This window comes from Opisthocomus hoazin, chromosome 8, assembly GCF_030867145.1.
Source record: "Opisthocomus hoazin isolate bOpiHoa1 chromosome 8, bOpiHoa1.hap1, whole genome shotgun sequence".
Taxonomy (NCBI): Eukaryota; Metazoa; Chordata; class Aves; order Opisthocomiformes; family Opisthocomidae; genus Opisthocomus; species Opisthocomus hoazin.
In genome coordinates this window covers 57,322,961-57,587,939 of record NC_134421.1, presented here as the reverse complement: position 1 = coordinate 57,587,939, position 264,979 = coordinate 57,322,961, and the positions used below count along the sequence as shown (strand labels likewise).

General features: G+C 42.9%; 3 protein-coding genes across 12 annotated transcripts; all 3 read left to right on the top strand.

The window, feature by feature from the left end:
* The first annotated feature begins 1,381 nt into the window (after nt 1-1,381).
* LOC142362327 (sucrase-isomaltase, intestinal-like) lies at nt 1,382-28,085 on the top strand. The gene is made up of 10 exons (XM_075429563.1): nt 1,382-1,427; nt 4,349-4,583; nt 5,020-5,122; nt 5,215-5,360; nt 15,412-15,580; nt 16,247-16,343; nt 17,413-17,525; nt 25,670-25,795; nt 27,246-27,377; nt 28,029-28,085. Exons 1-10 carry the CDS (start codon nt 1,382-1,384, stop codon nt 28,083-28,085), a joined length of 1,224 nt encoding a protein of 407 aa, XP_075285678.1.
* A 3,813-nt stretch (nt 28,086-31,898) lies between these two features.
* LOC104328731 (alpha glucosidase) lies at nt 31,899-61,388 on the top strand. Its single transcript, XM_075429562.1, has 12 exons — nt 31,899-31,931; nt 33,292-33,405; nt 33,504-33,620; nt 33,705-33,789; nt 37,780-37,897; nt 41,139-41,307; nt 41,845-41,961; nt 53,389-53,519; nt 54,345-54,433; nt 54,810-54,859; nt 58,311-58,469; nt 61,329-61,388. The coding sequence occupies exons 1-12, from the start codon at nt 31,899-31,901 to the stop codon at nt 61,386-61,388; spliced, it is 1,242 nt and encodes a 413-aa protein (XP_075285677.1).
* Nucleotides 61,389-91,994: 30,606 nt separating this feature from the next.
* On the top strand, nt 91,995-264,360 carry CPNE8 (copine 8). 10 transcript variants are annotated; one of them, XR_012764737.1, is made up of 22 exons: nt 91,995-92,211; nt 104,171-104,211; nt 112,007-112,053; nt 125,277-125,380; nt 128,873-128,912; nt 131,956-132,032; nt 146,249-146,312; nt 152,975-153,078; nt 154,905-155,009; nt 157,938-157,979; nt 163,825-163,900; nt 169,630-169,683; nt 172,713-172,774; nt 182,614-182,660; nt 183,417-183,598; nt 185,932-186,059; nt 189,566-189,668; nt 193,058-193,115; nt 195,899-195,972; nt 225,065-225,167; nt 225,280-226,077; nt 226,479-226,565. XR_012764737.1 is itself a non-coding variant. In XM_075428245.1 (21 exons), exons 1-21 carry the CDS (start codon nt 92,072-92,074, stop codon nt 225,333-225,335), a joined length of 1,707 nt encoding a protein of 568 aa, XP_075284360.1. In that variant the 5' UTR covers nt 91,995-92,071; the 3' UTR covers nt 225,336-226,569. The 10 variants fall into 10 exon arrangements, 9 of the variants coding, with proteins under 9 accessions (XP_075284360.1, XP_075284361.1, XP_075284362.1 ...); XM_075428245.1 differs by having other exon boundaries at nt 225,280-226,569; XM_075428246.1 differs by lacking the exons at nt 225,065-225,167; nt 225,280-226,077; nt 226,479-226,565 and adding an exon at nt 264,310-264,360 and having other exon boundaries at nt 91,997-92,211.
* The last annotated feature ends 619 nt before the right edge of the window (nt 264,361-264,979 follow it).

Here is a 264,979-nt window from a genome sequence, read left to right as displayed (position 1 = left end):
GCAGATGGCTCCTGTTCCCGAGAGATGACGGTTCTTACCTTATTACATATGGTCTGTCAAACAAAGAGAAGTTCTGATGCCTCTTACTGATACTAGAGGAATTACTTCCTTCTCAGCTTGAAAGGAGATGAAAATGCATCCTGCATGTGATTTGAGGTTACTGATTTATCCCAAGTTTTGGCAGAAATGAGTAATGATACATATTGTTAAGGAACAATGTATAGGTGAGTTAAAATAAACAGCATCAATGCAGATTAGTGTTTATCTGTCATGCTTTTTGACTCCTCAAGGGCTGTACATGCCAAAGATTTGGGATGGTAACACAACTTTGAGCACACCTCCCAGTGGCGGGTGGGTTTCCATGCAAGACTGGTGTGAGAGCGCTGTGTGCCTGGTGGAGGGTCCCCACTCCGCCTGGCCCAGCGGGTCGAGGAACCCACCGTGCCACGCTGCACAAATGATGCCAACAGCTTGGTGACCCCTGGGTTTGGAGCCAAATGCTCATCCGTGGCTGCCATCGGGGAGCCCTGGGTAGCTGTGGGTGTTTTAGTGTAAGATTCATACGAATATTATCGTCTACAGCTGCAGGATGAAAGTCCTTCCAAAGCTGGGAAATGTCTACCTGCCGTCAGGCTGCTCGGCTCTAACGACCGTACGGTGAGGGGCTGTCGCGGCAGCAGCCTGGACTGCAGAAACTTCTCTCTGGTGGTGCTTGACAGCACAGGCGTTTTGTTTTACAGAGTTATCTCCTGACAGGCACCAATGGAACTTAGATAACGTGTGTATAGAAAGGTCTTTTTTTTTTTTTTTTCCTCCTTCAGGAAGACGTTCCACATAAACCAGATCTTGCCACAGAACACAGCTTTACTCTGAAAGTTCTTGCCATCAAGTAATTGGAAGAAAATTGTCATTTTGTAAAGGTCATGGTATCAGTGTCTTGTTTTAATGGAGAATTCTTCAACTGTTTGTTTTTCTCCAAACTTTTCATTTGTGCTATAAGACTACGTATGTGACAAAAGATGATAGGAAATCAGAAAAAGATAAGCACTGGACTCCGATTGTCTGAAGATGTTTGTTTAAAAGAAAACACAGGTGGTCTCTGAAAAATTAATTTTCTAAGAATTCATGGGAAAATCATGTTCTCTCTCAAAGTTTGGAATTCAGAACTTGAGCAAAGCTTGTGGACAAAGTACTGACTACATCCCATCTTATCTACTTGAATTCTTAAATACAGGCGAGGTTATGTGTTCTAATTAATCTCATGTGAGATATGAGTGCTGAGAAAATATTTGCAATGTTTCCTATTACTGGAGCAAGTGCTCATCGTGCTGCTGCCTTGTATAAAAGGCTCCCTGCTGCCTGCGGAAGTTGGCCTTCGACCATGGAGAGGATCGGGATCCTGTGTTTCTTGGCGGTTGTGCTAGCAGGTAAACGCGTGGCGCTTGTATTTTGTCATAGGCTTTGAAAGCAAGATACAAAAGTGATACCAATGGAAGAGCTGTTAGGGGAGGCGATCATTTTCCATGGAAAAGGAGAGAACGGGCATGGCTGTAACTCCGCCTGAGGTGACTGTGGGAAGATGACAGGGCTAGCTTGTTTAGAAATACAGCCCGGTCCAACAGTGTGTTCGGGTCTCAGGCACCAGCACCGACACACTGGAGTCAGTGGGACCATTCAGCTGCTCAGAGTTACCCTGTGCTTTGCTAGTTTGCTGTGACTTTCACCTTCGTATCGCAGAGGCTGATTCGGTCCAGAGCCTAATAAAAGGAGAACATGTCTTAATCTGTTGCTAGATAAAGAGGGAACCTCTGCAGCAAATGCCTTTGAAATGTGTGGATGAACCCAAAATGTAAAGATTAATACTATTAAATTAAAAGTTACGTGGTAACACTTCAATTCCTTATGCCTTATTGCAGCATTTTTTTATCTAATGTCACAAAATTGCCGTCAAGGATTTTAAAAATCAATGGGGATAATTTTTTGTGTATAACTTTCAAACTACCTTGCTTTAGCTTCTACCTTCTGTTCCCATGGAAATTATCATGCAAAAGCAGCAAGTAGCTGTAGCTGTTGCTATATTCAACTGCTTGTTTGCATTTCATCTTGTATATATGTTTGCTGACACAGGCCATAAATGCCATGAAAATAATGCAGAGATTTTAAAATCAAAATGTTTTTTAAAAGTAGGGAAGGAAAATTGCATGTTCCCACTTGCTACTCTCTCTAGTATATAGTCGAAGGGATATACTTCCCTTTGTACTGTAGTTGAAGTTAAGCCCGGAACAAGGGATGAATGGGGTTGCAGACTTGTTCAGGTGCTCATACCTGCAAATGCTGCTTTGCAAAATTTGCTGGAATATTTAAGCTTCGCATTGATGGGGGAAAAAAAAAAAAAAAGAAATTTCTTTGCTCCTGCTGGGGCTGTTTTTTTTCCCCTTGAACTAGCTTTTTCATTCACAATATCCTTCTTTGTGAAGTATTTCAAAAGTGTTTTACTATACGAATGAGCGGACAAGTCTCCTGTGAATCTATGCTATGTAAAATGATGCCAAGTTAATAATCTGCTGTAGTGTGCTCAGTCAGATTCTTTGATTTCAGCAATGAAAACACTGATGCTGCATTTGACTCCCATTAGGGGGGGGATAAAAACCCAACTCAAAACCTAATGAAATGTGATGGATTTACTCTATTTTGTGCTGTGTCTGCCAAGGTGGTAACTGGAACATGCGAGGCAGAGCAGTGCGAAGCTGCTGGACACAGAAGCTGTGCATTGACTGCAGAGGTGGTGCTTGGTACAGCATTTTTTTAGCCTCTGTGGTTGCACAGGTTTAAGGACCTCAGGACCCAGAGGGCTGCAGGATGCCCTTGAAATCCTTCCACCTCCCTCAACACGCAGGGGTATTCAGTGCGCAGCGGTGCAAAGGCAGGGCAGCTCTTTCCGTAGGCTTGCAATCTGTCTGTTGTTCTTAAATCTGCAGCAGGGACCCAGCACAAAATAGCAAGGCTGCACACACCCAGCCCAGTGCCTTCAGTGCTTCATTAGACCAGCGATGAATCCTCCCCGATCTCTGCTCCGAGAAGAAATAATTTAGGGATTGCAGAGGGATGTTCACATTCCTATTACGCTTTGGATGAGAAAGGATATCGGAATTTAGGGCTTTCCTACGTGGCAGGTTACGGGGGGTAAATGCTGGACGGAACGTGGCCAGCCTGTGGCGCACGACTGTCCACCCCATCTAACAAAGGTGGAAGCCAAGCCTGCCTGCCTGGCAGCTGGCGAAAAGCAACAGGGTTTCAGCTGTGAATTCTGGCCTCTTGAAGGCAAGCCGAGGCCTTGGGGCAGCGAGGAACAAGCCTGGCTGCACGTCCCGTCCTGGGAGCATCAGACACTCCTGCATTGAAGGGGGGATGAGAGTCTTCTCAAAAGAGAGGGTAGATGGCACTCAGCTCCTGCTTGTCTGTGTTCCCATCCCCTACCTGGAAATCAGCTCTGGCATTGCAGCATGGTGGCATTTTCTAGTGAATCTACAGTTTTATTCTGTAAATCTTCCCAGTATATAGAATTACTGCTGGTGCACATCTGCTTGTGAAGTTCTTTTTATATGGAAAAGCCCAGACTGCAACAGCAATCACATTTTAAGCTTTCAAGCACACAACAGTCCACATAAAAACAAAAAATTAAAGCAGAGATATTAGTCATTATATAGAAAAGTGCAATTAATGTTCAAGCAGATTTTATCTTTGAATATTGCTGTAATGACTCAAGTGGCATAAGGTAACTTCAAAATAAGTGTGCCGCCTGTGGTACACCTGCTCTCTTTATGGACATTTGATAACAGAGAGTTCTGTCAGTGCAGCAGGGAGCTGGTCTCGCAGTCCCCTCGCTCTCAGGAGGCTCGCTCCACGCAGGGGAGCCACGGGGCTCGACCTGCAGCCGCAAAATGGAAAGGATTTAGCACCTTACTAAGAGGTTTTTGTCAGGATGATTCTGCAAATGACTAACCTGTGCCTTTTCTTTTACCGCTGGCGTCTTCCCTTTACTCGTAACCGTGCCTGTAGGAACACAAACTACAAATACTACGTATATGTAGTAGTCGTATGATGTAAAACTGAAACCCGATAGGAACATATATATTTTTATATTTATGTATATTGTACGGGTGCATGCTGATTTCACATCTTTGCACCTATCTATATATATAGATGACCTCTGTGTGTAACATGAGACAATCAGCGTACAGGAAACGTAGGGGTTTGATACGGGTAACAGTTTCAGCCCTCACAGTGTCGCATTGTGGGTTTTTTAACGTTGTTCTCTGCTGCTCTGCCCGTTTCCCGCCGCGCGCAGGCCTGGGCGGGTGCCTCGGCTCGGCGCGGGACGAGCAGTGTGCCAGCGCCGTGCCGGTGCAGCAGCGCGTCGACTGCCACCCGCAGCCGGACGCGTCCCAGGAGGCCTGCGAGGCGCGGGGCTGCGCCTGGTGCGCCACCGACGTGGCCAATGCTCCCTGGTGCTTCTTCACCCAGGACAGTCCCTACGGCTACTCCCTGGGCGGGAGCACCCAGCAGACGGACAAGGGCTGGAGGTAAGCGTGTGCGTGGTGCCTGCGGGGCGGCGGCCCAGCCCTGCACGGCTGCCGCCGCGGGGCAGCTCGATGGAGACCTTCCCCACGTGCTCAGCTTGCGGCGAGGAGGGTAACGGATGCATTTCCCTCTGTATGACCCCCGCGGGGTTGGGGTCCTGCGCTCACACCGCGCTGTCGGTGAGGAAACCAGGCGAGGTCCCTCCCACCCCGGGAGCTGTGTCCCAGGAGACCGTGAGGTCTCCTCGCTTCTCCAGCACCTATTTTATCCATTAGAAGGAGAGCCTAAGCTACCCCCAGAGATTGTCTCTCCGGAGAAGTCAGTGATCTATTTTCAAAGAGTTGAAGTAGGAGAGCTGAGTTGTTCCCCCCTGCCCGCGCCAGGGCGGTCGCGGGCAGCAGGCGGCTGCGTGGGCACCAGCGCGTGTTTCTGCCTCAGGGTAACGCTGAACAAGCGGCAGGCCTTGTCCCTCTTCGGAAATGACATTTCCCCGCTCATCATGGAAGTGGAGTTCCAGACGAGGGACAGACTCCGGTTCCGGGTGAGTATTTGGGAGAGGGTGGGGGAATCCTTTAGCTAAAGCAACGCACTCTAACGAACGAGGTAATCTGCCTCTTCCTTGCCTTGCTTCAGTTCTACGACCCCAACAGACAGCGCTTTGAAGTCCCACTCAAGATCGACTCCCCCGGGGTTACCACCGATGAGGCCAACTATGACATGGAGTTCACAGATGACTCCTCGCACTTCAGGATCAAGAGGAAGAGCACCGGCACCGTGCTGTGAGTACCAGACGTCATTCAAGCTGCTTTTCGGAGAAATTATACGTGATGGGGTGAGCACTGTCTCCTCACACCCTGTGGCTCGGGTCTGCCTGACACAGGCTCAAGCACAAACTGAATGTGGCATAAACACAGACTTCTGCCTTGTCCCTCAACGCTCATTATTAATAGGAGTATGTGCCTGCATAACAGACAATTATCTACGTGGACATATGAACGATTATTCAGCAAGTCAAATAACTTATGAGGCTACAATTTCACAGCTTGGGACGCTGGTAGGCTCAACTCATGAAAGCATGTAACTAAGATTTCTGAAATTTGGGGTGTTTTGGTGTATCAGAAGTTGAGTACCAGATCTCCTGACACTCTCCAAGAGGTAGGTCTAGGAAACTGAAGCTCCAAGCCACAGAGGCCGTAAGCCTCTAACTCCCACTGGTTTCAGTGAATGGTATTTGTGTGTCTAGTTCACCACTCTGCAAAACACAAGTTGTATTCTCAAGCTGGTACTGTAAGTTTAGCTTCAGCAAAAGCTCCCCTCACTAGCAAATGTTGCCAGGTGCCATACTTTCCCATTTTACAGGCTTCCATCAACACATCCCTAGTGTGTAATGCTACTTAGCAAGAGTGTCCCAGTCAAAGTGTGCTCCTGCCAGTTGTGTTTGGGGATGCTACAGCGTGGCAGTAGCAGCAGTCTTTACTGTCTGCGGTGACAAATGACAGTGCTTCAGGCTGTTCGGGGCTATCTCTGCTTGACACAGGTGGGCAAAGGAGATTCATAAAATGCAGAAATATGGGTACTGTTCATATCAGACTGTGGTTGTGTCTATTTTAGCATTTTAATTCATATCAACAGCACCTTTTGACGTGAATCTCCTGGTTATGCCCACTTCTTGTGCGTTGGCTGACCTTGCAGTGCTCCTGAGGAGCATGGATTCAGTCCCTTCTACCTGACGTTAATGCGAGATGTGCTCTGGGAGCACACACGCAGTGCGATCTGGCTGCTAACAGGCTGCCTCAGAGCAAGCCCCGGGCGTATGTGCAGCCGCTGAGTCCTCAGCACCAGCTCTGCCCATCTTGCACCCCACTACTGGTGCAAGCACATTCCCAGAAGGTCTTTGGGGTCCAAGTCATTCATTTTATGCATTAGAAAATCTAATCCCAAATCCAGAAATTAAAAAAATCAGATCAGAAATCCCCCCTCCCAAGAAACACTTTGTTAAACAGACTCAAAATACAAGCATTATCTTTGTGAGCAATGTAAGGATGGCTTAACACGTGTGAGGCAAGGAAGACAGCACAGCATCTGGAATAGTTTGAGTCTGCAGGTGGAACCACTGCACTGGGTTTTTAGTTAGCTGCCCATCGTTTTAAAGTACAGTCTGGTGGCATCTCTTTTTATACACATCACTGTCAAGCCTGTAAAGTTTTCTTTTTGCAGGTCATTGTAAGTGAATGTATTATGCATTACTCCGACAACAAAAGTAATTTAATTCCTCATTAGACTTAACAGCTTTGTGAAAACAGTGGGCTTGTGTTAAAGGCCCAGTTTTCTTCTCCTTGTAATACGAGATTTTTGTCAAGGTTCACTAATTGGAAAGGTGATGTAAGAAGTGAATGCGTAATGAGACATGATGACGGGCTAGCCCATGGCCCGTTCCCACTCAGCCCTCCTCACCTTCATCCAAACGCCAAGGATTTAGCCTCGGTTAGTCAGGGCATCTTCAAACCTGGGCTGTCCCAGCTGAGGGAAGGGGCCAGCCACGAAGCGGACGCAGGGTTTGGTCTGCTGAGCTGCCAAAGGCACAAGGCCAGCCAGAGGCAGACGAGGACAAGTCGGTCCCCGCTGAGCACGTTTGCGGGAGGGCACATTGGCCGGCCTGCCACGGGCCCGGGGAAGCCTCCTCTGTACCCCTGGCTGTGGGGCACCCTTTGTCCCCCAAAACCTGCCCTCGGCAGCGGCGCAGGCGTGGGGTGCAGCCGCCCTGTCCTGCAGAGCCCGGGGAGGTAGATGGCAGTCTTGGTTAGCATCATCGGCGCAGCACTCGGCAGCGATGCTCTGCTATTGAGCATCGCCGCTGGAAAAGCGAACGCTGCCTCCAGGCAGGTAAAGGAGTTCTCCTGAAACCCAGCTGACCCCAAAAAGAGGAAATTGCAGGTCAGTATATTGAGCAGTTAATGGGCTTTTATCTTGCAAACAATGGCAGGGCTGCTACTGAAAGTTTCTCATCAGCAGAGACACAGGATTTTGCACATAGAAAGGGAAATCAGATGTCCCTGGGAATTTTTGTTTCGTGTGAAATGGCACAGCCGGTACTCATAGACTGGAGGATCACATCCCGGCAGGGAGCCATTCCTCTCACAGCTGAATCAGATTTGAAGTTAAATTCCCTGTATGAGGAGCAAAACTGCTTCCCTTTCATTTGCCCGCCTGTCCGTTCCATCAGAGTGAGTGAATGCAGATGCTCAGGGATACCTCCACAGCCCAGCTTAGAGGGATTTGAAACCTCCTTAGCGCCCAGCAGAGCTGTGCAGATGGAAATCTAAAACAAGATAGCAGGCTATATATCCTGGCCTGAAAGCCATGTTCAGCTGCATTTTTTTGACTGGGGGGGGAGGAACCCTCAGCAAGCAACGTTGCAGGAACATCCTCACCAGTGACTGCACTGGCTGGGTCCAGGGGAGCACCAGTGGCATCTGGCACATTAAGTAGATTTTCATGTTAGTTCAACCTGCCCAAAGACAGGTTTGGATGTGTGGGAGGTGGGTCTGAGAGAGCTCTGCGGCTGCAGCAAGTGCTCAGCAGGAACTGCTGCAGAGCATCTTCATCGTTGCCTTGTCCCCCAGCCCCTGTTCCGGGAACAGTCTTCAGAGAAGGAGCTAAAACTCAAGGCTTTTCCTTTGGACTCCCTGCAGAGGTGGGAGCTGCTGCTCCAGGGCACCAGCACGCCCGGGGCCAGGCGCCGAGCTGCACAGCCGGTGGCCTCCGCGGCTGTGCCAGGTTAGGGCAGGCTGTGTGGGCAAGTGTCCCTGAGAAACAGGCAAGCCTGTAACACCTGGGGACTGAAGTCTCCTATTTTAAGATGTCAATGGCCATGGCCTTGCTGTCTCAACGAACAGCTGAATCAATCATTAATCTTCATATGCACACAAATATTGCTCAGAACAGTGGATGTGGGCGAATAAAGCCTCTTCAACAGGCGCTGCAGTTGCACTTCCCAGGTGTGGGTGGATAACAACTTGTGTCTACACCAAACCAGGTCCGGGTGCTCTGCTGGACCTTTCTAATGTCTCTGAGGAAGGCTTTCCCATTGTAAAGCAATCCCAAATCCCAGCAATCTGTTTTACAGGATGCTCCTTATCCCTCACCAGCAGCTTCGCACTACTGGATGACCCACCCCCGAAAAAAGCCTGAAATCCCTCACCATCCCCAGCGTGCTGTGGCACAGCTGACAGTCCACGTGGGGAGGGAGCAGCCTGTCCCGAGCAGAAACGTGGTGTGCATTTGGGTTGTCTCTCCCCTCCTTCCCATGGTGTAGGCTGTCCTGCCGTCATGCCTCTGTGCTGCAGACTGTGGTGATGGGTGATGGGGCAGCTGACGGCAGGCTCCCCGCCTGTCTGCTTGATGTAAAGCCCCATCTCAGCTCTGCCACTCGTGCACACAAAGCCTCCTCCTCGTGAGCAATAACTTAATACTGCATTGGAAATGTTGCAGGGGAGAGGCAGCGGAGACTTTGAGGTATTCCTGAATCTGCTTTACAGGCGCTTCTCCTGCTTGCTGTGTGCGAGGAGCCTTTGCCGTAGCTGAGCTACCCAAGCACGGGCTCAAGGAGGGCAGGACAAACTCAGGGCTCTGTGTAATCACAGTAATGGGGGAGAGGAATGAATTATGTGAGGGGAGAGATTTTAACAGCTGATTGCAAACCTCATGCAGAGCCAGGAGCAAGAATAAAAGGCCAAGTCCCGCTACATTTTCAGCTTGCTCCAAGGTAATCAGGCAACAGCCGCTGCTTTGCCTGCATGGGGCGAAAATTAGATGGGAGCGTGCAGGGAAATGATCCAGGCGCTGCTGGGGGGCTCCGGGACCCGGAGCTCTTGGGCTGCCTCCCTTTCTCCCCCCAGTAATGCCTCTTGGCTTGCTCCCTCTTACCTTTCTCCTTCTCCTCCACTGCTGTCCTTTTCTCTGTCCCATCCAGTCCTACCTGCTCCTGCTCCTCTCCTTTGCCCTCTCCCATGCTCCAGCCGTTTCACTGGTGGCCGGGGAAGGTCTTTCCCCATTTCAGCAGCTCTCCAAAGCCAAGGGGGTGAAGAGGTGCCTCCTCCACGCGTTGGCTGGTGAGGTGCCAAGGAGACCAGATGAGACCCAGGGGCAGGCAGAGCCCCCGCTCCCGTACAGATGTCAGGTGGTTTCTGTCTTGCTGGGGAAAACCAGAAACCTGCAGCTGATTTAAGGCTGCAAATCTTTGATCTGAACCATGACCCAGGCCCCTGAGGGACAGTGACTGGGGCCTGGGTGTCTCGCCCCGGCGGTGAAGCTCCCAAACTACCGGCCTTGTGGTGCAGTGGAGACTGCAGGGAACCTCTCCCCATGCCCATGATGCTTGGAAAATACCCGATTTGGCAACCCGGCGGCATCAGCAGCAAAACGTTTTGTTTAGAAATTTGTAATTGGCTTCCATTTAACAAATCCTCTCTCACTCTATCCTAGCTGATCTTGTAGCTCTACCAGGAAACTGGCCCATCGCTGGCCAGGGCCCTACCGTAACAAAAACAGGAGAGAAAATATTGTGTTGCGATAAGGCAGGCGAGGGAGCAAAACAGAGCCCCTGCGTTATTCAGCGGCCCGTGCTCTCAGGCTGAGTGCTGTTCTCCTTTCCGCTCCTGCCACCAAGAGCAGCAGCCACTGGAGGAGGCAGCATCAAGTGCGAGCATGAAGGCTTCAGCAAAGCATAGATTTCCTCAAGAACAGAGAGTAAAGGGCCGGGAACAGTTTGCTTGAAGGCAGTGATAAATAACAAAGACATCCTCGTTCTGTTCTGCAGCGTGTGATTACTCTGCGGGACTCGTTGCCCCAGGGCAGTACTGGCACGGGAGGCTTAGCAGGGTACACGTTCACGCATAATACAGAAATCATCTGTAGGCAAAAAAAACCCCAACTATTTCTGTCTTCATGTTCCACAACATAAGCTAATCCTATGAAAACAGCCAGAAACTTCCTCCATAAATAGATTATTGCAAGGCTGGCTCTGAGTGACATCCTATGTCTTTCTCTGCGATATCTGGCCTGGGCCATTGCTGGAGACAGGCTGCAGAGGGATGGGCTATTGATTTGATTCTCCACTTCAATATCCGCTCTCCAGCTGACTTTTCCTTCATGATGTCATACAAATAATGGAAGGCAGAACATTTTTCCCAAGCCAGATAACTGCTCCTTTCTCTCTATTAAGAGTTTGGAATACCTTGTTTGCTATCACGCTTGGGAAGATAGGGCACAAATAACTGAAATGTAATCAAGATTTTCCCTAATTTCCAAAAAGGCTGCTGGAGAGTTCAGATGCCTTTTTTTATTGATGGTGGTAGTAAGAACAGACGCCACTTACCATGAAGACTTTTTACATAGGCAAGGCTATTAGAATGATTTATAATGTTATTGTCTTAAACTGCAATTTGCTAAAAGCAACAGGAGCAAACTGTGTGCACCATGGGTTGCTTGGGTTTGCTCTTGGTTTGTGAGAGCCGTTATTTTAGTCTTCCAATCATTAAGATTTATGTTATGTAGGCAAGAAGTATTGTAGGTCTATCACTTATCCAAGTGTTTTTCAGAACAAAAATGAAGCGTTATATATCCAGCCACTTATAGGAGATACCCTGACACCATGGCGATGAATACAGTAGAAGCAGAGCAGAACTGTGTCAATAACTGTAAATATACCCTGTAATTCTTTCTTTTAAAATGTCACGTTTGTGGAAAATCTGTTAGTTGGTCATGCCGACTTTCTCCGCCTATTTGATAAATCACCTTAGAAGTGAGATAAGCATATAAAAATTCATTTTTAGTGTGCCTTTTGTAGTCCAGTGGTGCCCCAAGACTTACAGCTAGTAAGGAATAGGGCTGTTGTGAGACAGTGGAGGCATTCTTCAGCAATCTGAAAGCAATGGAAAATCACAGAGACCTGGGCTCATGTGATGATGCTCCCCAGCAGCTCAAGTGGGGTGAGTCAGAGGCCAAGTATGTTTGAGGTTCATCTGAAAATGGGGCCTATACTCCTCAGTCCCTGAGGTGCTTTACTGCTTTGTAGGCAGTCTGCGTGTACAGCAATAGCCTATGCCCTCTGAAAAGGTATGGCCAAGCTCTGCCAGGAGGCTTAGACCCACTTTTCTGATAGATGTGTGATGTTTCCACCTGAATTTCCACGCAGGTAATAAATATATACGATGAGCTCCCTTCCACAAGGCTGTTGTTTCCAAAGGGTCTGGAGGCCAAGAAAAGCAGATGTTAAAGAGGACATTTTCTCCAAGCGACTGAGTGGGCCAAATGTTCACACCTTAAAGAAATGAGCTCATTTCTCCTGGATTCATTGCAACAAGAAGATAAAAAAACCCTCTCCCAACTGAAAATTATTTTTGAGTGTCCAGATAATGCATGATGAATGTCCTAATGATGTATCATATGTGTATCCCAAGTCTCCTAATTCTGGAGGTTTTGTAAGACCACTTTTATCAGTGTCACCAGCAGCTTGCTCACGGCAGGTGAGTCAGTGCTCTGAACCACTGCATACACTGAGGTTATCGGTCCCTGGTAAACTTCAACAGAGCGAAGTCTTTCAACCAGGTAAATCGTCATGTCCAGTCTCTATTGAGATGGACTGATGATTGCACTTCTGAAAACCATTTTATACCGCCTTTTAGTCACCCCCCTCAAAAGTCACGACAATGTTAGTCATAAAATACACCTTCAACAGGAACAGGATGTTTTATCTATCTGCCTACCCACCTGTCTGTAATGCCATTTCCCCGGTCTGCGGCAGTTACATTTTGTCCCGGTGGCCTAAGGGTCGACTGCTGGATGTGGGACTGGTTCACTTGCTGGCCAGAAATGTTAACTTTCACACAGATCTTCTCAGTCCTGAATCATTCTTTTTCTCCTGACATGAGGTTAAAAAACAGAGAGGTTTACTCTGGAGTATAGTGTGTGGTGTTTGGAAGGCAACACTAGCTTGTGTCAGTCAGACTTCCAGGAGAGGCAGCAGGCAGCTGTGAGCAGGCAACGCGCCGGGCAGGCGTGTGGGAAGCCCGGTCTGTATTCCCACAGGCAGGAGTGTTCCCACCACAGAGGCACCAAAGGGCTAGCACTTTCAGCAGTGAACTTGAGTGCAGCTATTACCTCTTGTGCAAAGAAAAGGATTCTCATCTACACAGGCTTTGCCAGGTCTAACTGCGGGTGGGGGTTGAATTTTTGACAGTGAACAACTGCTCAGCTGTATTTTTAGATATTTTTAGATTTTTAGATCTTTTTAGGTTTTTAGATCCCTTGTGTTGTCCACCACAGCACTGTTATGGTTTGTAGGACTGTCGGGGGAGAACCACGCTAATTCCTGCGCACATGGTGTCATTTTATGCTCCTTCCTTTTTTGTTCCTTCTATCTGCGTTAGACCAGCAGGAGGGGAGGTGGGAGAAATCTAACAATTTCTTTTATTGCCTCCAAGTGTTGAAGGAATGACAGACCCAATTTTTTCATTTAAATGATTGCTCTCTGCCAACACAACATGAGCGAACACATAAAGTAACACAACTGCTTTCCACAGTGCGCTGCGGAGCGCAGGGGCAGCCACTGGGGAGCGGAGGCAGAGAGAGGTGCCAGGGGAAAACCCGTCCATGCTTTCCTTCAGATGAGGGAGACATAATGGTGCCTGGAAAAAAAAGAGAGTCATTACCAGTCTTATTTTGTCGTAGTTAATGTTGTATTTAGCCCATGGCAGTTCTGGCAAGCGGAGGCCTAATGGAAGAGGAGGCTGATGGAGAGCGATGGCTGGCAGCACCGCGCGGGGAGCTGTGCTGTTGGAAGTGGCAGCCCCTGCGGAGCCGAGCACTGGAGAGGCACGGAGCGAGGCACCCTTTTGGTGATGCCATGCAGAAGCTGAGTGCATGACAGTGGCCTGAGGGAATGCATGAGGTATAAAACAGTTCTCCATGCCACTTACAGATGTGGTGGGGCTGCAGTTTGCATCGTCCTAGTAACTCTCCTGGGCAGGGAGAGGACTTGCTGAGCAGGAGGAGCGCTTTCAATACCATGGTAACACTAATTGCTCTCACGATGGGAAATGTCAGTGCCATAACGTGGGTACCATGAATGTAAAAGCCTCATGTCCTCTGAACAGACAGCATGGAGAGCGCTCAATGAGTTAGGACAGATACTTAAGCTCTTCCCAAAGTATTTCCCCTCCAGCATCCTTTGCTTTTTGCATAACCCCGTGGCCTGCTCAGAGCAGTGACAGTGCCTGCCTTGGCACAGAGCAGAGCTACATGATGGCACTCCTTTGGATGGGAATACAGCTCCAGAGCCCAGCCCCGTTCCTGTGCAGCAGCAGCCTCTTGTAGAAAGGCCTCTGTCTGCTAAGGGTTGGATCCAATTCTCAGGGATGTTTTGTGCGCCTTAACCTTTCTATACGAAAATAACCTTATTCAGTATCTGTGTGTAGGTGGAAGACATGATGGAAGGGAGGGAGGGTTGCTGCTGCAAACAACCAAACCAAGACTTAAATACAAATTCTTACTTTTCCTGCTTGTAAGAAAGACCAGATAGGCTTTTTCAAAACTATATAGACCCTTCAGTACACATGCTTGACTTAGGACTTGTCTATGACACTTTAGGGGTAGATTGTGCTGCCTTTTGCATGGAGAGGTAGGAGGGCACCTTGGATCTGCCTCCAGGCACCGCTGTGAGTGGCTGTCCTTGCTTCCCTCTGGGGAGAGCAGAGCTGCCCCAGGCCGGCTGGTGGGAGCGGTGGTGCCCTCCCAGTTCTCCCAGCAGCAGGGACTTGTCCCCAGGCAGCGGTGCCAGTGGCGTGAGGGGCAGCCAGGGCTCAGCAGAGAGCGGTCCCCTCGCAGGGGCAGCGCTTCTACTCGCCGACACAGCCCCTCTGCCACTTCTCTGATTTATCGGTCAATTTGATCAAACATTTAATTTTGTCACAATCACTGACAAAAGACCATTAAAAGGAGAGTTATGCCACTTCTATGCTCTATGGCTTTGGCTCATTTATTTTAATTAGCTGTAACAAATTCATGGTTAAACAAGGCTCGAGAGGGTGCTATCTAAATGTGGTACTCATGGCATACACAGTACCATTAACGAAACGCTTCTCCACAGCTTGACTATGTTCTCCCCCATCTAGCCTGCAGCTCATTATAGCACTTAGAGATAGGAAACAGAATGTAACACCTAATTAAAATGTGAGCCTGTGTCCACAGATGATTCAATAGAAATAAAGGCATTAATCTGGTGAGAGAAGCAGGAGAGTCATCACAATAAAAGCATCTCATTCAAGCAGAGTCTGGAGGAAGCTATCCCTCTGCTTTAGGTGCCTGCATAAAGTTGGGGGTAACAACAGTATTTGGGTCCTGATCCAGCAAAGAATTAAAAAGTAAAAACTGATAACAACTAAATGTCTGTTTGTCTCATTAAGGATTCTGAACCCCACTGCGTAATAACAATTTTTAGCCTGCCCTGTTGGTTGTCATAGAAATAGCACAAGCAACCACTTATTTTGGTAATAGGATTATAGATAGTATCTTCTGTTATTTTAGTTGTTCTCTTCAAAATTATACTGATGCAGTTTATTGTATAGGTAGATGAGATATCTGCAGCCAAGGCAAGATGAATTTGATATGTGTTAGGTTAAGCATGTTAGAGGCATGTATAGAATAGAACAATATTTTTTTAATATTGTTACTATCCAAAATCCAGAAAAAGTACAAATAGCCAGACATGAACTTAAAAAGATGCATATCAAAGATACGCAAACTAATCATGTCTCCCTCTATTTGTTGCAGGTGGGACAGTCCCCTCATTGATCTGATTTTCTCCAACCAGTACCTTCAGATCACAACTACTGTGCCATCCACTTCGGTCTATGGGTTTGGTGAACACGAGCACCTGTCCTTCAAACACAGCATGGACTTCGTCACCTACGGCACGTTCAGCAGGGATCAGGCACCAACGGTAATTCACTTCATGAAACATTTTGTCCTAACTTGTATTACCAAAAGGAGTTGGCAAGCTTTGCCAGGGAGCACCTCTCTCTGTATGGTAACACTGCTAATGTGAATCAATGGCAGACATGGAATGTCACAGGTTTTGCAGGTGTTGTAAGTTTTAGTTAACCGACAAAACCAGGAGTCATTTTCAGTGGACTTTGAAACTTTAATCAGATACTTTCTTACAGTGCGATTAGCTTTCTGAAAAAAGTATTTTGTGTGCCAAGATCCTAGTTCAGGAAAGCATTTAATTTCATGCATGGATCAACCCCTGTTCATCCAAACAAGCTGGACTTCAGCAGGACAATTGGCTAAACCGGGGTCACTGGTTGAGGAGTCTATTTTAACTAGCAAAGCAGTTCTCACCCATGCCATTTTGGAGGGTTTGGCAGAATATGCAAGGTTTAATTGAGAGACACTAAAAAGTACCATGGTGATGAGACAGAAAAAACAACTCTTTTCCATCAATTTGTTTTCACACCATTTTAGGTGAAAGAATTCCCAACCTTTCAAAACAAGTCTCTACCTACAAATGAATTGATTTCCTTTTTTTTTGTATATGTACCTAGCTGACAAAACCTATGAGAAAAAACAAAATCGAGTTGTACCTAATGCGCTGTTTATGTTTCAGCCATTTGCCAACCTCTATGGAGTTCACCCTTTCTATATGTGTGTAGAAGCTGACTCCAATGCACACGGTGTTCTCCTACTGAACTCCAATGCACAAGGTAAAGATACATGGATTCCCCATATGGACTGCATATAGAAAGATAGTAAATTAGTAAATATAAAAGCCTGTTTTACTGCTTGCTTTTTCAGCGTGGTCCAAATATGAGTGACTGTTCTGTAACTGAGGCTCCAGGAATTACTATGAAATTTTCAAAGGGATTACATTACAATGACTATTTAACAAGGAAAGGTATTTTCAGTGAAAATATATGATTAATTTTTTTTAAAAAATAGATACACATACAGGGAAATAAGAATGTAGAAGAAATTTCCTCTGGGATTGGCATAACTGAATCAAATCAATTTAGGTTAGTCCTATATTCTGTCTGTGGAGAATAGTTTTGTGCGTTGCCATGGTCACCTTACTGTACTAATCCAGTGGTATAATTTCCGAAAAGGGGAATCTTCACTCAGTCTATAAAATCAGTTTCCCCTGGCAGGCAATGACTTCCAATAAGAAGATTAAAATAGCATAGAGGAACCCTGAACACAAGCTTGTGGTTCCTTTTTATATAAATGAAGCAGAGACAAATGGATCTGTGCAATCTATTCTTTGTAGGTTTCTGTGATTTATTGCTGCACAATGCCAATCTGAAAGTGGAGACTGCGAAAACACTGGGCAACTGCTAGCCTAAGTACAGGTGCTGTTTGCTCATCCAGTCATACCCACAAGGCATCGGGTAGTGACTTGAACATGTAGCCACCTCTGCCTGGGGATACATTTATGCATGGAAGAGCCCAGAGTGCATACACCTAGAATGGGATGAGCCAGAACACAAAAGAATGAAATAGTTCAGCTGGAAAGGACCTACAGTGCTCATCTAGTCCAACTGCCTGACCAAAAGTTGAAGCGTGTTATTAAGGGCATTGTCCAAATGCCTCTTTAACACTGACGGGCTTGGGGCATTGACCACCTCTCTAAGAAGCCTGTTCCGGTGTTCGACCACCCTCTCAGTAAAGAAATGCTTCCTAACATCCAGTCTAAACCTCTGCTGGAGTAGCTGTGAACCATTTTGATACAGAGTGCAGAGCTGGTTTGCACTGAGAACTTGTTTTTTTTCCTTTCAGACGTTTCTCTGAGTCCAAACCCATCCTTAACTTTCCGCACTATTGGAGGGATCCTCGACTTCTACATCTTCCTTGGACCCACTCCTGAAAACGTAGTTCAGCAATACACAGAGGTCAGTAGAAAGGTCCACGTGGCACATGGGGCAGTATCTCGTAATGACCAGTATCGAAAGCAGGATTGCGTAACAGGGATTAGAAAAAAATTTGTCCAAGCTTACTCTTTTCCAGGCCGTGATAGTTTTATAGTCTTCACTACATGACCGTAACTGTGTTTTGACACATCAATAAGGCAGAGATCAGATGGGAATGTTTGCGAACTTTACGTCTGCTGAACTTTCAGGGATTTTGAATGAACTTCAAAGGCTTCAAGCCTTTATTTGCCAGTGGAATTGCCTGTTGATTTTGGACCCCTCAGCCTGTTTTTTTCCTAATGAAAACCTGTGTAATTGCATTGGAGAGCACAGGTGTGAAAAAACCATATTTTCTGCTGTCTCACAGTGCATAACTACTTGCTTTCCAATTACCCAGTGTTTTCCAAAAACCTGAGTGTACACATGCAAATAGCTGTTTTTGGAGTGTGCATGCAATTGTCACCCAGTGAGGGCTGCCTAGAAAAAAGTGGCAGGTAACATCTTCTTCCTGGTCACCCAAGGCCAGGGGACGCGTTAGCTGAGAACTTGCACAGAAAATCGTCACCTCAGAACCAAGCTCTGTGCATAAAGAAACCAGTGCCAAGCCTAAGGAGTGTGGAGCAAAGCTGAGAAGGGGCAAGTTGCCGCGCGAAGGGGGATTCATGCATGCAGACCCTGAGCATTACGCTGTAACCGGAGGTGCCCAGCAGCCTGTGGTAGCGTGTCCTGGAGCCGGGCAGCCGGAGCTCGCAGTGAGATGTGCGTGTGCTCTGCCTTTCCCTCCACTGTCCCACCAAGGGGCCTTAGCTCTGATTTTCAGCAAACGTTTTGTCTTTCCTGTCTTTTTCAAGCCTCCACATCCTTTGCTTGCCTTCTTTTAAAGTGTCTGAAATAGGAACAGAAATATTGTGGTTTGGACTGAGGGAAACGGAGGATTTAGCCCAGAAGGAAAGTATTGCTCGGTTCTGTTTTGGTGATGGAAGGGACAAGCTTCGTGCACGCTGTTGTTTTGGGATGGCTGGGTTCTGCTAGACCTTTCTTTTCCAAGAAGAAGTTCAGGTGGTGCCTACCAGAGAGGTGGGAGGCTGCTGGTGCCCCTTCGTGTACCGGAGCGGGAGTGACTGTTTTGACACTCAGAGGTTTCCAGCTCCCAGTCCCTTTGTGCATCCTCCCCACCAGCCACTTCTGACCCCAGTGCCACAGGCCAACCAGCAAACTGGGGTTTGAACTTACACATCAGCAATCAAACAAGAAAAAAATAAACCAAAAAAGAAAGAAAAAGTAAAACGACTCTCCCCCTACCCGCAGCTGTGATCCCTGCGATGAAAACACATATTTCAAGGGAGTCAGTGTGGCAGCGCGATGGAGATTAGAGCCATCCCCATTTCTTTTCAAAGTCTTTCACCAGTGTTTGAAGGCAGCATTTCTGTGGCTTAGCAGGTGGCCAGCAGCTGAAAATAAAATGAGAGAGTTCTCACTCCCCAGCTGATGGGTACTGGCAGCTCACTTTCCACCCCTGCCTCTCTGGAAATGGAGCTGGAGTGAAGAAAACAAGGTAAAGGGGAGCCGGTGGGCGTCTCCGAACTAGAGATGTCACATGCCAGGACAAAAAATCCCTTGCTCTGTGTTCTTCGAGCTTGCGCTCAGCTCTCTAGGGAATCTTAAAGAATGCATGGTAGCAATTTCACAGTGAAATAATAACTTCTTCAGTAAACATCCTGAAATTCCCAGATTGCAAACGTTACAATTACTGTATTACTAGTCGCTAGGGTAATGATTTGGCTTTTATGTACAAGGTATGTGGGAAGGTGAAGGAGACAGGAAAGACTTTATTTTTCGGTTGTATTTTCTGTCACACTGAGAGGACTGTCCTGCACAGTCATTGTCATGCCCCAGGGAAGGAGAGTGTGTGGAAAGCAGCAGTGTGATCGATGTCTGCAAGGCACTGCTCAGCAGCATCCCTCAGCTCTTGGCTGTTTGCATGGGTCTCCTCTGGGAAGTGGTGTTTTGGGAGCTACCAGCTGCAGGGGACCCTGGTGGGGCCAGGCTGGCCTGCTGCAATGAGCTCTTTCGGGGAATGGCACCTGCCTCCCACCCGCGCAAGCATCTGTTCAAAATCACTGCACGGGGCTGTCTGCACAGGCCACCCATTGCATCTTCTCCAGGACAGCCCCAGTGCTATGGCAGGGTGGCCAGATGCCAGCCAACACATGGCCATCGAGAGCAAGGGAGCTGTGTCCCGAGCAAAGTGCTCCACACCTTTCTCAAACATTTTGTGCTGTTGCCTTCACTGCTGCTTCAAGACCTGGGCAACCCTCCCGGCCTCTGCCGTGCTTGTTTCTGGGACAAATTCAGGAGCTTGGCTCTGCTCAGTGCTTTTATGCAGCTCTCCCTCCAAACCTGTGCATTAGGACAGCTTTGTAGAGAGACTCTTTACTGGGTCTCTGGGGTATGCAGGCTTTCCCCGTGCACCTCTCCAGGTTGCAGCCAGCCACCGGGGGTGGCCCACAGGCTCTTGCCCAGGGCCGGTACTGCGTGGCTAGCTGGGGACAGTTGGGCTGTGCCAGGAGTGGGCTCCCTGCATGGTGATCATGGATGGCTGCAGCTGCCCTCCCGGGGCCACCAGCCTCTCTGTGCATCCTTGGGGTAAGGGCAGGCAGCAACAAAAGCTGTGGTAGCCCCAAGTACCAGCCTGACCCTGGCTAATCTGCTTTAAATGGGCTCCAAGGGCGGTGCAGGCAGCAGGAAGGGAGCAGAGGTCTGAAAGCCAGTGCCTCCATCCCCCCTGCTATGTCTTGCGTGGAGCAGAGCTGGGCTGTAGGACGCATCCTGCCAGTGGCACCACAGTGCTACAGCAGTGGTGGTGGCTATCAAGTGTGTTCTGGGCACCATGCAGAAGGAAGGAGAAATCTCCATCCTGGTTCTTCTGTTCACTCCTGTCCCTGAACCCAGCCGTGAGGAGTGCTGCTCCTGGCACATCAGAGAAGGTCCTGCCACAGCTATATATATATTTGAGAGCAATCACACTTTTCTCCCACTACAGAAGAGGTCCAGTGTGCAGAACAGTTATATAACAAAAATCTCACTTTTTAATGCAAAAGCCTCGGTTTGTAGGAGGATCGGAAAAAGCAGTAATAAGCTAAAGAGCTCAGCCATTGATCTGAGCCTAGCTGAGGCTCTACTGCCAGATCTAATACCAGAGCTCCACTGCCAAGTCCACTGGTGACCTTTCAGAACAGAGTGACAGTGCGTAGCAGTAGCATAAGAGCTCCATAATAAGATACTTGGGAAAGTTATAGTTCAGCAAATGGACATTTAACAGCTGTTGGGTGAAGGCTATGAATTTGTTATTTTATCACAAATTATCCAATGACAAGCTTTAAGGGACCATACTGCATGTCTCCTAATTCTGTTTTGAGGGCAAATCGCTGGTCTACTTCCTCCTTACAGAACCATAGGACAGCTGGGGGGTTAGACTAGATGACCCACGGAGGTCCCTTCCAACCCTGAACATTCTGTGATTCTGTGATTCTGGGTGGAAGGGATCTCAGCACGTCTCTAGTCTAGCCTCCTATTTGAGAGGTAACATGGGGACCCTGCTTGTACTACAGTTCATCACAAATGATTCTGTGAGATGCTCGCAGCTGAATTTGTGGGTCCCCCAAGAAAGACTGAGCATCTGATAAGTGTCTGTGCAGCAAAGATTTTAAGACCTTGGCATTGAAAGTCCTGAAAATGTTTAGACTCCTGAGGTTGTGAGCATCTTTACAATGGCTCAGCTGTTGCGGGGCCTTTCTTCTTGCTCTCCTAAAACAAAGTTCAGCTTCTGTGCATAGACTTTGAGTGAATCTTACCCCTTGGCTGACTAGGTGTCCACAGCATTCACGTGCCTGCCTCAGCCACAGGGGATGAGATGTATACAGGTACCTGGGCCACAGGAGCACCCGTGTAAAGTAGCCATTATGTGATTCTCCAAACACTATTTCTGTGTCTAAATCCAGAGCGTTAGCCCACTTGGATTTATATAGTTTCCTCCTACAGCTCTTCCTTAAAGAAAGGAAGTTTGAGCAAATATCAGGCTTCAGGAGTCATTTTACATGGCTGATTAGGGTGCAAGATTAGCACTCTTTCACGTCGAGCCCCTGTACCTGCATTGCTGGAGATGTCAGCTCCTTTCTAAGCATGTGAAAGAGTATGTCTCTCTACGGCCTCTGTGATATATGGGGCAAAATTCTTCAGCTGTCTCTCTCATCAAAGTCTTTGGTCATCGTGCTAATAGGATCCTGATTTACTATATAACGTTTATAACTTAGTTGATATCTTTGCGCTCACAGTGATAACATTATTCATCCAATAACCCAACACAAAGAAAGTGAATACAGCTCACCTGCTCCCCAGGCACAGATTTCAGCTGTTAGATATACATGTTTTCACTGATGTTTGTTCTGACTGCCAAACGCTTCCAGGGTACCTCCGAGATTAATCAGCTCTCAGGTGCGTCTCAAAAAAAGTGAAAAAAAATTACATAATGCCAAGTTATGTAAACCTGGAAAAACTAACAGTGAATTTATTAAACAACACCAGGAGTTATTTAAGAACTAAGTGCAGGAGGAATTGTGGTACAGAAAATAGGATCTATTTTTTTTCTGCTTCTGCACTACTGTATCTTCCCTTATTTTTTTTCGCGGTTTGGATAACCCATATGTTTGCTGTTTTTGCATTTCTCATGTTTTCCTCCCTCAGTTCCCTTGCCATACCTCATTTACCTTTTCTGATTCTATGGGAGTCAATTTTGCCAAGCAGGCATTCTCTGCCTACTGCATTTTATGATCATTTGTATGCAGAATGCAATCTGTATGAATTAACTAGATCCTAAATATATATCAAATCAAACATGATTTTTCAGGTTTGCAAAATTTCATCCCTGCCTCTGCTGATCCCTCTGCAAGTAGGTACCATATGCCAGTTACTTTATCAGGAAACTTCAGGGGGATCCATTAAAGAGAGTCCACAGCATAATTAGAAAAAAGAACATTTGTTTTCCCAGCTGCCCTGTTTTCATCCTTCCTCTTCAAATGTTCTGCTGATTTCAATTAAGCTCACCGTAGATGTGCCAGCCTGGTGAACCTGGGGAACTAATTGCTTTAAAACTTAATTTCTTGCTTGCAAGGTGGGTTTTCTTCAGTTGGCTCAGCTGAAATTCCAGACTCCTCAAGGGATGCTGTCATGAAATAGTGCCTTGACATGGGGCAGCTCTGTGTTCTGCAGGTGAGATAGCATTGTCATGTAAGGGTGAGCAGCCAAACCTCAGCAAACCCCAGCGCTGGGGATGTGCTGTGTGGGAAGGACCCTGGCTGGCATCCCGGTGGCCACAGCTCCACCTCCAGCCCCGCTGGTGCTCAGTAGAACATAGGGGCAGAAGCACATCCCCATCCAGCTCTTGACTAGGTTATATTGGCGATGCCCCGGGCTGGCTGTCCTCCCCATCCAGGAGTGACCCGGCGTACCGCTGGACCGAAGCGTGGCTGCCCGGTGGTTCCTGCTGCCTCTGCCAGGCTGGTAACCCCCACGGCAGTTCCTATTTCCAAGTCGGCTCACACTGGGAGAGGCAGCAGATGCAACGCAGACATCCTGCCAGGGCACCGGGCTCTGCGTTCAGCCACAGGATTAATATTTATCAGCTGGCTTTCCCTCCTCCTCTTGTCCAAAAGGAGAAGTCTGTGCACAAAACATTTTATTCCATGAGGGAGTTCTTTTGGTCTGTGTTTTAACCTTGTTTGCAGAGGTCACTCTGTTTACAGCAGAGAAATCAAGGGCAAACTGTGCATCTGCTTTAGGAGCACAAAGTGGTGTGGTTCACAGAACTCATCTTGCAGCTTTGGCTGGTCTAAAACCAGCTCTTCTGTCTCCTCGGATGATTTTTTTATACCTAATATGGCGAGTGTGGTTGTGACAGAGGAGCAGACTTCTTGCCCTGAGGCTTGCTATGCTGTACTGGACACCTCGGTGCCAGCTCACAAGGTGTCTAGGAGACCACCCCAAGCTATTATGCCCCATTCAGCTCTCCATGGGAAACCCCAACAGAGCTCAAAGGATGGTCTAGGGGATCAGGTGTGTTCACACAAGCTGGAAATAGCTAATGACACATGTAACCAGATGAGACTGCACCATGGTGGCAACGGCATGTCTCTGCCCACCGGCCTCCCCCAGCATGGCTGGGGGCCACCTTCTTCTGTCCAGGGCCTCTCCCAGCAAGGGTTCAGCAGCATGGGGTGAACGCTGAGTGCAGCTGCTGTTAACTGCGCTTGCTTCCTCTGAAGGGCTTAGCCTCCAGCCAAGGTGGAGGTTGAAGCAGGTGTTGAGGAGGGTGAAGTGAGTTAAGTCTGGTGGAACAGGACGAGTAGTAGGCGTACAGGGCAGCTGTGCTGCTCAGCTGGCGCATCCCTCCAGGAGGGACTCAAACCATTAACCTCACTGGTTGTTCTGGCCTCCTCCTGCTTTCTCTTAGGCGAGATAGCAGCAGCCCAACAAGCGAAAGCACACTGTGTAGCCAAAGTTGTATTGCTTGGTGGTTAAATGTCGCATATCTGTCCACAAACCACTCTCATTTGCAAGCAATTTTCCCTGTGTGTTCCCCCAGCTCAGGTGCATTAAAACATCCTCTGCTGCTCCTTGCTTCTGTCCTGCATCTCTTGTTTTGTCCGCTGCAGTTTGCACATCCTACAAGCTCTAGCATCCATTACGTATTTTAGAGCAATTTCAAGTTCAATATTGCTTTCCCAGGTCAGACTCTTACTTGAGAACATCCCATAGGAAGATGTGCCTTTATGCATTGCGATCTTGAGAGAGCTTAGCAATGCAAAAGTTACAGAGTGCCAGGAGTGTCTTGTTTTATTTAATTAAAGTAGATGGGGGGTTTAGCTGCCAATATACAAGTTTCATTCTTTTTCGCTTCTTAGAGTAATTACCTAACTATGAGGATCCATAAGGAAATAAGGAAGGAACAGTTATTTAGCCAAAGGGAGTCAATAGCTGCAACTGATTAATAAGTCATGGGTGCTTACTATTTACTTGATTTTCAGGTATTGCCTGCAAAGATGTCACAAGTACTGAACAAAGTTTAACTTCATGGGATCTAACTGTTTAATACTGGAGTGAGGATTTCAGGAGATGTCCCCCAGAAAACACCAGTGTGCACTAATGAGGCAATGCCAGATTTCAGCTTTTTTCTAGAACAGCAACATCGTGGTTGCTGGCTGCTTGTCGCAGATTGCCAGAGCAGCTCTCATTGGGGGAAGCAGAGCAGGATGCCTCACTCCCCTGTGCTCTCAATCGAGTTTCCTCATGCAATTTACAGATGGATTATGTGGAATCAGTGGAAATCAAATATTTATAAAATCATATTTAACTCACTACCTCCTGTTTCAGTTGAGAATTTTAGGACCAAACAGTAACTCTGACCTTGAAGAGGTTTGTCAGTGCCTGGCAACACAATGCTGTGGGCCAACAATATGAGCAGTCAGTCGTAAATAACTGAATTTCATCAGGGTGGTGTGTAAATATTATTAACACTTCAGAGAGCTCAAATAAACACCAGACTCTTGCTGAGTTAGTTCAGCTGGATGCAGCAAAAGAAATTAGCAAAGCTGATATTGAGGTGTAAGTTTGGAGATTTACCTGCTGTTGACCAAAGGGTTTGTGGACTTGGCACGGGTCAGGCAGTGTGAGGCTCCGCTCCACACTGGGTTTCTGCCAGAGTGCACCGCATAAGTGAAGGCACATGCTACCGCACGGAGGCTGAGACCTCAGCAAGACCCTGATTTAACATTAGCCTGGGCTTTATACACTGTGTCTTCCACTGGGACATGATTAGAAGCGATGATCAGTGTGGGTGTCACTCAGAGCCTCTCCTTAGGACAAGGGTCCACCAGGAGAAGCGTTTTTTTAAAGCCAAGCATACTGTACCGTGAGCCATTCTGAGGAAGGAAAGGGTATTTCATGGGTGTGTGTGATATCTGTGTCCTGATCTTTGTGGCTTAAATGAGCTGAGAGCCTCTCCTGGTGTTTCAGAATAACTTCTCTTCACCTCACCCTTTGCTTTTCCGCATTCCCCGTTCCTGCTGTAGGCCATCGGACGCCCACACATGCCTGCCTACTGGTCTCTGGGATTTCATCTTTCCCGATGGGGTTATGGCAGCATTGATGTTTTAAAAGAAACTGTCGATCGCATGCACTACTACGATATCCCATATGTAAGTATGAATTTTTTCATCGTGTATGCTAATTTTACAATCCAAAGTGAGATGAATAAAATTACAATATAGGAAAAGTGATTATCCTACACAGACAATTGTAGAATAAAAATATGTTCATAATTTTATGTAGTAGTTTTACACGTAATATCTTTATAATGATTAAAAGAACATTTAAAGCAGGCTTTGAACATGAGGTTAAAGTATTGCTTTTGGCCACATAGCAGGCGATTCTGGTGTGGATTTACTGTTATGCAGTATAAGGTGCTAGCATTTTAAAAATAAATTATGGTACTTCTGATGCGTATCTCTGCCAAACAGTTGCTAAACTAGGAATTCTACATTTCCATTTTGTCCATTGCTACCATATAAATTTATAGGAGCTGAGCTATGCCTGCCAACTATTTACAATTATTATAGCAAATCTCTTCGGTATCATTTCATACATTACCTTTTAGAAATATAGTTGCATACATTCTGATTTTCTGTATCAACTCTTTCAACCATAGAATCATAGAATAGTTTGGGTTGGAAGCGACCTTTAAAGGTCATCTAGTCCAACCCCTCTGCAGTGAGCAGGGACATCTTCAACTAGATCAGGTTGCTCAGAGCCCCTTCCAACCTGACCTTGAATGTTTCCGGGGGCATCTACCACCTTGTCCTGGGTTTGGCCAGGACAGGGTTAATTTTCACCGGACTCCAGGAAGGGGCACAGTCGGGGGGTGGGGGCTGACCCCACCTGGCCAAACAGAGCCCGGTATTCCATACCATGTAACGTCACGCTGGGTTCCGGTGGGGGGGGCGGGGTGGGGGGAACTCTCTCTCGCGGCTCGGGAGCGTGCGGCACCGGTGCGGTCCGAGAGAGTGGGTCTGTTTCTGTCGTGTTTTCTCCTTATCTGTATCGTCGTTGTTCCTGTTCCCTCTCTTTGCTGTTCTGTTAAACTGCCCTTATCCCGACCCACCGGTTTCTGCCTCTTTCTTTTCATTCTCCTCCGCACGCCGGCGGGGGGAGGGGCGGCCGCGTGGCACTTTTGTTGCCGGCGGCAGCCGAAACCAAAACACACCTCTCTGGGCAACCCGTTCCAGTTTTTCACCAATCTCATTGTAAAAAATTTCTTCTTTATGTCCAGTCTGAATCTACCCTCTTTCAGTTTAAAACCATGACCCCTTGTCCTGTTGCAACAGGCCCTGCTAAAAAGTTTGTCCCCATCTTTCTTATAAACCTGCATGAAGTATTGAAAGGCCACAGTAAGGTCTCCCCACAGCCTTTTCTTCTCCAGGCTGAACAGACCCAACTCTCTCAGTCTTTCCTCATAGGAGCAGTGCTCCAGCCCTCCAATCATTTTGTGGCCTCCTCTGGACCTGCTCCAACAGGTCCATGTCTTTCCTGTGCTGAGGGCTGCAGAGCTGGACACGGTACTCCTGTAATGTTTACTTTAAAAACGTCTAGGATGTCCAACATCTTGATATTGACTCCATGGAACGTCAGCTGGACTTTACCTATGATAAAGTGAATTATGCAGGTCTGCCAGAGTACATCCAACAGCTGAAGCAGGAAGGAATGCACAGTGTCGTGATTCTGGTAAGTTAATGATGTTGCTAATTATTTCTCCATTTAGAAGAACTATTTGCAGCATAGTGTTCATAGCGGTATCTAGGTGCTAATGCATGCATGCTATTGTAGCAGATTTTCCATTTTTGTCATTTGTTGAGAAGAGCTGAAGAACAATTTCTCACAGATTTCATATTCAAATGTGTTGCATTTATCAGGTATCTGTGTACCAGCACCACCTCTATCCCATAACAATCATTCTCTTTCACTTTTTTCCACTCAATTATGAGAAATTTTGCCTCTGTTCAGGGCTGAGTTGAGATAGGATTGCTTTAATTCAATTTCTTTCCTAAAAAAGAACAAATGAGTTTAATACACACACAAAAATAGTAGAATAGTGGGAAAAAATCTACCCTCAACCACTCCGGAGAGCTAGTAGATACAGTTCACATTTGCCTTATTTTTACTTTTCATCTAAGTTAATATAAGAGAAGATTGTTTGCACGAAAACCTAACTTGAACCTGTAATTAAAATTGATGTACGACCCAATGAATGAATTTGGGCAGAAGTGAAAATCAGAGTTTTCCATCTTCCCTCATCAATTTCTCCAACAAACATTGCTGCTTCTCTCTAGCGAGTTCCCATACATGTCCTTGCACTGAATTTTTTTCTCACACTAGCTGAGTACCAGTGGTGGCAAGGAAATAGGAGGCCAGAAATTAAAGAGAAGTCCTTGATAGATTCATAAGACCTGGCCCAGCACAGGCTGAGACAGTCACACCACCTGGGAAGGACCGGGGTGGGAAGGCTCAGGAGTGCCGAGACTTGGAGCGTCGCATGCGGGTGTGAAACATCACCACAGAGAAGAGAGGCGTGATTTGTTCTCCTTAACGACTAAGGATAGGATAAGATGAAAAGTGCTTTAAATTTTAGCATAAGAGGTAGACATTAGGACAAAGCTGCTTGTCTGTGAGGCGAGCTGAGGAGGGAGTCGGCTGCCTGGGGCCAAGCCCAAGCGGGTGGTGCAAACAAGTCTGACGTGCATCAGGGACAGCTCAGGCTGAGCTGACCCACAGGGGAAGGAGAAGGAGGCAACCCCACAGAGAGACTCTCAGGATTTTTTGCTGTAATTGCAGTCTTCTGTTTTCCAGTCTAAATGTTCCTTTACACCTTTCATTTGGGTACTACACTTCTTATTTAGCAAAAATTGCCAGTGTCTCATCCTTCTACTTTCTTGATACACTTGTTCAGACAAGCATATTCTCCCTCAGCTTTTTCTGCTAGCCTAAACAAACTGAAGTATTTTATTGTCTTTTTATCAGGTGAGGTCTTCAGATCTCATTGTAGTAGATCTCCCTCATATGTGCCCCAGTTTGAACGCATTTGCCTGTGTAGCAGATAACTGGATTTCACAGTGCTCCAGATGATGCCCCCACAGCGCCTGGAGAATGGCAGATATATTTCCTTCTTTCTGCTAAAAACTGTCTCGTATGACAAAGCACAGTTACACTGGTGGCTCATACTTGTAATGTGACCAATTAATCCAGCTGAATTGAGAAGAGACAGGCCACTAATGTTTGGGCCCTAAGTTGATCCAGTCCTTTTAAAATAAGGGCCACATTCCTCATCTTGTGGGATTACTGTCCAAGGCTTGTGGGCAGAGAGACCGAGAGTCCTAGATTGCGGGACAGTTCCTCTTTCATGGTGGTGATGTTAACAGGCATTTAATGGAGACAAGACAACCGAGAGCTACTGTAGTTTCCTCATCTAAAAATCACATTATCTTGTCAAATAGATAAAGCAAGACAGAAGTGCCTCCCTGTCTTATTTTTTCCTCCACAATTTGTTGTATAGTTTAGCATATGACAGAGGATGGACTAGTCAGCACCACAGATATCCATATCAGTGTTTTCTTTTTAAAAAACAGTTACGAGGTTTGCTGTTCTTCAGTCTGCTGTTTTTTTTTTCCAGTAGTTTCATGAAAAATACCTACTCATGTTTATTACTGGCCTAACCTTCACTTTGTTGTACTACAATTGCATTTTCTGCTAGGAATTTCAAATAAAACCACACAGCCCAAGTGATCAATTACATATTGATAATGGAAATAGCAGTGTATATAGTGAGCTCTGTTTGCCAGCAATTTGTCCTCAAAGATAAATCCCCACGAAGGTCTCAGTTCTTCTGCAGCTGTAAATCATGAGACACTCCAGGGTGCAGCAGTGAAAATAGTTTCCATCAGTGGATGTTTAAGACACAGAATTTAAGCAGTAACGGGTTACTAAGTCACTCTGATGGAGAGCAAATTCAAGACAAAAGAAGTCCAAAATTAACTGGATACATCATTGTAAACAACTAACCAAGGGGCAGATGAGCACATGTGCTGTCAGGACTGAGCGCTCTTTCCAACTGTTAGGCAGTTTAGACTCCCTGTATCCTCAGTATTGCTCTAAAAATTATCTACTCTCTTAGAGCTGTAGCATTAAATACCACCTGACCATTTATTGGTTTATCTCAAAAAAGTTTGCGAGACATGAATATACCAGCAAAATGCTGTGAGTTTGGGGTAGTTCTTCCTGTGCACACTCTTGCCCTTCAGTAAATACGTGGTAGTCACCTCTTTTTCATCAAAGTGAGGATGCCTCCAGTTGTTGTTATGTTGCTGCTAGGTAAGAAGTTACGTGCAAGCAGTCATGGTTTAGTGGGTGAGCTACCTTAACTTCTTACTTGTGAGTTTAATTCGAGCAACATCTTTAAAGCCCTTTCAGTTTCTCAGATGGCACATGCTAGAGAAGTGCAAGGAGCTGCTGCTATATAAATCTAAATTCAGCTGTTAGGCAGATGCAAGGAATGTAACAACAATTCTGAATTCATGCAATGAACTAATGGGAATCCAGATAGGAAGCCCTTTTTTCTTCCTCCCACTAACCTGTAACTAAGGACTATCTTCTGCTCTAGTTCCTCAGACAAGCTTGTGAAAAAGAACAAAAGCTGGTCCAGTAAGTCCTTCATTTTTTAAAAGCTAATGGGAAGTATAGGTTGCACTGGTAGTGAAGGTTCTATTTTCACTTTATTACAAATGCTGATATTTCTGTCAAACTCTGACTGCTAGCATTCTTTAGTGATGTAAAGCATTCCCATAAGTTGAGTCAGGAGCTGGAACAGTATGAAGGGTTTCACTCCCAAGTGACAGCAAAGCCATGCTAACTGCAATCAAGGCAAGTGTAATTCAGTTTGATACCGAAAGAACAATTTTCTACTTAGATTCCCTTTGGGTAGTGACAGTAATGAGTGAGTTCCCCAAGCGTAGCAGATTGTTGCCTCCCTCATGATGATTTCAGGAAATGGGCTCTGATTGCAGTCAATTAGTGTCATGTAAAACCTCTAGTAAATGGATTTAGGGGAGATGGGTTCAGTCCTCCTCATCTCAGACTGCCATGATCACAAGCAAAGTGCAGATCCTGAGAGCCAGCAGTATTAACACCAGTAACCTTCTTGATGATGGGACCCTGAACTTGGTTGTGCCACCACCGCTGGGGTGGCTGGTGCCTCGTCATCAGGAAGTCCAGTCCTCACACTTGCATCCAAAGCTGAGAGCCCTCCATGCCTGTGGTCACCTTGATAGTCGCATGGCCCCATTACTGGAGCCTCTAAATGCAGTCCTTCAGCACTCTTCTCTCCTAATCTCTTTCAGAGACCACCTCCATTTGTGGGAAATTTTGTCTAAGAGTGTCAGTAGTTGATCATCATTATTATAATGTGCATGCTTCAGCTGAGTCAGAACAAGTACGTTCTTTAGAAACAAAGAAAGAAGTTCTAAAAGTAACAATGACTACAATGTGAAATGATAAACATTATTACTGAAGAGGAGCTTTAATGAAAGACCTTGTATACCTTCCATTAAATCACACTAAAAATAGAAACGGCTAGGAATGACATGAGTGACAAATTACTTGAAAGTCAAAAGAAACGTGCTCATGATTTAAAATAATGCTTGATAGCTTTAACACTTTAAATCCCAGCTGTATGAGCTGTAGATGCTAAAATTTCTAGAGATGAGTTCTTATGGTTGTGCATCAAAATCTGTGTGTGGGGCCACAGGTGGAAGTGTGTTGGTCTGCATAAGTGCTGGGTGCCCCAGGTCCTAGGGCAGTCAGCTGGAGTTAGGGAAGCTCAGCACCTCCTCTCCAAGAACTGCTAAAAAGATGAGTTTGGGAAGATTTAACAAACAAGAACGTCCTTCCCCACAAACAACGCATGGAATGCACAACAGGGTTTTGTTCTCTTTAACACGATATTAAATCTGCATAATATATTAGATTTATGCACTGGGATAACCTTTCAGCTGAAGGAAACCAGAAGTTTGGATTAGGAGTAGCTAATTAAGCTGACTTCTTCCAGCCGTGAAGTCCCTTGAGAGACATTTTTTCCACAATTATAAGATAATTATTGCAGATGGATAGTTTTCTCTTTTCCAAAGCTGAAGTATTAAACAAGTTAAAAATGCAATGGACATGTATACTCTTTATGGAGGTGACGCTGGAGCTTAGATGGTTGAAGCTGAACTGAATTTTGCACTTAAGGTAGGGATTTAGCAGGGGCTTTTGTTATTGATATATGGAAGAATACACTTTCCTCCTCAGGACTATAGCTGTCTGAGGGCTTACAGTTAAATCAGGCAATTAATTTAGGTATTAGTGTGAGCTTTAAAACATGCCTTTAAAGAAATTAACCATTTGGGATCAGATATTTTTTGTTCTTAAGAAGTTTAATCGTTAGATTTCTATCACCTTTTAATCATAGTTAACGTAAACTATTGCACAAGCTGTGAGTGGAAGAATTGGTTCAGTGGCATTTTTCTCCATTGTGTTCCATAACTGAAAGTTTTTTGCCTTAGGCAGCACCTGAGGGAATAATATCTTCTAAGACAAAAGTAAAGAATTCCCTTATTCTAAAATGACTGCAACCTTCCTCTCTTCTAAATAAAAAAAAGCAGGTAGCTGCTCCAATTAGGGACAGAGTGCAAAGCGCACTTAGCTCCTCTCAGTCCCAGTTGACTGTAGAGCAGAGTTGAACAGTGTCTTTTCATTCACTGGCATCTCAAAGTATTCCTAACTTTATTACTTATCGGCATAGTAGGCCACCATCTTCCCCAGGAGTTGTTTAGGCTCCATTTCAATGAGCTTGGTGGATGCTGATGGCCATCCTGGGTCAGAGAAGCTGGTGCCAATGCTTCTGGCAGCCATGTGAAGTGGTGACCACCCCAAGCAGTGAAAGCGGCAGGAAGGATGAGCCATGATGTGTAAAATGCTGTGATCTTCATGTCTGGGAAGAACAGAAATGTCTGGCCCCTCAAGCATGCATGAGCTTGGTCAGTCTGCACCAGGCTGGCATAAAACACCCTTGTCTGACATAGGATATGAAGGGAGGGCTAATAAGGTCCTTTTGAGGTTGATGTGTCCCAACTTCAAGCCCATTGAGAAGTTTTAGTTACATAATTTCAATGTAGCACTGAGCTGCTGATGCTGAGGCAGCTGGAGTGATGATTACCTTGGAGGAAACCCAGAGGAGCCCAAGCATGGGAATGGCCAGTGTGGCACCCTCCCTGCTTTGCCAAGCAGAGACCTTGGCAGGGGGGACCATAAAATCTAGGGTCTCTTTAAAATCACTTCAATATAGAATGTCTTTTAAAAATAAACGCGAGGGTATTTAATAATTTCACATCACTTTTGCCTTACACAAGAAATACTCTCAACATATCCTTAATGACTTTTCCTAAATAATTATGTGCTCTCAACTCCTATTAAATTTTGATTTTGTTTTCTTCTGATATTATTGCAATCTGCATTAAGGACATCATCCAAATTTTTCTAAAATAAATAAATAGAAAAGTAATTGTTACCTTTAGGACTTTGATAATGGAAGTGTAATCACGATTTTCAGGACCCTTTCATAGCTAAGGACGAAGAACCAGGCACTTACAGGCCTTACGATCTCGGAGAGGAAATGGGAATCTGGGTGAACAACTCCGATGGCGTAACTCCTGCTGTTGGAAAGGTTGGTTTATGCGTTTGGCCGAGTGCTGCTTCAAAGTGATAAAGCAGCTGTGTAACAGAAATGAGAAGATAACCGGTTGTTATACCTGTGAGCTCCAGGCCTGGCCCTCCGGAGACTCGGTGTTTCCTGACTACACCAACCCCAGGACAGCTGAGTGGTGGACCCAGATGTGTCTGGAGTTTAAGGATGTGCTTGACTACGATGGGATCTGGATTGTATGTCTTCATTATATTTTCCCCCCCTTCTTTTAAAAAAAGGAAATGAGGCTTTTGACATGTGTCTTACTCTCTTTATAAAAGGATATGAACGAACCGTCCAATTTCTTAAATGGTCAGTATCCTGAATGCGCTGTTAATGATATCAATAACCCTCCCTACGTTCCTAGTAAGTAAAGTTTCCTTGACAACCTTTTTTTTTTCTTTAATGCTGGATAGGCTATTTCTTACAAAAAAAATCCATCTTCTCATTTTCCATCTTTCTCTCCCTGTTCTGCGTGCTCAGTTACGTATTTGTTCAGGACTCAATTGACTCAGCTTTGGTGGAGTACCAAACATAAGCCAGGTTCCTCGGTCACTGAATCATAGAATCAGGTTGGAAAAGACATCTAAGATCATTAAGTCCAACCATCCACCCAACATCACCACATCTGCTAAACCATGTCCCAAAGTGCCACATCTACATGTTTTTGAACACCTCCAGGGATGGTGACTCCACCACTGCCCTGGGCAGCCTGTTCCAATGCCTGACCACTCTTTCAGTAAAGAAATTTGTCCTAATATCTAATCTAAACCTCCCCTGACACAACTTGAGGCCGTTGCCTCTTGTCCTATCACTAGTTACCTGGGAGCAGAGACCAACACCCGCCTCACTACAACCTCCTGTCAGGCAGCTGTAGAAAGTGATAAGGTCCCCCCTCAGCCTCCTCTTCTCCAGACTAAACAGCCCCAGTTCCCTCAGCCACTCCTCATAAGACTTGTTCTCTAGAGCCCTCACCAGCCTCGTTGCTCTTCTCTGGACACACTCCAGCAACTCAGTGTCCTTCTTGTAGTGAGGGGCCCAAAACTGAACACAGCACTCCAGGTGCGGCCTCACCAGTGCTGAGTACAGGGGGGACGATCCCCTCCCTACTTCTGCTGGCCACACTATTCCTGATACAAGCCAGGATGCCATTGGCCTTCTTGGCCACCTGGGCACACTGCTGACTCATGTTCAGCCTGGGACTGCCTTGTAACAGGACTAGAAGAATGGCCTTCCCTGCCATTCTCTGAGCAACAGGTCTGCATCAGAGAAAGGGCAAGATACCTATACACTGCAGCTCAGCTGTGAATTTATGGAATGAGTAACCCTTTTGCCTTACCATCACCAATGCTAGTCCCAGGGATGAGCAGTTTCTGCTTTTTCCACAAACATGACACGGAAGATGGAATCTCCCTGGTGCCTTAATTCAATATCTTTTCTTTCTTGTAGGAAAGAAATTTTCATTGTCTTACTAGAAATGGGCTAAAAATAAGTTTAAAAATGCCCAAGCCTATGGGAGACTGATAGAAATGGGAACACCTCTTCCAGTAGCCGAGTTAATGACATGCTCATTCTCCCTCAGGAAGCCATGTGTACTTACAATTAGTGCCAGTGGTCCTGGCAATTAACCCAGCCAACATTTCCCCAGGAAAGCCCTGCTGCCCGAGCAATGCTAATATGCAGCAGGAAGTTTATACCTAAATGAGTTACTGACAGTGAAATATTAGAAATCTCCGTTTTTTCCCTTCTGGCTGTTGTACTGTCACGTGCCTTCTTCATTTTATTTATTAAATCTCATTTCTTTTCACTCCAAAACAAGACAGACCTAAACGTAAGAAAGGCATGACAAAATACTATAGAAAAATTGTAAATTACTGAAACCAGAAGCAGAGCTTTTAATTATTATTTTGGTGTTTGTTCTCTTTGTGGGGAAAGCGCTGATTAGAACTGTTGTTACTGGCCCTGTGGGTCCTGTCATTGACCAAAGTCCAGGAACTGATGAGATGTTTCTACCTTTGCCTTAAGTTACATTCATTTTTGTCAGTGTTCAGAGCTGCAAAAGAAAGGTGTGAGACTTTGGGGATGGTGGCCAGAACAGGAGAGCTGCCTTTACCCTCACAAATAAAGGACTGAGGGATGGACCCATACGAGGTTTCTGAGCCGTGAAGCTGAGCTTTGCAACAACTAGCTCTGAAGTTTCAGCCATTGTAGAGGAAGACTTAGAGACCTAGACAACTAGATGACTTGTCAGGACAACGAGGGATGCTGAAGAAAGGTGTGTTTTGAGGCCAGTTTCTCTTTCTGACTTGCTCTTTCTCGTGCAAGGATGCACCTGCTTCTTCTTGGGACTCACAGTGTTGGTCTCCCTTCTGGAGACAGGAGCCTAGGGCATTTTTCCCAAGGTGCAGGAGATCTGTTTTCAACCAGTGTTTAAGGACTTTCTTTTATATTCCACTTTCTGCAAACACTGTGCGTGCCCTTGGCTGTCCAAGCCCTTGACTGGTGTATATGTGAGGTGGGACATAAGCAGCTTAGTCCAAGAAGACATTAGGACCTTCCTGGGATTGGCAGGGGTTTGGAGGCTCGCTGTTGTCTTAGGTGACTGTGACTGTGCAAGTCCCAGTCTCCATGCCTCAGGCTTTTTGGCAATGTAGCCTTCAGCTTGCTTATCTAAATTACAACCACGATTACATGTAACCATGGTTTGAACTTCTAAAAACAGATGTCCTTCAAATCAGTTTTCTATAAAACACTTTATTCTGAAGATTAATATGCAATTGTAAAATTATCAGTATTGCTAAGGCAGAATACAAAATACTCAGAATAAGAATGAAGAACGAAAATATGACTCACAGAGGCATTTTCCTTCATATTCCACCTTAATTTTATGGGGCTAATAATTAAGTGCCACTGGGACATTAAGTGTGACTTTCCCCAGAACTTTAGTGTCTTCTTCAAAGACGTATCAGTCAAAGTTACTTGGAAATTTCCTATAAATTATTTCTGATGCCGATCAGCCACATTGGAGTTGTCTTGCCTAAGGATCCAGACACAGGGGTTCCAGCTGTGGTGGCACAGCAGAGCAAAGAGGCTAATGGGGTTTCAGGTACAGACAAATGTACTTTGTCATAATGATCTGTGAACATACAGTAAAATGTGATTAGGCACTGAGATTGCTTGCTCATGGAGAAATACTTACAATAGTGCATGCACCTAATAAAGCATACAAAAGAACAATATTTAAGAATCTATCATCTTTTTTTCAGAGGATTTTATAATGTTTTCAACTCCATCTCTAAAAATAAACAGTGTATAAACCAAACATCCGACCTGCCCAATTTCCGCTGAACTTCACATGGCATTTTCATGGAGGTTACCTGCAGAGGAGGAGAATCACATTTTCCAGACCAAATGGGCTTTGCTAGCATCTCCTTAATATGGGATCAAAGATCAGGCAGCATCTGTGCAGCCAGTTTTTGCCCCGTGTTGCTTCCCCTCGGCTCAGCTAAATAGGTGCTGTGCCAGCGATATTAGGGCTACTCCCGACTGTTACTGAAGGCAGAAAGCTGCCTCTGCCTTCACTGCCCGTGACCTGCTGATGGAAAGAGTTACTGCATAATCCATCCGCCTGTGAATTTTCCCATTGTAATCTGTCCTCGCTCTCTCCCATGCAGCGTATCGGGCCACAGCAGAGGACTCCCTGCGGACTGCTGCACCTCATGCTTTTTCCTCCCCTGCACATGTCCGACACTCCCCACTCATCGCTCGCAGTGCAGCTTGGGGCCGTGCCACAAGTCCTGTTGTCTTTTAGTCTTAGATGTCTCAGGGGAAGAGAGGGGCCAGACTTGAGCTTAGGTGTAAATTTTGCCATGACAAGGCAGAATTGTGCTGCCTACCTGCATCTGCAGCTGAGTGATACACAAACCGAAGTCTTGTGATTTTGCACAACCGTATGAGTTCCCTGGGCGTCTGAATTTCTGGTTTTGTTCTTTTTTTCTTGCAGCATCTTTGCTGTTAAGTAAAATTTGTCACTATGTAAAAGAATACGTAGGTATGTTCTTAATTCAGCAATGCAGAATATTTCTTTCTGGCTGTTACTTACTGAATACTTGATATCTGTACAGGTGTTTTGAATTATTGACATAAAACTTGAAATTGATTAGCAGGGTTTACTCAGCCATCTCACCCTCCTAAAAACAGGTGCCTGTCGGCAAGCAGCTGTTCATGGCAGATCTGGAACTTCTTCAGCTTTTCGTCTTCCCAAATCTTTGGTGTTTTCACTCCTAAATGAGTAAAAATAGGAAGAGATTTGGACTGTGACGTATATAATTTGACAGTGTTTTGTATCCTTCTCAGACATTTCTGACCGTTCCCTGGTGCAAAAGACATTGTGTCCCGACTCCAAGACTTATCTGGGAGAGCACTATAACACGCACTCCCTCTTCGGCTGGTCACAGACAGCACTAACTTTTCAGTAAGTTTTCAAAGATTTCAGGTGATTAAAATACATTTTAAAAGCCTCTGATGTTACCTGGGAAATCTGTAATAGGATCTAATAAGAAACAGCCCCATGCTTCATTTTACTCTATGTCATTTAGTGAGAAATATCAAGAAAAGAGAATCTCGGAAGAAGAAACAGAATCTTTTCCAATTTTACTTGTCTTAGCTAAAATCAGGATCTGCTTGTGAGGGCTTAACGCTTCAGCTGCTGCTTTTGTATAACTCGAGCAAGATGTTCCTGTCCTCTGTTGGAGCTGCTCACCTGCAGCTGCTGCAGAAGCAGCCTTGTGCGGTGCCAGGGGAACTTTTCCATCCCTTCATTACCGTGGCCCAAGCAGAGGAGTTTCTGTCACCAGTGAAGTGTCCAAACTGTGCAGCTCCCCCAGCTGCTTCTGGAGCTGCCTCTGGTTCCTGGCAGGCAGCGTTTGGCATTTTGGCTTGGGGCTTAGTCAGGCCAGGAGGGCAGAGCTGCGTTGCAGCACAATTGCTGTCGGCTACTGTAAAACTGATTCTGTAGCTGGGAAGCACTCAAACCTGGCTTATGCAGGCAGACTGTGGACTGGAGTGACAGTGGAAAGCTAGCTGTTGGGTTAAATCAAATGGGCAAATCATGCCTTTTCCACCAGAGCTTGAGCTAAAACACGGAGAAGTTTAATACTGCAATGTGAGTGCCAGAGCAGGGGTCCTTGTGCTGGCTTCTTTCACTATTTAGCACTCATTTTCACCAGTTGTACTGTCATGGCATCCAAAGAACATGGCTAAGCGAGCCTACTTACAGTGTTGATGCATTTGTGTTTTGTACGCCAAGCCTGGGGGAAGAGAAGCGCTGGGTAAAAGCCAGAAGCAGTTTGCCAGCTCTTGTGGGCCTGGGTGCAGAGGACCCCAGCTTTCAAGAGAAGGAGCAGAAAGCCTTCAAACCCTTGCTGGCCACCCAGCCCTGCTAGGGCACGTGCGACTTTGTATGTTTTTGGGGCCCCCATGCCCCAGTCTCAGTAAAGATCCTCCCATCACTGGTCTCTCCACCGGGATTTGTCCTCTGCACACTGGGGCCCACATAACCATCCACTGTCTTGGTAACACGGCTCAAATAGAGACTTCGGATTTGCCTATATTCTTGAGCTGTTTTTTTAGTTTTATTCAAGCTCTTTGCCAGCAAAGCCAATTGCCTGAGACAAGCCTTGTGAATTTAGCAGGAAAAGCTCTGTGTGCTGACATTATCTTCCCCAGCCCCCTCAGCGTACACACTGTCCTGGCCACGCTAACCCGGACCAACGCTGTTGGGGCGGGTACTGCTGCAAGGCTCCTTGCAGCCTCCCCCAAGGCTGTGAACCTTCCCCAGTCCTGCAGTGCTTTCTTCCAGGGCTCCTTCCACAGAAACACATGTTTTGCTCAGCCAAACCCAGAGAGACCTTCACAACTGGAGAACACCACTGAAAGCATAAGCAGAGGCAGGATTCACTGCAAAGCTGGGAAACTTTGGTGGAGAGCTTTTCATACATATTCATTTGGGTTTCTCAAACACGTTTCCTTTCAAGGCTAGTTGTATACCATTTCCGCATTCGTTCTTCACAAATAATGTACTAAATTAAATTCCTGACAGGAATATTTAGCACAGCAGCATCAATTGCAGGATATTGGCTGAAAACAAATAACAAGTTCATAATTGTATAAAAAACAATTCTAAGAATTATTCTAATGCAGCCAGAGAATAGGACATATGTCATCTGACCCATGTCAAATGGCTTGAATTTGAATACATGAACTAGCAGCAATCAACTTGTGCATAGCTTAGCACCAGGAGTTATTTGCACATGATATTCTGTAAATAATATCAATCAACAAATACATTTGACAACATTAGGACCTGTTCAGCAATGGTTCACAATAGACAGAAATTTATTCAATAAATTACTTGTAGCATATTGTTTATGCAGCTCTGGGTCATAGTTGAGTTGCTCTGATGTTGCCTTCATTAGCATCTGAATTTGCAAATGGAGCCAAAGAATTGTGATGCACAGTCAGAGGAGAGGACTCACACTCAGGACATCCATGAAATGGCCCCAAAATGCCATTTATCCAAAGCACACGCAGTCTTGCGCAGCTTTTGGGCCCAGCAGCGCACCTACAATCCCGAACCAGCAGGTCTCACGTGGGTCAAGAATTGCACCTCTTGCTGCATACTGCCCGTAACGTTAATATGTTTAGGCTTGCATGAAAGCTGGCTGGGTTTTTGCTTCAGAAACAAATGTTGATGTGTTTTCAAGGGTCTGTGCCATTACAGAGCCAATACTGGATATTGGCCATTACGAATAGGGATGAAAGAGCTCCTGATCAAATCTAATTAAGGAAAGCGAGAAGGAGGTGGGTGCTGAAAAACTTGATTAGTATTTCATGCTAGGATTTCCCAGAGAATCTAAGTTGTGTTGCCCAGATCATATTAAAGCACAGCTGAATTTTAGTTCCTGCAATATATAATATTACAATATGTAATAATGTACAGAGATTATCCTATGTTGAGGAATTTTGTAACAGATTTATTAATAAGGCATATTGCACTTCCTTGATTTTCTGGTGATGCAGCAAAATAATTTTCAAAAGGCAAGGAAAAAATCATTACACCACTAATTCTGTAATGAAACCTCATATATCAAATAATGACAGGAAACCAGAGGAAATACTACAAGGATTGGGTGATATTTTGAATGATTAAATTTTTGTTTTCTATATACTGAATTTTTTTTTAAGATGTTCAGATCTAGTTTTAAATTCCTGGATAGTAGAACTTTACTTGCCAATACAAATTTCTAAATAAATCCTCTATGAAAAAAAAACCATATTATACTGGTTTTTCGGAACCTGTAGGATACTAAATTAAATGTACTAATACAGAAAGGAAATTATTTTTCAATTTTTCGATTTGATATACTGTTGAGAATAAATTAAACACATATTTTTTAGGAATACTAAAAATACCTGAAACAAATTATTTTCTGGATCAGATAGATAGATTTTAGTTTTTTATTTTGGCCCCTGAGTAGAACTTACCATTATTCGCAGTTTTGCAGCCACATTTTCACATGACTTGGGACCACAATAATAATTGTTTCACGAATGACACCCCTTCAGACAAAATTGTGCCTGAAAGCTCAGGTTGGTCATATGACTCTTTTGGTTACCATTCTTATTTTTAATGATCTTGTTGTATTTCTTCACAGTGTTGCCCAACAGGCAACTGGAAAGCGAGCATTTGTCTTGAGTCGGTCTACATTCGTAGGCAGTGGGAAGCATGGGGGTCACTGGCTGGGTGACAACTTCTCTCAGTGGAATGACATGCACCTGTCAATCATTGGAATCCTGGAATTCAACCTCTTTGGTATCCCCTACGTAAGTCTGGTGTCCTGCAGGCAGTTGGTGGCTCATATACAATATCACTTCAAATTAACTCAAATGTTTTCTGAAATAAGCTGCTTGAGACGGCCAGCAGTGACGGCCCTCACAGCATAAGGAACTGCAGATTAAAAAAAGCTAAATGTCATCAATCTTGGCTGGCTGAAGAGAAACAAAAATAGCTCTGCTAGATTCAGATTAAATCACTGAATGCCATCCAAATGCAATCTCTTTATATTATGTATTCTATCATTGAGTTCTCTCCATATATTTCTGGCTTTGTAAGCTGGGCTGGAGAATTTGTAGAATTAGTGAAATATGATCAGATCTTCCACAGTGGTGCTAATGTTCCCAGGAGCCAGTACAATCTCAGTCCTGGAAAAAATCATATCCTTATGGATCATTCTTATAAGTCATGAGAAGTTGGTGTCTCTTTCCAAAAATTATTTTTATTAACAAACTTCTGTGGTATCTCATTTCTGGGCCTCAGTCAAAATGACAAATCCTTACCCAACGATTCTATTTTTTTTTCAGATCGGTGCTGATATCTGTGGGTTTAACTATGACACTGCCTATGAACTGTGCTTGCGCTGGATGCAGCTGGGCTCTTTCTATCCATTTTCCAGGAACCACAATGCAGTGGGAAATAGTGTAAGTAAATGAAGTTACACAAATCTGTAGTCTATGATTACAGTAACGATGACGGTGATTTGTATTACTTTCTCAGAAATTAACCTGCCATTCTTGGGTAAACTGGAGTGGCAGGTGAAAAGGAGTGCTGCAATGAGAACAGAAATTACACGCTGAAGCATAAATTTCTCCCATCCATAATGTAAAGATGACATAGAAACGCTGAAAAATACGTAGTAGCTAACTTCCAAAAGCTACGCAGATACATGTGCCATGTACTTTGAATGACAGAAAATGGTCTTCCCATGCTGTTGGTAGATTCATCCCCTCCACCTCTTACCTACTGAAGCCAAGGTTTTATAGAAGAGCCAATAAGTGTCAGCACATCTTCCGACTCCCTGGTTGACTTTGATTTTATTTCAGTACTTCTGTAACTATAATAGGTATTGCAGGAAGGGGAGAGAGGGCATTATACACCACCCTTGCTGTTTAAAAGCAAGTTTCAGAAAAATTCTGTAGACAGAAACTCCAGACAAATGTGAGAGCTCCAAGAAGAACCAGCGATAGCAACAGCATTATCAGCCGAGAAGAAACAACAACTGAAAAAGGCCAACAGGCCCATGAGAAGGATGAAAAAGTGCAGTTAGCCCAGGCCCATGCCCCAGCTTTGACTTATGGTAAAGTCCTTTCAAGACTTGCCTCAGAAGTACCAGGCTGTTTCTAACTATGAATAGTTCGAAGGCCTTGCAGCCTTTGTAAGTACACTGTGTTTATCTGCAACTGTGATGAAATGGTTCTGCTAGTTCAACAAATGTCTTTTATTTTTTCCTTCTGTAAACTGATCTGTGCAACGTTGGACCTCAAGTTATTAGCTAACCTTCAGTTTTCTCTGAAGTTGCACCGTTGCACCATCAAAATGTTGCAACATTTACACCCCCAGAAAGACCTCTGTCTTTGCATGGAATTACGATGGACATTCAGCAACTGGGCAAATGCAGGAGTAATAAGCTATAGTGCTGTCATTAAGAGGGTCAGAAATTACCCTGTAGATCCCTGAGATATGCTGAGATATTTCTCTCTAGGAGAACAAACGTCTGTGAAATGTTATCTGCTGCTCTTGATAAATATTTTCTATTTACTTCTCCAATAAAATTAGATGTACCTATATCTATATATGTTTGCTTGGCCCTTTGGGCATGCAAATAGGGTCTGACTTGGGTGAGTGGGTATTAATCACATATGCACAACTTAATAAACAGGAAACGAGCAATGGGTCTACATGATGGGAACTGCAACTCAGTACTGAGTGAATGACAGAAGTAACAGAAGATACATTTGGTTTAATTGGATTACTTAGATCCATTTAAAACATTGTGTTCACTGAAAGAAATGAACAAGGCATTTTGGGTGACTCAGCATCACCTAAGAAGCCTGACTGTTTTTTTGTGAATTTAGGCAATATTTGTACAGGGTCAGAATACTGTTAAAAATATAGTGCAATTTTTGAAATAATAGATGGATGCTCCAGAGCTCAGAGCCAGCAGGGAATATTATCAGTGACTAATTCTGATGTAAACATAATAATGGAGAAATTTAACTTAAATATTGAGTTTAATTAATATTAAGTTAGTGCTAAAATGAAATCTTAAATATGCACTTTGCCTAATCCTTTGGGGATTTCAAATAGTTTAATTAATACTTTCCTTTCTGAAAAGCACTAGATAACATAAAAAGCTTTGTTACTTGTGTTCCTTTTATGTTTCATTATCCTTGCAATTCATCTTATATTCCTCAGTTTTAATGAGAAAACTGAGCATTGTGGGAAATTTTGTGAAGGAGGAAGGGAGCTGTGTGTCTTGTTAGCTGACTCAGTTTACTTCTGGAGAAGGTCGGACAGGAGGAATTAAAGCGGGTGTAACTCTTTCCCATATCAGCACTGCCCTGGGATACATGCTTCACATCCCATCGCAGGGGAGAGTCAAGGTTGCCTTGAAGTAGACCAGAAGCAGCCAACGAACGTAGACAGGCTTCAACCTGCCCTCTTGATGGTGGGACCCAGCATGCATGCCCTCTCTGCCAGGAGAGCATCACTGGTAGCGAGGAGGCAAGGGGCACTGCTGATGCATGGGTGTCCTCTCGGTTGGGGCATCCTAAGAGAGTGGGTACAGGAGGAGAAATCGAGTTTGTTTGTATGGATGAAATATTTTCCCCACCACACACAGTGACTTTGGTTACTCCTGTTGGCTTCAGCAGGGCCATGAATTCATTCTTACTTCTAAATAGATTTGCCTTTATGTTCTTGGCCAACATAATTACGCTTCTGCCTTTGTTCTGCAGATTATCAGTCTTCCCTTCTTCCTGTGGTTCATCTTCTCTGTCCCAGAGGGCTTCCATCTCCAGGATAAATTAATTTCTAGAGACAGGGTGTCTGTTCTCAGCTACAGACATGAAACCCCAGCTCCCCTCCCATCACGAGGTTAGGGGTGGTTGCAGATGTCTCACGTGCACTGCAGTGGGGCCTGATCTCTCTGAACTCACTGGAATTTTTTGAGGTTGAAAAATGTTATACATATATTAGCTTGCTGATAATGGACCTTGTTCTTACTACAGCTTCCAGTTTGCAGATCAGTACTTCTTCTTACTTAAACATTCATGTTCGTAGGATTATGTCAGCAACAGCTTTCTTTAGGTCGCATGCAGGTTCTCTGTCGAATCTGCAGTTCCTTGTTATAATGCTCAGTACAAAACAAAGCTTTTCCTTAACAGGAACAAGACCCAGCAGTGTTTGGAGAAGAGTTTGCCAAGATATCTCGTGCTACGCTTCGGATCAGATACTCACTGCTGCCATACTTATACACCTTGTTCTTCGAGTCTCATGTTCACGGAAACACGGTGGTGCGGTCACTGATGCACGAGTGAGTTTGGAGTCCCTCTTTTTTTATCATATCTGACTCACAACGGGAGTTGAGCTTCTATGTATAAGCTAGTTGATATCTGACAATAGTCATAGTAATATTATTGCATGCTGTCTCTTAAAAAGAACATTTCCACAATGAAATCTAATCCAATTATATGCAACAAAGATAACTCTTAACATAGGCAATGGATTTTCATTAAAGTATAGCCTACATTTGTTTCAAATGAAAAAACTATGGAAGAAGAATTCTGAAAATTTCTTGTTTTAGGCAAATAGGCAGTCTTTTTTTTTTATTTTAAATTAGTAGTTACATACCTATATTTTCTGCATTAGATTTAAATCTATGAAATCTGTATTCCAGTCCAGAATGTCAAGAAGGCCTCATACAGAGCAGGCTCCATTTTCCAATCCAATCATCCACAACATTTGCATTTTCCAATTTAGCACTTGCATCTGCATGCTATGTATGAAACCTACATCTGTGTCCACAAATTGCACAGAGAAAACAGAGATAGAGATGTTTGAGTGTAGAAGCAGGTGCAAAGCTGAGATTAATAAACACAGACTGAAAAATACCTCGGAAAATGAGACCTCAGATTTTTGGAATAACTCTCTTTTTCTGTTTGGGAGAAGCAGGAATTAAAGTGAGGTTTAGTTTCCCTCTCAGCATCTTTTAATTAGCTTTTTACCTGCTTTTGGTAAATTTTCTATCTCAGAATGGTTTATACAAAGACTTCAGCAAAAGGATTGCAAATAACACATACGAAAGACTACTGCCTGAAGCTCTGACACAATTTAGTCTCATTGGTGCAGGCTACATCCTGGATTATTTAATGTTCTTTTTCCCTTTAGGTCAAAAACATTTTGGTTAAAGGGTAAGGCATTTTTTGCAAATTAAACTGAGATTACACTAAAGTGCAGGCCATTCGAGTACAGAAAGTATATGCACAAAACCTGATTTACTTACTCAGTGTAATGGTTAACTGATAAATTTTAAAAGCAGTATCCTTCCCCTTGCTACTCTGATACCTTATTTAACTGGGTACATTTAGGAGAGGTTTTATAGGTACTCATGTCTTACAAGGGGCTATATGGTATTTCAAGTATTTATTTTAGCTGTATTTTTGCTTAATGATATTTGTGTTAATATTGGAAATGTCCGAGTTCATTTTAGCATTAATATTAGCTAATCTCTGCTAATATATAATTACTTTAGTGATGTTAAAGCTGCCTTTCTGACTACTCCCAGCATCCTTTACTTGTACTCTATTCGGGCCACATCTACATTGGCAAACTTCCACATTTGCTTTGATTTGAATTGTAGAGCAGTCTCAGATGAACTAGTGGAGACTTCTGTTGGGTGAAGCTGAGACAAAAGATGCACTCCAGCCATTGACGGGAGCTTAGTCAGTGGTACCAGATCGGGATTACTAGGAAGTAAAACCTCTAAAATGCATTCAGGGAGTGTAGACATCAGGAGATCAGCACAAACTCTTTCTCTATCCGGGTCACATCCTAGTGAGCACATCACTTGCAAATGTTGCCGTAGGTAGATTCTAAAATGGCTTGAAAGTATTTCTTCTGACTATTAGTCAATTCTGGTTACTATTATTACTTAATGAGTATTTCTTACTATTTCTAATTAATATTCATTGGTTTAGTCGGTCTGTTCAAGTAGAGAAAGTGACCCAGAAGCTAACAGGAGGAGAAATGTGGGTTTTCGAGAAAGAGAGAACTGAAACAGAATTTTCAATGTACTGATGATGGAATTCTACGTCAAGCCTTTCTCTTATAACAAATACAAAGCAGAGCCAAAAAAACTGCACTAAGTTTTCAGATGGAGCTGTTACGAGTTCACAAGCCTCACCGTGAAAACAACTCTGCCTGGGCAGGGAGTCTCCAAGCAATAGTGTTTTCATGTGGTCATTTCAGATTTTTCATTTCATTTCAAACATTTAGGTGCTCGTTTCAAATAAGAAACAAGAACAACATCCCAGTAGTTTCCTGTAAGAGTTTTAGGTGCCTCTGAGGCTTTCACTCCGTGAAACAGAGGCACCAGTAGCTTAACTCTTCAAGAAGACTGGGAGGTGGTACTCCGTTACTGGAAGGGAAAGCTCTGCTTAATGGCTAAACAGGGGAAAAACAAGACAGAAGAGAGGCCAGCATCTAAACAGAGAAAGCATGCAGATGGAATTAAGCCCTTTTCATAAATCACAGATATAGCTTAAAGGGTTATTTTCAAAATGGGAAAGTTAATTTGTTTGCTGAATTTGTGCTTTTGGTTGCTATAATTGCAAGAGAAAGTATTGCTGAGTTAGATGGTGACACGCTTGTTTCCACGTGCAAATAAGATCAACTTCTCTGTTGTTATAATTTCTTGATCAGCTTTTTGTCCTGAAATCTCCCACAACAAAGTATATTGAATCAGTATCATAATTTTACTACAGCGAAATTAAAAATACAGAGAAGCTATTGAGATGACAAGAAAAACTAATGGTTTATATTTCAAAAACTTGAAGACAAGGTAATTAATCAAAAAACACACCCCACTTTAAATATTTACAAAGCATTATGTCAAAATGCAATAATGACCAAGATTAAGGTGTCCAAAAGAGCTACTGTTTTTGACAGAAAAAGAAACTCCGAATAAACTGAGGTTTCTTTCAGGCAGAGCCTGAGGCATGCCTTCCAGAACATTTTATCCTGAGTTCCACATACTCCCCTAAACTTGCAAAATTTTAGAAATCTGAATACCAGATAGATGTCTTTTCTATGGTCAAGCTGTTTTTGCTGATTAGGGGTACTTGCTGTAAGTCTGGGCTGGGTGCAGTGTATGCCTGCGGCTGGAGCAGGCAGGGTGTCAGAGCAGGACACCAACACTGAGCCGCTCTGCTCCGGCCAGTGTACAACAGAAACCTGTCCTTAGACAGGAACAGCTGCAAAGTAATTTACACAGACCCAGTAAATAAATTTTTAAACAAATAATTTGTATGTCCTGAGATAAGAATACATTAATATGCAACAACCAGTGTGAATATGTCAAAGACGAGTAACGGTAACCCAGCCCAGTTGCCATCTTTGTCAAGGCAGCAGGGCTGTTGGATGGGAGAGGGGGCAGTGGAGCAGGAGAAAGCAGAAGGTACAAGGTGCCTTGATTTTAGGAAGGCTTGGGACACACTCCACATGACATTCTTATAAGCTAATTAGGGAATGAGGATCCGTTACGAATTTCTTCAGAGATAGGCTTACAAATGATTGAAAGCCTATTTAAATTCTCAAGGATTTTATGCCAAATGACTGGACATTCCTGAGAGGGGGAGAATGTCTCCTGTTTGCCAGGTGCTATTCAGTATTTTCTTTAGTGGATGCATGGTGGAATAGAGATCTCTTCCCAAGCTGGCAGATGATGCCGGGCAAACAGGGCTGTAAGCACTCTGGAGGACATGATCAGAATCCAAAATTATCTTAATGCATTGAATAAAATGGGCTGAATTCCATAAGCTTTCATCCATTCAGGAAAGGCAGCTAAAAAGCGCAATATATATGAACGTTTCTTTGTGTTTGTCCTGCAAAAGATTTCTAATGTAAATCTGCAAAAGGTGCAGGAAGCCAGATCCAAGGATTTTCACAAATGCTTTAGATCCTAAAGCACAGTGTCATTCCTCTGTGTTCCCTCTCTGATCCTGCCCCTATACTGTTCTTTGGCCCCCTCGATGAAGTCTCAACCACTGGGCAGAAATTTAGTTACTTGTTTTCCCACTGCTGCTATTCTGAAAAGAAATCAGCACCAGCATTTTGTGAGGGTTCTGATCTGCTCCAGCATGGTATGTATTACTGTAATTTCTGACTCTCTGTCCAGCTTTTGGCATTCTCTCAACCAGGAAAAATATTTGGAGGTGTTGAAGGATGTCTTGAGGAAACAGATTTCTTGTTGCAGTGAGTAATATCAAAATATTCTGCGAGTTCTATAAAAATGTGAATTAACATTGCATATCTCACTTTCAACACTAGATTTACCTTCGATCAGCAGACTCATGGAATAGATACTGCCTTCCTTTGGGGACCTGCTCTCATGATTGCTCCTGTTCTTCAAGAGGCAAGTACTGTAATTAAAAAATGCCATCATACTGGAATAAAAGAAATGAACTATGCTTAGGGCATTGGATGACATTCAGGGCATGTTTGCTCATACCCACCCATTTCTCCACTGTCAAAGCTTGCAGAACGCATCTCTGAGCAGCACAGACAGTGCAGAGCTGCCCAGTGCTTGAAGTGGGAGGGTGAAAGTAAGGGCACGGCATTTCCCTGCTATTCCAAGTGCTGAATGGATGTAAACAGGCTGGATGCTGCTGCTTGCCTGCTCCTGTTGCTGTGCTGACAACTCCCTCCAAGGGCGCACGCAGAGCAGTAATTGCAGAGCGAGGAAGAAACATGCAGATATGAAAGCAAGCTGGTTTCCATATTACCACTCACCCACAGCGTTCTGGAACTACAGCATCTCAAGGGCTGTGCTAGGAGTTTCCCAGCATCACAGGCACAGTCGTTATGGAAATGGTAATGACAATGTTAGCTGCTGATATGACAGGTTTTAAAGAGCAGCATTGTCCTATGGCTGTGCTGGGCATGGCGCTGAGGTCAGGGCTCTCGCTGCTTGGCTGGAGCAAGGGTGGGTTTCTCTCCTTGCCCCACCACTGACTGCTGACAGCACCAGAAAGGTATATCTGAGCAGAGCTAAGTATTTGCATGGGATATCTCCTAGAGCTGTTTGTGATCAGCATGCTGCCAGAATAACAGACACATTTTCTGGACATTGCTGATGATCAAATATATAAACAGGCCACTGCTAGTCACCTTTTCTTTAACCAGTCCTTATGCCTCTGTGAATTTAAAATGAAATTCTTATTCCTGCATCTAAAACCATCTGACTCCACTGAGGAACTTCATTTGTCAGTCCTTCATCTTCAGACTCCCCCAGGTTTCTAACAGCTGATGACTAACAGGGAGATTTCACAGGGTATCAGACCAGCAAGATGATGAAAGATGTGAGAGAAACCTTCCCATGAAGAGAGGGTGACAAGCCAGGTGGCTTCTTGTGAAGAAGTGAATGAAAGGGAACTTTAGAAGGATAAAGAAAATGATAGAGGGTCTCGATTATGGGTTCTCAATGTTTTGGGGGGCACTGCAGCACAAAAGGAAGGCTGGGTGCCCGTGGCCTGATAGAGGACGCAGAGCTTCAGAAGAGACATGTAGCTGGGTGTTGCAGTGGGAGGGAGGTGGTGGCCAGGGCTTGTGCCAGCTAGCTGGGTACAGGGCAGAGGTAGGCTGTAAGCCCCGCACCGTGGCATTGCAGGCCAGCAGCGACTGCATCAAACTGCAGCATGGCACCTGCTTGTCTAGAGAAGATGGGTCAGGGACAGCTTTCCCTTTGCTCCTTGAGTCCTAGCATGCGAGCAAGTGAAACATCCATCAGAATTAAAATGGCAAACTGCTCTACACACTGGCTTGTTATTTAGGGAGTCATAGAGGCAAGGTGCATCACGATTCAGGTGGTGGTTACACGTTTCTCTGCAGACCAGCATATCCAGGGTTGTCATAATAACGCAGAGAAAATATGGAGAGGGGCTTCTTGACTTTGTAGGGGTTTTCCTTCAAGTTTTCAAGGCACTTTATAGATTAAACCTACCTGTAACTGTTAAACAGCTACTAAGATCTAAATAGACAAAGCAAACTACCCCAGCCTTCCTTACCGCAGCACTAGGACACCTTGCCCGAAACACCTCACACTGCCCACTGCGGGAGACAGGCCACAGGACAAGACAAATTTAGTTTAGCAATTCTTGTATTCTAATGTGAAATTTTCATTTTTTAAATAAATCTGTTATTTCTTACTCCTTCTATTGGTTTATATATCTATATAGATATTTATATATATGTATATTTATAATCACTAAAATGTCAGATGGTAACTTTGGCTTAACTCTTCTCCTCCACCTTTACTTTTCATGCTCCACCTGCTCCCTGGGGAAACCACAACCCTGCAAAGGGGCAGACACCTATGTTGAGTATCAAAATTAAGCTGTTGGTGAGAACAAGCAGCTTGCAACAAAGAAGAAAATATGTTTTGATTCCAACTTTTTCTGGAGTTATTAATTCAAAGTGTCTTTAGCGTGATTTCGTCCTTGCAGCAATACGACACAACACATGCTGCAAAATGAAGTACAGCAATTGTGCAATTAGCAGCACATTATTTATTATTATTATTTATCTGCAACTTTAAATTATTGCCAAGAAGACAACTATCTGTGTACCCTCCTTGCCAGACCTTACTCTCCACCTGTTTCTGCAAGAGGCACTGAGCAGTGGTGTCCCCCCACTCCGTCATCAGATGTGAAGTCCTGTCGTGCCAAGGCTGCCGTGGACCTCCCTGGGATTGCTCAGATGTTGGAGGAGTGCAGCTAGGCCAGTTACATTTGCAAGACACAGAGCCATGTACTAGACCGAAATAATCACATAACTTTGACTCATGCCACGGAATGGCAGCAAACCCACCCAAATAGGATAGGCTTGTTTGTTTAGCATTATAGATTAGCCAGCGGTAGTCCACTGCTATGATAATAACTCAGCCATAACATCCAAGATTTGATATTATTAGAATATTCAGCATACATCTCTCCATGTGCAAATATAATAAAGCTAATGTAATATCAGAAATGCAAAAAGAAAAAAGGCCTTAATCACTTTATAACAATTACAGGGAGCAAGATCTGTGGATGTATACTTCCCTGAAGCACCGTGGTTTGACTACTATACCGTATGTACTTTTAAGATTCAGTTTCTTACATTTTTTACATAATTTAAAATGATACAGTTCCAGCAAAATAACTTTTAGCAATGTTCAGCAGTATTTTTACGTCAGCATCTGTGTTTAAGAAAGCTAGAGCACAAAAAGCCTACACCAGGCTAGCTGGGAAAGTAAATTACACAGCTTTCAGTAGCATTTTGTTTTCTATTTTTGGTTTGTAAAGCTCTAAGACACAGAGAACTGAATTTTCAAGAGCAGCCTAGAAATTCGTGAAACAGTCAGGATTTCTTTCTTTCCCCTCACTTATTGCATGTTTTAATTCTTGTACTGATACACTTCCCTGCAGAGAAACAGAGACAGAAACCCAAGCCATACTCCTGAGAACATGCTGCAAACCATTTCGTGCATGCAGTTTTGCTGTTGACAGAGGCATATTTAGAGAGGGGGGTGAAGGTCCCCTCCGAAAGATGCTTCCAAGAGATGCAGAACAATATCTACTCTGTGGAAAATGCCAGCCTCGGCTAGTTTCAGGGACTACACGTTTTGACCTTTCAAACACCATCAGCCCCAGTACTGCATTTCCAAAAGTACTCAGCTGTGACCTAACTACGCTCTGCTGCAATCTGCAGGAGACCAGCATTGGATTCAGCAGGAGTAGTTAGGCTGATGCTAAGAGCTGTCGGAAGTGTGAGCCCAGGAGCATCAGGTTGTTGTTAACTACCCTGAGCGATGCGGGCAGAGCAGTGGGCAGGACGGAAACGCTCTCAGAGGAAATTCAGACTTATTTTTAAAGAAACTTGGTCATTTTCAGCATTTGGCTGGTGTCCTCAGATGAATGTTCATCCCATCCTTTCCCTCTTCTCTTTTCATGACATGCAGGCCATGGCACTGCAGTGTTGAGCACTTTGTCCAGATCTTCTTGTTGTGGTTCCCTCTGAGCCCCCCTCGCTGGGCTGGGCATGGGGATGGCAGCCCCGGTGTCCCTTGCCCTGCCTACGGGGAATGCCCCTGGCATTAGCAAAGCTCAGCTCCCAGCATTTGGCCCTTACTTGCCATACACATAGTGCTTATCTAAAAGCAAGGCTGGGTACTTCCCTTAAGTTAGAAGTCCACTGACAGAGGGCAAGAGCACAGCCTGCCCGTTATCTACTCCTTATCTACGTAAGCCTTGCCTACACCTGGCTTTGAGGCATTAAACCAGAAAGGCGTGATGCAGAGAACTTATGCTAGTTGTCTACACATCTACGAGTTTCACTCATTGAATGCTGTAATTACTTTTTGAAAGGGGAAGACTTGTTCTTAAAAGAGAAGAAAATCTACAGTTTACATTCCCAAATGATTATGAATCACTTACCTTAAACTGAAATCTGACAGGCTCCATATGCATAAAAAGAGGAAGCAAAAGTTTCTTTTGCTTTTTGCTCAGTGTCTTGATGAGACTTTTTTTTTCACAGCATATGGAATAATGATGCCATTTTAAAAGACGATTTGCTGTCTTTCATTCATGATGCTTCTGTCTCATGCATATGCATAACTGCAGGGGCTAGATCCTCTTTCATGTTAAAAAAGGAACTGGAATAATACTCCTGAAATCCACTTTTTTTTTGGATTTTCATTGATGTAATTGAGACGAAAATGTACCCTTTGGTCTCTTTTTCAGTGGGATACGGTCACTATGTATAATGCCCTGATTTGCGGGTTTTTTTAACTGCATTAATTTTTGTGGTAGGGTGTTAAAGTGCCAAGTGTCTGGAACAAGCAATATGTTAGTGTGGATGCCCCACTGAGCAAGATCCCTCTGTTCATCCGTGGAGGCTACGCCCTGCCAGAACAGGAACCAGCCACGACCACCACTAAGAGGTAACATCATCTGTGTCCGCCACCAACCAACCACGGTGCGAGTCAGACCCACAGACAGCCAAGAAAGCAATCAAATGAAAGTGCAGAAGAGAGGCTATCTGCAGCTCCCAGCTGCCATCCCAGACGATAAGAACGGTATTTTTATCCCACTATCCACTCCATTGCATTAGGAGAAGTCACCCCAGAGATGACCCACGTCATCGTTGGCACAGCTGAAACTTACTGCTGGCTCTGTGGTTATGCTCGGAAAAGCTTTTGCACCTCTTGCTGCCACACTGACCTGCTGCTGGTCATTTAAAGCAAACACCTGCGAGGGGAAGATGCAAAACTCTTCTCCTTGGATGTATTTATCCAATGCCATGAGCAAGGTGGAAAAGCTCAAATCTCTTTTGAGGAAGATGATTTCTCCCCACCAATAAGCAATACACTGGCCTCACATCTGAACCATGCTCAGAAGCTAAGGTGGGTAGTGAAGGAAGGGAACAGCACTGTGCAGCAACCAAACCAAACCATAGTAAGGTAGCACTGGTGACCAGTCGCCTCCCAGACTGCCCAATTATCATACATTAAGGCCACTGAAGAAGGGGAAACTTGTCCACATGAGTACTCGAAAGGTGGGAATTTAACACTTCAGTGGGACAAGGCAAGATAAACTTCTCGTCAGCATTTCAGGAGCCATTTTGGTGAGCACGGTTGTCATTCTTCTGTTGTGGCCTTTTTTGTAACCTTCAAATTGGAGTTAATGGTGTTCAGAAGTTTTTGTTAAATAACTTGGGACAGTGCCTGCCAGTTTGTACTGACACTTCTCAACACATTTGTCAACAGCCGTCTGAATCCATTTGGGCTCATTATCGCCTTGGATGAACAAGGAGAAGCTTCTGGGTCTCTCTTCTGGGATGACGGTGATTCGATCGGTAAGCCTGGTTCCCTGCTGTGAAGCAGTGTCTGTGTACAGGCCTCTCCTTAGGCCATCTTTTTGGCAGTACAATGGCACTAACTTCTGCTAGAAATAGCTGGAGAACTGACCCGAAGTTGAGCATTACAGAGGTGAGGAGCAGGTTGCTCTTGAAGTCAGCAAGAAAGGTGTGACACTGGGAAGAGCTGGTCTGCTAGAGAGGGCAATCACTCATGTCGTGTTCCCCTGAGATCATCCTAAGGAGACCAGAGGAAGAGATTAAACAAACCACTAATTGTCTTAGTCTGATGTTAGCCATTTGCTGCAATTAATGGGAACTGATTATAGATTTTGCTCCCTGTTTTGATACCAATCCTTGTTCTGTGTTTTGACAGACACTATTGAAAATGAGAACTACTTCTTGGCTAAATATACATACAGCAAAGTAAGTAGCAACATCCAAGGTACCTACAAATATGTGACGAGGGACCTTTTGCTTGTCTTGCACCTGTAAACACTTGTCTGATGGGTGGGAGAAGGCTACATTCCTCTCTTCAGTATATCCCAGCAACTTTTGAACTTTGATCACTTGAAGCCTGCATTTTGTGGCCCACAGAATCACGTAGTCTCACTTCTTTAGTTTGCATTCCCTTGCCTGACAGTGTGGAGATTGCTTCCATCGTCAGTCTCCCACAGAGCGATTCTGCACACTACAGGCAACTCACTGTGCTGATCAGACGCTCCACGCAGCACAGAAAGAGATCAGCCCAGGGTCAGTGAGCTAATGCCTTTCACACAGCACTCACTTCTGCGCAGACATGTCCTGAGAAAGCTCAACAGAGGAACCCTACAGTCTAGGCTTCAACTGAGAAAAATACAATAAAATAAATCTACGAAAAGCTCATTAATTACATGATGGTTAAGTTGTGGGAGTTACTGTAAAAAAACTTAACCTACTTCAGCAATCTATACAGATCATATTTTATCTACAATTTCCATGTCTGGTAAGAAATAGAATACTGTATGTAGACTATGGCATGGTTTTCACACTGTGTATTCCTAAAAGGCCCAGAGTAGTTTACAGAAAATATTCAAAAGAATAAAATTGTGTTAGCTCTGATTGTGATATTGCTCTTAGAATGTATGTCTTCCAGGAGTGAGAGCAAGCCAGGGTAAGCCGATGGGTTTTATTATGTAATATTGTATATTTGTGAGATATTTTTTCTGCAACTAATACCATGTGTCTAGACTTTAATTTTGAATTTATTTTCTTCTTGATTTACCAAGAAAAAATTTTCTTTTTCTTCAAAAAAAGGATATTTCAATGGCAAAAAGGAAGAAAAATCACTTTGGCTTTCTGTAGTCTGTGTATAGTAATTTATTGCAGGAAAGCTACCGAAAAACAATATCCAGTTTTGTATTAAACTCTGATCTGTGCAAATTAGACTGTTGATTCACTGGCACTTCCATTTCTCATTGCTCACATTTGACTTCTGCCCGTAAATCCATGACTGAAGTCCCTATCTGCATTCCAATAATCTCTAATGTTGATTTTTTATTATGTGTTTATAAAGAAAAAAATTCATCTCAAATAGCAAATTGTAGAGGTATGAGAAATGTATATAAGTCTTGGTATTTGTTGCACATTTCTATATTCTTAAAAAACTGTGGATGAATAATTTAATCACAGCTAGTTTTAGAAGAACACACAAGTTTCAGTCCCTAAGAGATTTACCGATAAGGTCTGATATCATAGCACTTACTCTGAACCCAGCACAGAGCGCTGCACAGGTAACAGCTACAGGATTAGACTCTCTCACATTTTCATTTAAACAACCCAGAATACAAAGAAGAACTCAAGACTAGTGCAGGCACTTAAGTCTCTGTGAACAATTCAGGCTGCCTGCTCTCGGGTGCTCTCTCACCGGGGTCAGTATTTTAATTCACTTGACACCTCCATTTCGACACGCGTAATGGCTAAGTGCCCCAAGTCAATGTGCCCCATAAATTAAGCCTACCAGTCCAGAAAAATACATCAGCCAGGTGTAGAAGATCTGCTGTACTTCAGGGATGAGCACGGAGAGCCATAAACTCTGCCTCCATCCCCAGAGGCGGCAGACAAGGCAAGATGTGCTCAGACTTTGCTGAGCGAGTCCAGACCACACTAAAGGGCTGGTAACCGGAAAGCTTGCCCAAGGAAAGCGGAGCTTCTGAAAGAATGTGCTAGCCACTAACTGAATAACCTGAAAGCAAGCTCCTTCTAAAACTGGTCCAATTCTCAGGGAGAAAATGAGGTGGGAAAAACAGGTGAAGTTCATAGGACCAGTGCAAGACAGCAAGAAAGAAAAATCACGACTCTGCTGCTCAGAAGTGCGGGAGGAAGTCCTGGTTTCTGGCCTTGGATCCAGGACTTCTTTTTGCTTTGCATTTGTGGGGCTTTGAGTGATATCCTTAACTTCCCTCCCTCTGACAAGAACTCAGGACCTTCTTGGGCAATTGGTTTAACCACTAGATGCCTGGGGAGGAGAGGAGGAGAGGGTCACTCATTCCCCTGGACCATCACCTCCCTGTCTCCCCAAGACTTTCTTCTAGACCGTGGTCAGAGGGACAATGGTGTCTACTGCAGAGTCCTGGCTGAGGGCCTCAGAGCTTGAGTGCAACCTTATTTGTTAATACAGTTATAATCACCGAGTTCAGCATCACACTGAGCTTACTGGGTCTATGTGGCCACCTTGAGCTAGCTCTCCTGCTTAGCCACCCCTGAGACAGAAATAAATCACTGCATGGAGATGATCTCTCTATGCTGAACCTCCCTCTATTCTGGAGCTCTGCCAAAGGGGAGTAGACACCATATATCAGTACCCTAACACATTCTCCAGAGGCTTTTAGAGGCCTTTCCCCATTTGCTCAATAATAGCCAACTTTCCTTATTTATGCAGTTTAAATCTGTGCCCTGGGGATTAGCACTTACTTTTAGTGAAATAAGCAGTCTGAGCACAGCCCGAAGTTACAACACCGTGATCTAACTTCTGCTCCCCTCCTACCATGCACCACTGAAATAACATAAGCTAATTTATGCAAAAGGTTCCATCATGGGTTTCTCCTTGGCATATTTTTAAAAAGTCATGATTGCATAGCAATTCATAATTTCCTGAGTGGAGTAATTCATCTTTATTTCCTTTACAACTTTGATCACATAACAAATGCAATGATTCCTCTTCATCGCTTGTATGGGAAATTACTGTTGCTGGTGATACAAGTGAATTTGTTTAATGACTTTGTATGTCCTCTCGGTACATCCCTAAATGTGGGCTATGTAGTAAATAAGAAGTACAACAAACAAGGCTCTGCGGGCATACGATGTTCGTTCAGTGTCCTTAAAGCTGGGACGTAGACAGCAGAGATTTCTAGCAGGAGTTGTGGAGAAGTGGGACATAAAATAGGGGCAAAGTATCTAGCAGCTGATGTTTGTGGAAGACGCTAACAGTTTAAAGCAGTTAGCCATGGATGTTAATTAAATCTGCCTTAAGGTCGCTAATTGAATCTCCGTATCTGGATTTTGGCTTTGCATATGCCACTGTACCCTGTAAATTGCTACAAGAACCAAATTTGGATTGATTAAAAGTAGAAAAAACATGTCCAATAATCCCAAATGAATGTTGTAAATGCTATTTTGTTTCTTATTTTCTTAGTTTATAATGATACACAAAACCATTCTTATGTGAAAATTAACGTGTCTTGTTGCTTTTCCTTTACCATCTCAGACTTTAATGTCTACATTGGAAGACATTCTGTAGGTTCATTGACAAAGATGAGACCACAGCAGTAACAGTACGCAGTAAGTCGCTTCCAAAGAGTTGCTGTGGTCCTGAAATTTTCTCTGTGGCTTTTTCCAGGGAAATCTGAAGACGGAAATACTTAAAAATGGCTACCGAGGGGCTGACACTCTGAAGTACAACAAAATTACGATTCTTGGCCTGAAGCAGAGACCTCATGCTGTTGCTCTGAATGGAAGAGCCATCCGTGGAGATGCTTTCTCTTATGAGCTGAGTGGGGTAAGAGCTGCGCTGAGCAATTATGAAAAACCTTAGGGAAGGGAAGATAGTCACTAACAGAAGCAATTTCTCATCCACACCCCTTTACAATTCTAATTATAAGCAGACACCAATTCTTGATAGAACAGTCTGAGTTTTTGGGGAGGGGGCGGAGAAGAGGCAGCAAGAGCTGTTTTAGCAAACTTTAATCTTTGCTATTACATGTACACTCATTCTCTCTCTCATTTAGTGTCTGCCATTTATACAAGTTTTTAAACTAATGAAATAATGAAAAGAAGATATAGCTCTGCAAACTGGGAGAAATGTTAGCAGTTTTATGGGCATTATTATCATCCTGATAAAATGAGAAAACCTCTTAAATCTGTATGTCAGCTGCTGAAAAGGAGTGGAGATATTTTCTTAAAACTACTTAGTGTCCCAAAATGATTACAGCCTCTAATGAGTGTCCCCTATCTTCAGAGGAGGGACAGGTCAATCCGTGCAGTATGTTTGTTCCTAAGAAACTACCACTACAGTGAGACAACAGGTACAGTTTCAACATCTTAAGGTGTCCCAACCTCAGTGTCCCAGATTGAAATGTGTGACCTGCTTGCGCAGCGCTCCTCCTCCAGCACCAACTCGGAGACACCCTGGAGGGGACAGACTGAACACCACTAACAAACAGCTGTGACAGCCTCTGTGGTCCCAATTTCCTTTTCCACAGGAGAGTAGACAAAGGGAACAACACTGAGTAAATGTCCCTTGCTCTGGTCACTTGTCCCTAATCTGTCACCAGCCACCAAGCTGTAGTGGGTCATGCACACTTTGTATGAGATGTGGTACTCACATCTCAGCACTGGTCTGCCTCTAGGGAACTCCCAGGACTAACACTATAAAATGCCACTAACTCATCATTCAATCAAAGATAGCTCAGGCAGCAAGCAACGGATGTCACATCATATGTCACTCTACCCACTTGGCTTAATGATTTACCTTTTAATTGTAACCAAAGTGTGATCCCCATTACATGCACCTGGTTCTAACATTTGTTTTACTGAAAGAATCTGTAAAAGAAGAAAATTGCAGAGAATAGATTTCTGCCTTGGAGAATCGTAAAAAGCTCTCTTTCAGAGACGACGTCGTAAATAAGCATAATCAGTATTGCCTCAAGGGAAGAAACAGTTTAACAGCCAAACTGCCTCTAAGCAAGCTGAAAGCAACATAAATGTGGCAGGGTAAAGAAAACACTCCATTGAGATGTGCTTGAAGGCACCAATCACAGAAATCCAGAAGATAACTGCATACTAACAGCATCACATAAAAAGATGATTAAAAAGACTAAAAATCTTGTCACAAAAGTATCATTTCAAATTTGATTTAAGCACAAAAGATGATCTCAGTGACTTCAGAACTACTTCAAACAATAGAGAAAAAAAACCATCAAGCTGCTCTAGTAGGAAAGGTCCAAAACTACACAAAAATCACGTTATTTAAATCAGACAGTAACCTAAACCAGCTAAATAAATTCCTTTTGCAATTCTAAGAGATTCAGTCAAACCTCTCCCACCAACCCTGTATGCATGGTGTAATGCCATTACCTATAATCCTCTCATGTTTGACTTTATTAAAAAAAAACCCCAACTAGCAGTTTGGGCTTAGAAGTTCAAAACTTACAATCCATGTAATTAAAAAAATAATGAAATCTAAAGGGCAAATTTGCCACTTTCTTACAGGCTTAATGAGATTACACACTGTATAATAGTTCAAGTACAAAGACTGTACTGTTTGAAGGGATGTAGTAGAAAATAACTTCTACCATATTGCTATTGCTTTACAGAAAGCAAATTTGCCTAAAAGCAATGCTTAAGTGCCTAACTGAGCCATAGTTATTTGTATATAAATAGAAGGAGTTTGCTGAGTAATAGGCTGCCTCTTTCTCTCTGATTCATGCAGTGCTACCCCGATCCAACATCTGTAATACCACAGACTCTTCCTATAATTAGCACCCTTTATCTCCTCCCCTGGAGTATCGTACCCTGAGAGCCACAGGCACTGTATTGCAACCGCAGCAGGGATGCTGGAGGAGCACTTCTGCCAACCAGGCTTGTGCTGGCAACCAAATGACCTGGCCATAGGGAGATTCTCCTTTTTCTCCCACTTGTATCCTGTGCTGGAAAGTGCGGGGAGGTTCCCCATGTCCGCAGTTCCCCAGGTCCGCGCAGTAGCGGAGTCTGGAGCAGCCTTTCTGGCTGCCTGGAGCTTTCCGGTTAGCGTTTGGGTGAGGTCGCACTATTTTTGTCTGTATTTGAGTAAAAGGCAAATCATTCAAGAAGTGGGCTTCCTTCTTACCCAGTGGTGGTAGAGAACTGTTTCTGATGAAAGATGAAAACACTACATACTTTGAAGAAGTGAGCTAAGCATAGACTGTTAGAGCGATGTTAACATGGATTTGTGTGTGGGCAAAGAAATAGCTAAGAGGTGTGAATGGATATTATGCATTTTAGGCTATTATTCATTCTGAAACCTGAAGATAAAACTAGTGAAGTACTGAAAATGGAAATTCTGTGAGTAGCAAAAAATACATCAAACTGAACATTTAACAGAGAGAGAGCAGGACAGGTATTGTATTTATAACTGCATATTTAATTCATCTTAGTAATTAATTTTAAACTGTTCCTGAATTTCTAAATGGGATGTTGACTTGGATACAGCAGCAGAAAGATGCATACTGCCACCAAGTCAGCCTTGCCTACCAGATGAGGTTAAGGGAATCATGAAGGTCTAAGCTCAAGTTTTACTTCTCATTCTCTGTTTTGAGCTGGTCTTTTTTAAGTTAAGACAAAGTTATTAATTATTTTTGTGTCTCTCTTTTTTCCACAGAAACTCATATTACATATTTCTGCCCCACTTACTCAGGAACTCAACATTATGATTTACTAGAACGGTCAGAAAACACCTACATAATTTAGCATCCTTGGCCCTCAAATATGGATCTTACTTTGATTTTAATGTAAAAAAACATTTTACAATTAAAACATTGCTTATGCACCTGATGACTGTTCTTTTCCGATTTAGTATTTGTAACTCAGTGTTCTACACATAAAATTTTCAATAGTAGTTAATGAATATAACCATAAACTGAAGTGTGTTCAAAATAGCATGGAAGAATTCATCCTGAAATTTCTCTGTCATCTCAGAAGGAGATAATATTTGCAGTTGTTTTTGGTGGGCCATATTCAGGACAGCATACACTGGGTTTTTCTTTTCCAAACCTGTGGTGGTAAAAAAAAAAAGAAAAGAGAAGGAACAGCTGGATAGCCAGTGTAACTCACAGAGCCCTGTTCTGGGGGAAGCAATGAAATTTGTCAAGGGAATGCACGGGAAACACAGCTCATCAAAGTTTGGGGATACCGAGACCTATTTTGTACTTCAGCTATTTCTGGCTGCCGAATGATCTCCCAACAACATAAGAATCTCCAGCTTATGGAAATGGCTCTAAGGAGTCGCTGTTATTTTAATAATATAATACATAATCAGCCATTAATACAACCTGTAATGCATATCACAGATAATAAATATAATATTATGTTATATATAAGCAGCTGGTATAAATCAGACAACAGTTCCAGACTACAAAACCTACAACTGTCATGGTCACGTGCTTTTGTCTCCTTTTCCTTGTTCCTGAACTGTAATAAACGCAGCCCGTGCATGTATTGGGATCCACTGATCACAGAGAGAATTTGTGGAAAACTTGGGGGATTTTTTCAGAATCTGGTTCTCTCCGGAGACTTTTCCCAGTGTGAGAGTAGCTCAGACTGCAGCAAACGGTTGGTGCCCTTAAATGTACACCATGACTTCTGCCAGGAGGGATCCACATCACGGCCAGGTCAGGGCTTCACAGACTCAGCTGTTCCCACACTTTTAGCTCTAAGCTAGAAAGCTCTTTTTACTCTTGTTGGTATTTATTCATGAGAAACCCAAGTCAGAGTCTGCAACCATAAGAGCTTTAATAGTGAACAGATACTCAGGTAAGGAGGCTGGGAAGGGACTGTGATCTCCTGTTTAGTCTGCTAGCAGCAGCTCTCCCTTCGCCAGCAGTGACATTCCCCCCAGAACACTGCAGGCAGTGTTAAGCTTCGCCTCACACATCTTAAGGTGCTTGCGACTCTTCCTATTCCTGTCTCCCACCGTAACAAAAATGTATGGAAAATCCTGCTCGTGGCAGAAATGCCGGGTTAGTTCCCAGCAAATTAATTCTGCTTCCAAAACTCTGCAGAGAGAGACCTCAGCCACATTCTACTCCTGCAAAATGCTCCCCAACCCTAGGTCTCCATGGGAAACTGCTCCTGACATACAGACACAAGTGCAAGTTTTAACAAGAATGTCCGATTTTCACAACCTTCAGTTCTACACCACTCAGGGATAAGGATGTCATTCAGGTGTTTTTATGTGATCACATTTCTTCTGAATTAGCCAGGACACAAAAACCAGCAGTAAATGTCTCCAGTTTATGCCAGCTGCAGGAAGACAAGCACGGTCCTGCCTGGCTGCCAAAGCTTCCTTTCTCAAAGCGAGATGGGTCTTGCGGAGAAAGCTGCAGACTTGCATCTTGACCAAGAGCTTTTGCTGGCTGCAGCAGGGTCTGCTGTGAAATATCTCCTGCACAGTGAGGAGAAAACAGCTTCCTCATCAGCTCTTTTGTGGGGTGAAGTTGAAGAAGATACTACAAAAAGGCATAGCTGAAGATGGTGAGGAAGGGATGAGGAAGAGCAGATTCTAGGCAGTAGGGTGAAAGCTGAGCTAAGGTGATGGATGTGACAACCATCCTCCCTCCACAGGAGTATAGCACAAAAATAGACTCCTTGATAAAATAAACTTCTTCACTCTGAGGGTGACGGAGCCCTGGAACAGGCTGCCCAGGGAGGTTGTGGAGTCTCCTTCTCTGGAGATATTCAAGACCCACCTGGACAAGGTCCTGTGCAGCCTGCTGTAGGTGACCCTGTTTCGGCAGGGGGGTTGGACTGGATGACCCACAGAGGTCCCTTCCAAACCCTACCATTCTGTGACTCTGTAAGCTCTAAAAAGGGTGCCCCTCCGAGTCTGTGGACCAGGCAGACTAAAGACCTTGTGCAAGGGAAGGATGTCGGTATGGTTTGTGAGAAGTGTGTGTTTGGGAGACAGAAAATCAGGAGAACCTCTGCCAGAGCAGACACCAGAGGTGGGCAGCCAGAAAGAGCAGGACTTGTGTAAATCTGAGGCACAGCAGAGACCCAGAGGACGTGTATGCACTGTGTGTCACAGCTCTGCACCGGGGAGCTCAGAGCGGGGCCAAACAGCCAGAGGCTCCAGCTGGCACTGGTGGTCCTGGCCCATGGCTGCTGGCTGGGCACATGTCATCGCGGGGCTCGGCCACCCTGCCAGTCGTCCTCGTGGCTGCTCACCCTGTGCATGTTACAGCCATAACCAGAGAAAGCCGTCAGATGGCTTTACAACGCGGGACAGATGGGGACAACTAAAGGAGACCAATTCTGTGCAGAATCCAACCTCTCCCACGTGGGCTTTGCAAAGGTGGCATCAAAGAAGTACCTGCTCTTGTTTTTCCCCTGAAAGTGAGGGTGTTGGCTCCTCACCATGGCAAAAGAGCAAAGACAGAGATAAATCTGAGCATTGGGTCAGAGAAAGCCACTCTGGCTGGGGGGGTGGGGGGGTGGGGGGTGGGGGTGGGTAGGGGGCGTGCTGTTTCGGTTTATTTGAGGGGATGGCTGGGTTTTTTTGGTGCGGAGGGTTTGCCTCTCATCTGCCTTACACTGCGGGTAAAAGTGGGAGTAGGAAACGAGGGGACGGGTGGTAAATTTGCTTACAAATGGTGAAAGAGGAGACTGGTGTGGAAGTCAGAGCATGGACGTGGCTGGAGAGCAGGGCAGATGTCACCTCCGTAAAGAGCCCTTGGATGGAGCTAGCCAGTGCTCACTGGTTTTCTGTGAAATCAGTGGCTAACCTAGCAATTTCATATACATCTTAATAAAACACAAGCAGAAAAATACAATCCTGTTCAGGCTTGTATTGCAACCTGGATTTTATTCCTTTCTTGTTATCCTGTTCCTTGTAGCTTCAGTGAACACAACAGGAAATCGCTACTTGGTAACACATGCACCTTGGGCTCTGAGTTCCCTAGAAGTCAGGAAGACAGCCCTTGGTCAGCATTTGCATTAAGGACATCAAAGAAAAATGGAGTTTGTGTGCATGTGTGTGTGTATATCTGGCTATTTATCTTCTCTGAGCATTGAGCTGCAGGCGTAATTTTAGATCTTTTAACACTTTTTTTGAAGTTCTTCTTAGACTGCTTGTTCCTTCAAATATTTTACTGTCTTTTAAAATTAGATTAGATTAAACAAGAACTTCCCCAAGTGTTGTCATGGATTAAATTTATTACAGATACAGACCTTTAGTGGAGAGAGAACTTCTCAGGCAGGGATTTAAAAGTGTCCGTAGTCAGCTGCTTTCTCCAGCCTGCCTTTGTTAGCCATAAAAGCCACCAGCTGAGTCCTTCCGAACCTGAAGGAGTTGAAATGTAAAGGGAAAAATCTTACTTTCCATTTCAAAGCCCAGTTAATTCTAGGCTCCTGCCTTACAAAGCCATAAAGGGAACACAGAAAACCACCACCCAATGTATGCTGACCGCTAAGAATATGCCATTAGGCTTCATGTCTGCAGAGAAAGGAAAAGTAAACAGTCTCCACACTTCTCCATGTACGCTTTGATTATTTTTCTTAATCTAAAATGGGTGAGTTTAGTTTAATCGCAAGGGATCCTGCTGCCCATTCTTGCGAAAGGTTCATGCTGGTTTTGTATAACATGAAAAGATGGCGGTAGCTCGAATCAGTTACCCTGAGATAAAGAGCACAAATTAAATGAAGTGGACAAGGACAGAGGGGTCTGCTATGCTCGGTCACCTGGACATGAAAATCACCCATGGCCAAACGTAGCATTGTATGTCTTGGAACTAAGAATGGGCAAAAGAAGATGGGACACTGCTAGAGCAAAGAGACACTGGAGGAGATGTGGGGTCCTGTTGAACGACCACCTGAGCGCAAGTTCCCAATGCAAATTTTAATGAAAAGAGAGGTAATCTCAGATATACAGACAAATAAAGGCAGAGACGTTGTAATTCATCTGTTTGTTATACTGGCACCATCCTGCTGGAATACTGTGTCCCATTCGGGTGTCAGAATTTTGTGGAATATACACTGGAAAAAAAAAAGTTTGATGCAGAGAAAAATGTCTGAAGGACTAGAAAAATGCATCTTCCAGTGAGAGCACCAAGGAGCTCGACCTGTCTAATGGCCAAGAGAAAGTTCAGTCCCATGGGAGTCTCACTGTAACTACAGGGGCAGAAATCTGGTGGTGGAAGGTAAGACTCTGTCTGTTAATGAACTAGACAAATTAAAAAGCTGACCTTTTAACAGTTTGTCAAGAGCTGTGGTGAGTTCTCCTGTAGTAGAAATTTTAAAATAAGAACTGAACACTTTTCTGAAAGAAATGCTCTTGCTCAGTCATTCAGGAATTTTTTGGAACCGTAACCCTAGTCCGTGTCCTACCAACTGATCACAGCTGTCCCTCTTGGGTTTGCAATTATGGATGACGAAATGGGGGTTTTGTAGGTTTTTTGCAAAACATATTTAGATTTCAGTGACAAGTCAGTGCTTTTGGAGGTCTCCACGTAGTTACAATGACCGTAACACGGCATTGATACAGTCAGCTTTTTTTGGTAAGTTTAGATACATAATATATTTTGAATGTTTAAATTCTTGTGAAGGTTCTGGTAACTACTTTTTCCTGTCACCAGGTGTAACTCGAATCTCTTTGAAATTTAAAGCAATTCAGTCCCATTCTCACGCAGGAACTATTTGCCACTCAGGTTGCCAACGTGTTTAGAACAAGAAAGGAAAAGGTCACTGGGTCTATGCTGAGCATGAAGTAGAGAACAAGAGAGCTTGCTGCCCGGCTGTGCGGACCCCCTTCCCAGCCCTCGCGTCCTGCCCGGGGGCAGGCTTGCAAACCGCACTGGGCTGCTGGCGTGACACGGAAAGGTGAGTGGGTTGTCCTTGCATGCCACTGACCCTGAGCTCTGGGGTGACAGCACACGGAGTGGGTGTAGGAACAGTTACATGTCAGTGCTCAGCACCACGATGCAAGCGAGAACGCAACCGCCCTGGGATGCCCCTGAGCACAGGGTCCCACCGGGACACCTGCCCGGGGCTGTGGAGGGGCACCTTGGCTTCCCCGCTCCCAGATCTGCGGGTGCAGGCGGTCAGCACCCCGACAGCAGCACGTGGAGACCTGGGCTGGGAGACCTGTCGCTGCGCCCACAGCAAACGCGCAGAATGCAAACGCTGCCAGGGAGGACTGTGAAACTGAGGCAAGGCAGGGACATTGCCCTCAGAGGGAAGGAGACTATCAGGGCTTTCTCTTGCGGGAAGCATTTCTTTCACAAGCGGGAAAAGGAGCTGCCAGAGGATGTGCAGATAAAATTGGGATGTCTCTCTAGGGACTAACAAACTACAGGGATTAAAACTAGCAGAATGCTGCCTCTATAAGCCCTAGCAATGATGCCAGATGATGCCCTGGCTTTGTCAGCCACTGCCCCATGGCCACTGAGGAGCCATCCTATGAGCATCTCAAAGAAAAAAACGTATTGCAGAGTATTCTGCTGTCCTCTCCTGTTTGAGGTCACTCGATAAACTGAGCAAATCCTGTGAATTATGTGTAGACACCACAATTTTAAATACCAAGGAAGGAGGTCCCCCAATACTTCTGTCCTCTGTCCTGGCTGCTGCCCTCAGGGTTGGTGAAAGCCATGAAGGAGGGGAGGAAAATGTCCTTCCCTGAGCACAACTGAACACGGTCAGCTGGAGAAGCCCCACGAGCTCAGAGGTGGGGACAGGGGCACAGCTAGCAGGAGCAGAGCCTGGGAGCTATTCTGAGCAGCATCAGGCCTGGGACAGATGGGGAGGTTTTTCCTAGTGACCCAGCCGGGACCATGCAGACCTTGTAACCACTGGACATTCTCTAAAGGTTGTTGCAGAGTTGCACTACCAAGGAAGACCCACATGGAAATGATTCTCAAGTAACAAGAGTTGTAAATAAGTCTTCTCTGTTCATTAAACTTTGCTCAGGAAATAGTTGTGGTTGGAGCTTATGTTCAAATATAATGGAGCTTCAGGAATTTACCACAGCCATTCTGTGGTGCTTTGTAAAGAAAAGGCATGGTAGATCCATTTAAAATCTCTGGCTGGTCCCTCCTTTGGGCCCAGAGCAATCCAGTTTCCCACCGAGGACATTTTTCTGCTCAATCTGCTCCTTGGTTCACTCTGCTTCACCTGCGCTTCCCAAGCAGTCACTAGCAGCCCTACCTCCACTTCTGATATGTGACCAGGGTATAGCACCTGTAGGACATCATATAATCTTCTCATGATCTTGCTGCTAACTCAGAGGGACTACTTTCCCTCCTCAAATTTTTTCCCTCCTTTTCGCCCATCTAAGCACACAGAAGTAGGGGGAGTAACGAGGATGTGCAGAAATTCTATGTGCCACTGACCTTGTACAAATTCCTGCAGATGCATGGATTATTTGATGTATGACAACACTCCCTCTTAGATGGAAAGTGCTGTGAAATGCAACCTACTTGTCATCTGTGTTACCATATGTGGCGACAAAGCAAGGGCTGCAAAGCACTGCAGAGCTGGATGTTCTGGGATACTGCTGAAACTCACACCTGGAAGGCTGCTCAGTATTCTACCCCGTCTCTTTCATGGCCCTACTTCTACTCCTTAATGTCCCTTCAGTTAGAGCTCCTGGTTGACCATTTCATATTCAGGAGTGATTAAACCACATTGTGTCTACCAAGTGAGACATTTATTTAATGGGACATCTGAGATCTCTGAGAAACCAGTATCAAAACTTTCGCAAAAAAAATATCCTCTCAGTTGCTAGCAGCCTTCTCCAGATCCTGTCTTCATCCATAGGTGATGGTGGATGATGAGGTTCTGCTCTGTCCTGACGTGGTTTCCCGCTCTAGGTCTGTCTCAGCCTCTTCCTTTCAACGTTGGTCCTGAAGCCTTCTACAAGAAGAAATAACATACTTTTGGGATATTTTCCCTCTATATCAAGAGTCCAGATCACAGATTTGTAATACTTTGGTAGACCATGATGTCATGATACTTTTCTAATCATCCACAAAAGATCTCTAAACTTCTAGCTTAAAAATAATTTTTTTTAACTTCTCAGTGTCCCATCCCTGAGAGCTCATTACCCACCTTCGTTTCTTGTCTAGCTGGCCTGAACTCTGCTCTTCGCAGCTCAGTTCTCTCTTCTGGTTTCTCAGTTTTTCCCTTTCCCGTGAAAAGCCTGGAAATCTTTCCATTCAATAGTATTGTTAGAGGGGTAGAGGCGTGGTAAACTGGAATCAATTGTTCTCTTAATCAAGCTAGGTCATTGTACCTTCTTTCCCCAGCCATGCTCTTGAGGTGTTTCGTTCCTGCGGTGACCCGGAGACACCTACAGTGGAGGTGTAGAAATTAGCAGGTGGCAAGGGCCTAGCTGGAGCAGCAAGTGATGGTTTGCCAAACTGCTGCCTTAGCTCTTCAAGGGAGAGCATGGGATCATGGATGCTTTTCAAAGCTGTGTGCAGCTGAGCCAGTTCCAATGGGAACATTGCCCAAGGTGCAATGGGCGATGTGCATCAGCCTTACCCTATGCGATGGTCCCATGTCCATCAGCCTTACCCTGCTCTTTTGCAGAGCTGCAGCCTGATGGATGCCCTTGGCTGTCCCTGTGGCAGCAGTCCCACTTTCTGAGGTGGGAGGCTTTTGGTGTCACGCTGTCTGTGGACCCGACATACCTCTGCAGTTTCTGCTTCTGCCTCCGGTGCTGGCAGGTCCTTGGCTGGTGCATCGGCCAGCCCAGCCATCTCTTCCCCAAAGAGTTCCTCTCTGAAGAAAGCCCCCCTGCCAGCAGTGCCCGACTGCCGCGGTGCCTCTGCAGCAGCCGTGGTCGCTCTCCACAGAAAGGGCCAGGGCAGCCACTTGCTCCTCCTCCAGGTTCTGCCTGCTAGCAAGGAAAACAGAGCAAAAACCCCTGCATGAGAACCAGCAGGTGAGTTCTCTTGGACCCTGTCGGTGCCATCCCCCCAGCGCCGAGTGCAAGGGAGAGGCATCGTTTTGGAGCCCGGTCCCCCAGGGGCTCAGCTCTCTCCTGCTGCTGAGCAATGGCGATGGACGTGCCCTCCAGCAAGGGCAGCAGCAGCCCCAGGGCAGCACGAGTTCCCACTTGCAAGAGCAAGAGAGAAGGGCAGTCTTGCCGGTCTTCTCCAAACTCACCTGCTGAGCGGCCACGTCCACCTTCGCCGCTGGATGGGGCTGGTGGTGGCCGCTGCTGTGCACCAGCCTGCAAGAAAGGTGCTGTGCTCAGTGAGCAGCCCCACAGTAGAAAGGGCCCCCAGCAAGCTGCACCGTCCCGTGGCCGTGTGTGAGAGGGGCAGACGGCCGAGAGGCTTTGCTGCAGCCAGCGACCCAGGACGTGTCCGGCGGGGCAGGACGCCAGTGCTGAGGGAGGCTGGGACAGGGGGCCTGCCCACAGAAGCTCACCATGCTGGCCTGAGAGCCAGGGCAGCGCACGTGATTCTCACCTTTGCCAGGCTCTTGACCAGCCTCTCCAGGCTGCTGGCATGAAGGGTCATTGCCTGGGCAAGGGGAAAAAAGAGGAAGGCGAGAAGCAATGCACCTGCTGCTGGTGTGGAGAGGCATCAGGTGGCAGAGCGGATGCAGGAGGGACACTCACAGCGTGGCGGTGGCTCAGCTCCTTTGCAAGGTGTGGGCCTCAGCAGGGCCCCCAGCGCGGTGCAATTGATGAGGGAGGATGTGTTGGAACTTGTGGGCCATAAACCCTGGGAAGAAGGGAGTTAGTGCCCAGCCATCCTGACCCTGAGAAGAAGAGAGATAGTGCCGAGCCATCCTGAGGGAGGAAGCAAGGCCTTGGATAAGATAAGAAAAGAATGTGTCTGCATGGCCTTAGTTTAGATGAGCTTAGGAAAAGAATGTGTCTGTATTAGCAACTGTGTTAACCAATCAATAGGTGCCTAGTTTGAAACTTAACCAATCAGTTTAAAACACGCTACCTTCTGATCTGTATAAATGTATGTGTGTAAGAACAATAAAACGATCATCCTGCTTGCATCAAGCGGTGTCCCGTCTCTCAATCGCGGCAGCAAGGAGCTTGATGGAGGGCACGTGGGTGACGTGGGCTCCGTCCACTCCTTCTGGTGGGGAAGGGGCAGAGCAAGAGCTGTGTGAGAACCAAGCCACTTTTTCTCTCTCCTGCCAGCCCGGGGAGCACTTCCAAGTGACCCCGGAGCACCCAGCTACCGCTCCTCCGCCGAGCAGAGAGCAGTGGCAGTGGCGAGGATGGGGCTGGGCAGTTGATGCGTGGCCACAGCTGGGCGAAGCATCTGTGCCAGCTCTGCCCAAGAACTGCTCAGAACCACGGGGGCACCTCTCCCTGGCTCGGCAGCCATGTTTCTGCGTACAACTATGCCTGGAGCGTCCCTCCAGCGTGAGCGTGTGCCCCCAAGACTAAGTTGCCAGGCCAGGATTACCCACGGAGTTTGCTGAGCCAGAGATCCTTTGCTGCCCGGGAAGTGCCGAAAGAGAGGAGGAAGAAGCTGAGTGCCTGCTGCTCCCCTGCCCGTGGGCAGAAGTGGGCGCCTGCACAGCCTTGCCCCATGGGGATGGCTACAGAGGCAGGACGAAGGTTGCTGGTGCAGGAGAGAGGCAGTGGCCATCCCTGCCGTGGGACTTGGCACCGACACTCACCAGAAGGTGACCATACAGGAGTCACAGGGCCAGGCGAGGACAAGCAACTTGGTGTAGCTGCCGCCCTCCTCCTCCTCCGCCACATCCCCAGCCTCGCCCTTCCCTCTGCTCAGCACGTGGAGCTGGTCAAGGGCCAGGCGGAGCTGGGGCCAGTGGGTGCTGCCATGTCTGCAGAAAGGAGAGTCAGGCAGTGACCTCAGGGTGGCCTCCGTGGGGGCTCCCAGGGCGCCGTGGTCGGCAGAGCCGTGTCCCCCGCACAGAGCCCCGGCAAGGGAGGCCCCCGGGCTCCGTCAGCAGCCACCAGCCACGGGCACTGCCCCAGGGGCACACGCTGGCTGCTGCCAGCCCAGGGGCTCCCCTTTACCGTGCCATGGGCGCGGAGATTGGTGCATCCAGCAGCAGGGTGCCGGAGACCTTGGGCTGCTCCTTGGGTGTCCCTGCCCTGGTGCAAGGGCCAGAGCTCGGGAAGAAAGGCAGCTGGGATGTGTGGCTCTTACTTGAGCTTGGCAATGATCAAGATATCCTGGAAGAGGAGGAGGTCCCTCCTGCTTGTCTTGTGGCCCTGGGTCACCAGCACATCCCCACAGAGCATCGGCTTGGCTGATGGTGGGATGGGCTGCTGCACAGGGCCAGAGACGTCCCTGCAGAGCAGACAGCGTCGCACATGAGAAAGGCAGGTGCTGTGGGGCCTGGCTGTGCCGGCGTCTCCCCGAGCCGCAGCGAGAACCCACCTGCAGCCGAGGCAGCAGTTGAACTGGCCCATCCCGCCGAGGCCTGGAGCAGTGCCGCGAGGGACACACTGGTGGGGCTGAGGAGACTGCCCAGCTGGACCGCGCGAGGCTGCAAAGGGCGATGCTGGTCCCTGGCAGTGCTGCTCGGCAAGAGCTGGACGCTCTCCAGTGCCAATCCGTACCAACACGGCTCCGTCCGTGTAGGCACTGGCGCTGTTGCTAGCCCCGTTGGCAGGGTCAGCACAGCATTCCGCTCTGACCTCAGCAGTTCCACTGGGTGGGGCGGAGCGGAGGGGCGCTGGGGGGCTCTGTCTAATATGTCCAAGTGCTTCTGCCTGCTCAAGCCATCCCTGTTGTCTTTTTGGCTCCAAAGGGATGAAACATGTTAAGAAGGAGCTAACAAGCAAATGCCGAGCTGTTGTGTGACCTTGCCTTGACATTTTGTAGAAGAAAAGGAAGGAAGGAAGGCATGTAAAGAAAAAAGAGAGACAGGGAATGAGAGAAAGAGAGAAAAGCAATAGAGAGAAGAGATAAAGAGCAAGAGAGAGAATAAGGGGAAAGGGAGAAAGGGAGAGAGCAGCAGGAAAGAGACTGAAGGAGAGAGAAAGCACAAGCAATGCTCTCTGTAAGCCCTCTAAGAGTAGGGCTAGGAAAGTGTCCTGGGTTTGGCCAGGACAGGGTTAATTTTCACCGGACTCCAGGAAGGGGCACAGCCGGGGGGTGGGGGCTGACCCCACCTGGCCAAACCGAGCCCGGTGTTCCATACCATGTGCCGTCACGCTGGGTTCCGGTGGGGGGGGCGGCACGGCGGGGACTCACTCGCGGCTTGGGGTGGGGCGCGGCGCCGGTCCGGTTCGGGAGAGCGGCTGTGTGGGTCGTGCGGTTCGTTGTCGTGTTTTCTCCTTATTTGTACCGTTGTTGTTCCTGTTTCCCTCTGTTTGCTGTTCTGTTAAACTGCCCTTATCCCGACCCACCAGTTTCTGCCTCTTTTCTTTCCATTCTCTCCGCACGCCGGCGGGGGGAGGGGCGGCCGCGTGGCGCTTTTGTTGCCGGTGGCAGCTGAAACCAAAACAGAAAGAATCTCAAGAACTGCAATACCTCCTCCTTCCGCAAGGCATCTTTGTAAAGAGAGGAGTGTGAAGAAGGACGGCCTTCTCAGTCTCTTGTCCCTCCTAATCAGGCAGTCCGACACTGATGACTCCCATGGAGCAGACCTTCAGCCAGCATGCCCAGGCCCCTTTCTGCAGGGCTGCTCTCCAGCCAGTCTTCTCCCAGTCTGTACTTGTGCCTGGCGTTACTCTGTCCCAGGTGCAGGTTCTGGCATTTGTTCCTGCTAAATTTCATGCCGTTGACGATTGCCCAACGCTCCATTCTATTGAGACCCCTCTGCAAGGCCTCTTGTGCCTCGAGAGAGGCCAAAGCACCTCCTAGTGTGGTATCATCAGCAAACTTGCTAATTCAACTCTTGCCTCCAGATCATTGGTAAAAATACTGAACAGAACACCAAGATAAGACAAACACTGCTGGTTTGAACGGTCACCAGCCAGATGCAGCCCCATTCCACAGTTCTTCAGGCGGTGCACCATGTAGCTGCTGATCTCACAGCTGGACAACTTGTCCAAAAGGCTCCTGTGAGGAACAGTATCAAAAGCCTTACTAAAATCCAGAACATCTACATCCACTGCCTTCCTGTCATCCACTAGGCAGGTGACCTTATCATACAAGGGTATCACATCAGTTTAGCAGAATTTTCCCTTTCAGAACCATTGTTGACTGTGCCTGATGATTGCGTTGTCCTTCAAATGCCTTCTAATAGCAGCCCGGATGAGCTTCTTCATAACTTTTCCAGCAACTGAGGTTAAACTTGGAGGGGTCTGTCACTTGCTGGGTCTTCCCTCATGCCCTTGTGATAAAGTGGAATAAGGTTGGCTAGCTTGCAGTCTGCAAGGACCTCCCGAGAGTCCTAAGACATTTGGCAGATGATTGAAAGGGGTCCTGCCGTAACATTTGCTAGTTCCTTCAGAACTCTGGGATGAATCCCATCAAGTCCCATGGACTTGTGAACATTCAGCTAACATGACTGCTCCCTTTCAATTTCAATGTCCACAAATGGAAAGTCACTGCTCCTGCTGCCACGGTCTTCTGACTCACAGGAACAGGCAGCCCAATGTCTATCACTCATACTGAAGACTGAGGCAAAACAAAAGTATTAAATGGCTCCATCTTTTCTTCATGCTCATTTGTCAGGTGACCATCTTTATCAAGTATTGATTTGATACTTTCCTTAGACCTCCTCTTGCTTTTGGCATACTTCAAAAAGCCTTTTTTTGTTGTCTGACACAACACTGGTCAGTTTCAACTCTGGTTGTGCAAAGAGGCTGGCTCCCTCTTCTTCACTGCCTCCCATCTGGTATAGACACGCATTGAGAAGATCCCCCTGAGTGTCCTCTCCTCCAGGCTGAACAGTCCTACCTCTTTCCGCCTGTCACTGAATTGGAGGCGCTTCAGATCCTCAGTCATCTTTGTCATCCTGTGCTGGACTCACTCCAGTAAGTCCAGCCCTGCCTGGGACTGGGGAGCCCAGGATCGGAGCCAGCACTCCAGATGTGTCTCACCAGTGGCGAGTAGAGAGGCATGATCTCCTCCCTCAACCTGCTGGCAGCGCAACCCGGGGTGCTGTTGGCCTTCTTTGCCATGAGGGTGCTTTACTGGCTCACAGTCAAATCACTGTGCTCCAGGGCCCCAGGTTTCTTGAGTGCAGAGCTGTTTTCCAGTTGATCAGCCCCTAGTATGTACAGCTGCATGGGGTTACTGCTGCCCAGGGAAAGGACTTGGTACCTCCCATTGTTGAAGTTTATGAGATTCCTCTCTGCCCAGTTCTCCAATCTGTCAAGGTCCTTCTAAATGGCAGCACACCGTCCCAATTTTGTATCACCTGCAAACTTGCTGAGGTTGCACTCTGTATACCATTGTCCAGGTCACTTGTGGAGACGTTAAACTGGACTAGACCCGGGATAGACCACTGGAGCTCCAGCTGGATTTTTTGCCGGCGATCAGAACTATTTGGGCCTGGCAGTTCAGCCAGTTTTCAGTCCATCTCACCATCGACTTATCTTCGTCATCGTTTCATCAGCTTGTCAGCAAGAGTACAGTGGGAGACAGTGTCAATAACCCTACTGGAGTCAAGTAAACCACATCCACTGCTGTTTCCTCTTTCACCAAGCTAGCGACCTCTTTCCACAAGGTTAGGAGGTTTGTTAGGAATGATTTCCTCTTCATAAATCCACGCTGGCTTCTCCTGATCAAATTTTTGTCTTCCATGCATCTGGATATGGTTTCCAGGATTAGTTGCTTCATCACCTTCCCAGGGACTCAGGTGAGGCTGACCATCCCGTATGTCCCCGGATATTTCTTCTTGCCTTTTTTAAAGGCTGCAGTGACAATTGCTTTCTTCCAGTCCTCAGGAACCTCCCATGATTGCCACAACCTCTCAATAATGACAGAGAGTGGCCTTGTAACGACATCAACCATCTGCCTAGGGATTTGTGGGTACAACCCATGAAGTTGTTAACGTATTATCTGCTTTTTATAAGCACTCCCTAACCTTGCCTTCCTCCAGCAAGAGTAAGTTTTCCTTGCTCCAGACTTTCCTTCTCGTCTCAGGGGCCTGGGATCCCCGCAGTTTAGTCTTACCAGCTAAGACTGAGGTGACAAATGCTTTGAAAATCTTTGTCTTTTTCTATGTCCTTTGCCACTGGTCTCCTGTCCCATTCGGCAGTCTTTTTTCTGGTCTTTATTTTATTGGTCAGGTGCTTGTAGAGAAATGATGACAGAAAGATTGACATTTTTAGGAATAGATCCCCATGAAATACAACAGTAAATAGATCGTCTATGAACAAATCTTCACCTAGGCTGGGGAAAGAAAAAAAAAAAAGGCAAATTTGCAGGAAGAACTAATGCATAGAAAAAGTGATAAAGTACATAAATTTAATTAAATCACTTGTATAATCTGAGCCAACAAGATTTAGGCACATTACGAGGTAAATTCTTGACAATCAAAGTAGTGGTTTCCACCTCTGCTTTCTAAGTTTTTCAAGTCTCCAGGTATAATGAAAAATAACCGCAATTTCTTTGGCAGAGACATGCCTGGGAGCCAGCACAGAGTGGATGCTCCAGAATGAAGGCGATCTTGCAATAGGCTTGGTTTCAGTTTCAGAGAAGTGCAGCTAGCCTGAAGAAGAGAAGGCTGCGAGGGGACCTAATAAATGCTTACAAATATCTCAAGGGTGGGTATCAGGAGGATGGGGCCAAACACTTTTCAGTGGTGCCCAGTGACAGGACAAGGGGCAATGGGCACAAACTGAAGCAGAGGAAGTTCCAGCTGAACATGAGGATGAGCTTCTTCACTCTGAGGGTGACAGAGTGCTGGAACAGGCTGCCCAGGGAAGTTGTGGAGTCTCCTTCTCTGGAGATATTCAACACCTGCCTGGACAAGGTTCTGTGCAGCCTGCTCTGGGTGACCCTGCTTCGGCAGGAGGGTTGGACTAGATGACCCACAGAGGTCCCTTCCAACCCCGAACATTCTATGATTCTGTGCTTCTACAAATTTACGGGAAATAATTGCTGAAGCAGAAGGAGTTGGCGAAGAAACCCCAAGAAGACGGTGACTACGACCCAGTATTCAGGGACTCTCCTTTCTGTGGCGCTGACTCTGCCACATTCCTGTGCATCACCGAACCCTCCTGAAGAGCTGGAGCACCCCAGGCACTGCTGTGTGAAACAACCCTGCAGAAAGCCTGCAGCTGAGAGACGAGCAGCCGCTCTGCCTGCTGGTGACAAGGCGGAGGAGCCTGCAGGCAGCCAGCACAGCTGATGGGCACATCTGGCAGAGAACACAGCTGGCAGAAGGAGCTATGAGCCAGGCCAGCAGCTGGGGGGTGGCGAGCAGCCGAGTGGAGTTGCTAAGTTCAGCTTCGAGCACGGGTTCCTTTCTGGCTTCTCCATACCAAAGCAGAGTGGTGACATGTTAAGCTGATACTGCACCAGCCAAGCTCTGTCTTTTGGGACAACCGCTCGACCCTGCATCACATGAACTATATGATGAAAAGCAGGGGATGATTAAAGGAGCAGGGTTGTGGCAGATATTTTCTTTGCTCTCTGGGGTGCACCAGGTCAGGAATGCAGCCAGTATATTCCGAGGAAGGGTGGTTTTCTTTGCTATAAATTGTTTCTCACCCAATCTCTTAAAATTTTGTATTACTTAAACTCACGTGTGCGAAATATTGTTTGTCAAGGGGGAAGAATTTTCCTGTCTTAGGTGCATTAAATTAATTCCCCTGAGTTTCAGGCTGACACTCTGATTCCTGTTCTGTATTTTCCAAGGTCCCTTGGAGACAGCATCTGCTGCTTGCAGACAGTCCAAGCTTGGGGAAGAGGCTACTACTCGCCTTCTCCTGTTCTACAGCACGATAAACTCTTTACAGCTGCTATCCATCTTGTCTCCAGTTCCATGCTGGACATGCTGCTCTCTAAAAGAGAGCTCTGTATATTATGTGTATGACCTTTATCTTTGAGTCTTATAGGCATGTGTTTGCACTGAACTACATTGCACTGTTATTCCAGGGAACTCAGTCTACCATGAAATTCCAGTCACTTGACAGAACTACTTTTTTCCTGATTAATGGTCTCCATTATGTTTTATCTGCAAAGTTTCCCAGTAAATGATAAATATGTTGAATAGAACTGATCCTGCAACACACCATTTTAAATGTTCTCTAGAATTACTTTCTGAGTCATAATCTTCTTAGTATGTGCTGCATTCATTTTGTATAGTGCTAATTTTTAATCAACAGATCATTTAGTGAGAAATTATATCAAACCCTTTAGTAAAATCTAGATGTATTACATTGCATTGTCTCCATTCACTGATTTTATCAATAGAAGTAATTATCTGGCATTATTTGTTTTCTGTGTGCTGTCTGTTGCCCATCCTCTGTGGTTATCTTTAAATTCCACATGTTGAACCTTAGCCTAATTTAATCTCTTTGAGGCAGGAGCAATTCCAGCGTTAAGACACTGCAGAGCATAAAGGGAATTTAGAGCACTACTAATAATAACCGCATGTCGACTATTCTTCAGCTCTCTGCTGTGATCCAGTTGTTTCACATTTATTGCATTACTTTAGTCAGGACAGAATGTGAAGTACCAAGTCCAGAAAAGGACTTTGGTACCTACAAGTTACATCTTCAAGTGTCTATATCATAGGATTCTCCTTCTAAAAAGAATTTTAAAGCCTATGACAGAGGTCGACGCTTCTTAAATGGAGCATATATACATACAGACACCTGGAAAAGACTGCTATTTAGAATTAGCCTTTAAGAAACAGTAAAAACAAGGCTGTATATGAGATCCCACCACTCTCCAAGACAGACAAACTTTGCTGCATGTCAGCTCACTATCCCAGAATATTTATTCTTTTAGAAACAGAGTAAGATTCACTCTTTTCCTGTAAACCAGGAAGAGCATTGTTCTCTCCTGTCTTCTGCATACAGGTGCAGTGATCTGGGCACTGGGACAGATCCCTTTCCTTTCTGAGTCTGGAAGTTCAAATCCATGTCTTGTGTCACAGGTCTGTGTTGCCACATGGAGCTGTCTTGGAAGAGGCAAGCGGTGGCTGCGTGCTGAGGCTGCTCTGTTTGGAAAAGAAATGTAAGATTCTCAGAGAAGAAAGGGTCTTACAGACAGCCAGGTCAACTCCCCAGGAGGAGGTGTTACCCTAAAAAATAATGGCCAAGATACGGATACAAAAGAAGGATCTCATGTTGTCCTGCATCCCAGTACTGCTAGAGCTAGGGACAGGCCCCAGCTTTCACACTAACTGGGCAAGGGCTCAGGACTTGTCAGATCTCGTCTAAACTTGTCTTTGCCTACATGGAGCAGTTTTTGGGTTTGCTTAGCTGCAGCAGCATTTTTTCTAATGACTGGGTAGTTACCACCTAGTATCAAACCATAATTTTTCTACAGACAGTAGCAGCAAGCAGTTCCAATTTGTGACCCTTAAAGAACAGTGTAGTGCAGAGGAGCATCGGTGTGGTATGATAGCAGAGGCCTTGCAAGCAGCAACACAGGGTGTGGGTGGAGGAGCAGGAGCAGGGGCTGAAAAGAGGGGTCTCAGGATGCCACTGGGGCCCCCCGTGCTGCAAAGAGCTCACCAGTGGTGGGTAAAGAAGCGCAGGCTGGGAGCTGGGCAAAACTGAAGTAACAAAGAGCTGGAAGAGCAAGTCTCAAGCAGACGTAATACACACCATACACAGTAAACTCTGACATAAACCAGAGTTGCAAACCAATGAAGCAAGAGCAAAGTGTAACAGCGTGTTGGAGAAATAACCCCTGGAGGGAGTCCTCAGAGTGGGGAGGAAGAAGCCATCAGCATCATGCTCCTCTTTCCAGCAAAGACGTGGAAGAAGCTCCATCGTGAACATCCCACTTCTCCTGGCAAAGGGCATGGGATGCTGATGTCTTGCTGCAGTTCCCATCTTCTTCTTTAGCAATATTGATTCCATCAAATACAGGACCAAAAATGGGAGCCTAAGGGAGACCCCAACAGCTGAGATGGATACTAGGAAGGTTTTGTACAACAGTTTTTAACTCTATTATTAATGTCATTCTGCATTAATCAGATGATTTGCACTGTGGCAGGTAGTATTGTTGTGACTAGACTAATCTTCATAACTGTCTATTGTATTGTAATCAGTCTTAAGACTTTCGTTAGACTAACAATAACTTTATGGCTTCCCATATAAGGTGTGTTTTCTTTCCTGCCCATAATAAGATTTCCAGTGCAACACTGGTCTCAGAATTCACTTTCATGCAATAACCATGGTCAGGAGCCGTGCAACATAAAAAATTACAAAGTTCAATTTATTAAACTTTTAACTTTATTTTCACGTGAGCAAATAATTTTTAAAAGACGGAATTTTTTTTCTCTAGTCATAGCTACACATGGTTAGCTCAATAACTTCTGCAATCCTAAACTCTGCAATAAAATTATTTTTATAAAATAGCCGTCCCTTTTTACTGCAATGCTCTTTTTGCATATCTAATCTACTCCACAACATGACAAACAGATCAAGAAAGCATTGCCTTCAGTGTCATTGTAAATAAAGCATATGCATTCCATTGACATTAAGAAAGAAAAAGGATTAAAGAAATAGGACACAATTAGTTAAAATCTGAACAATTCTGCAGCTGTAAAAGGAGATATCTATGTTTCAAAGGTCTCTCTCCTCAGAGAAGAAAGGGTATTCAGAAATGTTTTAAACATCAAAAAAATAGAGTTAAAGAAAACTGTATATCTTCTATCTGTTTAGTAGAACTACTTTTACTATTTTTCATTTGCATTGCAGACTGCAGAGCATAATGGGGAAAAAGCCTTTGACGAATATGCAATATGTAATATTTGAATTTCTCACCCTATCTGTCCTCTACTACAAAAGAAGAATCAATTTAATTAATTAGATTTAGATAGTAAATGTCTGTAAGAAGATTATTTTGGAAAGCAACTATAAAAAGAGCAGCATATTTTAAGAGAGCTTTTCAAAGACACACTAAAAGGGTAATATCAGAAATGTACTTTCAGACAATATAAAGAATAGGCTAAAGGTAAAGTGCAAAGATTCACTGCATAGTGAAATATATATCTAAGTTCTGGAGAATAATTCAGAATAATTCAAATAGACTCTTGTGCTGAGTTTTCTTTGCAGGAAAACAAAGGGCCATGGGGCAGACATAAGGGAATGGTGCCAAGGGTGGTTATGGCTCGACTTCCCTAGCCACAGAGGCTCTTTTAGTACATGAAGCTCACAAACCAGTTGGGAAGTTGCACCAAGGCTGATATTAAGACCAACGCCACATTCTGCCTATGGTTTATACTTCTTCTGAATGAAATAAAAATTAATGGTTTAGTGAAAATGAACAAATGGAGCTAATTTTTGTACCGTGACTAATGTTTATTTCTTTACCATACTGTGTTGTGCTGTGAAAAGCTACTATTGGAAAGAAAAAAATACGATTAGGTTTGAGCCAATAACCAGTAAAGACCTTTATCACATTGATTTGCTGTGTTGAGAGAGGCTCCCGTTCCCCAGCTAGGGTTAGGGTTAGGGTTTCAGCATCGATGGCGCTGATCTGCTCTGCAGCCCGGAGGATGAGGGCAGCAGGAGCCTCCTGGGTTTCAGTGCAGACAGATGCCCTTGGAGTGGATAAGCCCAGGCATGGGTACGGGATGGGTCTGAGTTGCTGGATAGCAGCTCTGCAGCAGAGTTCTTGGCCCACAACAAGCTGAATGTGAGTAAGCAGGGCACCGTGGCAGCTATGAAGGTCAGTAACACACTGGGTGTGTGACCAATAGCATAGCCAGCAGGCAATGGCAGAGATTTTTTTTCCCCCCAGGTCACATCTGGGTGCAGTACTGGGACCCCTGCTATATAAGACAGTCAAGCTGCAGAGATGTCAGTGCAGGATCATTAAGATGATTAGGGGGCTGATGATTAGAACGTAATAACCAAGAAGAGCAGAGGGAGCTCTCCTTGTGTGGCCTGGAGGTGAGGAGGACGAGGAGGAGTCTTAACTGCTGGCTTCCATTACCAGACTGGAGCTATCTGACAGTGAGAGTTGCCTCCGGGGTACACAACAAAAAGGATGAGAGGCAACAGTCACAAGCTGCAGCAAGGGAAAGCCTAACTGGATATAGGGCAAAACGTCACAAGTGGTTAAACACTGGAAAGGGTCACCTGGTGAAGCTGCACAATCCCTGCCTTGGAGAGTTTCGAACCCCGGCTGAAGAAAACCTTGAGCAACTTGACCCCATGCTCAGAGCAGAAGGACTACAGGAAATAAGGAGGTAACTTCCAAGATAAATGATCCCACCATTCTTTGATAAAACCAGCAGGTTTCCTTGCTTTGGACAACGTGAAGTAGTGCTTTCCCTGCCAAGTTAGCTACCATGGTGAGATGGCCTCATGATGTAAAGCTATATTTAAGGTTTGTGCTAGATTTATGGTTGGACAGACATCTACAGCAATAAGTAATATAAAAGTTACTGAGTTTAAAACATTGGCTTAAACTAAGCTTTAGATAACAATGAAGAATAACTAATTGGCATTGTTAAGATTCTCTACCTGGAAGGACTATTAAGACAAGGCTAAACATAGACGTTAGAATGTTAGAAGCATAGAATAACTAGGTAAAACACATTTTTGATTTGAAAAGGGATGATAAAGTGGGTTTTGCAGCATGATTTCTAAAATTTCCTTGCCGTACTGAGTTTCTGCGACGTGAGGGGCTTCTCAGCCAATGCTAAGCCAAGGCAAGGGTTAGACTTGCAGAAGGTAAATTCAAGATTACTGACAGAGCTGAGAAAAGAATGCTGAGTTACAGTTCAGCCGTAGCTGAGAGTGACTCTTTCTGATACACAGCTCATGATCCAGTTCTTGGGATCTAGGTGGCACTGAGAAGAATACCTGTGCCAGGAGTCTGCTTCTACAAGATGCCAGGTAGCAAAGGAATTTAATTCTGTATTGAATTCATGGGCTGGTTCTTGGAATTAGGTATGCTGCAAGGCTAAGACTGGACTTGTGGTTAGGATTAGTACATTTTTGGCAGTTATGTATAAGGAATTTATCCTTGTGTTAGAAGCCCAAACTTGTTCCTTATAAAGATTAATACTGAAGCATGTATAATACCTTTCCAAAATGCATTTAACAAGTAGAAACTTTCTAAAAGTACAAACTTCTTAAGTGCCTTGCCCTTTTACAGGGTTATTTATGTTTCTTGGAAAACATGGAAACTGGACTAAAAATATATTTCGTAATCAAACTTCTTCTAAATTTACTATGTAACTCCACATAGCTACGCTAATTATACCACTATGAAAAGATACACCAAAACTGTAAATGACTAAGCACCTGAAGTTAACATTTAAAGTGTAATATTAATTTGTACTGAATAATCTGTTAAACTCTAGAGGGTTAATTAGTTCATTGTTCATTTTTGTTCTGAGTTCCTATAAGGATGAATTTGACTGAGGTTGTTTAATTTTCTGCAATGATTTAGATATCCAATATGCTTAAGAATCATTCTTTTTCTAATTTTTCTCTTAGTCATGCAAAGTAAGATTGATTTACCATTTTTAAAGCTACTGAACTAGCAAACATAGTTATTTTTTGTTTATAGTTAAATTCTAAATTAAGTATATAAATATGAAATGGGGAACCTCTATTCAAATAAATTATCTTCTTTTTTCTATTTCAGGAAGCTTTGTGTTTACATCCGAGGAAAATTCAGAATGCAATCCACGCGACCATTTTAAAATCTGCCATTTACATTTGCTTTAAATTTGTTCTAGCATTTATTGGTGGAACTTTTGTTTGTGCTGGGGTTTTTTCCACAAAAATTAATGAAGAGTTCATGAAGTTAGTTTCTCAGCTTTGACAAACGTTGGTGGCGCTGGCAGCTGCCAGCATCTCTTTAGCAGAATAACACAACTGTGCTATGGTTACCTAAATAGTAGGATAATTTTCACAGAATCCTTGCTACTGTGACTTCGGAATGTATGCTGCTGGTATCTGGCAATCACCCCAAACTAATTAGTTCTTTATTTTTGAGGATGAATGTTTATTCCACAGTTGGATAAATAATGTGTATTTGTATGTGTATGTAACACAGTATTTTTATCTGGATGCAAGACCTTTCTGAAAAGAAGAGGAAACTAAAGGTTCTCATTTATTGCAGATATAGAATTAGAAGTCCTGACAGGCATCAGCACAGTTCAGCCTATGGTACTGGTACAGTTTAATCTTTCATGTTCTGTTAAGTAACAGAATCTGATTTACCTCCCGTTTGAGAAATATGGTGCAATTATAAGTGGTACTTTAAAACTGAAAATAAGTAATGGACCGGGACTCATTTGAATAATTTGTAGATATGAATAGGTACATTGAGACAGCAGAATGTCACATTTGAGAAAATAACAGAATCACAGAATGTTCGGGGTTGGAAGGGACCTCTGTGGATCATCTAGTCCAACCCCCTGCCGAAGCAGGGTCACCTACAGCAAGCTGCACAGAACCTTGTCCAGGCAGGTGTTGAATATCTCCAGAGAAGGAGACTCCACAACCTCCCTGGGCAGCCTGTTCCAGTGCTCTGTCACCCTCAGAGTGAAGAAGTTCTTATCCTACCTGTACTTTTCACACAGACAAAGAAATAGTACAATAAATCCTCCAAACTCACAGAATGTTATGTATGGGCTTACACCTCACTTAGGTCTGGAAGACTGCTGCTGCCCAACAACACAGTTATGAATTCAAGCATATGGTTAAACGCATTCCTGCATTAGTGCCACATCATTCTGGAAGACAGTCAAACTCATTACGTTATTTGGGCTACAAATTTTCAGCCTCATTAAAACCATAATTGCTTGAATGTTGCCATGAAATTAGGAAAATCTGATGGACAGTGTTCCTGAAAGACAATCCACATGCTGTCTATGGTTTGTTGAAGGTATTTTAATGTCATGGAAAATAATATAAAATTAAAATAAATGAATGATGGAATAAATGATGGATGATGGAAAAAGAAGAAATGTTTTTTAAAATTCACTTTCCTATATCAGGTCCTTTTCTGTTTCCATGAAAGAAAGAGAAGCAACTCCTTGAAGTTCTCATTTCTTCTCTAGATATTTCAGTGAGTTGCTAGGTGTTATTACTATAAGTCACACTGTCTTTTTGATAGTTCACTAGTAACGCAAAATCAACCTATGTAACAAATTAATGTTTGGTAACTGGGACTATAATCGTCATTAGAAAATGCACAATAAATGCTGTAATGTAGGAAAATTTAGTTCATAGATATAAATGAGTCATGGGTGATTAAAATTAGCTTCTCACAGAGTCAGTGTATTCACTTTGGAGCTTGCTTCTGGTAAATGGGTAGAAAAAGATGACTTTGCCTGCAGTAACTGTAATTCTTTAAAATACCTTATGTACAAGGACCTCACCTTTACCGCAGCGGCCTCCCAGCTGTGTACGCGATAGCCAGGCTTCCAAGCCATACCAAGGGCAGAGCAACCCAGATGACTGCACAGTTCCTTCCCTGCCCAGAAACCTGGTGCCTACATGCTGGCAGAAAACTGTTGGCTCTATAGAACCCATCCATATAGGGTAACTCAGAAAATTTACTAAACTTTCTTTGAGTATCTGAACAAAAAGATCTTTCTGCTGGAGGTCCTTCCTGGAGGTGAAAGCCAAAGTAATTTAACGGATACAAGGCTGCTTTGTCAGACTGAGCATCTGACCTCACAGCTCCTATCAAAGAATAATGATTGATACTTGTAGGAGTGGAGGTTTTTAATAGTATTTCTAGTATTTTAGTTACTGTTGCTTGAGTCCTTGTAGGTTGAGCCATAAAATCAATTGCAGAAGCAAAATCAACACCACAGATGATACCGATAGGGCCTGTGATTGACTCAGAAGGTCTCTCAGCTGGAAAACAGAGGATGTTTTATATCCTGTCATGATATCACAAATATTTCCAGACACAATGCCTTCTCTTCCCGGAATCCAGACAATAGGACCCCATCGCCTGGGAGAGGTGTGCACTTTCTGGTTTCACGTCCAACAGTGTGTTATCAGCTAAGACACAGAGCCTGAAGGAGCCATAAAGTTTTTCCTCTGTGAAAGTAGAGCCATGTTTTCTTGATGCCCAAAGGGCATCTGTTCGTTTCTTCCACAAAACAAGTGTAATCTTGGGGAAAAAAGAATCAAGAAGTGAATGAAATAATGAACATAAAAATCAAACACAGCTTTCAAAATTATTTTGGGACAGAGCTTCACTGTAAGCCTGACGACATGTAAAATAGTACATGGGGAGACCTGGCAACATGCTCGGATTTCATTTATCTTTGAAGGAATACAAAAACACCCACCAATTTTACAGAAATGCTGAAGCAATAGACATGGTATGGGTACATACGGTGACAGGTTTTTTAAAATTACACTATCTTGGCTTACACTGAGAAATTCATGAAAGAAACTGTTAAAAAGCAATTGACAGAAAAGTTTGGTTTTGCTTCTTGCTGGCTATTTAGAACATACAGTGTTACCCCCACTCCACTGGGATCCTTCTGGGAAGCTGAAATGATACATGACCCTGACAGATCATTCAAATTATCTATTTATGTGAACTCAAGTGTGTGCCTATTGACAGGCAGTGGGTCCAACACTCACGCAGATTAGCCCAGGTTATCACCCTCACCATGTACACATTTGTCTGAATGTTTACAGGTAGGTAACAGATCAGCAATTGGTGCTCCGTGATGAAATCTGTGGTGGAGTCTACATTCAAGGATTAAATCTGTGACTATTTTGGCAGAGCTACTGACTTCTTCCATGCTCTAAACAGTGTGAGCTGAAGTCTCCTCTACGGTATTAATAAATTAAGTCATGTGCATAAGTAACAAAAGGCACAGCCTAACTGATGGAGGATGGTTCAAACATAGCAGTTTGGGTACTGCTGCTCTTGGGTTCAGAACTGCTGTAATGATTTTTTTTCCTGAAAGAACTGAGTTTGACTTTAGTTGCAATGAAGAAAATAACTGGGAAAAAATACCTATTCATTGTAGAGGCTGAGCATGCTAATTTCTTCTGAATTAGCTAACTCACAAAGCAAGTTTTACATACGAAGACTTTGCCTCCAAAAATGTGCTGCTAACGGTGGCAGTGATTTTATGAACACCCTGGAAACAGGCTGAGGGAAAAGATGTGGGTAGAGATTAGGCAGAGAAAGGAACCGTGAAGTATATTATTCCTAAAAGACTTGTAATACTCACATATTTTCTGCAAATCAGCTGATATTTCTTAGAAAAATGAAAGGCCTAGAGGTGAGTGGGCATGGCAGGGAAGGATAGAAAAAGATAATGCCAGTCTTCAAGGGTAGTCCAAGAACATGGGAAGTGACTGAAAAGGAAGTAGATTTTCTCAACTGAAATTATGATACTTTCCTTAAGTGCTCAACTGATCTTATGATTAACATGTTGAGGTGTCATTTTGGGGCCGTCTGATGTTTTGTTCATAGAAAGGAAAACGCTTGATTGTTACCTAGACTTCCTAAGATAAATTGTATGCAGACTATCTTTTTGTCACCACCCATGCTGCCATACTACACACTCTTACTTTAGCAGCACCTGAAATTCCTGCCATGAGCTAGTCATGAGTTGTCTTCCTAGAAAAATGGCTTTAAATGCATCCTTACATTTTTCTGCCAACCTGTCCAGAAATGAAATCAGTCTGGTCTGTGGCACAGAGGAAGGTGTATGAATAGTATTTCTTTATTCAAAAAGACCTACTTGGTTTGATTCCTTGTCCTTTAAAATGAAATCTGAACTATCTGACTTCACTGACTGCTAAAAGCCAAAGATACTCCTGAATCACATGCTTAGAACTTCACATCCATGCTACATGCTTCCCTCTGAGATGAGAGCCAGAAAAAATGCTCAATAGATCTAAAATTCCTCTGTCCATAGATGTAGAGACCTTACTATGCAGTACTAAGTGGAATGCATTCCATGACACCTCCTGGATGACTCTGAGAGTGCTTCAGGGGTCTTTGCCATTTTGAAGATCTCTTGAACGGACCAAAAACAGTGACAGAAACTGACGTTACCACTACTTAAACTGGAATATCTGTGCTGATCCTATGCAAGAACACTTTCCTTAAGATGTGGAAAGGAGGAGCCTTATAGTTGAGCTGCTGATGATCTGTCTCTTCTGGCCTGGATCAAACCGGAAGAGAGTTTGAAATAATCCAGGAAACTTCGTCTAGTGCTACAGGTGCCTTGATAGATAAGATAGCCAGTTCTGGTGTAGACAAGTATAAGACAATGAGGTGAGAGTATTTGTTGGACAGCTATCCTTTGTGTCTTTGGAGCGGGGAAGCAGTGCTTATACTTTGTGATTTTATTCTGCGTGGAATCAGTAGAGAGGCAGACAAACGAATGCATTACTAACTTTGTCATGGTAGAGAAATGGTGAAATCGTTAGCTGTCTCTGCACTGATGACTCACTAACTTCCTCATGCTTATGCCATGGTGACAAGGTGCTCTTTTCTCCTGCAGACAGCAAGGATAAGTTTCCAAGGCTTTGAAACATAGGCCTAGATACTTTCTACTGAAGAACGTATTCTCCTTGACACCCATGAGACTGCAGACATAAGCCCTTGAAAAACTAGTTTTTAAAGTGAAAACCTTGAAGGAGTGGAGATTTCTTCTTTATGTCTAACCTCTGAGTCAGACACCTCCTCTAGACTTTATTATCACAAAACCCAGAGCCTCACCAGTATTTGTGTGTTTTGAAAGCTATCATGGAGTTATAGGAGATAATTCATGCTAGAAGAATAAAGGCACTAAACATATCCATCAGCGTGTCGCATCACGGATGGTTTTTAACGCCTGTGGTCTGGATTCAGCCATGGTGCTTGCTGATGGTTTCAGTAATGATGGTGGTGTTGATGGTTCCACCTACCCTAGCAAATGCTAAATGCCTTGTCTTTGGTCAATGGATTAAAACAATCAGTAGCAGCAAAGTAAGAGGAAGCTAAGCATAGTAATCAAAGGCAGGACAGAAAGATACAGCAATTCTCAAACTGCAGTGTGTATTAGGGTGATGGCATTGTTTTGGTGCTACGTTGAGCTATCAGAAACGACCAAGTTGACTCCGTTCTTCAGGCTTTTGAAAGAAACAGTTTGACAGCAGCAAGGATAAAAAGATGGTGTTTGTCGGATATTAATTAAGATAATTACTGAACAAATACTTGAGGAAGAACCAGGGAATATGGTATGTTCATCACAAATTCAGACTTTGTGAGCAGTATTTTGGTTGTCATGAAAATGGTATTATGTTATAGTCAGAGTTGTTTTGTTCTAGTAACGCCGAAGCTCACTTCTAAGCTCACTCCTATACTCATCCACATATTCTTTCACATCTACAGAAGAATAGGTGCCATTTCCAGTTCCTTAACTTCCTACAGAACAGTTTGTGTTGTTTTTGTGTGGGGTGGTTTTTTTTAGAAGTGAAAAAATTGAATCATAAACTTCTTGAGATGTCTAATTAATGATCTACAAGGCAGAAAGCTGAGTGGGTGGAGGGGAGTAATCAATGTTTGCATCCTGTGGCATTCAGTTCAATTATACTGCTGAAACCTGGAAGCAGTGATGTTTTAAAGCAATCATTCAGTGTTACACATTACAGCTATTCTGGAATCTGTAGTTTGTTCATAGTTTACGCTGTAATTACTGCAAGTATATCCCTCATTCCTTAAATTAGGTTGCACGTATTGAAACAAGTTATGTAGATATCTAATTAGCAACAGCTGACACTTGCAAAAGAAAGCAAGGAAAATACGTCCTGCTTTCCACTGCAAAATTTTCACAGAGTCAATGATCTCATTCAAATGTCAGCATAGCACTTACAACACACAGCCTTGATGTTTCTGTCGCACTGTAATCTGATAGCTATTTTGTACAGAAATTTCAGATACTGTCCTAATACTTAGGCATTGTTCCAGTCCCTACACCCCAGTGCCATTTAAGAATGAGCAAATAGAAGGTGCCCCTCTGGAGTTACAACAACGTGTATTTAGCCCCATTGGTGCACATCTTTCAGCTATCCCTCGTTTTAGTTTTTGGCTTCTCTCTTTCCTATATAAATCACCCTCAGTGCTTGAGAACTATATACTTACTCTAAGCCAAAATGTTAGAAGACAGACTAGCTCTGCCTCTATAAACATGATGAGAGAAGATGGATATCTCCCCAGCAACACTGAAGACTTGAATTTCCTTAACTCCTCCATTGTTTTCATAGGGTGCTTTATTTATGGAATCACCAATAATCAACTATGTCCATTTTTATAAGCAGAATAAAACATTAAGATCAGATAATATGAAAATGATCAAACCAAACCCCCACCTAACCCAAAGTAGTGATCTAATATGGATTAGTAGGGAAGAATATAAGATCATATCACACTTCGAAGATATACTTTGAAGTTACCCAGGCCTATTGTCACTATGATAGTTATATAGGTACCCTATTTGTACTCCGCATTAGCCTCTCAAGACACCAGTGGTCCTTCATCCATCCCTTCACACTACTGTGCGGAAAAAGATAATAGTGACAAAAGTAAATTTGCCTTTGGGGTTTTTTTTTAGCAATTTCAGCTGTAGTCTTACTGGTTTGGCTGCCTGCAGACACACCTAGAATACTTGTGAAGGTATGTGGTTTCTTGGCTGTACCAAAAACTTCAAACAGGCTGGTTTGAGAAGTACTTTGGTGATACCTGGTGAGAAATTGCATTGTGTTCAATAACCAGACAGGAGAAGGAAAAGAAAGAGAAAAGACTTCAGGTGATATCTTCCTGAAAACAGAGGCAGAAGATTAGAAGTACAGTGTGAAGTTAAAATTTATGAATAAAAACATCAGTGGTATCTTCCTCGGATTTCTGCCATGGAATCTATATTTCAGACGTGTGCTGTGCACAGGGTGTATATGTCCTGTAAATAAGACCACACTACTGTCTTCTGTCTTCCCACCGCTTAATCCGTCAGCTGGGAGCTAACCAGGAGTCCATAGTCAAGTACTCCGTCTGTCATTATTTTGATGTGCCACCTGAGATCATGCATGGAATTTGAATTACAGCAACAAGGATTTAGAGATTAAATTTAAAAATTAATGTATTCTGCCAAGGTTTGTGGCTTCAGAGTTACATTTGTCTTTTACAAAACTAAACTCCTAAACTCCTTTGTTTCTGTGCACAGAACCATACACAGCCAGAGGAGGACTTCTGTACAGGATTTGGGGCGGTATCCTGTGCTCTTTGACTTGCCCTACACATCCTGCAACTACAGACCTGGCATTTAACTTGCCTGTGCCTTCCCTTCCCACGTGATGGGGATGGCAGCACCTCCATACCTCATCCAACCGCGATGATGAGACATGCGTATAGGGGGCTCCTTAGATGCCGTGACAATGGATACAGATTACATAGATGAGAAATAAGATGAGACAACTGTTATGATTATTGCGAATTATTCTGGGCTGATTCGGAGCGACCAAATTGCTGGTCTCTAAGGGCCTCAACAGGCACACGAGAGGGTGAAACGCCCGTTTTCCAACGTGTTAATGTGGGTAACAACCAAGGTAAACCCACGCCTTTTCGCTCAAGCCTCTTGTCACAACAGTTACTGTTGTCCCGACCAGGACAATTAACATTCGCTCCTCATTTCCAGGTTTGTTTTTCCTCTTTCGCTTTGGCGATTCCCGGCCGGGGCAGCGGCTCGCACCCCGGCAGCGCGCGCTCGCCCCGCGGCCGCGCCCCCTGGCGGCGCGGAGCCGCCGCGCTCCCCCCCCAGCGCGGCACCGGGCGGCAGCGCCGCGCCCCGAAACAGGGCCCGGTACGTGTCCCTCTGCGGCCCGGGGGAGGAGGCGTGCCTCGCCGCGGGCCCGCGCGCAGGACGCTAAAGTTTGGGACGCGGCTGGCCGGGGCGGAGGTCGGGAGTTGCTCAGGGGAAGGACAGGTTTCCCCCGCCGCCCTGCGCGACGGGACGGGAGTTCCCGTGCAGGTGCCGACGGGGAAGAGACGGCAGACGCGGGAGCGAAAACCGCCGGGCTCGCTTCCACCGGCCCCACCGCCGCCTCCTCCCGCGGGGGCTCCGGTGCGGGCGCGGGGCAGTTCAGCGGCGGGCGCGCTGCCTTCCGTCGGGCGGTGATCGACCCCCGCCCGCCCGGCCGGGGCCGCCGCTGCCCTCACACCGGCCGTCGGGCGCCCCGCTCGCGGTGACGTCACCGCCGCCTCCGCCGGTGGCAGCCCGCGGGCGGCGGCGCGGGCCGGTCTGCGCGCCGGTGGGGCGGCCGCGTGGCGCCGCCTCCTCCCCTCCCTCCGTCCGTCCGTCCCTCCCTGCCCGCGCTGCCCCATGTTCGCGCTGGAGAAGCCGGTGGGGCAGCAGAAGCCGGGCAGAAGCGGTGGGTTTCCGAACATGGCGTCCGTGGGGGATTTTAACGTGCTCAGCTCCAGCATCCCGGCCACCAAGGTGGAGCTCTCCGTGTCCTGCAGGTACGGCGGCGGCGGCGGCTCGGGGCCGCCCTGCCCGCTGGCCCCGGGCTGGTCAGCGGAGCGGGGAGGCGGGGGGGCAGCGGCCGGGCTGCTGCCGGCGGACCCTGGGGCAGCGGCTGCCGGCTTCGCCGCCGTCCCGCATCCCTCCCGCGCCGCTCCCGGCCCGGGGTGGGGTGGCGGGGGGAGGAGGGGGTTTCTCCAGCGGGTGTTGAACTTCTGGAGCTGCCCCGGGTGCGGCGAGGAGCGCTCTCGCCCGGAATTACCCTTGTTTAAGGCTCTCTTGCAAAACTGTTACGAAACCGGGGGTGTTCCCTCGCCACGTTTTACCGTAACACTGCTGCCAACAAATTAACAACAAAAAGAAAAAACGCCAAACTCGCACCGCAAAACCTGGCGTGCGCGGTTTTGTTCCTCGGCGTTTATCTGGCCCTGGTGTGTTTGTCGGTATTTCAAAAATCCTGCTTTCTCCCTTGAACTGCAGAGAATTCCCCGTTACAGGTCTAAAAATATTTGTGGGCTGTTATGTTCGTATCTTCATTCGTGTTTCGCAGCTTCCTTAAGTATTCCCTGGTAGTCGCAGAGCTGGGGTTGCTTTCACCGGCAGAGCTGGCAGCTTCCAGCGGACAATTTGAACTGTTGGTGCCGTTTCCTGGTGGCAAACGAGACAAAGTTTGTTGTACGGTCCCTTGCTCCATTTTCTAACGCAGCTGCCCAGGAGTTGCTGCTGTTAACGCTGCTGCTCCGAGGACAGAACGGCAGTGCTCCCAACGTTAATCGTCACTCCCCTCTCTTTCCTTAGTAAATAAAGTAAGATTCCATGTTTTTGTCAAGGGTGCGTTTCAGAAGAAGGCTGGGATGATGAGAAATAGGGTAAGATTGAATTTGGAATGCTGAAACAGTCACTAGGCTGACATACGAGCACGCTTACTGCTGGTCTCTGCGAAGTTCACTGGCAGCAGCCACAGAAAGCCCTGGTCCTGTGAAGGGCGCGCAGCTGTGTGTAAAAGCCATCCAGGACCTTTGATATTGCTTTGGGGTTCTTCAAATAACCTGTCACAGTTACAGGTGTTGGAACGTTTGTGCTGGACTTGACCCAGTTCACTTATAATGGGAGTTTCTTGCATTCCAGGTATTATTTGTGTACACCTCCAATGTTTTCTTCAAACCTTAGTTTTATAGTGATTTGACAATCCATCAGATACTTACAAAGAAATGTAGGTATATGACATAATAAATTCTGACCTTAGCTACCTTACTTGTACCTAATTTCAGTATATAGTTTACAATGTTAATTTCTCTGAAGGTATGTTCAAAAGCTATGTCTGTTTTGTTAAAATTGCCTTTTTTTTTTCTTTAGAAAAAATACGGTCTCCTATCCTGATATGTCTCAATGTCAGGTGCAGAAAGATGGGAATTTCCATGGTGATTCCTTTCACCTCATTCCTTACGTGCTGGAATGACAGCTTTTGATTACAAAATCGTGCTTCAAAATAGAGTGTAAAATGAATGACATTAGGACAGAGATTAATGATTAACACATGTGTGATTCATCTGTAAACACAGTCATTGGCTAAAGCTCTGGAAAAAGTAGTGTTAAATGAAATTTTGAAATACAGCAAGAGCAAACTGCAAAGTTCAGAGAATGCTGAAAATTCTTTAATGACTAGCAGTTGTGTATTCATTAACACCTGGAGAGAAATGCTTTTAAAATAGTTTGGGTCCTGAGATTAAGTTTTCCCTTGATACCTGAAGAGTTGTGGAACCAATTTGCTCACTAGTTTACATCAACAGTTATCAGCTGGTAACTATTCTTTCTTCCTAGATTTTTTTCTCTTCTTTTTTTAATTGTAGGAAATAGGCAAACTTCTTTCAGTTTGTACAGGTGGAGTAACTTGGTGGTCAGTAAAACAGTGCAAGCTGTTTGTGCCACAAAATAGATTTGTGTGTCTTTGTCTTTCTTCTTACTCAGTATGGGTACAGCTTCTATTCACTTAGCTTTTGGTTCTGTGTGGTTTGTTTGTCAGCACTTCCCAAGTTAATTTGCCCTGCGTGCCCACGCTGCCAGTGTTATCCAGTTAGCCAGGTTCCAGTACTATGCAGATGGCATTGCACTACTGATCCTGCAAGCCAGCCTGTTGTAGCTTTAGGGGCACATCAGGTAGCCTTTAGAAGTGCATCTCTTGGGATGAGAAATTGTCTATGAAAGTTACAAAACCCAGGAATGTTTTGGATATCAGGTGATTGCTTTTTCTGGAATTTTTTATGACTAAAAACTTTTCATATGGTTCCTGTGGTTTATTGAATGCCAGCATAGTCTGTAGTTTTACAAATGCTAGAAAAACAATAATTATTTCTGGTTATTACTACTCGGTGCCTATCAAACAAAAAGTTCATGATTCTTTTCTGATTCTTGCATGACGTAGATTTTTAAACCTGAGTGGGTTTTTTTTGTTTGTTTGTTTGGGGTTTGGTTTTTTTTAATCAAGAATCTCTATTCTTTTGTTCAAGGGCAAGATCTAACGTGGCAGAACTTAAATGTGTCATCCCAGAGGATCCTCTGGTGTTGGTAATAGTCCACTATTGTCTGGATCAATTGTTTTAGTAGCCATCTCCCTCTGTAGCTCCCTCCATCACATGCCCTGAAGGGCATCCACAGTCTGATGAAAATTTCACTGTCACCTGCTATGCGATCTCTATTTGTAGTGGCCTGCCATATTTTTGCACGATTGTCATGTGGTGAAGGACAGGATCAGGACCTTGGCCCTCTGGTTCTTGTGGAAGAGAGAATATAGGCTGCTTTCTACTTTGCTACTATTTTCTAGCCCAAGGTTCCGCTTCCTCTAAAGGGGTATTTGCACTGCATACTGATTATGAGGTAGTGGAGGCCAGGCTGGATGGGGCTCTGAGCAACCTGGTCCAGTTGAAGCTGTCCCTGCTCAGTGCAGGGGTGTTGGGCTAGATGGCCTCGAAAGGTCCCTTCCACCCAGAGCATTCTATGATTATAGGCCTGTGCCTAGACTTGAATCTTCACTTGCCAGCTGTGTGTGTAAACTTGTGGTCCTGTGTGAGCTTGAGGTAAGCTTCTGGCCGTGTGTCTGTCATACGGTACCTCCCTCTCTGGTGATGTTCTTCACTGATTTCCAGTCTAGTTAAATCTTGGCAAAACATTGTGTTCTGTTCCCATCTTCCCTACTATCAGTGCAGTTACTATGCTGTTGACTGAACTAGTGTATTTAAGTCCAAGAACACAAGTAGATGATGGTTATCACATCTTGCAGTTTGTGCTGTGTGTGAATATACAGCATTCAACGTAGTTCAGTGGGCTCTCATGTTTTTCAGTTTTTGTTGTGATCTGTATAATGGTGATTTCTGCTCCTCGTGGTTACTGTGTGGACTGACCTAGTTTGTTTCCTGTACTCTCGTGATTGAGCTGCAGCCTATATGAGACCTTATCTTAGATGAAAGGCCAAGAGTTTCATTATGTCTCATGTTAATGTTTGTTTATTTACTGAATGAGGAGTTATCAGTTGGAATTATCTTCCTGAGAGTAATTTTTTAATATCTGTAGGAAAGTGAAGCTGTAGTTTGGTCACTTTATGACTGCTAGTAGTGTATCAAAGATGACACGGTTATCTGAAAGATGGTGAAAGTGTTGTAAAATACTGACACTGTACAGGGACACTTTTCTAATTCATGAAGTTTGTAAGGATAATATTGCTCTGCTAAGCTTTATGGTCAATCAGATAGTCTGTCCTTATTGTTCTGAGTTTATGCTGGCTAGGCTCTCCCCTGGCTGTATTCCCATACCAGGCATAATGTGTGTAAAGGCAGCATAAACTCCTTATCGTGGTTAATTCAACAGAAATACAATTGGTTGCCCATGCCTGCTTTGGATCAGTTCTGTGACCCTTCACAATTTGTGCAGAAATCTAGTATTAATGAATGGGCTGAATGGAATTAAGCAACTCCTATTCTCAGTAATGAAGATAATTTAATTTCAAGTTTCTTGCACAGAGGAACAAAAAGTACTACTTCAGAATTTTTGCCTTTTGTTTGGCAGTCTGAAAGTCTTAACCAACCACTCTATAGTGGCTGCAGTACACAAAAGTATGTTTAATTATGTGTTTGATTGTCTTAGGCATTGATTTCTGGCAAGATCGCTTCTCTTCAGCCGGTGTACTTACCTACTGTTTTTTTGGAAATATTAATCATTTGTTAGAAATCCCAGTCGCAGAACAATGCAATAATAGAAGAGATATCCGTAACAAATTATTTGAGCTTGTAACTTTGTATACTACAAAATTAAGAACATCCTGGTTGTAAGTCTGGTTTTCATTTTCCTGCTTTCTCTGTGTGTGTGTGTATGTTCAGGTTGGATTAAAGGTTTGCGGAGTGGTTTTGTGTGACTAACAACAGACACTTGATCTTACATGATTTTTCTTTGAAACTGCCTAGACAGCCATCTAGCTTCAGCTGAGAAAAAGTAGTGTGTTGGGAGAAGAAAACAAAATGTGTGACATCGTCCATCAAAACAGTCCTGGAGATGCATTCCTGATAGCCTGCATGGTTTGCTTTTCTCCTGTGTCTATACTGTTTGAACTTTAAGTGTGCACCCATGTGACTCCTAGAATTTAAGGCAGATTTGTTGCCCTGTAAATTCAGTCTTGTGATTGCTGGGAACGGGCCCCAGGTTTCACACCAACTGTGCAAGCCTGAGGACTTGTCAGGTTTTGTCTAAACTGGTCTTTGCCTACATGGAGCTTTCTGTGGAGTTGTGTAGCTTCAAACCCAAACCCAGTGTTTTAATGACCAGGCAGCTACTGCTTAGTTACTTTCACTTTCGCTTGTCTTTGTGTAGTTTTTTAGTATGGCCATATTTCTTTCTACAGCTGGTAGTAGCAAGTAGTTATTCTATGTATAATGATGTATTTGTGACCCTTAAAGAACAGTGTAGTGCAGAGGAGCATCGGTGTGGTATGATAGCAGAGGCCTTGCAAGCAGCAACACAGGGTGTGGGTGGAGGAACAGGAGCAGGGGCTGAAAAGAGGGGTCTTGGGATGCCACTGGGGCCCCCCGTGCTGCAAAGAGCTCACCAGAGTGGGTAAAGAAGCGCAGGCTGGGAGCTGGGCAAAACTGAAAGAGCTGGAAGAGCAAGTCTCAAGCAGATATAATTCACACTATATACAGTAAATGTGGATGTAAAATGAAGCAGGAGTAAGATGTAAGAGCATGTTGGACAAATAGCCCAGGTGGGGGTCCTCAGAGTGGGGAGGAAGAAGCCATCAACATCTTGCTCCTTCTGAGACCACCTGCTCCACCCCTGCAAATGTCGTGGGACGCTGGCACACGGCTCACTGTACCACCCTCCGCAGCTGAAGCCAGCAATCTTGGGCCTCAGGAGGGTGGTATAAAGGAAAGCCTGACAGCAGGAAAAGGGCTAGGTACTAGGAACTGTGTAAGAGCTTTAAATGTATTATTATGAAGACTTCCTGTAGTAGTATGATTTTCCTCATTTTCCTCTGCCCGTCTAAGCAGTGCCTCACCCACCAACACCCCCGCACTGGCTGGGAAAGGATGAGGAGTATTACACTGGTGGTACACGTTTGCTTCCTAAACGACTTCTTTGATGTATACCGTTTAAAGAGTTGCTTCAGAAAAACTGTACAAAACCAATCTGTATGTTTTATATATTGTTATACATTGATGAAACACTAGATTAAATATACATTCCTAAAGAAATCGGATCTAAAATAGGACAGCATGTCCACAGATTTGGATGAGCTGGGTGAAAGCAGCGGGAAAGGACCAGCAGGTTGACACTAGATTGCATAGGTCTTTCGACCACCAGCAATCCTTAGTGCCTCTGCTGGGATATGTCACCAGTAGCTCAGAGCCAGAGATGTTTACCTGCCCAGCCTTAGAAACATAAATGTAGATGGTTCGTTCTGTTGGTTTCAAATAATAATTGGGTTGGTATTGAAGTGGAGTTCAGCCAGTTTGTGATATTCCTAAATGGACTTTTTTTTATTTAAACTGGAACAGTCCAAGATTGTGTTTGGGTCTGCTTCATCTGCCAGAGTATCTTTTCATAATCAAGTGCTTCTGTCTGTTTCCACAGAGTTCCTGCAAACTGTTGCTATGTTTAAGTAAATAAACTTGGCAATTCCTTTGGGTTTGTTTTTTTTGCCCCTCGAAATAGTCAGCAGTTTCAATAGAGGTTTCTTCCTAAAACTGCGTACACCTAGCCGGAGAAGACTTTCTGTGGGTTGTCATAAAACTCAGGGAAGCATTGCTGGTCTGACCCTTTTCATTGCTTCTCCCTTTCTTTTTCCCTTAAGAGAATGGCTTCTGAACCGATGTATGTTTAAACTGACAATGAAAGTTACTGGAAGGCTGAAAATTGTTTCTTCGTCTTCCTGTGAACAAAAAGAGTCAATTCCTTCTCCAAAGGTTATGAAGAGGTGTTGTGGATGTTTTCTTAAGCTTGCATATCAGAGATATGTTTGCTTTCTTCCCAGTCCTTCCTAGTGCACCAAAGAATGGAGACAATCTGAACAGAAAGGAAGAGGTCCTACTAATTGCCTCTTAGTTGGGAGAGCCACAATTTTCTCACCTGTGAGCCTTTCCTAAGAGAACCAGTTATTTTAACAAGAAGATAAAATTTTGAGAAATTGTCTAATCTGCTTTTAGGACCAGGGTATTTTGAATCGAGAGATCTGGAGGCGAATAGCTTGCTTTATATTGTGTTCTGACGGAATACAGGAGGAGAGACTAAACAGCTAGGGAAGGGTGACTACTTAAGCTAGCACTACAACTGAAAAGTTGTTTGTGAAATTTCTCTGCAAGAACTCAAGTGGACTCTTCGCTCTAGTAGGCTCTTTGGCTCATACGTCATCTTATCTAGGACTGACTGTTGTAAGTCCAGTAATACCAGTTAAGGCTGAGAGATGGTGGCTACTAGGATGTAATAGAGTTATGTTATAATTAGTAGTAGAATGGATACTATTCTGCACAGTAAAAAGTGAGGACATGCTTCTTTTTTTTCCAGGATCTTCTTCAAAAAGGCGTCTGGGCCCAGCATTAAGTGAGGGAAACAGAAATGCGTTCCTTTTCCCCTGGAGTGATACGAGTGTACTATGAGAAAAGTAGTATATGCCTCTGTGATAATATAATGAAAATGTATGTTTTCTAAAAATTAAAAATAATTTTGCATGAGTAACTAACTTTTGTGTTTGCAAACTGCTGAGCACCAAGGCATTCTGCATGCACTTGAATGTAGTATAAAGATGAGGAGAATCATAAAACCTTAACAGCTGGGGAGATTCTGACAAATTCATCTGAAGTAAACCACATTTTTATCGTTAAGGATTGCAGAGCTGTTGAAAGCAGTGTATAAAGAAGTATTTTTCCGGTCATATGAACAGTTGTGGGGTTTTTTGTTTGGTTTCTTTTTTTTTTTTTTTTTTTGGAACTAGAGAAATAGATTTTAAACTATTCAGTTCTGTAGTTACTGTGATCTGTTCTTCAGTGCCAGAATTCTGTCGTTTCTGAGGGGAGAATTGGATTTACTTCTGCTTAGCAGTTGGCTTTAAGAAAGGGTTAAATTTAAAACAAAAAAATTACAAAGCAGGAAGTTCAGATATTGGTCGTTAAAATATAGTCAAATTTGAAGCAAAGTATGTGTGATCAAGGTGAGTAAATGTTACCTTTTAGCATAGGTCAGTCTTTGTCAGCATAGGTCAGTCTTTGTCAACATATGTAAAATGCATGGAGTGTGTGAGGTCATACAAAGCAACGTAGGCTGTAATGATTTCTGTTTCGCTACCATGGCTAACTAGATCAGTGAATCTTGAAGTATCTTATTTATACACAGGAGATGTTTTTGTATTAAGTATAGTACAAAACACTTGACATGGAAAACATTTCTTTGCTGAGGAGGTGGTCGAACACTGGAGCATGCTGTCTAGAGACGAGGTTGATGCCCCAAGCCTGTCGGTGTTTGAGAGGCGTTTGGACAATGTGCTTAATAACATGGTTTAGTTTTTGGTCAGCCCTGAAGTGGTCAGGCAGTTGGGCTGGATGTCTGTTGTAGGTTCCTTCCAACTGAAATGTTCTATTCTCAATTTTTGAAGCAATGCACTGGGCAGAAACTGTTATTTTGACAAGTCTTTATGGAGTTCATGAAACTGTGTGAACAAAGTGATTCTGCAAGGCATAACTAAATATGTTTTAAATTTTCTCACTTAATGATTATTTCCTTTTTTCTTTTTTCCCCTGAGTAAATTGCTCTCATTATACAGAACAAAAAAAAAAAAATCTTCGTCCCAGCATTTCTAGTCTGTCTTGTGCTTTCCAGTTTAGACTAAGTAGGTGTTATTGCCATGGCTCCTATTTGTTTTTTTTCCCTTAGTCATCTATGCTATTGCAACCGTTTTGGAAGGTCCACTGTAGAATGGGCAGGTGCAGAATGAATTCCTTCAGGATCTGTGGTGGTAGAATAATACATTCTGCACAGATGTTCCGAGAATTTTTTGCTGTAGTTATTTGATGTGCGTGTTTCTCCAGGTAAAAGCATATAGATTTTTTTTATTTTTTTTTTTTGCTTCCTCATAATTGATAGCAGTTCTGTCTCTTTTCTTTCTGCATTCTTTTTTTCTGAAAGGCTTAATGGACATAGAAAAAATACACTCACAATGTTCAGTCAGAATAGAAGTCTGTTTCTCTTGATACTTTGATTAGGAGGAAGAAACAGAAGTTTCAGATATTTCTGCTTTCTGAGTTTATGAGCTTTCTTAGGACTATTTCCTGAGACGAAATGGTGTACTACCAAAGAGAATGCTTTTCTCAGGAAAAAGGGAAAGAAACACACACTGTATTACTCAGCTTGTGCAGAAAGTGCCATTGACTGTTAAGGGGATATACATAAAGTTCCAAAAATACATCCAGTCTTCTTTCTCCATTTGCTTTTAGCATTTCTTTTGGTTGTAGATTGCCCTATGCTTATGTGCCATGCAGTTTTCATATATTTGAGAGCATTTTGATTGTTTTCCCCCTAAAATGAAAATGCACAAATGAAATTGAGCAGCCTCTTGAGCTGTCAGGTGATTTACTGGACAAATCAGACTTTCTTTTTTTTTTTTTCTGTTGGCACTAGTCTTTAAATTCCTTCTGAAATTGGCTGTGTTGCTTGAACAGCTTGTTAAGTTCTTATGTTACTATTATGGCTGGTTATTAATGATTTGGAAGATCAGACATGTCTGCAAACTTTGCTGAAGACATTGTTTATTTATGGTATAATGTATGAAGGGTCGAATTGAGGATATTACAAGCTGTATTAGTTCAAAACTGTATTAATGACACTTACTGACCTGAATTACAGTGTTCAGCTTTGGTATCTCAGCTCTTACAGTCCTTTCAGGGATACTGTCCGTGTGGAAATGTTCTTAATTCAAGAAGTCCCTGAGCAGCTAGTGGTTGGTGATCAGGAACATTCTCGGAAAGTATTACAGATTCTTACCTTGCTCTTACACTGTTCCTGTGGTGGCTACTTTTTGCAGCTGCTGAGAGTATTGGGATAGACTGAGCTTTACAGTACCCGGTATGGCCAGTCTATGTTCTTATGTATATGGGAAAATAGAGGAAGACAACTTAAAAAGGAACAAAATAAGAGTAGGGAATTAAAAAAGAAAAAATCAAAGAACCTTAGCTCAGCATAAGAGTCGTTAAAATGGTTTAATCTTAATCTGCAATAATAAACACTAACATACCAATTATACAGTCGCTGTATAGTATTTATGCAGAGGAATTAAAATTACTTGGAATCCTAATGGTGAGCATGGGAGGCCTATCTGAAAACCTAATGTACTGTTTCTTTCGTATAACCCTAATTCTAGGTTTTTATAGCAATCCATTTTGGGATAATAAAATCAATTCTAGTCACCGTGAATTAACAGCATATCTCAGTGTGTACAATTAAAGACGAATAGGAGGCAATTTTAATTTTGGATTGACAATTCTGATATTGCAGAACCTACTGTACTGTCTTTCAAAGCAGTTTGTAGTGGTCATTGTCAAATATAGACTTGGAATCACTGATTTTTCTGTGTTTGTTAGTGTTTCAATTTATATTTGCACATCTTTTATTAAGATGGAATACAGTCTTTCTGAATGCAATTAAATGCATATATAAAAATCTTACTTCTGAACGGATTAGAGAACATCTGAAGAAGTAGCATGTGCAGGCTTCAGGTTCATTCACAAGTACTAATTTTAGTCCTAAATGCCTAATTTGGCTAAAGGAAATAAAACAGATGCACCCAACGTTCTTTTAGAGCTGTCTTTTGTACTATTGTTTGTTCTGAAATGTGGACTTGGAAGTAGGTTAACTGGGAATACGGTATCTTTTCCGTGTTGGAGTCTGAGTGGACCATTTAAAACACCTGTATTGAACAACATATTAATAAGCTTTTGAGCACTGTTCAGTAGCACAAAAATAATGTGATTTAGGTCTGAATGAAAGTAATAAATGGTGACCTTTGAAGAGGTTGTACTGATTATTAAAAATAGTAAGCTGTGAGGGATGTAAACTGGTTATTTAATCCTTCCTCTTGCTCCAGGATAGGATCAAAGAACTTATTAAGACTTGTAGCTACCTAACATGTTCTTAAAGACCTTCAGTGGTGGAGATTTTGCTTCATGTCTGGTCGCCTTTAACAATGAAATATGGTAAAACAGTGGAATAAAGTTCAACTTCTGCATCTGCAGTGCAGAAGATTCAATTTAGGGTTAAACCTGTTCCTATTTGCCTTGTCCACATGGAGATCAGCTTCAATTTGCAGCAGCATTTTCCTTGTAGTTATATTCTATAGACTTCTGGTTATTTCTTCTTCAGCTGGACTCTAGTGGCTCCATGTCTGTCTTACATTACAAGAAATTGGAGTGCCCAAAACATTATTGGTTGAATTGAGTGTTTACTAGTATTATGAAGATGAGACAATTACTCTAAAGTGGCATTTTTGTTTATGTATTCCAGTGTGCCTTTCTCCCAAAGGCACAAGATTCCTGACTTGCATTCAATTTGTGGTCTATGCTGATGTCTAGAACCATTTTAGCATAACTGCTGTATATCCAGCTATATGCAGTTATGCTGCATTTTTGCTATTGATCATGTTTAATACCTAACTTAAACTACCTGCCCAAGTTTAATAGCTCTTTCTTGTCCCTGTTCAATGGCGTCCTGTTTTCAGACCATTCTTCTAGTTTGTCAAGATAATTTGATTTTTTTTTTAATCTTATATTTAAATGATGACATGTTGGTAACTATTCTGAGAATGATTTTTCTGGTCAGTCCTGCTTCTCTAGACTTCTTGTTGATTTGAATCTGCACATCTGTATGTGATTCTCAGTTGGCTGAAGTGTGGCTATGATACTGGGACTGTATGGTGTAACAAATACATTAGTTCTTACTATTTCCTAGGTATTTTGTAGATATTTAGAAAGTTCTTAATTTCTGTATATGTCCTGTGTATGCTTTGGTTCTCTCTACCTTACTCATCCATGACATATTCTAACAGATACTTGCTGGTGGCTCGAAGATCTCATAGACATTCTTTTAAGTAAAGTCTAAAGGTTTTGAGTTCAACCAGCATGTTCACCTCTGACAGAAGTTGGTTATTTCTGTTCCTGATGTCTATTGTATATATTTAACGTGCTTGTCTTGTGTTGCTTTTCACTTCGTGATGTTGGAGTATATGAGCCACAGCTTGCTCAAATCCAAAACATGTAGTAAAATGAAATGTAAGAAGTGATAGTGCTGACTGAGTAAATCTTGCATATTAGGAGGGCAGAAAACTAAGATGACTCTCTATGAAAATTGTTGAAAACGTATGCATTGGTATCTGATTTGCATATTTCACCATTTTTTTACAAATAAGATTATTTTTATCTTTTTTTTTAACAGAAATCTTTTGGACAGAGATACATTTTCTAAATCTGATCCGAGTAAGTATATAGCATTTTATTATTTCTTCTCATCATATATTCCAAATGTGTAAACACTGGATTAAAAATTAGGTGGGTGTTTTTCTTTGGTGTCAGTTACGTTTACATTGTCTTGGTGACAATTATTTAAAGTAATTAAGGTACACTTAAATGAGTTAAACATAGTTTGTTGTAGGAACTGGAATTTTAAAGGCTCTGTATTCAGTATTGCTTTCCAGAGCTACATGGTCCCTTATTTAGCAGTCAACCTACATTTTCCTAAAATTAATAAATGCAGAAAAGCATTTTTTTTCTTTTGCCTTTTTTTTTGGTATATATTTTTCTAGATCTCTTTCAAAGCTAGTAAGCAAGCTGCTAAATAAACTAGCAGCACTTGTTGCTGTTAGTATATAGTGTCACTAATCTTAGAGTCAAATGCTGAAAAATGAAATTAAGTTAATTCGTCTCTGGGAAACACAGCCTTTCCTGATCAAAAATGTTAGGATGATTTATGAATTAATGTTTTCAGATATCTAAGACAGTGATGTCCATTTTCCACTTAAGTTTTATTAATGCAGGACTGGATCCCAAAAAACTCTCATGCCTGTGAATTTGTATATGATGGGACTTTTGATTTTAAAATCCACAACTGTCTTCCTGTATCGGACACTTTATTAAAATTTTATCAAGAAATTGAGACCACAAAAGATTTCCTTTTATTCTGATAGCGTTTAATCAAAGTACTTTTGTAGTGTTAATTGATTAGTCCTTAGATTATGGTGTGTTGGGTCATGTTGTCTCCCCTGCAACTCTCCATATCTTTTTATCTCTAAGTTACTTTTCTTTTTTTTAAGCCTGGGGTTTTCTTCAGTAGAATACCATGTATTGTGCTTACTGACATGAAAAATAACCCAAGAAACACAGATTTCTATCAGGTATTGGGACATGTAACCATATCCTGATACTTGAGTGCTGAGTCATGTGATGCTAGGAAACATCTGAGTACTTTTGTGAGAGCATATTTGTCCATTCTTAACCAAAAGTTTCTCATGAGAGATTCCACAATAGACTTTTGATGGGAAAAGCTTCCACTTTTGGGGAAAAGCTGCATGAAGTTAGGAGTACCTTTGACATTCCTAACCTGTAAAACATTTCTTTTTAAAAAGGAGACACAGGAAATATTTTGCCTCTGGTGTAGGGAGATCATGCAGAAGTAGAACTGGGTGTCTTGCATATTACTAACTGGTGTTTAGTTGGCTAATAAAAGCTCAATTTTCTAGGTTATGCAATTCTGAAAGAGTGGTCAGTGACCTATTGCACCTGATACACTGAACTCAGAGATGTCTTTATTGAATAGAGGTGGCTTTCAACAAAAGTGATGAGGTGTCTAGTTTTTAAGCTCAAATTTTTTGAGAGACAAGTGCTTCAAGTTTTTATCAGATAGGGAACTGTATTAGGCATAAATTGCAGGGTTTGAGTAGCAGGGGACTGCAAGGTGACCTGTGTAGGAGGTAGCTGTGATCCGCCCTACGACTGTCACAGCTGGTTCCAGTCAGCTCTGAAAGCCATGTGAAGTAACCCTTGCCTGCTAGAACTTCTGCCAGCTAGGGGAGCACACAGTGCCCCTGCCCAAACATATTTTTGAAAAAAACCAGTAGCACCTAGAAGCTAGAGACACAGCTGGTGAAGATACTACCAGAGCCATGCTGCTGAAGATGCGCTGCTGAAGATGCATCCTTGAAAGGAGACACTCCACGCAAAGGCAGTGAACCTCTGAAGAGTCTATGGCCTGTGGGCAGTCCCAAGCAATTGTGACTTGGGGGTGACCCATGCTGTGTAAGGGACGCGAGGAAACCGAGTGGCAGGAAAACCTGAAGAAAGCTTAATATCTATCTTTAAAATATTTCTGAGAGGTAAACTGGTGGTTTTTTTGTAGATTCAAAGTATGTGGTGATATTTTTTCAAGTGTCAGAACCTTGCCTGTCACTTCAAAACATACTGCTTCTTGTTTCTGGTAAATAGCTTATTTAATTCACTCAAATTGGTGGTGTTTTTAGAGGACTGGTCTCAAGTTGTGAGTACTCTGTTACGCTGCCAGTGAGGCCTATCTGTCAGAGGTTAGCAGTACAAAAACATGGAATACAGTAATACTGTGCTTGGTAGACTGAAGGGGGAAACTTGACTCTGGAAGTGCTCAGGCTGTATTTGCACTCGGGAAATTACTTGGCAAAGCAACTTTGATTGTGGGTACTCTCCAAACAGTGTACATTTAGTTTTAGTATTCTGCAGATTTTTTTATTAGCCAATTCAGTGTGTTTGCTCCTGGTGTCCTTTAGTTGATCAGAGATATGGCCCTACTGGAAAAGGGAAAGAGGTAAGGGTGTAGTGTAAAAGGCGCTATTCTTTTCTTTAGTAGAAAGTACGGCAGGATAACTTTCCTCACTGTCTGTTTGCTTGGACAGAGGCCGTTCTTAGGCTGGTCTGTATGCAGTAACTTTATCCTGTATACACTACAGATGTCAAAACTAGCACCATACCACTTTCACAAGATCCGCTTTTAGACCCACGGGATTTGCAACCATTAGATCTCATACAAGATAGAACCATGTAGAGTCACTTTGTATGTTGAGGCCTCATTGGGTTTGACTAGGCCACTTCTAATATGCTTTTCAAAATCCAACACAGTTATCTAGGGATCATACTGATAGTGAAAATCCAATTTTATCCTCTTGGCCCCTTTCTCAGAGAGGGACACACATGAATATAGTTGACTCCCATGTCCACATAGACAGCCTTCTCCTGAAATTGAACAGGAAATTGTGATTTCTCTGGTTCTCTTAGGAGATTTGCTTAGCCTTTTTTTTGATACTGTAATTGCTACTCAGTACTTATTCCAATTCCAACCACTTCCCTGCAATCTAGAATATTCATGCCAAGGGAAGGTGGCACTTTGCCTCACTAGAGGCAAGTTACAGAAATAATGTAGAGATATTAGCTATAGATGGGACAGGCTTGGATAGCCCTTGTTCCTGAAGTCTTTTAAACAATACTGAAGTCTGTTACTGCTAATGCTTTCTCCTCAGTGGTGTCAAAGCAAGTAATATATATTGATTTATTGTAGCATTTTGATTATTGTGTTCTTCCAGTTTGGAGACCATTTTTTCTGGGGGTATTTTATCTTCTTGGAGAGCATGAGCTAAAGCAGTGCTTCCCTGATGAGGCAGGGATAAGACCTGCAAAGGAGGTACAGATTAATGAATTTGACATGTTGCTTTGTCTAATGACAATTAGAAAGAATCATTTTCTTCCCATGCACTGGCTAGCCAAACTGACTGACTATACAGCTGTGATGGCAGCACAGTGGTCGGGATGGAGTGTCCTCTTGTGGAGCCCTGTGACTCTTAAGTATGATAGTAGAAAGAGGCTGATATGAAAGACTGAAGAGGTGAAAGGTCTTCCCCTGGAGGATTCCCCCATGGAATATAGTAACAATGAGAAGAATCTCATCACAACTGGGACAAAGGGACCTTCAGGAAGCTCTGCCTAGAAGCTGGTCAGTGAAGAGTAGCGGGGAGCCCCTGCTAGAAGTGGGTGCAGGGTCATGGAAGGATTTACGTAGCACGGAGAAAAGGCCGAATTTTATTGTGGCTAAGACTTTATTGAAAGCGAATAGATGTGTTGTTATGTTTGGGAAAAGTAAGGTGAGCAGTTTGGGTGTAACAGTACTTTCCATGCTAAAGGATAAGCATGTATGCATTGAATGGGAAAGGACCAGAGTAGGGTAAGGGAGGCCCAAACAATCTGGGAAAATAAGAAAATGCAGACGATAACCTTCTGGGAACTGACCCTACAACTGAGTGATAACTGTTGTCACTTTTACCCGCTTCATTGCAAGATTTCATTAAATTTACCTCGAATTTGACCCTGTGGTATCAGTGTCCAGAGTTAAAAATTACTAAATGTTAGTACTCTGACTGTAGATATGGGTGCATCTTCCCTTGGAAGAGCCCATATGGCAAAGCCTTCCAAAAGGGTTTCTCAGCCAACTTCCTTATTGACGGTATGCTGCTTTTCACCGATGTGCTGCTCTGAACTTCCTCACTACTCCCTCAGTTTTCCAGGTTACAAGAGAGGAACTGATTGTTCAGTTCCATTTTAGGATGTGGTTGCATGCTATGAAACCTAAGAATTTCCTGTTTATCCCACTTTATTCCTTCGTCTCGCACATGACAATTCTATTAATGATTTTCTGCTCAAAAAAAAAAATTGGTTGCTACAGGAAGCCTTAGATCTCTGGTTTGAGCAGTTCAAGTGCTTTAGAGCAACTTCAACATATTTATCTGCATTTCTCCAGTTGGATATGACTTAGAAGAAGTTTTTGAGGGATTATTGTAATTATTATGGTATGAGGGTCTTTCTAAAACCACCTCTCGAAAGCCTTTAATAATAGTGAATCTTAGCACCAGCGGAGGCTGGTATCATGGACAGTTTCCTGAAAATTTCTGGGGTGAGTTTTAGAGGAAAGATAAAAGAAATTTTTAAATTATTCTAAATGTGCAAAGTATTTACCAGAAAGTCTGGAATATATGTCTTTTCTATAGCTTTCACTAGGACTGACTTTTTTTTGAAATGTCAGTCTGAGATGCACATGTATGTATCACTGTCAGACTTGCACCTTGTACTTATAATAAAATAAACATTACATGAGAAGATTATTAGTCTACATCTTCATTATATTTAAAGTACCTGCCACATCTGCAGCCTAGATAAATATCAGAAAATTGCTAGTCATACTACAAATTCATAGCTCTTTTCTCCTCGTTTAAGGTTTTATATAAATGATTCTTAAATGAGAGAGGTGGTGCCACTCGGGATATACCTTTAGAAGCACCGAGTAGCCACTGGTAGTGGAGGGGAAGTCTACTAATGCCTCAGCAATAAACAAGTGAGGATGATCACAGAATCACAGAATGATAGTGGTTGGAAGGGACCTCTGTGGGTCATCTAGTCCAACCCCCCTGCTGAAGCAGGGTCACCTACAGCAGGCTGTAGAGGACCTTGTCCAGGCGGGTCTTGAATATCTCCAGAGGAGACTCCACAACCTCCCTGGGCAGCCTGTTCCAATGCTCCGTCACCTTCAGAGGGAAGAAATTCTTCCTCATATTCAGCTGGAACTTCCTATGCTTCAGTTTGTGCCCATTGCCCCTTGTCCTGTCACTGGGCACCACTGAAAAGAGTTCGGCCCCATCCTCCTGAGGATTGCAAATGATAGCATTGCTTGCTGTAAGTCCTCCAAAGATAAAAAACCCAAGTGACAGTAAACTGACTATGAAGAAACTGAATTTCAAAACTAGAATTCTAACAGACAGACACGTGTGAGGAGACTTCCAAAAACTAGGAGCAGGGTAAGAGACTGAATTAGTTTTAAGGTGGAGCTTTACACCTGTTTTTTAACCATTTTATATTGTGTGACTCCCATCTCATCAACCATGGTAGGAGACTGAAATTCTCCAACAGTAATCTTTTTTTACTCTTTTTGTTCATATCTGTTCTTTTATTTGGCTTCATAAACTAGGGAGATAAGGTAGTGCCAGAATGTTTCTTTTCTGAAAATTTAATGGTAGTGGATATTTCACAGTTGTATTGTTGCTTTCTGCTCCTCAATATTAAATCTCTCATTTTTTAATATTCTTTTTGTTCCACAGCTGCAATGCACAATTGTTACTCGATTTACTCTATTAACGCTAATACACAGAGCAGGATGTAGTACAAAAAGTAAAGCAGCAAATCAATAGTTGAAAAATGATTATGTTTAAGAAAAATCTGGACAATACAAATATCTGAATAGCTGAAGTGCACATTATCTGTAAAGAATGGCTTTTCCTCTAAATGAATTTCAGCTCTGTTCTCAGCTGGGGTTATAGGTATGGGAAATTTGTAATTTGAAACTTAGATGTAAACTCTTGACAAAATGGACAAAATCCACAGCTATATCTGCTTTTGAAATCAGTAAGACAGTTGCCTTCTTGGAAGCCACTACTGAAAATTGGAAACTCTTTTTTAACTAATGTTACCAGTTCTGCAATAATTAATATTTTTCAGTGGGGAAAGTGAAAGGATTATTTGTGAGAGCCTACCTGATTCTGTATTAGCAGTAGGGGTATTTCCAGAGAATACTTTTTTGTTTGTTTTTGTTTCTGGAAACTTCCTTTGACAACATTTCCGTCTTCTCCCAGGGTTACCTTGGCACAGACCTTACTAGATGCCAAGGTTAGTCTGAAGTTCAGTAACCTTCAGACACTTCATAGCTTCTATTTCACTTTGTTTTCTCACATTTTACCATTTAACTTTGTTCTTTGTGTAATATAGTTCAGCAGTGTACTCTAGAGTGTGCTGTAAAAATGGGCTTGTTGGTTTGGATTCATCCTACTATAAGCAGGGACGAAAGCTAGGAGCATGATTGCCCGAAGTTTCAGTTAGAGTAAATGGAGACAGACATCTCCAGAGAATGATTTTGAAATTTTTTGTAAAAGCTTTTTTTTCTTCTGTAAGACATCTTATTGGGGGGGAAATTTAATTGTGTTAACTTTTAATTTAATTTAAAGTTTAACTTTCTGTATGAGCTAAAATATTGAACTTGTTTTTTTTCTGTTCTTCCTCTTATTTTCTACTGCCTAACGGGATTTTTTTTTTTTTTTTTTGGTGTGGAGCAAATACCTTTCAAATAAGAAGACAATGTAGTTTTGAAGCTTGACTTCATTTCTGCTTTGGTCTGTTGATGATTCCAACTTCACTGAGAATAAAGCCAGGCTTGTACCTTTATTGTTCAAGGCTGCAACACAGAACAGTATTATTTTTAACCTTCTGCTGAAAAATAATGAATGGCACAGGAGAAGAATTTATCAGGAAAAAAAATGTTCAACTATCTGTATTTCCATTGTTTAGAAAAGAGTTGTAGTGGAGCTTCAGGTAGAAACTGCTTTATGGTTGTTAGCTGCAACTAGTTCAAGACTATAGAAGATGAAGTTTATAGTACTCCTTCAGTGCAAATGATTTGTACTTATAATAGTGTTTCAAAGACCTGATTGTAATCACTGTACCTCTGTCACCAGTCCCTGTGACAGAAGCTGCAGATTAATGTGTAGTGGGTTCTGTACTGGAAAAACAGATCTGTAAGGAGAGTGACGCCTGTGGGGTTATGCAGCTTGGTCTTTCAGAAACAACTTAGGTCAAAAAATTTCATTGATTCCATTTTTTTATTAGGTTTTAAGATTTTTTTTAATAAAGAATGCATATGCAAGACACTTAAATATCTATAAATAATTTGAAGCAGAATTAAGGAAGAAAACCTGAGAAGTTAGTTATTATTTTCCTGTTACCACTTCTGTTTCCCCTGTCTCTTTTTCCGGTAGGGATCTTCATTTGTTTTCATTTTAATTCTGTCATCTCTTGAAGGAAGCATAATTTAGGGTAATTATGCATTAGATTAACTAGGGTAGCCAGACCCTCCATGTTTAATGAAGACCTGCTTTTATCTAATTTTACTGCTAAGGATTGCCAAGTGATTTGCTAGAGGTCAAGCATGAATGTTGCCTCCCATTTTAGAACCACCCTATTTATTGGCTCATCGCTGCCACAGCTCGACCATATTGTCGCTGATCTGATTAGGCATACTGAAAACTGAGGGGAAAACATATTAGTGTTTGAGTATCCTAGTTACTAATTTCAACAGCACAACAGACTGCAAAATTGGTTCACTTCATTTAAGAATATGTTAAATTCTGAAAATGACCAAACTTTTTTTTTCTTTTCACAGTCTGTGTTTTGTACACACAAGCCGTTGGAAACAAAGAATGGAGGGAGGTAAGATACATATTCATAGATGTATAAACTTTTTGAGTATGTTTAAGGCTGGTCATTTGCCCTGGCAGAAGAGGGCATGTCATAGCCCCTTGAATGCCAGACTAAACAATGGGAATCCTATGCACCAGTAAACACTTAAAACCTGGTCACGTTAATCTCAATTTTGATATCTGTATTGCGTATTTCCATGAAAAGGGAAAACAAAATGAGAGAAAATACCTGAGTTTCCTGTTTTACAGTCTACTTGAGATAAATGAACTCAAACTTAGCTATCAATCCAGACAAGGTTTGTCGATATCAAGAGAGGAAGACGCTCAAACAGTACAAGATCTATGGAAGGATTCAGCTGTGGTGATGGTCAGTGTCAGCAAAACAAGGCTGTAGTTGTGGAAGAGGTCTGCTTTTCCCGTGTAGCGTTTGGGAGAAGTTAAGTGCTGCTGAATAGAGTGTACACCAGGCAACAAGGGAGGGGGGGTATTATTCATAGGTTGGACTCTGTCTTCTTAACCTATCAGTGTAAACACTGGAGAGATATGTCTTAAGAAACTAAATCAAATACCTCTAAACTGGGTATCTACAGCAGATCAACATGTATAGCCTGGAACTGTCTCTCTGTACTTAGTCATCTATTTTTTTTCTCCCTAAATGTTATTCTGTGAAAGATTTGACAGTGTTGGGGAAGTGTTGTTTTCTGCTTTGCTGAAACATAGTGGATGTGGGTTTCAGTCTTGTTGAGATGGGAGAATTGAATTTGTCTCCTGCTTGGAGAAAAGCTCACACAATTGGGTAATACATGAAACATTGTACCTATTTCATTTGTAGTTTTTAGTTAAGTGCTGCTCTCTGTTGTTCTGAATTATGTACCAGACTTCCTCTCAGTATATCACATTCCTTTGATTTGTGTGAAGAAATGTCAGTTTGAGGACCCTAAATGGGGATTCACTAATCTTAATTAAATTGGCAGAAGTAGTGGATGTACACAGAGTTCTAAACGTCCGGATAGTTAACTGTGAAAACAGAGGAGTGTTTAGGTGACTAGGTAGCTTGGTGCGGTTTGGTAGTCAAGCCTAGATCATCACTAAGGCGTTTGAGTCCTTTTCTGGTCTAGGATTAAGAGGATTCTGTCAGAAATTCTGGCTTTTATTGTTGTCTAAGGTTCATATGTAATTTTGTGGAATTTTTGTACTTCTCTGGTGTAACTGTTAAACGAAGTATTATCCGTTTTTAATATCGTTAATTGCCCTGAAGGTAAAATTATAACATTATCACCTTACTTAGCAAATGTTCCATGTGCTCAATTTGAGGTGATTTAGGAGATTGTCGATGGAAAGATTCCATCTCCTCTCAATTTTAACAGATCCAAGTTTGTAATGGTTGAAGTGCGTCACCACCTTACAGCTTTGTATTGTTTTCTGCCTTTTTAACTCCTTGACCAAAGCAAAACCAGCTGAACAGGGCAACGTGCAACGTCATTGCTTGTGTTGCATCTTCGCGCCGATTAGAGAGTATCTTGTCTAGGTGATGCTCTTTGGCATGTGCTTTTGGTATCATATGCCAGTTTAGTAACTACAGGGGTTAAACTAGACTTTTGACATGGCAGTTGCTAGAAAATCTTAGTACTTTTTTTTATTTTAGACATCATCATCTCTGTCTTGTCTATCAGGAAAAGGTCTAGGTCTAGGTATTTACAACTCAATTGACTGTTTGACCTATTTAAAGTTAATGGAAGAAGATAACATCCTGAGGGCAGTTCACCAGATCTAATTTAAATGTCTGCATTAGCATTCTTTAGAAATGCCTCCAAGTGATGATCAAAAGCATAGGCTTTTGAATATGTCAGGTGTAAAGTTCGTTGAGTAGAATCCTGTTCCTAGTAGCTGTTATGACAGTCAAAATTCAGAGGTTGGCATGATAGAGGGGCTGAGTGAGGATTGCATTTTATATGATGTGGTGTATTATATTTATATCAGTGGTAAAAAACAAGGTGGTAGGTAGAAGATTAGTTGATACATATATTAGATGGGTAATCTCATATCTTTATTTTTGTGCTTTTGCTGCCTGCAGCGGTGAATGCACTAATAATGAGATTTTCAATAAAATTCTGTACATGTATCCATTTTGTTGCATTTAAACACTTACTAAATATTTCACTAGCTTGTAGAGGTGGAAGTCACCCAGAACTGTTTGGAGAAGACAAAACTGAGACAAAGAATAAGTGCCTGATGATATGTGTGGACATTAAAGAATGGTGTTCGGTCATGGCAACTTTACCTTGTTGCTGTTCCATATCCTTTCATGCATGGTTCTCTTCCTTCTTTCGCCTAATCACTTTCTTTTGAACACTGCGTAAAATGCTTGGGGATCATAAATGCAGTAAACTATTTCATAATCTCCATAATTTCCCTAGCACTCTGTTCTAACAGTGTGCTTTTTTTCCTCTTCAACTAAGCTATTCAGATGGATTCAATACAATAGTTAAATCAAACCCTTCATTTAATGAAGGGTAGGTGGTTTCTGGGCACTGACTCCTGTTTGCCTGTGGTACAGATTCCAGTGTTTTTGCGCAGTGCTAGTCTTGCATTCCAAATCCTCACCAAAGAATTAAAATGTTTTGTTCTCAGTTTAATAGGGTGTTGTTTTTCAAAACAGTTTCTCCGTTTTCACTTCCAGTGTGATCATCAGGTATTTCAGTTAATATAATTGGCAACAAATGCATCGTCAGAATCTGAGCTTTGGTTCTAAAATATTTACTTCCACTTACTTTGTGAGGACACATTTGAAATATGGCTAAGTGTAACTTATTGTTATCTGCAGAAGCCTTAAATAACATATTGAAAGAATCTGAATTTCTTGATTTTGAAGAGGGTATTAATTCTGAAAACGGGAGGGAGCACGTCAAAGATGAATGTTAAATAAATAATAGTCATTGTAAAATACTCCACCACCTGCAATTTTGCTGGCAATATCCACCAATGGTAGGTGTTAAGGAACTGCCTATGGAGCGAGTCTCTGAGCTTCTGGTCCATCTACTGTAAAAGAATGTGTTGGATGCAGATTAAATTTGTATACCTGTCTGGATGTCTGTTCTCTCACTGGTCCTTCTCATGATGATTTCCAGCTTCTTGAGCTGCCAAATGTTACTTTATATCCTCAGTAAATTTCCATTTGTCTTCTAAAATTGTTCATGGCTTCCCATTCTTCAGGCCTTCCTGTTCATTAGTTCTGTTCAAGTTGTATTTTAATCTGGAATAAATACGCTGGAGACAAGAAAAAGCATCTTTTCTGATTGAGTCATCAAATTGAGAGAGAAGGCAGTTAGGTAAGGTTGTAATGGAGTCCCAAGATAGCAAAGGTGACCAGTTTGTAAAGAAATTAAAAAATACTGTCATGAGCTCTACCTGGTCCTTATACTGTACAGTTTATCAACAAGAGAGACTTCTCCCTTTATGTGCTCACATTGTTTATTCAGCCATCCTAACTTCTATATTAAGTTAGCTGTCACTTTTTTTCCTCATGTGCATGCAGTATTTCATTCATCCATATGGAATTTCATCTGCTATTTTATTGTCCGATCACTCAGTATGAACAATGTTGTTCTGCCAAGTCTTTATAGTTGCCTTTTATATATTTATCCTGTTTAATTCTGTAGAAATCTATGTTTTGTAACCTTATTTTTGAGTCCCTGCTCCAGATCATTTAGATGTGTATGGTACTGCATGGGTCTATCCATGGACATCCACGTCTCCAGGAACTTGAGACTTTGCAAGTTTTCATCCAGCAAATTGGCTGCTTATTCTCATGTTTGCTTTCCTGCCTACTAATAAACCAATTAATTATTGCAATAAAAAAGTAATTGATTAGTACATTATAATTAATGATAATTAACTTGACATTAATTTCTCTCCAAGAGGTGAATATCTTCCAATTCTGTCACAAGATATTAGATGATGGTGTTCCCTAGAACTCAGTTTTGGGGCCAGTCTTGTTTGATATCTTTATCAATGATCTGGACGAGGGGATCGAGTGCACCATCTAAGTTTGCAGATGACACCAAGCTGGGCGGGAGTGTTGATATGCTGAAGAGTAGGAAGGCTCTACAGAGGGATCTGGACAGACTGGATCGATGGGCTGACGCCAACTGTATGAGGTTCAACAAGGCCAAGTCCCGGGTCCTGCACTTTGTTCACAACAACCCCACGCAATGCTACAGGCTTGGGGAAGAGCTGCTGGAAAGTTGCCCAGTGGAAAAGGAGGTGTTGGTCGACAACTGGCTGAACATGAGCCAGCTGTGTGGCCAAGAAGGCCAATGGCATCCTTGCTTGTATCAGGAATAGTGCAGCCAGCAGGAGTAGGGAGGTGATTGTGCCCCTGTACTCAGCGCTGGTGAGGCCGCACCTGGAGTACTGTGTTCAGTTTTGGGCCCCTCACAACAAGAAAGACATTGAGGTGCTGGAGCACCAAACTGGTGAAGGGTCTAGAGAACAAGTCCTGTTGAGGAGTGGCTGAGGGAACTGGGGCTGTTTAGCCTGGAGAAAAGGAGGCTCAGAGGAGACCTTATAGCTTGACAGCTACCTGAAAGGAGATTGTAGAGAGGTGGGGGTTGTTCTCTTCTCCCAAGTGACTAGCGATAGGACGAGAGGAAGTGGCCTCAGGTTGTGCCAGGTGTGGTTTAGATTAGATATTAAGAAAAATTTCTTCACCAAAAGGGCTAGCAAGCACTGGAACAGGCTGCCCAGGGCAGTGGTAGAGGCACCATCCCTGGAAGTATTTAAAAGATGTGTGGGTGTGGTGCTTGGGAACATGGTTTAGTGGTGGACTTGGCAGTGTTAGGTTTACAGTTGAACTCGATGATCTTAAGGGTCTTTTTCAACCTACAAGATTCTATGATTCTGTGATAATCCTGCTGATTTTGTTCAAAGTGGATACTTATTCATGTGTCTAGTAGTTAAACATTTCACTGCAGCATCTACCAGTTTGATTACCGTTTGAACCATAAGAACACATGCATTTGAGTCTACTTTGCAGATTTTAAAGGCTATCTTAATGAAAATGGCAAGGGCTAGGTGTTTTATAATCAATATTTATTGGGATTTAGATTTTGGGTTTTTTTAGAGTACCGGTGAAGTTTCTTTGGAACAATAGCTTGTATCTCCTTTAGGAAAGGGACATGACAAATAGGAATGTAGTTTGTAGCAGATCAGTAGAAAAAGTTTCAGTACAAGAAAGTATGAGTTCCTGCATACATGTTAGAGGAATGTTGTGTTTTTTCTGATAATTAGGAGGAGTTTATATATAAAAAACATTATTCTTACTTTGGGACAAACACACTGCAGAACATTTTATGACTATGCTTTTCTAGAGTGGATTTGGCAGTTGTGAATTTTTTGTTTGTTTCCTTGTAGTCTCTGTAATTCTGATTAGTTGAGACTTAATTGTTATTATAACAGACTCATTTTATTGGTACTGCATGTCTTTCTCCGTAATTCAAGTTTCTTATTTCTTCTGTTCACGTGTAGTGAACTAGATTACAAATTCTGAGAAGAGAATTATCTTTTGTTGTGTATTAATATATCATTTTGTGGAGTGACCTTCCAATGAAGAGTGTTATCTGGAGCTTCCTAAAGAATTTTCAAAAGCCATTTAGATCAGAGCCAAGAACCTAGTGATAGTTTAAAGCATCCTTTCAGTTCTTTGGTTTTCTCGAATTGTAACAGAATCCTAGTTCTGACTGTTCACGTTTTGAGAAGGATATTTAAAAGACAAAAGCCTAGAGATTAAGGTAGTGAATTATTAAAAAATAAAAGAACATATGTTACACTGAAAAACTTGAGCTCAAATTACTTTCCTAATGAAAGAATGAATCGGCTATAAATATTAACACTAAGGACAGAAGGCCAACCGTGTCCTGGGCTGCATCAAAAGAAGTGTGGCCAGCAGGTGGAGGGAGGTAATTCTGCCCCTCTACTCTGCTCTGGTAAGAGCCCACCTGGAGTCCTGCGTCCGGCTCTGGAGCCCTCAGCACAAGGAGGACATGGAGCTGTTGGAGTGGGTCCAGAGGAGGGCCACCAAAAACGATCAGAGTGATGGAACACCTTTCCTGTGAAAAAGGCTGAGAGAGTTGGGGCTGTTCAGCCTGAGAAGAGAAGGCTCCGGGGAGACCTTATAGCAGCCTTCCAGTACATGAATGGGGCCTTCAAGAAAGACGGGGAAAATATTTTCAGCAGGGCTTGTTGCGATAGGACAAGGAGTTACGGCTTTAAACTAAGGAAGGGTAGATTTAGACTATATATATGGAAGGCATTTTTTACGATGAGGGTGGTAGATGCCCCATCCCTGGAAACATTCAAAGCCAGGCTGGGCGGGGCTCTGAGCAACGTGGTCTAGTTGAAGATGTCCCTGCTCACTGCAGGGTGGTTGGGCTAGATGACCTTTAAAGGTCCTTTCCAACCCAAAGCATTCTATAATTCTGTGATAATGGAAAGCATTTCTGTCTGATGAAGATATAGAAAGATCTAAAAGATGGAAAAGGAAATAAAAATCAGGCAAGAAACAAGAACTTATTTTTCAGAATGAAAGTGCTTAATTACTGGATTAACTTCATTGCTATTGTGGTAAAACACTGCAAATTTAAAACAAAACAAAACAAAAACAAAAAAAGAGGGCTTACTAGATATTATTCTTAAGTTCACTCATGGCCATAAAGTTGAAGCAAGAGTTAATTTAGAGAATTCATATAGAAGTTGGTTAGCAGAGTTTTGGGTTAGACCCTCATAGTTGCAGAGTTTGGTTTGTATCTTTGATATTGGACTTACCCAACTTGCTTGTCTTCTAGAACTCTGATGTTAAAATGAAGATTATGATTTTCCATTAACCTCATAGTCCGTTAGGCTGCATCACTAGATTGAGATGCTGTAAAAATTCATATGACTTAAATAAACTTTAAAAATCCCATTCTACCAGGAGAGCTTGAATTATGAAGTGACAAAGACTTCCATCTCAGGAAAATCCAGAAAAGGGACTCTGTTCTTGATTTTCTTTGTTGAACGTTTATTTTCCTTTAAATAGTTAAACTGATTCTGTTAATCTCCTGAATAATGTTTCTAAAGGTATTTGCTTGTTGACCATGTTAAGATTTTAGCTTTACACAGCTGTTACTGGGGAAACTAGGCCATGTGGAGAACTAATTAGCTATGTTATTAGTTGTGACTGGGTTTTAGAAATAACCTGTTCATCCTGAAAAAGGCTATGGGTAATTGGGAATACAGAATCACAGAATGGTAGGGGTTGGAAGGGACCTCTGTGGGTCATCTAGTCCAACCCTCCTGCCGAAAAAGGGTCACCTGCAGCAGGCTGTAGAGGACTTTGTCCAGGCGGGTCTTGAATATCTCCAGAGAAGGAGACTCCACAACCTCCCTGGGCAGCCTGTTCCAGTGCTCCGTCACCCTCAGAGTGAAGATATTCTTCCTCACGTTCAGACGGAACTTCCTGTGCTTCGGTAATACAGATTTAAAGAGATGATGCTTTGTATAGCTGTAAAGTGATTTTTAGAGGCCAACATTTTAATGTCATCTCTCAGATAAATTTTAATAGTAATTTGTCAGTTGAGTAGTTGGTTATGTTAGTTCAATGTGAAGGAATCATGTGTGTAGCCCTTGGAGAAAAGAAAACAGACCGAAAACCTGAAGCCTTAACTTGAAAAAAGTAATTCAAAATAATTTAAAGAAAAGTTAGTAGTGCCACTGAACTCAGTCTCTTGAGTTTTGTAACAATTTCAGTGTAACTGATGGGAGATAAAGTTAGCGATGGTAATGGGCATTCTGTTAGGCTTTCTCTGGTCTCAGTGCGATTCAGTCATCAGCATATTGCATATTGTTTTAGTGATACCCTTCTGTCATGCATTTTAAATCAAGTCCAAAAGATTTCCCAAGTGTAACGTGGTTATAGTGTAAAGTGAAATATTGTTTAATGTAAAAAATGCAGATTTGAAGGGACAAAAAGTACTTACAAATTTATGCTATTTCACTGTTTTAAAAAATTAAAACTGACATTTAGCTGCCATTTTATAACTACTTTTTTTCTCCTTTTGAAGTAACTTTTCCTTTGAATTCATACACAGTTCTATTTCTAATGGAACTATAAAACTTAAAAACCTGAGATAAGAAATATAACATAATCATGGAATAATTTAGGTGAAGGGACCTTTGTGTTACCCAGCCTCCTACTCATCTGTGTCTGGTTCATCCTCGTGATCCATGCAAGATCATCTTCAAATTTAAACTATGTTGCTCAGGGCCTTTCCCAGCTAAGGTTTGAAATTCTCTAATGGCTGAGACTGGACAACTCTCTGGGCAACCCATTGCAGTGCTTAATCACTGATTCTGGGAGAGTGTTTCACTATATCCGTTCATAATTTTCTGTGTTGCAACTTTTGACTGTTGCACCTTGTCCTTTTGTTGTGCTCCCTGTGAACTGTCTGGCTCTATTTTCTATAATGCTGTTTAGGTAGTGGAGGATGGTGGTGGGAGTAGATCTTCCCTAAATCTTCTCCAAGCTGAAGAAACTGAGCTCCATCAGCTTTTCATCAAGTTGTGTGCTCCATCCTGCTGATTGATTGAGCGTTTTTTTGGGGTTTTTTTAGGGTCCATTTAACTGAACTACCTCCAGTCTGTTGATTCAGTTGTATGTAGAACCCCAAACTGGACCCACTTTTCCAGGTGGGGCCCCACATGTGTTGAATAGAGGGGGAATAATTGTTGCCTTTGATCTGCAGGCTGTGCTGACCCTAGTATGACCAATATGTTGTTAAACCCTCACAGCTGCACCAGGACCTTTTCTGCACAGCTCATACCCCACCACTCGGTCTCCAGTACCAGTACAAGGACTTTGAATATGTCTTTGTTGAACTCAGTGCTAGGGTCCACGAGGCTGTATAAATAAGCTGGGTTTCTTGTCTGAGATGAGTGTCTCTGTCCCCCTCCTGTCACAAACGTTTCAGGGTATCACAGAATCACAGAATGTTTGGGGTTGGAAGGGACCTCTGTGGGTCATCTAGTTCAACCCCCAAGGGAAACTGTGCTTTCCTTTACCTAGCAATGTGCCTGTGTCTTGCTTTTTCATGCACTTGTAGAAGTTGTCATGCCTCCAGTCACTTAGTACCTTCTATCTGAGTGCAATACAGATGTTTTCTGAGCGTGCAAGCCCAACATCCTGTGCAGCATTAGGGACAGCATTACCAGTGCGTCAAGGTGGGTGATCCTTGCCCTCAGTACCAGTGGGACCATAGCTGGAGTGCTGTGTCCAGTGCTGGGCTCCCCTGTGTCGGAAAGATACGGACATACTAGAGTGTGTCCAGCAAAGGGCCACAAAGATGCTGAAGGGACTGCAGCAGCTCTCATATGAGGAGAGGCGGAGAGAGCTGGGATTGTTCAGCTCAGAGGAGGAAGGAAGGGAAGGCTTACTTTTTGTCTGTGTTTATAAATACCTGATGTGAGGCACTAAAGGCGGCAGAGACGGACTATTCTCAGCTGTATCCAGTGGAAGGACAAGAGTCAATGGCTACAAACTGAAATACAGAAAATTCTGTTTAAACAGAAGAAAAAAAACATTTTACTGTGAAGGTGATCGTATACTGGAACAGGTTGCCCAAAGAGGTTATGGAGTCTCTATCCTTGGACGTACTCAAAACCTGAGACTGGACAACCTACTTGAGCTAAGCTTTCTTTGAGCAGGAAGGTGGAACTGGACTATCTCCTGAGTTGTCTTCCCACCTCAGGTATTCTATGATTCTTGTCTGTTTTTCTTAGCCATTAATTTTCTTTTCCTCTGAATGGCTTTTGTGAAGTCAAGTTTATCCTCCTGTTGTGCAAACTGCTTTTACTATTTCAAGAAGGATCAAGAAAATGGTCTGTTTATCAAGGTGTCAAGCCAGAGGTTTGTCAAGAATGGTATTAGTGCCCATAAAAGGACTCTTTGGACAAGTTATCCTCTGAGCTCACTTAGTTGTTTTGGGCTTGTGCCTTTCAATTTAGATGATGACTTTGGCAGCAGAAAGTGAACTTTCTTAGGGTATAACTCCCTGTGTTCTTTGTTCCTCTGTGTCTTCCACATATATAGAAGAGTAGACCCTGCATGATTGAAGATCCTTTTACTCTTCTTCAAGCTTGTCTTAATCTGAGGATTTAAAGAACTTCAGTAACCTTTCTTTTCCTGCCTGATGGCTAAGGAGTCCCCCAGGACGATTTGCTACTTGAATCTGCACAGGCTGGGACATACTTTCATGAATGTCTTTGTATATGTGTCTGATTCTGTTGGACATAGCATGAGAGACTGCCAGAACTTAACAAGTGTTCTTTGCTTACCTGCTGTGCCTCTGGTAGCTTTGCTGGTTACAATGCAGTCGTGCTTGGATCTTCTTTTTGAAGGTCTAGAGTAGGTCAGCATTTATCAGATTTCAGTATTAAGGGTAAATTTCCTCTTTGTGCAGCTGATTCTAGTCTTTGAGAGAATTTGGGCAGTTGACTGTAAGAGTGCAAGTGGAAGAAGCAGGACACTTGCAAGGAAAAAAAATACATAGATGAGATGTATTCCTGTTCAGAACTGCAAAATGGATGGTCCTTATGACCTCATTGTTTTCCTTTCTCATTCCTGGTTTGATAAACTGCTGTTTACTGGCATGTGTCAGGGATTGGCTTCTCATTTTCAGCACATACCTTCAAACAGTGCTAAATGCTTAGATATTGCTGCATATTTCATTTTATCAGCCATTCCAGTTTTCAGTTTTTCCTGGCTCCAGTATTGTTAAGTCTTATAAAGCATGCAGCTGACAGGGGAAGATTTCATTAATAAACATTGAGATTTATTTGACCTGGAAACTGATTGGAGGCTTTGAATGTACATAAAACTTGAATGCTACTATTCAGAGGGGACAGAAAGGCCCTTTAGCCCAGGCAAGTTTCTACACTTAGGGAACTTATACTTTCTATTCTAGCCATACTTATTCGCATAGAAATGCCAACTTTCTACTACTGCTGTTCTTTCTCATTGATTAATACTTGGCCATAGTAGTCACCAGTGTTGGTTCAAGATAGTGTTTTTCAGAGCACTCTGCCTGTCAACCTTATCCCAGTGTTTCAGAGAATACCTTGAATCATTTCTCAAGAGACTGTTTTTTGTCGGAAACGATCAAATTATTTGTTCACATTCTGATCTGTTTCCAGGATCACATGCATCCTGTGCTAGTCCTCTCTTAAGAGACTCAGGGATTTTTATTTTGAATATCCAGTATCTTCATCGCTCTGGAGTGCTTCTGGAGGTTTCTCCTGTCCATGTCTGCGTAATGCTTACCGCCTTCATAGCTAATGCTTTGGCTTAGGAGAGTTGAAGAAATGCAATGATTGCTAATGAGTAATCTTGCTTTCTAAACAATTTGTGCCTTAGGACACATTCAGAAGCCTTCTTGCAGGGAGTATCAAAGTTGCAATGAGACCAGGGAATCTTTGCACCTGGGTTTTAAGAAATGATGTGAAGTCTTGGCAAAGGGGCATGCTGATTGACACTATGTGTTAAATATTCTTTGCCTTTTTATTTTGAGATTATATTGTTCAGTGGGAAGATAGATTTGCTTCTCTGTCTTTTATAGGAAGTGCTGGAATATGGAGATTTCTGAATAAGACTGTCCCAATTGAACATCTCACAGCATAGCCAAAGTGAAGGTACCTAACAGGATTCAAGCACACTCTGTAAAGATGCGAATCACCACTGTGTCACTTCTGAGGATTGTTCCTTTTCCTGAGACTTTATAGAGCTGTGTCTTGAAGATATGTTGACTTTTGTGGAACATTTTGCTGTACCTGAGACCTATGGGTGTATAGTTGCTTTTTGCAAAGCATTCGTCCTCTTAGATGCAGGCCCACTTCTCCAGATGACCTGTGGAATGAATGGTGCTTGGAGTCAGTCTCCTGCAGCTCAAATGCATGCATGCACAGTCACTCAAAGGAGAAAAAAAGAGTTGCTGACAGTGATGGGAGTTTCTTTAAAGCACACAAATAATGTAGCTGGAGTTCTTTATCATTTTATTTTAATAAGAATCAAGCAGTGAAAAGAAATTGCTTAATTTTGAGAGGAAGAGACAGTGGAGTATGCTCTGTCCTTTTGTATCACGTAGAAGTATGCAGGGGCCGGGTTAGGGAGACTCCTGTTGGAGGCTTAGGGGCTCTGGGCAGGTTATAGTGGTTAGATGTGGAAACATCTTTAGGAAATGGTTCTCAAAAACCTTCAGTTACAAGAAGGTTTATTCTTGCTTTATCCATGTTTATCAATTTAATGAAGTCCTGTCAATGAAGAGGTTGGCAGTCTTTGAGTCATTCGGGAGTCTCTAGTCCCCAGTTGCAGTTTTGAGGACTCCTTAATGAAGACCTTTCAACAGACTGTCAAAAAGCTTTTCAGTAGGCCATATTCAAATATGTCTTGGTACGTTCAATGTGTAGGACAAAGTGAAATGCTTGTTTCAATAAGAACTCATGCTTTTTTGGTTTGTGTTCTGAGTATCTTGAAAGAACAGCTAAAACAAGAACAGAATTGTGGCATTGATATTTTATGATCAGTCATTTATATTTGTGACATATATGGATGGAAGTCAATCAAAACTTTTTTTAAATCAAGATTTTTTCAGCTTGGTGAGAGCTGAGGCTCTTCCTGTATAAACACCAAGAAAGCAAAGATATTTTGCGGAAAGCTCAGAGAGGAGAGATGGAGAGAGCTGAGCTGAAGTGACATAGGAACTGCATAATGCAAAAATGGTACATTTCTAATGGAAGGACTATGTTTCCTAATATTTAAAACTATCTGAACTAAGCAATATATGTAAGCTTTTGCTTGCTGTTGTCATTTTTTTTAAGGAAACAGTGGATTTTTATTTTGCAGAATTTCTTCCCCAAATTTTTGTGGATTCTGATCAGCTTTGGGAGCTGATGTTTATAAAGTTTAGGTCATACGATACAGAGCATGCACCACGCTCTATATTGAAATATGAGGTCTTCTGCCCTTCTGTCTTCATCCACATATAACTAATCTATTCATGTGAACACAGTCATGTTCTTTCATAGCATCTGTTTAAGAGATTTTTTTACAGGCTTTCGCATATCTCACACATTGCTGCTGTTGGCAGTCTATTTTATTATTCTTCTTTATAGCACATGGCTTAAACTTACACTTTTCTTTTACAGTTTGGAAGAACAGAAGTAATTGATAATACTTTAAATCCAGATTTTGTAAGAAAATTTATAATGGACTACTTCTTTGAAGAAAGAGAGAATCTTCGATTTGATTTGTAAGTTAACAATCTTTGACTCTGATATTGCAGCCTCTGTGAACATTAAATTTTGTCCAGCATAAAATTAACTTAAAAAGACAGAGTTTCTTTTGACAAGGTATACATTAACGAACATGATTGATTTGGCATTGTTTCCTCAGAATTAAATACGTAACATAATAATGACTGAGTTTTAAGAAATTAGCAGGTGTTAACTAGTCCAAGTACAGTCATACAATTATTACTTCTAAAAAGTAGCAAGCTAAGGATGTCAAAGTGTTAAAATATTCTTGCAGCATAGCTAATGAAACAGGTATGGACATACTGTCCAGAAATAAAATATTGTACAAGTAGTACAGAGCCAAAATTTTCTTTACTAAAATAAATGCCAATATGCATCTAAGTATATGGAATTTTAAGATTTTAAAATGAAAGCAGTTGTTCTAGAAGTATGGCTTTTGATGTTATTCCAGATGTATTCATTTCATTCCACTGGTGGAATTGGTTTGATTTTCACTTTTTTCTTTTGAAAACAGAGTTGAGAGTCCCGTCACAGAATCACAGAATGTTAGGGGTTGGAAGGGACCTCTGTGGGTCTAGTCCAGCCCCCCTGCTGAAGCAGGGTCACCTAGAGCAGTCACCAGGTCACCTTGCATGTCATCCGTTACATTTCACCCCACTCTCATTATTTCAATCTTTGCGATAATCAAGCTGGTCTTGTTTTTTTAATTCTCATCCTCTTTTTTTTTTTAGCAATTCTTCCTAACCTTGCCCTATGAAAGAGCACTTGAACAACCCTCATAGGTCATTAAGGGAAAGCCATTCACTCGGTTTTGCAGTATAGTGTGCATAGTGGCCACAATTTTTCTTTACATGTCCTTTTTAGTTGAAGAACATTTTTCCTATTTCTTTGTTTCCTTTGCAAGATGTACTGTAGCTTGAGTTTTGTCAGTTCTTCTTCTGTGTTCCTAAGATTTCTGCCTCTGCCTTAATGTGTAATTCTTTTAGTTTATTTGTTCTTGAGAGACATTTAGGAGAATTATCTGTTAAGTTACTTAGAGAATAAATATGTAAAGGAAGATACAGTGTAGTCTGCCTTCCTATACTTTCTAATCCTAAAGATTGAGGTCTTCTGATATGCTTTATGGAACAGAGACAAATCCTACTCGGGTGTTGATTATAGTAGTGTATGTACTATAAATTGTAGTGTTATCACTTCCCAATTTAAAGTTACATTGCAGGTTTGCCTTGATATAGAAACTGCATTTATTGCATTTCTGTCTGGTAGACAGCAAAACAGGTGAAGAAAGACTTCATGATTTGCCTAAAATCTTCTACCAAGTTCATGGTAAAGCCATTTTTAAATCTTCTAGGCTTTAGTCTTGATGTGGTATTTACTTATCCAAGTAATTGCTTCAAAGTGACTCTGACAGTCTTCTGATTGCCCCCCTCAGTTTCTGGAATGCAAATCAATCTGTACATTAAGCAGGGTGTAAAATAAACAGGGCAGCGATCACATTAGTCATGATTTTTCCCATAGCAGTGAAAGAATAAGTATGATCATAGAATCATAGCATGCTTTGGGTTGGAAGGGACCTTTAGAAGTTATCCAGTCCAACCCCCCTGCAGTGAGCAGGGACATCTTCAACTAGATCAGGTTGCTCAGAGCCCCTGTCCCACCTGACCTTGAATGTTTCCAGGGATGGGGCCTCCACTACCTCTCTGGGCAACCTGTGCCAGTGTTTCACCACCCTCATTGTAAGAAATTTCTTACATCTAGTCTAAATCTAGCCTCCCTTAGTTTAAAGCCATTACTCCTTGTCCTGTCACAGCAGGCCTTGCTAAGAAGTTTGTCCCCATCTTTCTTATAAGCCCCCTTTAAATACTGGAAGGCTGCTATAAGGTCTCCCTGCAGCCTTCTCCAGGCTTAACAACCCCAACTCTCTCAGCTGTTCCTCGTAGGAGAGGTGCTCCTCTGGCTGATAAATGTGTGTTAGCAAAGTTAATAAAGTTACATGTGCTTTTGCTGATTTTGTTTTAAGTTGCCAGCAGGGTGTACTGAAATACTCTTGAATGACAGCGTTTCCTATATCGTGGAAACAAAAATATTTTTCTTTAGCTGTAAATGTCTTTTTATAGCATGTCAGAGTGCTTCCTTAAGGTCACAAGAAGTGTTGGGGGGGTGAGTGAAGAATCAAGTTCCATTGTGTTCAATACACAGACAGTAGCTAGCTGTTTCCATCCAGACTTCAACTCTTTCAAGGATTGAAAGGAAATACTCAATGCTGAGATAGATTACAGGGTGCGTCTAGATGGCTAGATACAAATTCTTTCATCTTCACCATGGAAGCCTGGTGCAGACTTTATTTTTTATTTTAGAAGTTGGGTTTAATGTCATTAAATCTACTGAATATAAGTGTTGTCTACTATTTAAAGTAACTTTAAGTAACAACTAGTTGCTTTGTGAAATAAAAGATTGTCCTCCAAGTGTAGGTAAAGCATCAGCAGAATAAAGACACAGTTGGGACTGTGCAGGAATCTCGATTTAGTTGCCTGTTGCTTCTCGTAGGATGCATGTATGTTGTGGGGGGGAGGCAGTGCAATAGAAGAGTGAAAGAAATGTGCCAAGAAAGAGAAAGCCAGGCTCAGTCTAGACAAAGAAAGGAAAGTCTGTAAAGAACTTCTAGATAAGTGCTATTTACTGCCATTGTGGATTATCTGGACACAAGTCTGTTCTGAACTCATAGGTGAGTAATTGTTTCTAATCTTTGCCTGCAAATGACCATATAGCCGTAGTCTGTGAATTTACTGTACAGCCCTGTAACAATGACAGATGAGAAATGAAAAATGGTAGAACTCGGGGTTAAAAATGTGGATCTCGTGTAACTATTCAAGGATTAAAACTCCAATTTAGATCAGGAAAGAAGCAGCTTTAGAAAGCTGCCTTTCTGAAATTCCTCAGTAAAATTGTGTACTATGGTTGGCCAAAGTGTTGTTTTTCAGAGAAACTCCTCATACGATTTACTTTTTTTTGCAACCAAAAGAAAGCAGCAAGCATGCCTCTGATTTTTGGTGTTCTGATAAATGAGTATGAGCCCCCTCCTAACCTGTACAGCCACTAGTGTCTCAGGCCCCTTTCTGTTCATATTTGATGATTTGTTACTGATTTTGCCAATGAATTAGTTCTTTGTTTTAGTTGTGTAGCTAACCCTCAGGTCAAATTACACCAGACAGTATGCAATTACTTTTTTTTTTTTCTTTAAACTCATGTTAACTCATGTTAAACTCGTGTTAAACTCATGAAAACTGTTTCATTTCAAATAACTAGTGAACTGTAATCCTGTAATCTGTGATCATTCAATATGTTTTCCTTGCTGGTGAGACTTCCATTCATGTATCTGTTTGTGTAAAATTCACACATTGAAAGAATTGTTTGATTTTTGACATTGTCTTCAGATCTGTCATCTGGCAACTCTGATATAACTTTCCTTTTTTTTTTTTCTTTTTAAGCTACGATGTTGACTCAAAGAGTCCTAATCTATCAAAACATGTAAGTTTTTCTTTGCTGTTATGCTTTCTTGTGCTGAAATGCTTACGCTTTCCTAAATGTGTTTAGTTTCTTTTGACTGTAATACCAGATGCATTGAGACAATTACAGTGATTGTGCTGTTCTTAATAACATATATAATGCCCGTGAGTATAATTTCGGTGGGACGTTCCTTCTGTAAAGAGCATATCTAAGCATACCTGTATACCTTTTCGGGTATATGATGTGATGCCTTTTGGTGATACTTCTGTAGGTTCTAAAAATTGTAAACGTGTTTTGGTTGTGTCCCAATTAATATTAGTTGCAATCTTTTGTGCTCATGTCATCTTGAAGTGGAAGAGATTAAATAGTAACTTTAAAATTGAGAGATGCGAGAGTAGAATTCAGAGGCTTCGGAGTGCATTTTTTTCAAATAAATACAGGAGTGCTTTGATAAGAGAAGCTTTAAGAATCTGGAGCAAAGAAAAAGAGAATAAGGGAAGGAATGTTGTGTGTATGTGCTTCACAGTGGAAAGATAATACTTTTAGCCATTGATCTCAAGTTAGATCCTCACTGTAAAGATTTAAAGCCTCTGTCAAACTCCATCCCTGTCATCATGGACAGGTGGTCTGAATAACTGCAGTGCTAGCTAGGAGGATGCAGAAGATAGAAGTCTTCCCTATGCTGTCCTCAACAAGGGTAAAGCCTCATCCTGGGCTTCTGCCCAAGATTGTTTGCACTTCTGTAGTAACTAGTTTATCTGAATTATTTTCTTTTTTCCCCAAAACATACTTCTTTGTACAAAAACCTCATAATAAAGTTTTAAGAAAAAAGACAAGACACAAAGTAAGTTAGTCACTGTAGAAATGCAAAGAAAGATATATGCAAATATATAGTCTAGATTTCATTGTTTGATTACTGGAACAGGAACTGAAGGTTTGAGTATCTTGCTGAACCCATAGAAAAAAAGGGCAAAACAATGAGGAAACAAACCAATGTTCTGAAAACTATTCAAGTAGATCCTGAATTACTTATGCGCCTGTTACTTTCTAATTAGTACAGGCTAAGCATATTCAGACACATTAGGTCCCATTTTCTAAACAGTGCCAATTTCCTGGAATCTTCAATTGTGGAGGGAAGCTTTATTCTTTAGGCATTAATATCAGAAATATCTATTTCCCTCCGCTGTCTTTAAGAGGAAAACTGTACAAGTTGGTGTAGACTTGGTATCTGTGCTGAAGACGTCCGACCTATGCCATATAGTATTATGCATGCGAAGACGATGACAGCTCTGAGAACCCTGTGAAAGGTGGTAGCTGGAAATGTGTTTCTTAACCACAGCAATTAATTTCCATCATTTCCCAAGTGCTCAAGGTTGGTCTGGATTGTTCCTTTTGCTGCCAGCTTTCTGTGTCCCTTTCCTGTAGCTCTTAAGAATCTGGGCAGTGAGTATGTAGGAAGTGAGCAGAGCTTTGCTCATATCCATGTGCCAGGAGCTTAGTGTTTCTGAAAAATGTCAGGCCAGTAGTATTTGCATAGCTAGATGGCTCATGTATTGTAGTCACCTCGTGGAATAAGATCTTCCCTGTTCCTAAAAATAGCTGTTGACCCATTCCTTTGGAAATACTGGGCAGTGTCATTTAATAGTTGAACAGTTTGGGGGATCAAAGAATCATCCTGGAGAATTTCAATGTCAGTGACACAGTTTTGGCAAAATGAGAAGCAACTCAAGCAAGTTTTGTAGTGGATGTATGAAGTAACCAGACTAGACAGTGCTGCCATTCTCTCTGTCTGTAATAACGTTTACGAAACTGGCTACTTGAAATTAGACTTTCATGTTCATGGTGACTTCCTGATTTAAGAAAAAACCAACAGAGTAATGAACAATTGCTGTTAATAACAGACTGTGGAACTAATAGGAATTAATCATACAAACTGCACACACAAAAAAAAAATGAAAATTGTGGAATACATAGTTTCAGTGTAGAAGATGGTGTTATTTTGGAATATATCATGCCTGAAGTTTTTAAAAATTAATGAGGAGCTGAGTATTTTCAGATGAATTTTAGCAATTTTAAAAGACTTAATCTTTGTGGAAACAGTGTTTCAGTGTGAGATCAGTTAAAAGACATGGTTCAAAAATTTATTTTTTGCAGGGTTATTTTCCTTTTCAGTGGGATTAAGTTCTCAGATCCAGGTCACTGTATGGACCCATAACTAACACAGCTCAGAGATGGGAATGAGTGGCCTGAGCTGAGAGAAGAGTCAGAACTACTTGCATAGATATTCCCTACTGTATGCAGTCTCATAAAGTTATGGCTGGCTGTATAGGAATTACAGTGTCTGGATTCTCGTTACTGTTTGTGAACAAATCTCACAAGCTGCTGTTGCCACTACTGCCAGTAATGCTGGGAGAAACAGCTAGCAAGCTCTTTCCACTTGCAAGATAAGGAGCTGCACTGCAGCATAATATTTTTCTCAATATACATACAACAGTTTGAAAATCCATTCATATTTACTTATGTTACAGGGAGATATAATATGAAAATGAGCTGATTTTTAGTGATATAGTTAAATTATAAAACACAAAAATGAAGTTTGTCCATAAACCAATGCTTGTGTTTAATTGTCAATCCAGGATGCTCATACAGATGCTGCACAGGCTTGAATTTCTGCCAACATAATTAACTTCTAAGAAATTAATAGAATCAGTGTAGAATCTTCATAAAACAGATTTATTAAAATCCTCCAGTTAAAGAAGGTAAAGAAACAGTGATGTTTCTATTGCTTTTAAATTTTTTCCATCTCAGTTTCATTTTTGTTGATGAAAAAGGCAATATGAAAACAGTAAATGGAATGCATTAGAATTACTTCTGTCAATGTAACCCAGTGTTATGGAAAATGTGTAATAGTGAGTCTGTTTTGTGATTCATTATTGCATAATTATTAAGATGCAATGTTCAGGAGAATATGTTCTACAATGGTGAAAAGCCCAGATAAATGGGAAACCAAATTTGTTTCAATGTGAAATATGAATTCTGAGTTTTTTATGTTACTGCTTTTCAGGATTTTTTGGGACAAATGTTTTGTACACTGGGAGAAATAGTTGGATCACAGGGGAGCAGACTGGAAAAATCAATTGTGTAAGTATGTCATTCTTGAATATTGGATGAATACATACTGCTTCATAAGGTGAGAGTTGTGGGCTTTTTTGCTGTGAGGTATCTTGATATACAGATTGACAGACATGGCTTCTAAGAGAGAAGAAATTGTTAGGTATAATAGAAGTCCTTCTTTATAGACTATGGTAATTTAAATTTCAATTTGGACAGTTAACAAAGGAATTGCCTCATGCAAAAATTTTTTCAACTTCATTACATCTTGTATTAGAAATAGTTTGAGTATGCTAATCTTAAAAATGTTTTTATTTCTAGTTTTCAAGTTAACACATATATCTTTATTACCTTTTGTTCAAGCATCAAGGAAGAAAACCCTGTTTCAAATCCGAACATTCCTCCTTGTGTTTCTATTGTTCCCAATAATACAATTCCTAAACAATAAGGCAATCCAGAAGATCAAATATTTCCTATTTATCCTACTAATTTTATCAAAAACTTTCTGATCAGTCAGTTTTTCTCCCACTGAGAGTATTTTGATGTTTATAAACCATTGTTCGTAAGGATGTACAGATATTTAGAGATTAATTATATGAACAATCTTCATTTTCTGTTCCTAAGTAATGTTTGAGTAATTGAAAATGTTTTACGATTTTTATCTAAATATATATACTACGTGACACTACAAGCAACCATTTAAAGGTATAGCTGGACATTTCATGTGGTGGTAGTGTCTTTTGATTTGGAATATTTGTGGGGTTTTTTGTTTTTCTTTTAGTAGTAGTTGCACTGCACTGAATGATCATGAGTTTGATTACTCTGTCTGATGGAGTGTTCTTGTCCCATTTTAGTGGGTTCATTATGAGTAATATACCAGGGTTACTTCATTTACTTTTCTTTGTCACCGATTTCCTTATAAGGGCAAATGAACTTTTCAGGCTTAGCAAACCTAATACTATTCTGGGCCAGACTTTGATGAAAACACTACACAGGGCACATATTCTGACTTTATATTCGAATAAAAAGAACCAGGTCTGGATGAACTACAACAATTTGAAAAATTCAGAATGTACTTGGATACTATTTTAGTATAATTGCATATACAAGATAACTCCCTAATCGGGTTAACGATGTATTATTAATCTGATGTAAAATTCGTCAGAAGTACATCCCTAGCCGTATTTTTTCTTCTATGTATATATTTGATGTAATTAACCATTTCTGTTACTCGGGTGACCCTTTTATATCTACCTTTAGTGGCTTATATGGTTCATACACTTCTTATCTTTTCATGTATGTATCTTGTGTCCTGTACCCGTCAACTTCAAACTTAAACATTAGTCTATGTAGCAGCTTTGAAGTCCTGTGACAAATCTCAGAAGTCAGTATTTTGTTACCAGTGTCCAGAATATACCAGTGGTAGCCTTCTTCCCTAGATTTTATTAGAGACTTTTTTCTTGTTTATGTAAAGAACTTAACGTCATTGATAAAATGATTTTTAAAAAGCATTTCTCTAGTTTGTATCGAATAGTGTGGTGATGTTCTGTGGAGGTGGCCCTACTTTTTATCTTGGTGAAAACGGTGGCCAGTTTCAAGGAGATACACATATAATAGCTAGCATTTTATCTTTCAAGAACTTTGAAGAGTTGAGCTGTCATGCTAAAAACTCTTCTCAATACTTGAATCCAATTCAGTTCTTAGATTTTTGCAATTCCAGTGCAGGTGTAAGCTTGGAAAAGTGTCTGAAGTTTCGTATTTCCATACCAAAAGTAATTTCAGGTTGTCTCTAGGACTTTTTTGGGATAACAGTTCAGAACAGAGCATTTAAATTGATAAACCAAAAGAGAATTTACATAGTAAAAGAAATATTTCCATTACAAAATCTGTGGTAGACATTCTTTAATTAAATTTAAAGTTTAGAAAATATTTTAATGGAATTTAATCTACTTGAATTTCTGAGACTTAAGCATACCTGAAACAAGTCCTTTTGAATCGTAAATGTCAGGTGTTGGCTGGCACTGTGTTATGGGGAGGCATTCCAGTAATTATGCCCTTCCAGTCCATTAGCCTTGACTAAGTTCTGTCTGTAAAGGTCTTATTTCCAATCATTTGGGTTTTGTACAAAGGCAGATTTCAGCTGTTCAGTAGGACTCATTTATCATACAGTCATGCTGAAAAATAGAGTGACATGGAAAACTTGAAAGTCTTTGCAAAACATTTTCACTTAGTGTTTTATCAAAATAAGCCTTTGATTTAGTTTCCCTAATTTACAGCCAGCTGCGGATGATTCAAATTGATTTCTAACAAATGTAAGCTGTTAGTTCTCTTGCTGGATTCTCTGAATGCTGTGATCATTACTGCTGCAACTTTCTTTACCAATATGACTCTTATTCCCTTTAATACTCAGAATTGAGGTCGGTAATAAATGCGTTTTTGTTGAATTTTTAGGGGTTTCATATATAGTTCAGTCACCTGATCATTATATTTACAGACTCAGTCTTTGTGACAAGTCCCGAGTAACTCCCCCAGCCCCCCTGCAACTTATCCAGCCCTCCTCATCCTCCCTCCCGAAGGACCACTAGTACTTTTTACACTATTTATTTTTAAATCAAGAGCTTAATTGTCCTATCCATAAAGAGTTCTACGTGCTCCTTATTACAAGTTCACTACAAGTTCCTTATTATTTCCCTTCTTTGTATTGGTGGGACTGTGCACACTGGGAACTACTTAATTTTAAGGGTAAATAAATTCTTCAACTCTGAAGGTGAGGACGGTTTCAGCATCTGTAGCATACTTCAAGAAAACTCTTACAAATACACTATTTAAATTTAAAAACACACCTATGCACATAATAACATAGTGTATGTTAGAAGTAATACTACTTCACTGTATCATTTCCTTAAATAACTTGAAAAACTACCCAGAAAAAGGTACTTTAAAACTGCATCACTTTCTGTTGTCATGAAAGTTTGCATATGAACCTTAACTTTTAAGATGTCCTTCAATTTCAGTAGCTAATCACAAATTGTGTGGAATAAAATAAATATTGTATAAAAATTTACACTAAATAAAAGTAAAAAAAACACCAAACAAACAAAAAAACCAAACCAGCCCCCCCAAAGTGTAAAATTGACTACATCAGTATTATAAGTGTTAAGTTACTGTTTAATAGATTATGGCTACAGTGGAACAGTAGGAGATTGCTAATTGTAGTCTAGCTCATGCAAAAAAGAAACCTTGCACAAACAAACAATGAAGAATCAGCTGATGAGATTATCAGATTTCTAATACAATCATAGAAAATGGTGAACTTCAGCCAATATTATGGTTGTTAGACGACTGTTTTGTGATTCTCCTCTTAATCTCATTCTGGATATTAAACTTCTAAAAACCTGTCCAGGAAATAGCCTTGAGGACAAGTACAAGAGGTACAATAGAAGAGGTGTGTTAGGTTACATGCGTAAAAAGCTTGTCTGCAAACAAAGGAGAAGAGAGGCACAATGGCAGCTGGGGGATCCCAAATAATACCTTGTCCGTGCCACTTCCAGAGCCATCCCAGAAGAGCCATCAGCCCATCGAAGTCCCATCTCCAGACCCACAAAGGAGCACAGAAGTACAAGGCAGGTGGGGGAACTCCAGTAACTCAATAGAGAAACAGCTGCTGCCCAGCTCCTACCAGGGCTGTCCAAGGACAGCGTCAGCACCATGGGGGAGGGATACTCACTCTCTGCTTGCTCTGGACATGTTTTTAGTTCTTGATGGGGTGAGCAGGTTGGTTGCCTAGTTTGACTGTGTACTTGAGCACACAAACACTACCCTGTCGATTGGGACAAGAGGTTGGCCCTATTTTGTTTACTGCTACTAAAACAAAAGTTCACTAACTTTTCACTATCTAGGCTTAACTTATGGTAGCTGCCACAGTGAATTGCACTGTTGCAACTCTGACTGTTTTGATTAGTTGTCAGTTGACTCTACTGGAAGTCTGTGGCGACTTGGTCAGAGAAAGATGCTGACTTTGAAGACACCCATATTTAGGAAGACAAATCTTGCTGACTTCTTGAACATCTTTATTGTTCTTTCTGTCCACAAAATCAGCACACTACACTTTTATTTCTGAGAAAATTACTGAAATTTATTTTAAACTTGTAGTTTAAAAATCACCCATTCAGCAGTTTGTCATTACCTGGTACAGGTGAAGTGAAGTCTGAAGTGCATAACAGATGAAGTTTAAAGTTTGAAATTAGCTGTGAGGAGGGAAAAGACATCAGTGAAGATTCTACGGAAAAAAGGTTTTATAGTTATGTCACGGTTGTGTGGGCCTGTGTAGTACATTCTCTCTTGGGTAAACAAACATTGTTCAGATCTGGCTTCTGAGAGGATACTCTGTTGTATGGTAGTTACTAAATGGATGCAAATCAGTTGTTCCCCTGAATGATTTTGAAATATACCTTCCTTTTTGTATATGTGGTGTGAATAGATATTTGTTACGAGTTCTCCCCAGCGTTCAGGTTTTATGATTGGTACTTTTGCCAGTGCTGTGGCTAGACAACTGTGTCTGGTTGCCTGTTCACTCTGGACTCTGTGAAGTCTGAATACTTTAGTGTCTAGAAGACATTTGTTGTCTTGTTTTATTCATTAAACCACTGCATCGCATTTAAGGATTGTTTGCTTATAGGCGTGTGTTTAGTCTCTCTTAATATTCACATAAAAATAATTCAAACAATATTGCATGTCTTCCATTCCTAAGGATATTTACTGCTTTGAATTTGCCAGTCAAGTCCACTTTCACATAACTTGAATGTTCTTTATGATGTCACTTGAGATCAGAGAACTTTTTTTCATCACAGTATTTCTAAAGCTCGTTAACATTTTGCTTTTTCTGTTCTCTGCCAACGGATGTACAGAGAGAAGAATGTCCAGTGCTGTTTTAGTCTAAATCAGCTAACCTACCGAAGTAGCACTTTTTGTGCTGATGACACCAAACTGGGAGGTGTGGTAGATACACCAGAAGGCTGTGCTGCCATTCAGCGAGACCTGGATAGGCTGGAGATTTGGGTGCAGAGGAACCTGATGAGGTTCAAAAAGTGCAAGTGCAGGGTTCTGCACCTGGGGAGGAACAACCTCATGCACCAGTACAGGCTTGATGCAGAGCTGCTGGAGTGCAGCTCTGCGGAGAGGGACCTGGGACTGCTGGTGGATGACAGGTTGACCATGAGCCAGCAGTGTGCCCTGGCTGCCAAGAAAGCCAATGGGATCCTGGGGTGCATCAAGAGGAGTGTGGCCAGCAGGTCGAGGGAGGTTCTCCTTCCCCTCTACACTGCCCTAGTGAGGCCTCATCTAGAGTACTGTGTCCAGTTCTGGGGTCCCCAGTTCAAGAAAGATGAGGAGCTACTGGAGAGAGTCCAGCGGAGGGCTACGAGGATGGTGAGGGGACTGGAGCATCTCCCCTACGAGGAGAGGTTGAGGGAGCTGGGCTTGTTCAGCCTGAAGAAGAGAAGGCTGCGAGGGGACCTTATAAATGCCTACAAATATCTGAAGGGTGGGTGTCAGGAGGATGGGGCCAAGCTCTTTTCAGTGGTGCCCAGTGACAGGACAAGGGGCAATGGGCACAAACTGAGGCACAGGAAGTTCCGTCTGAACATGAGGAAGAACTTCTTCCCTCTGAGGGTGACGGAGCCCTGGAACAGGCTGCCCAGGGAGGTTGTGGAGTCTCCTTCTCTGTGCAGCTTGCTGTGGGTGACCCTGCTTCGGCAGGGGGGTTGGACTTGATGACCCACAGAGGTCCCTTCCAACCCCTACTATTCTGTGATTCTGTGCTTAAGCAGCTTGAGAAGCTTGAATTCCATTCTCTGATTGGCATTTAAGTAAGCTCTGACATTCTTTCAAATGAAAATTGAAGAGAATTGAAGATTCAACTTCAGATCTGTCTACCCTGGACATTTACAAAAGCCTCATGAGATTCAGGACTCCATGGCTGCCATGAGCTGGTGAGCTATGAGTTACACTGTGTATCATCAGGGAAAGTTCACTTAGAAAGTCTGCCATGAAAGGATACTCTTGTACTTCATGAAAACTGAGGTAAAACATCTCAAGCCTAGAGTGTCACCATTGCAGTGGTCTGTCAGGCAGGCTGAAACATACCTTGCTAGTAACCTTCATGGTGAATGCAGAAGTGAAGGTATACATGCACACTTTTCTTCTTTGCCTTCATGACAGGCGTGACTTGCAGTTTCATTGATCTTACAAGCACCAGCGGATTATGCCTCTGAGGCATGAACCTAATAGTATTTAGCCTAGGCAGATACGAGGATGTCTCCTGAACCTCCCTCTCTGCTTCTGACACCATTAAAGGCTTTGAATTCAATGCAGTCTGTCACAGAAGAGTGTTGCTCCCAGTGTGGCAGTGCGCTAGCCTGTTATCCCTGTGACTATGAGTGTTTTTGTTCAAGAACGTACTTCAGTGTTGCACTGTATTTTACACACTGGCTAGGTACAGAGGTGAAGATTTGCTATGGATGATTTCTCTTGGAAAATAAATCTAGTCATACAAAGCAGATGGAATGGAGAATCTGACATTTTAACAGTAACATTTACTCTCTTAACCTGTTGGGTTACTAGATTCGTTAAATGTCTTCTGAAGACAAGCTGCATGTGTAAGACTTACTCAGACTGGCCTCATATGTCCCAGCTGTATTAGCATGAAAGGATGAGGTGCAGACGTATCCACTTCCAGAAATGACACAACTTTATTTTTCATAGAATCATAGAAACGCTTTGGGTTGGAAGGGACGTTTAAAGGTCATCTAGCTCAACTCCCCTGCAGTGAGCAGGGACATCTTCAACTAGATCAGGTTGCTCAGAGCCCCCGTCCCACCTGACCTTGAATGTTTCCAAGGATGGGGCCTCCACTACCTCTCTGGGCAAGCTGTTCCAGTGTTTACCCTCATTGTAAAAAAAATTTCTTCCTTCTATCTAGTCTAAATCTAGCCTCCCTTAGTTTAAAACCATTACTCCTTGTCCTATCACAATAAGCCTACTAAAAAGTCTGACTCTGTGTTTCTTCTAACCCCCCTTTATATATTGAAAGGCCATAATAAGGTCTCCCCGGAGCCTTCTCTTTTCCAGGCTGAACAGCCCCAACTCTGTCAGCTTTTCTTCATAGGAGAGGTGTTCCATCCCTCTTACCACCTTTATGGCCTCATCTGGACCCGCTTCAACAGGTCCATGTCTTTCCTGTGCTGACGGCTCCAGAGCTGGACTCAGTACTCCAGGTGAGGTCTCACCAGAGCAGAGGGGCAAAATCACCTTCCTCGACCTTCTGGCCATGCTTCTTTTGATGTAGCGCAGGATACGGTTGGCCTTCTGCACTGGCAAGCGCACATTGTTGGCTCATGTCCAGCTTTTCATCCACCAGTACCCCCAAGTCCTCCTTGGCTGGGCTGCGCTCAGTCCCTTCATACCCCAGCCTATAATGATACTGGAGGTTGCCCCAACCCAGGTGCAGGACCCTGCACTCAACCTTGTTGAACTTCATGAGTTTCACATGGGCCCGCTTGTCAACCTTGTCCAGGTCTCTCGGGCTGGCAACTTGTCCCTCAGGCATGTTGACCACACCATTCCAAGCCTGGTGTCATCTGCAGGCTTGCTGAGGGTGCACTCGATCCCACTGTCCATGTCACTGATGAAGATATTAGACAGTGCTGGTCCCAATATGGATCCCTGAGTGACACCACTTGTCACTGATCTCTATCTGGATACTGAACCACTGACCACTACCCTCTGAATGTGACCATCCAACCAGTTCCTCATCCACTGAACAGGTCCATCCATCAGATCCAGATCTCTCCAGTTTAGAGAGAAGGATGTTGTGGGGGATCATGTCAAAGGCCTTACAGAAGTCCAGATATATGACACCTGTAACTCTTCCCTTGTCTGCTGATATAGTCAGTCATAGGAGGCCAATAGGTTGGTCAGGCAGGACTTACCCTTGGTAAAGCCATGCTGGCTGTCTCGAATCACCTCCCTGTCCTCCTTGTGCCTCAGCATAGCCTCTAGGAGCATCTGTTCTATGGTCTTCCCAGGCACAGAGGTGTGGCTGATAGGTCGGTAGTTCCCAGGGTCCTTCTTTCTACCCTGTTTCAAAAATGAGTGCAATGTTTCCCTTTTTTGAGTCACCAGGGACTTCACCCGACTGCCATGACTTTCCAAATGTTATGGAGAGTCTCTTCGCAACTACATCAGCCACTTCCCTTAGGACTTTGGGATGCATCTTGTCAGGTCTCATAGACTTAAGTATGTTCAGGTTCCACAGGTGGTCACAAACCTGATCTTCTCTTACAGTGGGAGAGACTTTGCTCCCCCAGTCCCCATCTTGTGGTCCATCCACTGGAGAGGTGTGGGAAGAGAGTACCTCAGCCCTCTGTTGGTCTGTGGTTACCAGTTTGCCATTCTTGCTCATCAGGGGGGTACGCTTTCTTTGACCTTCCTTTTCTGGCTGACATGTCTGTAGAAGCCCTTCTTGTTATTCTTTGCATCCTTGCCAAGTTCAGCTCCCTCTGTGCCTTGGCCTTCCTGACCGCATCCCTACATAACTGGGCAGCGTCCCTATACTCTTTCCAGGATACTTGTCCCTGCTTCAACTGCCTGTGCAGTTCCTTCTTGCCTTCTAGTTTGACCAGCAAGTCTTGACTCAGCCATGCTGGTCTCTTCCCTTCCTTGCCTAATTGCTTACACCTAGGGATTGAGAGCTGTTGCGCTTTATAGAAAGTGGCCTTAAAGATCTGCTGGCTTTGTGCTGCTCCCTTGTGCCTGAGGGCAGTTTCCCAAGGGGTCCTACTGACTAACTCCTTGAAGAGCAGGAAGTTTGCTTTCCTAAAATTCCACGTCCTGACTTTACTCTTCTCCTGACCCATATCCCTCAGGACTGTGAACTCCACCAGTGCATGATCACTGCAGCCCAGGCTGCCTCCAGTGTTGATGTCACGAATTATCTCACTTGCATTGGTGACTGGCAGGTCCAGTATGGCATCCTCTCTGGTAGGGCTGTCTATTACCTGTCTTAAGCAGTTATCCTCTATACACTCCACCAGTCTCTTGGATTGCCTACAGCTCGCTGTGCTATTTTCCAGCAGATGTCGGGGTGGTTGAAGTCCCCCAGTAGGACGAGAGCCTACGGGTGCAAAGCCTCCTGGAGCTGAAGGAAGAAGGCTTCGTCAGTAGTATCCCCTTGATTGGGTGGCCTGTAGTAGACACCAACCACAAGGTTCTCTTTGTAGCATCTGTCTCTGATTCTTACCTATAAGCTTTCAAGCTGCTCATGGCTATTCTTCAGAGACAATTCTTCACATTCTATCCTTTTCTTGACATAGAGGGCAGTAATAGCAACTAGGCTGTAGCTTTCTAGTAGCACAGTGGCTTCCAGCTCCTCCTGTTTGGTGGCCATGCTGTGTGTATTGGTGTAGAGGCGCTTCAGCTGGGCTGTCAGCCATGTCACCTTCTTAGAAGAACACCCCTTAAATGTTTTCAGATATTTCACTGGTGTTTACCTGTTGGCCCCTATTACCTCAGGAGCCCCTGGCTCATCTCAGTAAGACTGTGTGCTGCAGTGTAGCCAGCACATCTCAGAGCAACAGGCTGAGGGCCCTTGCTAACGCCCCATCCCTCTAACCTTGGCGTGTCATCCCACAGCTTGTCACAGGCAAGCCTGATATTATCCCCCTTCCCCTTCAAGTCTAGGTTAAAGCTCTATCAGTAAGCCCCGCTAGCTTGTGAGCAAAGACCCTCTTCTGCCTTTGAGAGTGTCACCTTCTCAGACATGATTCAGAATTAGATGTTTGCATGTTCTGTCTTCCTAGAGAGAAGATGCTTGCCACATTTATAACTGAGCAATGCTTCTTTCAGGATCTACTAAGTGCATTCCTGTAGGGATTCCCTTTAATGAGGAGGCAGAGCCATTGCAAAGCCTAATGAGCATTCTATGCTAGTTATTCACATCTGAGTGCCATTGCCTGCTAATGAGGCTGTACTGGAGCCAGCTGGCCTATTTTGTGAACTTCTTTCCACTGTCATCTTGCTGTGAACATAATGGATAGAAAAACATCCGAACCCTGGAATTGGGACTTCTGTGCATTTGTCCTGTCCTCTTATCTGTAGCTGTGACTGCCAGAGGGCTAGGTTCTGTAAATTCAGTGATAAGACTGTAAATTTTTGAATAATCTGAAAAATGTTCCATCCTCTGCGTCATTGCAGTTTCAGCTTGCAAAAATGGAGGCTGTGTTTAACCTGTCAGGTTTGAATTCCCAGATAAGTTGTCATTTTTCTCTGACTTTTTCACCGGTTCTGAAAAGGTCCTCCTTTCAGTCCTTGTTAAAGCCCAATTGTTTTTCAGAACGTCCTTTCAAACTTCTCCAGGTGCTGCAAGTGTGGTGCTTCAGTCATGAAATTGTTTTTTCTAAGGAGACAATAATTACTCCTCAGGGCTGTATCCTGTCTAGAGATATGCAGGTATTGTGGAGGTCCTTTCATTTGATGATGGTTTTCTGTTCGATTCCTCAAACAGTCAAATTATTTGCTCCCTCAAATACTGTTCAATTATTTTGCCATCTTTGGACATCTTTCCATGGGCGTCTTTGTTCTAAAGACAAAATCTCTCATTCTGTAGCTTTTAGTATCAGAGGCCTCAGGTGAACCCGAAGCCATAACAGCTTCTGTCAGTAAGGCATTTTAAACAACCTAAAAAGAGGTGATTGCCATAGAACACCTACGGGTTCTGCACTCTCAAACCAGTAGTACCCACTGAAACTAGATCTTCCTCACATTTTGTTTTCCTTTATTCAGTTTGAACCCTGTTCACACTTAGCCTGGCCTGTTTTCTATGCCTGGGCGTCAGGTAAATAGCACTGAGTGTCGGAGTTGACAGTGGTTATGTGATACAGATTGTCTCATTATTACCCCACAAAACCTGATCTGTAACCCTTTCCAGAGAAACTTACCCTGAGAAACTGGTTGCCTGAACAAAAAGTCTATATTGTCACTTCAGTGCTGTAAAACCAATTCCAGGGCAGCTCAATACCAGCTATTCCTTAAACTTGAAGAAGATGGGCAATGGCACTGCATTCTGGATTTGAACAGGTAGAACTCTTACATGCTTGTCTTCAAGGTAATATTAGTCAGTAATTCCCTGGAAATTGGAAGGACTGGTCTGTGATGCTGAATCTCCGAGTAATGTAGTTTCATACAGTGATAAGACCAGCTGGAAATTAATTTGTTATTTTCTCACTAGGCATTATTGCTAGTTAAAGGTCATTCCATCTGGCTGTTGTGTGACCACTGAAGTTTTTATCAGAGTGCTGACTACATGTAAGCATTTCTTTCTTAATGCTTTGTAAGAGAATTTGTAAGAGAACAAACTCTTTAGTGTCTGCGAATGGCCCAGTACTTTTTTCATGTTTGTACTCTCAAGAGAAGCTTGCAAAGTTCGTACTTAATAGTGTCACAAACTGTAGAGGTCATTTGGTAGAATTTTTAGTTCCTGATTAATAATAACTTCTTGTTCGATGGAGAAATTCTGTGCTAGTCTTGATTAAGCGTTTCATCTCTTTGCCAGCCATTACCATTGTGGTAATATTATCCTTCTTTTATAAGGCACATGTCCTTGAGAACCTTGGTGATACGTCAAGCCAAACCTTACCCCAAGTGCTTTCAGATATGACTATATTGTGTGTACTTTTCATGTCTACTTAATGATCAAGAATTCCCCATTTTTTCCGACGTACACACCCAAATTTCTTCAGGGGATTACCTCTCCAGTTTCCCCCATCCTTCATAGTGCTAGTTACAGACACATGCAACTCTTGGGGTTGGGCCTCCCTTGGCCTTCATGTTCAGAAGATGAACTGAAGCATGTCTTTGCATAAATGTCTTCATGTACAAATCTCAATTTGAGACAGGCAGGTGTTGAGTGCCACGTGTTATAACTGCGGGCAAGATGGCACAAGGTTCTCTGTTAAATGGCAACTGTTTGGTGACTAGTTTGTCAGAAATGGGGCTTGATTATCAACAGTTTGCTTTGGGCCTCCAGCTCTTCAGGAGGTGATCAGAGTTGTATTTTTCACAGTCTAGCATCTGACACGGTAATCTTTTGGAAGTGGGATAAATCTGTTTGACTTTTCATACTAAAGGAAATGTTTGATGCTTTTTCTTCAAAGTACTGTCACTTCCCAGACTATGTCTCAAATATGTCCCTAATGGCACAGTTAACTGGTCTTAAATGTAGGAACAATTTTGTTTCAGGTAATGGTAATTCTGATACTGGTGCCTGCTATTTGAGTTGGCATAACCCATAGAATTGTGGTGCTGGGAACTTCTGGGTTTTTTAGTTACAGTTCTGAGATTTCTGTTTCTTCCTTACTAGTCAAAGCCAAGGTAATTTGTTCCTGAAACATTTTACCATGTAAGGTCACTATCACCCTGATAACTAAGTAATTTCTACTACTGCTCTTACTACCAAATTTCAAAAGTTTTTGAAGCTTCAAGAAGTACTGTTCAAAAGAAAAAATGGAACTTTTTCATCTTTTGAAAATCTGAGATTTCAATTTCAATATCCCAGTGCTACAGAGGCTGAAATGGCTAATTTTCAGTCGTGAGCTGTTGCAGGGTAACAGCTGTAAAACCAGATGATTTTGATGTTGATAAAACTATAACTCATACTGTGTAACATTTGGAATGACCAGATTCTTTTTTTCTGTTATTTGAAGACACTTCTTCTGTTTGGTCTTAAAGTATTGTGCTTCATAAGTCATGCTGCATTAGATGGAAGAGTGCCATAAGTTTTCTATGTATTTCTTCTTAAATGGTCATTTAAGATTTCACAACAAAAACTTGAATAGTTTCCCTATCTACTGTTTTGCTTGTGAAATTCAGACTTACCGTGTAGCACTGAGGAGGTCCAGGACAGAAGTCATGTATCTCTCTAACTGCTGACAAATGACTGCAGCAGTGTAGGAGCAGCGTTCCCTGATGTGTTCCTTATAGACTTAACAAGAGTTTCAGTGAGCTTGCGTAAATTTGCATCAGTATTTTCTCCTCTGTTCATAATTTCTAAACTTTTATCTGCTTTTAAGAACTATTTTCTCACCACTTCTGTATTATACCACAGTCTTGCTAAACTTATTTAAAGTTGCAGAGCGTTGTAAAAAGTTTCAGAAAGACTGAGGAAACTAATAAGTGAAATAAAAACAGCAAGTGTTTACATTAATTATTCTGTTGTAACAGAATAACAGGAGTGCCCTCTAGTTCTCTTAGAAAACCCTAAAAAATACAAGCAATTTGAAAATATAATTTTACCTTAATGTCTTCTTGGAAAGTAATTTTGTTCAAATAATTATTTTCAAGAAAGCCATAAAGAAATAAAGAACTAGAAATAAAACAAGCATAAGCAATAGCATTAGTTTTGAAAAACATCTAGAAGTCATTGCCAAAGTGTGTGCTAATGGACATACTAATAGACATTAGAATATTCCAGAACTTCTCATCTATAGTTATAGCATCATACAAAAAATTGCATCTAAAAATGTGTACTTCCCCCTATCCCTCCCTGCCCCCCACCCCCCCAAAAAAAGGCTGCTGGCACTGAATACTATCAGATTGTATGGCTTTTCTGTTCCTGTATTGTTCTTTATGCTGAGGATCTGGTTTCTGCTTTCTGGTGTTGCAGCAGTATGTTTTTAATTGCTGTCTGGGTGAATTATAGTTTAATTTGCAACTAAGGTATCTGATATGATGGTGAGATTGTTATGTGTTTTCATTAACATTTCAGAATAAATACTGTAAAATAAGGCTGATGTATAGTTTTAAGTATATTTTAGGTATTTAGTTTAAGGAAAATTTGCAAGAGGATGCTTTACACAAATCAGTAAGTTGTAGAGTCATCTCTAAATAAAACATCAGTGGAAGGGTGGAAAATAGAATTTCTGATATTGTGATTTTGTCCCATTTAAACTTTTTATGCTATTGCCGTTAAAACTGAAACTGTTTCTTGCTAGTTAGAATAAAGGTGAGACTCATTTACCAATTCACTTACGATAAACCAATTTTTTTTACACAGGACAAGTGGCAGAAAAGGGAAGCTGTATAGCATGCCATCGGTTTTGTGACTTGAAAGCTTGCCTTGTGCTTATCTGTGAGCTGCAACTTGCATAAGTGATATTAAGGAAGTGAGGTGATGCAGTTCTGTTTTCTTGCAGAGGAATTCCTGGGAAGAAATGTGGAACAGTCATAGTAACAGCAGAGGAACTGGGCTGTTGCCGAGTAAGTGTGTATTCATTGCTTTTTGAAAAATAAAATGAAAATTACTTTGTGATTTACACTGCAGCAGATAGTGAAAGGTATAATGTATAAATTTACATTTTGTGATATATGTGAGAGGTAAGGATACTTTTTTTTCCTATCAGTTACGCTTACTTTTAGACAGCAGAAGCAGAAAGAAGCAGAAAACAATATGAAGCATAAAGTTTTTGATTCTTACATGAGTTTTAAATCTAGTCTTTGTTTCCCCAAGTAATTAATCACATTTTAATTGCTTTGGGTCCATTTTTTAACAAAGATCCATTTGTTTCAGCCATGGAATTATTTGTTCATTATAGAATGTTAACATTACATGAACATCAAAGTAAGATTTAGGATTTTTAACCTTATAATTAAAAGGTTTTATGCTAATAGTGAGTCATATTATTTTTTAAATGTGAAATTATTGTGTATTGGAAAAAAAGTAGTAAGGTGTTTCGAAGAATCGCCATGAAGGAAGAGTTTAAACAGTTTTCTTGGAAAAAACAGTGAAGATTTCCTTGGCCTGTTAGGGGCAGATGCTTACTTCTTTAATAGAAAACAGAAGAATATCGGGGGGGGGGCACTGGGGCTTTTGTCTGGTTAAGGGGAGAGACATAGTATGGTCATGATCCTCCCCAGGAGTGTCACCGCTCCTCGGGCTCATGGAGAGGTGGATTGGGCAGGGGAGGAGGCTTGCTGGTCAGAAAGCACCTGGCAGCCAGGCCAGCTCAGTTGTTTTCCAGCACCGAATGAGCTGGCAGCGATCTGTAAAGCACAGGGAAACAGAGACTGGAAGGAAGAATAAGAAAGGAGTATAGATATGGGGTGATAAAGACTGGTTGGAATCTGAGGAAGGGGGCAGTTTGTCAAAGCATGGTATGTATTGGATGAGGCTGTAGGGTGTATGTTTGACAAGTTCGCAATGACAAGATAGCAGATCTTAAATGAAAAAGGCAGTGGTATCAGACATTTGATGAGAATGTACAGGGCATGTGGAGAGTACAAGTTTAGGTACGTAAACCTACAAAAATACAGAATCACAGAATGTTAGGGGTTGGAAGGGACCTCTGTGGGTCATCTAGTCCAACCCTCCTGCTGAAGCAGGGTCACCTACAGTAAGCTGTAGAGGACCTTGTCCAGGCAGGTCTTGAATATCTCCAGAGAGGGAGACTCCACAGCCTCCCTGGGCAAGCCTGTTCCAGTGCTCCGTCACCCTCAGAGCGAAGTTGTTCTTCCTCATGTTCAGACAGAACTTCCTATGGTTCAGTTTGTGCCCGTTGCCCCTTGTCCTGTTGCTGGGCACCACTGAAAAGAGTTTGACCCCATCCTCCTGACACCCACCCTTCAGATATTTATAAGCATATATTAGGTCCCCTCTCAGCCTTCTCTTCTTCAGGCTAAACAATCCCAGCTCCCTCAGCCTTTCCTTACAGGACAGATGCTCCAGTCCCCTCATCATCCTTGTAGCCCTCCGCTGGACTCTCTCCAGTAGCTCCTCATCTTTCTTGAACTGGGGACCCCAGAACTGGACACAGTACTCCAGATGGGGCCTCACTAGGGCAGTGTAGAAGGGGGAAGAGAACCTCCCTCGACCTACTGGCCACACTCCTCTTGATGCACCCCAGGATCCCATTGGCTTTCTTGGCAGCCAGGGCACACTGCTGCCTCATGGTCAACCTGTCATCCACCAGCAGTCCCAGGTCCCTCTCCACAGAGCTGCACTCCAGCAACTCTGCATCAAGCCTGTACTGGTGCATGGGGTTGTTCCTCCCCAGGTGCAGAACCCTGCACTTGCACTTTTTGAACCTCATCAGGTTCCTCTGCACCCAAATCTCCAGCCTGTCCAGGTCTCGTTGAATGGCAGCACAGCCTTCTGGTGTATCCACCACTCCTCCCAGTTTGGTGTCATCAGCAAACTTGCTGAGGGTACACTCTAACTCTTCATCCAGGTCATTGATGAAGAAGTTAAACAAGACTGGGCCCAGTACTGACCCCAGGAGGACACCACTAGTTACCAGCCTCCAACTAGACTCAGCGCCGCTGACAACAACCCTCTGAGTTCTGCCATTCAGCCAGTTCTCAATCCACCTCACTGACCACTCATCCAGCCCACACTTCCTGAGCTTCCCTAGGAGGATATCATGGGAGACCGTGTCGAAAGCCTTGCTGAAGTCAAGGTAAACAACATGCACTGCTCTCCCCTCATCTACCCAGCCAGTCATGCCATTGTAGAAAGTTATCGGGTTGGTCAGGCATGATTTCCCCTTGGTGAATCCATGCTGACTACTCCTGATAACCTTCTTTTCCTCCACTTGCTTGATGATGACCTCTAGAATGAGCTGTTCTATCACCTTTCCCGGAATGGAGGTGAGGCTGACCGGCCTGTAGTTCCCTGGGTCCTCCTTCTTGCCCTTTTTGAAGATTGGAGTGACATTGGCCTTTCTCCAGTCCTCGGGCACCTCTCCTGTCCTCCAGGACCTTTCAAAGATGATGGAGAGTGGCTCAGCAATGACGTCTGCCAGCTCCCTCAGCACTCATGGATGCATTCCGTCGGGGCCCATGGATTTGTGGGCGTCCAGATCACTTGAGTGATCCCTCACACAGTCCTCCTCAACCAAGGGAAAGTCATCCTCTCTGTAGGCTTCTTCTCTTACCTCCGGGGCCTGGGATTCCTGAGGGCCTGCCTTGGCACTGAAGACTGAAGCAAAGAAGGCATTCAGTAACTCTGCCTTCTCTGCATCCTCTGTCACCAGGACACCCACCTCATTCAGCAGCGGCCCCACATTTTCTCTAGTGTTCCGTTTGCTGCTGATGTAGTTGAAGAAGCCCTTCTTGGTGTCTTTGACATCTCTTGCCAGATTCAATTCCACGTGGGCCTTGTCCTTCCTCATTGTATCCCTGCATGCTCTCACCACGTTTCTGTACTCTTCCCAAGTGGCCTGTCCCTCTTTCCACATTCCATGGACCTTTCTCTTCCACCTGAGCTCCACTAGAAGCTCGTTACTCATCCATGCGGCTCTCCTGCCTCTTTTTATAGATTTCTTTCTCAGGGGGATGCACTGCTTCTGAGCGTGGAGGAAGTGACGTTTAAACAGTGACCAGCACTCTTGGACCCTCCTGCCTTCGAGAACCCTGAAAGCATGAAGAGCTTGAAGCATGAAGAGATTTGTTTCTGGGGCTTAGTTCTTGTAATTTGATGGTGTTCAGGGGATAATGCTTCACCTTTTGTGTAACTTCTAACTTTTATATCATGTCATAAGTGGTCAAGTTTTTTCTATTTATGCAGTAGTCATGTTTCTCTTTTTACTAATACATCCTATAGCTAATCTGTTTAGGCCTTATTTTCTTAATTTCGTTAGATGCTTGAAGTAAAAAAGAATCCTTAATTTTGTACATTATTTCCAGCTTAGTCAAGTCTGTATTATTTCTCTGCAGAGTGATATATTTGAATAGCACATGGGCTCAAATCTTATTTGCCTTTCCAGGCAACCCTGCTAGTTCTGCACAGTTACTTTAATAGGGTGCACCATTTAACTCCAGTCTCATTTAACTCCCATTTAGCAGTAGGAAATTCCCATGTTACTGGTACAAATGAGTAAGTATGGTCATGGAAAATGCCTGTCTTTCCCCTCTGTTTTACATCATCTCAAACTTTTTATATAGTACATGATCAAAATGTTCACACTTTTATCAGATGACAAAATGGTTACAGGATTTAATTGCTTTCCCGCAGAAATTGTGCTTCTACATTTCTTAAGAAGTTAAACTCCTACCGTTCTTGAGACACATGTGCCATCAACCCGAGCATTTATCGGTAACCTTAAAGAGACTAAAGGCAGTTTTTTCCTGATATCCTGGGTTTATCCTCCTAGACCAGCATTTCTATCCCATTTGTAACAAACTATTTAAAGTCACAAATATGTCATATCCGTAATCAGATAAGGATTTTTTTTTCTTTCCCTTTTAATGAAGACGAATACTAGATGCTTTCTAAGGCCTTCATGTTCTTCCTGATTCACCCCACTCAAATTTTACATATTTGATGACTGGTTCGAAAACACTGAAAGGTGCTTGCAAAGAATCTGGGACTCAGTCTCTCTCTCTCTCACACTCTTTTGCATTCTCTGTCATGCTCTTTCATGTGCACACCCTCTCGCACAATCTCTTGCTCACCAGCTGTCACATACTTTCTCTGTGATATTTTCCTACATGAGGTTATTCAGTATTTGGATTAATTGTTATCTGATCTGAGATTTTTTTTAAAAAATTTGTAGTTCATATTCAGAATGGGAAAGATTTTTAGAATCACTGAATTGCTGAGGTTGGACGAGACCTTGGGAGATTGTCTAATCCAACTCCCCTGCTCTTAGAGCAAGTTACCTAGGGCTCTGTGCAGTTAGGTTTTGGGTATGTCCAAGAAGACTCCACAGTCTCTCTGTTTCAATGTTTCACCACACTCACAGTAACAAGGTTTTTTCTTGTATTTAAGTGAAATTTCCTGTATTTCAACTCGTACCTATTACCATTTGCTCTTCCACTGGATACCACGGAGTAGAGTCTGTTTCTGCCTCCCATCAGGTATTTATAGAAATTGATAAAATCCCCCTGAGCCTTCTCTTGTCCAGGCTAAATAATTCCAGCTCTCAGCCTCTCCTTGTATGAGAGATGGTCCAATCCCTTTATCATTTTAGTGACCTTTTTACTGGAATTGTTCCAGTGTGTCTATGTCTGTCTTGTACTTGGGAGCCTGGAACTGAACACAGTACTCCAGGAGTGGTCTCACCAGTGCCGAGTTACTTCCTTCAACTTTCTGTCAGCGCTCTTGCTAATGCAGCCCAGGAGGCTGTTGGCCTGCTTTGCTGCCAAGGGCACACTGGGCAACTTGGTGTTCACCAATACCCCCTAGTCCTTTTCTGGAGTGCTGCTTTCTAGCTGTTTGGCCTGCAGCCTGTACTGGCGCATGGGGTTATTCCCCTCCAAGTGCAGTACTTGACATTTCGCTTTGTTGAACTCCATGAGGTTCACATTGGTGTGTTTTTCCGGACTGTATAGGTGTCTCTGAATAGCAGTACAACCATCTGCTGTACAAGCTGCTACTTCTACTTTTGAGTCATTTGCAAACTTGCTGAAGGTATACTCTGTCCTATCATCCAGGTCATTAATGAAGATGTTAAATATTATTGGCCCCATTTTTGATACCTGTGGTACACCACTAATTACTGGTCTCCAGATGGACTTTGTGCCATTGATCATAAGCCCAACAGTTCAGCCAGTTTTCAGTCCACCTCACTGTCCAGTTATCTAGCCTGTAATTCATCATTTTGTGAACAAGGACATTATAGGACGTAGCGTCTAAGGCCATGCCAAGGTTTAGATAAACAACATCCACTAGTCTTCTCTCATCCATTGACCCACTCATTTCGTGAGGGAAGGCTTCAGGTTGATCAGGCATGACTTTCCCCTTTGTAAATCCATGCTGATGACTCTCAGCCACCTTCTTGTCTTTCAGGCATTTGGAAATGTTTTCCAGGATTATTTGCTCTGTCATCTTCCCAGGGACTGATGAAAGACTGGCCTGGATCCTCTTCTTTGCCCTTTCTCAAAGATAGGAGTGACATCTGCCTTTTCCTAGTCCTCAGGAACTTCTCCTGAACATCATGACTTGCCAAAGATAATCAAAAGTGGCCTCACCGTGTCTTTGGCAAACTCCATCAACACTCAGACGTGCATCCTATCAGGTCCCATGGACTTCTGTATATCTAGTCTGTTCAAATGTTCCCTTACCTGGCTCTCCTCTACCAAGGGCAAATCATCCTTTTTCCAGACTTTCTCAGGTCTCCGTCTCAGGTGCCCGAGATTCTTGAAGGCAAAGGTGGTGGTGAGAAACATGGACTTTTCCATGTCCTTTGTTACGTGGTGCCCTGTCCCACTTAGTGGTGAGCTCACATTTTGCCTAGTCTTCCTTTCGCTGCTGTTACACCTGTAAACCTGTGTATGGAACTCAGTCTTCCAGCAGGCCATGCCCCAGTTGAGTCTGCAGGTCTGTCTTTGCATTTATAACCCCTTCTCACATTCTTGACTCTGCCCAAAGAGGTGACCATGTGTGACTATCAGTTTGCCTGACCACAGCAAAGAAAATTTTCTCCTTATTTGTCGTCAGATTGGGTGTATTTCTATCTTCCAGGCTCATTTTCTGGAAGCTTCTAGACTCTTAATAGCAAGCTGCTAAGCCATTTGCTTTACAGACAGCAGGAGCAGATAACTGCAGGTTTAAGTCACTGAAGGAACAAGTCTTAGTCATGTCTCACTGGAGGTTTTTACAATTAATTCTTAAACTGCATTCCTTGCCTGTGTATCTACTTCCCTCAGAATGCGACTTTGGATGTCAGAAAATACTGGAAAAATCCTGAGGCATTTAGCATAGAAATTTACCCTTCCTCTGCAACTCCTAATGAAGAAATTGTTGGTTCCAGCAGTTCAAACTGCACTATGAGGACATGTGAATGTGTAGAGGGTGTCTAGAGGGCAGATACCCTGATTTATTTTGTTTTCTACTTGTACGGTTATTAGTCAGTGATTTTTTTTTTTTTTTTAGTGTAGTGAACTGCATGTTGTATGTAATTTTTCTGTATTACTCGTTTCAGGATTCAGTTTTAATGCAATTTTGTGCGAACAAACTAGACAAGAAGGACTTCTTTGGGAAATCTGATCCTTTCCTTGTATTTCATCGAAGCAATGAAGATGGCAGGTAGATGCCTGTTAAGTATTTCTGCTGTTAAACAGTAGGCAACTTATTTATTTACAGATGGTAACATAGTTTTCATTTTTTTATATTTGTCAGATTAAGCTACGTTTCTATTATGATGTTTGTTGGATTTAAGTGTATCATGTTATGCAGTATAGGAATAAAACTATAGTAATAAATAGATCAAATATTGCAACTCAGAGTTTTAAGAGTTCAATGTATTACAGATATAAAGCACTATGAAAATTATTTGTAATAAAAATAGCTAAAGAGCATTATTTTTGCTAAGATATAGTATGCCTTTAAAATAAATAGAATTCTCAAGGAAGATTGTAGCTGCAGAGTGTGCTGATGTTTAGAAATCGTTTTAAGTAAAAATATTTTACACTGCAAATATAGAAACATCTTTTATCTTTTTGACAGAGTTCTAGGAAATAGAATTCAAAAACACCTTAAATAAAAATTTTTTTTTACAAGTGGCTGTTTGCTACTTTCACACTTTAATTTGTTAAAATAGGTTAATCTCTCCTATTGTGCTGCGAAGACTTGGCATGCTAACTTTTGGTCAACACGCTGCTTATTTAGGGGTCTACTGCCAGGTTAAGTTTTCTTGGAAACTGATAGTCCTCACATACAACATCATATCAAACCACAGGCTAGACATGTATGATACTACTTGTTTCAGTAGCTTAAATGTAACAGTTGTTAACATAAACCCGTGTATGGGTATATGTGTGTCTGTTCCCTGCTCTTTTCCTCTCAGAGGCAGATTATAGGAACAACTTCTTGAATAATCACTGTATATGTTAAATTGCAAGCCTGGAGGAGTTATGGCTCCTTTGTGAATGGCATTAAGGTCATTAGTGGAATTTTCTGGGCATTACTGGGAGTGCTGGTATATGCAGTTTCTCTTGGTCTTGAGTGCTGTGCTTCTCCAATTCCTTTGAAGAGGTGAGTGGTGAGCCACTGATTCTTTGTTGGTCTCCTGAATCCAACAAGAGATTGGGACCATACTTCTGCACCCGTGGGCAGAAGGATGCTCTCTCTTCTGTCTCTTAGCTTCAGGCATGCCTTCTGAATCATAGCCAGGATAAAAATGTAGGCCCTTGGAACATAAGGAAGATACTCCCTCAAAGGACAGCTTCAGTTACATCTGTATGTAGAATTACAGTAGCGATTTCACCAGTGGCCTTGCCTCCTATTTACTTTTGAACAATTCAGTTGCCAAGATGAGGATTCAGAAGAAGAATTCTAATGTTGCATCATTTAAAGAAAGCAGAATGCATTAAAACAATTTATTGTATTTTACCTGAGAGAAGGTGATTGTGGAATCTCACAGAGGCTTGTATGTTTTACCTGAGACAGCCCTGGTTAAGAAATCATAAACATAAAATGGGGAACAAGCATCAGAAAACTGTGACTCCCTTGGCTCAGTTTCTTAATTGCTAAGCAAGAGTTAAATCCTTACGAGACTGCTTTCGTTCTGGGTCTGTGACTGGTTCCTGGCTGTACAAGGCCTGTTTAAACAAGTGGGATGGAGACTGCTCTTGGCTGAAATAACTCACTGAATGGTTGTAGTTCTTGTTGAAGTTTTGGGTAAAAACGTTGTAGGTTTAGAGTTGTTTAGGACCCTAGTCTGTAATCTCTCTCAACAGGTCTGTCCTCTTCTGTCCTCCTTTCTCTGTGATTTCAGTGCAGTTCTTTTTTTCTTATCTTAAATTTTATATGGACATTGTACGAACAAGTACAGAGTAAAGCTCTTTTAATTCCATGTTTGATGACACAAAATAAAAAGTATATAAATACGAATGTATCTTTTTTTATTACAGTTTTACAATCTGCCACAAAACAGAAGTTGTAAAAAATACATTAAATCCAGTGTGGCAGGCATTCAAGATATCTGTCAGAGCGCTGTGTAATGGAGACTATGACCGGTAAGGTATAGGTTAACCTTTCTTAGCATATATGATCCCCCCCCCCCACTAATGTATTCTTTTATAGGTAAGTTTTTCTATGCAGTTCAGTTCCTGATGTTATTTAGGTTATTTAATCAGCATTTTGAAAGGGTAATACGTGTTCAAAACCATTAAAGAATTTAGAGAAATAAATATGCTAAATCTGCAGGAAATGTTAGTGGTGAATTCTGGAAAAAAATTCTTTGCTCTCTATGATGTGATTGAGAAACAGTTAGAAAGAAAAGATTAATTTGAAGAATGGCCACTGTTACTAGTGTGCAGAAGTATTTTTTAATAATTTTTCAATGGAAAACAATTATGATCTGGCTTCCTTGGGTGACATTGTAATGTCGGAGGATGCTGATAAATGAAAGCCTTTAAAATATGTGGGTAGGAGAAATGTAGAAGGTAATCATCATCGTGTTCAAATTTGAAGCTTTCAGTGATCCCATGCAGAAGGATTCATCTTTGAAAAACATGGTAATAATACCATGTTTTTAACCAGTATTTTACCAATAGTAACAAGCAAATTACTTGAGGAACAATGGATGTTTTTAGACTCCTTAAAAAATGGACATGTTAACTTCTAACAATATCAAGAAGAAAAATGTTTAACTCACTGTTGATGACTTCTTGTTCTGTTGTCATCATTCATATTTTTTAAATGCCTTTAGATATTGAGGTTATTATCTAGTACTCAGTTAAATGTCTGGTAGTTTATCTATCTTTGCTACCTGAAATCTGGAGTACTGGAATTATTTTAGTAAGACTCTGAGGAAGCATGAACTTATCAATTAGTCATAATACTTTTAGCAGTGTATAGTGTAATATTTAAAATCATGAAGGAAATATATGAAGACTGGAATAAAAATATGCATAATACATAAGCTGAATGTCGTAGATAGATGGATAGATGTGCTAAGATTCAGTTCAGATTTACATAGACTGTGTGAAGAATACAAGAGATGCAAAATGTACTTATTGGGGTATTTCAAAGGCAAAAGGTCAAAAACCTGGTTTGAAAGCCTTGTAACCCCTAAGCATCTGTTTTATCTTCTTAAGTTGAGATTGGTATGATCATATCTTATATGAGTTAAGGTATTTTATCTTATTGATTAAAATAAAAAGGGGTTTAGTATTGCATTCTTCTAACCATGAAGTAATGTTTCCATCAGTGGAAGCCAAATCCTTGTTTGAAACATACTGCTGCATGTAGATAAATTTAAGTAAGACTTTGCTCAAATTGATATTTTTCCATGAATGTGTCTTTGAAACAATCTTTAGTTTGGAATTTAAGTTGTTACATTTTTACCTCAATTTCTATTTTCAGCTTCCGTGTATGTGATTACCAGAGATTCATGTACATTTTGTTATTGTAGTACACGATTTTGCCATGTCAGAACTCTGTTGCATTACTTTATCAAGGTAATTATTCAGTGAAATATGTACACTAAAATTATTTTTTAAATTATTTTAATCTGTTACCATGAAAGCCTAGTCTTCTGGGAAGGCATTCCTTGAACTTGTTATTTACTAGCTAATGCTGGGGGATAAACAAGCAAACTACGTAATCATAAAATATATTTTCAGCCATCACAGGGATGGGATTTCAGTACTACGATACAAAAATACTACGATATAAAAATATTTTAGATCCATGTGTTATTTTGTATGTATAATAATCTACTAGTTTGGCTTAACAATTCTGATTTAAATGAAATAAATTCTAAATAGTTCTGTTGAAAAAGTGTTTGCACTGAGTACTTGTGTGTTGGTGGACTTTAACATTTTATTATCCAGCTTGCCCACCAGCTCCTGACTCACTGAGAGGAGAACAAGTATTCCCACATGTCCAGGCCAATCTGTCAGTTTGTGAAAAACTGATACACAGAGTCTCCTTCTGTCGTGTTCCCCCCCATGCCCCACAATCTACTTCTCCCATTTAATTCTAGAAAGCCGGAGTCATGGTTATGTTGCATAATCTGATGTTTATTTAGTGTAGTCTGATGAAAGAACTAAACTACTATTCTGTTGGCTTTATAGGAATTAAAATAAAAAAAAAAATTATGCTGCATTTTTCTGTCCTCTTTGTTCAGATAGCTAAGCAGCCGCCTCCTCTGTTGGGAGGTTGGGGGGAGTTTAAGAGGGAGAAAGTGCAGTCTTTCAACAACTACAAATTTCTTTCATTTGTAGCCACAGACAGGGCCTTCACAAAATCTTGGGTGGATCTCTCAGAGTTTTCACTTTTCACCACTGCACAATGTTTAGAAGAGGTTAATACTGTCTACCAGATTGAAATATTATTGTATTCTGGAGTAGTTATTTTCATTTAAGAATCAAAATGTTGGGACTAGAATTCCTTACTGCATTAAATGTACTTTACTTTGTATTGTGAATGTTGTTTTTAATCTGTACTTTGATGTTGAATAAGGGCCTTCTCAATCTCTGCACACTTCTTCTAAAATGTTGATATATTATTTTTTTCTGTAAGGTGTTGTTACCCCACAATAGGTATCCCTTTTCCATATAATAGCATATACCAAAGAAGCAAGTTCCTGTTTGTTACAATGTTCTTAAAAACTTTGATAATGCTTTAAGGTTTAAACAATCCTTCATAAAAAAAAACCACAAAAAATTTAGAGCATCAGCAAGTAAAAATATCTCAGTTAAACTTCCAATGTGTTTGTTTCCTTAGCTTCCGCTGTATTTTGCTATTCATTTCTGAAGAGATACAGAGTAACACAAGTGACTTGCTGTTTTCTGCCCTATGAGAGATGACTGGGAAATTCTGCCTTCTGAGTTTGGCACCACTGATGCACCCATATGCTTTTAAAATATGAGTATTAAAGGCAATCCTGGTACATTTAAATATGTACTTTAATAGAATTGTATTTTTTCTCTTTTTAGGACAATTAAAGTAGAAGTGTATGATTGGGATAGAGATGGAAGGTAAGACATTAATTCAGTTGTTAAACTTTAGGGTTATCCATGCATATTCATGCACATGTTTTAAAATGGTTAAATATATAGTGGCCAGAACAGGCCTGTAGAATGGTATTTGTCAATGTTTAGAGGTACAGGTACTAGAAAAAATGTTTTGCTGTGCTACAATTCTGTTTTGCAATTGTCGTAAATGCTGATGTGTTAGCCTATTTCAAACATGGTGTGTGTGTATTCATACATAGAACAAGAAAGATGGAATGCTTTGTGAGCTGTAAAATCACTTTTGTGAATCTCATAACGTTATCAGTTAATGTACGTGTATGAAGTGAGGCTTAATCCATTTTATAATCTGCTTTCTTTTGCTTAAAACACTGCTTCATAAACTGTTGCTTTGCAAGCATGAGAAAATGCCTGAGCCTGCAATCGCTACTTTTGGTTGCCTAGGTATAGCAACGTAGAAACTACCTATTAATTATCATAATTTCAGATTGGGTTTGAATGTTCATTTCCATGGTTGTCGTCTTCAAGACATTGTTGTAAGCTCTAGAGTTGGAAGACCTGCGTTTTAAATAACCCCATTGCTAGAAAGAGGATCATGGAATATATGTGGAATTTCTATTGCTAAATTTAAGAGTGGCAATCTGTTCACAGAATCACAGAATGACAGAATGTGAGGGGTTGGAAGGGACCTCTGTGGGTCATCTGGTCCAACCCCCCTGCCAAAGCACGGTCACCTAGAGCAGGCTGCACAGGACCTAATCTGTTATTATTCAAGTTTGCTGTTTGTACTGAGTGTACCTTTTTTCTGAAGATACTAGCCTTTCAAATTGCTTTATTTCAACAAACAAGGTAGAATTATTTTTTTATCAAACTGGATTGATATTTCTTGTTCTTTTGAAAATGTTTGAGCTTGTATCTTAATGCTCAGCTTAGAAACTGTACTCATAAATCATGCTACTAGAACTTGTATGTAATACAAGAATGTGTTGATTTCTAGTTGTCTTAAAGTTGTTCCATCATAATTATTTCCTATTCTTAATTCATTTTTTTAAATATATGGATATGCACTTACATTTGGATTTTTGAAACTAGATTTTTTTTTGTCATACGGTAATGTCTTCAATATTGCTAATGCAATTTGCTTCTACTACTATAGCTGATGATATTGTGCTCCTGTGGCCCAGTAGATCTTCTAATCATAATAGGCAAATTTATCCTGTGCTGCCGTTCATTTCCTTGCTGACAAGGTCCAAAACCAGTTTCAGTTTTCTCAGCTTATACTTTTGGTTTTTTGGTTACATTGTGAAGCCTGTTGATTTATAAGCATTCTTATCACATGTTTACCCTCTATAAATACCTGCTAGTGCAAATTCATCCTTCTTGATTAGATATTCCCTGGAGTAACAAAATAATGTATTCTGGCAATTAAAAATACAAGGATTTAAATAAACAAAGCCATATTAGCAAAAAAGTCAGTGCATCATGGTAACAATGAATTTCTGTTTACAACCTCAGTTCCTCACTTAGATTTGCCAAATCCTTAAAAATGTGATGTTTTTACAATTTTGTGTATAAACTACAATATTTTTCAAAAATAACAATGAAAAATTAAATTATATTGCCAAGTTAATAGAAAATAAAGAGTGTATTTTATTTAGGTGTCAGACCCCATGCACCCCGTTTCATCCAAAATCTGAAACTAGGTATGATTAAAAAGAAAAGGAAGAAACTTGAGCGATAATATTGTGTAGCTGCAATTCTGAGTGAAATCTTCACTGTGGAATTCAGGCAATCATTAGCCTCTACGCTGTCCCAATCAGTATGAAAGATGATCTGCTTTTGCTCACATTCCACTCTGAAAATCTATAAAATTAGTATCTGAAAAATGAAAAGTGAAGGATACTATTTACATGTATTCCTTTTTATTCTAATTGTATGATTTTTGTGCCTTTTGCTTTCTACATTTTTTGAATTTAGAAGCAGGTAGAACACTGACATCTTACATGTTAAATTCCTTGGAAAGATGAGACAGCACTCATCTCATGTAACTTCAGACAATGTGAAAATCAGATAATTAGATTGAACTAATGGTTTAAGATACTTCAGTAGCTTACAGGGCAAAATGGTCTGATTGACTCCTAACTGGAATAAATTGCCATTTGGTGGTGCCTATGACTTACTAGTGATCGTAGCAAGAACCTAAGTGCCCAATTTAACTTTGACATTGCCAAATGTACCTCAAGGGAATCCCATTCAAGAATTAGCCTGTCAATTTTTTATACAATGCTGTTGCAACACAGTTTGTATCAATTTCCATTTTTGATGGACTCTTTGTTTATTAGCAGTTGTTACGCTAGCTGATGACCTCACTAGGCTGAATCTGTTTGCTCCAGAGATGTGCAGTCTGGGCAGAAACAACCTCTGAAAGATCATCAGAGCGCCTGCTAGATAGCAAAGCAAATTATACTGAATACTGCAGGTTGTTCTGCAAACAGTAAGGCAACATTACTGTACATACACTTGATTTCTGAATGTTGACTTGACTTGACTCCAACTTCTTTAGTCTTGACTCAAGAGGTTTTTTGCTATTTCCCCATTCTGTATTATCTGTGCTTTGGGAAACGGTGCTAGGATGCTTTGGGTTGAGCTTCTTACTGCCACTTTCGTGAATTACTGTAAGAGTAACTGTATATTCTTAGCTCTCATTTATTTTCAAGCATCACTTAAAATTTCTTGACTAAAAGGTAGCACAGGACCTTTGTAACGTTAGCACTATTGTTAAATATTTCTTTGTCTCAAACCAGTTGTCAAAATGTGAATCGGTTGTACTAATTGATACTTTTTATTGCTTCCAAGAGCTGTGACAAACCCCAAAATACTTGCTGCTGTAAGAAGTCACAAAAGTTGGTTTGTTACTTTGGGCAAGCCCACCTGTGTGAAACAAAGTGACTTTCTTTATGTTGAGTGTCCTTATCAATGACACGTCTTACAGAACTGAAAAATAAGATTATATGCATCTTCACATCAGTAATACTCTGATTTTTAAATTTCTCTCTGAAGGCTTTTTCAGTCATTGCAGAGAAATTGTCACTTAGCATACATGGCACAAAAGCCTTGATGTTTATGATCTGTTATACAGAAGAAATGTTTTTTTTCTTGACTTCTAAAGCTGTGAATATTATGATGCTAACCTAGGGCCACTGAAATGCTCATCTGAGAATCTAAATACTGCAGGAGACATTGTAAGTCTCTGATTCTAGGCGCTCTCACCTTATTTCTTGTCCTTCATCTTCATCCTCCTTCTCCAGCGTGATAGTTGATTTTTAGATTATGGTACTTTTCACCTTACTCATTGATGTATTTCTGGTGATGATTGTCCTTTCCTCCATTGTTTTGTTCCATTAGATTATTAAAAAAAATCCAAGTTAATACAATTGTAAAAGTGATTTTCAGCACTTCAAAGCATAGTACCAAAAGTGGCAGATTTAGGGAGATGCTGTTCAAGTGCTTATGTGTTAAGAGTCTCTAATTCAGGGTTCTGATATGCTACTCATGGACAAAAGTCTTTAAATCTGGGAATATTGATGTTAGGAAGGCAAAGAGAGTAGCATCTTTGGATTCTCAATGCAGAGACTAATAACGAGGTCTATTTGGTGAAGTGTGATCATGGATATTGGGAGGGATCGGTGCCTTGTTTTTCTTAATGAGTTATACTTCTGGCAAAGGCAAACGTTGTCTGACAGGCACTCATCTTTCAGAGCCAGCCTAGTGTAGGGGCGTACATCCATCTGAATACTGAGTGATAAGATCCAGGCTGATGCTCTTTTAAGGGCAGAGAACTCTGAGACTGGTTATATATGCCCATACCATTAAAAGTGTGATTAGTAAGATGAATTATATCTTTCAAGCTCGGTTCTTTCCAGTCTGTGTATATTGCCACGAGGAAAGGAGGCTTTCCAATGTCTCTTAGAGTTAAGGAAACAATTACTTTTAAGCAGTACAGATTTTTTTTCCCCAGAGACAACCCTGTCTGGAATTGCGTACGTTTCCTCTATTTGCTAGAGCATGTTTGTCATTGAGCTATTGTTTGAATTTCTGCCTTTGAAAAATAGAATCTGACTTAAAAATTTGAACTGTTATGAAAGATTCCTCTTTAACCGAGGTGAATTTTTCTCCAGTGCCATGGGTACCCAAGGTTAAATGCACCTTATGTGCTACAGCCCATATAGAATCAAATTCCATAGGCTGAGTGGATGGCTTCCTCCGTTCCCCTGGTTAAATAGTCATTGCAATCTGGAGAGCATTTAATCAGAGGAGATGATACCTCCAAAACGTGTTTCTTAAGAAATATCTGTGTCTGTCTCAGAAGCAATTTCTGATCTCCAAAGTGGGAGCATTTCATAAGAGGTGGTCCCTTCTGAATCTGAGTAATCAGGAGTATCTTCACCAGATAGTATTTCTCAAGCTTTCTTGCAGGATGCTTCATGTATTTCAGGAGCATTAGCATGGTGACTGGACCTTTTAATTGTTTGTTTTACATATTTGTGAATTCATGCTGGCTTCAGAAAGAGTGGTTTCTATTTAGAGTTTGTTTTTTTAATTTCATGTAATTTTGAATAAACCAGGAAAGAGATTCCATATCGCTATGGGTTGTTTCCATTTTTCCACCACTTGGAACATTCAGATTTATTTAAATTTGCTTTTAATATTTATAACTTAATTAGATGTGTGCTGTATTTCTTAAAAACAAATTTTACAAGTAACAAAGTCATAAAACTTTGACTTTCTGTTCTAGTTTACCATTGGAGGGAAGGTAGAAAAGGTTGGTTTCATAGCACACCAGAGTGGAGAAAGAGACCAGGTCTTGTGACTGCTGGGAGCTGTGTAGCCAGCTGTTTGGCTCTCACCCCTGCGGTTGCTTCCATTCCAGGCACCTGTCTGAGCTACGAACCTGCAGTTCAGTCACCATGAGCAGCCCGGGGCTTTCCGTGCCCCAGGTCCCCGACCCCAGCCACCTTTCTCAGCGATGCTTCAGCCACTACTCTCCCTCTGGCCACCCTGCTCACAGTGGCTCCTTGGCAGCGTGCCGTCCCCTGGTTAAGAGCTGATAAACCAGTTTTCAAAACATGGGTAACAGCACAGGAGTGTTGAATGTATTCTTGGAGCAGAAATAGAATTTAGAAAGGAAAAGCTTGGTGACCACAGCTTTTGTGTGAGGTTAAGATCTGCTCTCCAATGGTGTCTAATACTGTAAGCTAAGTAACCTCAGTGGATAGCTTTTCTCCTCCCAGGTGGGAAGACATAGCAGCTGAATTAAGCTTTGGGTCTTCCCCTTAAGAGTACCATTCAGTGTCACGTTACACAAATTGGTAGGGCTGGTCTTTTCTGGTTTAAGTTACTCCTTTCACACTTTTAGTTACCTCCCTTTCTCTCACATAATCTTGCGCACAGTTCCGAGTCTGTGATGCTGTTGGTGACCCAGTGAGAAAATGGTGATAGTCTTTGATAGCCCACTCTTTTTTCAGATTCTGTAAGCTTATGTTGGGGTCAGATCACTAATTTACAACCTAGTCATTATTGTGCAGCTAAATTAAGCAAAAGCCATCAGAAAGATTTAAGCTAATACTTTTCATCTCTAAATTTTTATTACTAACAGAGTGAACACACAACAGAGGGGAAAAAAACGGATTTCCCCCCCCCCCCCCCCCAAGCAAATTGTATCTTTTGCCATTGCCCCATTCCTGGGTGTCCGTTCATATTGGCTGTGCTGCTCTTTTTCATAAATAGATGTTATACATGTTTAAATTACTAAATGTTGTGCATTTGATTTAAAAACTTTTTCTTTATACAGCCATGATTTCATCGGAGAATTCACAACAAGTTACAGAGAGTTGTCGAGAGGGCAATCTCAGTTCAACGTGTATGAGGTAAGTATTGTGAGTATTCACTCATTTTCAGGAAATGAGAACACTTCCGATGTTTTCATGGCAAACTGATCAAATCTGCACAGTGCTTGTCAAAATCAAACTTTGGAATTATTTTACATTTCTCCTTTTACAAAGCAGAACAGAGAATCTAGAAGTGTTGCTTCATAGAAAGATTTAAAGACAAGTAGGTATGCGTGCATGTGTATGCATGCTGGGCTCTGATAGGGCAAGAAGGGCACTTCAGCCAGCTGGGTTGGTATGGCATAACTTGGAGCAAATACTTGGTTACCCCCATTTGTGTATGAACAATTCGTGATTTATTTCTCCTTTTGCCAACTGTTACATGTGTTGTATGCTATTTTGTCCAGTCCAAAGAATATCTGGTGATTCCTACGTCAGATGCAGTCACATGCCTTTGATCTTCAGTGCAGACTTTAGAATCTTTAGAGTTTTGATACAGGGCTTACAAGTGACATAGATTTTAGCTTACTTATTGGTAGGGTTTTCCATGTGGCCAGTTACCATCTTTGCTTAAAAATTTGCATCTCGTTTCCCACGTAGGATTCATACATCTGCCAGATACTGGGATTGACAGGCAGTTGTCAATTCAATTACAGAGTTTTATATTGTTAGATAACTTCTTATCGTGTATTGTAGATGAATGCAGACTACATTCACATTCCCTCCTAGTCTTCTTTCTCTTCTCTTTTCTCCTCAGCGCCTTGTAGCCAAAGTTGTGCAGGCTTGTTTATTTCAGATCTAATAAATCTGTAGTTTAAGACATCTTTCTTAATTGAGTCTGAGATTATTAGGATTTGCAAAAAAGTAAAACTTTTTTTTTTCCAAGACCAAACTTCACAGTCTTCAATATAAGCTGTAATTTGTTCTCAGAAACAAACAACGAGTTTACGCAAACTTGAAGTGTCCTAAAGGGACTAATTTTTGGCATATTTTTTCTTTTTTGGAAAGGTTCCTTGAAAAATTATCCCAGATTTGGGTGCAAAAAATTAACTACAAAAAAAAAAGGTCTGCTGCATTAAAACTTCATTTTTAAATTAACATCCCGGAAGAATCTTCAGTCTGGAATGAGAAGTGTATAATGAAATTTCAAAATGTGTTGATTAAGGAGAGGCAATAAGAGGAAAAGTCCAACCTATGATTCTATGATTCTGTGATTCTATATGGTTCTCTTACAGATTCTTCCTAAGGAAATAATGTTACATTCTGCACTGTTAAACTCCATCTTACATTTTTATAGATCCAAGAAATTTCATTTTCAGTTTTGAGTCCCTGTTATTTTTGTGCATAACTTAGATCACGGCAGCTTTATCTTCAGTACGTAACAGTGTGTAGTACTGTAACTTCAAATACTGTGAATGTGTTCCCCAGCTAGAAGCAGTACAGGTGAGTCGGAGTTATGCATCTGATCTAGTAAGTTCTGCCTAGATTGTTTTAGTCTAATAATCAGTTCTGGTGCTGATATAGCATAATTATCCTCCTTTTAGGACCAGAGCTAGGAAGTCTGCCTACACTATGCTGTGGACAGATACTGGCTTCTCTAGGTTTGTGTCAAGTGTCTGCGCTGTATTGCATCATGTACTTGGAGTTGTCTTCCAGAATTCATGTAAAAGGAATTGGTTTCTTTCCCATGGTAAAACAATGTGGAGTGTATCAAGTTCCACCTCCTTTTTTTTTAATTTCTTTTTTTTTTTTTTCTTTTTTTGTGTGTGTACAGAAGCCAGGAAGTATTACCCCTAATTTAGGTGACAGAGGTAACAGGCATCTAAGCCTAGTTGCCTGATTGCACTGCGTTTCCTTTCACCATTCTTGTTTCACCTAGCAGTAGCCTAGCGCTTAGGTACGCAACAGTACCAAAGCAGCATCTCACTCACCATTCTCATGACAGGCATTCTTGATGCATTGGCACAAAACCCCACAGCTGTCTCATGACACTGGTGCGGTGGTGGTGTCTGGGAACAGGTGGTCTGTTTAATTACAGCAGCATTACCATAAAGAGATATTGCCTGCCAGGGCTCCAAGAGTAGCAATTTCCACGTGGAAGTAATGCACGTATTCCAGGCACCTGTATATTCCCCTGTGTGAAAGACATGCTGTTGCATTTTCATGTGTGTGTGCATATGTCCAGCCATTTCTGTTAAAGCTTTCTAACACCCTTCATCTCAGACATGCTCATAGACAAAGCGTATGGATTGTGCCAGATACTTTCAGTTTCTCTAAGGTGAAGTGCAAAATCTATAGGATTTGCTCTGTAGGTCTCTCATAGCCTCACTTACTGACATTTGAAAAGAGCCAACTTTGTTTTATTTTTAACTTCATTATTTTATTGTCTTTCTCAGTCAATTCTGTTCTCATTTTTGTTGCCTTTCGTTTTTGGATACGATCATTCATAGGCAAGGTGCAGCCTGTGCTGTATTTATTGTCCTAAAGTGTTTATATACTGGGAATAGAGGAACCTTAGAAGAGTCTGAGTGTGAAGTTCGTATTCAATGTTTCAGATCACGGAGTCATGAACCGAAAGAACTGTGTGTTATAAGTAGACTTTCTTGGTGTGCTTTCAGATTATATTGCAGGTAATACAGGCACTTCAGCTATTTGATGCCACCTGGTGACTTGTGGATTCATGTGGGCTATAGGTACTATTGGGGTGGTTCCATGACTGGCTGTCTTGAGGACTGTGGTTCTGTTCCTTCTTTGTCCATTCTGGTAGGAAGCCTGTTCCTGAATTTAGACTTGCGTATGTGTCCAGATCGGTGGAACTCCTGACCAGCCTGTCTGCAAGATCTTCATTGATGCAATCTTAATCCCATGTGGAACTCTTTCAGTTGTTCTTCTGCCACGGGTGATTCAGACGTAAGACACATCTAGCTAATCAGTCATGGTTATCCTGATAGACAGTTTAGTTTAAAGACCTGTGATGTCCATCGGAATAAATACTTAAGACATTCTTCCCTGTTTTAGGTATGCTTTTTGAAGGATTTAGGTCAGCTTCTGTATTTGCATCATGAGTTCCAGCATCACACAGTTTGATGCATGGTCTCTCTCAGGATTGAAATGCGTTTTTTCTTCCTTATGGAGAGAGATTGTTACTAATAATGAGAAGAGAAGCCTGTGTGGCTTTAACCCGTTTTTTTGTTTTGGGGTTTTTTTTTTCTGTATGGTGTGCAGATCTTTGTTAGCTATCCTTTAACTGGTCTTGGACTACTGTCATTAAACTTCAACATTTTGTAGAATTTTATATTCCTAATATAGGTGATCACAAATACGATGGTTTAGGCAAGCACTAATGCAAGATAGGGAAGGAGGGTGCTTCAGTTACGTGGTGCACTTTTATTCTGGAGATGAGCAAAGGTGCTGCTGTGCAAAGAAAGAAAAAGATAATTGAAAACCATGGGGTTTTTTTCTTATTTAGATCCAAGATCAGCCCCAGAGTTACTGTAATTTACAGCACTTTCTTATGGATAGTGTCACAACACAGATCACTGTGTACAGTGAAAATAACCCCTCCTGTTGTGCCACTGACATAACTCCTACCCTATCAGGAATACTCCGTCTTAATATCTTAAGTCATTTTGCGATTTCTTACATATAGTATCTTACTCCCAGCAGTAGCATGCGTTTCCTGAGCATCTCCTGTTTGCCCCCCCACAATGCAATCCTCTGTACTTTGGTACTGCTTCTACTTCATCAGTGTGGGCAATATCAGAACAAAGGAGACTAGAGAAACGTTTTGCATTTACATACTGACCCAAGGCAGGTAGAGAAATTTGTGTTTGAGAGGGTGTCTCATATTTTCAGATTAGAAACATTGCTACAGCAGGCTATTTTCAATTGACCTTTTTTTATAGGTAAGAGTTCATGTAGCTTCCTAGGTTACTGCAGAGGTCCAAGACCTTCAGAGGCTAAAAAATGTTGTTTTATTTATAAAGTTATCTGAAATTTGAGAAAAAAACCCCACATAAATATTATAATAATTATAGTACCTGGAATTATAGGAGAGCGACAAGCTGTGATTTAATTCATCATTGATCCCAAGTAGATGCCTCATTTCCATGATATTTCATTCGAAGCTCTAGTGCCTTTCCTAGCAATTCCTAACAAGACAAATGTCAAGTTGCCTGAAGCAGAAGATTCAGATGAATCTTCTTTTTGGCATTTAATGACTGCTGGCAAGAGATATGCTGCTAACTCAGGCCTGATCACGGGATGCTGGAGAGTTGTGAATGAAGGGCCACAGGGCAGGCAGGCAGTCTGTTGCCTTTGTGTTTCCCTTTGGGGCAATTGTCAGCAGGAGTCACTTTCTGGCAAAGGTTCTGGTTCAACAAGAATTACTGCACTGTATATAAACCACCATTACGCAGATTTATTCCATTGCTTACTAGTCAAGACACTGTTAATAGGAGGGACAGGGGCTATTTGGGGGCTTTTAAGTGTTAAAGGGCTTATGTATGTGTAAGGCAGTAAAAGCTTTGAAGAATACTTACTGGATAACTGTAGGGCATACTGGAGGGAAAGAAAGAGTCGCTCTCGTTTAGCCTGTTTGGGAAGACCTCAAATGATAGTTATCTCTGTCTGCCTGTGTTCTGTGTTGTGCAAGGAATATGATCTTTAAATGTAATTTCATTTTGGTTGTGGGGAGAGAATATTTGGAAGACATATATTACTATTTTTCCCATTTTCAGGCAAAATTGTTTAAGTATTTTATAGCAGTTAAGTGACTAAGATTTCAATTTGGAACGTTTTCATTCCTTGCCATTCACAGAACATCTGTGAGTAGTTTACAGTAAAACTTGGCAGTAAACCACAAGGATTTGAGTTTCCTAGTTACATAGGAGATAGTTGATCGACCTAATTAACAAAATAATGTTTTGCTACCAATTCCATGCGCAATTTTGAAAAAAACAGGAGTACATTTTAATGTGTATGTAATGACACTGACTGAGGTTTGCCTTTGAATGGGTAGGTATTCGGAAGGGAAACAATTTTTATTGGTGGCTACAGTGGGAAATTTTATAGGTGTGGGTTCAAGACATACAAGAAAACTGTTTAATGGTTTGTAGTCCAGTTCCATGAAGATTCTCATGTTTGGGGAGTGCATTCAGCCCCCACAACTCTTGTACGCCAGTCAGGTGTTGGTCTGTGTCGTTTTCATTAAATTACTGACTAGTTTCTATTCTGGGACAGTACGATATGTCCCCCAGATGCTCTTGCTGTCAGCCAGATCCCGTCATTGCACCAAACACAGAAACGAGGAGTGGAACAACTCTCGTGTTTCTCAGATAGTACCAAGGAGGAGATGGAAACAGATTAACTGGAATGTGAAGAGGTGTGTTGTGAGGTGAAGTAGGGGTGACACGGTACACTGGAACACTGGAATCACGAATGCAGAAAAATGCAGGATCTTGTGAAAATTCAAAGTGTTTCGCTGAGCACTCAGATTTAGTGAACACTCTCACCTCTGTTGCCCCAGTCGCCCACTTGTCAAATGTGAATAACAGCACTGGCTTACCAAGCAGGTACCACGAAGATAAATTCACCAGCTTTGAAATATGCATATATCCCAGCATTGAGGTGCATAAATAAACAGTATGCTGAATAAATTTAGAATCCACTGAAAATAGACTACTTTTCTGCATTGAAAGTAGCTTAATACTTATCTTTATGTTAAATCATAAATCATACTGCTTTAATACTTTTATCTATGTTTCTAGGTAATAAATCCAAAGAAAAAAGGAAAGAAGAAAAAGTATGTTAATTCTGGAACAGTAAGTAAATATATTTTATATTACTGGATGCTTTTGTCTTGAAACACAGCGTAGTTGACTTGTAATTTAACAGGATTAGAATAGAACCCTCTATGAAAGCCACAAAAGTAAACTATTAATTGTTATACAGCATTTGTTTTCAGATTTTTTTTAATTTGAAGAGTCTGATAAAAGCTGTGTCCAAGTGTGCTGTTAAGTTGCCAATTATTTCCAAAATTAGTTATACCAAAATTTCAGTCAAATCCTTGAAATTACTGTCCAGAACACTTAATTTTTCTCTGAAACGTACCTGTACTTCTAAAAGTGAGTTTTCTTTTTAAATTTAACTGCTGAACTAGCATCAGTAAAAGCTAGTGTGCTTATCACTGCTAAACAAAATAGAGTCACCATTTTTTTATATTACCAGCAGGTTTTTGTAAATTTGTGTTGAAAGATGTGTTAGTGTAGTTTGGGATGAGAATTTAATGTCCTTTCATTCATATTGCATATTCTGTTTTATGACCCATTTGCCAGCAATGCAAATAATTCCCTCCAGCACTTTCTCAGCTTCCATGTTTTGACATCCATGATGTTCAAAACATCATTTGTAAAAAAAACCCCAATGAAGATAAATGTTGAAGAATTGTGTATTGGAAAACCTAATCAAATTTCAGATATAAGATACGTTTTGTGAAAACGCATCCAGCATGTGGGTTTTTTCCCACAGGAACAATTTCATTGAAGTCAGCAGGGCTACTTTCACTCTGAACTGTAGCTGTGAAGGAATGATTTGTCATTCTCACTATCTTGTATAAGTCTGTTCATCAGTAGGAAAATAAACACTTATTTTGTACCTCTGCTTTAAATTTTAAAAAATACGCAGAAGCAGCTTATTAACAGAAAATTACCATACAAGATCTGATTTGTTAGATAATTTATTTTTTGCAAACATACTCCTTTTACTAGAATTTAGTGTGTTCTTTTACACTAAGTTAGTGAGTCAGAAACTTAAGAAAAGTGGTTATTTTAAATTGATACTAAAAGTAAGTGTAGTCAAAATTGTAGGTGTGAAATCTGGCCTAGGATGCAGAAGAGCAAAAAATGCATTTAACTGTTACATTTTCCTGTTGATTTTGGTTTTAATGTTATAACACCTTTGCATGTATCTGTCTGCATTTGAAAGAACGTATTTTACTCTTTTGTACAGACAAAATCAACTATGTCTTGTTATCCTTTGTCTTAAATTACGTGGAGATTTCCAATAAACGATTGTTCACATTTTTCTTTCCTCTTTCCTTCTCTGCCATTGTTCTCTACTGTCGGTTTTGTAATTTCTTTTATTTATCGAATCTTCTTTGCCCCCATTTGCCCTTACTTCTGTTAGTCCTTCAGGCTTCCCTTATGCTACTCCAGATTGTCACTTTCCTATGTGTTTGCCTGCAGTTTAGTTTTTCTTCTCTCTGTTGTTCACCCAAGATATTCTTTATCCCAGATTTCTAAATTTCCAAACCAGGCACTGAGACCATCATTCTCACTAATAGGAAGTTGGCTTCTGGAAAACTTTAAGTGGATAATAGATCATTGGCTGCTATCTCACTGCTGCTGTTAAGTGCTGTGTACCAACAGTAGCCATCTCCATTCACTGTTACAGAAGGGGTCGTTTTAAATTCGGACTAAGCAGAAAGGTTTCAGAATACATGATTAGTTTTGAACAAAGCAAATAGTGAAATTTAAAATTCACTGTATAAAACTTGGAATGTTAGTAGTCGTTGTCTGTATGGAAGTAAACACTTCGAACACTGTGGAAAGGTGTTGTCTGTTTCCATTTTTTACTTTTGTAGATTGGATTCACTGAAATCATTTGCTTAAACTAATTAGGAACAAGATGACCAGATGTAATAACAGATGAACCATTAAAATGACTGTGTCCAGTGGGAAAATGTGTAGAAATTTCGGTCTTATATGCAAGACTATGCAACTGATAGTCTGGTAGAACTTTATTATGGTCTTCTGTTCTCAGCTAGAAGGGTAATTTCATGGTTTTCAACTTTGCAAGTCACTTAGAATCAGAGAACCTGTGACAAAGGAAGTAAGGTAGAAGATGTAATTACTACCTGTAATCTCATTCTGAGTCCAAGTTAACAACATAGGAATATTTTCAGGTTCTCTATTTTGCTGCAGTTGGGGGCAAAAAAAATTTTGTGACAAACTTCCATTGCCTTTTTATTCTTTGTGTCATTATCAGTAAATTTGTTTTGAGTAGTCACGCAGTTTTCATTGGCTGCCTGATGCACTTACGTTGTGAGAAAGTTTTATGTCACTATAAATTGAACAAAAATAATTTTGATTGAATTCTTTGCTTCGTAGATGTTGTGCGGTATATGAAGACCTTGAATGCTGGGTCTTTTCCACTTGAGTTTATACTTTTGTGGCTCAAGTACTGGAAATGCTAGTAACAGCTTCAGACCACTGTCTGTGTTTTGGATCTGTATCATTTCTGACTGATAAAAGCTGGGGCTGAAGAAATTTCTAATCTTTGCATTTTTTATATATTCCACTTTAGTTTTTTTATATATTTCATATATATGTATAATTTACTAGATTTTTTTCACTCTTGGCTTGAATCAATACTCATTACCACTTTTAGCATGAGATGAGAAATGGCATAAATAGTTGTAAATGAGTTCTTTGAACAGTGTTGAAGTACTTGGAGAATAGATGCCTTATCATCTAACCCCTAATATTTGTGTGTAGATGTAGTGATCAGAAGACATGCAGGTGGTAACCTGCCCTGGAATACAATCTTCTATCCCTTACCTTTTGCTTAGAAAAAAATAAAAAGCAGCAGTTGTAGTAGACTTCCATATTTCTCTCTTCTCTGTTAAGAACTGCCTATTGAACTGTTTGGGGGTTTTTAATCTTTTTTTTTTCCCTAATACTGTAGGAAATTACTTCTTAAGGATAGAGCTCCAAAAACATTGTGCCTATGTCTCTACTTGTTCAACTGGGAAATGACAATTCATGTCTGACTCTCTTTTATTTGATTTCAGGTAACATTGCTTTCCTTCCTAATTGAAACAGAAGTTTCATTCCTTGACTATATTAAAGGCGGGTATGTGATTGGCAACAAACCTTTCTTGTTTTCACAGTCTCATTGTAATTCACTAATGATTTGTATATGTACTTTGCATATGGTGACTCTAAATAGTATCTGTAGAGAGCTGTATTGTTTCCTCTTTTTAGAGGCTGTACTTTCCTACATAAAACCTGCAGATAGTTATTGATGTAAGTGAAGTTATGGAACTTTGCTTGTAAAGTTGGATTCGGTGTTGGTACTAAAATGCTGAGATTGAGTAATGACCTTTGAGCCAGTGAAAATTGGATTAACCAAAAGGGAAATATTCGTGTATTATTAAATTAGTAAAATGCTGGTTTATTTCTTCTGATTACACTGATCTTTGGTGTATATAATATTGGCATTTATTTAGACTCCTTCCTCTTCAAATGCATTTTTTCAGTACTAGTTATGTAAAATTTATAACACATTCATTTTTTCATTTATTGCCATTTTCCTGAAAGGGAAGTAGAGACAAAAGCATCAAATAGCTTACCCTAGAACATGCCTGAAATGGGATCAAATATCAGAAATTCCTGATTCTTAACCTCCCTGCCAGAACACAATTCTTCTCTAATATAAGTGGAAATAATTTGTTATACATTCGTAGGCACTTAATATGGAGTTTTCAGGCTTACACTCTGAATATACATTCCACATTTATTTTAGAACATTGGTTACGTATGAAGAAACAAGTTACATTTTTTCTGCCAGTCTTTCAACCAGGCTTCAGCTGAAATAAAAAAAGAAGTCTGAGTTGTGTTTTGGCAGTTCCCAACATTGCTAATTCTACAGAAGAAAATGCACTTAAGGTTTGTTCCTAATACATTCATCATTGAAGTTCATTAAGTTAAAGTGACATCCCCTATTGTAACAGTTAGCTACAGAGAAACTGTCAGTAAGCCATCACGACTGCCATTGCATTCAAGGTTTTGAAAAACTGCAACCTGAGGTTTTACTCCATACTGGAGTGATAGATTGTAGAGGAAATGGATAGTTGTTAAAACGTGCTCCAAACTGTTGACCCTGACCCATGGACTGCTGCAGAGTGTAATTTTCTTCTCTTTCAAGGACTAACAGCCTCTTTGATGTTTCAGTTCTTCTAAACAGTTAAATTTTAAAGTTAGAAAATCCAAATTCACTGCTGTTTGATCTCTATCCAAGAAAATAAATATTCTCAGTAAGGGTTAATTCAGTCCATTGCGTATCTCAAAACACTATGTCTTTTGGCACATTAAGATTAAACATGACAAGAATATTTCATACGTAGTACTTAAAAATGGAAATGCTTACTTAGGGTTTTTAAGATGGATGTAGACCTGTTCTCTTGAAAATTCTTATTCAGTATCTTTGGAGAAATTTGTGATTTGACTTGCTCATTTTCTCGTTCCTGGGTAGCTGAACCCATTGTCTTGTTCAAATAGGATACAGAACCTTGGCGACATTTGATTTGATTGGTATTACAATGTCATGTGGTGTACACGATGGGCTATGGGTGACCTTCAGAGGGAGGGGTGTCGGCCCATAGTTGTGGCATGTGAGTAGTGGGACACATTAGTGGAAGGAAGGGGCTGTGTCAGGGAGCAGCCGTCCATCCCCAGAATGGCCAGGGAGCTGGGAGCAGGGCTGGGTGGCGTGGCTGGCCGGGCAGGTCTCACAGCTGGGGCCCAGTCGTGGAGTACATGGGCAAGGCCAGCAGGCAGGCCCAGAGAAGGCGGCCAGGCTTAGCTTAGAGTCCAGACCATCAGGGCAGTTTGTGGTCATCAGGCAGACCGAGGTCAGGCTGGGCAGGCAAACAACAGATACGGGTCAGTACCAGGCCCAGTGGTTGCCAGGCAGGCCTGTGGTGGACAAGACAGGGAGGTCAAGCCAGGAAGTCAGTCCATGGGTCAGGATCAGGATGAACGGAGTCCATGGCCAGGCGTGGTCTTGGCTGAGCTGGAGACCCATACTCCTCTGACATAGATCAGGCAGGGACTGAGGGCTGAGCTGGAATGGGCAGGTGTATGGTGGAGGGCCGGATTGAGTCTGTGTAAGGCTTTTTAGGACACTCAGGACCCCTACACTTTGTTCCAAGGATGCTTCTGAACTGCAAGCTGTCAAGCTCTTCTAGAATTGCTGTCCTTACCTCCAGTTCAGTTAACTGGAAGCGCTGCTGCTGGAATACTTCTTGTCTGTATTTGCACTCTTTGGATCCTACAGTTTCTCCTCAGAGAGTATCTAATTCAGTTGTTGTCTGTTTTAGAGTCTGTTACAGTTTAGCAAAGATAAAACTTTGTGATACACATCAGGCATGCTGTCAAGGTACTACTGCATCTGAAGATGGTGTTTACTCTATATACTATAATGAATTCTGTCAGCACATTTGCTTGGCAAACTTTCTGAAGCACCTAGGTAGCCATGGTTAGGAAACCAGTTATTTCTGTGTTTCCATGTCCATTTCCAATGATCAGCATGGCTTCTTGTGCCTGCGTTGAATCACTGTGAGTAGCAGGTAGACAGCTACTTGAGGTAACAGAAGAGTACTTGGAGCACCAAGGTTCTGGATGTGATTGCCATGTGAATAGTCATGATCAATCTGTTGTGGAGCCCTTCTGATTTGCGCAAGTGTTCTGTGTTTAGTAGAGAATCCTGGAGTTTGAGAGAAACAGGTCGCTTTTATTAGGACTGCTGTTGCCTCTCTCAGGAGCGATCCTGTTGTGGACGTTAACAGAGATAGAAAATGGCTATCCATCCGTGTTTACCAGAAGTTTGTACTGAATGGAGCATATGTGTACACAGAGACATGAAGAAACAGTTTTACCTCTACTGTAGCTGTCTGTTCTTTGAAGTGTGTTGTACATATATGCCACAACCATCGTATCTCCTATTCATTCAAAATTCATCTCTACAAGAAGAGTGTGTGTAAGGAACTGAGGAATTAAGTTTTATATCTAAGTTTGGAAAGAAAAGAATATAGCGGGTGCATATGTAATATTTTTAAGGTGGTTTATCACATTTCTCACCGATATATTACAAGTTAATAAACCTAATTATCTACATTCTATAGACAAATAATAGAAAATTTGAATACAAATAATACTTTGTTCATGCTGATACTTTTTATATATCTCTGTAACTGCAAGTTGAAGGAGACTTGTGATATTAATATCTACTGCTCAAGCTTTTTTCCTGTTATATAAAAAGTATAATTCAGCAGAATGCTCTGTGCTTAAAAGTATGAGCAGTAATACATATCATTTAACCATTTTATATAGAATCTTGCTTAGTGATTCATACAGTTATTTCTATGTACATACCACTGAAAACTGTAGATGTACTTGCATAAAATATTGCCTTTCCATCTGCAACTTACACAGTTTTGGTTTTCGTAAACATGACAAGGAGGCTGAGACTCAGAGTCATTTTCTTGGCTTCTCTCTTCCTTCTTTTGTCTCATTTAATACTACTACATATCAGTTGCAGTCCAGTTGACAGATTTTGAAAGAAGGGGAAGAAATTTCATAATTAATCAGGCTGATTTCCCATCAAGTATGTCCTCTAAAGCTGTTTTTTGAGTTCCCTGTTTTAGTTAGGCAAGGGGAAGAAAACACTGATTATGCAGTAGGCGCAATATTGGCTCTTCTATAAATGGATGCTTATGAAATACTTCATGTTCAGAACTCCCACTGTAATTGATTTGAGGTGTCTAGAACTAATACTGATCTAATGGAAATCTTGACCGCTTTAACTGTGACAAATTGAGATTTCAGTATTGGTTTCATTTATGTTTTGAGTCTGCATCTGTTTAATTGGGATATTCCATTTATAAGTATCATCAGTATGACTGTTGTTTTTTTAGAGAGCTTTAAAGAATGAAATAGAAGTTTGTGCATAAATTCTTATTTCATTTTACTACATAACAGTGGATTTTATAGCGGTATGTCAGGGAAGAGGTGGATATCTCTTTTGCATCTGAATATTACATGAAGTGGTGCCATTGTAGTTGCTGGCTTTTCCTTATAACTTGATACTGACTCACGTTTTTTGCCACACTGACCATCCCACATTTAAAATGTGTACATTTCACTAAAAATTAATGTGTATTTCAAAATTGGATTTCTTCTACCACTTAATAACATATTCCTGTCAAAACAGCACCAAATATGTGAATAAGCTCAGGAGTGTAAGGGATACAGCCTTGAGGAGGAATGCAATTGAAATTATCCTGGCTTACAGAAGTGATTAGTTTATAGTCTGCTCTGTTTTTGTCTGGAAGAGAGACCAGGAGCCAAAAAGCTGCAAGACTTAGCAGACAGAAAGGATATTTCTGTGCAGGTGTTTTTAGCCTGTTTCACTGAACTGAGGTTGTTTAGCCTGGAGAAGAAGAAGCTGAGGGGAGACCTCATTGCTCACTACAACTACCTGAAAGGAGGTTGTAGTGAGGTGGGTGTTGGTCTCTTCTCCCAACTAACTAGTGATAGGACGAGAGGCAATGGCCTCAAGTTGCATCAGGAGAGGTCTAGATTGGATATTAGGACGAATTTCTTTACTGAAAGAGGGGTCAGGCATTGGAACAGGCTGCCCAGGGCAGTGGTGGAGTCCCCATCCCTGGAGGTGTTCAAAACATGTGTAGATGTGGCACTTCAGGACATGGTTTAGCAGGCATGGTGGTGTTGGGCTGACGGTTGGACTTGATGATCTTAGAGGTGTTTTCCAACCTTAATGCTTCTATGATTCTATGATTTACTAGAATAGGGAGTGAGCTAACAAGTTACTCTAGGAGTTTATAAATCAATAAAATTCAGGAGCTAAATCCTTTTGCAACCCAAATGTATTGTCATCTCTTCTGTCCCAGATTAGTGGAAGAGAAGAGGAAACATTTTCTTCCCATCATGTTAAAAGCCTTATTTTCATTCAGGTTTTTGGAAATGAACACCCACATGTCGTTTGGTTTCTAAGGCCTTTGGACATATATTTTTAGCTAAACTTGACTGAGTCATTGATGGTCAAAATGGAAATTTAGAACTCCTTTCATGACAGCTATTTTCATCCAACCAGTCCACCAGTTAATGTAATGGCATGCATATTTGATGTTCAAAGGAGACCTGGTGTGAGATAGAGTTATGAAGCAAGAGCTGCCATAGCTACATGTTTTGGAGGCTTTGCCATGTATTTTTTGTATCCTTGGAGAATAATTAGGATTAATAAGACCACATAACAGGAAGATCTCGTAGAGCTTCTATCAGAAAAATCTTCTTTATGTTGATACTGCATTTGGCCACACAAGCATTTGCAAAGGGGAAATTATAAAATAAATGTCACTGGGGACTTAAATGCCATGGAGAAGACATAGCCTCTTGGTAGTGTGGAGTTCTGCGTGGTAAGTGGTCCTCCAACTTTCAACAGCTCCCACCCGCTAACCAGCCAGCTGGCTGTCACTCCAGAGCCACGGGAGGAAATTCATGTTTCCTTCCAATGCACTGTTTAAGAAACCCCTAATCGTTACAGATGTTATCAAGCCTAGTCAAAAGCTACACCCAGGCTTAGTTTGCTCACTTACATGTATCTGTGCTGATAGAGTTCATGTTAAAAGAGGATAGGTTTCACCTTGCTCTCCCAAAGAAACAAACAAAATGCCTGCTCTGTGGTTGTGAGGTGAAGATTACTGTTCCTTTTAAGACACTTCATTTCTCCTGGTAGTGTAGGGTAAACTCCCCTCTCCAGGTATCAGATAGATCATGTTTTTCTATACCAACTAAATTCTGGCAGAGTAGTAGTGATCTGTTCTCCCTTGGGACAGGACATTCAGCAACTCGGCCTGCTTAGCCGTGTGTCAATGTTTTAGCGGCTTTTGTGCAAAGCCTCATGACCTCGCAACATCACTGATGTAGCGTGTGCCATAAGCTTTTAGTGTAGCTTCGTGGAGAACTGTACAGCTGGAAAAGAAGGGACACAGCCTTAGCCAAAGAGTTTTCTTATCAGAAACAGTAGGTTTTGTTGCCTTGATGTGTTTTAAAATGTGTCATTTAATCAGGCACTTAAATTGGTCTCAAAGACTTCAATTTTATATGCTTTATAAAATTTTGAGTGTCCTTATTCTGAATTTAATGGTTTTTCAGCTAACGTCCCTTACACAAAATACAATGATCAATAATCTTATAAAAAAATGTTATTTGATGAAGTTAATATTTTAATAATAACAGTAACCTAATAATGTGCACTTGATACAACCTACAAATTAGTCTGTTAAAAAGAAGTAAAACGTGTAGTAGAAATAATAACAGGACAGCATACTTTCACATATATTCACTACATTTAATTTGGTTCCAGAATAACGTGTTGCCATGAAAACATTTCTTAAAATGTCATCCAGATTACTTTTCCAGTCATCCCATTTGGCTTCCAAAGTAGTTGTATCTGATGCCTTCATGACATCCAGCTTCTAGATTAGTCTTCCTGGATTCATTTTTTAATTATAGCTGCATATTTTTCTCAGTCCTTATGAAACGGTAGAGAAATTAATACCCTTTCACAAAAAATACACGTGTTCACAATATTACAGCTGCTTTTGAAAATAGTTTCTCCAGTGGCACTAATTTGAAGTTGAATTCTTTGTTTGAGCTTGAAATACACAGATTTGTGTTCAAAAAAGTTTAATTACATTTTGATAATTCTGACTACAAGGGTTGACCTTTATTTTGTACCTCTTTGCAATTTATTACTCCTTTCTCAGAGGACATCAGTGCCTTGTGTAACTTAGGCTTCTATGTCTCTTTTCCATGAGATCGTGTTCAGAGGGATGTTTATGATACAGAATCATAGAATCATTTAGGTTGGAAGAGACCTTTAAGGTCGTCAGACCCAACCGTAAACCTAACACTGCTAAGTCTACCACTAAACCGTGTCCCTAAGCACCACGTCTACACGTCTTTTAAATACCTCCAGGGATGGTGACTCCACCACTGCCCTGGGCAGCCTGTTCCAGTGCTTGCTAGCCCTTTTGGTGAAGAAATTTTTCGTAACATCCAATCTAAACCTTTCCTGACACAACTTGAGGCCATTTCCTCTCATCCTATAGCTTGTTACTTTGGAGATGAGACCAACACCCACCTTACTACAACCTCCTTTCAGGTAGTTGTAGGGAGTGATAAGGTCTCCCCTCAGCCTCCTTTTCCCCATACATAGGCTGTATGATATATGAAACAAAATGGTCATTGAAAACATAGGGCAATCACAGTGCAGGTTTGCTGTGACAGAGTTTCTTCCAGCTTTCCTGGTCCTCTGTAAGACATTAGTAGTGGTCTCTGTGGTCACAAGTCTGTAATGCAAAGTGACAGCTGTGTTGAGAGTGGGATCCATTTTCCTGAATTATATAGGCATTTAGTGCCATTTTAGACTCCCAAAAATTGTCATGGTGTAGTAAGTACCCTAGAGCTCTAAAATAACGTTAGAATCCTATATTTGGGAAACTGAAGTCTAATCTATGTACAGTCTTCTATAAATGGTTTAAATTAATTAACTGGTGTAAGTTCTTGCATGTTTCTCTGTAGCAGTGTCTTGGAAATGTACTTGCAAATGGAAACAAATTCTAGAGATGTAGACATCAGATCTGATCTTATTTTATGTCATGATTTTTATAGCTGTCAAATTGGCAGATACTGTAATAGACATATTCTTCTGCTTGGACAAAAGTCATAATCCAGATTATGTTTGATTGTAAATGATAGAAAGATTTTTTTCTACTTTACTAGATGTATTTCTGTTATCTGGAGCAGTATACATTTAATACACATACACCGCTTTGAGGAATACTTCAGAAACTGATGCTGTCAGTCATTACCTGTAGCCACATGAAAATTTTCTTTGTTCTTTTTGCCATTACATGTAGTTTTAATATTTTTTCTTTGACTTTTGTTAGCCATTTTCCTTTTTAATCTTTTACTGTGCTTTCTCTTGTTTCTGTCTTGAATTCAGAATCTGCAAAACTCTATTTCTTCTTACCAATGGGACCAACACAGCTGATCCAGGAAATGAGTTTACAAAGAAGTTTTGCTGTTCTTATGCAGAGGAAAAGCAGTTTGAGGGGGTTTTTTTGAAGGATTTCTGTACTTGATGTACCTGACATGTAGTGTTTGGAGGAGTCTTGTTTTACTCTTCAAACATTGCACCACACCAGAGCCCTTAAAATTTAAGTACAGGGAGATTATAGCCCAAAAAGCAGTTTTGCTTAGCAGTGCCAACGAGGACCATAAGCAGAAACTAAAAATTGTATTAGATTTTTTTGTTGTTGTTTTTCCTAACCTGTGCTTATGTGAGGAAGACAACTTTTCTGCACACCATACTGACGGTGGTAGGAAACTAGCTGACATGCATTTCTTAGGATCATTATTCTTACAGTTAGCTGACAGTGCAGAAGGTTATTGTGAGTAAGAAGCCACAGGGCCTGACATTCAGGTACAGATCAAAAAATCTGGCTTGTCATGCCATTAAAAATTTTGGGAGGAAACTCCAGAAAGCAGAATGCAGAAATGTTGGCAGAATACTTCTCTCATAAAGCTTAGGTCTCTGAACTTTTCAGAGATTAGAGCAGCTTTCACTGTCTTTTTTGTTCAAGTCCCTATAGAGGCCACAGTGTTTTTAGACATATTCCGAGCTGACCATGTTCCGAATGACTACATGATTCTTCTTGATACTGTGGGCATTGGTAGGCTTTTACCACTTTTTTAAGACAGTGTCCACCTGTAACCTAGCTTAGTTTGTGTTACCCTTGATCAGTATGATAAAATGATTTGATGTCAATTTTTCTCATACCCAGCTTTTTATGAAATAAAGAGTATTTTCTCTGGGCACATCAGGTTATTTGAGCAGTAAAACCACTACTGCAAGGCCAGGTGTCAAATAGTTGATGTTTAGTCTAAATGTGTATGTGTTAGATCTGTTCAGTAACTTTCAAAGAGCTTTAATGTTTGCTAATTTGGTCATTAAGTTCATAGTTGCACACGCTAAGAGGCAGAAGTTTGAAGGAAGGTGTAAAAGACCCAATTTGAGCAAAAGGTCAATTTTCAAACTCATACAAACTCTTTTTCCTGATAGTCTTACTAAGAGATTATCTCCAGAACAACAGTATTTTGTCCTGTGGGAAGTTGTGGAACAGAACTGTGTTTGATTGAATTGTCACTCTGTAAAAGTCTATTAATGATTAATTTTTCTGACAATAACTCATTGCTAACAGTTGATCCATGCATGATAATGGCTTTATTTAGCTACTGCTGCAAATACAGATATTTGTATTCCGGCTTCCAGATTTTACTTTTGTCTTCCAAGGATTACTTTGGTATGCTCAGTCAAAGTATTGACTATGTTCACAGGAATGAAATCCACTACCGGTAACTATGATATCCTGTCCAAAGTTTTTATGCATAGCACAATTTCAAACATGTTCTGAATGAAGATGCAGTTTTAGTGTTAAGAAAAGGAGCAGATTAGTAAAACCCTACTTCCCTTGTCAAAGTCTTCCATGACTAGGGCTAAAGTATATCCAAGGAAAAATCAGTATTGCTGTTGAAAATGAATTAATGAGGTTGATAGATCTTAATAACCTTATTAATGATTCAGGATTTTTCATAAAGAATGAAAAAAGCAAGGATGGAGCAAAGTAACTGTTTTCAGTGTGTTAATAAAATAGTGTTGTGTAGTGCCTGACAAGAACCTTGTAAAAGAGTATTTTCAGTGTTTATTTCCTGTATTAGAAAGTCATTGTCCTACAGTTTGTCCACAAACCATGTTATCCTCTTATTTATTTTTCTACATAACAGTAAAACTATTAATAAGATTTGTATTTGCTTTTTCTGCAGAACCCAAATCAATTTCACAGTAGCTATTGATTTCACAGCCTCAAATGGTAAGAATAAAAATAAACTTCTTGAGTATTTATATGCTGTGTTCAGTTTTAAGTATGTGTGTATGTGTGTATGTATCTGTGTCAATATTCTTCTTAACTTCATTGTATGATGCATTACTGTGTGCCTGGCACCATCTGGAATCAGGTATCCATTTTGCTGAGCAACAGACTAGAGGCTAATTCCTGTCCAGAAGAGCAGGGCAAACAAAACAGATAAAAATTGAAAAAGCTACATATAAAATTGAATAAGTAGGAGCAGTTTGCAAATATTTGTGTACTTTCTGATTTTTTTGTTTGTTTGTTTCTGTATTATTGCTGGGAGAAGAGGACCCCGTTGAGAGGGGCAAAAGAAAGGAGTTTTAGGTGGAGTGAGGCTGAAGTGGGGTGAAGCAGAGATAAGTTTTGATCCTTTTCATAAGCTGTTTTCAGTATGTCATAATACTTTTGCAAATTTTGTCTTAGAAGTCTGTATCATCTTACAAAATGACACAAATTTACAAGTCTAATCACAGTTTCTTGCTTTCCATTCAATTCTGAAAGGGTTTACAGCTACTACTGTTAACTTGTGAAAATGTGTTCAGAACATTACATTTTTACCTGATATAACCACAGTTACATATATAGGAAATAAGTTCATTTCCTTTTCATGATCTTTTTTTTTTTTTACTTTATGCTTTCTTAGATTTCTATCATTTTTAAGAGAGAAAATTTTGAAGCGATTCAGTTTTAAAGTAAATCTGATCCTTGCTTCAACAGGTAACCCTTCACAGCCTACTTCCCTGCACTACATGAATCCCTATCAGCTGAATGCTTATGGAATGGCACTGAGAGCAGTAGGTGAAATAATTCAGGACTATGATAGTGATAAAATGTTCCCAGCTCTAGGTTTTGGAGCTAGGCTGCCTCCAGATGGAAGAGTATCACATGAATTTGCACTGGTAAGTAAATAAATATTTGTGTATTGTTTGAATTTCTTTAACAAAATATTAGGAGTTAAAGCTGCAGTCTTAAGCAATTACTGGACAAGTAAAGAACAGAGAATGTGCTAATTCTTCTATCTAAAAGACTATTTCAAAATTTTTCATCCTAGTGAAGTTACTGACAGAAATTCAGAGTGAAGAAATCCCTGTAGGCCAAGCATAGTAATAAAGAAAAGTAATCATCTTTAACCCCAGCTGTAGCAGCATGAGAAACAGATGCTTGAAAGACTTCAGACTGAAGCTAATCTATCTTAAGCAGCAAGTGAATCATGATCCAAGACAGTCTTTCATTATTATTGTTACTGTTCTCTCTCATTTTCTGGGATCTCTTTATCTTTCACAGGCTGCTAGTTGAGAGACATAGGGATAACTAAATGGACTGTAAGCTGAGGTGACAAGGACAAATCGGAGACTGGTCCATGTGCCAGTTAAATTACAAACCTAAAATCTAACAGGATTTACCAGAAAGGTTGATGTGTTATAACTGATGCTTGTGATTAGTGTGATGTTTATCTGCTTGCTTATTTTTGAGTTTTTTATTCTTCTGTGAGTAGGTTAAAGTTGACAGAATTACAGCAAGTGTAGGTGTATCAGGTAAGTTTTAATTAGATAGTAGCAAAGACATGGCAGAAAACTAGTGATTGTAGATGTGCGTTTCTTCTGTCAGCCTGTGCTAGAAAACAATGCCACATGTCTTATCTCAAGGAAAGATTTTCCACGTGGATAGTAATTTGAAACAGGTGCAATTGCACATATTAATTTGAATCACAGACTTTCTTTGGTCTTTCGTGTAGCAAGTTCAAATATATTGATACATGTAATCTTAAGGCTATTAAAAGAGCAGACTTATTCCTGGCTACTTTCAGTTTTAAAAGTTGTTTGTAAAAATTAATTCAGTTAATTCATGAGGCATTGTGGTGCTTCTACAGAGGAAAAAACAGTCTTTTTTGCCTTCCTCTGTATATAAACATGTATAGGTGTCTCCCATTTAATGCTAAACAGTGTTTTCAGCACTCTCTCTTAACATTCTAGATCAATTCCATGAAAAATCTCCTTTGCTTTTCTGAATTCTTAGGGAGGTATACTCTACCTCAGAATGAGATACTGACATATTAGGCCAATGAGGTGCTGGCACATGAAGATGATTTGGAAGGTTTTGAAGCCTGATATGGATCATTTGTCTGGCCTGACATGGGTCATTAATCTGGGATTTAGCTTTTGTGTTTGTATTACAGAATCACAGAATGGTAGGGGTTGGAAGGGACCTCTGGGGCAGGGACCACCTAGAGCATGCTGCACAGGAGCTCATCCAGGCGGGTTTTGAATATCTCCAGAGAAGGAGACTCCACAACCCCTCTGGGCAGCCTGTTCCAGGGCTCCATCACCCTCAGAGGGAAGAAATTCTTCCTCATGTTCAGATGGTACTTCCTGTGCTTCAGTTTGTGCCCGTTGCCCCTTGTCCTGTCGCTGGGCACCACTGAAAAGTGTCTGGCCCCATCCTCCTGACACCCAGTGTTGAGATATTTAAAAGCATTTATTAGGTCCCCTCTCAGCCTTCTCTTCTTCAGGCTAAACAAGCCCAGCTCCCTCAGCCTTTCCTCATAGGAGAGATGCTCCAGTCCCCTAATCATCTTCATAGCCCTCCTCTGGACTCTCTCCTCATTATTCAGTCATTATGGAGATAGGTGGTAAAATGCCTACCCAGAAAATCTACAGCCATTTCAGTGGGTTCCCAAAGACTAAGCTCCTTTCTTCATTGGTTTATACCAGGGTGAAAAACAGTTTTCCGATGCGTAACAGTGTACCAAAACAATGAAGAGTTTATACGTTATATTCACATGGTGTATGAACGTCAGGGTCTGGCTACCATTTCTTTTTTTCACGTTTTTAAAATAAGAAATCATTGAGCCAGAACTGTGTTCCTAGATGGGATTCCAGTTTTACATCTGCCCTGTAATCCATACCTTAAATCCACACAGGGAAATGCCTGTTACTGTTGCGTGTAAGAAAGACTGTTTAATTCCACTGAAGTTGATGTTATGTCTAGGAACCAGTTCCAGGGGTTCAGACTGCATATAACATGAGGCTGCTAGAACCTCCTTGCCTGAGCAGTTAACACTCGCAACCAGCCATGGCACTTACATTAGGCATTTGTAGTAAGCTCTCTGAACAGATCCTAGAATGCTTAGGTCTTCGACGTTTAAAAATATAGACTGGGTAGTGTTCAGTAACCTACATAATTTTTGCTGCGTAATTACTTTTAGTGATTAATCATCTCTTATTTTAATTAGAATGGAAACCCTCAAAATCCATACTGCCATGGAATTGATGGTGTAATGGAGGCATATTACAGGAGTCTAAAATGTGTACAGCTTTATGGACCAACAAATTTTGCCCCTGTAATTAATCATGTAGCCAGGTAAGCATCACGACAGGTACTTTGCAGAAACTTCTTATTGTCAATACAATTATCACATATAAAAGATGAACAGTTACATGATGCTCAACACTGAAAAAGGTATTTACAGTTGTTTTATTTATTCAGTGTAACATGATTAACTTACACCTTTGAGTAGGTTTGAAGACCATGCACTAGTATTTTGCAGACTTTCATTGGTGATTAAAGATAAATACAAGTGATCTAGCTGATCCACCCTGTGTTAAAGTCTTAGGAGAAATCATAATAAAAGAAATTTTTGCTTCACAGAAAAGATATAAATCTATCAAATATTTACAAAATGCGGAGGCATTTTGTGCATATGTAATTCCTCTAATCTCAAAATGTCCAAAGCATAAACAAAATTTTCCAGATTGCTCTGTGGCTACAATTCCCAGCTTGTAGTGGTACTTTTAAGGCAATAGTAGAGCAGCCACTGTGGGGGAGCCATGGCGCTGTGTTATACAACACCTCATCTGACTTCTCAAAGTCCAACCCTTCCTGTGTTTGTAGAAGTTTGAGGATAATGTTGCCTTATTGTGGCAGACAAGATCTTGACTTACAGTATCCTTCCATGTGTTGGTGTAGGAAAAGTGATGTGGCTCAGATAATTTGGCTGAGTAACTATCTGAACAGATTTTATTTTATTTATAGATTTAGAGAAAGAACTAACATTTATAAAATAAAGCAGTAAGGATGTGCAAGTCATTGTACTGTTAATGTTTTATATATGAGCTTGCAAAATACTTAATTGATGTGGAAAGAAATATTTATTTATTATCTGTTCTTGCTGTTAGTTCTACAGCCGAATGAGAAATATTCTTTGCACCACAGAATTTGCAATTTTTTCTGTGCACCCACCCCAGCATGGCTAAATAATTTGTTTCAGCTATTTGTCATTAGAATTAGTTGTTCCATCTTCGATTCATACCATTCAGATTATGTATATGTATATTCCATTGCTTGTCTTTAGCAACTAGCTGTCTCCTTTTAATCATCCCTTTGACAGGGTATCTCTAATAGCAGTTTTCAGACTGTGAGGAAATATGCCAGTCCTTCTGGCAGCTGAATTCCATGTATGTGGCATTCAGTGTCTGCATTAGCCATATTAACTGGAAGTCTAACCCATTGACTTTTCTGGCTCTTTCTTCTGCTTTAGAACTATTGTATCAGCTGAGCTGGCTGGTTCAGAATTTGGCAATTAACCTCAAGTCTCCTGTTCATTGCAAAAGTTGAAATTCATGATCTGGTAGTACCATCAATGCATTGGCATAAATTGAGTTCCTTTTCTCACCAGTTGTTTCTCAGGAATATTTGTCAACTTTTGCAGAATTACAGAAGCCTGGCACCAGCATTTGTATTTCTTCCACTGAACTTTTGTCTAAATATCAAGTGGTTTCAAACTTCGGGAGGTCCTTCTGGTAGCAAATCACACTGCATAATAACAGGAAAGCTAAGTATCTTCATGAGGATTTCTACTGCATGATCATCCTTAATATAATCCATGTACCAATCCAGTTCTCAGTAACATCATTTTCCTTCAAGGTTCAGTTTCTGGGCTATTCTATTGACTCTTATAGACAAAGTAGTAGAAATTAGGATCTAACCTGCAGTTACTCTTTGAACCTACCTTCAGTCTCAAAGAAATTTCTTCTTCTCACATCCCTCCTACTTAAAAACATGCCTCTGATGAAATCTCTGGTAACTATGTCGGATATTACTATCCTGTTGTGATCTCAGAACTCTTCGGAAGCTCTTTAAGCGGATAATGAGTTTATTAACCTTCCCCTTGCTAAGGAGTTATCTACATGAGATTCTATCTAGTGTACTCTGTTATCTGTCCTCCTCATAGAAGATCTTTCTTACAAAAGACTTCAGAATGTTTTATTCTGTGGAAAATTTGAATAACCAAATTTCTATTCCATTTCTTCAGCCTAAGTATGTAGACAGTATTAAGTACTCAGAAAAGATAATGAATTTTTGTTTTACTCTCTCATCTTGCAGTCGTTAATGAAAGATTATAAGCATTCTCGAAAAATGAGATAAAAGAAGTCTCTGCATGGTACATAAAATGTATTCCACAGTTGGTCTTGTAAATCTAGATATTTAACTATCAGTCCCTACTGCCATCATGTAAATAGATGATGTTCATCAGTTTCATTGTCTGTGTGACTTTTCTACCCATCTGTAACCTGGAGAGGGAGAGTGAGGAATGTGATGTCTTTATACGAGTTGTAGATTCCATTTCACACACATTCTGCCGAACTCTTGCAAATGTTGTGTTTACAGCATCTTATTTTTGGCCGTACTTGCTTGAAAATGCCCTGTGTCATGTCAGAGTTAGAATTTTCTAAGCACATGCAATCATCGTGAGCATCATTAGAACATAACCTGTTCAGTGACGCAGACCTTTCATGTTCAGTGACCAATGAGACAGTGGGTTCTTTGACAGTCATATTCTGTACTTGGGTGTATATTCCATAGTATTCATATGGGGACTATTTTTTTTGCCCTGCTCCCCATACTATTCATTGCCACTTTTATTATAAGGTTCTACTGTTTGACTCCTTCACAGCACCAAGAGCCTTCATGAAAGTCATAACTATATTGACTGCTGTCACGTGAAGTAGCAAGTAGAGCATCCTGCTCCGTGCAAAAAAAAGTGCTTTACTAACTATATAGGTCGTTTTGACCATTGGGAGTTGAAGATAAAGGAAACGAATACTTAGTTTCTCGTATGCAGGCCACAGAGCTCAGTGGGCCTGCTACGAACTAGCTGTCTTTCAGGACTTTCCACATCTTCAAAAGCCGCTCATTTTCAAAGAGCAGTTTCTTCTTGTGTCCTTTGGCTGAGGTGGGACTGGAATGGCACTGGATGTGTTTTGTCTTGTATTCATGTGCAGCACAGGGAGAAGCTTGAGTCGTGAAAGCGCATCTGTGGGTGGTGCAAAGAGATGAATATCTAAGCCAAGGTTGCAGGCTGCATGTTCAGCAATTTTACAAATGTGCACATAAATGAGAATTCTAAATCTGCTAGCATGGTGAACAGTAAGTAACCTGGTTTTGTAAGACAAAAAAAAAAAAAAAAAAGAAATACTTATGCAGTGTGCTGATTCCTGATAAATTTTATTTGTGCTATAAAACCAACCATTCAGTAGTAATAGATGCCCTTCATACAACTATTAAATAACTTAGACTTTCTAACGACTCATGATTCTGTAAAGGACATTCCATCCATGCATTTCTTGGTAGTGATATTCAGATTATCAGTGTCAACATTGTATTAGTTACATTTTTCTAATGTTCTTATTTAAAAGTAGAATGTCCATCTTAATTATGAATGTCTTTACTTTTGAAATCCACTGCATCACGTTTCTTTAGTTTTCTTAGTTCTTAGTAGTCAAATTTTAAAAATACAGCTTCTTTTCGTATTAGTTCCTTTGTATAAAGGGTTTTTTTTACTATTATAATGTTTTTTCTTCCCTTAGATACGCTGCTTCAGTAAAAGATGGCTCCCAGTATTTTGTTCTTCTCATTATTACAGATGGAGTTATTTCTGATATGGCTCAGACGAAAGAATCCATAGTGAACGTAAGTTTTGCTGGAAGTGTTGAAATTCAAAAGAATTATGTTTCTAGGAATTTATATTTTAGGCAATAAACTAAATCACTTAATATTTCAGGCACTAAATTTGTTCAATAAATTGACCATTTTTTCCAAACAGCAGAAGTTTATTATTCATAAAGACAAAAATAAACCAAAATATGAATCTCAGCTTAATTAGATAGTGTTCTGTGGGAAATGATACTGTTCTCTCTAACACACTGTATGTTCATATGATTTTCCTCATCTGATTCTTGCCGCCTCCTTCCTCATGAACATCCCACCATGCAGTTTTTCGCAGTGAACTGGTTTTTATCTTTCAGATCAGCTTTGATCCCCCCACGCCTTTTTAAAAACTGCCCCAAACTTTCTGATCCCACATGGCAATCATCAAGAAATCAGACATCTGATTTCCTTCTAAAGAGTCCCCTGAAATTTCAATAATTCTTAGTAGTTTCTCAGTTTCTGCATTATTTTCAGTATTATTCCCTTCAGAACTGCTATGCTTAGAAGTAATATTCTGTATTATGAACAGATTCTGTTTTTCTTTTGCCTCTGGGACATGTCAGGTGAAAGTACACAGAAACAGCTTCCAGACAGGGTTTGAAAAGATCTACGATAATAGTTTTAAACACACCACAGTGGATCTAGTTACTAGTGAAGTGATGGGTGAAAAGCCTACGTGAAAATAATTAAGCATCATGTCAAAATGAGTGGTGTAGAATGAGGTGGCGTATTTTTGAAGGCCTGCCTCCTGTAGAGATTCAAAACTGTTCCAGTTTGTAGGGTGCATATGAAAATGTTACTGAAATGCTCTGTCTTTCTCTGGAGAACGAGATGCCCTCAAGTTCTAGCCAGAAGCGTGTGGACAGAGTCTGTGTGTTAACAAGGGCTCTGACAGCCCGCCTGGCAAGGTTTTACACCCAAAGCTACAAGTGTGTTTGAAGCTACCAGTTTTCTTCCTCTCCTCTTCCAGCTTCCAATGTTAGAATAGACTGACTCTCGCTTTTAGAGGAGATGAAGAAGCTTTTAGCTTGGAAGTTCATCCTCTAGTCTAGCCTAGGAGTTTGGAACATAGCTTCCTTTAGGTGACATAAGCTCCATGGATTAAAAAGCACAGCTCTTCATTTAACTCACATCTCAATTTGAAGTCCGTAAGAGACCAGCAAGTCCGGTTGGCTGATATTTTGTAAGATTAAGTAATTTGCCACTAAGAGATACAGAAAAAGCTTGTTTTCAGTAATAGTTCATTTCCAGGAATAATAACTGTTAGTCTGCAACTGTCTGGAAATAAAACAGTTGTATTGTTATCTTGGAATTAGCAGAAGTTTGGGAATATTTGCTGTCCTTTCTTTTTATGAAGACGCATTCATTTTTCTGTATACTTGTTGAAGCGTGAGCACAGTATACCATGACAGAGCTAGTTAAATGCTATTCAGTAGATGTTTATTCAGTCTTAATAATATCGAAAATAAAAAGGGCAGTGATGTTCAATGCAACTTGATATGTATAAAACTCAGCAAGAGTATTATTTTAACACTAATTGTGCTTTTAGGCATCTTTCTCATTACAGCATATCTGTCAGACACGTTCTGTTTTACCAAACTGTTTAAAGGTTATGCTGTCATTCAGGAAATGCCATCACTGAAGTTTACATGCAGAAGTTTAACTCTTTGTCTTTATGCTGTCCTGGCCACTTACTGTTTCATTTACATTGTGTCGCATAGTACTGTGTCTGCGAGAGTACGTCTCTTTAGAGGATGTTTTCTTTACAATCAAGCAAAAAGATTAAAGAAAACATCTGAAAAACAGACGGTGTTCAGTTCTGAGAAATGCCTTCATGACTGCAAAATATCCTGTACTCACTAGTAGTGACTTGTGTCTGTAATTCAGCAACAGTTACACTGCATTTGTGGCCCTTAATCACAGAATCACAGAAGAGTTGATGTTGGAAGGGATGTCTGGAGGTCATCTTGTCCAACCCCCTGCTCAAGCAGGGCCACCTAGAGCTGTTTGCCCGGGACCACAGCCAGAAGGCTTTTATCTTCAGTAGTATATTAGTATTTAACTAACATGGTATTATTAACTTTTTTTTCCTCTGTTACAAAATTTTAGTTGGAAGATCAACTATATAGTAACACTTTGTGATGAATTTGCAGTCAGTGTATAGTGTATAATGTATAGTAGCATAGAACAATGAATAGTGATTTATAGAATGGCATTTTTCCATTGTTTTAAATAGCATGTTTACAGTAATGAACTGTAAATCTGCTTAAAGAAAGTTGGTTTTATATGTAGTATTATGAGAGATGAAGAATGGGAAATGGTGGTGATGTATCTAAGATGAGAATATCTTTTAAATGAGGGAGAAAAACACTCTTATATTTTCCTTTTGGAATATAGACAGTATGTTCAAAAACCACTTGACCTCAGTCTTCTGTGAAGCAGAGTTTAATTTAGCAGAAAGTCCTCATCTATGATTTTTGACCAGGGTATACTCCTGTTTAAAATTACTGTAGAAATTTCACAGTTCAGTGGAATATCTCAATAAGGAACAGTTGTCAACCCTGACATTTGGTAGATGGATTTTTTTAGTTGCTACCCTCCTCAGCAGAGGCAGTTTCAGATTATTTCTGTAAACTAGCAGACACCTGGTGCTAGTATCAGGGCAGGAGAATCCAATATTTATGATATTGTCTTCATAATTTTAAAGGTTTTACAGAGAGTTTATTCAGGGAAAGCTAAATACCGTCTTTGCCTTGTTTCATTGAATGAAAAAGATTAAGTAAAATTAAAAATCTTACAATAAGCCAGTTTGATATCTTGTTTAGTTTGTGGCATGGACGACTGACTTGAATAAAATTTCATTCATGGAAGACATGTAAGATGCATATTGCTCAAATAGGTGATTTATTCTCCTGAGAAAAATTGGCATAAGATCTATGTAAAAAATAGTGTCACATAGTTCCAAGGAGTTATGTAATATCGAGAAACAGCAAAGTACATTTAAATAAACATCAAACTGTCATTAGGTACGTATTTGCAATTATTGTCAGTTTACAAAAGTTTCGAAGATAAATTTGTCACCTTAGTTGTTGTATTAATATTAAATCCTGACATAGTTTGTTGTGTTTATTTATGATCTTAAATGATTCAAAGACTTTACAAGGAAAAAATAAATAATCGTCTGCCTTTCTATCTTCATCCAAGATGTTTTGTACCACTTAGTTCACACCACTCAATTTTTTGGGTGGAAATAAAATCGTTCTTCAAAACAAAACTTCTGTATGTTTTTTATTCAGATTGTCCTCAGATCTCACATATTATTGGCAGAGGTTATGTAATGTGTTAAACCTCTTTTTCTTCTTCTTTTGAAGGCTTCAAAGCTTCCAATGTCAATAATTATAGTGGGGGTGGGACCAGCAGAGTTCGATGGTAAGTATTCTAGTGGTTTTCCTATAATTTTTTTATATTTGTTTACTTTTTAGTAATATGTGGCTTTTCAAGCAAGTGTTGTTCTTTAAAAGAGCATAATATGGAACAAGCAGTAAGCACTGTTGACATTTCCAGCTGGGTTGATTGATAACTCAGTATGATTACAAGTTACCATGTGGAGCTGTGAAGCCCCTCGGGCGCTCTGTTCAAGTGACAGAACCATATGGGGGCTCAGCATTTACAGAGCTCCAGAAGATGAGTGGGGAAAAAAAACCCCAAGTATAGTCAAGTAATGTTGAATTTTTTCAACATGGATATTTAGTGGCCCTGTGAAGTGTCAGTGGACTGGAAATATTGATCAGCTATTCCTGCTGCAGTAATAAAATACTGAGAAAAATAAATACCTTTGAGGAGGTGGTCTGAGTTAAATTGCGTTTCACTAGATAACAGGAGTGGGCCTTCCTGTGTATCAGCATTGAGATAATGTTACAGCAGGAGAGAAATTACCAGGATTACTTATGTATTCTTTAATGTGATGTTCTGGAACACCATTCTCTATTGCAATAACTAAGCTACTTCCATTATTTGGGCTAATTTATTAAATTCCATTGTGTGTATCATTGCACTATGAAGTGTAGACATTCTCTGTATAACTTCCTCAAAGTCCTACAACCTTTCTTTTTAATTCTAGTACTCCTGGTTAGACAGTATGCCTTTTTTTGTACATGAAATGTACTTAGTACTACCACAGATACATAATGTAAATAGTCACTGATGACTGCACATGTTAATTCTGATACAAATATTCTATAAGTATGAAAACAAGAGGGAAAAATAATACAAGAAAAATAATTTATTGGGAGTTGGCTTTCTTATGCTTTATGGCAAGTGGTATGTTAGTGATAATTTAAAGTATCTTATTGCTTGAAGAGATTGTCCAAGTGGACGCTTGCACTTCAGATGATTGTATGCTACAAGCAATGAGAAAAGACAGTTTATCTTCATAAATGCATTAGAAAAATTTGCAAACTTCATTTTTGCCCCTGAGAATTCCAGCTTTAGTCGTATGTTACTTTTGTCTCACCCCTTCTTTGCCTTTTCCCTTTCTCAGTGTTTGTCCAGTCCTTGGGTTTGTCTAGGCTCCCCTTAACTCAATCAGGACACACAGATTCAGTCTTCCTTTTACTCCTGGAGGTTGTCTTTGCAGAGTTCTTGGGGTGTCATTGTTACCGCTTCTTTTAAGGGAGGATTCTGTTTGTACTGCAGGATAGTTTCCATCTTTGGACCCACACCCCATGAGTATACTGCCTCAGTGAAATTCACCTGTTAGATGTGCGCCAAATCTGTAGTCCCTTAGTGCCCAAGAGGGCAGAGAAATGACTTTTCCATGTGCAGAAATTCCTTCTGGAAAAAACTTCAGCATCCACATCAGATGTGTAGTCTGTTGAAGTGTGTGTGTAGGAGGCTGTATCTTCCAGGCAGACTGTCTTACAACTCAAATGCCAGTCTAACCTCAGTTCTGCTGTAGAGAGACTAGGCTACTCCTCTCCAGGTATCAGTGCCCCTCGTATCTCCCAGCCCCTGGGAGCTACCAGAGAGGTTCTTAGAAGTCTGGAACTCACATAGATGGCACATACATTTGGCAGAGCTTTACATAAGGATGTGAGGATGACTGTAGCAGGTCAGATCAGGGGTCTGTTTTGCCCAGTCGGTATCTGACATGGCCATAGGTGGTCATCTAGAGAACATCAAGAACAGGATAAGCAAATACAATACTTCCCTGAATACTGTTTTAAGATTTGAATTTCTTGAGCACGATGGGCTTTATGTCTGGTTTGGAAATTTTCAGTGGACGTCTCCTTCAAATACTTGCTCAGTCTCCTGGTTTGAACACATGTACGTTTTTTGCACCAACAGCATCACCTGGCAATGTGCTTTACACACCTGCTAATTTTTATTTTTAACAAATAGGCTCTTTTGTTTGGTTTGAACTTGCTCCTGATAGCGTCATTTATGCTTTCTAGTTCTTGCATTGGAAGAACTAGGTGTTGAAATGCTGGTTTCAGTGAACTCGGCCTGATTTGTAAACCCCTGAGAAGCTGAGTGATGCAGGGCTTTGATTTTCATAGGGTATGCTGAAAGAAGGATTGTAGAATTGCAGATCCAACAGCTGAGCAATAATCTGTCATCCCAAGTCCACCCCTTTCAACACTGACCAGAGAGCTGGTATGCCTTTCTACCTAGAGTGGCTTCTGGGTATCTAGACAATTTTAGTTTTCTTGGATCCTGTTCAGAAAGATACAAGAAGAGTTACCCAATAAATTTAATAGTTTTTTAAGAACTTCTCAATCCTGCACATTTAGTCATTACTTTTCCAGTATGCATGTGAGTTATTACCCCTTTGTGCTGTATCCTGTGATACGTTCTGTAAGAATAATTGCTGAAGGTGAATTCTTCTCCACCTGTGAAGGTATAAATCTAGCCTTACCAAAACAGATATACTTGCTGGTTTGAGAGCTGGAAGGATAAGGACCTTGTCATGGTGTGTTTTATTGTGAAGATGATAATAAAAGCGAAAAGTATGTATTGTCAGCGTGGAAAAGTGCAAAATAGCTACAAAGCATGATGTGTTTTATGGCACAAAGGATCTTAGAGTTACCTAAATAACAATGGTTAGTTTTGTTACACTGAAGCGTAAATTGACTAAAGTTTTTGTCAGTAAGATTGTTCTTGTTGTGTAGCTGAACTCACAGATTAAGTAGTTTTGTTGTTTTTTTTTTAAGCTATGGAAGAACTGGATGGTGATGTAGTGAGGATTTCTTCAAGAGGAAAGTTTGCAGAAAGAGACATTGTGCAGGTGGGAGAGAAAATTTACTCTAATAGTTAGATTTTACTGATGCTGTTTGTTTTGAATTCATATTTCTGTCGATAGTCCTGCCTTTCATTTTACCTTAGCAGTGATGTATTTTATCTTGGGGTATTCATAACAAACTCAGAAACTCTCTGTGATACGTATAAGCCTTTATCTAACATGTAGTGGTGGATTTACATTCATGAGGAAATGACCCCTAACTGGCATCACACTGATATAAAGTCTTAGGGGTTTACAGCCATGGGAGAAGAGTTGCCTCTCCACTGCAATCTCACTATGATTCCATAAAGAAAAACTGCAACTTTTGTGGAAGTTGGCAGTACTACTCTCTACAGTCATTCAGTCCGCCCAGCAGTTCTGATCCAAACCCTGGCAACCAGTGGCAGGGTGGAATAGCAGTTTTGCATGCACATACGCACCCAGCAAAATCCCCCTTCCCCTCAGCGCTGCGGATTTCTAGAATTCCACAGATTGTCCTAACTATGTACTTCATCCATGCTCCAGGCACCTCATCTTGCCTCCTGATTACCTACCCCCCTGGAGAAACTTCATTTCATTGTTACTTTCTTGGTCAAATAAATTCAACTAGCTATTCATTTTTTATTTTAATGGGATACTAAAGTGGAACGAAACAAAGAGAAAGACATTTGATGGCTCAGCACACTTGCTTGCAAAATAAAGTATTAAAGAATTTAACATTTGAAAAGCAGCAAACTACTGAAAAATTGGATGGATCCGATGACTATAGAAAGAATTATATCTGTCTAAAACTAAGTCTTTTATGGAAGGCATATTTTCCTGGGAGTGTCTGAATACATTTATGAAATAGAATATTGCAGTTGGAAGGGACCTACAACGGTCATCTAGTCCAACTGCCTGACCCCTTCAGGGCTGACCAAAAGCTAAAGCGTGTTATTAAGGGCATTGTCCAAACGCCACTTAAACACTGGCAGGCATCCTCAGGTTCAAACTTTACTTTAGATCTGCCATTTCTTCTTCTCCCTTTATTCCTCCTATTTGTCAAAATTTGTAGTTTTCACTTATTTTTCTTCTTGCTTATTTTATCTTATTTCTCTCCAAGCCAGGCTGGATTTTTATATTATTGTTGGTTAGTAAAATACATATATATATGGAATAACTGAGCTATACTAATAGCTTATATGGCAGGTAATAATGTTTTAATAATAATGGTCATATTGCATCTGATAAACTTTGGAATGTGTATTTTTTTTTTTCATTTATATATGCAGAACTGTAACTTTTCTGGACCCCAAACTAGTATTTCTGCAGAGCCCTATGCCATGTCAGATTTTTTTAAAGCTAATTCAGATGTCTCTGGCATGCATTGCTCTTATATTTAAATGTGTTTAAATGTATGCAATGTAATTATACATAATTTCTCCAAATAACAGCAGCTCCAAAAGCTTCTGGTTTTACATTCAAAGAGCATGAATGGATAGAGTTCTTCAAATGTTATAAACAAGATTTGTGAAAATGCTGTGCATCAGAAATACTCTAGTTTCTGCTGAGAAATAAAAAATAATATGCAATATTTTTTTAGAATTCATTGCATATCAGAAATGTAATAAAACATTTATTTACTATTAACATATTTCAGTCAGAACTTTGCCCCAAGCCACGTTGAATTACCTGAAGGCAGTATTATTTTGTGTTCTTTATCTATCTAAATACTAAGAAATACATTATAGGCTAGCTAAATAAATAAAAAGGGATAATGTCAAACCCTTTAGGTTTGGTATGACCTTTATTTTGTATCTGGCAGGATAAAATTGGCTTGCTTTTATATAATTAACTACTCAAATATAAAAAGTTTTTTGCACATTAGGTTAGTTAAAATTAGCGAGTGAAATTAGCTGATAATTTTAACAGTCGATATTGTGAAATAATTAAATTAGTGCAGGAAAAATTTGCCTGCTTTCGGTGTGTCACTGTGTCGATTGTATTTACTACTGACTGCAATTCATGTAAAGACATGACCTTCATTTTCCCCACCTCACTAGTATATGGATGTATTGTAGGGTCTCTGTATTAGATGTGTACTAGTTTTCCACATTTTATTTCGTATCTGCTCCTTTGTTATCCTTTTTCTATTTAAGAAGTTTTTGGAAAATACTTACTTGTAGTAATGAACCTATTGTTTCTCTTGAAAATTTTGTATATTAGCCTTTGAATTTAAACTCTCAAACTATAGAAAAGGCATTTTGCATTCCATCAGTTTCCCTTTGGTTTTTCTTCCATCTTTCATTCTCTTCCTCTGCCACCCCTGCTGCTTCTGCATTTTAGCTCTAGGCCCTGCTGTCATTGCCAGCTGTCCGTGTGTGTCTGTGTGGATGTGGATACTTATCTATCCGTAGTTCCTCCCGCTCCTCCGATATCTCTGTACTGTGAGGAGAGGGAGAACTAATTCTGGCCATCTATATTGTATAATTGCATTTCAACAATTACGCTTTTGAAATAGGCTCCCTTTGCTGCAGAACTCGGGTCTGAGTTTTCGTGTCTGCAGACTAATGGGTAAGGTGATCTCTTGGGGTGGGACACATTTTGTTCTTTAACTCAGACTGCATGTGCTGTTTACGTAAGACTGGCATTGCGATAGAAAATTAATAACCACGTGAGTGGGAAATGAACACCAAGCTTATCCCTTCCCCGCTGAACGTGTAAACCAGCAGGCTATAGAGATGCTTGGTTTGTTTTGCTTTGTTATTCTTCTAACTTTGTGCTTCTGGGGAGAGTCAAACATTTTCTTACAGAAAAGCTGATGGAGTTTAAGAAGGAACAACCGCTTGAAACAGGGCAGTGCTGGGCTGCCTTCTGAAAACTGCTAGAGCTTTTTTTTTGAAACGGAGAAGTCAGTACTAGCAGATGTCACAGTATATGCTTGTCTCTTGTATTGAAGAGTTACTGAATAAACACAGAAATAGTTAAGACAGCTAATTATGGAACTGAGGATACCTTGCTTTCTGGCTTAATATCCTAAAATCAGGTTCCTTGTTGCCTGTTATTCTCCTGCCCTAATGCCTGATACATACTTGGACACAAAACAATGAAGAGGTAAAGGAATAAAGGCTGCTTTCATGGAATAGTCTTGCTGACTGCTCTTGTGCTCCTGTTGACTACAGCAGCCTGTGCTAGCTGGTTCTGCATGAGCAGTAAGGCTGGACTAAAGGATCTCTGGTGGTCACTTCTAGCTTCAACAATTCTGTGACTAAGCCATCATATTCTAAGAAATTGCAGATCTGCTGCTTCCTGGGGAAGAGCCCTCATCAATAGCTGTTTATGCTTAATTTGGTGACAGGTTTCAGCTGAATTCATCATAGTTCAAATACTTAGGCTAGAAGCCTTTTTTCTGGCAATCTGAGATCCTTTTCAGGAGACTTATGCAAAGAGTTGTCTCTTACTTGAATTCTAAACATGTTTTAGTAGGAGATTAGATAGGTTTTGTAAGTCCTGGGCGAGAATTGCTTTCCAAAATTCTTGTAAAAATGATTTCACTAAGTTCAAGTTCCTTATTGCTGAAATTTGTCTTTGGTTTTGGTTGGTGGGGTTTTTTTCCCCGAGAGTTTTTTATTTGTTTAATGTATTTAGTAGATTTCTTTTGTTTATTTCTGTCTCTCTCAGGATCTCAGAAATACAATGTAGGCTAAGCTCTCGCTGTAATTCAGCGTTCCCCTAAATCTTGAAACTTCGGTGCTTTTTAGAGAAGTGGAATTTAATCTCTTGCCTTGGTTGACGTGCATCCAAGAAAGCAAAATTTGTCTGGTTGGTATAATGGGCAAAAGAGTCTTCAGATTTTAGAGTTCAGCCAGGAGATGAGAGGCCTGTGGGTCTGACTTCTCAATCAGTTTCAGTTTTATCCTGGAGTACAACAGTTAACAATTAAATCTTCCCTAGTTGAGGGGTAAAAGGCACCATTAGGCTTTGAATTCCAGCGTAGCATAGCCTAGCATATCATTACCAGAAGTAGCTTTGGACATTGAATCCCGATGTTGAAAAGTCACCCAGCTGTTGCCTTGAGATAGGCTACAAAATCTGAGCGAGAAGCAGAATTTCAGTTCAGCCTTCCCTTTGGCATAGCTTATTAGCTAGCTCAACCCACTGCGTCTCTGCATGTTGTCTGTTCTGAATCAAAATCAAGGAGCCTAGATTGTTTCTGTTTTCTATACCAGTAGCACAAGCATCTCATTACTTATTATGAAATCCAAGCCAGAGCTGGGTAACGAACTTCTTAGGTGTTGCAGATCTGGGTATCACGTAACAAGTACTTTTTATAATGCAGTCGTCTCTGCTTAGATTCTTTGTGCATTTGCTAGTATCGTGTAAAAGGTGTTCAGGTGGTTCATTGTTCTACTAGGTGTAATGCAAAATCACAGAATCACAGAATGGTAGGGTTTGGAAGGGACCTCTGTGGGTCATCTAGTCCAACCCTCCTGCTGAAGCAGGGTCACCTACAATAAGCTGTAGAGGACCTTGTCCAGGCAGGTCTTGAATATCTCCAGAGAAGGAGACTCCACAACCTCCCTGGGCAGCCTGTTCCAGTGCTCCGTCACCCGCAGAGGGAAGAAGTTCTTCCTTGTGTTCAGACGGAACTTCCTGTGCCTCAGTTTGTGCCCATTGCCCCTTGTCCTGTCCCTGGGCACTACTGAAAAGAGCTTGGCCCCATCCTCCTGACACCCACCCTTCAGATATTTGTAAGTATATATTAGGTCCCCTCGCAGCCTTCTCTTCTTCAGGCTGAACAAGCCCAGCTCCCTCAGCCTCTCCTCGTAGGAGAGATGCTCCAGTCTCCTCATTATTCTTGTAGCCTTCTGCTGGACTCTCTCCAGCAGCTCTTCATCTTTCTTGAGCTGGGGATCCCAGAACTGGACACAGTACTCCAGATGAGGCCTCACTAGGGCAGTGTAGAGGGGAAGGAGAACCTCCCTTGACCTGCTGGCCACACTCCTCTTGATGCACCCCAGGATCCCATTGGCCTTCTTGGCCGCCAGGGCACACTGCTGCCTCATGGTTAACCTGTCGTCCACCAGGACACACAGGTCCCTCTCTGCAGAGCTGCTCTCCAGCAGGTCCACCCCAAGCCTGTACTGATGCATGGGTTTGTTCCTTCCCAGGTGCAGGACCCTGCATTTGCCCTTGTTGAACCTCATCAGGTTCCTCTCTGCCCAACTTTCCAGCCTGTCCAGGTCACGCTGAATGCCAGCACAGCCTTCTGGTGTATCTAAAATGGTCAAGAATATAGTCATCCTTTCTGTTTTGTTCACTTCAGATGGCAAAAATTCTGTTCACAAACTGCCAGAGCAGAGGCAGTCTGGTAGGAGAGCCCCACGAGCGGCAAATGTAAGCGAAGAATAGCTTCTGAGACAGGATTACCTGCTTGTATGAAAAGGGCTGAGAGATAAACCAAGTATATCAATGAAACAACGTAATTAGCAAGCTGAGCTAGCTGCGGGTTGTGTGAAGAACTTCACCCAAGTGAAGGCGTGGCACTGCTTCTATTAGAAGACAGATTTTTAAAAATTGAGATGCAATGTATATATATGAAATACAAAATATGTGTATGTTTATGTAAAACATGTAAGGTAGCATATTCACGTACTCTAACTCCCTAGATAAAACTTTCTTGTTTTGATGTTGTAAAGTGTATTCTGTGTCTGCATAATGACTGGTGTGAATATCTCTCTTGTGTTGTAGTTTGTGCCGTTCCGAGATTACATTGATAGAAGTGGAAACCACGTGTTAAGCATGGCGAGACTTGCCAAGGATGTTTTAGCTGAGATCCCCGAGCAGTTTTTGTCCTACATGAGAGTTAGGGGAATAAAGCCATCACCTGCACCTCCGCCCTATACACCCCCGATTCACGTGCTGCAGACTCAGATATGACTGCTCCGAAGTGCTGAGCACTTGTCACGAGTCAAGAGTCTCTGGATGCAGCAGTAGCTTCTGAAAGCTTTTCAGAGCTAGAAAAATTCTCTTCATATACCAAAATTCTCCTATGGTTGCATGAGCAACTGGAAAGCTTTTAAATGCTAGGAGCAAAATGTTGATGTTCTCTCTTAAGTCTTTTTTTTTTTTTTTTGACAAAAATCCCTACTTTTTGATCTATTTATTGGAGGGGAAAGCACAAGTCAGGATTTCAACTCAGAAGATCTTGTCCTCTCGGAATACTGTGTGTATATAAATGTATAGGAATGCGATTACTCTGTATCAATGTTTACATGTTACTATTTTTAAATTTCAGTACTTTTATAACTATTCTTAAGAATAAAAGTTTGGAATATTGACTCACATGTCTTCTAGCTTGCAATAGTTTGTCACAAGATAACAAGAGAAGCAATATCTCTTTGAATGTTTGTCCAGACAAATACAAATGAAAGCTAAGAAAGGGACAAATCCATACGTGTTTTCCAATCCCTGAATTGCTTCAATCAGTGCTCAGCAATCCGTTCATCTCACAGTTTGAGAATAAACTCCTAAAATGTGAATAATGTAATTCCATATGACTTATGACTAACTCCAAACTTTGAGGGGGAGGTATGGGTATTTTTTCAGAGATTCTCTAATTTCTTAGTTTACCTAGGTTCACAGTTTTTTAAACAAATTACCGAAGCAAACTAGAAGAGTTACTTGCTGTAAGTAATTAAAGAAAATTACCTCAAATCAGAACTATCAGAGTTTTATAGTTGACTCACTGAGCTCATTAAATCTTATCATGCATTCCTTAAAGCACTGGAAAGTTTGCCTCAGAGAGGTCTTTTGGTGTGATTATAGCAGATGTTTTATAATGGACCATTTTAAACTTAATTTAAAATTTAAACTTTTTTTGTCTAGATTGCCCATTCAAAGGGATGCTGGCTCTTAATATTTGGGTTTAATATTGTCATTTAATCACGTTTCCATTCAGGGTGCATGAATGATAATGTTAACTGGTTTAAAAATTGCACAACCGTGTTTCTTTGTGCACAATTTTGTGTACGGAACTACCCCAAAAATTTTATTATATGCCTGTTCATATATAATTATAAAATGGTTTTGCATGTACAGTTTTTACAAAATACACGGTTTTGTGAATTTGTCAGATACATTTTACTTAGAACTAATGGCCTTAAATTTCACAAAACTCCTGAAATGATTGTGAATTGCCTTTAAATACTGTTAAAACTGAACATTTTAATTTTTTGTGTCATAGCTGTAACTGTCTTGTAATGTAACTTTTTTCTTTGCATATAACCTGTTTACTACTTCTGTTTCTTACTACTGTATGTTGTAATGTACAGTATAAAACTAAGGTGCGTTTTTTAAGCATGAGAAGTTTTTTGCCAGAAAGCATATCTTCAATATTAATGGCATATAACTATGTAAATGAAGAATCTTCCATTTTTAAATATATTTAGCTTCCTTTATCTCATGTGGGAAATTACTTTTTCCAGATAATTATTCTGTTAGTAAAAAGAAGAAAAAAAGATTTTTTTTTGTAAAAATAAATATTGTTTTATTTTTATTTCAAAGCAGTTTTTACATAAATATGGTCTTTAATTTTATCACCTAAATATGTACTTCTTAGTGGATTGATGTTGCATGAATGACATTTGATACCTGGCAACTACAAATTTTGATGAAAGTGCATCATAAAGAATAATTTAAAATGTACAGAATGGTAGTGGTGCTCTCCTTCCATCTTCTGCGTTTATTTTTTCTACTTACAGTGTTGGCACTTTAGAAATAACTGAATTAATATTCTATTTCTGTTGTTTCATTTGGTTAGACAAATCTTTATGCTGACGTTTGTATTGGTTCCTAGTGGCCCATGTATTTAACAGGTTTTCATTCTAAGGCCAAAACTACAAACTTCTTTTACTCAGTTTAGAGTAAGTTTATTAGCTCTCATTTAACCAGCACCTATTATGAATCCAAATATTAGTCTCAAAACTAATTTAACAAAAAATTTACCAAGTCAAAGAACTTATAATCAAAATTATTTTTTCGATCCAGCTGAAGTACCAGCCTATTCTATTCTGCACTGCTGTTTTCTTCTTCTGTTTGGTACTGGATTCTAAATCTAGCACATTTAGTAGAAAGAAATAGATGTCATCAGTGGACTAAGTATTCCAGTAGGAAAAGGGGACTTTTGTCAGACTTATGACATTCCCTATACGTTTGACGTGTTGATTCTGTAATGTGCACGAGAATCATTATGTAGACTCACATAGTAGCCTCAGTCATTCCCATATTAAAGATGAGACAGAACTTGAATTTCTTCAAAATACCGTATGAAGCCGTGCTTCTGGATTTATTCTTAAGAATAACAGAGCCCAAAACTCATATTCCTTCCCAAGAAATGCTAACTGCTACCAAAACTCGATGATTTTCTATGACTGGAGAGCAGCAGGGAGTATTTATGTTTGAGAAAGGTAAAATGTGATGTGTTAGGTGTCAGATTAGTTGCCCTGAAAGGCTTCCCTTGGTATCCATCTCTGAACAGATGTTTTCTTTGTGGTACACGCATAAAATGCTACTGGAGGGTGCAAACTGCACAAATGTTCCTACAAAGGAGGAAGGACTCTGTCTCGTGGCGCACATAATTGGGGAGTGGCTGCTTTAGGTTTGATTCTGACTAGTGAGGAACCATTTGCTAAACTGGAAGAAGAAGGGGGTTTGATCTTTGTTACAAAACAGAATTTTGTAGTTTTAGGCAAAGATGGCAACCTATACAATAGAGTGTAGGTGGACTTTGAATCGGCTTAGTTCCATGCGCAGGAAGGTTTGTCAGGTGTGATCCCCCAGGAGGTATCTGAAGGAGAGGGTCTCCTGCAAGTTGGGGAGAGCAGGCGTTCTCTGCAAAGGCGCATTTTGAAACACTGGCAATTCTCGACGAAGTAGGGACAGATGAAATTCACTCCAGAATACTTTACAAAATGGCTGAAACAATCAGAATGATAAATAATTATCATCTTTGAGAACTAATAAAAGGGCACATAAGACAAATTATGCGGTGGGAAACCAGGGAGCAGAGTAAGAGACTATTACGGTCATATAGGAAGTTCTTTAAACAGAAAAGTCAACAAGAATAGAAAAGGAGGATACATTGCTATAGATAAATGTAAAAGATAGCTCAGATATGCATGAAAAAGTACAGAAAACCACAAAATAATTACCACTGCTAAAGCGTAGTAAAACCCGTACTAGAAAGGGAAGGAAAGTTGACTCCATTATTTAACAAAAGAAAGAGCAAATAGTAAATCTAGGGAAAACTGATATGCTTAATGTTTTTTTTTTTCCTTCAGGCTTTGCAGAAGAGGGTAATCATTGAATTAAATAGTCAATTAAAAAAAATCTAGACCTAGGTTTACATGTCTCAATAAAAATTTGTTAATAATACATACTTTTGAAACAATTTGCTTGACAAGCAAAATAATGAGCTCCAGGATAAAAGAGAAAACCAGCTGCTTTAACGTGACATTTAAGAAGCAAAGCAGGAGATAAAGGAGGAGATAATCTGGAGTGTTATGAAATACTACAAGCCTGGTTAGACTGTTCAGAAAAATGCTATCAGTCTTTCTTCATCAAGCTGGAAAAATACAGCAATTGATGTTCCATAGGAGCCTGTATTGCTTTTGGTGTTATTCAGTCATTTCCATTGATGACAATGTAGGAAAGATTATTATTAAATTAGCAGATTGTATTGACTGGAGATAGCTTAATCACTTCAAAGATGGCATTAAAACTGGAAATTATTATTATGAATTAGAAAAAATAGCTGAAAGAGGAGCAAAGTCAATCAGTGCAAATACTTAAGAGTACTGAAGGTAAGAGTTGATGATGTAGGCAGTGGGATTGAGCGCACCCTCGGTAAGTTTGCTGATGACGCCAGGCTGTGTGGGCGGCTGACATGCTCAAGGAAAGGAAGGCCATGCAGACGGACCTGGACAGGCTGGAGAGGTGGGCCTGTGAGCCTCATGAAGTTCAACAAGGTCAAGTGCAAGGTCGTGCACCTGGGTTGGGGCAATCCCAAGCACAAATAGAGGCTGGGCGGAGGATGGCTAGAGAGCAGCCCTGAGCATAAGGACTTGGGGGTGGTGGCTGACCTGGCAGTGTGCACTCATAGCCCAGAAGGCCAACTGCGTCCTGGGCTGCATCAAGAGAAGCGTGGCCAGCAGGTCGAGGGAGGGGATTCTGTCCCTCTGCTCTGCTCTAGTGAGAGCCCACCTGGTGTCGTGCATCCAGCTCTGGAGCCCTCAGCACAGGAAAGACACGGACCTGATAGAGCGGGGCCAGAGGAGGCCACAAAAATGATCAGAGGGATGGAACACCTCTCCTCTGAGGAAAGGCTGAGAGAGCTGGGGCTGTTCAGCCTGGGGAAGAGAAGGCTGTGGGGAGACCTTATTGTGGCCTTCCAGGAGCTGAAAGGGGCCTGCAAGGAAGCTGGAGAGAGACTTTTTCCAAGGGCATGTAGCCATAGGACAAGGGGGAATGGCTTCCAGCTGGAAGAGGATAGGTTTAGATTAGATAGCAGGAAGAAATTCTTCACTGTGATGGTGGTGAGGTCCTGGCACAGGTTGCCCAGAGAAGCTGTGGCTGCCCCCTCCCTGGCAGTGTTCAAGGCCAGGCTGGATGGGGCTTTGAGGAACCCGGTCTGGTGGAAGGTGTCTCTGCCCATGGCAGGGGGGCTGGAATCAGATGATCTGTAAGGTCCCTTCCAACCCAAACCATTCTATGATTGAGTAACAAAACCCTACTACACAGTTGCAGTAGTTTCTCGCTATGCAGCAATTCTGCAAAACAGTGTCTGAATCTCACAATAGACACTGAGGGAAAGGCGTCTAAGTAGAAGTTTTAAATACAGGCCACCTGAGATAATCCTTTCATTGTTCTCAAAATAGTAAGGCCTCAGATAGTGTACCAGGTCCAGTTTTGAAGCTTCAAATAAGATGTGGGACAACTGGGAAAATATCACAGGGGACTGTTAGGTCGCCAAGGACTGTTGGAACAAGTTGGGCTAATGATCAGGGAAGGTTGCCGTGGGGTTGGCCTCAGTGCCAGAGGTTGTCTCTAACTGGTTTTTATGACCACGGTGAAATACCACAGCAAGGGTCACTGCGTGAGACCAGGACAAGCCCTACTGATGTGAATGCATGTCAGGGAGCAGGTTGGCTTCTTTGATCATGGGGAGGTGTACACAGCACCGGGCCTGCTGGCAACAAGTGGAACTCAGCTATCACAAAGGGGAAAAAGAATTCTTGGCCACGAGCTGGCGAGGCTCATTGAGAGGGCTTTAAACTAGGTTCGAAGGGGGAAGGGGATATTGCCCAGCTCACTAGGGATGAGCCTAGGCTTGGAGTGCCAAGGCCAGGGGTGAGACTGACAGCCCAGCTCAAGTGTGTTTACACCAATGCACGTAGCATGGGCAATAAACAGGAGGAGCTGGAAGCCATTATACAGCAGGACGGCTACGACTTGGTCGCCATCACAGAAACGTGGTGGGACAACTCGCATGACTGGCATGCTGTCATAGATGGCTACAGACTCTTTGGGAAAGACAGACCAACAAGGAGAGGAGGGGGAGTTGCTCTATATGTGAGGGAGCAACTGGAATGCATTGAGCTTGGCCTGGGGGCAAATGAGGAACGAGTTGAAAGCTTGTGGGTTAGAATTAAGGGACAGGCTCACACGGGTGACATTATGGTGGGTGTATACTACAGGCCACCTGACCAGGAGGAGGAGGTTGATGAGGCCTTCTACAGGCAGCTGCAAGCAGCCTCACAGTCACAGGCCCTGGTTCTCATGGGGGACTTCAACCACCCTGACATCAGCTGGGAAGACCATACAGCTAGGCAGGCGCAATCCAGGAGGTTCCTACAGAGCATTGATGATAACTTTCTGATGCAAGTGGTGGAGGAACCAACAAGGAAAGGTGCGCTGCTGGACCTCGTGTTAACAAACAAGGAGGGACTGGTGGAGGATGTGAAGGTTGGAGGTGGACTCGGCTGCAGTGACCATGAAATGGTTGAGTTCAGGATCCTGCGTGGAGGAAGCAGGGCGATAAGCAGGATCAAAACCCTGGACCTCAGGAGGGCTGACTTTGCCCTCTTCAAGGAGCTACTGGGAGGAATCCCGTGGGCCAGGGCTCTCGAAGGCAGGGGGGTCCATGAGTGCTGGTCGCTCTTTAAACAACACTTCTTCCATGCACAGGAGCAATGCATCCCCCTGAGAAAGAAATTTAGCAAAGGAGGCAGGAGACCTGCATGGTTAAACAAGGAGCTTCTAGCGGAGATCAGGCAGAAGAGAAAGGTCCATGGAATGTGGAAAGAGGGGCAGGCCACTTGGGAAGAGTACAGAAACGTAGTGAGAGCATGCAGGGATGCGACAATGAAGGCCAAGGCTCACCTGGAATTGAAGCTGGCAAGGGATGTCAAAAACAACAAGAAGGGCTTCTTCAACTACATCAGCAGCAAAAGGAAGGCTAGGGACAACGTGGGGCCGCTGCTGAATGAGGCGGGTGTCCTGGTGACGGAGGATACAGAGAAGGCAGAGCTACTGAATGCCTTCTTTGCTTCAGTCTTCAGTGCTAAGACTGGCCCTCAGGAATCCCAAGCCCCGGAGGTAAAAGAAGAAGCCTACAAAGAGGATGACTTTCCCTTGGTCGAGGAGGACTGTGTGAGGGATCACTTAAGTGATCTGGATGTCCACAAATCCATGGGCCCCGATGGAATGCACCCACGAGTGCTGAGGGAGCTGGCAGATGTCATTGCTGAGCCACTCTCCATCATCTTTGAGAGGTCCTGGAGGACAGGAGAGGTGCCCGAGGACTGGAGAAAGGCCAATGTCACTCCAATCTTCAAAAAGGGCAAGAAGGAGGACCCAGGGAACTACAGGCCGGTCAGCCTCACCTCCATCCCGGGTAAGGTGATGGAGCAGCTTATCCTGGAGGCCATCATGAAGCAAGTGGAAGAAAAGAAGGTTATCAGGAGTAGTCAGCATGGATTCACCAAAGGGAAATCATGCCTGACCAATCTGATAGCTTTCTACGATGACATGACTGGCTGGGTAGACGAAGGGAGAGCCGTGGATGTTGTCTACCTTGACTTCAGCAAAGCTTTCGACACAGTCTCCCATGATATCCTCCTAGGGAAGCTGAGGAAGTGTGGGCTGGATGAGTGGTCGGTGAAGTGGACAGAGAACTGGCTGAATGGCAGAACTCAGAGGGTTGTCATCAGCGGCGCTGAGTCTAGTTGGAGGCTGGTGACAAGTGGTGTCCCCCAGGGGTCAGTACTGGGCCCAGCCTTGTTTAACTTCTTCATCAACGACCTGGATGAAGAGTTAGAATGTACCCTCAGCAAGTTTGCTGGCGACACCAAACTGGGAGGTGTGGTAGATACACCAGAAGGCTGTGCTGCCATTCAGCGTGACCTGGATAGGCTGGAAAGCTGGGCAGAGAGGAACCTGATGAGGTTCAACAAAGGCAAGTGCAGGGTCCTGCACCTGGGGAGGAACAACCTCATGCACCAGTACAGGCTCGGGGTGGACCTGCTGGAGAGCAGCTCTGCGGAGAGGGACCTGGGTGTCCTGGTGGACGACAGGTTAACCATGAGGCAGCAGTGTGCCCTGGCTGCCAAGAAAGCCAATGGGATCCTGGGATGCATCAAGAAGAGTGTGGCCAGCAGGACGAGGGATGTTCTCCTTCCCCTCTACACTGCCCTGGGGAGGCCTCATCTGGAGTACTGTGTCCAGTTCTGGGATCCCCAGCTCAAGAAAGATGAAGAGCTACTGGAGAGAGTCCAGCGGAGGGCTACGAGGATGGTGAGGGGACTGGAGCATCTCCCCTACGAGGAGAGGTTGAGGGAACTGGGCTTGTTCAGCCTGAAGAAGAGAAGGCTGCGAGGGGACCTTATAAATGCCTACAAATATCTGAAGGGTGGGTGTCAGGAGGATGGGGCCAAGCTCTTTTCAGTGGTGCCCAGTGACAGGACAAGGGGCAATGGGCACAAACTGAGGCACAGGAAGTTCCGTCTGAACATGAGGAGGAACTTCTTCCCTCTGAGGGTGACGGAGCACTGGAACAGGCTGCCCAGGGAGGTTGTGGAGTCTCCTTCTCTGGAGATATTCAAGACCCACCTGGACGGGGTCCTGTGCGGCCTGCTGTAGGTGACCCTGCTTCGGCAGGGGGGTTGGACTAGATGACCCACAGAGGTCCCTTCCAACCCCTACTATTCTGTGATTCTGTGATTCTGTAATGCCATCGTGGCAGAAATATTCTGAGGATGGACTGACAATGACTGTTCACATTGTTGGGTGGTTGAGTCATACTGAGCACGTTTTTCATATGAAGTGCGCTCTTACTTTCTTTCAGAATGCTTTATGGCAACAATACAAATTTTCTTCAGCGCTCCATGATGGTTTACTGCTGCTTTGCTGCTGAATGGATACAGCATGATTTCAGGTTTTGTTTCAAGCCAGCATTGTGCATTTCTGCTTATTGCCATTAGAGTGCAAGTGCCTGTCGGTGACTGGTGTTTTCAAGTTGGGCATCTAAAGAAAGGGTATAGAGCACTGCATCTCTGAGTGTGTGCCTGCAGCCAAACATAGGACAACAATAAATTTCATCACTGGGGTTCTTACCTGATGATTTTATCTTGCAAACTAAGGCACTGAGGTGACTGAGTGTTCTTATAGATATTTCAATGCTACTGACTGTATATGACTGCTGTGCGGTAGCTGCCCCGCAAGCATGCAGCGTGGTTCCCAGTGCCAGCTGTGCCACAGGTGGTGGGACAGCCTTCCCCAGCTGCAGCGGGCTGTGGCTGAGCACTGAGCGATTCCATCGCTTCTGGCCTTGCCCCAGGGAGCAAAAGTTCTGCCCGGCCTCCAGAGGAACATGGCTGTCATAATAACTGGGTGGCTGTGCGTCCCCGTGCCACAGGCTGTGACGTAGTTCGGTTTGCTTCGGGTTGATCGTGAAATCAAAGCAATTGACTGCGTGTGCAGAGTGATTGGCCCTGAACGTTGTGCCTGCAACTGAGGGGGCCGTCAGGATGCAATCACCAGCCAAAGGGAGTTCAGGGGGAAGCGAGCTGGCTAGTGTCCCTGAGCACCAGAGTACTGCAGGCTGGGGAGCTTCTCTGCGGAGAAGAAGGGAGTGAATAACCCCCTCACAGTGCCATTAAATACTTCCACTGGCACCGGCAGAAAGCCCCGAAAGTACGGGAGCAGCCTTGATTGATTGCTTTCTGTGGGTAGGAGGGGATGGAAAATATCAATAGGTTGTCAAACCTCGAGGAAAGGAGGGGAGCTCCGTGGGAGTCTCTAATGGCTGTTTCTGGCAAATGTTGTCATTAATGCAATTAACAAAGGGATTAGAGGCTACATTTATAAAACCGATGCATGTGTCAGCTCGCCAGGGTTGCAGGCTGGGAGGCCTGATTAGAATTCAAAACTGGTTTTGATAAATTGGAGGGAAGGTCAGAAATCAGTCAGATAAACTGCTGTGGAAAAAAATAGTGGAAAATACTGCAGTCAGGAGGGAAACAAATAAGCACAAATGAAATGAAAAATACCTGGATAAGCAGCATTTCTGGACTTAATAATCTTCAGATTACAGCTGGGCTCCAAACAGAGTATGAATCAAATTGTGAGAATGCTGCATAAAAAGCAAAGATCACCCTAGAAGATGTTAATAGTTGTCATGTTCATATGGGGAAGGAGGTAATTGTTGCTCCAGGTGAAGCCAGGCTGAAGCCTTCGCTTGGCACTGTGTCTGGACCACACTTTAAGGACGATGCAGACAATTTTGAAAGAGAGAAAAAGCAGATGGTTTTTAACCTGTGAGGAAAAAAATAAAGCACTTGGGTACATTTCGTATGCAAGAGACCAGGGAGATGGTGGTTACTGTGTGTCTGTGCCAAGGGGAGCTCTAATGAGCTGTTCTCAAAGGTCAGCGGTGGCAGGTGATGTTGTCATCTTTGGCATCAAGGAAGGTTTGTATGGGCTGATAGACAAACCTCCCTCACTAACAGAAGCACCTTCTAGTTCATCGCGGGGAAATTGCACCATCTTTGTCTTAGAAATTGTTCAGAACAGGTTGGACAGCCGCTAGGGATGACTTAGTTGTGTGGCCTCCCTCCGAGCAGGGAACGAGCACATCAAATAGTTAAATATCCTCCCGAAGACCTGTTTGTCAGTCCTGAAAATGTAGGTGGCCTAATTAAGATAGAGGCAAGGATAATACATTGGGAGAGGAGGACTGGAGTGGGTGAGTGGGTAGGGAGGCACCGGGAGGGCTGAGCACATGTGCTTCCAGTCACCCCATTTCAGAGCGATGGACTCGAACGGGCTGGTGAAGAGCGAGGCTCTTAGGAGATTTCTGTGGAATGGACAGGTGAGATGACCAGCCCCTGTGTGCGACCGAAGGCTACACTGAGGCTGCAGTCTCGCAGCAGTCACACCGGGATGGTGAACAGCAGGTGAGGAACAAGGTGTGCTGAGCAAGTTGGTGCAAGAGCACAGTGAGATGGGAGCCCCTGTCTGCGCACCGGAGGTTTCTAAGCATAACTGTGATGAGGTGTTGGAACAGTAGTGCATCTGGCTTGTTTCTGCAGTTTCTGGGAACTGAATTCCCCAATGTTCCCTCTTTCTCGCTTACCCGCAGCACGGGGCATCTCCCCTCCACCAGCCTGTGAGTGGAGGCTCACAGAGCACGGGTGGTGGGAAGACAAGCAGCACAGCCAGCGCGCTGCTGTCGTCAGTGCTTCCAGCTGGGTGCCAAGGCACGTCTTCAGAGAAGACCAGAGAGTTCGAAGAGTCTCAGAAATCTTCTCCGAGTCTCCACGCTTGAAGCAAAGGAGGCAGAAGGAGCTCTGTGTCCAGCCTGGCCTACAACACGGTGCTGGGTACTCTGGGGACCGCCGTCACTGGCATTGCAAACTGGGCACCAAAATCTCTGCGTACTTCAGCTCCTGGCCGCTGGCCCTCAATTCCCATTGATAATTAAGTACAGCCACTTCTACAGTCATGGCTCGATGTACTCCGTCAGCCACATTTACCTGTCGTTCAGTAAATCCGCGTCGCACGTGTTGCCATGACTGGTGCCTAACAGCTGGGGAGTTAAAACCCAGATTTTAAGCATGTTGGCTGGTAAACAAAAAAATTCAGCTGAAATGTTCCCTACAATTCCTTTGCAGGGAGGGACACAGAATGTGCTGATGGATCCTTGGGACTGATAGCACCGGGTGATACTGAAACACTCAGTTTCTTCAGTAACAAGAACTGATATTTTTTGCATATCTCTTAATTCACTCACTAGTAATAGAGAATTAGGTCTCGATAAAAGAACTGAAAAAGCGTTTAAGAGATGTTGGAATAGAACTATAATTAGATTAACATTATCAGATGCCCTTAAATCTGTGCTTTGCATGTTCGTCATGTAAAAATTCAGAGATAAATGCCTCCTTGGTGTGGTGGGGAAATCATTTTACGACGCAAGCTGTTGGTTAATAATCCTCTCCCCCACTGACCTTCTGTTGAGCTAATGGTTTGCTCCTCAGTTGGAGTTGCAGGCACTCTTTTGTTGCAACCATGACAAGTACGCGATAAAAGAAACCCCACTGATTTTAAACCTGAGTCATCCTCATTTTCTCCTATCTAGACCTCCTCAAAACTTGTCACCTTTCTCTAACTCAGACCTATACAAATCTTCTCTCCAAATGCCACTTTGGTAGTCCTTCAAAGAGCTTGGAAGAGAACTCCTTTTTAGCATTTTAATCTGTGATTCAATCAGTAGAACTCACACTACACATTACATCTGCTAATGAAATTATCTATTTACCCCTCGCTAAATTCCCTCCAGCATAAGAAGAGGTGTTACAACAGATAAAGCCTTAAAAAGAACCCCAAACCCAGAAGTCAATTGCAGACACGCTGCAATTTCTTCTGAAGTAGCTTTTCTCATCTCACTAAGCCTCTTAGACGAATACAAATGGGAAGAAGGTGATGCCGTGGCAAGCGAGGAAAACCATTGAATCGCAGCATTTCATTACTTGAGAGATGCTGTCAGTTGCGCTGCAACGTTTCCCACTGCCCTGGAAGAATTAGCAAGAAAAGAAATACGGGTTTTAGCACACACCCACAGTATTAGTGAGGGTTTTTCTGGCACTGTTTGGTATTTCACAGCACAGAGAGATTCTAAATGCTCCTTCATGCATGCACTGTGTCATTATCAATAGATCTGTCTATTACCTGTCATTGCAAGAGAGTACCAGACTTCTGAAAACTCTTTTTATCAGTCGCAAAACCAGCTGAAACATTGCTTTATTTAAAACCTGTTAGACTGAAACAGGAAAAAGAATATATTTGAAGTATTGCTGTACTTTGTGGGCAGGTGCTCCCTTCCTCTCCCTCCCTTTCCTCCCTACTCTTCCATCCCCAGGCCCGCTGCGCGGAGGCGAGCTCCTTCGCCCCCAGCTCTGCGTGAGCATTTGCCCTCACCCCACACTGGACACGGGGACCCACGTGGACACCGGCTGTCTGGGACTGGCAGCAAGAACCCTCATGAGATGAATGCTGCACTCTCGGTGCCGCAGAAGTGCTGCATGGGATCAAGGGCACAGCTGCCCACAGCGTTTGGAGATCTGGACGCAGGGATAGTCAACGAGGAGCTAAACGAGATCGGCCACCCAGCCAGCACACCGCTGCGGCCGGCACAGCCGCCGAGAAGCATCCCAGAAGCTGGATGGCAATTGAAGAACAGCATTTCGCTCCCAGGACACGTGCCCTGGGCATCCCGTGCTGGTGGGGCTCCGCGGCCAGCACACGTACCCAGCTCTAGAGGCTTCGGGAAAGGCAGGACAGTGCTCGAGTCTGAGGATACTCACACCAGCATCACAGCAAATAAGCTAAAAGCCAACCATTTGGGACCATTTTCTCATGGAAAAAGTGCCCTGTAAGGCCATTCCGGAGCAGCGGAGACGTCAGTGAATCAAGAAAGCTTTGGGAAGCGAGGGGAAAATATCCACCATCACCAGTGAGCAGCCCCTGGTGCTAAACACAGCACTTAGGGCTTGCTTTTGTATTGTGGGTGGAAGCGAAATGAGAGAGACTAGCTGTGATTACCGGAGAATGATGGAGTCATCTAGGTTTGTAAAGGGAGAAAATGGAGTGAGGGAAAAGGTGATGGAAAGTTTATTCCTGCAGGAGTGTGGGCAGATGAGGGCTGCAAGCCCAGCGCTGGCTGTGGTGGGAGGTGGGTGGCCCTGCCGCTGTGCTGGCCTCAGCCGGGGTGCTGCTGCAGAGGGCTGTGAGGGGCCCTACCCACCCGCCTCTCCGAGAGGGGCAGCCACGGTCTGAGGTCCAGTTTTACAGGGAAGAACCATAGCAGCAGGCCTAGTTAGTACAAGATGACAGGTGTAATATTTATTTTTTTATATAAATTAGTCAGTAACTGCCACGGGCAGGGGAAAGGAGCCCAGCATGAGCTGTTATCTTGCAATCCTCCGCCGTGGTGATGTGCAAAACCTGTGCCAACTTCATTGCATCCAGGACATCAGAGCTGGGGCCCTATGGCTCCGTTTGCCCCAGCTCTAGGGACAGCAATGGGGACCGCGGGCTGTGAGCCCAGCTCTCCTCCGCGGCAGCGCTGGGCTACGGGCAGCACAGGAGGGATTGAGGGGTGGGAAGAGATCGCTGCCAGGAGCCTGGCAGGCACCTTGAATGTGTCTGGCAACTGAGAGGCAGTGGAGAGATGGCGGGGTGATACAGGAGAGGGATATGAATGGCAATTGAAAAAGCTGCTGAAGAAAACACAGTAAAAAAAGGATTTGTGATTTTTGTATCATCAGACAGGAGATTCCCCTTTTGCAACATCACTGGTGGAGCTGATACCCAAGTCAACAGCCCTGCAGCCGCCCGCCACAGAGCTACCAGGGCCGTGGCCGCTCCTGCCTGGGCTGGGGCCTCTTCGCCTGCTGTGCTGCCCCCAGGACATCTCCCAGCATGGGATGTCCTCCTCGATGGACACACTTCTTCCCTCATGCATGCATGCTGATAGACCTAAGCAGCCTAGCTCCAGCTGTGATTCACAGCTGGCTGAGGTTCCCAGATCACCCCGCAGAACGATAAACCAGACTTTCAGGAGATGGCTGAGACCGGCAGGGCGGGATGCTGGGAGAGGCACGGGCTTCAACGGGAAGGAGGCAGAGCTGCTCCTCAGCCCCGCGCAGCTCCTGAGTGGCTGGCGCGTGGCGAGGGATGCTGCTGAATTTACACCAAGGGCACTTGGGGCCCGTGGAGACAGCAGGTGGTCGTGGGCGTGAGTTTAGGATATCCTTGGCAACGTTCCTTTAGTTTTCCATCACCTACAGAAATAGAAGTTGCTGCTGGAGAAACTAAAGGCAGAGGCAAATGGTACTGAACCTTCTTTTTTGGACAAAGCTGTAAAGGTGAGAGTTTGGGGAAGGTGCAACCAGCTGAGTGCCAGTCCCTGCCAGGAGCAGCTGGCAGCAGTACTGGTGCCTGAGCTGACTGACCTCCTGCGGGGCTGGAGGCAGCGAGCCCAGACCACAGGAGCATCCCCAGAGCATCCCCCTGCACCGGGGCGAGGGGCGGTGGGCACCAAACCTCCCCTTGCTGGTGGCCCCTGAGAGCCCGCACGTGGCCTTCGGCCGCGGTCCCTGAGCCGTGCTCCTCCCCGCAAACCCCTGGTTCCTTCTCGCTTCTCCTGCTGCTCTTTTTCCTGCAGGTTCAGGAGGAAAAGGCAAAACAGCAGAGTCATCCTGCACTAGCAGTGCTGGCAGCTGCCCAGGGAGAGGAAGGGCCAGGCCCTTTTCTGGCCTTTTAATCGGTCAAAGGGACATTTTGCTTTTCAGAGCAGTAGGTAAGGGTGTGGCTCGGCTGAGCCCGGCGCTAGACATCATACAGACGTTTGCTGCAGCTCCTGCCCAGCTGACGGACACCACGCTGCCCAGACGTGAGGGGAGCCGAATGCGCGCTCACTGGTCAGCACAGTGCCGGAGGGCTTGCGGTTGTTTCCCGGAGATAGCTGCAGGCAAGTCTGTGTGTAAAACCTGCAGGCAGGTGCACCAAGCTCTGTGCTCATGGTCTGTAGGTAACACTTCCCAGCCTGCAGGCAGTGCTCTGCGACGCAAGCCAGGACTGCCCAAGGGCAGCTGTGCCTCTGCATGCTGGCTTCAGTGCTGCAGGGTGCTCCGGCCATGCTGGGCACACGCTCGGGTGACCAAGGGCCCTTGGAGAGGCCCGGCTGAGTCAGGAGGAGCTGAAATGTCTGCTTTGGCCTCCAGCAGCTGCTGGTTCTCGCTGTGTGCTGGGCTGCTGTGTGCTGTGAGACGGGCGCTGAGGTGTGCGGCTGCAGGGCGGCGGTGCCTCCGGTCGGCGTGCTCGCCCGGCCGGGACAGCAGCGGGTGGTTTTTATTGCCAGACAGGACTGCAAAGCCGTATTCCTGACAAGGCAGGGCAGCGCCTGCCTGGCCACTGCACTGCAGCTCCTCAGGCCTGACAAGCCGGTGAGCTGTTCTGGGTGCCGTTCCCTTCTTGCCCTTATTATATTGCAGAGCATCTAAGCTGCCATTACTGTAAAGAAAACGAAATGATCCTGTCCTCCAAGTGCCTCATTATGGCTTCCATTAGAAATAAGCCAGTGACAGGTGGAGGAAGCTCCAGACATCTCAATCGCTTTCTAAAATTTGCATGAATTTCATTAGGAGCCAGAGTGCAGGGGCTGGGGGGAATGCACTCTGCCTTCCCCACGGGCTCGTGCCCATGCCCGCTCTCCCTGGGTAGGTCTCACAGGAGCAGAGGAGGAGGAAAAAGGCCCTGCATGCTTTGAAAACTCTCCCATTTGCTTGTCTGAAGTTTGTGTGCTGTGTTTAACCTGAAATCAGAGCTTCAGTGGAGACTCAGAGCAGTGGCACCTTCCTCTGCCGGCGGAGACTCTCTCTGGGCTCCCATCAGCCTTGTGCCACCTCCACCCCAGCCCAGCGGGCTGGTTCAATAGCTCCTCTCCTGGGTTTGTTTTGGTTTTTTTTTATAGAGATTGAGTCATTACGTACAAAGTCCGTCCATCGTATGGACAATCTGTTCTGGGAAGAAGTAATAGCCCTCCTCACCCGGAGCAGCCAGCTGTACCTAAAGCCAGACTCAGCAGGAGCACGAGTACACACGGCTGTTCAAAGCCACAAAGGGAGGCACTATTTTGGGGAAAATATTTGTTTCCTCCATTATTTCCATCTGGCAGAGGCAGGAAAGCCAACATCTGAAGCCCTGCGGGCCGGGCAGCTGGGAGAGCCCCGTCAGCCCAGGGGGATGGGCAGATCTTGCTCCATCAGTGGGTGCAGGCAGCCTAGGAGATGGGGGGCATGAGCGGTGACCTCCCAGATTTTGGTTTTAAACCCTCTTCTGAGAGCAGTCTCTGAACTCCCAGCCCCCCCGGCCCCCAGCTCTGCTCCCCAGGAGCAAACTCTGTGCCGAAGCAGCTGAATGGGAGCTCTTACCAGATGGGATGAGATGTGGTGGAGTACGGAGTGAATCAAGCCTCAATGGTCTTTGGAAAATCTTTTTTCGCAAGGAAATCACCGTTTTCCCAGCTTCTGGTGGGAGGCGACAGGAGGAAAAGCAAGAACAACCCACCATCCTGCTGCGTCAAAGGGTGGGAGGCAAATTTCACAAGGATTGAAGATAGGAAATCGGTGAGATTCAACAAGCTAAGTCTTACCTGCTGTCAGAAGCCACCAGGACTGGCATTTGCCCTCACAGAGAAACTGAGAAAAAAAAAAACCAAACACCACAAAATTAAGGGATTAGCCAAATAGGTGCTTCCAATTAGGATGCTTCATATAGGCATGATAACTGTGGGAAACTGTCTTGTGCTGAGTCACTTTCAGTGGGATCGAGCCTGGAAGTCTTTCCTCGGTCCAGGCTGTCCTAGGATGTGGCTCTGCAGAGCTGGGTTTTGGTGGCTCTGCGGGCAGAAGCATCTGCAGTGGCTCCAGGTAGGCAGGAATGGGACTGGCTCGAACTTCTGCCTTTGAAAGGGGTTGGAGCATGAGGCCCCAACGTCAGTGCCACCACCGCTGTGTAGCTGATTGACAGCCCCAGCACCACTTGTCAATATTCCCGGGAGAAGACCAAATCCTAGGTTAACAAAAAAGGCCATAACTTTTTCTCTTCTCCTCTCCATCATTAATTGTCACATTGCTGTAGGATCACTGCTTTAGTATTTGTTCTTTGCTTATGAAAATAGGTGGGCTCAGTCAGCTTCCTAACAAAGGTCTGTGCTAAAAGGCAGTGAGCTCAAGAAGCTACATGTATGTCTGAGGAAACCTTTCCTTCTGGCTTGTATCCTCATGGGGCTGCTCCACGCCTGGGCTCCTCCAGGTACGTGGTGAGACCTTTGGGATCCTGACATTCGGCCAAAGCTGTCTCTGCCCTGATGCCATGTAAGCCCACATGGGAATGCTCTCTGAGGTAAGCAGAGACAAATGTACGTGGGTGACGAGCTCCCCACGAACCGCAGCTCATCGCAGTACAGCATCCCTGAGTGCTGCCTGGCACGGCCTCATTTAAATGCCTGATATTAAATATTTTACAGTGGACCCCTCTGAGCAGAGGGGTCCCACCAATGTGCTTTGCCCCAGTGGTGTATCCCCCTGCGTGATGTCCAGGACAAGCAAGGCTCAGCACAGACTGTGTCTTCCTGGAGGGCTGAAGCTGAGGGCTCCTGGACATGCCTGGGGTAGGCAGATAACATCAGTTTTGCTAACAGTCATTTACAGGGGGGAAGAGAACCTAGTCTGCATCTGTCTGGATGGGATTTATGGTGCTCTGGACCTGCACTGTGCCATGGGAAACACTGGCAAGCTCTGGGGCTGCTAGAGCAGGGTCTGGGCTGGTGATGGCATCGGGACAGGTCAAACCCATCTCTTGAGAGAACTCTTGGCCAGTGGGATTTTTCTCAGTTCTTCCTCGAAGCCTGGAAACACGAGCATGACAGCCACGCCAGGCTGAAGGGAGACCAGTGCCCAGGGTGGTCTGTGCAGTGGTTTGGGGGGGAGCAGCAGGCTCTTTGGGCCATTCACAGGCCTGGGGGCAGCCCCGGGCCTGAACAGTGCAGGAGCAGTGATTCATTGTGCCCCGAAAGTGAATTGATGGTATGCGTCAAAACGCCATTGAAGGCTGCACCTGCACCAGCATCTTCAGGAAGGCCCAGCAGGCACTGCTGCACATTGTCCCCCGAAAAATGAGAGCCAGCAGTGTACATTGTAGATTGGCTTTTCCACATGAAAGGCAAACTGCCCCTGTTCACCTGAAAAGGGGTGCAGGTGCGCAGTCACACTGCCACCTCCAGTGACACCAACAGTTGGCTGCCACCAGTGTTGTATTTATATTGTCTCTGCCACCCAAAGGCCTTTTGAATTCACACCAGTATGGAGCAAAACCTCCCCTTTCCTTCAGTCTTCCAGTTTCATTCCTCCATCCCTCCCTGCTTGTGATCCCTGGGAGCCAAGCAGCACATGGAAACCCTCACCCAGCCCTCACCACCATAAGGGCAGGTGTTCCCCATCAGCAAAGTTTGCTGGCCCAGCTTCAATCACCTTGAGTGCTGACAGGAGGAACCCCATGCCCACTGAAGCTACTCCCACCCCTAACCAGCCCCAGCTGGTTAGTCCAACCATCCAACCAACACCACCATGTCTATGTCCTGAAGTGCCACATCTACACATTTTTTTAACACCTCCAGGGACAGGGACTCAACCACCTCCCTGGGCAACCTGTTCCAATGTCTGACCTCTCTTTCAGTAAAGAAATTTGTCCTAATATCCAACCTAAACCTCCCCTGATGCAACTTGAGGCCATTGCCTCTGCTCCTATCGCTAGTTAGTTGGGAGAGGAGACCAACACCTGCCTCCCTACAACCTCCTGTCAGGCAGCTGTAGAAAGCGATAAGGTCCCCCCTCAGCCTCCTCTTCTCCACACTAAACAGCCCCAGCTCCCTCAGCCACTCCTTGTAAGACTTGTTCTCTAGACCCCTCACCAGCCTCATTGCCCTTCTCTGGACACGCTCCAGTCCCTCAATGTCCTTCTTGTAGTGAGGGGCCCAAAGCTGAACACAGTACTCCAGGTGCAGCCTCCCCAGTGCCCAGTACAGGGGCACGATCCCCTCCCTACTCCTGCTGACCACACTATTGCTGATACAAGCCAGGATGCCATTGGCCTTCTTGGCCCCCTGGGCACACTGCTGGCTCATGTTCAGCCGGCTGTCGACCAACACCCCAAGGTCCTTTTCCGCCGGGCAGCTTTCCAGCCGCTCCTCCCCAAGCCTGTAGCATTGCACGGGGTTGTTGTGACCCAAGGGCAGGACCCGGCATTTGTCCGTGTTGAACCTCATACATTTGGCCTTGGCCCATGGATCCAGTCTGCCCAGATCCCTCTGCAGAGCCTTCCTACCCTCAAGCAGATCGACACTCCCACCCAGCTTGGTGTCATCTGCAAACTGACTGAGGGAGCACTGTGTGAAGGCAGCCTATGCCAACTGACAGGACCTCAAAGCTGCGCACGCCGGGTGAGGCGCGTGGAGGGATTTCAGAAACAGCAGCAGTGTTGTTCACTGCCCGTGACAGGACTCTGCTTGGAGCTTCGACTGACATCTGATTGTCACTGGAGGATCTGTGAGTGATTGCACAGAGGGCCCTGGCCTGCAAGGAGCCTCTCCAAAGAAGTCTTCAGGGTTTAAATTCAATAGAAGCCCTTGGCATTTGAAGTAATGCCATAATGATGCTCTGTGAGGCTGACGAAAATCCCTTCTCTAGACAAGCGTTGGCTGCAATGCAAGAAAAGTTTGTCTCAGAGGGTTTCAGCTGTTGTCATGACTCTGGTGGAAGGAGCAGGACAGAGCAGAGGTACTAGGTCTTCTGGGACCCAAATACTCCTAGACCGGAATGCAGCCCCACAGCCAGCAGACAGGCACTGGGGGGTCCGGCTGCTGGAGCAGCGGTGGGCTGATGGCCAGGTGGGTGTGTGGTGAGAGGGTGGTGGTGGTGGGCACCATGGCAGGGAGGTGGGAGATAGACACAGACCAAGCCCAGCACAAGGCAAGCGGTGCAGCCCCAGCTCCGTGTGGTCAGTGGGCCCTACGGCGCTGGTGCACTGGATCCTGCAGAGGCCAACGCCAGCGATGCCATCGCTCAGCGACCCCAGCCTGCGGGAGAGCAAGACGCTGAGGGGGCTGCCTCGGGGGAGAGGGAGTCTGTGGAGGCATTCACGTCTAATTCTTTGTAGTGACAGGGAAAGGAATTGAGCACAGCCCCAGTCCCCAAAAGGAATAGCAATGCCACGGAAAGCTGTGAGGAGCATATTAAAGTGAGAAAACTGATGAGTTATTGCTGCCGTAAAACGAGTGGTGGGGAAGCTGCTGTAAAATTGGGTCCCTCTCCTGGTACCTGGTGTCCGGCCAGGGACGTGTTCCTGCTGCAAGGGCAGGAGACACGCAGCTGAGCAGATGGCTTGGGAAGAGCAGAGAACTCTTCAAGGGGATTTTCAATTTCAGTTAACCGTACATTTTATATTTCAGGTTTTTTTTCTCTCTTTCAGCATATTCATGCTTTGCTGAAATCAATGCTCAAAGAAAAGAAACCTCTGTGTATTAATTACATATATTAGTTGATATATTTATCTATAAAAATAAATTGGGATAAGCTGTTCTAAGAAGTGCATTTTCAGTTGTCCAAGCTTGTCGGAGGGTTCAGTAAGTCAGCAGCTGATGTTTATCACATCGATCGTGTCAGTGCCACTTCTCCTTTATAAACAGATCTGAAAGGAAGGTTGTGTAAAAGACATATCCCCTGGCAGCATTGCTTCCTCCTGCCTAGGAGGTACAAGGCTGCGCTCCTCTTGTGCAACAAGTCTAGGCATTTTCTTAATGAAGAATAAATTAAAAAAAAGAGAAAAGAGCCTTCTTTCATCTCATTAAGTAGATAATAAAAATACAGACTACCCTTAGGCACAATCACTGATTAAACACTTGGATGCCAAACAAACAGGCTGAAGAAAATTTTATATATAAACAAAGGACTCATCTACTAATAGCCAAAAAACTATCACTAATTGGGAAGGCTCTGCACAAGGGAAAACAGAGACCAAAGGGGAAAGCACATCGTTTCTGTAAACAGCAGTTTTGGTGAGGGCGAGGGGACCAGGGGCAGGAGGCTCGGGCTGAGGATGGGTCTCGAATGCCACAGGGAGAAGGCAGCCCCGTGCACTCAGGAGCGAGCCCGGAGGAGCCTCGCACTGCCCAGGGCAGTGGGAGAGGGGAAAGGAGAGCTTGACATCTTTGCAGCCCTGCAGTGGGACTGCCAGCAGTGATGTCCTTCTGCTCATCACCCACAGGGACAATTTGCCAGGGCCGAGTCTGATTTTGCAATATTCGGAGGAGTTCAGGTAGCAGCTTTTAAACTCGTTTGGATTTCAGTCAGAAAAGAGACTTTCACCGCTAATTTCTGTCGCGTTTGTTTGTGGCAAGCGCGGTGAGATTTCCAACACACCAGAGAGAAGCTCTAAACCTTACGAACCGAAGATCTCTCTAGTATTTATCTGCTCGCAGCACACTGCAGTGCCATTCACCCAGGAGTGTTAAACCGGCTTGGATGCACCAGCAAGCTCTTTGCCCTGTTCCTGATAGTGCTGTTTCATTTCCGAGCTCTGGTTCCCATCCCTGCCCCGCTTTTGGGTCCTGCTGTTCCTTTTTTAAGAAGCACAAGTGGTGGCAGATGTTACTGGCACCAGCAGTCGCCGTCCTGATACAGCTGTCAGCAATTGCAGCACCAAGAGACTGGGGACTGAGGAGCTGAATCCGGGTCTGCGCCAGCGATGCCATGAATCACGTCGGACAGCGATGAAGTTGAAGGCAGCCACAGAAGCCTCCTGGCCAGAGGGATGCAGAACAAAACCTCCTACAACTACAGTTACACGACACAGCTCAGCTCACGCTGAGTCCCATGTTTCCAAGTGCTGGGAAAGCAGCATTAGTTTTCCTTTTAATTACTAAGTGCATTTTTTGTTCATTCTTTTAATGACTGAGCTTTAAATAGGAAAAGCCTTGGAGGGCGTGAGATAACTGAGCAGATACAAACTCAAGCAAATGACTTTGCTTAATTTATTCCAAATCGTATCTGCAAGGGCATTAGACAGGACAGATCAGTTGGGAAAACTTTATTTTTCACCTGGGCAACAGCTAATGTCCCGAAAGAAAACACTGTCTTGTTCTTCTCTGGATATTGCATCTCTTAATTAGTGTAATCTATTTAGTCTGCTCTGTTAGATTTTTCACTCAAAGAGGCTGTGAAGCATCTGCTCTTAAACTTGGACTCGCAATTGCCTGCTCCAGGTAGCTGTGAGGCCCCGTGACCTCACCCAGCGTGCATGGATCTTCAGAGGAGATGGGGGTGGCGAGGGGAGCACTGCACCTCACTGCCTGCCTCCTGCTGACCTCCCCACTGGGGAGAGAAGGGCAACCAGGCAATCCCTGCTGCGAGCAGGTCAATGCTAACACAAAGCAGAGCTCAGGCACAGGGCATGGCCATGAAGACGTTACTGATAACGACCACGTCCCTTGCGTATCTGTGGCTGCTCTTTGTGTCCCTAGCAATTTCCACTTCACCCCCAGTGAAGCACTGGAGGAAGCATCGCTGCCATTCCCACTTGGGTCTACACCTTTGTGGCACATATCTCCCTGGTGCAAGCGGGCAGACCCCTTTTCATTTGGAGGTACAAAGACAAAGACTGGTTCAGGTGACCATGCAAGAGGTATCTGTATGAAGGCAGTTTGTGTTGTCCATACAATTTCCATTGCTGCTAAAATATTTGTTAAAAGAAAATAAATGTCTTTTGAGTGTCCTCTTCATTCACCGTTCGTGTTGGCTTCACTTCTTGTACATGTCCCTCTTCTTTCGTCTTGCTGTCATGTCCTATTTCAGCTCACAGCTCTGCCATCTCTCGATTCCTCTCTCCTTTGTCTGTTCATCCACAGTAAAAAACCCTTATTCTGAGGCAGGATCTCCCTTTCTAGGGCTGCTCAGGCGGTTTAAAAATATTTCAACCGGAGGAAACAGTCTGGACAGCCTCAGAGGATCCCATGCGTGGAAGTGAGTTGGCAGTGCAGAGCTGTACAGGTATTGCTTACATGACTCAGAGCGCAGCTGTAGATCAGCACTACCCTGACAACAAACATCTAAATCAGGGTCCATCCTCCAGGCCAACTCAAACCCTGTGTGTTTTGCCTAGGGGAGAGAAGATCTTCTCCTTTGAAAAGTGACCCCATGTCTTGGAGACTTTCATAACTCAACTGGATGTGACCCTGAGAAAGCTGACGTAACTTCAGCAGAAGACTGGACCAGCTGTCATCCAGAGGACCTTTCCAACATAAAGCCCTCTGTGAAAACATGATCTTGAGGCAATGGAGCCTGTGGAGGCAAATACTAGGCGATGGAGATGAGCTGGCGTGAATATGCTGGGGCCAGTTGCATCTTGCTGCCTTGTTCATTGGGTTTCACTGGGAATCCTCAGATTGAGCTAGGTTATTTTAAAGTGTTCTGAGACTGAATTTCAGATACACTACTCCTCTTTTCTTGTAAATCCTGAATACTTGCAAACAAGCAGTGAAGTTTTTTTGTTATGGTTACAGAGGTGATAGTTGCATTAGTTATTTAGAAAGCGACTTTTGAAAAAAAAGAGAGGGAACCACTCTAGCACCAACACTTCAAACATTTCAGCTGTCTTATTTCAGCTTTGTTGTTTCTTTTTTTTTAAATCCTATAAAAATGGCCTTTTGTTCTTTTGCCTTTCTGTTCCCTCCTTGTCAGGTTTACTCAGATTACAAGTCAAAAGAAGCATTTTCTTCTGTTCCATGGTGTAGATTTACTGCCAGAGAAGAATTGGCCTTCCCCTTGGTTATAAATACCGCAATAGACAACAGACGAACGGTAATAAACCATGTCGAATTTCCAGTGACTTGCTGGAGGTGCGAGAGCTCATGGCTCCGTCTGGAGAGCCACGAGTCAGCAAGGAGTGGAAAGGTTTCAGGTGAGATACTGCACTTCATTCCGCTGGTTTTGGCCGTCACTGTATATTTTGGGTGACAGCTGGTTCTTGGCTCATTTGCTGAGCCTAGTGGGCCAGGTTTAATCTCGCTGACAGCTAGGAAGGACTTGGAAGTTATCTTTTCTTCACCAATGGTATTAGACCCTGAAAGGACATGTTGCTCTGCTTGGGTCTCAAGATCATGGCAGCGTGAGCCCTTTCCCAACTCCTGGCTGCGGAGACAACTATACTGACAGCGGCTTCTGGAGGATGTTTGCCAATGCCCTGGCTGGAGCAGGGTGCCTTTTCCCATTGTATCATCTGTCAGGAGTGCCTGTAAAGGATGTTAATATAGTTTTTAAGAGCAAAAGAGACTTTATCATCTGCATTTCTCTTTTACATAGGTCAGAGAACTTCTCCTAATGGTGAGTAGGACAACCTCAACAGGTGAAGGCTGATGTATGCTGTATTTTTCAGAAGAATGATTAAAAATCTTTGCATGAAAAAGAGGTGCTCCATCACTCTTTCTGAGTACAGCCATGGCTTCCTGAAATCCTGCCACCTGATGTCATACCTGTTTTCTGCTCAGGGCCAGAGCTTTCCAAATGTCAGTCCAGCTCCCTCTGACAGTGGGTAGAGCCATTTGTTGTTCTGCTTTCCTCTTCGTCTTGCACATAAAGCAGGTTCTTTGGCTTGAGGAGGAGTCCTTTGCTGGAATGCATGAGAAATGTCCATTGGCCAGATCTGGTACAGGTTCATGTGTCCTCTCCTCCAAAGCACCTTCTCTGCCAGAGACTCTGCCAAGCAAACAGGGCACGGAATGAGTTTAGGAGTAGGTCTTCTCCCCAGTCTGGAAAAGGGCAATGCTGCTGCTCTGGCACATGAAGGGGATGTGGTAGAATGTGATACCAGATCCCACTGCTCCACCCTAGATCTGCCTCCTGCAGACACAGGGTCTGCCTGCAGCTGGTCCCTGATTGCACATGTACAGTGGTGGCAGCCTGTGCCAGAGCAGGGCCAGTGGGACCAGGAGCTGACTGAGCAAATCAAAGCTTGCCTGCAGGTCCTGAGCTGCATTGGTTTGTGACTGAAATATGGTGCTTCCAGTTAGGAGGGTAAAAATCTGCACAAGCAGGGGACTTGGGGAGAAGGAGGGGAGCAGGACAGAGGAATGCTGGCAATGTGGGCTCAGACCAGTCCCTGTATAAGCAGCACGGGTCTTGGTGGCACACGTGTAAAGTAGTGAAAGAGCCAGTCAGATCCCATTGCGCTTAAAGTTGTGACAAAAATGGACCAAACAGAGCCTCCAGAGGCCAGGAGGGTGGTGACTCTGTGCTTTTGCTGCAGCCATTCCCAGTAGAGATTTGTCTAACCCATCAGGAGTAACTGAATATGAATTAAAGTCCAAGTCCCTTCCATGAGGTTTTCTTCAAACTGCAGGGAGTGAAAGGCACCATGATGAGGGTGTATCCTCCGTGGCTACTGTCACAGTGGGCTTGTTTTCCTGTGTTCTTCCCCACTTCTCCAGCATGAGCACATCAAATACCAAGAGAGCTCTCCAGGGATGCCAGCAAATGCCCAGGGCTCTCAGCTACCTCTCTGCTCCAGGCTGGCTCCTGGGCCAGCACTGCTCAAATTTGGCAGCACACAGGGCAAGCAGGGTCACATGACCATTAGCGTCAGCCATGCAGACGGACCTTCAGCAGCAGCTATCCACTCCATGTGTGTTGATAGACATCACACACTCCTCAAAGTCCTTGCTGTTGCTGACAGCCAAGGTACCAGCCCTGGCGTCCTCTTAGTGTGGCCCACTTCATAGTACTTCCCTGTGGACTGACCTGTGCTAATTGCTGTTTCAACTAGAAGAAATCATTTCCAAAGTGTGGAAAGCTGAAAAAAAGCCCACACGTGTGCTGGGCTGACCCTGGCTGGATGCCAGGTGCCCACCAAAGCCGCACTATCACTCCCTCTCTTCAGCTGGACAGGGGAGAGAAAATACAATGAAAAGCTCGTGTGTTGATATAAGGACAGGGAGAGATCACTCACCAATTACTGTCACAGGCAAAACAGACTAAACTTGGGGAAACGGGTTTAATTTATTACCAACCAAATCAGGATAATGAGAAATAAAACTAAATCTTAAAAACCCCTTCCCCCCAGGCCTCCCTTCTTCCTCGGCGTCCTGGTTTCAGACGGGATAGAGCTGATTTTCTTCCTAGTACTTGGTATAGTGCTGTGGTTTGGATTTAGTATGAGAATAATGTTGATAGCATATTGATGTTTTCAGTTGTTGCTAAGTAGTACTCATACTCAAGGACTTTTTCAGCTTCCCATGCTCTACCGACTGAGCAGGTGCACAAGAAGTTGGGAGGGAGCTGACCCAAACTGGCCAAAGGGATATTCCATACCATATGACATCATGCTCAGTATATAAACTGGGGTGAGTTGACCAGGTACTGCAATTGCTGCTTGGGGTCGGGCTGGGCATTGGCCAGAAGGTGGTAAGCAATTGCACTATGCATCACTCGTTTTGCATATTATTATTATTATTATCATTATTATTTCTTCCTTTGCTGTCTTAGTAAACTGTCTTTATCTCAACCCATGTGTTTTACTTTTTTTTTCCCGATTCTCATCCCCATCCCACTGGGAAGGATAGGCCAGCAAGCAGCTGCGTGGTGCTTAGTTGCTGGCTGAGATTAAACTACAACACTGGGCTTAACTTTACTCTCAAGTCCTCTACCTCGTCCCCTGCAGCAGTGCAGAGGGACAGGGAATAGGGGTTGTGATCAGTTCATCACATGTTTCTGCTGCTCCTTCCTCCTCACACTCTTCCCCTGCTCTAGCTTGGGGTCCCTCCCATGGGCTGCAGCTCTTCACGAGCTGCCCCAGCGTGGGTCCCTTCCACGGGTGCAGTCCTTCAGGAACAGCCTGCTCCAGCGTGGGTCCCCCATGGGGTCACAAGTCCTGCCAGCAAACCTGCTCCAGCATGGGCTCCTCTCTCCATGGGGCCATGGGTCCTGTCAGGAGCCTGCTCCAGCATGGGCTGCCCACGGGGTCACAGCTTCCTTCAGGCATCCCCCTGCTCTGGTGTGGGGTTCTCCCCGGGCTACAGGTGGAGATCTGCTCCACTGTGGACCTCCCTGGGCTGCAGGGGCACAGCCTGCCTCACCATGGTCTGCTCCACAGGCTGCAGGGGAACCTCTGCTCTGGCGCCTGGAGCACCTCCTCCCATTCCTTCTGCACTGACCTGGGTGTCTGCGGAGTTCCCTCCTCTCTCCAGCTGCAGTTGCTATTGCACAGGGCTTTTTTTTTTTTTTTTCCTGATTTTTAAACATATTATCCCAGAGGCACTACCACTGATGCTGATGAGCTCGACCTTGGCCAGCGGTGGGTCCAACTTGGAGCTGGCTGGCATTGGCTCCATCGGACATGGGGGAAGCTTCTGGCAGCTTCTCACAGGAGCCACCCCTGTAGCCCCCCCACTACCAAAACCTTGCCACGCAAACCCATTACATTCCACCCCTCACCTCCGTGAATCACATATTTAAGAATTATCATTAAAATCCACATTCATCACATAATCTTTACAAACTTCAGTCACATCAGTTAAAAAAAAAACAATTCCCTACACCAAAATAAAAATAATGTCATCACAACACTGAAGAAAAGTGCACAATTTACACACAGGCCACCTCTCGTCCCTTCACCACAATCACAACAACCGAAATTCCCCACAATTATTCCGCTCTCTAACATTGTTCCATCCATGTTTTGCCCATTACCTCTCCCAATTGCTATCCTTTTCTCAAATTCCTCATGCCCTACATCGGGCGCCAAAAAGGACTGTGGTGGGTTGACCATGGCTGGAGGCCAGGTGCCAACCAAGTCACTTGATCACGCTCCTCCTCAGCAGGATGGTGATGGGGGGTCAGAAAATAAGGTGGAAAAAACTCGTGGGTGAAGATAAAGGCAGTTTAATAAAAGCAAAAGCACAGGCTGCATGTGGAAGCAAAGGAAAACGAAAGATTTATTCTCTGCTTCCCATCAGCAGGTGAAGTCCAGACAATTCCCCAGAAGTAGGGCTTCAGTGTGTGTAGTTGTTGCTCTGGAAGACAAATGTAATAACAAATGCCCCCCTGCCCCGTCCTCCTTTCTCTTAGCTTTTACTGCTAGGCAGTAAAATGCCTATTGCTAGGCATTCCATAGGGCATGGAATATCCCTCTGGTCAGTTTGGGTCAGCTGTCCCAGCTGTGTCCCCTCCCAGGATCTTGCCCACCCCCAGCCTGCTGGGTGAGGGGAGAATGTTGGAGAGACAGCCTTGATGCTGTGCCAGCACTGCTCAGCAGCAGCCGAAACAGTGGTGTGTTAGCAACACCTTTCTAGCTACCAGTACAAGCACAGCGCTCTGAGGGCTGCTAAGGGGAAAATTAGCTCCATCTCAGCCAGACCCAGTACAGGCAGTAAAGGAGAATTCCCGCACAGACAAAGACCAGAAAACAAATTCAAGTATTTCACACCTCCAGAAGGGGACACCTGATCTTCAGTGGACACAGAATATTCCATCATCCCAACCCAGCCATTTTACTGATTAATTACTCTGCTGAAGGTCTTTATTTTCCTGCTAACTGAAGTTTATCCAGGATCAGCTCCCAGTCACTAGAGTTTCATTTTAATGTCATTGCACAAATTGATAGTACACGTCTTTTAGATTATTGTACGTTAGGCCTCCCCCGGATCTCAGAAACTTTAATGCCAAAACATAATTTGTTCTTATTAGTAGTATCTTGGGACTGCTATGTGAAGGGACCAAGAAGGTTGGACCTATTAGGCTTTAGCTAAGACAAAGCAGGGGATGCAGCAGTAGGCGCAAAGCAAGAAGTGCTAACAGGAAGATAAATCAGGTGCTTCTGTGAGCCTCCTACCTAAAGAACAGGGTGATACGCTGAAAGAGCACAATGCAAACCCTGTACAAATTAAAATTGATGACAGAAAATAGGCCTTACAGGCTAGATAATAAATCTTTGCAGCTCACTGTTCCCAAACCGCTGTTGAGACTTTGCCTGCAGCCTGGGACCCCTGCTGTCCCCAGCAGGATGATGCCAGCTTGTCCCCTCTCCAACACCATACATGGTCCCACTGAAGGAGGGGGCAATGGTCCTCTGGGCCCCATCGTCTGCTGATGGCACCGAGCACAGGGCTCTTTTGGTGGGAGGACTCCATTAACCTTCGACTTTTTCTGCAATTTTTGGTCCTGGATCCTGTCAGGCTCCAAGTGTTGTGCTAAATGATCTATTCCCATCCTACCTCTGTGCCACCAGTCAACTGTGAACGCAATTTTCATGCTTCTGGTCAGCCATGGACAGCATGGCTTTTTCTTCATCTTTCAAGCCTGTCTTTAAATTACTGACTGAATCTGTTTTGATTCTCTCTTCCGTGATCCCAAAGCCCTGTAAAGTTTCCTTCTGACTGTAATGGACCAAGAAGCCCAGACCACTTCCTCTCAGTGATAACTGTGAAGATGTTTTCTAAAGAGCTTGGATCACTGCATATTTTGTTCTCTCTCTCAGCTTTCAGTCCCAGCATGTCAAACTAGTCTCACCAACAGCCCAGCATCCAGGAAGAAAAGCACCCAGAGCCACTGGAGAACCACAGGTCCCAAAGCCCTGAACTAAATTCCTTCTGGACAAAGCCAAAAGCCAACAAACAATTGAAGAAAATGAAAATACAGGAAAGAGCTTGTATGAATGGGATATTTTGCTGCTTTGTGTCACTGCATCTTTAAACAGAAGTTGTTGGCTGGGATATTCAGAGCAAAAAAGCTTTTAAAAAGTCATTAATACTAGCCTAAGTGTTCATTAGGCTCAAACTTCCAGAGGAAGGGAGCTGCTGGCTGAGCTCTGAACACCACGACTGGGAGCCTGCTTCAGCTCCTACTTGAGCAGCCTTAGTTTTCAGGGCAGTCAACGGGTTTTCTGGACCCTGCACCCTTCCAGCGATCAATTTCTTTGATTGCAAAGCAATTTGCATGTCTGCAGCATGGTAGAAATCAATGACTGCTAATAACAGGAGCAAGGGTCCACTTCTGGACTCTATGGCAGCAGACAGGCTGCAAATTAGCACAACTATGCCAAAATTATCCATTTACAAGCCTTTAAATATTGACAGGTTTTCACCTCATTTCATCTGAGTCTATTTGCTGTATCAAGAGGGTAAGGTTCATTTTTGATCAATTTTGTTTGTTCTTTTCCTATGGAAGCTTATCTCATAAGTCATACAACGCTTTTGAAGACAGGAAAAAATACACATAAAGGCAGGAGGTGTTGGAACTGAAGCCAGCTGCGGAGGAATCAAAAGATTCATCTGCCTTAATGTTCGATGTCTGTGGTGCAAATTTCTACAGATGAGCCCATCACCCTGAGCTGTCTTCCTAGCAAAGAGCGAGAAACAGGCTCTTACAGGGTGTGACTTAGCTGGACTATTTCAGGCAGCTTCATTAGGATGAAGTGAGTTTTCACACAGGCTGTGCCTGTTTCTCTCTGGTGACTATAAAGGCAGACCAGCTCAGATGTGGGTATTTACACATGCAGACTGTGGTTGCCCTCTGACACCTCCAGGACTTTCATCCCTATTGAGGCAGCCTGTGTCATTCTCTTTCATCCCCGATTTTAGTTTAGAAATAGTGATTCCTAAACCCACCATCCCGATAACGATGGAAGTAGGAGGCTTGAACCTTCCCTGCAGGTGCATGAGGATGTGGGCTGTGTTGCAGGGTGAAGGGCCCAGGACAAGGTGAGATGCTGCCTTTGCCTGCAGTGCTGGGCCTTTCAATAGTGTGGCTCACTGGGCTTGACCTCTGTCTTCAGGCAAAGGTATTCCCAGAGCACTGGGGCAAGCTGGAGGCAGCAAGCACTGAAAACAGAGTAAAATATTTTTAAATAGTTTAACTAACAACTTCTGCCTATCTCAGTTGCTCAAATGTCATTCTCTTTGCATTACAACTCAGTCTTGCAGAAAAATATGACTTGCCTGATCTGATTATATGTGCACACACCTAAGAGAGTACACACACGCCTTGTGAAAATCAATTAGAAATCTCCAAAGGACAATGAGGAACTAAAAATAAGGAAAACAACAGGAAGTCTTATACCTTGGTGCGTGACACTAAAAAACGATGCTTACTTGGTAACGAAGCAGAAGTGGTATGGCTTCTTTCCCTTTCAGGCCATCTTTAATATCCTAAATTGATTTAGTTGTGTTTAATCAATTGAAATGGAGTGAGGTCACAAATTTAAGCAAGAAAATACACTGTGTTAAAGACCTTAATAGGAGATAATCTTTTAATACAGAAGGCAGAAGTTTGCAATATTCCTCCGATACATTTCCTTTCAGTCCTTGCTGCCTCATAGTGCATCTAGCACATTTCCGCTTTTTCTTATGAGCTTTCTTTTCCTCATCTGATACTTCAACTTACCCACAATTTCCTTGCACCTGTACTTTTCTGTTTTTCTATACTTTGGTGTTCTTTTTCAGCCCCCAAAAGTTCTGCTTTTTGATTGGCACATCTCTGTAGAAAATACCGTGTCTTTCTCTGCAGCAGACAGGCTCCTGGGATTTGGCGTTGCTCGGGGGCATTCACATTTCTGGGGCAGGAGAATGTTGCTCCTCCTTTCTCTTTCTCCACCAAGCAAAAATACTGATCTCCAGCCCTGACCATGTAAGCACAGGACTTCTGTCATTACAGAACACAAAGCCCAAAATCTCCAGAGCAGATTGTATAGTTCGACTCCAATATAGCTGAAGAAAGGGGCCTATGAAAATGTTAATAGACTTAAAAGCTTTGGGAGGCAATTTGACATACTTCCAGTAGAAAATAGCAGCATTACTGCATAAGCATCAGAGAAGATAAGGTAAGATATTTTGCCATGGTTACAAATACAAGGACAATAAATATGTCTGATCCTTTTCCAAGAAAACAGGAGAAAAATAACTGGCAAGGTGCCCGTTGTAAAACCAATTTCGATGTATAAAGTGGCCTGCAAAAAGGATTCTGACTATTACACTGCCAGACAGAGAGAAGGAAAAGCCATTTCTGGATGCAAGAGGCATTGAAAGTGTAACCAGAAATAAAATAATAGTTCCTTTTGAGCTTTTCAGGAGTGAGACGAACCCAGTAAAACTGATAATGTCCTCTTCAGCCCCAGCATCCAGTGTGCCAAACAGCTTCTTTCTTTCTTTCTGATAACCAGAAGAGGCACCGAGGATAAAAGAAACGGATTAAGCAGACAAAGCAAGTGAGGGAATTTTTTACTTTGATCTCAACTCTGCATTCCGTATCACTGGCAAACTCCCGTGACACCATCTGGGAGCAGCTTCACTGCTGCTGTGGCCCAGGAATTGTAACTTTGGTCACCTAATTCCCTCCTGCCTGGAAGCAGGAGATTCACCCGGAGGCAGCGCAGGCACTGCTGGGAGCTCATTTCTCCTTCTGAGGAGGAGCCAGCAGGAGTTTTCCTCTGAAGAGGCTAGACTTAACTCCTGTCAAGGGATGCTTACAGCAAGGTTACCTGTGGAAGCAGATCATTTCCTTTGCAGTTTCTCCTGGCTACGTGGAGAGAAGATTGCTGTAACTGTGTCGTCTGAAGCTGACACGATTACTAGAACCAAACTACTCGCAGGTAGCTGTCATACCTGTAGATGAACCCTGCCACAAGTGCTGTTTTCAATATCCCCTGCGCTCAGTTAAAGTCAAAAATAGAGACAAAGAGTGCCTTTTTTCCTGCATGTTCCCAGATTCCTCATGTGTGACAGGCTGCAGTTCTCCCCAGGGTGTTCAGTCTTGTCTGCCCCAGCATATTAGGGACAGCTTAATACTCTTACCTCCAAGGAAGGATCAGGACAGGCTCTCCAGACCTCTCAGCTCAGCTCTTTGTGACATGGCCAGGCCTAACCCGTAGTGTCCCATCCAGGTGAATGTGGCAGACACTGCCCCAGGCTGGTGGACACACCCCTAAGCTGGTGGACACCCTCCACGGCTGGTGGTGCTTCTGGCTATCATCTGCAGACTCAGGGGGACAACAGGAGGTTTTTCAGAGTACTCCACGTTTGCCTTGCAGACAAAGAGGCCTAGAAACACCATTTTGTCTTATGCAAAAGATAAGGGAAGAGATTCCCCAAGCCACTTCTGGCATCTGGGTGCCTGACACCCATTTTTGTTATGGGAAAAAACCCCCATCTTTTCATCCCCAGATTCTCCAGCTAAGCACCATGGGACAGGCTGACAGGTACTTTAGGCCCTAGTGTTGAGTTAGTTGCAACAGTTAAAGTGATTAAAAATAGCTGCTGTGATGGGGATAGCTCGCGGTAACCTCTAAGTCTGAGCATCTGAGCAGCTGCATCCTGCCAACAGCCACGCGGTGTCGGAGCCTCCCCAGCTACTCCCCATGTGCCGCCTCGTGTCAGGCATGACGGTGCCGCTGCGACAGCTCCATCTGAGTGGGCAAGACTGGGGCCATGTCTGCTGTGACACGCTCAGGGACGAGTTGCACAAGCACTGGTTCTCCCCCACCTTGCTGCAGCTGGCCCGCAGCAGGGATGCAGCCACCAGCTCTGAGGATGGGGGGGCCGAGCATCAGTGAAAGCCATCCTGCCGGAGGGCTTGAAATAAAACAAATGTGATGATACTTCCCCACTTGCTGATGCAAAGGCAGAAAAAGAATAGGTTTCTAAGAAGTCCTGCTACTAGCCTTCATTTCAACTCGACTGGCTGATTTCCATGAGGGGTATGGGGGATCCCTTCCCCAAGAGCACAGGGCAGTTTGGAGAATGAATCCTGAATCCTAATTCAGTAACCAATTACCACAAATATTAATCTATGAGACTTTTTTTTTTAGGACGTCTCCCATTGGAAATCTGCAGCTTGCACAGCAAATGTGGGGTGAGGTTCATCGTCTGTCTTCCGACACGAGGGCCATTGCCAGGATTTTCTGACTAAGTGCCAGGTACCATCGTGGGTGGGAACGTGAGCCTCAGTTGCTTGTGTGCACTCATTTACAGTCATAAATAATGCAGTGTTTGGAAGGAGTTCAGAATACTGCTTCAATCAGGTAGCCTCAATATTGGCTGTTCAGTGCCAGAGACACAGTGACTGTGTGAGAGTGCTTAGAGCAGCAAGGGTGAGAAATGCTGTGAGCTCAGCCTCTGCGCAATTCCCCTGCAAGGAAAAACGCACGTTGGCTCTGATCAGTCTACTTTCCTGTTATCTGCTGGTCTTAAATGTCTCACACATTTGACCTCATTTACATAGGCATCTATCCCAGGAATAATTCCCTAACATTAAGTGCAAGATTGTATTTTCTGAGGTCAAGGGAAGCAAGATAGTAATTACAGAGATAATTGCTTTTAATGCATTTTTCACCTACAGAGTCCCATTAAAATGTTCTTTGCAGAAGAACAGAAAGGAACAATGTTTTAATGTTAGGCAAAGAAAGGTTTACAAGAAATGCTTTCTTCCTTCTTTATTATATCGAAGTTCCTTGACAGTTATCATGAATTAATTTTCACATTGTGCAGTCTGATTTTTTGTGGAGCAGGCTTTGCTAGCTGCATCTGAGTAATGAAACTTGGAAAACACTGACAGTGTTTACGATAATTAAAGTGAATTGAAGGATATTGTTCAGTACTCTCTAGCTAGGGTTAAAATTACTCACGTGTCTCTTAAAAATAAGCTAGAAAGAAAAGGCCAAAGTGCTAAGACCTGTTAGAGAAAGATGCATGTAAAGCATTTTTTCCTCCACCGTTTTATTGATGGTGTCTGACAATTACCTGAATGAATTCCTGTATGTCCTGCAACAGCTTCTGGCTCATTGTCACCTACTACCACATTGAACTGCTCATATTTTGCTTGACTGATTTTTTAGTGTCTCCAGGAGCAAAACTACTCTTGTCACCTGCAGCCGTGATCCCACTCATCCCCACACCAGAGCAGGGAGGGGCAACAACTGCTCACGCGCCCGCTGGAGCTGGGGGTGGGAGAGCTGGTGGGTGCCTGCCGTGGCCGAGACCGGGGCAGGGGAATGCCCCTGGAGCACCCGTCAGTCCACATGCAGAGCACAAACAGGGAACCAGCCCTGGCCCTTTGAAGTCGTTCCTGCGTCAGCTGACGATGAGGTCGAAGAGCTGCCACCAGCCCTTGCTGGTACCTTGGTAATACCCACTCTGCAGGACAGGAGAGGTGCCCAGAGCTGAATTCAGGTTATCACAGGCTCATTAGCCGGGAAGCACCCTGTGGAGCCCAACCCCTTTCCCACCCTCACTCAGGGCAGGCTGGGGCATGCAGCAGCATCCCACCGGATGTTGGTCCGACCCGTTCCCGCTGCCCTCCTCTCCTGGCAGCAGCCCCACATCCCCACAGCCTTCCCGAGCAGCACGCTGTGGCTGGCCCCTGCTCTGCCTGGTGCTCTGAAACCCTACAGCCTGTTCTGCAGGACGGCCACATACCCAGGATCATGCCCCATCTATTTGTGAAGTTGACTGCTTCTACATGGACATAGGACTTCCCTTTTGTCAAGCTGAATTCAAAATTTCAGGTCATTTTCACAATCTGCCCAGATAACACTAAGTCCAGCTCTCTTCCTTCAGTAGCTCCTCCACCTCCGTGAAATGTTGAAAGCCTGATGCACAAACCCTTTATTCACCACAGTTGTGGGTGAAAATGCTGATGGGTCCCCGGTCCCAGCAAGACTCCTCTGAAACTGACTGATCCATACGCTCCTTTGGGCAGTGCCTCACTGAGTGCTGCTGAGCTCCACATCAGACTTATGCTCACCCTCAGCTTTTTCTAGGTATTATCCACATAGCTTACTAATGAAAATCTCATGTAAGATGATATTAAAACCATCAGTAGTCGTTATTAGTGTATGACAAATCTACAGTCGCTATGACTTGCATATTTGTTATGTTTGAAGCACTAACAAATAGGATGTTTGTTTGTTCCAGCACTACTTCTGGGAATCAGAATTAAGCTGAATAACATGCATTTGCCAGAGCCTCCTTCTGCCTCTCCTTAGCGAGAGATACAATTTTCTCTTATGGAGTTTCTTGGTTCCCCGCTTCCACTCTGAAATTGCACAGCCAGTTCTCAAAGTATCCTTGGAGACCATCCAACTTTCAAATTTCATCAGGCTCCAGCAATTTCAAAATACTTTATGTATTGCTGTACTTTCTAACATCTTCTACTGTTCTTTCCTTTTGGCCTGAATTCGTACATTTCCCCTCCGTTATGTTAGCTGTTTGATCCCTACCGATGCCTCTAGTGAAAACCGAGTCAAAAAAGACATTCTGCTGTTCAGCCTCCTCGGTATCACTTGCCATTAACTTTCCTTCTGCAGTGAGTAGCAGACCACTGTGTCCTCTGATGTTTCTCTTTCCACTGATGCCTCCATAGACTGTGTTTTTTGCTATTCTTTATTTCTTTTTCACTTGAACTTGATTTTCTCCCCTCCAGCGTATGCTGTCCTTTGTTATTCATCCTTATTCACTTGACCTCATGCCCATTTTCTCTGTACTTTTTTCTTGTATGAGTTCACTGAAGAACTGGAATTTATCCAAACTGATCTTCTGCTGCAATTTCCACTCTGCCTACATGCTGGTAGAGTTTCCAGTTCTATCGTAACAGTGTTTTCTACACGGAACTGACAATTCTTCTGAACTATTTATTCTTTTAAACTATTTTTGCACAAGCTATTATCTATTATCTTTCTTTGGCCACTGAAATCTGTTTCTTGAAGCCAATTGACTTAATTCTGTTTTGTTTGGTTTTCCCACTTTCTTTGTCTAAGAGCTGTTACATACACTAATCTGTCACTTAGTAGTTATCATCAGCCTATCAGCTGCACACTAGTGATGCTTTAAGTGCTCTAGAAGGGAAGCAACTGCATAATAAAAGCAGCCATGAAAACAGCCATATTGATTTGAGTTATGAAAAGGAAACCTAAAAGATTTCAAAAGGACCTGAGCTATGAACTGACCTCCCACATCTACCTTGGCTCTGTGTGGTGCTTCACAATGCACTTTCTCTTCTTAACACTTCACTGTCACAGCAGGAGGCAAATTAGAACTTAATCCACCCGAACAAGACATATATTCAGGTAATTAATGGTAACAACTGCAGCTTTAGCTTCTACTGACATCAAGGGGAAAAAAAGACTGTGTCTCTAGACCATCTCCAAGAGGTGTGCTTCCCAACAGTGGTGCAGAACGGCTTTAGCAATCAAACCAGCTGTGGTTCACTATTCAAAGCAGCAGAGTGAAATCCCTCCGTGGTGTAATCCCCACCTCCATGCTGGCAGCGGCAGGAGATGCTCACTGGTGGCAGAGGACACACCAAGCCCCCTTGCCCAGCACGTCACCTGTGGTAAGGCTGCACTCTCTTCAGCAGAACAGTGGTGAAGAGGCTGCCCAGAGAGGTTGTGGAAGCACTGTCCATGGAGATCCGCAAGATTCAGGTAGACAAAGACTTGATGGGCCTGGCTGCATCTTGACCCACTTGTTCTTGAGGCTGGGCTGGACGCCTCCGGAAGTCCTTTCCAACCAGCATGCCTGCAAAGCTCCTAAGCCAGTTTCCCACCCTCCCTGAACCACCACGTAGTTGGGATTCAGGCAGGAAGAGGGGCTAGCATCTGCCTCCCTCCGGAAACACTAGCAGCTGCTAGTGATGTGTTTGCCCCTGGGGATAATTCATGCTTCCAAAATCGGTGTGAGGCTGTGGTTCTTCTCTCTCCTCCTCCCTGCACAGCCTTGCTTGTTTAAGTTCCTCTTTGAAATTTATCGTTTACCCATTAGTTGTGATTTTGTGGCTGAGTCTTCTAGAGGTCAAGTCAGCATCGAAGGGAACTTTTCTGAGAAGCTGCCCTAGAAATGGGACATGGTCTGAGCTGCCATTGATTAGGATTTAGCAGAAAGGTGATGCATGCAGGTAAGGTGGTCCCAGAAGGTGCAGGATTGTACCCAGTCACTGAGAAACATCTTTGGAAGGTCACATACAGCTGAGGCAAAGACAAGCTCTGGGCTCCTCTCTTGCCATTGCAGTGCACAGGGGATGCTCGAGCCCCCGGGACAACCTCACAGACTGGCATACCACTCTCTCAGCCCCTTCTTTGCATCTTTCCTCTCCTGCCACTGTCCCTCTCCCCTGGAGATGCTCTGTCCTACGCAGGATGTGAGGGTGATCGTGTGTCCCAGGCTCTCTGTAAGCAAGGCAAAACCTGGCCCTTCTTCTTTCCTTACCTTTATTATCACTGTCCAAAGACATTCCTCAGCTACTGTGGACAATTTGGACCCAGTCCTTTCCCAGCTAAACCAATTGCCATTTCAAATGGCATCAAAATGATGCAGAGACAGAAATGCTGCTAGGAAGAGCTCTGTCATTAACTCCACAAATATTAAATGACATCAAAGCACTGCAGATAAAATTATTTCAAGGGCTAATTACTACACCAACCCTTCTGGCTTTAATTCTAGACCTGAAATATTGCAGCATTAATAAAATACCATTCATAGTACATGAGACATGTGAGAGAAGATTCAATTTGTAATGATAATTTGAAACATTTTAATAGGATTTCACCAGCAATATGAAGATTGGCAGTTTGATAATTTGTGGAAACGAGGAAGTAAAGCTCAGACAACACATACAAAGCCTTCCTAAAACTCCCAGAAGACAGTGCAGGATAAGCCAAATATCTGGCAAATTCCTCATCCCCCTTTTCAGAGCAAGACCTACTCCAACTCCAGCACTGTGGCTCTTGCTGCAAGAGCTCAATGCCTGAAGTTGACAGGGGAGAGGAATTTTAGGCTTGAATTCTCCAAATACTGTCGACCAAAACATTAGGTGTTCTGCCACCTTTGCAGCAGACATTTTAAGTAGGTGTTTGAAGGAGCTGCCTGGGTGCCGGACCAAAAACCTTGCAGGAGATGGGAAGTAATTCTCCATAAGGACATCCTCAGTTCAGCAGAAGAGCAGCAGAAATTATCACATCAACAACCTTTACTTGCAAAAGCAGTGTCTGGAAAAGCCTTCAGTTTAAGGATAAACTTTAAAACCTGTATGTGAGGAATAAGCTGGACCTGGCCGCTATTTCCTATCCTTTACAAGAGCCCTGTGTGCCTCTGAGTCCACGCTGGTGCTGTGGTCTCCTCACAAGGAGCCCTTACTCTCAAGGGGGTCCATCGCTACCCCATGCTACTTTGCAGATGCAAAGAGGGATGAGGATTTCTCCTTCTCCATTTGGCCAAGTCAGGACACCTGACTGCTGCCTAGCAAAGAGGTGCGAGGGCCGGCTTCACCCTGGCAAGGCGGTCGCTCGAGCTGGGCAGTTGGGGACAGCGGTACCCCAGGGATCAACAGCAGCAGGAACAACATAGACATGGTCATAGGCACTGGCAGTCATTCAATTCTAGTTAAACTGTATTTTCTGATCTCAGCCTACACATCTGTTCATGGACTAATGAGAGGCAGCAAGAAAGAGAGCACAACCGTATTTTGTACCGTACTTACCATTAAAAGAGCATAGTAGCTGTTCGTCTGTGTTGTGTTACAAGATGCCAATGAAAAACACAGGCTGGATCTATCACAGGTGCAGCAAAAGTACATGGCATATCTTTGCTGCTGTCAAATGATATTATTTTTTCAGAGGAAAAACAGGTATTTGAAGAAATCCCCTAACTTGCTGTACTTTGCCAATCTATGGGAAGACAATACTGTGTGAGGGAGACTGTAGTTCAGTTGGTGACAGGATACAGGCTTTTAGGAAGGAAAAGGAAATAAACCTCTGAAAATATAATTGTTAACAAGTTACACAAGCAGGTTGATAAGAAGCTATGCTATGCGCCGTTCATCTGGTACCAGAGGGTTTGGTAAATTTGCTGGGGGGGAGAAAGTTTCGTAACTCTGTTTTGACATTCTCTAAAAGTGACTATAACCAAATTATAGCCTTGCTGAAAAGCATCCACCACCTTTCAGTTCTGGCTTTTCAAACTCTATGACATGAGAGACACCTGGCTTAATTTATGCAAAATGCCCTATGTGAAGCTATATTTCAGTACACAGAAGTTAGAAAATGACCTCACATAAGAAACTGTATTTTCTGATTAGTTTTTCAGATATTGTTGACACTAATTAAGAGCCTATTCTGTGCAGCTGGAAGGCAAGGAACACCAAAAAGCCTGCTCCGTTTGTAAGAAGCGGGAGGAAAGAGTGGATCAGGCTGAGCTGAGTTTGCCGGGGTTGCTCGTGCTCAGTACACATTTGCAGCCCGTTAGTTATGTGATCAAATTAGAAGCTTTGTGTCTGCGGCCAGCAATAGCTCGGCAGTGGGTGCGTGACAGGGCACCACCTCCCGCAGATGCCCAGGCACATCCCCGGTGCTGGAGAATGGATGGGAACAGGCAGGTACCCCACAGCGGGCTGCTAGGGCTTGGCATTCGCACCAAAGCTCTTGTGAAGGATGGGACTGTGATTTCATTTGTAAGCCTAATCAGATAGTAAAATAAAACCAGAGAATCAGCATAATTAATTCAAATCTATGCCTGGCATACAGGTTCTCTGTATGAGCCATCTTTCAAGTCAGCATAAATTGAAGGTTAAGCTGGCCTGCCCTGTTGTAATCAAAGCAACACATGGGCGGCTTAATTTTAATTACAGCTCCTGGGGACCGTTTAGGTGCTACTCTGGATGCTTCCTAGGCTTCATGAAGAAGATTATTAAAGTTGTCAGTCACAGATCATGAAAGTTCATAAGCGGAGAAAGGATTGATTGATAACGGTTTGTCCCTAAGCAGAGCGTAAGGACGATTAAATAAAAAGCAATGTAAATAGCCATCTTGGATCTGTAAAGCATTTTAGACTTCTTCTATCTGAAAGTTGCTACATAAATGCAAGTGATTAGTCCTGATTTGGCTGAATGAAGAGGAAGAATACTTGAAAATGAAGCACTAAAAATATTGCGTTTCAGATGTGGAGGTTAAATGATAAGAGTAAGCTTCCTTCCCTCGTCTAGCCCTGATTTCTGGGCTCAGGGACAGCAAGTGGCCTTCTGCGTAATTGCAGGGGCTACCCTGGAGGTATGAGGACTGCCCTCCTCCTCACAGCCTAAACTTCATGCCGGATTGTTTAGACACCTAAAAAAAAGTTGGCCATCTCTTGTGAGCTAGCCAGTGAAGTTCTCCCTGGTACCACAGAGAAAGACGGGGGAGCAGCTCAGCCCATCTGTTTATTGACCATTCAGCCACCTCTGCTCATGGCAGCTGGCGCCCAGGTGGGGTGAAGGAGGGACCTAGGCAATCAGATTAAGAAGATGCCTACATTGTAGGTGTCTAAGCTTGCCAAGACGAGCCCTGCCCTATGTCCTAAGCTACCCGCAAGCCAGCACCAAAATCCCCGGTTGGGGATGGGAGCGGGGCTGGCCCCACAGCAGTGGGGCAAGGCAGCCATTGCAGCCCTTCCCCATGCCCATGCCCAGCTCTGCACAGCTGAACGGGGACTTATTTTTTTTCCCTAGGCCCCTCAAAGCCTGGTCAAACAAAAGCCAAGATTGCTGCACTGTTGCTGGAGAGAAATAGTTCCACAGGAGCAAGGGCTGTAACATACGATGGAGGCCTGCGGGATCTGCAGGATTAAAAATCAGTTATTAATGGCATAAGGAATCTGATAATGTACATGATATGCAATATATATTAAGCGCTTTACACAAATGAGGTGGAAATTGGATGTTTGTGATCCTTTAAAAAGACGATTGCCTGACTCTTTCGTTCGACATTTCCGTGGTTTTGCACAGACCTCCAAAGGGAGGAAGTTGTTTACTCTTTGTGCTTCAAGGAAAGGAGAGCAACATTTTTCTGATAGTTTCTGCTCACTGGGTTTCCTCACGAATTTCAGGCACTCAATAATTTCAGGTTAATAGCAAGCGATAACTCAGAGCCTAAGTCATTCTTCTTGCAAATGCTAATGTTAATCTATAAATAAAACATACATTGTAAAGAAACAACTCCTCCGTGGCGGGGTGTAGCAGCCAGCCTGCTCTTAAATCTTCAAAGCTGGAATCTGGTGCAGTGTGAAACCCTTTGGGATGATAGGCATGGGAAGCGTGTCGTGTTCCACCTGTCCCCATGCCAGCATGGGGAGAGGGTTCCACTGCCCCATGTCCACGTGCCACCAAGGGACATGGAGTGATGCCTGGCTTTCTGGGTGCCCACTGCACCCATGGACCTGGGAGAAGTTGGTTAACCATGGGGGGAAGCCGGGGGGCTTCTCGTGGACAGGGATCAGCAAGGCTTTGGCAGACTGTCCCAGGCTCTGAGCTGAGAGTCAGAGGAGCCGCTCACAGTGTTTGGCAAACACCCCAATCCCCTATCCAGACAGGAGGTACCGCTGCTGTGGTTCATCACAGATGGACCCTGGATGGCTCCAGCCCCCATGCGCATGGCTGTGTGCCCCCAGCCAATGCTGCCCACCACCTGGCAACCAAGGTGGGCAGAGGAGGCAGAGGGAGATACCCAAAGCTGTCCTCCTCCACCTCCCCAAGTTCTCACTTCAGTGGCTGGCTGTCCAGGTGAGGACACCACCTGACAGAGAGGGGGGGGGTGGTGGCCAAGGACAGGGGTGCTGCCATTGGAAGAGAGGAATTGGGGTTTTCAGACACATTTTTCCCAGTGCTGAAGAGCAGAGGCATTCGGACACCCAGACACCAACTTGCAAAGTGGCTGGTGATTGGTTTTTTACCTTTTCAGGTCACCTTTAAAAGATTTACCAAAAGTAAGAAAATGTAGATAGCAAAATGTAAGGCATATGATAAATTGATGAGAACTAGTTCTGAGAAGGAGCAAAGTGATAAATGTTTAACAAATACATGGGTATTACTAAATGAAGCTTTCTTCTTTTTTTACCACAAAACAGAAATTTGCATTACTGCCTTTTCCCTGCTGGCCACAGAAATACTGGAGGATGTAATAAGCAGTTTCAGCTCCAAAATCAGATCTTATCTTGTATGTACTACTATTGAGGAGAAAATAGCATCTGAGAGCTTTAGCTGCTCAGGGCATGAGTCACCCTTACATAAGTGTCGTTGCTGGTATGGAGAGGCCAAGAGCTGGCTTTGGACCTCAGCATTACACTGCAGGTGGGCATTGTCCTGTTAATAAAATATTTGGAGCAATTCTGACACATGGCCTTGCAGAGGCCATGGGAAAGTTATTTTTCTTGAGTATTGAAACAGCCCCTTGGGAGCAGTTTCCCTGCTGGAGGCAGATGAGGTTGCAGAGCACGTGCAGGGTTGAAGAGGTGTGTCGTGGATTTTTCCCACTCAAAAGATTTTCTTGTCCCAAGGCTCTTCCTCTTTGGCTTCAAGAAATTGCTCACAGAAAGGAACGGCTGCCAGTCAGGGAAATGGAGAGGGACATGGAACACCTCCTGGTGAAGCAGCAATCAAGTATCCAAAGGGAAATTGTTGTCTTCATGCAAGACTGCTTTTTTCCTTGCTCATTTTATTGCTTTATGGAAACATCTGTCAGGCAATAAGCTTTGATTTTCATGTTTTCACAGTTGCAGAAGGAAAGTAGAGCTTTCTGACACTGAGACCTAGTCTCTGCTCTCGTAATATTTTTGCTTAATGTTTAAGCTGCTAGGGGCAGGGATTGCCTTTCTGTTGTGTCTGCAGAGTGCCTTCCCCAGCAGGGACCCATTCTGTGCCTCAGCTGCTATCAGCTATCATAATGAAAATAATTAATAATGATAATAAAATACCATTTCTTCCCCTCCATGGCTTGCTCTGTATGTTCACTATTAACCTGTTTGAAAGTGCAGCAAGAAAACAGCAGCCAGAGACAAGGTAAGCCAAACAGGGTGAACACCTGGCCGCTGTCGTGCTCCCACTTCAGGCAGTGATTGAGGAGGTTTATTTTAGGAGTCTCATCACGCCGTTTGTGGTACATTCGTAAGATTTCACTTTGAAAAGAAAATCATCACCTCTTGCCTTAGTGGCTAGCAAGAGGGACCTTCAGTACTAAGACCCGTTACTTAAATGAACAGAATTTAGTAATAATGTGAGTACCATCTTAGCCCCTAACGTATATTAATTAAGGTAAGATACATTCAGAGACCTTGATTCCAAAATCATTTGGGCAATACCTCAATGATACAAGCATCACGTGTGGGCCAAGCTCTGGAGCATAGTGCTGACAATGATGTTTCTAAAGCAATTTATATTGCTTGTCTGCTCATGCTGTGGAAATGTTTCCCTTCATGACAAAGCTCCTCCTTGCTCACCAGTGCCCCAGCAGTGCTGTCAGTCACCTGTGGTAAGTCACAGGAGGGCATCAGAGAACCAGCAATAAAGCAAATGGCTCTTGTGCCCACAGAGGCTGGGCACAACGTAGCTTGGTACATCTAAATTGAGAAAAGTGCTCTGACATGGGAGGCTGACTCATTCATGTGATGCTGAAGCAGCCTCCATCCCATGTCCCCACTTGGGGATCACAGAATCACAGAATGGTAGGGGTTGGAAGGGACCTCTGTGGGTCATCTAGTCCAACCCCCTGCCGAAGCAGGGTCACCTACAGCAGGCTGCACAGGACCTTGTCCACACAGCTCTTGAATATCTCCAGAGAATGAGACTCCACAACCTCCCTGGGCAGCCTGTTCCAGTGCTCCATCACCCTCAGAGGGTGCCGTGTGGTGATTTCTTCACCTCTTGCTGAGGTCTGGATTATAGAATTATAAAATCATGAAGGCTGGAAAAGACCTCTGAGATCATGAAGTCCAACTGCCAACCTGACACCACCATGCCTGCTGATCCATCTCCTTCATATTCTGCTTTGATCCTCAGGGTTTCATCTGGCCCTTTGTGAGCAGATGTCACTCATAACTCACAAGGGATTCCAAAGGTTGCACATGCCTTTTTTATTTTGTCACAGTGACAGAGGTCAGAAGGGGATCCCTTCAACACCACAACTCTACCTTGGCTCTTCATTTTCAGGAGCAACCCCACTCTTTCTGGAACCCATTCAAAGTTTCTGTTAACCATTTGGAGTGCTTCAGAAGTCACTTCTTTCAGGTCCCAGTAGGACCTTTTGGCCTTCTGCTGGCTTCTGTCTCCCAGCGGCCACAGTCTTCATGAATCATTATGAACAACATCAGAAAGAACAATTTCTTTTGTCAGAATATTAACACCAAATTCAATCTTCAGGTCTACCAGAATAGAGTTTTGGGGCTGCCATAATTTTTCCAGGATCTCAAAAATAACTTGAGTAGAACGAGCTATAATATCCATTTATGGCGGTGTTGGGTGGATGGCTGGACTTCATGATCTTAAAGGTCTTTTCCAACCTATGATTCTATGATTGATTCTATGATCCACTTCTGTCTGCCCGATAGTTAGTAAGTCCAGCAAAACAGAATTTTGTTTCAATTAGCTGCTCTTCAGACCACTGGGGATCATAGAGGGATGGGACAGGTGAGTGCTGGGGTCAGAAAGCCCTAGGCAGAAGCAGAGAGGTGCAGCCAGTGTCAGAGCCAGCAGCCACTCAGGGTCTTGGGGCACACATGGCTGAGCCATGTTACTGGAAAAGCCCACGCTGAATTTTACAACAAGGAAAGGGCTACCCAGGCCAACCTCTGCTATGGGGCACTTTCAGTGTTACCTGCACATTTCGCTCTGTAATTTGAAGAGGGAGGGCAACACTCAGACCATTTTTCTTTCACGTACTTTGCAACTTTGGAGTGTGCATGTCCTGCAGCACATGCTGCTCTCCATCATGGCAGCAGCATCCTTCTGAGATGGGCACAGTGACTTTCCCAGTGTAGGGAGAGATGTGCAAGTGTAGGTACAGCATCCACTCTGTTACTAATTCTCACTTGCTAATCTAAAGGTAAACCTGACCATACAGACCCTCAAAAGCCACCAGCTCCTCTCTGCAGCTTGGGAGATGTGCACTCACAACAGCTTCAACCATGCGTATCTCATGGAGTCCCACAAGAACCCTGTCTAGGTTAGCGCTATTCAAGATCTTTATCAATAACCTGGAGAATGGAAAAAGAAAAAAAAAAAGAAACTTAGACGTGTTCCTGGGAAAGTCTGCAGTTGGCCCCAGTCTGGTGAGCAAAGATGAGTTAATAAAGAGCTTGCTACACCTTCTGACAGCCCGGATTCACTTCGTAGACTACCATCGTTTATCTGAATCCTGGGTTCAGTGCTTTTAAAAGGCTACTGGAAATAACAAGTATGTTTCCAAGAATAGCTAAAAAAAAGGGTGCATTAACAAGTACTTAAAGAAGTTCAGTTTTAAAAATTACGTGATGTAAGGTTAAGGGAGAGCATGCTCTTTGCCTACGTAGACTTAAAGACTTTTCCTCCTTGGCTCCTTTATGTTTGCCTTACGCAAAACCTATGATGGGAGGAAAAACACGGATCCTCTACCCATGGTTGTCATCTCCAGAGTGGGGGGAAGATTGGCATTGGTCAAATCCCCAGAGGAGCCAAGGTACCCACTGAGAGGACGCCACAGGCACCTGCTTCCAGGAGCAGTCTTCAAACTGGGGGTAATGGGACACAAGAGGAATTTTCCCCAGCTCAACAAAGACAGTGATCACAGTGAAAGGGCTAAAAATGGAGCAAAGCAACATAGATAGTGCTTGATAGAAGGAACAGAGTTCAGCGTCCGATGAGCTCATTGTGCGTTACTTCCCCTATCTGCTACTCCAAAGTCAGGTCAGCCTTCAGATAAAAAGGGAGCAATGAGGTCCTCTGAACTGCTCAGTCCAAAGTCTCAGGTGACAGAGCAGCTGAGAAGATGACTGGGAGCTTTCAAGGCTTAGGAGAGGATATGTGTGCGATAACGACATTCCCAAAACCATTTTAATGAGAAGAACTAATGTCAGAAGACAGATTTCAATGTTATTTAAGTATCTGAAGAGGCACTGGGGCTCTTCACTTATTTTAAATCCCATTAAAATCCTTGCACTCCCACAGGTTTCCCAGCACGCCTGCTTGTGGAGAGCCAAAGCCATCAAGCCATCAGACATGGCCGAGCCTGATGCTAAGGGACGCACACAGTATGAGCCATGTTACTACATGGACTAAGTAGAACTGAAACTATTTGGAGTATTACAAGTCAGCTGGACACAGCAAGGTACTGTCAGAAAGAGACTTGACTGGAATCACTGCAGAAGCAAAGCTGTGATGTGATTCCCAAACACAAGGGATGGCAGGCAGCAGCAGCACTCATGTGCATCTAAGGACAAAGACAGAACCCAGAGTGAACACACAGGTAGGTCCAGAAGCCCTGAACAAGACAGCAATCACAATAAGACCCAAATGTATTCAGCACAAGGGGCAAATTCTTATATTTACAGTCAAAGCAATTCACCTTCTGAAAGTGACAGTTCTACCATTAAAAAAAAAAACAAAAAACCAAAGATAACAGCAGGACAAAGCTCTTATGACAAACATTATCTCAATAAACTTGCAAAGCAATGTTCACCATGAGATTGGTTTGTGACACACAAATTAAACGAACTAATATTGTGTTCTGAAACAGATACTGGAAATGAGGACAAAGTAATTTTAGCAAACACATAGAAAAACAATTAGTGACAGCCTGATGCTAAGGCAGAGATTTCAGCTTGCTTTATACAGTGGGCACATCGTAAGCTGATCTACCAGAAAAATATTAGCATGTAGGTATACGAGCCATTACTTTTGAGTGGGATTTTAAATGGCAGGAGAATTCTTCTGTGCTCTGGGGTTGAGAACAGCCTACAAATGATGATACACATATGGGTGTATCTTCTGAGTAGAAGGCAAAAGGCATTCTTACAAAATGAATTAAGGTACTTAATGAGCTGAGATGCGTTAGGGATTTAGAACATCACATTGATATATTGATATTAATCCCATGAAAATACACATCATGTGAAATCCCACAGCAATGAGAAATAAAATAAAAAGCATAGCTGGATGGGAAAGTTAGTTGTTGCTGAGCAAATTTTACTAAACAATATGCCCACCAAAACAAAACCAAATACATTCCTAAGTGGGAGGTTTAAATGCGAGCAGTGCCCCAGAAGCACAACCACGTCTGGCTTCAAAAACAAAACAAAACAAAAAGTACTTTTGACCCGACAGCAAAGGTTATGCAAAATGGAGCATCTTCAGTTCCCTACTCAGCAGGCAGATGTCTGGGATTGCCCCAGCACTCAGCCCGGCTGTCGCAGCCCCAGTCTGTGAGGTCCCAGAGGGAAAGTGGGAGGCAGGAGCCGATCTGTTGACGTACGTACTGCAAAAAAAGTTGGTACATTTCAGGAAAACACTTTTAGCCTAGAAAAACAATTCTGCATAGATGACCAAAAGAGAAAATAGGCAAATACACATAAATAATTTTTTTTAGAAATGGCAATAATGTTTCACATGATGTAATTCTGGGCTAGGAACCTTACGCTATATTACAGAGCATAGAAATGGAAGTGTATTTCACAGGCTCACCTTGGTCTGGAGGTTTGTAAGAAGAAATCACAGTTCTAAACAAGACTGAGAATTAAGGTTTCAAAAATCAAACGTTCATTCAGTGCTGGAAACAGAACAGCACGGCATCTTTGAGCACAGTGCCACGCAGCCTTGCTCCAAAAGATGCTCTTGGGTTCAGCTGCAAGTTCGTGGTCTGACAGCGACCAGTTATGGAGTAAGCAGAGAACTTTCATGTGTTGCTGATACTGAGGGAATCTGTGTCAACTAACAATTAGGTCAGCTAACATCACAGTGATCCCTCCTGTCCCTAAATTTACAGTATTATCGCATCCAGTTCTCAAATTCATTAAATCCCTTTTCCCTTGACGATGGCTGGAACTAGCGGGATGTGTTGGTGTTTTGGCATTTAAAGCCCAGTGATCACACAGGTAACTGAGCTGTGCACAATAAATCACTGCAGATAGTACCCCAGGACAAGGAATGTGGAATCACAGCTTGAGTGTGGCTTATCTCTTAGGCACTTGTCAAGGCTTCACAACACATTGCCAAATAGGTTTGCAGAAAAATTAACGCAACGCATAGCTTGATTTAAGGAAAATGTCCATATGATGAATCACTGGTTATCGTCATACTGACTCATGTCTTGTGTCGGGGTCCAGAGAGAAAAGCGACTCTGGGCATCGTGTCATGTCACAAAAGAGAAGGATCTAGTCTTGCAAAAGGTGCGTTCAGCTGCACCTGATGAGTCTGAGCTATGCTCTTGGCTTGCAGGATGAGCGAAAGAGAGTCACTCACTGCGTTCCACTTCACCTCCCTTGCCTATAACACTGATATCATCTTCCCCTTGTAAAGCTCTTTGCAATGCATTAACAAGCAAACTCTGTACAAGTTCATAACAGATATCTCAGCTGCATTATCTGTGATCTTGTTCAGCCTTTGAATCTTATTTTTCTCTTCTCATCAGAACAGTGCATTTAGGCTTTTCTCACTTTTGCATGATGAAATCCTTTGCTAGGCAAACTGTATAATAAAGTGATTCTGAGTGGTGCTCTGTAGTAGAAGATTAGTACTATGAAATCCCTTATTAAAATTAATAACTATGTAAACATTTTTCTATCAGGATGTTTGTATTAAAATGTGTGAATTACTGATCAGAAAAAGAAAGCATTAGTCTTCTGAAGGAACAACAGCAAAATCATCCTAATATTTTTGTATTGTGGGAAGTCCTCTCATTTTTACACTTTTTTCCATTCCAAATTAGAACCAGGGAATCAATGCATCAAATATTCCTGAACTTATTTTTTTACGTCAGCCAGGACAAAATGTTTTCACTTCATCAAGCATCAATCTCTGCCTTTCCCAATGGGCATCATGTTAGATAAATAATATTTTAGGATCTCACACTCTTTTTACTTCCTTTTAGCACTAACACACCATGGGTTTACCTCTCTCATGTCCCATTTCAAGATTTTTCTCGATTCCTGGGACACTGCAGTGAAAGGGAAATGAATCAAGAATATTTCAGGTTAACTGACCAAGGGATTTTGTTTTCCAGTGGTATATTACAGGGGAAAAAAAAATCATGTGGAAAACATCAGTTTCTGTGAAACGCTTTTCTAACCCCTGCTGTATTTTAACACAATTTCCACATTTTCTCATTGCTTAAGATTTTTTTATCTGTTAAGTGTAACCCTTGACAGAATCCCATCACAGAAACCAAGAGCTGTGCAGTACTCCTCAGCATCTCTGCCGCGCTGCAAGGAGCAGGCTGGTGGAGGCTCCTGCCATGGCCATGATGGGCGAGGGCAGCCCGAGGTCCACGGCGGAGCCCCTCTCCTCTGCCATCCATGCCAGCCCCCCCCTGCCCCTCTCACTGCTCAGGAGCGTGGCATTTTCCATACTCGGTTATCTCCACTGTTTGACATTTTAGTCCCTTCCTTAACTGCTTTGCTATCATGTTAATTAACAGTTAAGGCATTAGCACTGCCTACATTTTCGTGACAGCCCCCAGGGCTGGAAGCAATTAGTTCAATGCCAAACTACTACAAATACCACAAAGTGAAGGCAGAGGCAGACCATGTCTAAGACAGGAAACAATAATAATGCCAAGCAAGTTCCATCCATCCTCCTTTGCTACGGTGTTCACAAATTTGTCTTTATGTGCACTTTTTCTTTTCTTCCAAATAACGATCTTCCTGAGGGAGCACTACTGATTTAAGTTTCATATTCTGCTTCAATTCATATTCAGTTCATATTTTTATATCCTGCTTCATATTCATATTTGTAAGAACAAGAACTTCAAGTCAGTCTTCTCAGCTTCTCCTTCCGAGTCTTGGCAAACAAATTATTTTATTTCCAGAAGCGCTGAGCACCCAGTGCTCCAGCTGAAGTCAGCAGAAGGTACGAGATGCTTTACAGTTCTGAAAACCACATCATTTATTTACTGACATCTTAAAGATTTACGAGACAATGTTAGTTTCCTGTTTTTTCTTGACCTTAAATGCTGGAGCTGCAAAACTCTTTGGAGTCAGTTTTCTCAGTAATTTTCCCCTGTAGTTCTTCAAAGTTCCCCAAATGCATAAGCACGAAGGGAGCCTCCCTGAACTCACTGCTCAATGCCCTCTCTTAATAAGCTCTTGCTTCCTCTTCACCTGCTGCATTTGGCTGAGGCCTGGTGTGATGCTCTGCCCTGCTTTCCCTGAGCATGCTCATACCTTGGAGGCCTGGAGAACTGCTTTAAATTGTGGGCAGTCTCCTTGTGTTTAAAAATCCATGGGGAAACACCTTGATTTCCTGCAAGTTTTAGATTCCTAAAGGGTCATTTCCATCATTCACCCTTCCCATGGTAGGCAACTAAGATCTTAGCTCACTAAGCTGCACATTGATAGGAAAAATATTTTTCTTCCACAGGAAAAAAATCTGTTGTGATTTCTTGGCCCTGGTTTGCATTGACGTGGCACACATAGAACTCTTGGCCAGGACTGTTTTTTAGCTCCTCATCCTCGCTCTGTGGCTGAGGGTCTTTCCTTCTCCCTCTGCTTTCATGGTCCATCACCAGCTTTATCCCCTGCTCCCCTCCTGTCCGCTTTCCAAAGGCTGGGACAGCAGCAGCGGCACAGTGTGGGCGAAGGGGACAGAGATGCCATGGATGGACCAGGGCCCCATGACCCCATCCATCTGTCCTTTCATGCAAGCCAGCCACAGTGGCAGCACAGGTCAGCATCTTGGCTCCAGCCTCGTTCATGAACAGGTTTCTCTTCCCTCAGGTTCACATCCTAGATAGAAGGAGAGAGACAGAGAAAAAAAATAACAGCTGGAAAAGGGATAACACGCTGGAAGATGCCTTTGGGATGCCTGTACTGCTTCTGTGCCTGTGGGGCTTGCCTCACACCCAGGGCCTCAGGTGCCTGGCTTTTCCTTGGAATAAGAAAATGTCTTCTTTCAGTCTGCCACTGAAGACATGTTCTTTCACTGGGAACATGAAAACTCAGGTGGGGGGGAGCTGCTTTTCCCGACAGCGAAGCCAGGAGTGCTGGGCGGCTGACTCACGGGCAGCAGTGCCTCCCTAAATGCGACGCCGCAGCGGAGGCACGGAGAGGAGACTGCCGCGAAAGGGGGCCGGGCTGTGCGTGAGCCGAAAATTGGGAAAATTTTTATCTTGTCTGTGACGATTAAAAATTAGATTCCAGCAAAAGCTCAGTTGTACTGCATAATGCTTATTGTGGGAAATAAAAGATAGGCGTGGACCATACTTCCAAATTTAATTTAAAGCATGAATATATTTTCTAGACTTCTGTTACACTGGAGGCTCCTTAAGCATGCACTTCAGGCTTTAAGTCCTCTGTTGTTTCTGAAGTCTAGATATATGTCCAGCTACAAGGAATAAAAAGCAGTTAAATCCATGCTAGTGAATTGTGGCAGTGTTTAAGACAGCAAGATAAGACAATATTCGAGTGTTTTTGTCTTCACCACTGCTGCAATTCCCAACCCTTTCGATTACCACAGATCTCTTTTTCTTAGCACTGTCATCACCACCTTGTCCACAGAACAGTAGAACAGCAGGGAAATTGGAGAACATGAGTGAAAGAAAAGAAAAGAAGGCTCAAGCACCCACAACACCCTGCAGTTTCCCTCCAAAGCCCTCTGCTATCTCACACAAACGTATTTAACAAGCGGTCAATGAGATACAAATCTGAATGCTCCAGCAAGGTGGAAGTGAGAAAATGGAGGAAAAGCATCCATAGCAGCTCTGCAAGTCTCCCCAGAGCTCATATAAACCGTGCCCAATGTGCTCCATGCCCTGATTCACCAAGTGAGATGCAGCGTCGTACTATCAGCTGTTACACAGGCTAGCAAACGAAGTCACGTCACCGTCTCCTGCGACAGCAGGCACCAGTAACAAAGAAATCTATATAGCCTCTAAGCCATCACTGAGTTTAAAGCCAGATCGTGAATCAGATGTGCCCAACTGTTGCTAAAGCACAAAATGGGATAGAAGAGCTTACCAGGAAGAGGTTTGCTGTTTGAATCTTTCCATAACGATTGTTGGAACTATGCCTGTCGATATTTCCTAGCTCCCACCGAGACCACTGGCTGCATTTACTCTTTACAGAAGGTCTTTTTCAGAAATAGTTTGTAATTTTAATCCAAAATGCCACTTACTGATCCTTTCTTTAAACCCAGAGTGTGCTAGTTTAAGGGAAGTACTGAACTGCCTGGGATGGGAGTGTTGACATTTGGGTGACGATGCTGCCTTCCCCATCTCGCAGCAGTCAGCTGCCCCCCTGGGCAACACTCCCAGCGCTCTGCCAAAATGCCTCTTTATTCTGCAGATCCCATGGTCATCTGCTAATTTTTAACCCCCTTAAATGAGAGCCCGTGATGGCCACAGAATGTCTTCCACCATAGCAGATTAACAGGATATAGGTGATTAGCAGGGCTGTACGAGCATCCTTGGGGAAAGGCACGCATGAGGAGCAGATGGGGAGGTCAGGCTCCTGGTCACAGCCACACAGCTGGGCTGGAGCTGTGAGACTTTCCCCAGGAGAACCACGGGGACAGAAGAAATATAGCACCCTGGAAGTGGCCAAGCTTGCCCTGAGGGCTATCAGCTGAGCATCAGTGCTTGGGGCAACACCCACCCCTGCTCACCTGGCTGCTACAGCACGTAAAAAACGTTTGGATCTGATTCCTGAGCCCTTGCTCTCTTGCCTTCCGTCTCTCTGGCTCCTAGTTTGTGGAAACAACAGCATCAGCTTATTTTTTCTCGTGGCTAAGTTTCCTGCAAGCCTGATGGGCATAATGAGCATGAGAAAATATTTATCTGATGCTGGAATCACAGCTTATGTGCTGCTGGTTCTTCTCATACATTGCAAATTGCTTTATTTGGTGTCACTGTTTGGGGTCTGGTGTTACTGCAGGCTCACTGAAGATTTATATCTAGAATTTTGAAGACCTAGAATGCTTATGGGTTTGTTTATTTTTATAGGATTTGTTAATATTAAAAACATCAGTGAATAATCTAAAGGAAAAAGGATCTAACAGCTAAGAAATGCTGGTCCTTTTCTGGCTTTGGTCCTGGACCTATCTCAAATTACTCCCTAGCACATAATTAATATACTGATTGTTGTTATCCTTTCCATTACTTTTAGTGGCCAAAATTCCTCTGCACGGTGTGGAATTTAACCACAGTAGGAGCTGCAGAGGAAAAAAAAAAAAGGAAGATATTTTAATATTTTTTCTGATGCTGCAGGAAGACTGAGGGAAAGCCAATGTTACCTCCCCCCTGCAAACCTGCAGGCTGGTTTCGGACTTTCACAGGTACCATGAGCATTCAGCATCCCATGGCAGACACCTTTGACCAGGCACTACCTATCTACGACAGCCTTTGCCCTGCGACTGTGGGTCATGAGCCCTAAGAGGGATGGAGAGGAGTCACAGACAGAGCCAAGGGAGGATCCCAGGATGTTACATTGCAGGTCAGTGAGAAAAGGAGTAGTAATAGTATAGGAAAAAATATACTAACTCACAGATGTGCATTAGCCAGTCCTTAATTGCTGGCAAGAGCTCATTTGCATGAAATTGGAGAAACGTGCAAACAGCAGTGCCTGCCTTTTCCTGCCCTGCCTTTCCAGAGGGGCTGTGCTGGTGCCGACCCCAGGAGGTACCCCAAGGCACAGAATAATTGCACTCTGCAAAGCGCTGCTTTTATGCTCCAGGTTAGTTGGCCAGAGCATTAGATTGTAATCCTCTAGTTGACTGAAGAACAATTAAACAAAGTAATATAGCCCATCTTTACTGATGTTTAATAATATAAATATTTCCTCAATGCACTAAACCTCTGCTTTATTAAAGCACTCGTTCTTTTCCATTAGATCATTTGTATATTTTTATGTGTTTTTCATTTTACCAGCCATTTTACTGTCCGTGAAGACATATAGGGTTTGTTCAGCAAATGAATTATTCTGTATATGTTGCTGGTTATTAATTTGCTTACAACAAATCCAGAGTCTCCCCTAGCAATATTCCCCAAGCAAATTTCTCACTGACAGAGCACAAAAATCTGGAGGGTCTGATCCTGTCTTGAAACAAAAAGAAAATACAAAGTTAATTACAACAAAATTATAGCTGTTTCACCACCTACCTTAAGCGGGTGTTTCCCAGCCATGGCACTGGAGAACATGGTACAATCCAGGCTACCACCATGACAGGCACAACGTGCAAGGTGATTTTGGGACTGGGGACCAGAAATGCAGGCAGATTTCGCAAATTTTTCTTATCAATCAATAATGTCTTCCTTTGGTGCCAAAATCTTTTCCCTGCGAAGGAAACTGAGCCAGCTGAACGCAGTTTCATGTACTTAAATGTTGGTGCCGGTTATTGTGCTCCTCCTCCCCATGTCCTGTACCTTTGCCACCATGATGGGGAAGAGACTATTTTGAGTGTTGTTATTATTATGGATTCTGCACTTTACTTCAGAAGCCTCTGTGACAATGTCCTCCAATGCCCCAGAGAGCAAAGCAAAGCCCTCAGGAGCAGAAGCCTGATAAATCCAACTCCGAAGGGGTCTTCACAGCATTCCACACCTACCCGACAAATTAACTAATGTTAAATTGCTGATTATGGCAGTGACTGTGTCCTTTTGGGAAACCTCCAACTCAGCCCCAGTGTCTGAGGCAAACCCCATGCATTTTGCATCCCAAGATGTTGCTGTTGTCCCTGAGTGTTTTTTGCGAACCTGTCAAGCATGGGCAGTTTCACCATGTTACAAAACACCTTTTCACAATGGGATTTGAGATCTTGTATGTGCACACTGGTTACCGACACTTGTAGGCTGTGGTGTATTCCAACAAGACATGCTGCTTCTTCAGACCGATGAGTCTGCCGCATAACTAAGCTAGGGCTTACTGGCAGCTCAGGAGCAGATGTTATGCCAAGGAGGAGGTGCAGCACCAAGCAGTGATGGCAGGAGAGGTAAACAAAAAAACATTGCACCCTTTGGCTTTGACTCCTGGGTATCTACCACAAACTTGGGCCTATCTCCTTGTTTTGCCTCAAAATAGCATAGAGAAAAGGCACTAGATGGTATAAAGGTCCCCGCTGTGTGAGTTTGCGCTGATGGGCTCTATAGGTACCTGTGAATGTTCATAAAGAAATAGGAACAAGAAAACAAAAGGCTAAAGAGAGGACCAGGAGGACAAGTCTGCCGAAATTTCCGAAGGACCGATGGGGTCTGGAGACTGGCAGACTCACTGAATTCATTAAAGCGATGAACTCCGGACACTCAGCATCCACCAGGTCCACACAAGGCCATCAGCACATGCTGGCATCACCAGTGGGCTGTGTCTGCTTCCGAGGACAAGGTTGGGTTGGTCGCCTGACCGCATCTCCCTGAGGATGCCCACGTGAAAAGCCAGCAGCTGCCTAAGGCAGCACCTCCATGGCAAAAGAGGACTCACTGGCTGTGGTCTACGTACCCCACCATGTAAGGGGGAAGGGGATACACATTAATTTTTATCTTGTTTAAATGTAAAATTCTGAAAATATTTAATTGTTAATGGTGTGGCCTAATTGCCCACATAAAGGTAATCACACCGTGCAAAAGGCATGTTCTGCCTCAGCAAACACATCGGCTGCAGAAAAAAATACATGGATCCACTTCGGTGGGGAAGAGGAAAAGCGTATGTTACTCTTCAAATCAAGAAAATGTTGTATTATTTCTTAAGGTCAAGCTCTAGAATCCGGAGACAGATGCAGAATAGCTGTTTGTTGTCTGTCAGGGCAAAAATGAATCTTTTAAAACTAATTACAGGGAAAGCAAGCCATTTGTTTAAAAAGTCAACATGTTTCTAACAGGCAAAATGCCCTGAAGTGGTTTGAAATCTGTTAGCTTTTTCATTTTTGTAATTATATTTTTAAAAGACTGAAAGAAAAGAAAAATCTTCAGGAGCTTGGATGGGGAGAGAGGTAAGCTTCTGAGAAAACTGGAATCCCCGACGCAGAAAAACCCATAGCAATAGTCTCTCTTGACTCAGTAAAAGCTGACGGCAAGCTGTGCATTCCTGTTTTAACATATCTTGATGAAGTATTTAGTACAGTGTTTAGTCGTGGGTCAGACACTGCAGGCCACTCTGTTGTTCAAATCAGACTTCCATTTTAAATGCATCTTGACAAGTTTCCTTCAGCTTGTGGGATATATTTAGCACACATTTATTTTTGGGAATGGCCATTTATACTTCTGCAGAAATAGGCATCAGCCCTTAGGTATTAAATTCTGTCCTTGCGGGTTTGGGATGAAAAAGATGAGCAGAATCCCGATATTTATATAACTCTGAGGTTTTAGGAAGCCTCTTGCTAGCATTTTTGGAGATCTGTTTTTCCACAGGACAATGTACAAGAGACCCTCGAGGCACGCAGCTCTGGTAATGCCCGCTACTGTGCAGTGTTTTCAGTAAGGATGAGTATCGCCTGTAGCCATTTGAGTATCTTCTTTCCCCTAACACAGACTAAGCACAGGCATGGAGTTTTAACCAAGTGCTCAAAATCACCTTTAACAAAACTTTGGTTTCTAGATAGAAGGAAGAAGGGAATAAATCTTATTCTGAACAGAGACAGTGATAAACAACTAGAAAATGTCTTCTGGACATGGGGCATGCCCACCCTGCACCCGTGTCCAGTGCTGGGCACTGCATACCCAACAGTGCGGCAGCCCTGCCCTGGGCTCCTGGGCCCGCAAGATGGTGCCGGGCTCCTTTGGGTTCACAGCAAAGCAGACAGAGATGAGCTGGTCTTCTCCTCACCTGTGTCCCCAAAGAGTATGTGGCTGCGCTGGTGTCACTGTGCTTTGTGACCAGGGGATGGATGGCCATGATGTGCCACCTCGGGGAGAACCACTGCTAATGGGGGGGGACAGCAAAAGTGCTGCTGCTGGTCCAGGACTTCACCATGCCATACCCTTCAGTGAGAAATGTGAGGAGACCAACATGCTGTCAGTCACTTGTTCTTTCATCTTCTCCCCAGAAGAGAGGGATGCTTCAGTTTAAGTTGTTTAGTTGGTCAAGCTGTTTATTTTCCATTGGCTTGTTGGTGGTATTTATTACTGTTTGCATATGTGCTACGCTTATCCTAAGAGGAGGACAGGTCAAAGAAGCGTGCTCTGAATTTATAATGGCAAGCAGAGTGATCAGCATAGTCTTTTCCACTTTCCAGCAGCCCCTGAAAAATTGTGCTTGGTTCTGTGATAAGCTTTATCCTTCCTACACAGAGCGGGGCTGTCTAAATGACTGATTTTTTAGGTCAGTAGTGGAAACTTAACATTAAAAAAAAAAAAAAAAATCAATTCAAGACACCTCAAGATTGAAATCTTTCAAAGTTTGCATCAGGTTTAGAAAGTTTATTCCAGGGCAGCTTGGAAATGTTTGACTATTTTTCTAAGGAATTTGTGAGAACACGAAGCAGCTTGGCAAGCGGAGCAGAGCCCAGCTTTCCTCCCTCCAGCTCTCGACGGCAGCAGCTTCACAGCAGCATACTGGCTCTGGGAATGTGCCCCTCTGCCATGGACATGGGCAGATGCTTGTCCACACACAAAGCTGCCGGTCAGCAGAGGAGATGGCAATAAACGTAAAATGTAAAGATCACACGCAACTCCAAGCTCTAGTAAAAACCATTATTAGATATATTTAAACCTGCATTTTAAGATGCTTTTCAGGCCTCACTGAGTCCAATGCTGGGGCTGTCCCCACAGCAGTGGTGTGGCTGGAGGACATGCAGGGCTGACAGCTCCTCCTGAGCAAAGAGGGTCCCGCAGCATGGGCATGCCCCATCCACAGGACCTCTGCGCAGCAAAGTGTGCTCACAGGAGACCATGCCTTGTCTTGGTCATGCTCATTCCTTGTTCCATGCTGACTGTGTTGCAGGAGGAGATTTTGGTGAAAATCTCCATGCCCCCAGGTCAGCTGGAGAGAGGGCTCAGGTGGTCGCTGGAGAGGATGCTCCTCCTGCGTGCTGAGGTTTCCTCACCAAGGGCACTAGCCAGATCACTGCAGGTGGAGGTCAGGTAGCAAAGTGAGAGGTATGGTGTGTGGCTGATCAGGGAGCTGAGGTCCTGGTATAAACTAGGAGTCAGCCAGGCTGGCAGTGTAGGTACACCCAGGCAGGAGTGGGGGAGGCAAGGTGCTGAGCTCACCTTGTCCATGAGCAATGTGCTGAGGCCACACGGAGTTTTGCAGGACTCTGTAGGAGACTTCTGCCTTCCATGCAAGCTTGGTGCTCAGGCTTTTGGCACAGCAATAACATCCCAGCCAGCTTTAAGGCATTACAGAAAACACACTTCGTTTTGGCAGGATGATTTGCTCAGTTGGGACCATTCTCAGATCTCACCCCACCCACAGTACACTCATGACCTTTCCTAGCTCTCTGCTATTTGAAAATTGAATAAAACTGGTTCTTAGTATATCATCCCAGTCATCAGCAGTAACACTGAGTCACATGGGGCCCAGGAGAGGTGTCCATGGAAATCCCAGCTGGTGGGTCCTCACTGGCCATGGAGGCCAGACCATGCTCCTGCAGCCAGCTCGTGAAACTGCAGAAGTGGGTGCTCAGTGTCACAGCCTTTCTGAAACATGGTGCCTACCTCCTTCCCAGTGTCCATGTGGCCTGTCGTGCTGGTGTAAACGGAAATGACCTTTGCTAAAGATCATACGCCCCCTACAAACCCCTGCTAGCTGTTACTTACCCTTTGTTTTCTTCTAGGTGTTTACCAATGGTTGGATTATTTCTCTCCGTTGTGAGAGGGGAGGGTAAGCTGGCAAGTCTGCAATTCCCCAGTTCACCCTGTTCTCCACTGTAAAGATAAGCAAGCTCATAACCTTAGCCATCCTCCCCAGGTTTTGTTGATAAGCCTCTAATTGCTCTCAGATTTGCTTCATCTGGCTTTCAAAATTCCCTGTGGAATTTCATTAGCTCCAGAGAATTTGGGGGGCAAAAATTAACTTACTAATTCCTACTCTCAGCTGATTTCCTCTTTTAACCTGAATTCATACACTGTCTCACTGGTCCTGCCAGGGAATGATGAAGCAAAAAGAAACAAAACACTTCAGTCTTCTCAATACTATTTATAAATAGCTTTTTCTCCCTCTGAGTAGAAGACTAACCCTTCCTTTTATAATCCTCTCACTCTTAATCTAAATTTAGAGTATTTTCTTGTTACCTTTCATGTCCCTTGCTAGCTGTATGACATTTTATGCATGGGCTTTCTAATTTTCTCCTTATATGCTTGTGCTATTCTTGTACGCAGCTCCCTAGACATGTGACCTAATATCTAGCTCTGTATACTTTCAATATGCCATCTATATGAGATCACTGAAAAGCTCACTATTTAATCCCATTGTCTTTATGATGCTTTCTATTTCTCATCCTTTTTTTTTAATACGCAGTTTTCTCTGGTGCACTGGTTAGTAGGCACGTACTCACACAAAGTCTTCGCTAAAATATTTGCCAAAATAAACTTCATAGTCTGAGCAGGGTACAAACTGTTTACACGATGGTAAAAATGCTAACAAGGTCAACAGAGTGGTAAATATGAACATCTGCTGAAAATGGGAGTAATGGAGAAAAGCTTTCCAAGGCTTGCACAGTGCTTGTACGATAACAGTGGAGTGTGAACATAGAGATATAAGGGCAAATCAGGTACAAAGCACAACATAATCTGAGAGAGAAATGTAATGTGTTATTTGTTTTGGTCAATGTGTAAAAAGAAGTGAAAAACTTCATAAATTCGTATTGACCAGGAAGACACTGTTTTCTGGAAACAATGATATACAAATGATGCTTCATGACATCCCCTTGGTTCTTGGTCACATTGAAGGCTCTGTGGCATTGCAGTAAGATCTTGGGGGTACAGAGACAGCATCACATCCCCCCATGTGAATTATCCCACTCCAGATTAGCAATTAATGTTCCTCCTGGTTGCAATTTAAGCCTTCAGTGCCTCCTGTCCATTTCTCACAAGTCCTGACTCAGTGGTTCAACAGTACCAGCACCAAGCCTCCTCATGCTCCCTCCTCCCATGAGCTTAGTGAGAGCAAGCCCCTGTGTCCTTGTTTATAAACCTCTCCTTGGCCCATGCTTGTTCACACCTGCAGCTGAGCTCCCTGCGCAGCTGAAGGCACAGAAGAAAATGTGAAGGAGGAATAAAGTAATTTTCTTTAGCCTTTGCCCTATAGTTCTAGCTACTAGTTATAGTTGTTAGTTATAAATGTTACATGCATACATAACATAAATGTAATGTATATTGTTATATATATATATATATGCGCGCACCTCTTTTGTCTGGCTGTACATTGCCATCATGACACTGCAGGTTTCACTGAAACAAGGTGCCCAGGCCAGGGCAGGGCTCCACACCAGGGTCTAGATATATGGAAATCCGTATTGGTTATACTCAGTAATGAGCCACGATCCCCCAGTTAACAGAGGAATAATTGGATCGTTTAATTCATCTTCATCCATCAGTGGGATGAACCCATTAAGGAAAAAGCAGTTGTCTACAAGCCATTCACCACACCACCTAAAACTGGCAAAATTATTATTTTATTGCCATTTTCCCAGGTAACTGAAATGCATTATTTTCTCACTTTGCTGTAAGCAGAATAAAGCTTTAAAATATCCCACTTCTCCTTAGCTATTCTTATGCCTTGTCACTATTAAATAGCACTCAATAAAAGGGTCTAAAAAGGATAATCTTGATACTTTCCACTATGCTGAAGTTATTTGACCTTCAGTTCAGCTCAGCAGAAAGAAATCTTGGAAGGAAAGCTCCTGGAGACTGTATTAACTGTATTCATTATTCAGCTCACTTCCATTACTCCCTAAGTGAAGACCTAGAGTAACAAAAGGAAATGCAGAACAAGAGTACTGAGAAGTTTTCTGTCTGGATTTTTAATGGCATCCTGCCATTGTGAATCTGCTTATTTAATTAGATGCTGACTTACACTGGCTCAGTGAGTTTTATGTCTTATGTTTCATTACATTCCGAAGGATTTCCCATGCCATCCAGCAGTAGATACAGATAATAAAAGCTCTGCTTTTCTGAAGACCATTTTAAATTATCTTCAGATCTTCTTAGAACCTCTCAGAAGTGTAGGAACAAGAATATGGGTTAAAATTCAAATTTATTTTCATGTCTTCTCCTTAAATAGATGCACCTTTTGTTTATTTCCAGAGTCACAATGGGAGTGATACAATTCAGAGATTACGGAGAAAGTGAAAAAGGTTGTGAAGAGGTTGCCTCAAAACTTACAGAATATAGTAGAAGGCAAGACACCATCTTTGTAAACATCTTTGAAATTGTCCAAAATGGTTGAAAAAATTAAAGAATTATAGGAGGTATGTATCATCCACTATATCCTATAGACATTTTCTGTCAGGTCAACAGATTCAATTGTGATCCGTCTGACCCCATTGCTAGTTGGATTTAAACCAACTGATGGCCGTGCTTCACTGCATTCACCTGTTAAATTGGCATGTGTCTCCCTCCTCCCCCTTGCACTGGTTTTTAGGCTTTTGCCTCCTGCTAAGGCAGTGTCTTTTGTCTCACAGACCCAAAACTTAAATGACTGGAAGCCAGTCTGGCATTGTCCCACATGACTAGAATGCAAGTCTCCAATATTTGAATCCAAGAGATGCAATGTCATCTCCTTAATCTCATCCTCTAGCGGTTTAGCATCTTCAGTCTGGGACGCTAATTTCTTAGGCAGAACCATGTTTATCCCTGAAGTCTATAGTGTTCCGCTTACCTCAGAATAAGGGATCCAAAGGAAGCAGTTCTGCAATTAGTATTAGTCCAATAGTCATTGCAAAATTTATAAAGGTCTCAAGCAGAGAAGCAGGCA

What these genes read in the sequence shown, in the direction of transcription:
- LOC142362327 (XM_075429563.1), top strand. Translation starts at nt 1,382, where the DNA reads ATGGAGAGGATCGGGATCCTGTGTTTCTTGGCGGTTGTGCTAGCAG. An exon ending in CAGACGGACAAGGGCTGGAG is followed by an intron (nt 4,584 to 5,019) that starts GTAAGCGTGTGC and finishes TTTCTGCCTCAG; the next exon opens with GGTAACGCTGAACAAGCGGC. An exon ending in GGGACAGACTCCGGTTCCGG is followed by an intron (nt 5,123 to 5,214) that starts GTGAGTATTTGG and finishes GCCTTGCTTCAG; the next exon opens with TTCTACGACCCCAACAGACA.
- LOC104328731 (XM_075429562.1), top strand. Translation starts at nt 31,899, where the DNA reads ATGGTTGAAGCTGAACTGAATTTTGCACTTAAG. An exon ending in GCCACGACCACCACTAAGAG is followed by an intron (nt 53,520 to 54,344) that starts GTAACATCATCT and finishes ATTTGTCAACAG; the next exon opens with CCGTCTGAATCCATTTGGGC. An exon ending in CTAAATATACATACAGCAAA is followed by an intron (nt 54,860 to 58,310) that starts GTAAGTAGCAAC and finishes GGCTTTTTCCAG; the next exon opens with GGAAATCTGAAGACGGAAAT.
- CPNE8 (XM_075428244.1), top strand. Translation starts at nt 92,072, where the DNA reads ATGTTCGCGCTGGAGAAGCCGGTGGGGCAGCAGAAGCCGGGCAGAAGC. An exon ending in GTCCTAATCTATCAAAACAT is followed by an intron (nt 128,913 to 131,955) that starts GTAAGTTTTTCT and finishes ACTGCTTTTCAG; the next exon opens with GATTTTTTGGGACAAATGTT. An exon ending in CGAAGCAATGAAGATGGCAG is followed by an intron (nt 153,079 to 154,904) that starts GTAGATGCCTGT and finishes TTTTTATTACAG; the next exon opens with TTTTACAATCTGCCACAAAA.